Raw genomic sequence first — 208662 nt, 5'->3', positions numbered from 1 at the left:
TTTCTTTTGTTGATATGATCTATCACATGATTGTTTTATGAGTGTCAAACCAACCTTGCATCCCAAGGATAAATACCACTTGGTCATGGTGAATAATATTCTTAATGTACTATTGAATCCTGTTGGCTAGGATCTTGTTGAGAATTTTTGCATCTGTCTTCATCAGGGATATTGGTCTATAATTCCCCTTTTAAGTGGGGTCATTGTCTGGTTTTGAAATCAAGGTGATGCTAGCCTCATAAAATGAGTTTGGAGGTATTCCATCCCTTTCCTTCGGAACAGCTTTAGTAGAATAGGTATTGTTTCTTCTTTAAATGTTTTTTTTAAATATTTATTTATTTATTATTTATGATAGACATAGAGAGAGAGAGAGAGAGGCAGAGACACAGGAGGAGGGAGAAGCAGGCTCCATGCCAGGAGCCTGACGCGGGACTCGATCCCGAGACTCCAGGATCGCGCCCTGGGCCAAAGGCAGGCGCTAAACCACTGAGCCACCCAGGGATCCCCTTCTTTAAATGTTTGATAGAATTCCCCTGGGAAGCCATCTGGCCCTGGACTTTTGTGTCTTGGGAGGTTTTTGACGACTGCTTCAATTTCCTCTCTGGTTATTGGCCTGTTCAGGTTTTCTATTTCTTCCTGTTTTGGTTTTCATAATTTGTGGTTTTCCAGAAATGCATTCATTTCTTCTAGATTGCCTAATTTGTTGTCATATAGCTGCTCATAATATGTTTTTAAAATCGTTTATATTTCCTTGGTATTGGTTGTGATCTCTCCTCTTTCATTCGTGAATTTATTAATTTGAGTTTTTTTTCTTTTTAATAATGCTGGCTAGAGGTTTATCTATCTTATTAATTCTTTTATAGAACCAACTCCTGGTTTTGTTGATCTGTTCTCTGTTGATTTTGTTCTACAGTTCTTCTGGTCTCTATTTCATTGAGTTCTGTTCTAATCTTTATTATCTCTCTTCTGCTTGGTGTAGGCTTTACTTGCTGTTCTTTCTCCAGGTCCTTTAGGTGTGAGGTTAGCTTGTGTATTTGAGTTTTTCCAGTTTTTTGAGGGATGCTTCCATTGTGATGTATTTCCCTCTAAGGTCTGCTTTGCTGTATCCCCAAGATTTATGGTTGTATCTCCATTCTCATTAGTTCCCAGGAATCTTTTTAATTCTTCCCTAATTTCCTGGTTGACCCATTCATCTTTTAGCAGGATGCTCTTTAACCTCCACCTCAAATTTCTTCTTGTGATTCAGTTCTAGTTTCAAAGCATTGTCATATGAAAATATGGCAGGGGACAATCCCAATCTTTTGGTACCGGTTGAGACCTGATTTGTGACCCAGTATGGGGTCTATTCTGGAGAAAGTTCCATGTGCACTTGAGAAGAATATGTATTCAATTGCATTTGGATGGAAAGTTCTGTATATATCTGTGAAATCAATCTGGTCTAGGGTATCATTTAAAGCCCTTGTTTCTTTGGTGATGCTGTCCTTAGAAAATCTGTCATTTGCAGAAAGTGCTGTCTTGAAGTCTCCTACTATTAGTGTATTATTATCTAAGTACGTCTTTACTTAATTACTAATTGATTGATATACTTGGCAGCTCCCACATTAGCAGCATAAATATTCATGATTGTTAGGTATTCTTGTTGGATAGACCCTTTAAGTATGATATAGTGTCCCTCTTCATCTCTTACTACAGTCTTGGATAAACTTTAATTTATCTGATATGAGGATGGCTACCCCAGTTTTCTTTTGAGGACCGTTTGAATGGTAAATGGTTCTCCACTATTTTCAGGCTGTAGGTGTCTTTAAGTCTAAAATGAGTCTCTTGTAGACAGCAAATAGATGGGTCTTGCTTTTTTTCCCGTCCGATACCCTGCATGCATCTTTTGATGGGATCATTAAGCCCATTCATGTTCAGAGTAACTAATGAAAGATTTGAATTTAGTGTCATCGTAATACATATTCAGTCCCTGTTTTTGTGGATTATTTCTTTGGGCTTCCTCTTTCTTTAACAGCCCCCCTTAATATTTCTTGCACAGCTGGTGTGGCAGTCACATATTCTTTCAGTTTCTGCCTATCTTGGAAGTCTTTATCTTTCCTTCTATTCTGAATGAGAGCCTTGCTGGATAAAGTATTCTTGACTGCATGTTCTTCTTATTTAGTACCCTGAGTATATCCTGCCGGCCCTTTCTGGCCTGCCAGGTCTCTGTGGAGAGGTCTGCTATTAATCTGATATTTCTCCCTCTATCAGTTAAGAATCTTTGTATCTTGCTGCTTTAAGGATTTTCTCTTTATCTTTGGAATTTTCAAGTTTCACTATTAAATGTCGAGGTGTTGAACAGCTTTTATTGATTTTGGGGAGGGAGACCTCTCTATCTCCTGGATCTGAATATCTGCTTCCCTCCCCAAATTAGGGAAGTTCTCAGCAATGATTTGTTCAAATATACTTTCTGGTCCTCTGTCCCTTTCTGCATTTTCTGGAACCCTAATTATAGGTAGATTCTTCCTTCTGAGGCTGTCATTTATTTCCCTTAACCTTTTCTCATGGTCTCTTAATTGTTGTCATTTATTTCTCTTAACCTTTTCTCATGGTCTCTTAATTGTTTTTCTCTTTTTTTCATCAGCTTTCTTCCTTACCATCAACTTGTCTCCTATCTCTCACTCTTTCTTCCACCTCATTAATCCTAGCCATTAGGATATCCAGTTTGGATTGCATCTCATTTAGTTTATCTTTTATTTCAGCATGATTAAATCTAAATTCTGCAATAACGAAGTCTCTAGAGTCCTTTATGCTTTTTTTTTTCCAGATCCACCAGGAGCTTTATAATTGTGTTCTGAATTGGCTTTCTGACATCGAATTGTAATTCATATTCTGTATCTCTGTGGAAGAGAGTACTGTTTCTGCTTCTTTTTTTGTGTGTGTTGTGAATTCTTCATTCTAGTCATTTTTTTCAGTGCAGAGTGGCTGTAAGAGCAGGCACAGACAAGAATATCACCACAACCTAAATAAATTTCAGCCTAGATGATTCTTGCTAGAAGCAAAAACTTTTCTCTCTGTAGCATTCCAGCTGTTCTCTCTAAAATTCATGTTGGATTCGTAGGTGTTCAGGATGTTTTGATAGTTATCTAGTTATGTTGGTGCAACCAGGTAAGTTGAGGACCCCTACTCTTCTGCCATCTTGCCCCGCACCCAGATCCTACTCTTCTGAGACGTTTATTCTTTATATAAAATATTGTTGTGGGAACAATTACCAATTCATATTAAAGTGGCAGGCTGAAGAAAATACTATGGAACATTGTGTTTCTATAATATACAGCAAAGATGATTTTAAACTTAAGTTTCTTGAATCATCACGTGAAAGCATTGTAATTCATTTACCTCTTTTTTATGCTACTAGACTTTCTCCACTCCATCATATTCAATGTTTTTTTATTATATATATATACTTTTATATACTTTTTTATATACTTTTTATATACTTTTATATATATTATATATATATACTTTATTATATTTATGCATACATATATATCTATTCATCTCAATATTTAAGTTCTATATGGCTTAAAATTAAAATTTTAAAACAAATATTTTTATTAACGCATATCATATGACAATACTCTTAATAGTTATTAAATTTTGTCATTATGAAAAACCAATAAATATTGCATTTAAATAAGAGTACAGAAGTAGAGTATACATGGAGCTTATGTAGCAAATGTATTCATTCCTTATTTTTTCTTTCTTCCTTCTCCCTTTTTAATGCGTATCCTTATATACCAATGTTTTGTTTCTGTAGATCTCTCAAAAGTCGGATTTCTAGATCAGAGAATATATTCATCTAAGTTAGGAAGTATAACAATAAAATAAACATCCATAAACCCAAGACTTCACATACAATGAAAGCATTTTTCATTCTGGAGAAGCTATTAGAGGTTCCTCCCTGATCCATTCCTCTTGCCTTTTCATAGAGGTAACCATTCATTTGACTATTATGTTCATAAACCCTTTGCTTTTCTTTATAGTCTAGATAGATAGATAAGTGACAGAGATTTACCTAAACAGTATATTATTTTGTTATGTTTAATTTCAATTTATAAAAATGGATATCATTATGAAATAATATTTACCTTGAAGCATACCTTGATTACTAAAAACACACAATAAATATTAGTTAAATTAACTTATGCTGGCATTGTTTGCATAATTTACAAAACTGTTATTCTATAAAATATCTAAATAACAATCCATGTTAATAAATATCAATGGCTCTTTGATTTAAAAATGGTGAAAGACAGGCTAATTGTAAATTTTTTTCATACATCCATATTATTTTCCAGTGGCATTGACACTGTCCAGATATTTAGAAACTGGTCACTTGGGAAAGAAAAACTTGTTGAACTCTGGAAGGTTCAAAGTAGTCACAATGGGAGGTTTTTGAATCCGGAGAACCAAGGATAATTTCCCATAAATGGTTTTTCACAACTGTGGTTCTTATACAGATATTTTAATAGCTGTATTACCAATTTGCTTCACTAGATGGAGATATGAGGCATACAAATTACAAATTCTTCCAAAAAAGAAAAACAACTCTTGATATCAAGAAATTATTTGCAGAAGATGAACTATCACTTATAAGATGTCATGTTAAATGATAGGATCTTCCATATAATGAATTATCAGCACCAAGGAGAAACATTTGCTGGGATTTGACAATGAAGAGTTTACTAGTTAATAATAGTTCATCAATGAACTTCATTTATTCACTCATTCATTTGTTCATCTTTTTCATTCATTGACCAAGCACTTACCAAACACCTAGTGTGCCCAACACTGGTAGGCATTGAGGATATAGGAGTAAAGAGGACATTATCTCAGTCCTTGTGGAGCTCACAACCTCAGTCTAGTAGGACAGATAAGTATACAAACTACCAATTAGAATACATCTGGGACCACACTGTTTAATGGGTTAACACAAGCTTCAGTGGTGACATCAAGAAACAAATATTTCTTATTGAGTTGGAAGAGATGCCTGAATGTGTTTTAAGCAATTAATAATTCAGAGACAAAGATAAAAAGAATATTAAAGTAATAGTCCAGACAAAACCTGGTGAAGGCCTGAATCAAGCGGGTACCTGTGGGGATAAAAAGGAGGGGGGAAATGTACAAGATGTGGAGGAGGCTGAATATGTTAGACCTCATAACTAGATGGCTGTGAGCATCAGGGTGGGGGGAGAAGCCTCTCATAAAGTTTAAGACAAGTGCTGTGGAGGTCAGGATAAAGATTCAACATGACTGTGAGAAACTGAAAATAATTTTAATAAGGCACCTTTACTCATATCTTGAATTGTAAACTGCCTTCCCACCCTTTCCCTCTCCTTGAGATCTCACTGCTTTCTGTTTGCTCTGGCGTGTGAACCTATTCTTCCTGCCAAGTGAGTCAGTCTCAGATTTGTGCTGACATGTATTAAGTTTCCTGTAAAAGTAAGAAACTAGTATGTCACATCTCTCTCTCTCTTTCTCTCTCTCTCTCTCTCTCACACACACACACACACACACACACACTCCACAGGCATGCACTGTGTACGTTCAAGCTCACACATGGACAAATACGTAGAATATGTATAGTGTCATTTGTAGACAATTACAAAAACAAAGATAAGAAATGACTATTCGTACAACAGAAAAGCAATACTACACTCATAAAAAAAACCCAAGAAACTATGATTGTTACCCTTAATTGTCCTTCAATCCTAGAATAGTATATAAGCCTTACTGCAGGTATTTAAATCACAATACATACTCATCTATTTGGAATCATTTTCTAAGTTGTTCTTTCAGTTCTTTTTTTTTTTTTTTTTTTTTTTTTTTTTTTTTTTTTTTTTTAGGTAGGCTCCATGCCCAGCATGGAGCCCGCTGTGGGACTTGAATTCACGACCCTGTGATCAAAACCTGAGCTGAGATCAAGAGTCATGCTCGTAAAGACTGCTAACTCTGGGAAACGAACTAGGGGTGGTAGAAGGGGGGGAGGGCAGGGGGTGGGAGTGAATGGGTGATGGGCACTGGGGGTTATTCTGTATGTTGGTAAATTGAACACCAATAAAAAATAAATTAGGGATCCCTGGGTGGCGCAGCGGTTTGGCGCCTGCCTTTGGCCCAGGGTGCGATCCTGGAGACCCAGGATCGAATCCCATGTCGGGCTTCCGGTGCATGGAGCCCGTTTCTCCCTCTGCCTGTGTCTCTGCCTCTCTCTCTCTCTGTGTGTGACTATCATTAAATAAATAAATAAATAAATAAATAAATAAATAAATAAATAAAAATAAAGTTCTTTAAAAAAATAAATAAATAAAAAATAAATTTAAAAAAAGAAAAAAAAAGAGTCATGCTTAATCAACTAAGTCGCCTAGGTTCCCCCTTTGTGATTTTTAATTGTCATAATGGTAAAGCAGAAAGAATTTAGATGTGTATATCTGAGTATCATCAAGGATTCTCTCCCAGCCTCCCTATCCACACCTTCACCTATATCCACATCATCTCTGTCTATAGCTATGCTCTTATCTACACTCCAGTTCACTTCTGTATCTTCTCATCTTCCTGCCATCTCATCCCAGGAGAACAAAAGAATGGACAAAGAAGGATTGGGAGTCACTACAGCCAACGCAAGATGACTAGAGTGAGCTCAGCAAGGACAAATGCCACCTACCTTTACAGTGTATTTCTGCGAATACTTTGTTAAAAGATTTTATTTATTTGACAGAGAGATAGAGCCAGAAAGCACAAGTTGGGGGAGGAACAGAGGGAGAGGGAGAAGCAGACTCCCTACTGAAAGGAGCCCAACTTGTGGCTCAATCCCAGGACCCCAAGGTTATGACTGAGATGAAGACAGATACCCAACCAACTGAGCCACCCAGGCACCCTTCTGGGAACATTTATAAAGGGCTCAAGTCACATTGTTTAAGATGTAACATAAGAGGTTTACATCAAAAGGTCTTGTTCATAAGTGTCCTTGGACGAGTGGCTGATTCTAGGATTGGGGTAAGAGAAATCTAATTAAGCTTGGAATGCCTTGTGTCCAAAAATAAAGAAAGCCTGAAAACAACAACTCCATGATGACAAAGGGTGCAGGAGCCAACCTAAAAGAGTTCCCAATGGCTAAAGGTGGAACAATTTGGGCAACAAAATGATGACAGTATTGGGTTACAAACCTGCAAAATAAAATATCCACAAGTCCATACATATCAATATAAATGCATTACAAAATTACTACCAGGTGAACATCACAATAATATTTGTTGCAGGCAAGATCCATCCACCCATAGATACCGTGGTATCACTCTATACTCTGTGAGTGAAAGTTTGAGGAGAAACAAGATATGAGCACAGTCTCAATATATCTCCTCCAAGTTATTTATCATTTAAAAGGGAAAAAATAATAAGTTGATAGTGGAGAAACCTGACACACTGTCTCAATCAAGTGTTTAATATCACCAGTAATAAAACATCACCAGTAATAACTTATAACAATATTGTGTGCTTTCTGAGAAAATACACTGAGAAGGACACTTCACCTCTGTGGTGTTCTCGCTAAAAACATGTAACCTCAATCTGATTGTGGGAAAACAGAAGACAAACCCCAAATGAGGGACATTCTACAAAATACTTGACCAGTACTCTCCAAAAGTGTCAAAGTCATGAAAGACAAAGACCAAGAAACTCCCAGATCGAAAGAAACTAAGGAGACATAACAACTAAATGTAGTGTGAGATTCTGGATTAGATCCCAGAATGGCAGACAAAAAGACACTAGCAGAAGGCATACAAATAGCCAACAGACACATGAAAAAATGTTTGATATCTCTGGGCATTAGGGAAATAAAAATCAAAACCACAATGAGATACCACCTCACACCAGTCACAATGGCTAAAATTAACAGCTCAGGAAATAACAGATGTTGGCAAGGATGTGGAGAAAGGGGAACCCTCTTACACTCTTGGTGGGAATGCAAACTGGTGTAGTCACTCTGAAAAACAGTATGGAGATTTCCTCAAAAAGTTAAAAATAGAGCTACCCTATGACCCAGCAATTGCACTACTAGGTATTTGTCCACAGGATACAAGCATAGTGATTCGAAAGGGCACATGCACCCCAATATTTATAGCACCATTATCAACAATAGCCAAACAATGGAAAGATCCCAGATGTCCATCAACAGATAAATGGATAAAGAAGATGTGGTGTAGCTATACAATGGAATATCACTTGGAGATCGGAAAAAAAGGAAATCTTGCCATTTGCAACAATGTAGATGGAACTAGAGGGTATTATGCTAAGCAAAATACGTCAAAGACACCATATGCTTTCACTCACATGTGGGATTTAAGAAACAAAACAGATGAACATAGGGAAAGGGAAGGAAAAATAAGATAAAAACAGAGGGAGGCAAACCATAAGGGACTCAACTATGAGAAACAAACTGAGGGTTGCTGAAGGGGAAAAGGGTGGGGGGATGGGGTAACAGGGTGATGGGCATTAAAGAGGACACTTGGTAGAATGGGCACTGGGTGTTATATGCGACTAATGAATCCCTAAATTCTACCTCTGGAACTAATAATACCCTGTATCTAACTAAATTGAACTCGAATAAAATATTTTTTAAAAAGACACTAGCAGGAAAACAAATGAAATTAGAATAAGGTTTGTAGTTTAATTAATAGTACTGTAACCATGCTAATTTTCTGATTTCGATAATCAAACTACAGTTGTATCATTGTTAACATTAAGGGAAGCTGGATGAAGGGTATACTTGAACTCTATGTACTTACTATTTTAAAAACTTTTCTATAAATATAAAGTTATTTAAAATTAGAAGTTTTGTTTTTTTAAGAGCTTACTCAAAAGTCCACTCTAACCTTTATTAGTTCTATGACCTTCCTGGGGCTCATTTTCTTTACTAAATAGGAAATAAAGATGGATGATCCCCAAGTCCACTCTAGAGAATTACAGAGTTGCTTTCTTATGTTTCTTACCTACAAGGTTGCCTTCCTTTCCTTCTGCAGAACAAATAACTATTGACCAGCAGTTGTTGAAAGGAGGAATCTTGAAAACAGTTGTGAAATGATAATTGCAGGTCATCTATCTCTGCAGTTCAAGTTCCCAATTTAAGGCAGGATGATACAGCACTTGAGAATTGTTCCCAGCTTATTAGGGATCAGACTCCTTTATGCTTTATGCCAAGAGTAAACTTACTGGCCTGAAAGAATTTCTAAGAAAGAGTATTTTGGTCTAGAATAAAACATAAACTAGTTAAAGAGGGTTATTTTTTGTTTTTTTGTTTTGTTTTGTTTTGTTTTGTTTTCATTTTTCAGTGAAAGAGTAGTGGAATTATGAGAGGCCATTTTGTTTCGAAGTTTCTTTAATGTCATCACTATCTTTTTAAAAATACATCTGAAAAAAAATGCTTGTACTTGTAATGGATAAGCCTATTGTTGAAACTCACCACCTCTCTAATCCTAGCATCTAGAGAGAATTCCCAGGAATGCTTTGGCAGTTAAAAAATATATCAGCTTGGCAGAGTTTATTTCCCTTGACACCCTGCCACACCTCCCACACACCCACAGATGCATTTCTCTTGACCACTAGGGACATTCCATGCTCTTTTTCCAACAGTATCTGCCTGCCTGTTCTCATTCTCCCATGGGCCCTTCTTCCCTATAGGTACAGGGCATCTAATTCAAGCATGAATCTGAACTCAAGGATAAAATGCCTCAAACTAGGAGAGATGCCCTTTTCAAAGTGATTTCCAGGTTTAGCCAAGGTTTCTCTAGTTGCTAACAATCAGAAATTTTCATCCTCTTTATTTATCCACCTTTTTTCTCTCATTTCAAAGTTCCACTCATCAAGATTTTCCTTCAATGCAACAAGCAAGTGTTTTTGTTTGTTTGTTTGTTTTAAATATTTTATTTTTAAGTAATCTCTACACCAAGCATGGGCCTCAAATTTACAACACTGAGACCAAGAATAACATGCTCCACTGACTGAGCCAACCAGGTGCTCCAAACAGTATTTTTTAATACTTTGTCCTATGTGGTACATTTTCTTAGTGTTATAGGAAGTTGAATTTATTTTTAAATGTTTCCTGGAAAATTTTTGCAATCAAATCTCTGTAAAGTAGAAATCACCCAGAAAATTTACCAGAAGCCCATTTAGAATGATCCACTTTCAGAAAAACTATCAAGACCTTTTCATGGGCCTTACCCTATGGAGTGCTCACAACCATTTGCCCCAAGGAAAGCACATGCTTTCAGAATTACTCAGCATTGTTACAGCAGTAACAAAATTGTAATGAAATTACACATTAATGGTGTTAAGTCAATACTTGTTGGGATTACATGACCCCTTTAAATTGCCTAGAGCTTCACTCACTTGTCTTGTAGCAGCTCTCTTCTCAAAGGTGGCTCCTTTGCCACCAGTCCTGGTACTACCAAGGAGTGGCTTTAATCCCTGGCTGGATTAATCCACATATCTGAAGGATTTATTCCTCTGAGCACTAAAATAAAATATTATTTAAACTGTTCGCTGTAGAATCTTCATGTACTTAGGGCACCTGGGTGGTTTAGTCAGTTAAGTGTCTGACTTTGGCTCTGGTCATGATCTCAGGGTCCCTGATTGGATCTCGAGTCAGACTTCCTGCTCAGTGGGGAGTCTGTTTCTCCTTCCCCTTCTGCTCCTCCCCCTGTTTGTGTGCTCACTGTCTCTCATTTAAATAAATAAAATCTTTTTTTAAAAGAATGTTCATGTATTTACCCATCTTGCGTTTAAAATAGAGTATACTGCATATAATTTAATATTTCTGGATGAACCCCATTATAAAATGTGATATCCTATGACTAGGGAAATGTATAGCATTGTCTGATTCTGTTTCAATTATTCTAAACCCACAATCTTTTGAATTCCTAGGTTGTATTTTTAGATTTTCTTTTTCTCCTTTAATGTCAAGGTGTCAGCCTACTCACTGTTACCAAGGTGTCAGCCTGTGTGCTTCTCAGCTACTTCTAATCTGATATTGGCTTAGGAATGAAATATCTGGGATCTTAACATGGCATGTAAAATAAGAGTCTATTGAGCCAGAGGGAGACATAACCTCTTACGTTATTAACATACATGAGCTTTGAGTATGATTCAGAAGAAGTAAAGGAAGCTAGAAAGAAAATAAAATGACACATGGGGCTTGATTATTGAAAATGTCTCCTTTGAGCCACCATGCTACAAAAATATAAAATTATAACATTCTTGGGGTGCCTGGGTAATGTGGTCAGTTAAGCATTTGACTCTTGGTTTCAGCTCAGGTTGTGGTCCCATGGTCGTGAGATGGAGGCCAGTGCAGAGCTCTGTGCTAGAGTCTGCTTTGAGATTCTCTCTCCTTCTCCCTCTGTCCCTTGCCTTCCCACCCCCTGCACTCTCTTTCTTTCTCAAAAATAAATAAATAAATAAATCTTAAAGGTATGTTTCATGTGCAATAAAATGCATAGATCTTCAGCGTATAGTTTAGTAAGTGTTAACACATGTATATACCCATGTGACCCCATTACTCAAGGCAATTTCATCACCCTGCAGAAGCTCCTTTGTGCCCTTTCAAGTCTATGTCCCTCATCTTATCACCACACACACACACATACACGGAGGCAGCAGTTGTTCTGATTTCTATTGCTACAGATTCTTTTGCCTGCCCTTGAACTTCACATGAATAGAATCATACAATATATACTCTTCTATGTCAGGCATCTTTAGTTCACTATAAGGTTTTGCAGGTTCCAGTTGTTGCATGTATTTGTGGTTTATTTGTTTTTATTGTTGAGTAGTAGTCTGTTGCCCAAGTATAGCCCAACTCATTTATCTATTCTTCTTCTTTTTTAAAATTTATTCATGAGAGATACAGAGAGAGAGGCAGAGACACAGGCAGAGGGAGAAGCAGGCTCCCTGCAGGGAACCTGATGTGGGACTCAATCCTAGGACCCTGGGATCATGACCTGAGCCAAAGGCAGACGCTCAACCACTGAGCCATCCAGGTGCCCCTATCCATTCTTTCTTTGATGGAATTTAGAATTCTAGTTTGGAGCTCTAATAAATTAAGCCTTATGAATATTAAGTATACATTTTTTTTGAGGACATATGTTTTTGTTTCTCTTAGGTAAATACCTAAGAGCGGAATTTTTTAAATAGGCCCCATCTTACCACTTATTTTTATAATGACACATACACATATTCACTTCTTACATGTTATTGCTTGGCTTTTAAGTTTTATTTATTTATTTATTTACTTTTTATTTATTTATTTTTAATTTTTTTATTTATTTATGATAGTCACACAGAGAGAGAGAGAGAGAGAGAGGCAGAGACACAGGCAGAGGGAGAAGCAGGCTCCATGCACTGGGAGCCCGATGTGGGATTCGATCCCGGGTCTCCAGGATCGCGCCCTAGGCCGAAGGCAGGCGCCAAACCGCTGCGCCACCTAGGGATCCCGGCTTTTAAGTTTTAGAATTAACATATAGACAAAGCAAGTGAAATGTAACTGTAGTTCTAGAAAAAAGAGTAGAAAAATGAGCATGGTAGGTCAAAGAAAAAGCACATGCAAAGGCCCCAAGGAAGAAAATATTTGATGTACTCAAGGATGTGACTGAAGGGCATGTGGCTGGAGCACTATGTTTGAAGGAAACAGTGGTCAAAGATGAAGCTGGGGAGGATGGCTGAGGTCAGATCATGCAGGGTTTAATAGGCAGCTTTTAACTATGCTAGATTTTATCTAAAGTGCATCCAATCAATGATTTTAGGAAGCCAAGTAATGGTCCCTAGTTCTCCATGAAAGAGATGGAAGTATAGAGGGAGAAGGAGATGGAGTTCCAGCAGTAAATTCAGGGGAGATGGGCATGGCCTTAGGCTGTAGATGGAGAAATATGTGCATATGTGAGACATTTTGGAGGTAGAATCTGAGCTCATGGCATCCACCAAATGAATTTCCATGTGAAGAATGAGCAAAAGTTAAATAAACTTCCAAGCACTATTTTTTTTTTATTTTATTTATTTATTTATGATAGTCACAGAGAGAGAGAGAGAGAGAGAGAGAGAGGCAGAGACATAGGCAGAGGGAGAAGCAGGCTCCATGCACCGGGAGCCCGACATGGGATTCGATCCCGGGTCTCCAAGATCGCGCCCTGGGCCAAAGGCAGGCGCTAAACCGCTGCGCCACCCAGGGATCCCTCCAAGCACTATTTTTGAAACCTTAAATTTATATATATATATATATATATATATATTTTTTTTTTTTTTTTTTTTTTTTGGTGTGGGCTGATTTTCTGTGAGTCATTAGAAGGTATTACCAGGACAGATAAAAGAAATGAGACTAAGGAGAAAAGGTAAATAAAAACCCTTCTATCCATGTTAATAAGATTTTCCCAACCTTCTGATAGGTATTTTTCAAAGTAGGTCGGCTGTTCACTTGTATCAGAAGCACTTGGGAGTGATTGTTTTAAGCATGCATTCCTGGGTTCTACCGTAGACCTACTGAATCTCAATCTCAAGAAAGCTAGAGATAGGAATTTGCATTTTAAACTAATTTCTCAGAAGATTATGAAGTATTGCTCTATGCTTCTCCAAAGCAGTAACAACCATCATTCCATACTAGCCTTAATCCCTTTTGCTGTTGGATGAGTTGGATATATGAAGTCTTGATGAGTCCAAACTATTATACAGAGAAAAGCATCTCAGATAATTGAAGGGAAACAAGGAGAAGTAAACACTCAGAGTCACTTTTCTCAGTGTAGACTAAGAATGCTATTGCAAAAAAAAAAAAAAAAAATCTAAATATGCTACTGCAAAAGGTATATTTTTTTAAAGATTGATTTATTTATTTTAGAGAGAGTGCACATGCACAAGCAGGAGTGGGGTCGGGTGGAGAGGGAGAGAGAATCTCAAGCAGATTCTACACTGAGCGTGGAGCCCTATGGGGGCAGAGAGGGGGCTCCATGCGGAGCTCCATCTCACAACCATGAGATCACAACCTGAGCTGAAACCAAGAATCAGACATGTAACTGACTGCACCATCCAGGCACTCCTGCAAAATGCATAGTTTTAAAAGCTGCATTGGGACAAAACTAAGGCAACTAGTAAGAGGACCAGAAAGGACTAGAAAACAAATACAAAGGAAAAGCTAGTGTTTGTGCTGATCCTGGTGGCTGGAACATCCCAGGGAACCAGGAGACAAAGCCTAAGAACTGAGCAGGTGGAAGTCAAACTGTATCTCCACATAAAGTTAGGCCAAAGAGGACATCTCAGTGAATGAACTTGATCATCCACCCTACTACTGTTAGTTGTGAGTCTGTTAGAAGGGAATATTGTGAATAAATTTGCTGTGAGCCCTTTTGGGAGTAAACCTCCTTAGACACCACTCCAGAAGTCATACATCAGGGAGGCCGGTATAACACAGTGGCTAAGAGTGTGAACAGTGGAGGAAATTGCTAGGGGTATGATCTTGGCTCCATCATTTTTTCAATGTGACCTTGGACAAGCTCTTTAAACTCCTTGGGTCTCAGTGTCCTTATCTGGAAACACATAGCCCACAAAATTGGTGTAAAGATTAAATTATATAATACATGTCAAGTGCCTTCATCAATGCCTCAGCACATAGCAAACTCTCAACAAATATTAACTGGGATTACATGCACTAGTGCCCTCACAGCAAATGCAAAGCAGACTGGTCTCTTTTAATGTCCAAATCACACCCAATTTAGCACTGGCATTTTGAAATACAAACAGTGGTCCCTATTTCTGGCATAAACATTGGCAAGTCATTTCTTTAACATCCTAGAACACTGTAAGTATAAATAGTATATGGCCTTACAGCTACTTCTCCATAGATGTACAATTCCACATAGTAATTTCAGGGCCTGGTTTATTCCAATTGGATCTAGTCCCTCCCTCTTGTCTTCCACTTTCTTCTTCTGCCATTAGCCCATAACTGACAACTCTAGAGATACTGCCTCAGCATGGCTTCTAGCCCAACCAAAATGTAATAATTCCCTAGCAAGTCTTTCTTACTAGATAGACTTCTTTCATGCTTTCTGACTTTCTGCTTTGCTGAGCCTGTATAACTTCTACATAAAGCCAACATCAGCCATCAATTTTTATAGTCATCACACCTTCTCAAACTCTAGGAAGAAAATTCCCTAAAAGCAAATTTTGTATTTAAACTTGAGCTGTGTCTTATGGTATGGTCATTAATCTTAAACTAAGTAATAGGACTTTGGATAGGTTATATTAGCATCCTGCTGTATACCAGCATCCTGCTACTATAACCTGCTAAGTAAATCCTGCATTATATGTATCTAGTAACTACTGCCAGTGTCATAGGCCGGAAAGGAACATTCAAAAGTGAGAAGTGGTATTAGGGATCTAGGACATCCTCTTTCTTCTTCAAAAGTTTCCTTTAGTCTTAAACTAGATATTAAATATATGGAAATTAAGTTAAAACTACTCATTAATGAAATTAATTTAATTAAAGTACTCCTATTTTGATTCATATAACTTTCAAACAATTATTATTTATGAATATCACCTCATGAATCCTTAGAATCAACTGGGTTTTAAAAAGTTAGGTCAAGCAAACATCCTTGTCATGGTATTCCTTTTTATAACTGTGAGCAAGGAACCCATACCAAGTCCCTGCTACCTCTAGTATTTTGGAAGGAATTTTTCCTATAAAATCCCAGACTTGAAATTTAAATCTTTTTTCTGACATGCAAAAATCAAAGTTTAATCTAATGAATAAGGGTGATAAGTTACTGATTGAGATCACAACACAAAAGCAACACACTGTATTTTAAAAACAAATGGCTCAAAACAGTCAAAATCCAACCTACATAAAACATTGCTCTGCCTTGATCTGCTTGAACAAGGAGTTCCAGTTGGAAAACATTTACTGTGAGGCTTGTGCTAGAAGGACAGGAACATCTGGACACTGCAGTGGTAGAGTAGAAACAGATGGTGACTTCTCAGAAGAACTGTGGCTCTTCGACTATCAAGAACTGTCATCCTATGTTTTTGCCTTGTTTTCCTAGTATACAGGAAAATATAATTAGGAAGACAAGAAAATTGTTTCAATGTCTCCATCTAATTAGCTTCAAAAATATTTTGTTTTTCTAGAACTCTGTAAAGAAATTGTACATTTTATCACACAGTGCCATAGTAATAATTGAATATCAATCAAAATATTGAAGATGATATTCTTGGGGTACCTGGGTGGCTCAGTTGGTTGAAAGTCTGGCTCTTGATTTCAGCTGAGGTCATGATCTCAGGATCATGGGACTGAGCCCTGCGCTCATCAGGGTGTCTGCTGGAGATTCTCTCTCCCTCTCCCTCTTGCCCTCTCCTGCAACTTGTGCAAGCACTCTAAACAAACAAACAAATAAATAAATAAAATCTTAAAAAAGTAAAAATAAAAATAAAGATCACATTCTTGGTGCACCTTGGTGGTGCAGTTGGTTAAGTGTGTGACTCTTGGTTTCAGCTCAGGTCATGAGATTGAGCCTTGCATCAGGCTTTACTCTTAGTCAGGTGTCTGCTTCTCTCCTTCTCCTTCAAATAAATAAATAAATAATAAATCTTAAAATCTTAATAAAAAAAAGTCACATACATTCTTGTCTTTATACCATGAATATTTCACTGGATTTTGAATGCCAGTTAGTGCTTTATTTGCTATCTCCCACCACCCTCCCCCAACCTTAAATAAAAGGCAAACAGCTAGAATGTAGTTTATTGTGTATATATGAATTTTGGAGCCTGACTCCCTGGGTTCGAATTCTGACTCAGCAGTTCATCAACTGTGCCCTTGAGCAAACAAGTTATTTAACTTCTTTGTACCTCATTTTCTTCATCTGTAAACCAAGAATAACATGTTTTGGAGTTGACATGAAAATGAAATGAATTAATTCAATACACATAAGCACCTAAACAATGCCAGCACATAATTGGCACTCAATAAATGTTAGCTATTTTTGTTTTATTAAAATCTTACAGTAGATCTTTCTTGAGGCTGATGATTTCTAGATGATGAAGTTACTATCCTTGTCAGTGCCCTACTGTGATAAGGAATCATGTGCTGCCTCAGAAACCAGTGGCAAGGACTGGCCAACAGTGATTCTTCCTCAGCCAGGGCTATGGTTGTATCACCTTGAGCATGCCCTTGAGCCTGAGCATACTCTGAGAGCCTCCCACGGCCATCCATGCAAATTCAGTGAGTTGCCTTACACCTATGCACCTCAGCTGCTACAGAGAGTTCACATAGTAAGCAGTTCCTGACTAGAAAGATGCATATCTGTAAGATCCTCTGGGAAATTACTCATAGCTAGCCCAACTTTTCTAAGTTTCCACAAGTTAATGACCATCAACAAAGCTCCTCAGATAAACTAGATAAAGAAACAATACTTACTGGTTGTTCTGAAAGCTTGGTTAAACCAATTTTGAAGATTACATTCACATGCAGGCCAGTTTGGTGCCTGAAGGATAGATGTCTCCTCTGCTTTCCACTTCCTGTAAGCCTGGGGTTCATCCCTTGGTGGGGGTGGAGGTGGGGATAGCAGGTCTTACGGGGGTTATGTAAATGAGTGAAGCAAGGGAAGAAGGAGTGTTAGGACCTGTGAAAAACTGGATTGTAGAGGTCTCATTAAAAGGATTCTAATTTAAATTTTTTGTCTAAAATTTATTTGTAGGTCAAAGTCAGTCCTCAGGCAACCAGACCTCAGCTTTTGTTCTTGTTTTTGTTTTTTAGTTGATATACCTAGCCGAAGGGGTGTACGTTCACTGGTATGTAGTCTTTTTATTTACCGTAGCTTTATGCAGTTTTTTGCTATACTACTCTTACTAAATTCTTTACGTAGTATCTGGAGTTATTCAGTGCCTAGAGTCAAGCCCCACCAGTTTTAGAAACTCAAGAAGCCCCACTGGTTTTCATAGCCAAATGTTTATGGAGACTCACCTTCCACTGTGTCTGGGTACCTGGTGTGAGGGTCTGCTTATCTCCCTTTTCTGAGCTTGTGGGGTTCCTCTTGTTTGTGGTTAGTCTTGCCAGGAGCTTTGGTCTCAACTGCATCTTCACCCCACCTACCCTTTTCTATGTGGCCTTTTCTCTATGACAAACTGTGGAAGGTCTGTTCTGCCAGTCTTCAGGTTGTTTTCAGAGTTGGTTGCTCTGATGTGGCTGTTATCTCATTGTGTCTATGGAACAAGGTGAGCTCAGGATCCTCCTGTGTAGATAGGTAGAAGCTAGACCTGAGCAGTAGAAAGAATGCTCCAAAGCCAAGTCCCAAATCCTTGAAGGCAAATTAAGCAAGTGTCAAATGTCACAAATGCTAGAGGCAGGAACTGGAGACAAGGACAGTGATAAAGAAGCTACACATTAGAAGCTGGGGATACAACATCCTGACCTTGTGGCTTCCAAGACCTTGGAGCTGACAGATCAAGAACCTCAGGTTTGGAGCATATACTCTCTTTGTCCACTTCTGCCCCAGGGTAACCCCTAGGCTCATTATAATGCATTTGCATTGTGAGTACAGCACTGCCCAGATAGATAAAGGCTGCCATGACGATCTTTTTTTTTTTTTAAGATTTATTTATTTATTCATTCAGAGAGAATTAAGAGAGAGGCAGAGACACAGGCAGAGAGAGAAGCAGGCTCCATGCAGGAAGCCCGATGTGGGACTCGATCCTGGGTCTCCAGGATCACACCCCGGGCTGCAGGCAGCGCCAAACCGCTGTGCCACCGGGGCTGCCCTGCCATGACAATTCTGACACAAACCTTGTAGTGTCAAATCTCCCCCTCCAACCTGTGGGAGGAGTCCCCCAAATGACTGGAAGCAGTCTTTAGAGACCACCCCACTATATGGTCATAGCTCCTCTCAACCCAGAGAGACACAATAAATATTCAATCCCCAAACAACCTAGGGCCTATTCCACTTGGGAGGAACTTGCCTGCTCTCCCACCTTGAGAGTGTACTTTCATTTTAATAAACTGATTTGTGCTTGCCACTTTCCTTCTGGCTGTCTTTATTCAAGCATGGATTCCATGTAAATCTTTCCGTGGGGAATCCAAGGACCTCCATTCATACAATGCAGAGTCTCCCACCAGTAACACTCCTACTCCACCATCTTCCCAGAAATCCCAAGATATTTATTCAGGATTGGCCTCTCTCCTCCTGCACTATCTAACAATGATGCTAACTAACACCACACATATCTTGCAGCTGTCTGCAATTAGACACTATTCAGGGATATGCCTAGCTGCTCCTAGGAGCTAATGAAAGCTCTACTCAGTGGAGTAACTGGAGTCATTCAACATTCATTTAACAGATATTGATGGAGTGCCTACTCTGAGCATAACCAAACATCACAAAGGCAGCCAAGCAGGTTTTTCTATTTTTCAGTCCCTATTTTACTAAAAGGGTTTGGATTTAGCAAATCATGCCATTACTTTCCTTTCTTATTTCTTTGGATAAACTGCTGACTTCCCATTTATCAGGAAGAATAGATTTTTTCTTATAAGTAAAATCACAACAAATCTGTTTTTAATCTAGCCATTTCTGAGCCTGCTTTAAAGTTGTTCTGAACTCTGTTCAAGTTGCCTCAGCCACTGTACATGAAGCCCCAGATACTCTGTTCAACCATATGCAGAGGATTATAAGACTTTTCTCCCTTATGGGGTTTGCAATCTAAAATGAACTCCTGTGACTCTGATAGACATAAAATGAATATACAGAACTGTAATTGCAACACAAAAACATGAAATACACAGAGCTGAGTTTGGAGTGGTAAATCTTGGTTGTCATAGCAGAGCTGTGGCTGTTACTTTAGTTCCACTTACATGTTTTGTTTGAATTCAAGTTGTTCCTCTTCTCTTTTCAGTGCTGAGGAAACTGAAGCCTGAACAGTTAAATGCTCTATAAAATCCTTTGAGAGCCAAAAGAGAACCTAGGCACATGGATAACTTTCTTCTTTCTTCATTTAATAACAAGGGCCCAATTCTAGATCATCCAGAGAGCATTTCAGGAACATATTAAATTAAGAATATCATGTTAAATGTGAGATGATGATGAGTATTCGTTCAATTTAATAAACCTGAGTGAAATTTGTCTGCCTGCCATTGCCCTGAACTCTCAGTTAACAAAGTTGATTTTCTTGAGGAAGACAAACACATGAGAAACAAACCCCACTATGTTATCAAAGCTGTAAGGGAGGGAACACAGAGGAAGCTCCTGGAAATCTCTGCCTAGGAATATCAAAGAGGACGTAAGGAGGAGTTCACGAGATGGACAAAGAGTGGAGGGCATCTGTGCATCAGGAATAGCATTGCAAAGTGTAGAAAATAAGAACTGTGGCTTCTTTAAGGACCTGAACACAATGCATAGGATATTTGTGTCATGTAGGAAATCTGTGCCAGATCTTGAAGGGTCTTCTGTACCATGCTAAGAAGTTTAGATGATTTCTGCAGATAGTTGGAAGTTACTAAAGAGGACTCCCTAGAGGGAGTGTCATGGTTAGATTTGTATTTTAAAAAGAATGCTCTGGCTGCCATATGTCACACGAATTAGAGGAAGGCAAGATAGCGTTGAGGGGATTTTAAAAATTTTTAAAAAGGAACAGGCAAGAAATTATAAGTCAGTGCAACAGGACTAGAACAAGGAGGAATAACACTGAAATAGTCTTTGATGACCTTCTGGATGCAGGAATCTGGTGAAAGAAAGGAGTTCAGTAATTCCTAAGCTTCTGACCTGAGAAGAGGAGTCAGTTAGGGAGTGGAGCAGTTTGGAGAGAGAAATGGATGTGTTGGCGTCCAGGTTGGGATGACCATTCTGGAAGTAAGAGAACAGACAAGTGCTAGAAATACATGTTTGAGAATTTTCATCTTCTGGATGGTTGATGAGACCCTGAAGGTAGTTAAGGCTGTCTGGAAAAGTGTAGAGAGTAAAAAGAGTAAAGTAACAAGGACAATACCGTGAGGACCAATATTTAAGAGTTAGAAGAAGAAAAGAAGCTGACGAAGGGAAATAAGAAGTGGTCTGAAAATGGGAGGCCACCCAGGAAAGCATGTGGTCATGGAAGCACAGAGAAGCAAGTGTCAAATGTCACCAAGGGGCCAATTGGGATACCATCGGAAATGGGGACAATGAGTTTAGAACAAGAAAGCCAAGTATTTTGTTCAAATCGGTGAGTATGCACTAAGCACCAATTAGGTACTCATCTATTCAAGGCCCTGAGGTGAACAAAATAGAAAATAAAAATACATGCCTTGAGTCTTATTTCTAGTGAGGGACACAGACAATGAACAAATAAATATGTGAAAGTTTAATATATTGTAGTACTATGCAGAAAAGTAAAAACAGGTAAGGAGGTCCGGAGTTGGGTGGGAGAGGTGTGGATGCAGTGTAGAATAGAGTGGTTAAAATGTCTTTGGAAACAAGTGTAAAGGCCTTGTCAGAAGGGTAACTTTTATTGCAATTAGTTTCTTTTTTCTTTTTAAAAAGATTTTATTTATTTATTCATAAGAGACACAGAAAGAGAGAGTCAGAGGGAGAAGCAGGCTCCACACAGGCCTGATGCGGGACTCAACCCTGAGTCTCCAGGATCAAGCCCTGGGCTGGAGGCAGCGCTAAACCGCTGAGCCACCCGGGCTGCCCTGCAATTAGTTTCAATGTCTGAAGGTAAAGGCCAGAAGGCAACAAATTAAAGAGTGAATGGGAAGGAGAGAAAGAAAGAGTTGATGAAAGAGAAAGAAATGGAGTGAATAGGTCTTTCAAGAAGTCTGCTGCCACAGAGCAGAGATGCTAAGCACAGGTAGAAGGGACAGAAGAAATGTAGACAAAGAAGGGTCTGGAAATAGAGACTTTTGTAGGTTGGAGTTGAGGCAGAGGGGCTGCAAAGTCATGCGGCTCCAGGGGACCCTGTTTACTTTGTGGGACTGCTGTTGCCTTGTGTTGTAAGATGGGGTGTTCAACTCATCTCCCCCATTAACTCCAATTTTGCTATGAATTAGGAAGCAAGAATGCCTATTTTCAAAAGAGAGAGCAGAGGGATATCCTAAGATTACAGAAACCAGAAATAGAAATGGAATTTGAATCTAGGGACAAAAAATAGTAGCCAAGTGACATTGAGAGCTTGGAGGACAGCTGGGTCACACTGGGCCTCTTCTCTCATATCATCTCACTTAATGTTATCAACAGTCTGGCAAGAAGAGATTATTCTTGCTTTATGGATGAGAAAACTGAAGCCCACAGCACTAAGGTACCACACACAAGTTCACACATCTGGGAGGAGGTGACAGTGCCAAAATTCCAGAGACAGTGAACTTTCCCCTGCAACATGCTGCTTGAGATACAAAGAGGAATGGGTTATGATCCCTGCTCTCAGCTCTCACAGTCTATTGGGAATAAAAACATATAAATAACTATAAAACAAAGAGATAAATGCAAAACTGGCTTATGAGCAAAGTGCTGTGGGAATACAGGCTTGTAAATTCTCCCAGGCAGTTGTATATTTATGGTTACCCAGGAGGGAGAACAGGAATGACAAAGGCAAAATATTAATAAATTCTCATGATGATACAATGAGTATCTTCCAATGCCACTTTATTTAAAAATGTGTATCCAATATTTATCATTTAGAATAAGCAATTTCTTTTTTATGATTTATTTATTTATTTGGGGGGGTGCAGAGGGAGAGGGAGAGAATCTCTAGCAGCCTGGCTGCTGAGCACAGAGCCTGATGCGGGGCTCAATCTCACAACCCTGAGATCATGACCTGAACTGAAATCAAGAGTCAGATGCTTAACAGACCTAGCCACATGGGGATCCTTAGAATCAGCAATTTCTTAAGATTATATGTGGTTGGTTACTATGAGCCTTATATGCAGATTTTTTAAAATTTTTATTTATTTATGATAGTCACACAGAGAGAGGGAGAGAGAGGCAGAGACACAGGCAGAGGGAGAAGCAGGCTCCATGCACCGGGAGCCCGACGTGGGATTCGATCCCAGGTCTCCAGGATCGTGCCCTGGGCCAAAGGCAGGCGCCAAACCGCTGCGCCACCCAGGGATCCCCTTATATGCAGATTTTAAAAGCAGACAGTTTAAGACTCATACATTGAAAGTAAAGTGCTTCAATAGATCAAAACCTTCACATTCTGGGTAGAAAAGGAGGGAAATAAGAATATAAATGCATACATATAAATATAAATCTTATTTTTGCATAAAGAAACACTGGAAGGACAAATTAGAAACCTCTTAGGGGTGTGAGGAATGGATTAGAAGGGGGAGGGATGGAAACGAGACTTTTCTGAGTATATATTTTTATAGTTTTATTTGTGATCCATATAAATGTTTTATATATTTAAAAAAGAAACGAGAGAATCATAAAATTAAAAACAGACTGAAACAGGGGCACCTGGGTGGCTCAGTCGCTTAAGCATCTGCCTTCAGCTCAGGTCATGATCCCAGGGTCCTGGGATTGAGTCCCATATTGGGCTCTCAGCTCAGCTGGCAATATTTTTCTCCCTCTGCTCCTTCCTTTCCTTATGCTCTCTCACACTCTTCTCAAATAAATAATAAAATCTTTAAAAAAATAAAAATAAATTAAAAAAAAATTTAAAACCAGACTGAAACAAATCAAACTATGTATCAATTTGGTAAGATAACCACATAGGGATAAAAATTTTGAATGAATTTTTTAGCACAATGCTCTATTTATAAGCCTTACTGCAATATATTTTAAGGGCAAAAGGAATTTTGAAGATATCTTAAACTTCATCCTGTACTTTTACTTTGAGTGGCAATTATAAACTATATACACTATTTTGTGTATATTATAGATAAATAAATATTTTGATATTTTTAGGAACCAAGAGGTTTAGTATAAGAAAGATGGTATACCAATATCATAGTATAGGAGTTTAAAAAATATGATAGTGTTGGGCAGCCCAGGTGGCTCAGCAGTTTAGCGTCGCCTAAAGGTGTGTGATCCTGGAGACCTGGGATCGAATCCCACGTCAGGCTCCCTGCATGGAGCCTGTTTCTCCCTCCGCCTGTGTCTCTGCCTCTGTGTGTCTCATGAATAAATAAATAAAAATCTTTGAAAAAATATGATAGTGTTAAAAATCTGAATTGATCTATTCATTAAAGGACACAACCAATAATAGGTCAAAAGGCAACTTATAGAATGGAAGAAAATAGTTATAAATTATATATCTGATAAGGGATTAATATTCAGAATATATAAAGAACTTCTACCACTCAAAAACAATAAAGCAAGATAACCTTTTTTCGAAATGGGCAAAGTTCTTGTTTTTTTTTTTTTTAATTTTTATTTATTTATGATAGTTACAGAGAGAGAGAGGCAGAGACACAGGCAGAGGGAGAAGCAGGCTCCATGCGCCGGGAGCCCGATGTGGGATTCGATCCCGGGTCTCCAGGATCGCGCCCTGGGCCAAAGGCAGGCGCCAAACCGCTGCGCCACCCAGGGATCCCTGGGCAAAGTTCTTGAATAGACATTTCTCTAAAGAAGATATTTGAATGGCCAATAAGCATGTGAAAAGATTTTCAACCACTAATCATTAGGGAAATGCAAATCAAAACCACATTGAGACATCACCTCAGACCCATTAGGATGGCTACTATTAAAAACAGATAACAGATAAATAAAACATATTAACAGTTGTTGAAATCTGGTGGTGGATAGATGAGTACTACTGTACATTCTTTCGACTCTTCCGATGTGAACATTTTATTAATAAGATTTTGCCAAGAAAAAGCTCCAACCAAATAAGAAAAAAGATAACAGTTTGAATGAAAACTCACAGAGGAAGTGAATCCTGCCTTTGGTATTTAGTAGCTATATGATAGCAATGATACCAAGAGAAGGTTTTTGGGAAGAGAAGTAGAAGAGTATTGGGAGATGCCTTAGTCTATCCATATCCTCCACAGAGCCCCCACCCACACGGCCCCAATACGCACAATCATACTTAAGAGTGGTGTGCTTTAACATGAGCCTCCTAAACACTGGATTTTGACTCCTAAAGCCCACCCACAAGAAGGTATGTGACCTGGGCAGGGTACTTAATTTCCCCAAGGACTTAATACTGAGTAGATCTGAAGAATGAAGAGGAAGGAGAATCTTAGGATGACTTCCAGATTTCTGGCCAGACACCACAGGAAGAGGAGGTGTAAGCACCCCTGGGGATTGGGAAGACTCTCAGGCCAAGGGACTCATGGAGGAAAAAGAGATTCTTCTCTTCAGAAGTGGTATGAGGGTTCAGAGTTATGTCATTTTAACAAAATGGGATTTATTTTTGTACCCCGAGCTGATGAAGAGAATGGAACAATTGTATCTATTTTTCAAATCTTCTATCATGAGAATACGCAATGAACAGTTCTGCAGTGTAAAGCTCAGAAACACCAAAACTGATACAAGGTTTTGCAGAATTGGAACTATATTTTTAATTGAGTTATTATAGGATTATGACCTAAATGTTATATTTGAAGTGCATGCATTTGAACTTATAAAATAAATTCATGCCAGCCAATTAAGAATAATAAAGGGCTACTCGATGTGTTTTGGCACCAATGGAGGGAGCATCTGACCACAGCCGGAATTGCAGGATCTGGGTGGTGAGCACCGGCAGCGGGGGTGGCATCCGGAGCAAGGGTGGGCAGTGAGAGACGCGTGGCACAGCTGGTGCCGGCAGCAACAGTAGACAAGGGCAGGGCAGCTGGAGGTGGAAGGTTCCCCAAGGAAGGGTAAAAAAACAAACAAACCAACCCAGGGTGGGGAAGGCGGAGGTCCAGCGGCAACACTAGGTGCTGATTCTGCTAACAACAGCCACAGGATGGCTCACGAATTAAATATCCAGGCATTAGTCATAGGCAACCCCGGACCCTCTCACCACAGCCCTGTAAGGTAGGACTGTTAGGTTTGGGTTTTGCTTTATTAAAATAGGGAGGGGGAAAATAGTACAGGAGGATTTACAGCAAGAAGTGCCTCGCTTTTTACTTCTTTGTAGATACAACCACTTTTACCTTCCTGGCTTTTACATCTCCTGCTGATGCTCTTCAACCATGTAGACAGGACTGAGCCACACTTCTGACCTGACTTACGGACTCGCGGTGGCAGGTGAAGAGGCAGTTCATTTAACATCACCGAGCCCCAAACAATAGTTACATCGCTGTTTTTAGTTCTACTTTGGCAACTTTAATTTCCTTAAATTTTGCAGTTAGTTCTCTTAGAGACAGCATCTCTTGTGCTGTAGAGGAGGATTTTTGGGAGAGGAAGCTATTTGAGCTCCCCCTGACTCCTACACTCCCACCTCCACTACCTTTTTTTTTTTTTTTTTTTTTTAATTAACTTATTTAAGTAATCTCTACACCCAATGTGAGGCTGGAACTCGTGACCCAGAGAAAAAGAGTTGCATGCTCTACTGACTGAGCCAGCCATTTCATTTCCAATTCATTTTCCAATTACTCCTTTTTATGGCATCATGTTTTTGTTTAATGGAGAGAATATAATTTCACATGTCACTAGTGGCAAATAATTAATTTTGTAGGGTTTCTATTTGACTCTTCTTATCTTCCCTGAATTGTATGTTTCCTCTGTAGTTGGGTTTTCTCTGTTTATCTTTTTTTTCACCATACTGTAGGTTTTTCTCAAATATTGGTGATTCGCAGTTCTTAAGAATGGGCCAAGAGCCAAGGCTTCCTAGGGGTTCTAAGCACACTTGTGGAACTTGCTGAGCAGCTGGCTTCAATTTGGGGTGACTAGTAAGAGGCCTGATCATTACACTGAGACCTCTCAAATGCCAGAATGTAGATGGCTTTGTGCTGGACACCAGCCTCAATTCCACTGCTCACATTTCTCAGATAGATCCTTCAGTGTCCTTAGGAAAGTCCCCTCTGGTCACTCATTGGTTGGTTTTGTTTCCATCTGTAGTTCAGCACCTAGTTGCTGGGCGTACTTAGCATCAGAATTGAGAAGTAGTGTGGAGGATGACAGTTTCATATACAGATAGATTATCACTGTCCTCTGTCTTCTCTTCACTCTACTAACCTGAGTCCCCAATGTCTGCCAGGTTCTAGCAGGGAGCTAGGCTTCCTTGTCTTCTGGGAGACCCTCCAAGCATATCTTGAGCTATAGCTTCTATCACTTAGTATTGTCTCATCCCTTTGTCTTCTAGAAATTCATTGGTAGCACTTGTCCTCTGTTCTCTAAACTGTTTTTGGTATTGTACCTTTTATAATCCTTTATATAATTACAGTTGAGTCCTAGGAGGAAGAGGGAATAAATATATGTGCTCCAGTTCTCTTCTTGAACCAGTAGCAAAAGTAGGGATCATTCCCATTATACATTTGGAAAACAGAAGCACCTGTGGTTAAGCGACTTGCCTAAGATCACACAGATAGAAAGGGAACGACCAGAACTAAACTGGCATGCTTTTGACTATGCCACACTACTACTTTTTGTCCAAACCACGACTCAGCTGATAGGACCTGGAGAAAAAGGTCTTTATATAATACTATAGGTTATAAATATGCTGTCATTTCTATATAAAAATAATTCAGAAACTGCCTAGACTAAAAACTACAATATGTAGTTTTTACAATATCATTACAATATCATTTTATGAGATATATATATATATATATATATATATATATATATATACATAGAATGAAATGAGAGATCACCAAAGTCATAAAACAACAGTTTTATATTTTGTGGGTCAGCTAGGAGCAGAATACAGCCTGAGTAGACAAAATTGGTAGGAAGGGTAGGATTAATATTCGGGTAGTTATGGCAAACGTTTGGCATACTTGGTGCTCTCTTGCCTCTATGAAATCCACTTTATTTTTCTGTTTGTTTAACTGAGGTAAAATTGGCATATGACATTATATTAGTTTCAAATATATAACATAATAATTTGGTATTTGTATAAACTATAAGGTGGTCACTATAATAAGTTGAATTATCATTCACCACCATAAAATTAATCCCTTAACACTTTTGGTCCACCTTGTAACCCCATTCCCCTCTGATAACCACCAATCTGTTCTCTGTATCTATGAGTTTTATTTGTTCATTTGTTTTGTTTTTTAGATGCTACATGTATGTGAAATCATGCAGTATTTGTTTTTCTCTATTTAACTTATTTTACTTAGCACAATACCCTTTAGGTCCATCCATGTCATCACAAATGACAAGATTTCCTTTTTTATGGCTGAGTAGTATTCTGTTATGTGTATATACCACATCTTTATCCATTCATCCATTGATTAAGTCGTGTCCGTGGCTTTGCTATTATAAATAATGCTGTGATGAACACAGATGTGCATATATTTTTTCAAATTAGTGTTTTCCACTTCTTCAGATAAATATCCAGGAATGGAATTGCTGGATCATATGATATTTCTATATTTTATTTTTTGAGGAACCTCAATACTGTTTTTCCATACTGGCAACACCAATTTACATTCTCACCAACAACGTAGGAGGGTTTTCTCTCCTCCACAAACTCTCCAACACCTGTTATTTCTTGTCTTTTTGCTAATATCTTTGACAGGTCTGAAATGATATCTCATTGTGGCTTTGATTTGCATGTCCCTGATGATGAGTGATGCTGAGCATCTTTTCATGTGCCTCTTAGCCATTTGTACGTGTTCTTTGGAAAAGTACCTATTCAGGGATGCCTGGTGGCTCAGTAGTTGAATATCTGCCTTTGGCTCAGGGTGTGGTTCCGGAGTCCTAGATTTCAGTTCCTCATCAGGCTCCTCCCAGGGAGCCTGCTTCTCCCTCTGCCTATGTCTCTGCCTCTATCTTTGTGTCTCATGAATAAATAATAAAATCTTTTTTTAAAGGAAAAGTATCTATTCAGATCCTCTGCCCACTTTTTAATCAGATAGCTTTATGTTATTTGTATATTTGGGATATTGCCCTTTATCAAATATATTATTTACAAACATCTTCTCCCATTCAGTAGATTCTCTTTCTATTTATTTTCTGATGTTATCCTTTGCTGTGTAGAAGCTTTTTAGTTTGATGTAGCCACACTGGTGTACTTTTGTCTTTGTTGCCACTGCCTTTGGAGTCAAATTAAAAAAAAAAAAGTGTTGCCCAGACCAGTGTTAAGGAGCTTAATGTCTGTGTTTTCTTCTGGGAGTTTTGTGGTTTATCCACTTATATTTAAGTCTTTAATCAGTTTTGAATTAATTTTTGTGTGTGGTGAGAGATGGAGGTCCAGTTTCATTCTTTTGCATACAGCTGTCCAGTTTTCCTAATACCATTTATTGAGGAAATTGCCCTTTCTCTATTGTATATTATAGCCACCTTCGTTGTAAATTAATTGAGCATATACACATGTGTTAATTTCTGGGCTCTAATATGTTTTATTGATTTTTGTGCCTCTTTTTATACCAATACCATATTATTTCAAACATGACAGCTTTGTAGTATAGTTTGAAATCAGGGAGCATGATATGTCCGTCTTTGTTTTTACTTCCTAAGATAGTTTTGGCTATTGAGGTCCCATGCAAATTTTAGATTTGTTCTACATCTATTTTTTAAAATGTCGTTGGAATTTTGATAGGGATTGCATTGAATTTATAGATGGCTTTGGGTAGAATGGACATTTAAACAATATTAATTCTTTTAATCTATGATTATGGAATATCTTTCCACTTATGTCTTATTCAAATCTTTCATCAAAGTCTTGTAGTTTTCAGTGTACAGGTCTTCTCTGCTTAAATTATATTTCATTCTTTCTGTTGCTATTGTAGGTAGGATTTTAAAATTTTCTCTTTCTGATAGTTTGTTATTAGCATATAGAAACACAATTGATTTTTATTTTTATTTTTTATTTTTTTAAAGACTTTTATTTATTTATTCATGAGAGACACACACAGAGAGAGAGAGAGAGAGGCAGAGACACAGGCAGAGGGAGAAGCAGGCTCCATGCAGGGAGCCCGATGTGGGACTTGATCCCAGGTCTCCAGGATCACACCCTGGGCTGAAGGCAGCGCTAAACCGCTGAGCCACTGGGGCTGCCCCACAACTGATTTTTATATGTTGATTTTGTTTCCTGCAATTTTATTGAATTCATTTATTAATTCTAACAATTTTTTAGTGAAGTCTTTAAGATTTGCTAGAGTAAAATCATGTTATCTGCAGATAGTGGCAGTTTCATTTCTTCCTTTCCTATTTGGATGCCTTTGCTTTCTTCTTCTTCTTGCCTAATTCTCCTGGCTAGCATTTCCAATATTGTGTTGAATAAAAGTGCTAAGAGTGGGCATCCTTGTATTCTTCCTCATCTTAAAGAAAAAACTTGAAGATTTTCACTATTGAGTATGATGTTTGCTGTGAGTTTGTCATATATGACCTCTATTATGTCTATGTTCATTTTGTTGGGAGTTATCATAAATGTTGAATTTTGTCAAATGCTTTCTCAGCATTTATTGAGATGATCATATGGTTTTTATGCTTCATTTTGTTAATGTACTGTATCACGTTGATCGATTTGCAAATGGTGAATCATCTTTGCATTCCTAGAATAAATCTCACTTGATCGTGGTGTATGATCCTTTTAATGCATTGTTGAATTTAGTTTTCTAATATTTTGTTGAGGATATTTACAGCTGTATTCATCAGGAATATTGACCTGTAGTTTTCTTTTTTTGTAGTATCCCTGTCTGGTTTTCATATCAAGGTAATGCTGGGCTCATGAGTATGGGAGCATTCCCTCCTCTTCAATTTTTTGGAAAATTTTGAACTATTAAATATTTTTTGAATATTTGGTAGTATTCATCAGTGAAGCTATCTAGTCCTGAGCTTTTGTTTGTTGGGAGGTTTTTGATTACTGCTTCAGTCTCCTTACTAGTAATTAGTCTATTCAGATTTTCTATTTCTTCATGATTAGGTCTTGGAAGATTCTTTGTTTCTAGGAATTTATTCATTTCTTCTAAGTTGTCCAGTTTGTTGGAATATAATTGTTCAAGTAATCTCTCATTATCTGTTGTATTTTTGTGGTACTAATGGTAACTTCTCTTTCATTTCTGATTTATTTGAGTCTTCTTTCTTTGTTTCTTGTTAAGTCTAGCTAAAGGTTCATCAATTTTATTTCTCATTTTAAAGAACCAGCTCTTAATTTTATTGATTTTTTATTACTTTTTTAGTCTCTTTCATTTATTTCTGCTCTGATCTTTATTATTTCCTTACTTCTGCTAACTTTGTGCTTTGTTCTTTTATCTCTAGTTCCTTTAGGTGTGAAGTTAGGTTATTTATTGGAGATTTTTTCTTGTGTCTAGCATAGGCCTGTATCACTATTAACTTCCCTCTTAGAATTGTTTTTTTTCTTTTTTTAAGATTTTATTTATTTATTTATGAGAGACACAGAGAGAGGCAGAGACATAGGCAGAGGGAGTAGCAGGCTCTCCACGAGGAACTCAATGCGGGACTCAATTGCAGGACTTCTGGATCACAGCTGGAGCGAAAGACAGATGCTCAATTAACCACTCAAGTACCCCTAGAATAGATTTTCTTGCAAAGATTTTGGGTTGTTGTATTTCCATTTTGATTAGTCTTTTTGTAATGTTTGATATTGTTTGATATTTCCCTTGATGATTGATAACTAACTGTTCATTAGTGTTTAATCTCCATATCTTTGTGATTTTTCTAGTTTTTTTCTTGTAGTTAATATCTAGTTTCTTTTTTAAAAAATAAATTTATTTTTTAATGGTGTTCAATTTACCAACATACAGAATAACACCAAGTGCTCAACCCGTCAAGTGCCCCCCCTCAGTGCCCGTCACCCACTCACCCCCACCCCCTGCCCTCCTCCCCTTCTACCACCCCTAGTTCGTTTCCCAGAGTTAGCAGTCTTTATGTTCTGTCTCCCTTTCTGATGTTTCCCACACATTTCTTCTCCCTTCCCTTATATTTCCTTTCACTATTATTTATATTCCCCAAATGAATGAGAACATACACTGTTTGTCCTTCTCCGATTGACTTACTTCACTCAGCATAATACCCTCCAGTTCCATCCACGTTGAAGCAAATGGTGGGTATTTGTCGTTTCTAATGGCTGAGTAATATTCCATTGTATACATAAACCACATCTTCTTTATCCATTCATCTTTCGATGGACACCAAGGCTCCTTCCGCAGTTTGGCTATTGTGGACATTGCTGCTAGAAACATCGGGGTGCAGGTGTCCCGGCATTTCATTGCATCTGTATCTTTGGGGTAAATCCCTAGCAGTGCAATTGCTGGGTCGTAGGGCAGGGCTATTTTTAATTCTTTGAGGAACCTCCACACAGTTTTCCAGAGTGGCTGCACCAGTTTACATTCCCACCAACAGTGTAAGAGGGTTCCCTTTTCTCCGCATCCTCTCCAACATTTGTTGTTTCCTGCCTTGTTAATTTTCCCCATTCTCACTGGTGTGAGGTGGTATCTCATTGTGGTTTTGATTTGTATTTCCCTGATGGCAAGTGATGCAGAGCATTTTCTCATGTGCATGTTGGCCATGTGTATGTCTTCCTCTGTGAGATTTCTCTTCATGTCTTTTGCCCATTTCATGATTGGATTGTTTGTTTCTTTGGTGTTGAGTTTAAGAAGTTCTTTATAGATCTTGGAAACCAGCCCTTTATCTGATACATCATTTGCAAATATCTTCTCCCACTGTGTAGGTTGTCTTTTAGTTTTGTTGACGGTATCTTTTGCTGTGCAAAAGCTTCTTATCTGGATGAAGTCCCAATAGTTCATTTTTGCTTTTGTTTCTTTTGCCTTCGTGGATGTATCTTGCAAGAAGTTAATGTGGCCGAGTTCAAAAAGGGTGTTGCCCTCTCGGATTTTGATGGAATCTTGCCTCACATTTAGATCTTTCATCCATTTTGAGTTGATCTTTGTGTATGGTGCAAGAGAGTGGTCTAGTTTCATTCTTCTGCATGTGGATGTCCAATTTTCCCAGCACCATTTATTGAAGAGACTGTCTTACTTCCAATGGATGGTCTTTCCTCCTTTATCGAAAATTAGTTGACCATAAAGTTCAGGGTCCACTTCTGGGTTCTCTATTCTGTTCCATTGATCTGTGTGTCTGTTTTTGTCCAGTACAACACTGTCTTGATGACCACAGCTTTGTAGTACAACCTGAAATCTGGCATTGTGATGCCCCCAGATATGGTTTTCTTTTTTAAAATTCCCATGGCTATTCAGGGTCTTTTCTGATTCCACACAAATCTTAAGATAATTTGTTCCAACTCTCTGAAGAAAGTCCATGGTATTTTTATAAGGATTGCATTAAACGTGTAAATTGCCCTGGGTAACATTGACATTTTCACAATATTAATTCTGCCAATCCATGAGCATGGAATACTTCTCCATCTCTGTGTGTCTTCCTCAATTTCTTTCAGAAGTGTTCTATAGTTTTTAGGGTATAGATCCTTTACCTCTTTGGTTAAGTTTATTCCTAGGTATCTTATGCTTTTGGGTGCAATTGTAAATGGGATTGACTCCTTAATTTCTCTTTCTTCAGCCTCATTGTTAGTGTATAGAAATGCCTTTGATTTCTGGGCATTGATTTTGTATCCTGCCATGCTACCAAATTGCTGTATGTGTTCTAGCAATCTTGGGGTGGAGGCTTTTGGGTTTTCTATGTAGAGTATCATGTCATCGGCGAAGAGGGAGAGTTTGACTTCTTCTTTGCCAATTTGAATCCCTTTAATGTCTTTTTGTTGTCTGATTGCTGAGGCTAGGACTTCCAGTACTATGTTGCATAGCAGTGGTGAGAGTGGACATGCCTGTCTTGTTCCTGATCTTAGGGGAAAGGCTCCCAGTGCTTCCCCATTGAGAATGATATTTGCTGTGGGCTTTTCATAGATGGCTTTTAAGATGTCGAGGAATGTTCCCTCTATCCCTACACTCTGAAGAGTTTTGATCAGGAATGGATGCTGTATTTTGTCTAATGCTTTCTCTGCATCTAATGAGAGGATCATATGGTTCTTAGTTTTTCTCTTGCTGATATGATGAATCACATTGATTGTTTTACGAGTATTGAACCAGCCTTGTGTCCCGGGGATAAATCCTACTTGGTCATGCTGAATAATTTTCTTAATGTACTGTTGGATCCTATTGGCTAGTATCTTGTTGAGAATTTTTGCATCCTTCTTCATCAGGGATATTGGTCTGTAATTCTCCTTTTTGGTGGGGTCTTTGTCTGGTTTTGGAATTAAGGTGATGCTGGCCTCATAGAATGAATTTGGAAGTACTCCATCTCTTTCTATCTTTCCAAACAGCTTTAGGAGAATAGGTATGGTTTCTTCTTTAAACTTTTGAATTCCCCTGGGAAGCCATCTGGCCCTGGACTTTTGTGTCTTGGGAGGTTTTTGATGACTGCTTCAATTTCCTCCCTGGTTATTGGCCTGTTCAGGTTTTCTATTTCTTCCTGTTCCAGTTTTGGTAGTTTGTGGCTTTCCAGGAATGCGTCCATTTCTTCTAGATTGCCTAATTTATTGGCATATAGCTGTTCATAATATGTTTTTAAAATCGTTTGTATTTCCTTGGTGTTGGTAATGATCTCTCCTTTCTCATTCATGATTTTATTAATTTGAGTCTTCTCTCTCTTCTTTTTAATAAGGCTGGCTAATGGTTTATCTATCTTATTAATTCTTTCAAAGAACCAACTCCTGGTTCTGTTGATCTGTTCCACAGTTCTTTTGGTCTCGATTTCGTTGAGTTCTGCTTGAATCTTTATTAACTCTCTTCTTCTGCTGGGTGTAGGATCTATTTGCTGTTTTTTCTCTAGCTCCTTTATGTGTAAGGTTAGCTTTTGTATTTGAGTTCTTTCCAGTTTTTGAATGGATGCTTGTATTGCGATGTATTTCCCCCTCAGGACTGCTTTTGCTGCATCCCAAAGATTTTGAACGGTTGTATCTTCATTCTCTTTAGTTTCCATGAATCTTTTTAATTCTTCCTTAATTTCCTGGTTGACCCTTTCATCTTTTAGCAGGATGGTCCTTAACCTCCACGTGTTTGAGGTCCTTCCAAACTTCTTGTTGTGATTTAGTTCTAATTTCAAGGCATTATGGTCTGAGAATATGCAGGGGACGATCCCAATCTTTTGGTATCAGTTCAGACCTGATTTGTGACCCAGTATGTGGTCTACTCTGGAGAAAGTTCCATGTGCACTTGAGAAGAATGTGTATTCAGTTGAGTTTGGATGTAAAGTTCTGTAGATATCTGTGAAATCCATCTGGTCCAGTGTATCATTTAAAGCTCTTGTTTCTTTGGAGATGTGCTTAGAAGACCTATAGAGGGTAGAAAGAGCTAGATTGAAGTCACCAAGTATAAGTGTATTATTATCTAAGTATTTCTTCACTTTGGTATTAATTGATTTAAATATTTGGCAGCTCCCACATACGGGGCATATATATTGAGGATTGTTAAGTCCTCTTGTTGGATAGATCCTTTAAGTATGATATAGTGCCCCTCTTCATCTCTCACTACAGTTTTCGGGGTAAATTTTAGTTTATCCTATATAAGGATGGCTACCCCTGCTTTCTTTTGAGGACCATTTGAATGGTAAATGGCCAGTGATGGCCAGTGATGCAGAGCATTTTCTCATGTGCTTGTTGGCCATGTCTATGTCTTCTTTGTGAGATTTCTGTTCATGTCTTTTGCCCATTTCATGATTGGATTGTTTGTTTCTTGGTGTTGAGTTTAATAAGTTCTTTATAGATCTTGGATACTAGCCCTTTATCTGATATGTCATTTGCAAAATATATATATATATATATATATATATATATATATATTATACAGCTTTATAGTATATCTTGAAATCTGGGAGGTAGTAACTCCAACTTGATTCTTCTTTCTCAACATTGCTTTGGTTATTCAGAGTCTTTTATGGTTCCACACAAATTTTAGGATTATTTGCTTCAGTTCAGTGAGAAATGCTATTTGAATTTTAATAGGAATTGCATTTAATCTGTTGATTGCTTTGGGTAGTATGGATATTTTAGTTAATTCTACAACTCGTGAGCATGTTTATATCTTTTCATTTGTGTCATCTTCAACTCCTCCTAACAGTGTTTTACAGTTTTCAGAGTACAGGTCATTCATCTCTTTGGGTAAGTTTAGTCCTATGATTTTTTTTATATTTGGTGCAATGGTAAATAGGACTATTTTCTTAATTTCTCTTTCTGCTACTTCATTATTAGCGTATAGAAGTGAAATGGATTTCTGAAATTTAATTTTGTATCGTGCAGTATTACTGAATTCGTTTATCAGTTCTAGTAATTTTTTGGTTGGATATTGAAGTGCGATTTGCCAACATAAAGTATAACACCCATCCCATCAAGTCCTCATCCCATCAAGTGTCCCCCTCAGTGCCCGTCACCCAGTCACCCCATCCCCCTGCCCACCTCCTCTTCCGCTACCCCTGGTCGTTTCCCAGAATTAGGAGTGTCTCATGTTTTGTCACCCTCTCTGATTTTTCCCACTCATTTTCCCTCCTTTCCCCTATAATCCCTTTTACTATTTTCATATTCCCCATATGAGTGAAACAATATAATGATTGCCCTTCTCCAGTTGACTTACTTCACTCAGCACAATAGCCTCCAGTTCCATCCACATCAAAGCAAATAGTGGGTATTTGTCCTTTTTGATAGTTGAGTAATATTCCACTGTATTATACACCACATCTTCTTTATCCATTCATCTTTCCTTGGACACCGAGGCTCCTTCCACAGCTTAGCTATTGTAGACATTGCTGCTATAAATATTGGGGTGCAGGTGTCCTGCCATTTCACTGCATCTGTATCTTTGAGGTATTCTGTGCAGCAGTGCAATTGCTGGGTCATAGGATAGCTCTATTTTTAACTCTTTGAGGAATTTCCACACGTTTTCCAGAGTGGCTGTACCGCTTCACATTCCCACCAACAGGGCAAGAAGGTTCCCCTTTCTTTACACCCTCTCCAACATTTGTTGTTTTCTGTCTTGTTAATTTTCACCATTCTCACTGGTGTGAGGTGGTATGTCATTGTGATTTTGATTTCTATTTCCCTGATGGAAAGTGATGCGGAGCATTTTCTCATGTGCTTCTTGGCTATGTGTAGGTCTTCTTTTTTTTTTTAATTTTTTATTTATTTATGATAGTCACACAGAGAGACAGAGAGAGAGAGAGAGAGAGGCAGAGACACAGGCAGAGGGAGAAGCAGGCTCCATGCACCGGGAGCCCGACGTGGGATTCGATCCCAGGTCTCCAGGATCGCGCCCTGGGCCAAAGGCAGGCGCCAAACCGCTGCGCCACCCAGGGATCCCTGTGTAGGTCTTCTTTGGTGAAATTTCCGTTCATGTCTTTTGCCCATTTCATGACAGGATTATTGTTTCTTTGCTGTTGAGTTTGATAAGTTCTTTATAGATCTTGGATACTAGCTCTTTATCTGATATGTCATTTGCAAATATCTTCTTCCATTGTATACATTGTCCTTTAGTTTTGTTGACTGTTTCTTTGGCTGTGCAGAAGCTTTTTATCTTGATGAAGTCCCAATAGTTCATTTTTGCTTTTGTTTTCCTTGCCTTTATAGATGTATCTTGCAAGAAGTTGCTGTGGCCAGGTTCAAAAAGGCTGTTGCCTGTGTTCCCTTCTAGGATTTTGATGGATTCTTGTCTCACACATTTTGAGTTTATCTTTGTGTCTGGTGTAAGAGAATGGTCCAGTTTCATTCTTTTGTTTTTTTTTTTTTTTTTTTTTTTTCAGTTTCATTCTTTTGAATGTGGATGCCCAGTTTTCCCAGAACCATTTATTGAAGAGACTGTCCTTTTTCCAGTGTATAGTCTTTCCTGCCCTGTCGAATATTAGTTGACCACAGAGATAAGGGCCCATTTCTGGGTTCTCTATTCTGTTCCATTGATCTATGCATCTGTTTTTGTGCCAGTACCACACTGTCTTGATGGTCACAGCTTTGTGGTACAACTTTAAATCAGGCAAGGTGATGCCCCTGGTTCTGGTTTACTTTTCAATATCCTTTTGGATATTCAGGGTCTTTTCTGATTCCACACAAATCTTAAGATTATTTGTTCCAATTCTCTGGAGAAAGTCCATGGTATTTTGATGACAATTGAATTGAACATGTAATTGCCCTGGTTAGCATAGACATTTGACAATATTTATTCTTCCACTCCATGACCATGGAATATTTTTCCATCTCTTTGTGTCTTTCTCAATTTCTTTCAGAAGTGTTCTATGGTTTTTAGGGTATATATCCTTTATCTTTTTGGTTAGATTTATTCCTAGGTATCTTATGGTTTGGGTGTAATTGTAAATTTATTTATCTTGGCTGATTGCTATGGCTAAGGCTTTTAATACTATTTTGAATAAATGTGATCAGAATGGACATCCTTGTTTTTTTCCTGATCTTAAAGGAAAAACTCTCAGTTTTCCACTGTTGAGTATGATGTTAGTTGTGGATTTCTCAAGTAATGGCCTTTATTATGTTGAAGTATGTTCCCTCTAATCCTATTTTGTTGAGAGTTATCATGAATGGATGTTGGACTTTGTCCAAAGCTTTTTCTGCATCTTTTGAGATAGTCATGTGGTTTTTATCCTTTCTCTTATTAAGGTGATGTATCACACTGATGGATTTGTGAATATTGAAGTATCCTTGTATCCCTGGGATAAATCCCACTTGATCATGGTAAGTGATTTTTTGAATGTCTTGTTGGATTTGATTTAGTAATATTTTTGAGGTTTTTGCATTTGAGTTTATCAGAGCTATTGGCTTATAGTTCCCTTTTTTTGTAGTGTCTTTTATCTAGTTTTGGTATCAGGGTAATAATGGCCTTGGAGAATGAATTTGGATGCTTCCTTACTCTGTTTTTTGGAATGGATTAAGAAGAATATAGATTAACTCTTCTTTAAATGTTTGGTAGACAGGCAGCCCGGGCGGTTCAGCGGTTTAGCACCACCTTCAGCCCAGGGCCTCATCCTGGAGACCCGGGATCAAGTCCCCACGTCGGGCTCCCTGCATGGAGCCTGCTTCTCCCTCTGCCTGTGTCTCTGCCTCTCTCTCTCTCTCTCTCATGAATAAATAAATAAAGTCTTTTAAAAAATAAAGATAAATGTTTGTTAGAATTCACCTGTGAATCCTCTGGTCTTAGATTTCTGTTTGTTGGGAATTTTTGAATATTGATTGAATTTTATTGCTAGTAATCAATGTGTTCAAATTTTCTATTTTTCCTAATTCAGTTTTAGGAGGTTATATGTTTCTAGGAATCTATCCATTTTTCTAGATTGTTCAATTTGTTGTCATATAAGTTTACATAATATTATTTTATAGTCCTTTGTATTTCTGTGTTGCATGTTATTTTTCCCCCTTCGTTTCTGATTTTATTTGATTTCTTGCCACTCTTTTTTGATGTACCTGGCTGAAGGTTTATCAATTTTGTTGATCTTTTCTAGCTTCTGGTTTCATTGATCTGTTTTTTAGTCTCTATTTCATTTATTTTTGCTCTCATCTTTACTATTTCCTCCATTCTGCTAGCTTTGGCCTTTGTTCTTTTCTAGCTCCTTTAAGTATAAGCTTAGTTTGTTTATTGAAATTTTTCTTGCATCTTGAAATGGACCTGTATTGCTATGAACTTTCCTCTTGGAACAGTTTTGTTGCATCCCATAGATTTTAGACCATTGTGTTTAAATTTTCATTTGTCTGCAGTTTTTTATTCCCTCTTTTATTTCTTGGCTGATCCACTCACTTTCTAGTGGAAATTTCTAGCATGTTATTTAGCCTCCACATTCTTTCCAGATCTTTTCTTGTGATTGATAACTAGTTTCATACCATTGTGATTTTGAAAGATACATGGTATGATTTCAACCTTTTAAGATTCATTGAGCCTTGTTTTGTGGTCTAACATATGAACTATTCTAGAGAATGTTCCATGTGCACTTGAGATTGATGTGTATTTTGCTGTTTTTCAATGGAATGTTCTCAATATATGTATTAGGTCCATCTAGTCCAATATGTTATTCAAAGCCACTGTTTTGTTGTTGATTTTCTGTCCACATGATCTATTGATATAAGTGGGGTGCTAACATCCCTTTCTATTATTTATTACTGTCAATTTCTTCCCTTATATCTGTTAATCGTTACTTAGGTGTCCCCAGGTTGGGTTCATAAATATTTACAATTGATTTTATCTTCTTGTTGGATTATTCTCTTTATCATTATGTAGGGTCCGCTGCTTCTTGTTACAGTCGTTTTTTAAAGTCTATTTTCTCCAATATAAGTATTGCTACTTCTGCTTCCTTTTCACTTCCATTTGCATGGTAAATGTTTTTCTATCCCTCACATTTGATGTGTATTTAGATCTTCAGTGAATCTCTTGTAGAGAGCATATAGGTAGGTTCTTGCTTTCTTATCCATTCAGTCATTCTATATCTTTTGAATTGAGCGTTTAGTCCATTTACATTCAAAGTAATTATTGATAGGTATGTACTTACTGTCATTCTGTTATTTGTTTAATGGTTGTTTTTACAGCTCTTCTCTTTTCCTTTCTTCTCTTTCTCTCTTCCTTTGTGGTTTGATGGTGTATTTAGCGATATGCTTGGATTCCTTTTTTAAAATTTTTTGCATATCTATTATAGGTTTATTTTTATTTTTAGAGAGGAATGGGGGCAGAGGGGGAGAGGAAGAGGGAGAGAGAGAATCTTAAGTAGGCTCCATGTGGAGCCTGATGCATGGCTCAATCTCACAATCCTGAGAATATGACCTGAGCCAAAATCAAGAGTTGGATGCTTAACCAATTGAGCCACCCAGGTGCCTCTATTACAGGCTTTTGATATGTGGTTACCATTAGGTTCATATGTAACATTTATGCATATAGCAGTCTATATTAGGTTGATGGCCACTTAAATTTGAACTCTTTCTAGAAAAACTAATTTTTTTCTCAACTCCCACTGACATTTTATGTATATGATGTCATATTTTATACCCTTTTTTGTGAATTCGTTGATTGATTTTTATATATGTAATTGATTTTGCTGCTTTTGTGCTTTAACCTTTGTACTTCATAAGTGTTAATCTACTACTTTTATTATGTTTGTATTTGCTTGTGAAATTTTTTCCTGTCATAATTTTCTTACTCTTGGTAATGGCTTTCTCTTTTCACTCAAAGAATTCCCTTTAATGTTTCTTGTAAGTCTAGTTTAGTGATGATGAACTTCTCTTACTTTTAACTATCTGAAAACCCAAGATGTCTCCTTCTATTCTGAATTATAGCCTTGGTGGGTATAATATTCTTGATTGCAGCTTTAGTCATTTCAGCACTTTCAATATATCATGCTACTCTCTTTTGGCCTGAAGAGTTTCTGCTGAAAAATCAGCTAATAGCCTCAAGAGTTTCCCTTGTATGTAACTATTTTCTTTTCTATTTTTGCTTTTAGAATTTTGTCTTTATGACTGCTTTTGGTAATTTTAATTACTATATGTCTTGGTATGAACCTCCTTGGGTTGATTTTGTTGGGAATTCTTTGTTTCTCCTGGATCTGGATATCTGTTTCCTTCCCCAGATTTGGGAAGTTTTCAGCTATTATTTTTTCAAGTAAGTGTTCTTTCCCCTTTTCTCTCTTGTGTCCTTCTGAGAGTCCTATATGCAAATATTATTATGCTTGATGATGTCACTGAATTCCCTTAACCTACTCTCTTTTTGGTATTCTTTTTACCTCTTGCTGTTAAGTTTGGTTGTTTTCCATTACTCTGTCTTCCAGCTCACTGATCCATTCTCCTGCCTCCTCTAATCTGCTATGGATTCCCTCTAGTGTATTGTTTTTTTTTTTTTCATTTCAGTCATTCAGTTCTTCATCTCCAATTGGTTCTTTTTAATATCGTCTCTTTCTTGAACATCTCCCTGAGGTCCTCCACTCTTTTCTCAAATCCAGTAAGTATAATTATGATCATTACTTTATATTCTGTATCAGGTATATTGCTTGTCTTTCCTTCATTTACCATTTTGTTGTTTTGTCCCGTTCTTTCATTTGAGACATATTCCTCTGTCTCATTTTGTCTAACTCTCTGTGTTTGTGTCTATGCATGAGAGAAGTCAGTTATGTCTCCTTATCTGGAAAGTAGTAACCTTATGAAAAAGAGGTCCTATGGTATCCTGGAGTGCAGTATCCCCTGCTCACCAGAACCAGGCACTTCTGGTGTTTCCTGTATGGGTTGTGTGCACTTTTGGTGGTGGTGGTGGGGTTGTGTGCACCTTATTGTTTTGGCTGAGCCTGGTTTGCCTTCAGTCCAGTCATCTGTAGTGGCCCATTCTGCCAATTGTAGGCAGGGTTTGGTCCTGTGGAGAAGCCAGTTTGGGGTTGCTATGGTCTTGTAATTGGGCAGTGTTGGTAGTCAGACCAGATGCCTGCTCTCAGCACATTTGCTGTCACCGCTGTCACACCAAACTGCAGAGCACTCTCTCCACCTCATCCCTTGATAGGTTTTTCTTGTTGGATAGGGCCTGCAGTGAAGCCAGATGCCTGCCCCAGTCTGTCTGTTGGGGCTGCAGTAGTACCAATCTATAGACTGTTCTCCCTAGCTCATCCTCTGAGAGGATTTTGTTGGTGGGTGGAGCTGGTAATCAGACCAGATGCCTGTCCCCAATCTGTCTGCTAGAGCTGCAGTGTCCCAAACTGCAGGGCTTTCTCTGTGTACTGCCCCCTGAGAGGTTTTTGTTGGTAGGTAGGGCCAGCAGTAAGATCAGATAGATTCCTGCCCCCATTCCATCTTCTGGGGCTGCAGACACACTGATTAGCAGGGTACTGTCTCTGCACTGCCAGTTATAAGGTTTGACTCCTAGGACTGTGAGTGTACTGGTGTGTGTAGTTATCTTTCCATCTCCCCAGGGCAGGAGTAGTACTTTGAGTGCACAATTCCTGCCAGAGCTGTTTTCAGAATGAGATGAGGCAGGAGTTTTAGAGGGACTTTTTCTGAGTGGGGCAAGTTGGTTGTGGGGAGGGGGGATCCTCAGGAGAATGTGGGTATGGGGCATGTGGTATTAGCAAGGTAAGTGGAGTGCTCATGCTGGTGTCAGCAGGTATACAGATATCTACAGTGGGGGCAGGGGAGAGAAATGGTTGTTCATTAGACATTTGTTCTTGGAGAAGTTGCCTAAAGATCCCTGCTTTCCAACACACATTCTGAGATTAGTAAATAAATCTTCCTCAGCTACCCCCAGATTCTTTGAAACTGCTGATCCTATGCTTATCTTGGTGGGATTGTTATTCTGGCTCTTTAAAAGCAGGTACTCAGTTTCCTATTGCCCTCTGGCTCTCAAAGAGCTAAGCCTACTGATTTTTAAAGGACTTGGCGTTAAGCCCTGCTGGTTTTGAAAACCAAATGTTATGAGGCTTTGTCTTCCCAGTGCAGGTCCACCAACCCTGGGTTGCCTGTTGTGGGTTTGCTCCCCTCCCTTCTTTCTGCTTCTTGTGACCCTCCCATTTGTGGTCTTATTGGGAATTTGGTTCCCTACCACAACTCCACCTCTCCCACTCTTCAATGTGGTCTCCTCTTTCTGATTAGCTATAGAAAGTCTATTCTGCCAGTCTTTGGGGTTATTTTCTGGGTTAGTTGCACTGATGTGGCTGTTATCTAAGTGTGCTGTGGGATGAGGTGAACTCAGGATCCTCCTATTCCACCATCTTCCTAGAAGTCTGTTTGGTATTTTTATGAACACTGTGTTCATCCATTTTTGTTCCATTTTCAGATGGCATCTTTATGAATATTACTTTGAACTCTTTATCAGGTAATTACTTATATCCATTTCATTAAGGTCTTTTTCTGATATTTTATCTTGTTCTTTCATTTGGAACATATTCCTCTGTAGATTATTTCTAATTAAGTTTATCACTTATCTGCAAAAAAAAATAAGTTTATCACTTATCTGCAAAAAAAAAAAAAAAAGCTGAAGCATCTACTTTTCTCTTTTCTCAAAGAGCCAAATTATCTTAATTATCTTAATGTAGCAGAGATGGACTCTTGATTAGAGCCACAGAAAACTGCTAGGTAGATGGTGAGCAGGTTATAAACTGATATTAATTCACTATTATATTAATTTAGATGCATGATATACTGGTGAAGAACATCATTTAACAAAATCTTTCTAGTTACAGTGTTTTCCTCTAATTTTCACCTTCCTTGTGGCTGTTTTGGTCTTAGTCTGACACTGTAAGGAAATTCACTGTGAAGTGTGGAATAAGTGAGCATGTTTCCTCTGTCCTCAAAAGTTCACATGCAAGCCTGTGAACTTGGAAAGAGAACAAAGCTTTCTAATATGGTAAACCAAGAAAATGTAGATTAAGAAGTCTGGTTTCCTCTTCTTTGCATCAGTATATAACAGCTGTCAGATACCACTGAATAATCTACTCCTCCTGTTCCTGAAAGGTAGATAGTTATTATTAAAGCATTTCCAAAAGGAAGTATGATTTAATTTTGAACAATGGCATGAATGAAGTAGGTAATGCAACAATATAAGAGAAACTTCAAAAAGTGTATTATTTGCGTTTGTGATTTTTTGGTCCCACCTAATTCTACTCTTTCCACAGGTCCCTGAAACCTCACCAGCAGGCTGACATCCTGATAAATTCTAAAAGAAAGAAAAACAATGTAAAAGGCAAGGCGGGTGTGGCAGCTAGAGAGGTCATGGTGAACAAGAAGGAAAGTGCAGCTACTCAAGTGTACGCAGATAAAAGCATTAGGTTCAAGGGATGAAAGGAAGTATATCAGGTTGGAGAGTGCCCACATGGTACCTGATTGACAAACTTCAAGGAAAGAGGCCAACCTTTAGGGTCCTCGGTTTAGCCCTCACTTCCAAACAAAGCAAGTTGCAAGACTAGTCCTAACGTCAAGCAACAGAAATCTTCCTTCCTTTTGGAAAAGCGAGTCAAGGCATCCTTCTGTGCCTTCTTCTTGCTAAAAGGGCCAGATTTCTCTTGAGGTCCCCGTTGGTAGAAAAGACTTGTAAAGGCGGTGATGACATTGTGCAAAGAGTATGGTCATTAAATAAAAATACGAGTCCATGTTCATCCAACCCTACAGGAGTTAATTCCCCTCCCTGAGCCTCAAATACTTCACCTTAAAAAGGTGGTAGGCAGATTGAACCAGAAAACAAAAGATTGGTTTCTAAAGGACTTATTTTCTCTATTTTCTTCTTTACTTCATTCTTCCAATTTAAAAACTTAAGCTATAATATATCATAATCTACCTGCTTTCCATATACCTGAGATTCATATACTGTCTGAGTAACATGATAAAGTCATCTTTAGAGACATATACACATTGGTTTCAGAATGACACCCCCTAGGGTCTTGGCTGCCAATTTGGTCCAGGAACACACAGTCAGCCTCCTAATGCCAGTCAGTGTCCTTGCCAGCACCCACTGCCCATGTTCTAGTTGATACTCTCTCGGGAGACATATTTTCCTTTCTAAAATGTATACTTTTTCCTTCAAACAATGATGGATATATGGATAGATCTTCATTTGACTCACTACTTGAACAATCAGCTTTTTATATTATTTCTCCAAAGCAGAATTAATTCACTTAATTTGGGGTTGAGTCACCAGTCTCTTTGTTGCACAAAAAAATTTTAAGATTTCACCCAACTCTGGCATGAAAGTTCTTGTGGAATATCTTGTGGTATCAGCCTTTCTAGGTAGTCTAGTACATACCAATCATAATTGACTTGATCAACCAAACATGAAACTCATTCAATACTACCCCCTCAGGAATCAAATTCTTAAGCATTTAGAACTTAATAAATTCTAAATCAGAGCTATATTCACAAGTTAACTTTTTCCAGCCCTCATTATTGTGGAGAGTCTCAAATTTACTTCATGTTGGACACTGCCAGGAAAGTGTTCAAAGCACTCCATACTTAAAGTCACATTTGCCTTCTTTCACATCCACATGAGACCAAGCCCTGTTTTGCCCATTTAAATTTTATTATTGAACTTATTAGTAATAAACCAAGAGAATTAGGATAACAAAGGGAAAAGTTCAAAATAAGTAACTTCTTCCTTATGAATTAAAACACATGCATACACTCAGTTACTTCCTTGCCACCCAATCCTAATGTACAAAATCAGCCCACAGACCACTGTGAGCCGCTGATACCAAGAGCTGGGCAAAGGACCTCAGTTGTGTGAAGTCACAGGCTGATCTCGGTTAGATGACCAGCTTCTCCACACTGAGGGTACTTGTGGTTTCATCCTCTTCATTTGACCCAATATAGCCCGGGAGGTCCAGCATCCTCTGCTCTGCCTCAGTGAGGCCAAATGATGTGTTATCATAGAAGGCGAACTCAGGGTGGGCTGGGAAGCTCTGACACTTGTCTCTTCTACACTGAGAAGGGCTCAGAGGGCTGACCCTCTGGTAGCTATCTTTGGGGACAGCAGGGGACAGCTGCTTCCTTGAGACACTCCTGTGACTGGGGGACGGGCCCCTCTGAGCTCTGTGAGGGTCCATTCTCTCACCCCCCGACATGAAGCCTGCCTGGCAGTCTCCCAGGTCTGGCTTCCTCGCCGGCTGTCCCAGGGTGTAGGATTTAGGGAGAGGACTTAATGGACCTCTGGTGGCACCTGCCCCTTGGAAATGGTCAGGTTTCTCCGGCAGCAGGGCAGCGCCTCGACTCTGAGGCCGGAATCTGTCGTCCGCCTGGTCCCAGGTCCGCGTCCTGGCACTGCAGGTGGGCGCCTGCCGTGGGGTCAGGGTGGAGAGGCTCCTCTCCCTGAAAGGCCGGGCCTGCTTGGCCTCGTGGAAACTCGATGTCCTCCTGAAGTGGGAGCCCTTGGGGTGGCTCCTCTCCAGCAGCACCCCTCTGCCCGCCACATGCCTCGGGGCTGACTTGCGGACCACCGTCTGGCTGGGGCTGACGGCGCGACTGGCAGGAAAGCTGGGGAAGTCCAGCCCGCAGGGGGCCCCGGCCGCGGCGCCCCCCACGGGCTGCTCCGGAAATGGGGATTTGATGCGGAACGTGTCCGCGGCCGCGCCGTCGGGGCTCTCCAGGCCCAGGCCCAGGCCCAGGCCCAGGCCCGCGGCGGCGTCCACGGCCGTGTCGGTCAGGGGGTTCTGAGACACGTGGTACACCTTGGTGGTCTCCGTCAGGCCCTTCTTCTTCATCTCTTTCAGCTGCTGCTGGGCGAGGCGGTAGCTGAACAGCGGGGGGATGATCTTCTGGGCACTGGCCTGCAGGCTCTCGCTGCCGGAGGCGTCATCCTCGGGGCCGGGGGCGGGGCCGGCGGGCCTGCTGCGCCTGCAGCCCAGGGGGATGCCCGCGCCCCTGGCGCCCCCCGCTGGCCCGTCGCCCGCGTCCGAGAAGCTCCCCCGCGGCCCGCTCGGCTCGCAGATGGTCTCCTCGTCCGAGTGGTTCCGGCAGCCCGGGGAGTGCACGGAGCTGCGCCGGGCCGGGGGGCCGCACTCGGGGGCGCGGCCGAACCTCCTCCACAGCGTGACGACGACGGTGGCCACGATGATGAACAGACACAGTGAAATCCCGGTGATCGTCACGACGTTGTTGGACTTCCCGGGGCCCTGGGGCTGAAGGGGAGACACGCTGGATGGCTGGAGAGCTACGAGAAAGGAAGAGCAAATGGATTCTCCAGGACTGTGTCCCTGCGTGGTGTCCAGGGCCTGGGCAGCTGGCTCGGATCATCTAGCAGTTAAAGAAGGAAGAGACAAGGACTAGGGTTTCTGGCCCTACACATGCAACTCTGCAGGCAGCTCGGACACCAGAAACCAGGGACCCCAGAACTGAGGTGAGCAGATGAACCACAATCAGGGTAACTCCTGCCGACGTGGGTCTCGAATGTTCCACAAAGCAGCAGCAGCATAAGGGCAATTTCAAGGCAAAAATCAAGGTTTTTGCTTAAGATAAGGTAAACACGGTAAACATCCAGAGTTCAATGTACCTTTGAGATGCACGTGGGAAAACGCTTACCAAGTATGAAGCCTGACTTGCAGGACGTCTGGGGAGCTCAGTGGTTGAACATCTATCTACCTTTGGCTCAGGGCGTGATCCCCGGTCCTGGGATGAGTCGCGGATCCGCCTCCTCCCCCCACCCACCCCCCCACCCCCACCCCCGCCCCAGGGAGCCTGCTTCTACCTCTTCCTGTATCTCTGCCTCTCTCTGTGTGTCTCCCATGAATAAATAAATAAAATCTTAAAAAAAAAAACTGACATGCAAAATAATTCAGGTAGGTTGTACCTAAAATTGTACATCTTGAGAAATTATTAGATGAAAATAAATCTTTAGGCAATGTAATGCAACTTACATTTCCCTTCTAATACCTAGGAACTATCTTTCCTGAGGGTTGAAACCTCTGCTTCTCACTCTTCAGTTTCCAGCTATCTATTCCCCTGCTTCCTTCCATGGGATGTTGATTTGCCTTTTTCCCCTCTTCTCTCCAACTGGTTTGTCCCATGGTCATCAAAATGTTTCATCAAGACTCAGATGCCACCTGGGGCCTCAGCTTGTACTGACACTTAAGTACCTGGGAACTTAAAGCCCGCTAATGCCACTACCATCACCCCTCTTTCCTTCTTGTCACTGTCCACCCTTCAAGGCCTTCCAGTCACCTTCCTGTCCCCCTTTTTTCCACATGCTCTTATCAGCACCCGTTCCTGTGTCATGTCCATGACCCATCCTCCCACTGCTTCTCTCTCTCCTTTCTGCCACCCCAGTGGGATAACCAAATTCCTTACATCCAGAACCTTTCCCTTTGCCTCCTAGCCTTACCTGAGGACTAGACTACAGGACATGGCTCCCCCTGACCACTTTCTTGGGTGTAAGCTGTGGCACGTACTTTTTTTTATAAGCAAACGGAACCAGCAGCAGGGAGTATTCCTCACTTTCCTCATTCCTAATTGCCATTTTCAACTGATTCTTTCACCTCCATATAAAAATTCTACTCTTTTTAAAAAATATATTCCCTATGCTGTACTTTGCATCTCCATGACTTATTTTATAACTATAGGTTTGTACCTCTTAATCTCCTTTATTTTGCCCATCCCCCTCCAATCTCCTTCAGGCAACTACCAATTTGTTCTCTGTGTTTAAGAGTCTGTTTCCTGTTTTGTTTTATTGTTTTTAGATTCTACAAATAAATTGAATCATATGGTATTTTGTCTTTCTCTGTCTGACTTACTTCACTTAGCATAATACCCTCCAGGTCCATCTACGTTGTTGCAAATGGCAAGACCTCATTCTTTTAATGGCTGAGTAATATTCCATTATATATTTACACCATCTTTTTCTTGATAAATGGATACACTTATCTATTCATGGGCACTTGGGTTGCACTAATCTTGGCTATTGTAAATGATGCTGCAGTCAGCATAGGGGTGCATATATCTTTTAGGATTAGTGTTTTCATTTTTAGGGGGTAAATACCCAGTAATGGAATTACTAGATCATATGGTATTTCCATTTTTAATTTTTTGAAGGACTTCTATATTGTTCTCTCTTGTGGTTGCACCAATTTACATCCCCACCAACAGTGCATGAGGGTTCTCTTTTCTCTACATCCTCACCAACACTTACTATTTTTTGTATTTTTCATACTAGCCATTTTGACTACTATGAGGTATTATCTCGCCGTGGTCTTGATTTGCATTTCTGTGATGATTAGTGACACTGAGCATCTTTACATGGGTCTGTTGGCCATCTATATGTCTTCTCTGGAAAAATGTCCATTCATATCCTCTGCCCATTTTTTAGTCGGATTGTTTGTTTGGTGTTGAGTTGTACAAGTTCTTTATATTTTGTGGATATTAACCCTTATGAGATATATCATTTACAAGTATCTTTTCCCATTCAGTAAGTTGCCCTTTTGTGTTGTTGATGGTTTCCTCTGCTGTCTTATCTAATTTGAAAAAGAAGAACATGAACTCTGGAGCAAGGAGATCTGGATCTCAACCTGGGTCCATTAGCTCTGGTCTCTCCACTGATGTCCTACCAACACCTTCATTTCTACATGCCCAAGACTCATCATCTTTCCCCTAGAATCTGTGCCTCATTCCCGTATATCCAATCTCAAGGAAATGGCACCAGTGTCCACACAGTTGCCAGTACTAGAGTCCAGGTTTTCATCCTTGATGCTTCCCTCTTCATCACTCATCATATCTAGAATCTTTGAGTCTCTCTCTCCTCTGCATCCCCATCATTTCACTTTTCATCTGGGTTACTGAAAAACTCTTAAGAGGCTTTGCTGCCACGCCTACCCCTTCCGATGTATTCTCCACACTACAGCTGAGAGAGACAACTTCTGAAATACAGGCCAAACCTTCAAGGCTCCTCAGGATATGACTCCTGCCTACCTGTTCAGGTTCATTTTTCCACTCTTTCCTGGCACATTATGCTCTAGATACATTAAATTAATTTCAGTTCTCTGGGTCTCTTAATGTGCCATCTTCTTCCATGCTTTCATCCATTGCTCCCTTTGCTAAAATTCCCTTTGTCACTTAGCTCACCTAGGATGACACCTACTTAGCTTTCAAACTTCAGCTCGAATATCACCATCTCCAAGAAAGGAGGTATTCCCAGCATGAATTTTCACCCCCGCAAGCTTCCATGGCCTGCTATGGATACCTTTCTCACTGCAGGCTCTACATTGTACTGTATATTATGCCTATTTATGTGTCTGCTGAGCTATTATATCATGAGTACCTTCTAGACAGGAACATGTCTTATCTATACATTCCTAACCCCAGTCACAGTAACTTACACATACTTGGTCTCCAATAAATGTTAGGTTAATTCATTTAAAAAGGTAATAGCAAAATGATCAATAATTCCACTAGATGGAATGTGGGCACAATGACAACAGATCCTCCCACTCTCCTGTTTGAACAAGATGGTCAAATTAACATAGAACTTGGCATAGAAACATCCTTTCAAAGCCAAACAAAACTCTAAACTCTCGATCAGCTGAACACAGTTGAATGATGAAAGAATTGTTTCCTGACTTATTTCTTTCATGTACAGTGGCTACTTATATCCGTGGGGAGCAGCAATGCAGTTGCACATCATGGACCTCTTTACTTAGCTGTTCTCTTTGGCTATGGCTGGATCCCTTCAAAATGATGGCTAGAGAAAAGCCGAAGAGCTGCTGACCTCAGCCCTCTCTGCCCCATCTACTCTCTCTTTCACCTGAAGTGAAGGAAATTTCTTGAGGCTAAGCAGCCTGTGAACAGATCTTTACATTTCCAAGGAGTATGAAATAGGTTGAATAGAAAGAACAACACTTGGAAGAAATGATCATTTTTATCCACCTAAGCATTTATCTAAGGACCACTTATAGAAGTAGGGGTGTCTATAGCACTTAACCCTTTTTGCTAATTTATAATATAGAAGTTTTGAGTTCCATTCCAATATTAAAGAATTAAGACATCAAAACATGAAATAATTTCACCTATCCTCAAAAATGATTGTTAATTCCAGGTTGTTGATGCTTCCAGAAAGCTAGACTGGGCCTGTGTAGATAGGCAAGGTGTTCAAGATAGGTCAGATCTTGTCCTCTGCTTTCTAGCTTTTTGATCTTGGTCAGGTCAGTTACCCTCTCTATGCCTCAGAATCCCAAATAAGAGAGATAATGTATTTAAAGTGCTGGCACATAGCAGATGATCAATCAATGGTTGATATTGTTGTCACTTCTAAAGGTGCAGTAGAAGCCGTAACAACTGACTTTAAATTCATTTGAATTCATTCATTCATTCATTCTGGAACTCTAAATAGAATATCTTAACACAGCATGACATCCCAGAATTGAGAGGAATGGGTGTACTTGAAGATAGTTATACCCAAGAAAGGAACTGTGAAAATGAAGGAGACTTATAAAGAAAGAGTAGAGAAAGAGGAGAACTTTAGAAAGTAGTATGAGATATAACTGGAGAAAGAATAGATTCAGAGTGGGGCCAAAGGATTATGAAGGAAGAAGGGCAGACAGAGGGCTAGCAGAAGAGCCTAAGCCTGAGGAAAAAAACAGAAGAAAGAACACCCCTCAGGATGCTGTAATAAAGGAAACAAGAGCATAGCACTGGCTGGAAAAATGAGATAGCAAGAATGAATTTTTAAGGTCACAGGTGGGGACACTGGCCAAGGTGTTGTTGCCAGGTGCCTGTAGTTTTGGCTAAAAGGTACGCTGAAATCCAAACACACACAAAGGAACCCTATCTAACTCCCCCAGATCCCAAGGGACAAGGAATTACCAATGGTTTTCTAACCTGGAATTAGAGTGTGGAAGAAGTCAGGACCAGAGCAAAGGCTGGCAAATTAAATGGTGGACTGGCTGTAGATCAGTAAGTGAGATGGTATGTAGGAAGAGCAAGGATTCTTATTACTGTAACCTGTAGCAAAAGAATGGAATTCAACTCCGTAAGCTGAAGCAACCCTAAGTCATGTCAGCATCACATCTATAAACCATTCACATCATATACTCATTGAGCGCTTACTAAGTGCTTTCAAGATGTTGACAGGATGAAGGAAAGGCCAGTCTCTAGGCCATAAGAAGAAATCTCCCCACTACCTCCTCCTTGGTAGGGGTAGTAAAGAATAAAGCTAGGGCCATGCAGGGGATAAGACAGGGTGACTTGCCCCATTTTGACAAATAATAGTCTATGTGGTCCCCTCAGGCTTCTCTGAAATGATGAGATGTTCTTCCATAATTTGGTTGGTCGGGGGGTGGAGAAGTAAAGGAAGGATAAATAAGAAAACAAAAACAAAATTAAAAATATCTTAGGAAGAAATGATCATCCCTCTTGTTTTTGTCTTTTTAAAAATGTTTTCATATGTCTGAGTTTTTAATTTAGATCATGTCGTCATTTCCCTGTCTTTCACTGTGTTCAATCATCTCACTGACCCCATCATCTGACAAGCTACTAATGGACACACTAATGGACACAGCCGTGGTAAAGCCAGCAGCAATAATAGAGTCCACCTCGGAATTCAGGTTGGTGATTTTCAGGCAGGCTGAGGTTCAACAGTCCCTCTGGGGAGAGATTCCCAAAGAAAGAAGAATACCTACCAGCACACTCCTCCAGGGAACACAGAGAGGTCTCCAAGGACATTCCAGGGCAGCCAGGTCTGGAGGGGAAGGGAGTCAAGCACACACGGCGTCGCTCTCGGACACCATCCCCACACGTGGCACTGCACTGGCTCCACGGCTGCCACAGTCCCCATGTTTCTGCAAGGACATCAGCCATACTTTTAATGCTCATTCGAGAATCAGAATTTAACTGCACCCAAATGAAGCAGCAAACTCAAATCTCAGGCCTTGTAAAGTCAGTACATAAAAACATTCCCAAATATGCGGAAAGCTGGAAAGAGTGCTTAATAACCCTTAAAACAAAGGAAAGTTGTTTCATTTGCAAAATGTTAGCCTTTTTGGAATCCATCAGAGAACAAAAGTCGCAGGGCAACCAAATGGCCTGAAATATAAGGAAAGATGAGCTCCTATAAGGAAAGACAGAATACAAACATTGCTTCCCGGGCTAGGCACCAGGCCTCCTAAAAGCTAGGGAGAAATAATCTAAAAATGTAATGAACTACTAGAAGCCTAGTGTGGGCTAGCATGAGAATATAGACCCCCTGGGAGCTACAAACCCAATAGGAATTTGTATCCACTTGCAGGCTCTTCTTCATGGATCTTACCAAATGCTTGTAAGAAGGACTGAGGGTAGGTGCAAGACCAGAGAAAGCCTCCCTTGTGATGGAAGCCTAAGGATGGGAAGGGTGGCACTGTGGGAAAGACACAAACCTCACCTGGATCCTTTTCCCTATTAGCTCTACCAACAAAAGCCTCAACCACTAGCGACAAAGCAGAAGCCCTGTCACTCTAAGGGCACCACTGAAGATCTAGTGCCACTAGAGAATAGAAAAAGAAGGTAATCCTTCACCCCTGGAGAGGAGCAGAAAATATACTGGGCCCAGACTATTAGAGAGCTTCTATCACTGGAAAGGGTCAAGATCATCAAAAAGGCTCCATCTCTGTCTACAACTAAGGATGAACTAGAACAAGAAAAAGCTCTCTAGCTCTCATTGCCCAACCCCTACCCTGCACCATGCAATTTACAAGTATCAAATAACAACAACCTACTGCTAGAGCATGGACCATGGTGACAGGTGAAAACCTCTCTTAGGTGCAGGTTCAAGCCTAAAGCTGAGGGTGCAACAGAAGCATGGAGGAAAACTCTTTGGCAAGCCAACTCCTACACTAACTGCAAGGTAACATTAGCAAAATTATGAACTCTGTCATGTCCTGAGAATGGCCACAGCAACAGCACAAACCCAAACACAGCTTAATTCCTTAGTACACTGACCTGATCCCCACACTAAAGGCCTACCAAAAACAGGGTATGCCCATTTCCCCACATAAGTACTATTTAGTGGTGTCTTCAGTTCTAAATAAGATGTCCACCTTGCAATAAAAAATTACAAGACATACAAAGAAACAGGAAAAAAAAAAAACTACAAGAGATAAAGTAATCAAGAGAGCCAGATTCAAATGTGACCCAGATATTGGAACTACCAGAGCGAGAAGTTACAATAACTATGATTAATATTAAAGACTTTAGTGGAAAAGGCAAACAAGATGAACAGATGAAAATTTCATTAGAGATTTATAAACTGAGAAGAAGCAAATGGAATACTAGAAGTGAAAAACATGGTAACAAAGATGAAGGATGCCTTTTAAAAGAATGCTCACCAGTAGACTCAACAGAGCTAAGGAAAATAAAAATAAATCTGAATATTGGTGAGTAGAAATCATTTAGACTGAGACACAAAGATCAAAAAGAAAGAGTGAATAAACCAATAGAATATGCAAGAGTTTGGGGGGCAATATCAAATAGTCTATCATTCATGTTATTAGAATCCCAGAAGAGAAAAAGAAAATCAAATAATGACCAAGATTAATGAAATAATTCCAAAATTAATGAAAGATTGAAAGATAGTAAGTTACATTAAGGTGTTCAGAAAAAAACAGGCAGGACAGATACAAAAAAGCAAATAAAAAATCAGACACACCATATTTAAACTGATAAAAACTAAAAACAAAATTTTGAAGGCTGTGCAGGAGGGAAGGTGGAAGGTGGAAACACACTGCATATGGAAGAATAAAGAGAAATACAGCAGGCTTCTTGTCATGCATGCCAAGTATAATGGAGTAATATCTTTAGAGTAATGAAAGAAAAAAATGACCAACCCATGAATTGACCAACCCAATTCTATATCCAGTGAAAGTATCTTCCAAAAGTTGAGAAATAAACTTCTTTGACAAAGGAAAATGAATGAAATTAATTACCAGCAGACTTTTACTACAGAAATGCTAAAAGAAAATCCTTCAGGCAGAAGGAATGTGATACCTGTAAAAACCCTCCATTTGTACAAAGAATTGAAAAGTGCTGGAAATGGCATTTATAAAGGAAAAGATAAAATTCATTTTTCCCTTATTTTTAAATGTTCTGAAATATAATGGCTAGAGAAAAATAGTATTATGTGTTCATAGCATATATAAAGTAAAATTTATGACAGTAATCACACAAAGAATGGGAATAATGAATTGAACGCATACTGTTAATAAGGTCCTTATACTATATGTGAATCAAAATATTATTCTTCAAAGATAGATCAAGAATAATTAGGGGCAGCCCAGGTGGCTCAGTGGTTTAGAGTTGCCTTCAGCCCAGGGCCTGATCCTGGGGATCGGGGATCAAGTCCCACGTCAGGCTCCCTGCATGGAGCCTGCTTCTCCCTCTGCCTCTGCCTCTGTCTCTGCCTCTCTCTCTCTCTCTCTCTCTCTCTCTCTCCATGTGTCTCTCATGAATAAATAAATTAAAAATCTTTAAAAAAAAGAATAATTAAAGGTACATACTATAAACTCTAGAACAACCAGTAAAAAATATTTTAAGGTATAAAAAATAAACCAACAGTACAGTTAAAGTAACTCATAAGAAATATTCAATTAATACAAAAGAAGGCAGAATCAAGAGGAAAAAGAAACAAAGAACAGATGGAACAGATATAAAACTACCAAGATGACAGATCTTAATCCAACCATATAATGATTACACTAGATGTAAATAATCTAAACACACCAAATAAAAGACAGAGATTGTGAAATTGGGTAAAAGAACATGACCCAACTATATGTTATTTAAAAGAAACTTATTTTAAACATTAATTCAAAAAGAAGTATGCACTCCAATGTTTACTGCAGCATTATTTACAATACCCCAAATATGGAAGTAACCCAAATGTCCATTGATAGATGAGTGGATAAAGAAGATGTACACACATAAACACACATGCATACATATGCATACAATGGAATATTACTCAGCTACAAAAAAGGATGAGATCTTGCCATTCGCAAAACATGTATAGACCTATAGGGCAATATGCTAGGTGAAATAAGTCAGACTGAGAAAGACAAATACCATATGATTTTATTCATATGTGAAATCCAAAAAAAACAAATGAATAAACAAAAAGCAGAATCAGACATATAAATACAGAGAACAAGCTGATAGTTGCCAGAAGGAAGGGGGTGTTGGGATAGGGAAAAAATGGATGAAGGGAAGTGAGAGTAAGTCACAGGAATAAAAGGCACAGCATAGAGATTATAGTCAATGAGGTTTTAATAGCATTGTATGGTGACAGATGGTATGTACACTTGTGGGCATAGCATAATACATAGAGAAGTTGAATCACTATCTTGTATATCAACTAATGTAACATTGTGTGTCAGCTATACTCAATTAAAAATGTTTAATAAAAAACTTAATACACAAATAGGTTAAAAGTAAATAGATGGGTGAAGTTATACCTGTGAACATTAATTAAAAGAAAACTGGAGTAGTTATATTAATATCAGACAAAGTAGACTGCAGAACAAGAAATACTACCAGGGATAAAGAGGGACATTACATAATCATAAAAGAGTCAATTCAGCAAGGGGCTCAACAACGCTAGATGGGGATGCACCTAACATCAGAGCTTAAAAATACATACAAAATACTCCCAGAACAGTTATTACTGACTGACACCTGCAAATATCTCTTTCAGGCATATATGCAAACACTGCCAGATAGAATAATTAAATAGTTCCCTATAAAAATTAGCTTAAGACCCTTCTCTATCAGTATGCAACCAACCTCAAGACCCAGGTCATGCCAGCTCAAGGCACCCTCTGTAAACAGTCTTTTTTTTTATCCTTTATGGACAATAACTCAATACAGCAAAGGTATATAAAGCATTACAAAAATATAAGGAGAACACGAAGGGCAAATATATTCTCAGGTAATCCAAGTGATGCAATCTTTGGAGTGAGTCACAGAATAGGAGTTCTTTATGGCAATTAAAAGTCTCTGGGATTTTCACAAGAGTGGGAGCATTACAAACCACTATCCTGGACCAACATCAACTGAGGTGTGGTAATTATGTTCCATCCAGAGGTCCAACTGAACACAATATTGGTTCTGTGTCTTCAGATCACACTGCAGCTCTTCAGATGGAAGAACAATGAGCCAGCTTTGTACTTAAGCTTCAGAGCTATTCAGATACTAAGCCCCCCATGCCTGCAAAGCTTTCGGACTCTCATACAAAAAGTCTTTCTAAGTTAAACTTTAGTGATTTATTTCTGAAAAATCTATTGGGAATTCCACTACTGAGAAATCTAAATTGAAAATTAAGTCAATGCATAGTTTATACTTTTCATATGCTCATATTCAAGGCCATAAAAAGTAAAATCACAAATGCTAAGAATCTTCTTGTTATTCTTTCTTAACTCTTACTTCACATAAATATAATATATAAAGTTATTTGTCAAACTAAAAACAAAACTTCCATTAGCAATGGCCAGAAAAAAATCAAAGTTTTAATAAGAGCATGAATCTTAATGTCAAAAATTACATTTTCAAATGTTGTGTCCTTTTCCCTTGGAAGTAAAATCCTGGTTTATAGGACAGTCAAGAATAAAAAAATAAACATTGAAGCTACATCGTATGTCCTTTTATTTGTAAACCAAATTAATCAAACAGGAAACAAAGGAAATCACTCAAAGCAATAAACAAATTTAATCAGGCATATTTTAAAAAATATCTTGAGCAATTCTACCTGTTCCCTGAAGATTTCTACCAATAACTTTTTGAGGGAAATACTAGGCAAATGGAAAGTCACTAGACAATTGTAGTTCATGTTTTAGAAATGAAGAGCAAGATAACCAATATTTCAAATATTCTTACTTTATGAATGAAAGCTGTTTTGTTTTGGCCTGGTTAGATGTCCATACCCACACTCACACTACATAACAAACCTGTTTGGCCAGGATAAATACCTTCCAGGCTACTATAGAGAATATTAATTCTGAATGAGCAAAATTTGTCTGGAATAGGAAAAGGGGGATTTGTTTCCAGCCCTCAAGACTATCTGAAAGAATATATAGCCCCTAAAATATTCACACCTAGAAGACACTTTGCTTAAGAAACTAAAGCAACTCAACAAAACATGCTTATAAGAAAGTCCTATAGACGAGAGTGAGTAACTAAAAGCAGCAAATGGAGCAAAGACACGTGGATAAGCAGTTCCGGTTTTCTGTGCACAGAACAAGACTCACTTATATTGGCCAAATCATGCTTGTGCCTGAGTCAGTGGATTCCAAAGTGGGTTTCACGTCTTTCAAGAGGAGTGGACAGCACCAGATGAACCAGTGAGGAGGAAACATAACTTTTTTTCAATCTAAAAGTTTTATATAGTCTAATACATAAGTTGACATAAATTGATTCTATGGGAGGCAGTATAGAATAATGGAAAAAGCCAATCAACCACCAGTAATGGTTTAAGCCACTTAACCTTGGGCAAGTTAATTTTGTGCCTCTATTTCTTCACCTATAAAATTGACAAAATAGCAAACCTAACTCAAAACATTTTTAAGATTAAACAAATTAATATTTGTAAATCACTCAGAACAGTGCCTGGTACGAAGAAATCACTATGATTTCATGTCAGATGATCACCACAGTATGTCGCATATCCTGAGAGGATATTCCTAAGGAATCCCAAAAGAAAAGTTTACTCTTGGAAGGGTTTATGGTTTCATTCACTTTCAGAGAACTGTGGAGTATTAAAGCATCTAAGGATCTGCTTATATGAACTTTTAAAATTATATTTTCTAGTTTTAGGTAAACTGGTTCAGAAAGTGGACAAGTGGCTTAAAAAGATTCTGGCAGAGAATTAAAAAGATAATACACAATCTGCAAATAGGAAGGAACTGACAGTGTTGATAGTTCTTGGGGAAAAAAACTCTTGTTCAGTCATTATGAAGAAAAAACAAGACCATCTAATCACAGAAGCAAAAAGTCTAAAAATTTAAATTATTAAGGAAGCTATATATTAAATATATACTTTCATTTATCAAAAAAACCCCTAAGTTAAAAAAATTATGCAACTATGACTTCATACCCTCTATCATTAATTATCAACTTTTGCCCTAAATTTATATACTCCCTTGTCTGAAAACCTTGGGAAGATGTTTAGGATTTAGTAGTTCTCAATTTATTTTTGTAAGTTATTACAGTGCCATGCCATATGTTACTAATATTCCCTGGCAGGATCTCAGGTAGCATCCCATAACCTAATACATTAACATTTCTGCAGAGAAAAATAGAAACATTCATGCTAAGTAAGATAAATGAAGATCATAAATAATCACTTGTGGCAACATATCCTTCTATAAAATGTTATTTACATATTATCTTAAGGTCTGAAGACATATTTGGAAAAAGAGACAAACATATCAAACACATTACTCCATTTTCAAAAGCAACTAATAAGAAATCGGTGGAAGCATTGGCTCGCACAAATCATGGTGGATTCAGTGGGGTCCCAGAATGATACCATTTGCCCAAAAAAGCCAACTGTCAATATAAGTGGAAAATGAAGAGAACTAGATCCAGTCATAAATTTTTATGCTAAAACATTGGAAAGCTTGAGGTCCCATAGCTAGCATCAATGTCACTGATTAGCTGGAGTCACACTCCTGGGGTCTCCAGGAGCATTAGCTCTTCCAGGCATGGCTTTTGGTCTTGATGCTCTGTAGTGTCTAGTTGTTGCAGCTCCATGGGGAACCCCTTGCCACCCTCAGCCTGGAAACACAAAGAACCACTCCTTTGTTCTGCCTCTCTCTAGGGTCTCCTCCCTGCTGCTGTGAGGGGAAAACTCAGTCTTTAGACAAGTAGAAGAATCTATGGAAACCCCAATAGCTGGGAGAGCCACAGAGTAGACCTCCTGCTCCCGATGTGTTTAATCAAATGGCTCAAATATCTTTATTTCCTTAGGTTTGTTTCCACTAAATTCAATTAGATTTTTTTTTCTCCTAACAAGTAACTTCTTTTGAGATGGCGAATCTATCTTGGATGATTAATATAGTTTAATACAATTTTTCTTACTAATACCTGGACTGGCCACATTTGTGTTCAATTTTCACTTTAATAAAACATGTATTGAGCACCTATTAATGTGCCAAGCATACTAAGTGGGCCAAATATATACCATAAATAACTTCATGGTAGCACAAGTTGGCTTTTCACACCCAATGAGCTTCCTGCCATCAGCAGGATGGTGATAAGGGTGAGGGGCATGGGGAGAAAGACACTGAATGAGCCGTGACAGAAATGATCAATGCCATGAAAGAGGAATGAAGGATGCTGTGCCAGCTTACACCAAAGGAATTTAACTAGTTTGGGGTCAAGGAAGAGTAACCCAAGTGGAGACTTGGGGTTGGATAGGCTAATGTCAACCAGGTGAAGGTGGGTGGAGACTCCAACCCAGATACAATGACTGTGGGTTGGGCAGCCTGGCTCTAGGGGGTCCTGTGGATTTTCATCATCATGTCAAGTGAGGTGACAGACAGATGTTAAGCAGGGAACAGTCTCAGTTAACCTGAATTTTAAATAATCACTCTGCCTGCAGTGAGAGAATGAAGTGGATATGGCAGGGATTGGAATCAATCAGGAATCCATAGCTTAGCTAACGGATGATGGAAGTTTAAACCAGGATTCAGACACCAAGAAGCCAAAACCCATAGGACTTAGTGATTTATTATTTATAGGAGGTGAAGAAAAGGAAGACCCCCAGGCTTCTGGTTTGAACAATGAAATGGATGGTGAAAGCCTATACTGAGGGGTAGGTTGAGGGAGTAAGGTGATGAGTCTGAGTCCTCTGAGATGCCCGAGAGACATGTGAGGGTGACAGCTATGTGGTAGCACTTGGGTGCTGGGGAGAGATGCCAATGTGGAGCCATCAGTATTAGGATGCTAATCACCTAGCAGGTGTGTGAAGAGTGAAAAAAAGGATCTAATATAGGATGTGGAAATCTGAGAATTAATGGATGTGACCAGGTGGGAGAATTGGCAGGCAAGGGAGACCAGGAAGGAATGGCCAGGGGAGTGGGAGGTAAGCAAGAAGAGGGTCCAGGGTGATGTCACAGAAAATACAGGTGGAAAAGCATCCCTGGACTTGGCGACCTTGGAAGTCATGCACTAGTTGCTTCAGTGAAAGCATTTTCAGGAGAGGCATGTGGGTTGAAAGGTGAATGTGAGGTGAGGAAATAAACTACAATGTACAGGTGACTTTTTCAAGAACTCGGGCTATAAAAGGAAAAACAGAGAAAGTTGGGATCATCTAGAGGAGAACCAGGGGTTGAGGGGCAGTGTTTGTTTTGTTTTTAGATAAGAGAATTAAGTATATATTTCAAAGTTGATGGGGATGAGCCAGTAAGGGAATAGAGACAGAGAAGAGAGAGGGGATAATGATTAACAGAGGATTCCTGATAGGAGCAAAGGGACTGGGATCCATAGTCCAGGGGAAGAGTGACACTTCTTCCATAGTGACAGCAAAGGAGGAACAATGACTACAGGTCTACAGATATTTTGTGGGAGGTCAAGGGAGCACATACCTAACGGATGCCAGCTGCCCTGTGTGGCAGGAGACTGACTCAGCTCTGAGAGTCAGCCATGGGGCAGGGGCTGAGGTCTGAGGGATGCTTTTCTAGAGAATAGGAGCAGAGCTGGTCAGGGTAGCATAATGGGTCCAACTGAGGGGGGAGGCATAACCCATTCACGGTGCTCCTGTCCACCTGGATGTGGCCTTCTGCAGCTTGCATGCAGTGAGTGGCCAGCAGATGGCTGGATTCATGCATCAGAAGAAAAAGATGGCAGAGGAGTTTAGGGTATTGGTAGGAGAGGGATGATAGGGATGGGCCATGTAATCTAGGCTGGATGGAGAGGTAAGTACAAGCAGGGAAGTGATTAGGGGGTGCGAAGAGAGTCAAAGGAAATGGACTTCTAAGTGAGGAGATGGGTGTATTTGGAGTAAGAAACATTTGGGGTTCCAAAGACAGTCAGAGGCTTGGGCTGTCAGGGGACCTGGGGCTTAATAGGGATGAAGATATATGCAAATCAGACAATCTCTGCCAGATGAATCTCTTGCCAAGACCAGGCTTACGCCCAGAAAAAGGAAAAGAAATGCAATGAGGAGCACAGGGCATGGATGGAATTGTAATAACCCCACTTCTTTGTGATTAGGTAGGGCATTACACAAAAAATTTAGAATTTGAAGGTTTTAAAAATCTTGTTTGGAAATCTCACTTCTAAAGAAACTCATTCCTGTAATGAAGGCTGTAACAGAAAAGTGACATGCTCAGCTAGAGGAAGCCAGAAGTTAACCAAATACAGTTCAAGATTCAGCTTTGAATTCTACTCATACCTGCCAAGGATTTGCCATATGATGTAATAACATAGTCTTTTAAGATATAATACAATAATAGCTAAGGTTTATTGGTGCTTCCTCTACACCAGGCACTATGCTGAGAACTGTGCATACTTATTTCATTCAATTGTCACAACTCTTTGAAGTAGATACTCTTATTATCCCTGTTTTACTAACGGGGAAACTGAGACCTAGGGAAGTAAGCAGTGAGCTGGGTCTGCTTGCCAGTATTCCTAATTCTTCAGATAAGAATGATAATGCCATTTGGGACATTGTGAGGAGTGAACCAAAAAAATGATGGTGTAGTTCACAGAAAATTAAGTTCACCTAGATTCAAAATAATAATTTTGATTGCAGGAGGGCATCAGTTGGATTAAAAAATGTTTTAAATCTCAATACCAACCTATGTTTCTCTGAATTAGCATGCACTCCCTCTCCTTTGCAGAAAAATGGCTTCTGCTTGAGACATCAAAGTCAAAGCAGTATTTATTCCTCCCCATGTCAAACAAAGTGCAGTTGAACACTGTTTTCCTCTCTCCCAACATCAGGCTGTTTTCAGCCAGTTGAATCGTCCTTTCCCCAGGGCGTCTTGGGGCCTCCTTGAAGACTGTGATCACTCCTTGGACAAAGATGCATGGTGGAGGCAGTACCATCACCTCCACCCTGGACTCACACGTCAGTTCTGACACCATCACCAGTTTGTACCCAAACTTCTGGGCCAGGTCAATGGGTCCTGTAGAGGTAATGATCGAGTCTCGGCCAAGCAGCTTCAGAACCACAGTGACATAGGCTTCTGGCCCCACGGGTGCACAGCCAAACTCAACCCACTGACCTTGAGAGAGTTCTGTCCTCTTGCTGCTTCTTATCTCTAGCGGCTGACTTGGACTCGTTCTTGCCTCAGGAAGACTATTGGTAAAGATGACGTCCACCAAGATGTCAGGTTGGTCTACGGGGAATGAGCACAGTGGTTGACTGGTAAAAAGACCCACCTGGAAGGTGCCTTCCATTGCCTTGGATGTCCTATTCAAGTCAATGTGGAAGACGGGCCACTTGACCTTGAGAAAGGCACTTTGCTCCCACTGGTGGACTGGAGTGCTGTTGTCAGCTGCGTCTGGAGTCATCGTGAACCAGTAGTCTCCAGCCTCCTTGAAGTAGAAGCATTCAAACTCGAGTGTTCCCTGTGACTGGTTGGTCAGGAGGTATTTGGTGATAACAGTCTGATTGGTGTTGGCCTCCAACAATAGGATAGATACATTCCTCAGGGTCCCATTAGCACCACTGAAATACCGGAAATCCACAGACACCGTGCTGTTGCTTAGAGCTACATGGCCTGGCTTTCCCAAGAGGAGATAGTCAGCTTCTCCCAGAACTGAAACAAAAGTGTCAGAATTGGTTTTACAAAGAGATCATGGAGCAGCAGTATTGGTGACATTGAAGAAAACAGCATTTTATACGTAAGAGAAGTATGAACTCAGTCAAAGAGGAGGTACAATGATGCTGAGTGCTGGTCCTGGGCCAGTCATGCTGGGCCCTGCCTTCATCATTCCCCATTCTAACATAGCTCTGGGCCTTCATCTTTGGCTTTCATGGTTATGTTTAAAACAATGATTCAAGGTAAATACCCTGAATGCACCATATTCAACAATGTAACCCATCTGCAGTGAAAATCCATAAAGCAAGAATAACAACTGACAATTCTCAAAATGTAAATCCGATACCACACTTTCCTCATCTCAATCTGTTAAAAAGAAAAGAAAAATAAGCCCAGATGAGGACATTTGCCCCCACCCAGGACAGGAAACCAAGACTTAATTGCAGTTTCAACCTAACCCCTGAATGTGGCCTTGCCTCTGTCAATCTGAAAATTCCTGATCCGCACTAGTGAGGTTACCACCACCATAAAAAAACCTGTTGACCACACCCCCCTCACACACACACAAAGAAGACTCCTGGATTGAAACAATCCTTTCTGTTCTTTTGCTAATAACTTCTTGCCCCACCCTCCTTCCCATAAAAACCTTCCATTTTGTGCAACTCCTCGGGCCATCTCTACTTGCTAGACGGAATGGTGCCCAATACATGAATTGCTTAATAAAGCCAATTAGAGCTTCAAATTCACACAGGTGAGGTTTTTTGTTTTTTGTTTGTTTGTTTGTTTTTAATAAATCATATTCTGGTGTTTAGGTCTTTTGGGGAAATGAATACACAGTAAAGTGAGAAAATTTGATTTAAATGATGTAGTACAAACTGCTCTAGATTACTTAAAATGGAAGACCCTAAATATACCTCAAAGTTATCATTTTCTTGATATTCAAGACAAGTACTTAAGCATCTTCACCAGTAAAGGAACCTGTTCTGTTGGTTTGTATGAAGCAGAAGTTTTTAGATGAATAAGAAATGTTGACACTTTATTCTCCATGGGTCACCCAAGTGAATGAAGTTTATGACACAGCCAGGCTTGTCCTTAGCAATTTTTAATGACATCACAGCTAGCCTAGAAGTGATAGATGACTACTAGGCCACAAGTATCACTTAGTTAAGATTAATCATAGCTTTTTAAAAAAGAGACACATCAGAGCAGCTGAAGTAAAGAGTGGAAAAAAACACAAACACACAGGAATCCTTGTTTCTACTTTGAACCCTATCCAAATACGTATCAAAGGAGACAGAATTTGGCAGTACCTCAATCAGCTGGCCCATGGCTAGGATAAAAAAAATTCTAGATTTAAGACACTGCAGGGCTCTTTTGGCTGGAAAAATAACATGTGTAAGTATTATTATTCTTATTAGGATTGTCTTATATAATACACACATATTATACTGTATCATATATATGTCCAAAGGGCCTCAATATATTTTTGGTCTGGTCGTCTTTAAATCTACCCTTACATGTACTCAGTTAATGATCATTAGAATCAGCACATGAATATATTGGCCCATAGAGGTGTTTTTTTTTTTTAAATAGCTCAGCACTTCACCCATTTCTTTTATTTTTTAATTTTTTATTTTTTTTTATTTTTTATTTTTTTCCATTTCTTATTTAAGATGAGATGAAATAAAATATATAACTTGGATAGACCTGAATGCTTGATCACCATTTGCTTGAAAACCATCATACAATAAAGGCTTTTTGCTTTGTTTTGTTTTGTTTTAGCTTTAGTCAAAACAGAGGCTGAGAGATATTCCCTTCTGGAGGGAAACGAGTCAAGGGGTGAGGATGGTAGCTGATTCTGGTGGAGCTCAGGCCTGTTCAGAACCTCCTTAGCACTCTTTTGTAAACAGGTGGCTAAAGAGACTCTAACACTCACCACAGCCCAAGGAAGGAATTAAGACTGAGAACAGAGGTCAGATTAATTTGAATCTCATGGAGCAGGACGGTTTTTGATGCACTTTAAGATCGAGACCACATACCACTTAGTTAACTAGTGAAACCCTTTCGTGGATGATAGGGATTGTCAAGAGGCAGATCAGACTCTGATTTGATGGGCAGCCAATCAATCAATTAAAAAGACACACATGCCCAGTAAGTAGCAGAGAAAAAAGATGCAATTGATGGGTTCCAGCAGTGCAGACAGCAAGTGTGTACTGAAGAGAGAACTTGCTACTTTACTACAGAACTTTTGTTTTTACAGACGAGAATACATCCTCATTTAGAAAACTGCAATTTGGTTGTACCACCTTCTGGCTCCTACAGTATAGTTTTCTCTATCCTTTCAATTCCCTTCTCCCCTTTCCTTTATTTTTCTTAAAGATTTTATTTGAAAGAGTGCAATTAAAAGAGAAAGCACAAGCAGAGGGGAAGGGTAGAGAAGGAAGGAGAAGCAGACTCCCTGCTGATCAGAGAGCCTAATGCAGGACTCAATCCCAGGACCCTGGGATCCTGACCTGAGCCGAAGGCAGACGCTTGACCAACTGAGTCACCCAGTCGTCCTTCCCTTTCCTTTATTAAAGTAACTGGTGTCTCAATATAAGCATGTTGCTTTAAAAAAACAACTGTTAATGGTATACTGGTATACTGGTATACTTTGATCAATATCAAGTGGAGAACGGGAAAAACCCACGTGCAGGAAAATACTTCCTTTTCCATTATCAGCAGGTACACTCAACTTCTATGCTCTATTTTATGCTCACTGAACTTTTATTCTTATACTCCAGTAAGATATTTGTTCTCAACAATGACAAACATCCTTGCAGATTTTGTGTAAATGGAAAATTCTGATGTCTTTATCATTATGAAACCAAGAGCACTTTTATAATTTTTTAGATGAGGCTGTTATATGCAGAGTGACTTGTTTTCAAGTAGGGATAAATGACATTAAGATAATTGAATCCCAGATTGATTTTCAGCAAATCAAGCATCTTCTTGTTTATTATTTTATTATTATTTTTTTTTTGCATCTTCTTGTTTAAATAAACTTCCTAGAAAGAAAAGGCTGAGTGAGGAAAGAGAGTCCCTGGACAAAATGAACAGTGCATACTCTGGTCCATTTAAGTGGATGTGCCACTGATACCACACAAGGCAGGGTTCTCTATCCTTTAGATCACATTTCTTCATCAATTTGAAAATAATTTCCACTTTTATACAGTCAACTGCTGAGACGTCTACGAAATATTTGGCAAACATCAAAAGAAAAGTAGTAAGTTTTATACTATTGAATCTGTTGGTTCAGTAGTTGCTTAAAGCTCTCTAAAAAATGAACTTGATTTTTCATTGAAACAAAACTAAATGAAGGAAACAGTGAATAACAGTAAGCACCTGTTATTTGCTCAGTCAAGGTGTCTTGCCTTTCATATTTTATCATCACAACAGCCCTATGATGTCACAAGAACCTTGTCTAAGGCATACAACTGGCAAGGATTGAAATTTGGACTGGCTCCAAAGATAGAATTCTAACTGCAAAACTCTCCTGTAGAGTGAAATCTTACAGAGAATCCCAATTAAAAAAACATTTTGTGCATGGAGGGGAGTTCAAATGCATAATACTGAATTCCTAGGAAATCAGAGAGAACACAATGTAACACAATTGTCAAATGTAAAACATTTGTCTCCAATTTGTTTATTTTTTTTTTTTAAGATTTTTTATTTATTTATTCATGATAGTCACAGAGAGAGAGAGAGAGGCAGAGACACAGGCAGAGGGAGAAGCAGGCTCCATGCACCAGGAGCCCGATGTGGGACTCGATCCCAGGTCTCCAGGATCGCGCCCTGGGCCAAAGGCAGGCGCCAAACCGCTGCGCCACCCAGGGATCCCTGTCTCCAATTTGTTTAAATGAAAGTGACTTGTTTTTCATTCTTTATTAAAAGATTTAAAAATACATTGAAAGGGAAATTTATATCAATATATACAAAACCTTAAGAGAACCCAGGGTTGCAAGGACTCCAGGTGAAAAGGTATGGTACTACAGACTCTCCTCTGCTTCCTTCATGCAAGGTCATCAACATCTATGCACTTACAAACCTCACATGTATGTTTCTTAATTGATACTGATAGCATGAAGTATACCTACTATACTCACCATAGTCACAGAGCACCACCAACAACAGATTTGAAAAGTCTTTCAACATTTGTTTCATTCTGATCAGCAAAATCCCAGGTCTTTGGTCTCCTCATGTCCTTTGTCACATCCAAACTGTGAATTTTTTTGTTTCAAAAACACCTAAAATTAGAAACTCAAACAAATGATGCCTCTATTCAAGGTGATTCATAAAATAGTACTCATGAAATGGCAAAAACATTCTAAGAAGTCAAACATCATAGGTGCCACTGAAAAGAGAAGAGGGAGGACACTAATGTTCCCTAGGAAAATGATTTGTAATTGCACGTGTCTTTTGTTCCATTACAGCTCACCTGTTAAGAACATTCAGATGTTCTCAACACCAGGATTATCTTTACAAAACACCAAGCCTCTTATCTTTGTAACACATACTTTTTAAAAAAATTTTTTTTCCTTTTTAATTCTTATTTATTTATGATAGTCACACAGAGAGAGAGAGAGGCAGAGACACAGGCAGAGGGAGAAGCAGGCTCCATGCACCGGGGAGCCCGACGTGGGATTCGATCCCGGATCTCCAGGCTCGTGCCCTGGGCCAAAGGCAGGCGCTAAACTGCTGCGCCATAACACATACTTAAGTGGAGACTTAGTTATTCGCTGAATTTTATCAAAGGTGAGAGCCAATCTGGATAATACATTTTCACCTCTTTATCTGCTTGGCAGTTCACACTGATCAATGTGCTAAAATTCTGCCAGATTTCATTTTTCTTTGTGCTGTACAGACCAGGCTCAGTTCTACCAATGGTTTTAAAACCACTGTCCTTCTTGCACAAGTGGTATGTTATCTGGATTGCTTCATTTCTTAATGCCCAGGAGCTATATCAAAACCATCAAATCTTTCAAAAAGACACCCAGAGTATTGCAATTAAATGTGACCTCCATGTGACACTGAGTTCCCTTGTTCAGGGCACTCTAAAGAGAAAAGATAAATAACAATTATCATCGTCTATCAGTTTTCCAATACTTGTCACTGTCACTATGCATCATCTATCCTGAGAGATGTGGCTTTCATGCACCAATCTTCCCAGACCACCTAACAGGGCCGGACAGACCTTGTTGGCCTGTGCTTCAGAATGATTTGTGGGAGGAGGCACTTACTTTGATATGAAAGGACTATTAAGATTGTAGAATAAGAGTCAAAGGCGCTTGCCAATTTTTTTCATACTAGAGTCTAATAAACGATGGGCTACTAAACATAATCAACTACCTATTTTCTTAAGGTTTACATTCCTCCATTATCCACAGTTAATATATTTTAATAAGATACTATATTCTAAATATATACATCTCTTTAGAAAAGATAGAAATTCATGAAATTAAAAGGACTGTTAAAATAATAAAAAATTCAATGGAAAGAAAACTGTGTCTCTATTAGCTTTCTTTCAATAGGAGTTGGTTGAACAAAGGAAATACTTTCTTTCCTCAAAGGGAAGCAGAGATTTGAAGTGTAATTAGGCAGATGATTAGGGGATCCCCTCCCTCCTCTCCCCAACAAAAAAAGAAAACTGCATTTTGCTGTTATTAAGCATAGATTTGATCCAATCCTCTGCTTGAACTTCAGACTGGGAAGTGTGGCCAAACATAGCAGGTGAGCATCACTGTATCTTCCAAGCAAGCGTGGGCACTTAGGGGAATAAAATGCTTCCTTTTGAGTTACTGATCTCAGTAACCAGAGTAAGAGAAGCAAGCATTCCCCAGCTCCCAAAAGTTGAACTGGCTCCTCTCAAATTGTTTGCTTTTCCATGATAACGATTTTTTAAAGCAGCTCCTAACAACACTGATTTTGTGAGTATAACACATTTTTCTTCTTATGAAAATGACCGGTAAAGCACAGAATAGTGTGATCATATATATACACATATATATCATACAGATCACACTATAAAATAAACTAGCCTACCTAAAAAAATCAGGCTATGGATTTTTAAAAATGTTCTTAAGCTTTCAAAAATAAATGCTTAATTTTACTAGCTCAACCATTAATTTGAAGATCTGAACAGAGCAACCCACAGTGTAGTGGAATGCTGCATAAAAAAGCATTGTTGTTGTTTTTTAAAAAAGAAGATTCCTTCCTTCTTGTGTTTTCCTCTCTCTTTTCACCTTGTTTGCTTGTTTTCTTCCAACATGTTGTTCCCAATACCAGGACTGCCTACTTAAAATGTTTGGCTTGAGAATCGTTTTGAGAAAACAAAAACGTAGGTCTTTTTAATGCACATTTAAAAATACTTCTCTATATAGCATTCACACATGAACATTGCAGAAGAATTTGAAATGCATTAGCTATAGAGTAAGAAGTAGTGAATATTCTCAGTGGCTAATGGCATCATGCCAGGCTCAGGTCCCACGCTTTTGCTGAAATCTGCTAAAATAAATCCGTACAGGGCAGTCCCGGTGGCGCAGCGGTTTGGCGCCGCCTACAGCCCAGGGCGTGATCCTGGAGACGCAGGATCGAGTCCCACGTCGGGCTCCCTCTGCCTGTGTCTCTGCCTGTCTCTCTGTGTCTCTCATGAATAAATAAATAAAATCTTTAAAAAATAAAAAATAAATCCCTACAGTGTCTTCATTGCTGCAGAAAAAGAAAAAGAATTAAGCTAAAGTCCATTGGGACCAATTATTTCTCAAATAAAAGTGAAAACAAAAGGAGGCAAAGTGATTCTGGCCCTTCAAACACATACGCGTTCCCGTGTATCTATCTACCACTAATATTTATTAGGAGGAAATCCTTAGTTCCAAAGCAGCTGGTGTAAACAGGCTTTATTTATATACTCAGTGCAGCGGGCTTTGCCCTGGTCCAGGGCGTCGGACGCCGCTTCCGGAGGGAGGCTGCACGCTCCGGGCTCCCCGCTCCGGGCTCCCCGCTCCGGGCTCCCCGCTCCCGGCTCCCCGCTCCCGGCTCCCCGCTCCCGCGGCTCCGCAGGGGCCCACAGGTCCCGTTCACGCTGGGGAATCCAGCCCTGGCCCAGTCGTCAGCACAAAGTCCTCTTAAAACGAGGACCGTCTCGAAGTCTTAGGTCTCATAGCCCTACGCCAGGAGGGATTTCTGTTCGGAAAGAGGCGCAGTTGTTCTGAAAGGCGCAGCACCCCCGGACGCTCTCCCCCAGGGCCCCGACCCCTCGGGCTCACCCTGCCCCCGCGGCCAGCCGGTCTCCGGCAGCACCCGCCGAGCCAGGGGCGCAGGGGGGCGGCGCGCGGGGCCGGCGGGGGCGGGGGCGGGGGCCGGGGCCGGGGCGCTCCCCGAACCCGCGGAGCCACCGAGGACCCCGCCGGCAGCGGTGCCCGCGGCGGGAGGGAGGCGGCGGGCTCTTCCTACCTCTCGGACCGGCGGGCGCGGGGGCCGGAGAGCCGGGGCGGCGGGGCGGGCGGCGAGCAGGCGGGCGGCGAGGAGGCCCCAGGAGCGGCGAGGCCGCGCGCAGAGCATCCCGCGACCCGGGACTGCTCGCCCAGGCCGCGGGCGCTCGGCTCCGCCGCCCCACCCGGGCCCGCCCCCGCCCCCGCAGCCAGCCCCGCCCGCTGCGGGCCTCGCCTCGCCCTGCGCGCGCGGCCGGCGCCGCCACCCCGCGGGCCCGGGGGAGCCCCGGCCCCCCACGCTCCCCCACGCTCCCCCCACGCTCCCCCCACGCTCCCCCCGCGCTCCCCCCGCGTTCCGACGCTCTCACTTTGCCCCCGGGGTCGTTTCTTCTGGGGGACCACAAAACGAAGGCATCCTCTGGCCTCACTGGGTGGGCTTTAAACTTGGTTTCCCAAAGGTCCTCGTAGAGTCTCAGAACAGTTCAGGTCAAGTGCATCTTCTTTTCAGCTTTTCTTTCTCAGGAGCCAGAGTTGGTTAAATTAAAAAATGGTACTTAAAAAAAACCCTCCTAATTTGCAACTGTTAAAGTTGTCTGTTTAAGAGCACTAGAGGATAGAGTTCCACCTTAAAAGCTCTGCTTGTTTTTAGGTACACTGTAATGTGAATAGTTTACCGTTTGCTTTTCTTTTACACAAATCTACCACTGAACAGACAAAACTAGTGTGTGCTAATACAAATCAGAAGAGTGGTGGCCCCTAGGGAGCAGGTGACTGTTAAGAGGCCCCAGGGAACTTTGGGGGATGACAGTTATGGTCTATTAGCTGTGGTGTGAGTTACAAGGATGTAGTATTCATTTGTTAAAAGGCATCCAACTTAAGATCTATGCATTTCACTGTAAATTTTACCTCAATTTTTATTTATTCTTTTAAGATTTGAGAGACAGAGAACAAGCAGTGGGGAGGGGCAGAGGGAGAAGGAGAGAGAAGCAGACTCCTCCCTGCAAAGCAGGAAGCCCCATAGGGGGTTTGATCCCAGCACCTGGAGGACCTGAGCCTAAGACATAAACTTAACTGCCTGAGCCACCCAGGCGCCTCTCTACCTCAATTTTTAAGACTTAAAAATACAGTATTTGCAGGTCTTTGAATCTATCACTTAATCTTCTAAAAGGTGGCACAATTACTCGATTATCAGAGTTATCAGAGGTATCAAATTTGCCACGTACTTACATTGTCCAATAATTAATACTAGAAAGTACTAATGAAATCCACCTAAGGTTTCAGGGACAGAATTATTTAGTCCAACGTCCATTCATCAGCCCAGGTTGGGATTTCTTTTCAAATATATGCCACACACACTTCTTGGCATTTTTGAAAGCAAAAGCTCAATGTAGAGTGCTTTGGAGTTTGATAAAGCTAAAATTAATTCTAGTCCTACTTCAGTAACCTTGGCAACCACTTTTAATCCCTTCTTTCCTCCACTGTAAAAAGCATGTAATAGTGGTACCGAAGTTTTGTGGTGATTAAGTCAAACATATAGAAAGCAACTTGCTCTGCATTCATTTTTCAGACACACTCTCCCTGGAAACCCACCCTTGGGACTTGGGGAGGACCTAAATACAGGTACAAGTGGCTGGATCAGTGTGCTCGGACATTTTTTAAACAACAGCTATAATTGAGATACTTGGTCATTTTTGCCTTGATTAGAATTCTTGCCAAACTGTACTTCTGCACATTTAAAGTATGATCTTTTCTAAAAGAAGGCAGCGTAGAAATGAAGGGGAAAAAAGCTTCCCAAAGAAAAGTGGTATGTTCTTGTTGGAATTAACTAAAACAAGCTGCTGTCAAGGTAGCTTTAATTCTTTCTGGGTCAGTGATTGGTCTAGTGATCTTGTGCAAATTGTGTAAAACATGTTCACTATCTTGACAGTATCCTTTATACACATGGAGAGATCTTTTATTTCCTTAGATAATACTCTGAGAGAAAAGCTTTAAGTGACTCATGATTATCAGGACTCAATGAAGAACACAAATGACCCAATTTTCACAGTGTAACAACAAGATCTTACATGTGTGTCTACCTGACTTTTCTGGAGTGCTTCCCACAACATGGATATGCCCCATGTCATGGAACCTGAATAAGACAGAGTATCTCAGACAGGCTGAGCCCTAACAAGTCTGGTTGAGAAGCCTCTTGGGCAGATAGTAAAGGACATAGATTTATGTTTGTGAGTCAGTTCATGACACATTATAATCCAAAAATCGCTCACGTATTCAGTTAATACGTAACTAGGAATCTACCATGTTCAATTATTGACTGAGGCCAGAAGAGAGTTCAAAGATTGTTATATATAGGACAGTCCTTGAACTTTAAAGAAACCCATTTCCTCTGTTTTCTTATGGCATCAAGACAAAATACAGTCAGGCAAATGTGACAGATAATAATTATTATGGAGTTTAGAAATAGTAGAGTTGTGAATTGGAAAGAGATTTGTCTAAAGCAGGTGGTAATGAGCAAAGTATGATTCTGATTATTGGGCTGGAGGTAAGTGAATGGGAAAAAGTAAAGAAAGGGAAGTCTGCACAAAGGAAGTTGGCCCCAGGAAAAGGAAGGGGCACACCTTGTGTGGCCCTAACCCAACACCTTCTACCTGCTGACAATCTGTTGGTCCTTGTGAGCCCAGTATAAGAGGCTCTTCCTCTCCTACAAGGCCTTTCAGTCTGGATCCCTCCATCCAGACTGAAGGATCCTCCTTCTGCCTTGCACAGCATAGTACTTGTGCCGCTTCTATGAAAAGCACTTCGTTCTTTCTTCAGATAATATCGTCCACATGTCTATTTCCTCAACTAGGCCCCCAGGGTAAAGGCAGAGGATGTATCATATTCATTTTGTTCCTCCCTCCCCCCCTCCTGCCCCAACCAACCAGTGACCCACATAATTCCTCATACAGTCAATATGTATTAAAAAAATTTTTTTAATTGAATGGCAGATAAAGTAGGATAAATGGAGCCAGGTTATAAATAGGTATATACATCAGAGTTCACTCATTCAGTTAATATTTATTGAATGCTTACTGTGTGCTGGGCCCTGTTCTAGGCTCTGAGGATATATTCACAAACAAACCAGATAAAAATCTTTACCCTTGTGGAGCTCACACTCTAGATCTATCACAAGGCATGGAATTAGCAATAAATTTACATAAAATCAAGCGTACCTAGTGCCCAGAAAACAAAACACACATTTAAAGTTTAATTATTGGTGTTAAAAGAGTCTACTGTTGCTATGTAGTTTTTATTGTGTATTGTATATAGTATACTTACTATATTCATAATATATTCATACCTGTGTATCACTCTATAGGGATTCTAACTGTAAGACTATACAGAGAACTTCACTGGCAATATGGGATTTTCAGGGATAATTTTGAGCATGCTTGATTTAATTCGGAGGCACAGTCTAAAAATATAACCAGCTTATGAGTGTGACTCTACTGTATCAAAATGAAAATGCTGAGATTGCTGGGCAGAGAATGAGAATGAGGACATGACGAGTCTATGTCTGCTCAAGCTAGTCTGGTTATAGGGAATGAGATAGTACATTCATGTGAATACACAAGGTCAGTCAACAGTGGAGTTCACATCAAGAATCAAAATAAAAAACAAAAAAACAGTTCAAGAGCCATTTCCCATTCTTTTAAAAAAACTAAAACAGTAAGATTTTGAGGTCATAAAGAAAAAAATTTTAACATATTAGCTTATTCGGATTAAGGTTTATCACTTTCATGTATTTTTCAAAGAGTATTTTGAAAAGAACACCAAGTTAAGGAAAATCATGTAAAAGTTTTACAGTAATTTTACTCTATATACATCAACTCCAATCATTTAACCCTGAAAACAATATTTACTCGTACAATATACAAAAATTTTTGACAGTGACTAGAAAAATTCCATTACTGTAAAGCTACAAATTTATGCTCCTAAGAGCAAAAATAATAATTATTCCAGTGATAAGCACCAAGATGAGTTTTTTGCATTTAGGGCCTGATTGGTTGTATTTAAACATAACTTTATAATACCTTATTTGGCAAAAAAACCAAACAAACAGGGGAGGGATAAAAAATATAGAGGCCTGGAAACCGTGGAGAATGCCCGCTTTAAAAATAAAACAGTGAAATAATACTTTTTTAATTAATGTGCCATTTGCAAAATATATTCATGTCACTTTCCTTCCTCTTTACTTCACCTTATACAATTTAGATTGCTCCATTTTTATTAATGTGTCGTCATACTAATGTTAATAAGTATGTTGAACCAGGGGAGTGTGCGATAATGAATCCAGATTCTAAGAGCTAAGTCCAGTTAGCTCAAACAATCTTAGCTGCAACCCATTCCAACAGCTGAAAGAGATTATTTACTTTTGTAATTTTTAAAAAACCCTAGACAGATATCGTGTGTGCGTGCTTGTGTACATGAATGTGCGTGTACAGCAGTGTGAGTACAACCTAGAAATAGGAGTGCCACACAAACAAGTTTACACAATGGCCTGAAAGACATGAGCAGCCAGATACTGGATTCCCTCCCAAACAAACCCGAGGCTGAGCAGTGAGGAAATTGGGGGCTCTGTCATCACACTATAGAATCCACCACAAGTCTGGTAAATGAAGACAAGCAGGAAGGCAGGATGCCTCAGCCAAGATGTTCCCATGACACTGGAGGATGTGAAGCAGCAACAGCCACTTTTGCAGGCAGGGGTCAGGGACGGACTATAGGTGGCTACAGTGCTAGGATTCCCTTAGGTCTGCAGCTGAGGATCCCTGCCACTTCCCCAAAGGGCATTTGTAGTAGCCACTGGCAGTGACCCTCACCTCATTTGGTGACAACACCTCCAGGATCCCAGAGTGTGGGTTGGGGTATCCCGTTCTGCTAGTCACCACAGTTAGTGTCTGTATTGTCTGCTAGTCAATACAGACACTATCCTTTCTGGAGGCTGGGCCAAACAATATCACTATTTTCTATTTTCAGCAGTCTTGGAAAGGTGGGGGGAATCCCCTTCTGTCCCTGTGGGATCCCTGAGTTTGAGGCAATGCCAACACACCATATGCTGGCTAGCAATAACACAGGAAGTCAGAAATAGTATTCAATGTCTACATCCAACATTAGCCAGCTTTTGTTATCTTGGTAATACTTTTCAGTGAGATAGTTTCTTTACACAACTTCTAATGTATGGGGTAAAGAAAAAAAAATATTGCTGGAACAAAAAAGATTTTTTAAAGCTCCTTACTAAACTCCTTAAGGGTAGGAAAAGGAGACCGATTACTTGTCTACCTTCTTTGTTCCCATCCTTGATTTCTTTTTTTAAATAATAAATTTATTTTTTATTGGTGTTCAATTCTTGTCCTTGATTTTTGAGGTCAAAGAGCACCAAGGTTCCTAAGCTACTCAAAGGTTCTCCCTGCCTCTTCACCCACACAATCCTAGGGAATTTCTCAGCCCTCTACTTTCCAAATTTGTAATCAGATCTCTGGGCGTGTCTATATAGCTTGTTAATTCAGTTTCAAAATCCACAGCATTTTTAAAACAAAATGAGATAGTTGCATTCTTTAAATGCCAGCCATGAAATCATCACTTGAAAAAAAAAAATGAGTCAGACCATATATACATATATATATATACACACACACACACACATACATTAAGTCAAATACAATTCTCTCCTTTTTTAAAGTATCTGTTGAAGACATGCTTATGACTGCTTCTAAAGAAAAGCCCTTAGGAAAGGAGCCTCATATGCCATTCTGCAGTTTCATATTCTGTTCCAATGTCATCAGTTCTCAAACTACATTGTAGGTATGACTTGCTTCGTGAGCCCTGCCCCTCCAAAATGGGCACATTTGATGCAGAGAAAAACTTTGTTTATAATTCAATGAATTTTAGTCACACCAGAAAAATGATCTGGCCTGTCCAAACATGCAACTTCTTTCTTCCCCCATTAACTAAACTCCCTTCTTCTTCTTTTTTTTTTTTTTAAAACAAAGGTCATATCAAGTTAAAAGCCACCATATTTCAAGTTAAACTCTGAAGGTTCTATCAACTGTAGCATGATTTCTTTTTTTTTTTTAATTTTTTTTTTTTTAATTTATTTATGATAGTCACACAGAGAGAGAGAGAGAGAGGGGCAGAGACACAGGCAGAGGGAGAAGCAGGCTCCATGCACCGGGAGCCTGACGTGGGATTCGATCCCAGGTCTCCAGGATCGCGCCCTGGGCCAAAGGCAGGCGCCAAACCGCTGCGCCACCCAGGGATCCCTGTAGCATGATTTCAAAATCATAGTGGCATTCAGTTTTCTGTATTTTTTCTATATTTATCCTAAGTAAACTTCCTGGATCATAATATTTAGGGAGAAATTAAAAGGGTTTTATATTGGGAAGCCCAGGTGGCTCAGTGGTTTAGCGCGACTTTCGGCCCAGGGCGTGATCCTGGAGACCGGGATCGAGTCCCACATCAGGCTCCCTGCAGGGAGCCTGCTTCTCCCTCGGCCTGTGTCTCTGCCTCTCTCTCTCTCTCTGTCTCATCAATCAGTAAATTTTTTTAAAAAGGGTTTTATATTATAGTATAACATTCCAGAAATTCTCAGATTATCAGGGTTTACTCTGAGCTCAATGTCCTACAAATTCTACGTGATACAAGTATATGAACAAGAAGTATTTGAAATATAAAACCCTTAGCTCTGGGTCATAAATAAATTTGGGTAAAACCGCAAGCCTTCCACAGAATCATCTCGGCAAAGGTGGCCCATCTTCTCTGCAAGAAGCAACCTAGGAATCAAGGCGGAAATCCACAATCATTTATCCATTCAGAAATACAAATATAATTCTAATGAAGAGCAAGGATCTCACTTACCTTTCCTTAGCTAGGAGGACAGACATTCCCACCAGCTTAGCAAACTCTTCTGATGTCAGGGATCCCTTTTCTGAAACCTAACAGAAACATAACAAGAAAAAAAAAAAGTGGTAACTTAGACACTAAATTAGGTACTAACCTAGGGAGAGTGTGTTTACCAGTTTACTCAGGATACAATTTACTGGATTTCCTAGTAAAATACAAAGAATATTCACTATAGAACTAAATCTTTTCACTAATGTTTAATTCTACAAACGTTCCAGGACTGAGAAAAATACAGTAGAGCCTAAAATATCATGAAGCCTTCTATAGTGTAACAAAGGCACTGTACTGAACCCTAGAACTTTGACATCCTGAAAAAGAACAGATAACAAATTCTCAGAGTGCATACTGCATGTTCCAGTAAAAGAACCTTATATATAGATTTAACATAAAATAAATGGTAGAAATATCTATAGTCCTGAGGTTTTCATCTAGTTTAAAATGTATGAGTTAGTTAAATTAAATACGGTCACCACAGAGTCTATGAAGGGATATTTCAAGTATCCTAATGAGTAATAGCAGTAAAATCCAGTAAACTACAGTTGCTTGTCATATTTTTTGAAGCAATGATTTCATAAAACAACTTGTGATGTTATATAATACTGCTTATGTAGGTGTCACTGAAAGAAAAAGTTCAGTCAAGGGTAATATTCTGATTAACAAAGTTAAAAACCTGTCTGCAAGACTGAGCTTCAAACAAAAAGATAGTATGTCATAAATTTCAATTCTCCTTGGTAAGTTTTAAAAGCTTTAGAAGCGTAATTTTAATTAGTATTTAGTATTGTTAATAATAGGTGTTTTTAATTGGGTCTACAAACATGACTTTTTAGTAAAGTTAAATTCAAAAGGAAATCCTGTTTCTGGAGTTGCTAAGCATTCAAATCTTGGTGGGCAGACTGATGAGGAGGAAACAGGGTTCACATACTGTCTCCAAGGCTGAGGCCACCATTTCCTCTTCTTTGTGGCTCTGAAGCTCAATTACCATGACACCACTGTCAAAAACTCGGAGCCTAAAAATCACAGATGGGAAAACAAAGCTGTGAATATCTAGGATCTTCAACTACTAAAGAGGTGCAAATATCCTGTGCTTTCTTTTATGCCCAAGTATGGGGGCAATGTTTAAAACATAACCACAAGCAACTATAGCATAACTAAAATGCTCATGAATAAACATTTAATAAAAGTATGAACTATAATCCATATGCTAAAAAAAATATGTCTGGCACTTTTTTTAACCTGAAGAGAAGAAAAAATAATTCACAACTGAACATCTGTACTTTTAAATCTCCAGAAACTAACACACAATGTCTAGCAGAAGGGCTGGTTATTCTCATGTTCTAGGAAAAGCCTACATTCTTATCTCGCTGCCCCCAAATCAATAAGAGTTGGGCTACTGGCCCCTCAGCTCATGCATAGCCCCAACAAGGAGGGAAGCTAGGATGACAAGTGAATTCTGCTCATTTAATTCCTAGAGGGGCAATATGTTGGCTCACCACGTAGACGGCAGGCCTGGCAGGACCTTCCTGTCTACTCTGTATGGAATAGTGGCTCTAGTTAGCAGGCTTCCTGCAGAGGTTCTTTTACCTGAGAGGTAATTTTAGCGCTTCCAGCATCTTGCATGCATTCACCAAATCTTCTGGTGAGAGCAACTAATAGGAAAAAAAAAAATAATCCAGTTTACACTGCAAATTAATAGAGCGATGCTATATAATTATAATGATCACTAAAACAGAAGAGAAAATTTAACAAATATCATTTATCTGTGACTTGATCTTTGGGCATGGAGTCTATTTAAAAAATTTTTTTTAAATAAAAATATAAAAATTATAATTTATTAAGGATTTTAGGTGGCTTAATCACTGTAAGGCAAAAAGGATTAACAAAGAAGCAAAGCAGTGCTTACAGAAAACAATGAAACCATATACATAATTTAAAATTTTCTAGGTGTTGTATTAATCTAATAAAAAGAAAAAGGTGAAATTGATTACAATACATGTACTTTATTTAACCCACCAATGTAAAATGCCAACATATAATCAATATAAAAATTATGAATATTCAACATTCCTTTATTCTGTACCAAGTCCTCTAAAGCTGGTAATTTACACTTACAGCACATCTTAGTTTGGATTAACTGTATTTCAAGGTCCCAGATGTCACATGTAGCTAGCTCGTAGCCACCCTTCCAGACCAGGCAATCTTAAAGAGTCAGCCCAGTGTGGTGGCTGACAAGTATAACTTTGAATCACACGGAACGGCTTCAAAGCTAGGACCGACCGCCTGTCCAAATGCCTGTCAAACCACTGTTTCCAGGCACAGCCTTGGTCAAATAATTTAATCTTTCTGAGCCTCAAATTCCTTATCCTCGTATTATGCCCTAAATGGGAGAGTGAGAGCAGCTACCTCACTGAGTTACTGGGAGGACAAATGGGGTAACATGTGCAGAGTGTCTGGGAAATAGTCAGTACTTGCCAATGGCAGTCAGGACGGCTGCTCAAATAAAAACAGAGCAGAGGCTCAACTTGGGACTGTGGGGAGCACTGGAAAGACATATCTATGAACTATCGCAGAGAGATGACAGCTGACACCACAAAACCATGTTTGACTAACGGACACGAAGAGTGCATGAATCCGAACTTGGGGGCCAAGGACATGTACGTGTGAAGGGACAAGGAATGTTGGGGAACAGCCACTGCTGTTTTAGAGCCAGAGGAGAGGGGCAGCTCTCCCCGTTTCTCTACAGGCAACCTGCATCCAACCCAGTTAGTCCAGCATAGGTAACATCCAGTACTCTGGATGGCATCAGATACAATCTAATTAACTACAAAACACACAGAGAATATTAAAGCCAGAAGGTAACAGTCCAAATCCTGGCTTAAAATGTAAGAGAACTGAGTCTCAGGGAGGTTAAGTGAGCTACTCCAGTTTACTTAGCACATCACCGGCAAAACAAAGGACAGAGTCTTCCTCCTAGATCCCAAGGCAGCAGAGGATTCTTTTCACTACACCATACTGCTTTCCAAATAGTTTGTATATTCTCATCCCGTCCTCAAACTGTATTTGCTTTGGGGAATTTATGTTATATTAAGAAAGTCTATATTTAGTTAAAGAATATATGAATGCTCTATTCTTACTTCCATTCCTCGAGCTCGGTTTACTAAACAGTACACCTCCGTGAGTGACATTATTCCCCCTCGTTCCTGTTAAAATATGAAAATTTAAAAGTATTATAATTGGCACCAGGTAGCATTTCTTAACAGAAATCATAATCAGAATGGAATCAGGAATCATAAAACGTTCTAAGAAGTCTTCAAAAACTAAATTTACACACTGGAAAACCCAGTCAGATACATGAGGTGTTTCAAATTCAATACCTGGACTTTAACATCATAATTATTGTTTTAACATTCACTTAAATGAAAAGAGAGCCTCTACAACAAGTGTATTTAAATGTTTTAAGTTATTACAACTAATAAATGAAGAAATTATGGAATTAAATAGGAATATCACCATTGTAACCCCAAATGAAGTAACAGGTCTAGATGCTGACTGTTATTGCCTGCTGTTACATCACAAAGACAAGACATTATGTACCTCCTGATGGAAATGCACAGAACCCTCTATGAAATATCTGTCAGGAAAAAAAAAAAAAAGGAACTTCTAGGTAGAACTATCAGTCTACCTAAGGAATACATGGGGCAGGGAAGTATGTTAACATACAATTCAATAAAATCCAAACTCTGAGACACTCTTTTGTGTGTGTGGTGGGCAGCAAAATAAAGTTTATTGAGTAACAGTTCAAAGCTCCCCAAAGAGGGAGGGGACCTGAGAGGGTTGCCCTCTGAGACACTATAAGATAAATCACTAGTTTCTTCAATAAATAAATTGTATGGAAGAGAAAAAAGAGATAGGAGGAGAAGGAAAAACCCATGGAATTTTTTTAAAAAGCCTTGAGAGACAAATCAACCAAAAGCAATGTATCCTGATTTGAACTAATTGTGAGAGATATGAATACAAATCAGACATATGATAACATTAAAAAACTATTCTAACTTTTCATGTGTGAAATGGGATTATAATTACATTTAAAGGCATCTTTAATTATGTCTTGAATGATAATTCAGTATTACATACTGAAGAATTTACAAAGTGATGTGATGTCTGGGACTGCCTTAAAGTAATTTTGAGTGGAGGCTGCTTACACATGAATTTGGATGAGAGACATGCAGGGATTCTTTATACTCCATTTTGTCCTGACAGAAATACTTCTTAATGTAAGTGTTTTAATAAATGAAGTTTTGATTGCCTGAGTAATGTTGGAAGATTAATCTGTATTGTGAAATGAGAAATAGTACACTTATATGAAGATTAGATATATAGGAATATATGTAAGCATCTAGAAATCATATATTTCCTTTCGAAAACAAGAGATAAGAAAAACTTCCTATCAAAGTTACAGATATCTGAAATGGAAATTGAAAACAATCTAGATGTTGACAACAAAATCCACTAATAAGTATACCAAACTAACTTAATATTCCTGAAAGAAAAAAATAACATGTGGTTGAAGAGGAGTCACACTAGGAAACGAGTTAAACTCGTGTTAAGATCTCTGATGACTTGGAAATAATTTAACACAGCTGAAAAAGATCACTTAGGTTTTGTTTTTACCTCTAGTGGCCCCTGCAGTATTCCAGCCAGCTGTTTGGCCAGCTGCATGTGGTACTGTGTGCCGGAGCCATAGGTTTCCCTAGTAACTGGGTTAGCTATTCCCATGCTCAGCAAATAGGATTTAAACCTGATGGTCTATAATGAGAGAAGAAAGTGCACAAAAAGACAAATAAGCAGCATTAGTCTCTCTACCCTAACAATCTTTCTATCATAAATTCAATTCTACTCAATTATTTCCATATCCATCCATTTCTTCTACTTTGTTTCTATAGTGTAAACTCTAAAAAGTACATTTCTAGTAGTTCCCTGCATAAAACTAATTATTCTTCCTTCTCCTGTCTTTATGTCTCATACTCTACTGACTTCACAAGTTTGGTGTAAGAAGTTGTTTACGTAACAACTGTGATAAATTTAATGCCAACCAAATGATATAGCCAAAAACTTAGGAAAGATAATGGCTGTGACCAGATTGTAGACAAATTTAATGAAATAAATATCAAACGTATGGATGTGTATAAAACAACCACTCCTTACTTATTTCAATATCTCTCTTTTCCACACTCTAAGAGAAGGTATTGAAGTATCTTTTAATCCTACTGGAACCAACCAAGTTTTTATGGTTGACTTTTTCTTTAATATTTTCATAGATCTGTAATCCGTAACAGAAATCTACATTAAAAAGAAACTGCTAACTACCAAAACATCACTGTTATTTGTCTAATCTGGTTTCTAATGCCTTAAAAAAGCAGCCTATTTACCTCATCTTCTGTGATGTCACCTTGCTTGTCTTTAATTTTATTAGCAATTGATTTTGATAACTCCACCATTTCCTTAGCCTGTCAAGAGAACAGTAAAAGACTGAAAAAAATCATGTCCCCAAAGTGTCTGTTAACAAAACCCATATCATAACTGGTAAGAATTCAATAGGTACAAATCACATATACCTTGACCATTAGCTTGCTGAGGTCTTCAAAAGCCTGAAATGAGAAATGAGTTTTTGTTGGAATCTATCTAAAGAATTAAAATGTTTTAAAGTAATGAAGCACTCTAGTTTCTTCCTTAGAATAAAGATTTTTGAAAATCTCTTACAAATATCAATTTATATAAATTTTCACATAAGTAATAATAAATGTAACTTATTCCAAGAATTCAGGTTAAGAAACCATAAATTTTCCAAAACTGTGAAAAACTTTTCACATATTAAAAAAGAAAAGTTATTATTGATTAAACAAAAGGTGACATAAATAATAAATTGTTTAGAAAATATTATTTAATGTTCTTTCACACAAGTAAGAAAATTTGTCACTGGTTTTTCCCAAAACCATTTCCTGATAGGAGGTTGAGAATCAAAGGTCTGTAAGCTTTCCTGGCAGTGTGCAGCTGCCACAATGTGCAATGTGCAGCTGCCACAATGTGCAGCTGCCACAATACTTCCTTGGGCCCTACGATCTTGTGTGATAGCAGGTGTGATTCAACTGGAACTGTAGACATCAGCCTCTAAATCTTGAACAGATTATACCTGCAGCTTTGGATGTAGTGGATATCACAAAAGAAAAACATTGATGCCACCAAAACATACTTAAAACTCATCAATAGTTTGATTTACTACAATGAATATCCACTTCAAAGTCTTCTTCAAACTCAGACATACTTATAAAAAATTTACTTCATATTACCAAAAATATACTTCCAGGGAAGAACATCTTCCAAATGATGTGCATAGATGTTACTTTTTAAACCAATGAAGCAACTTGTCATTAAATGAAAAATTTTTTAGTCCATATAGAACAGTGGTCAACGGATTCAGATTAGCTCATGCCCATCTTAATTACATGCAGAAAAGTAGCCCCCATCTGCAAAAGAATTTTGCTAAAAGAATAGAGTGTTGTGTAAAATTCTTATAGCCAAACTTACTAAGGCTAATACTGAAAACAAAGAGGAATGTGCACACACCTAACAGGAATTTCCTCAGATAAACAAAAGGCTTAAACATTGGATTCTTATCAGCAACAGCCAGCAGATGCAGGAAACCTTTTGTGGGAAACTCTGGGCACCAGCCCTGAAACTAAGTCACTCTAAACACTAAAATGGAAGGCAAATCACACACCAACCTAGTTTTCAAAAATAAAACATGCTTTACACATTTCTATTCTTATTCTTATACAAAATATTAATATATTTCTCTTACCTGTGTAAAGAAAACTAGTAAGACAACACTTTAAAAAATTGGATACGGTAAATCACATTATTTACTGTTACATTTTCATAGAAAAAATATGCTAAAAGTAATAATGGGTCCACAGAGAATACAGAATATATAAATTAGCCTCACTGCTTACACTCCATAAAAAATAGATATTTTAGTGTCTTAGAAGAATTACCTGTATTTTAAGTAATCATAAAACACAAAAACTTTTCTTACTTCTATCTGTATTACTATTCTAAAATTTGAAATTAGCCAATTATCTAAAAAATAGGTAAAGAAACTACCTACAATAAAATTAAAGCAACATATGTATAAATGCAAAATAGATGCATTTGCTCAATCTATTATTTTATCTGCCAGTTTATAGAACTATCTATCCTTCTACCATGTCCACAGTCAAATTTCCACTCCATTTTTTGGTTATTAGCTTCAGTAACTATTAATATATTCTTTAATTTTGTTTCAGCTTTTTCTTTTCTTTCTTTCTTTTTTTTTTTTTTTTTTTCCAGAGAGAGAGTGAGAGTGTGCATGTATGCGCAGGGGAGGGGCAGAGGGAGAGGTAGAGACTCCATGTTCAGCCCTGAGCCCAACGTGGGGCTCAATGCCACCACCCTGAGATCATGACATGAGCCAAAACCAAGAGTTGGATGCTTAACTGACTGAGCACCCAGGCACCCTACTCCATTTCAGTTTTCTTGATTCTCTACCATTACGTATTCTGTTCCTTCTACCTGGATCCTCTTATCCCTACAAGTCATTTGTTAGCACCTGCTAAACTTTCAGGCCTCAATTCCATTACATGCACTAACAAGCCTTCCCTGACCCCCAAAGAAGTCAGAGGCCATGTAATGCGTTCCTGTTGCAGGCACTGTTTTCTCTAACACGGTATCTCTCCCACTGCAGGGAATGCCTGTTTGCCTGCCTATCTGGTGCGCTGTCATATCTAAAACCTCTATCTGATGCAGGGTTTGTACAAAGCAGGGAGCAGGAACCACCTGCTAAATAAATCACTGACCTGTGTGAGAGAGCATGATGATTGAGTTGAATCCTCTGGACTATGCAACTCCATGAAAATTATATTAAAACAGAATGGCATTTCATAAATTAAGAAAAATGTAATTTTGAACACCAAATTAATATGGCACCACTCAGAAAAATACTAATAATTCAAAATTAGTTCACTGCGCCATGCCATCTCCAAAACTGTCACGTAAAATGATGCAAATGTCACTAGAAAAGGATAGTGACAGTACCTTCCAAATGGCAAGGAGAGTGGCCATACTGTAGTAGGAACTACATGTGGTCTGAAATCAGGAGACCAGAGCTCTCATAATCTGGCTTCTGAATCTAGTCACTAGCTCTGAGATGATTACTTCTCTGGATAATAAGAACCCCTTTACTACCAAAATGCTGGAATTTTATGAATTTAAAGATGCTGGAAAGATGGAAGTTGTGGCAGCAAAATCTTTGAATCTCTTCAAATCCCAACATAAAAACAAGGCAACTAGATCTCAAAACCAAAAATCCATGGGCAGGATATACTATAAAACTAAGTGACAAGATAGCAATAAAGAACCTCAAGATAGGAGCACGCAGGGACACAAGATCTATCGGTATCTACTACCTGCATGCTATCGGCATCTAGGCAAGAGAAAGAAAAGGGAAGCAACAGGGCAAGTGAACCCCAAAGGAGCCCACAGGAAGTCTGACCAATGTGAGGACATAACTAAAACGGGGATGGTTCCGCCCACTTCAGTAAATGGTGGGTGTGAGGAGGGCTCCTTGGGAAGCGCTGGCCTTCCAGGCTTCCCTTCCAGGAGGGGATCCTACACTACGGAGAAACCTCTAACACAGGAGTCAAAAACTGAGCAAGATAGGAATAAGAAGAGAGGAAGGGGGAAAAAAAAGGCCCAGATAAGAACAGGGTAAGAGCATAGGGCCAGGAAATCAGAGAGCAAGCCACCAGCAGAAGAGTGAGCTGTGGGGAGTAAGACAAACTACCCTAGACCAGGCCTTCCTCTGAAAGTTCAGGAAAACTCATTTCACATGAAAAATAGCAACAGCAAAGTATCAAGGTCAAATGCCACACAAAGTTATCATGCAAAAAAAGAAAATAAGGAGAATAACATTTTAGACAACAAAGGCAAATCGGAAAGACATGTTCACGGATCAGATCAAAATTTAACCTTTTATTTCAATATGAGCTAAAAGATGTTAATAAAATGACACAAGCCATAAACTGACAAAATAAATTAGAAATGAAGTGACATGATTCAGGAAAGAACTTTTAAAAAAATCATTTCAGAAATAAAGACTGTATTAGAACACAAGAATGAATAAACACAACAGATATATCTTAAAAGAAACAACAGATTAAAGAGGAAAATTTCCTAATAAAAAAGAAATTAAAGATAAAAAGGGTTTGAAAGTTGCAAAGGGACTAGGCAACAGAGCTGCAATATACAGCTAATAGGAATCTCAGAAGAAGAAAAAAATCAAAGCAATTATTAAAAATTATACAATTGAAAAAACTCCCTAAGTTAAAAGAAACAATTTCTAGAACCAAATACTGAGAGCATACTGGGTACCTGAGAATAACAATCCAGAGTGACTAACTCTTCAACATATTCTAGTAAAATTACTGGGCTTTATTTTAAAAGGTTAGTGGGGAGCCTTTGGGCATCTAGGAAAAACAGCGACTTCTTAGGTAATGGCTGATTCCAGATCTGGGGCAGGAAATGTACAAGATGGTCCTGGAACTATTGTCACACCAAATAGTAAGGAAGCTATCAAAGTCTGCCAGGTGCCAGGTCACATTAAAAGCACTCAGGAGCCAATCTGAAGAGGCTCCCACTGACTGTAGATGGGACAATGTGAGCTTTAAACAGGATAATAATTGCAACTGACTGAAATCCATCAAATATATTAAAATCTATAAATTCATAATAATATGTAAAAAACCTCTAATCAGTTGCCATTGGAGGATGATAAGGAATCAATTTATCATCTTGATAAAGAAAATGGTACTCATCTTGCCTTCCCTGTATGAACTATTATCACTGAGTAGCCAAATAATAGATGAAAGGAAGCATCACTTCAAAAAGTATTCCAACTAATAAAAAATAAATCCTAGACTATCACCATTTGTAACCACCAATGAACCAGGAGATCTATGCAATGAACATGAATAACTGCTGCCCTCATCAACAAAGACATGATGTGCCTTCTTAGGAAAAAACATAGCATCACTGCTAGTCTCACCAAAGGGATCAAACACAATTTGATCAAGCCTCTGGATCCAGCTGCCAATTTGCAGGAAATACATAGAGCTGAGGAACATATACAACTTAACCATAAATTTGAGATCAGTAAAATCTAGGCTGTGGGTATTGAATAGGTCAAATGACCTTGGTCTCTCAATGATAATCTATATTTTCAATCTAGTGGGCCCAGAATTGGTACTATAATGGTTAATTCTATGTACTGACTAGACTAGATCATGAGGTACCCAGGTTTTTGATCAAACTTTATTGATGTGTCCGTGAGGGTATTCCCATGTGAGGTTAGCCTTTGAATTGGTAGACAGACACAGAACTGCCCTCCTCACTGCGAGTGGGCAACATTCAATAAGCCGAGGCCTCATGGAATAAAAGGTTGGAGGAACGGAGAACTCACGCTTTGACTGCTGCAGCCAAGACAGCAGTCTTACCCAGCCCTTGGACTGGACCTAAACCATCAGCGCTCCTGGTTCTCAGGCCTTCAGACCCAAATTAGGAATTCTATCACCAGCTTTCCTGGGTCACTAGCTTGTAGGTAGCAGATTGTGGGACTTTACAGTCCCTACAATCACGAGTCAATTTCTTATATTAGATATCAATATAGAGAAAGAGATTGATACCGATATCTTTTTATCTCCCATTGGTTGTTTCTCTGGAGAACCTTCATTAATACAGATATCTCATAACCATTTGCAGCTTAGATTTTATTTGATTGATATACATCTTTGAATGTATATCAACAGCACTAGTTGTTGAACAGCACTAGTCAATGGAATTTGACTTCCAAGGTATTATTAAAAACTGAAGAATTACTTTAGAGTCATTTCAAAAAAAGTCCAGGACCACTTCTATATAAACATAGGAAAACCAATGACATGTTCCGATGTAGTAGCTGACTGCAGAATCTAACATCCATAACTGCTTTTCTTAACTAGACTTCTTTTCCTTCCACTTGCATTTCCTCAGCTATGATGAAGTTGCAGAAACACTGTGATGTACATGTTCAAGGCTGTTCTCCTAGTGGAAGGAATGGGCTGATCTGTGCCTCTCTTACTGTGTCTATGTCTGGTTCCTGAGCGGTCAATGATGTCTGGCCAGGTTAACAGCCACAGAACAGCATTTTCCCCTCAACTAAGTTAACCAAACATCCAAGATAATTATACAAAGGACCCTGAATTCATTAGGAGTATTCTCCAATCAACTCCATCTAGACTTTAAAATTTACACAAAACAACCCATGATGTTTTCTTTCTTTCTTTTTTTTTTTAATTTTTATTTATTTATGATAGTCACAGAGAGAGAAAGAGAGAGAGGCAGAGACATAGGCAGAGGGAGAAGCAGGCTCCATGCACCGGGAGCCCGATGTGGGATTCGATCCCGGGTCTCCAGGATCGCGCCCTGGGCCAAAGGCAGGCGCCAAACCGCTGCGCCACCCAGGGATCCCTCCCATGATGTTTTCTAACATCACAGAAAACATTTCATTTTCATTTCATTTTGGAAAAGGTTTTTAAAACATGTTTTGGCTAAATTATGCCAACCTGAAGATGACCCAGAATAAGAGACCATGGCTTCAGGCAAACTAAATATATTCCAATACACAGAGTGGAATGAGTCACAGCTACCTCCAAAAGAATAAACACAAATGGCTAAAAAGGACAGCTGACTGGAACTTATGTATGAGTTACCTCAGAAATGTTTTTGTCAGTTTCTTTCCTTTTTTCTTCCAATTTCCTTTCGATGCCTACAATTCCTACAGCTCTTATTCTTCCTGGCTGAAAAAAGTAGAAAACACAACATACAAAATAGGAAGGACACACTCTTTTGCAGCCCACCACAATGTTTTTTCAATGGCAGAAAGGGACTGACAAAGAACCAAAGAAAACCAGCATATGATTACATCTAGTTTCCTTTCAAAATATGTCAGTTTCTCGTCATACATAATGATCTTCAAATCATTATTTTAAGAAAAATTGAACATACATTAACTGGCATATTTTACTCTGTATTTTAGTTATAAATTAAATTCGTATCTGTTCTTTGGCAAGCTATTATACTTCTATCAGATTTAAAAACATTTTTTTTTTGTATCAGATATTTAATAGGGTTTCAAACATGTAAGAAATTGTAGTTAAAATCTTGGTATTTGATAGTTATTATACAAACTACTTTCACACATTTGAGTACCTATCTATAGTTGGTGGTTAATTTAGACTGGCCTGAAAACATCACTCAGAGACACTGTCTGTTCTCTCAGATGCCACAATGATTATAAAGGACAGAATGCAGTGAATGGAATCTAACATCTACCACCCCAAGAATGACTCTGGTGAGTAGTCATTATTTTTGCTAAGTGTCTACTATCTGCAGAGCACTAAATTAGGTTCTATGAAAATAAATCTTTAATCAGAATATCATCATCGTTTCTGGCAAGTTCTATAATCACAGAAATCTTTTCCCTTAATGAAGATACAAGTACAGAACGGAAAATAACTATTAAGAAACAGTTGCAACAATACCTGGGGTCCTCTATTTGTTTGCAATGACTGGGAAACTGGCATATTCTCCCATCTTCTCTGTGTCATTTCCTCAGATAAACGCCTGTAAAACTGTGGTCCACACACACTTTAAATGAGTCAGTCAGGTTACAGTATCCTCATACAAATCATTCCTTAACATTTCTTTAGTTGAAAAGGTCTGTTCAGTCATCTTGCAACAAACCTAGAACTCTCAGGGACATCAAAAGAAACCAAAGGAAGTTCTTTTCTTGGATCAGCTTCAGAAAGCACAAAGGGGGAAAAAAAAAAAGAAAGAAACTGACCTTCTATATAAACTGAGCTATTCTCAACAAAGAGATGAATGACATTGAATAAATAGACTTACTTTAAACAATCCCACATACGTGGATTGTTTTCAATCTATAGCGAAACAGATACAGTGCCAAGAAAAATATACAACCATTATTCATGAAGGAAGCAGAGAATATTTTGTCTGGTGAAAACGTGAAGCCAGAAATTAAGGCCAAAACATCCCTACACTCACAAAAAAATCAACTACATTGTTTAACTACAGTGAAAATGACTTCAGTTAGTCACTTATATTTGCTTAGCGCCTACTGTGTGAAGAGCACTGGGTGAAGTGCCATATAAAAAACCCACGTAAATAATTTAGGGTATCAATGGGGAAATAAACACACTTGTAAATATCTGAAGAATACTTATACAGCGACTTACTAATCAGAACGTGTAAACTATCATACGATGGACTAAGTACATAAGTGATTAGATTTGTGTGGCGTCAAGGAAGAAAGACTTCCTGACTTAAGGCTGGTGAGCTATTAGATACTGAGATAGTGTCACATTTCACTGCATTATACTCTGCCTCTTTAACTAAGCCACTGAAAAATTTACTAGTAGCCTAATGGCATGACTTACTGTATTTCTAGCTTCTGCTTTTTCCTTGGGACCACACCCTCCTGTTTCCTGTTCCCAAAACTTAAACTTCATATTTTCTACTGATAAGGCTTAAGATATCATAAAAATTTTATTGAAAAATATGGTGAAACCTGGTATGTTGTACAATATCAATTTACAGCATATTAACAAAGAACAACAAAAACAAAAACGAGGATATGCTTCCTACCTCAATCTGGCCATGTTCTTTGAAGGATAGTTTGATGTAGGAGTTCTTACTACTCTGGAACGGACCAGGTTCTTTGTTGGATGGAGGTGGGTGAAGATGAACCACTATTTTGGCACTGAAGTATAAATGTAGTGAATTTAATTACCTTTTAAGAATCACTAATTCTATTTTCATAACCTTTAATATATCTCAATTCACTTTTAAAACTCATGTATAAACAAAGGACATCCTGAAAGGAATCCTTTTAAACTCTGTATTAATTCAGTATTAATGAATCTTTCAAAAATACCTCTACTTACAACTTCTAAACTATGATCCAAAAAGTTCAAGTTACTAGCTCTATAGATTATTTAAAACTGTGGTTTCAAAAAATAAGTTCAAAATGAGTTTTCAAAATTTGGGATAGTTCATTATTTTGGTTTATGATTAGGGCTTTCCATGTACAGAGTCATCCCTGAGGTTACCAGGGGACCTATAATTTCTGCCAAAGCATACTACTCTACTCATTTAAAAACAAACTATGGGGATCCCTGGGTGGCGCAGCGGTTTGGCGCCTGCCTTTGGCTCGGGGCATGATCCTGGAGGCCTGGGATCGAATCCCACGTCGGGCTCCCTGCATGGAGCCTGCTTCTCCCTCTGCCTGTGTATCTGCCTCTCTGTCTCTCTCTGTGTAACTATCATGAATAAATAAATAAAATCTTTAAAAAAAATAAAAATAAAAAAAAATAAAAACAAACTATGAAAACTTATCTGTGCAAAACTGGCCAACTGACATTTTATTAAAACACCATCTAAAACTAACATTCTACAGTATCATTTTTGGAAAATGCTGCTCAATCAATAGCATGATCTAGAAGATAATCCAACAGCAAAAAGAATTCTCAAAATACTGCTGCTCTGGAAACACAAACTACCAAAATCTCTATGACTACCATTATCTTCTGTGCTATTAAAAATACCACTATATTTGTTCAGTTTCATAAGCCCCTTTCCTCTTCCTCCCCCCAAACACCTGTTCAATAAATAATCTTCTTCCAAAATTAGCAAAACCAAAAACCTCAATCAAAATACTTTGGATACGCAGCTTAGAGCTTTTTCTTTATGATCACATTATAGATTCATCCATTTATTGCTCTATTTTGTTTAGGCCCCTATGACTGCCCAAATGTCACTGTCAAATTGAAATACCATGTGTGGGGCCTCCTCAGTGTAATAAATGCTTTGGTTATTAAACTGGGGCCAGACTTGTAAGGCTTCTTCACCTATTCCTTTGTGGTGAACTTCTTTAAATGAGGTGAGCAAATAAACTATGCAAGCACAGTAACAGGACTGTTTGAAATGAACTGTCAAGGAGGGCAACAAAATACGACAATTAGGCTAAGGTGAACAAGCAAAGCAGTACCCAACTGATTTTTAAAACTGAGAAGCCTGGGCCCTACTATCAGATTTTGTCAAAGGAAACTCAATGAAGAACTAAAGATTACAATACAAAATGAAGTTTAAAAATCCCAAAGTCAGCATAAATGATCCAGGCCAGTTTTTAAATATATTCTTTTGCAGGTGATTGGATTACCATATTTCAAGTTTAAAAACTCCCCAATCAAAGAAGCATCTTGGGTTGGGACAAGTTAAAAGGTGATACTATATGTGCAACTCTGAATCAATGAAATATGGTAATTGCTGAGAACTAAAGAGAATATTTGAGAAAAATTAACCTGATACATTATTAAATTCTTCCTCACTGGAGATGTTTAAAAATAAGACACTAGTGGGAAGGTAAATATTTTATATAATTTTTGTCATACAATTTAGGTTTCCTTGGGACACAGCAGAAGAAAATTCAAATGATCTGGAGCACCTTCCAGTTTTACTTTGTAGAACTTAAGGTAATATACACAAATATCAAATCATTATGTTATACACCTGAAACTCATACAATATTATTTCTAACTGAACCTCCATTTAGAAAAAAAAGAACTTAGTAAGATGGAAAAAAGTGACAAGAGGAAAAACAGAAACTGGAGAAATAGTCTCCTCTAAACACCTAAGCCTTTATTAATCTTTTTAAAACATCAGTTTCTTTTATGTTAAATAAGCAATCTTTCATGCTACCTACAACATTCTGATTAAGGCATGCATTGCATTTCCAGGGAAGTTCAACATTTGTTTCACCTCTACTGAAATAACTATATTAAAGTTCAAAATGGGCCCACATGGAAAAAAAAAATCTGATCAGCAATATTTGTTCATAAGTTGCCCTCAATTAAATGTACTTAAAATATAAAGCCAGAATTTTTAACATACTTGATTAAAAGAAATATTTTAACATGTGGCTTTAAACGAGGGTGATCACATATCCTGGTTTGCTTAAAACTGTCTCATTTTATGCTTCCTTGGTCCAATTATAAACAGCACCCCCATGGCACCTGGGTGGCTCAGCTGGTTAAACACCAGACTCTTGGTTTCAGCTCAGGTCACGATCTCAGGGGTCATGGGATCAAACGCTGAGTCCTAGCTCTACACTGGGCTCCAAGCCCAGTGGGAAGTCAGCTTGATAGACTCTCTGCCTCTGCCCGTCCCCCTACACATGTGAGTGCACCCATTCTCTCTCTCAAATAAATAAATCTTAAAAATAAAATAAAAAACAGTGCCTCCTGTTACTACTATAAACATCCCAATTTGGACAATAACTATCATGATACTCTATTTAACACTGATACCTGAAAAAGTCAACGTGTAGAAAATTAATGATCAACTAGAAATAGGAGTAAAGTCAGTCATTTTTCTCAGATGAATCACTTCTGATTTTAAGTACTAGATACACAGACACATCAAAGCGAAGGTCTCTGGAAATACATGCAATGACAGCTGCCCAACATTTATTTATTTTGACCCAAGGATACTATAGCAAACCTTAATGCTTGATTTGTGCTGTAAGAATGACTTCCATTTATCCCTGAGTTTAATGTAGGAAACGTCCTCTTAGGGGAGCTCCTGACTAATGATTATAAATAATAGTTTAGATTATTACAATCTAATTGTACAATCATTAGATTCACTCACAAACAGGCAGTCATGGCACAGCAGTAAATCTACTGAGTTAATAATGACAGCTTGACTGGAACATTTTTGTGAATCAAGACTGCACTGTAGACACCTCACCTTTTTCCAATTCCAGCTGCCTGTTCTTCAATGAACACAATTTGGGAAAGAAGAATGGCCATGCAGCACTCCTAGAAGGAAACCACACAAAACAGGATTCATAAGACTCTTTGTCAGAAACCTTGGTTTTATAGTATTTAAGAGTGTCGTATACTTTTGAGGTACTTAATAATAAAACAATTTTAAAAATCATAAAATGACTTTATTCCTTAAATAAGCTGAAGGAAAAATGGAATGAAAACAGTACTGCGGTGGCATTTAGCTGCATAGAAAAACAGAAGAGGTTTATTTTTTTAAAGATTTTATTTATTTATTCACGAGAGACACAGAGAGAGGCAGAGACAGAAGGAGAAGCAGGCAGGGAGCCCGATGTGGGACTCGATCCCGGGGCAACGGGATCACGACCTGAGCTGAAGGCAAATGCTCAAACGTTGAGCCACCCAGGCGTCCCAACATAAGAGGTTTAAAAGCCACTGTAACTACCAAACCAAAAAAAGAACAGAACAGGTAAATCAAAACAACTTTAAGGAGTGTGCTATACAGGTGATTTCTTTTTAAATTTTCTGTATTTCATTCACCATGTTTAACAGAAAATACTGATATAGGTTCCCTTTATTAGCACATTTATTTTTAAGTTATTATAAATGACTGGCATTTAATAGGTCTAAGGGTTTCTAAATTAGTCTCTTTATACGATAATCAAAAAAATTATACTAAGATTAATTTATAAATGTTTTAAGGATACCTATCCTTCCAACAAAGACTTCTTTCCTAAATGTATACTTCTTTTAAAAGAATTAGACACCATTAATAGGTGTAGGTATGTATTACCAACGAGGATAATACCACCACTAAGGGAACACAGACTGATTCTTGGGGGCCAAAGAGAGTCAGATTTTGCAATAATTAGTGGCCTTTCAAAAAGCCTCAGTACAGGGGCACTTAGGTGGCTCAGTCGATTAAGCATTTGCCCTCAGCACAGGTCACATGATCCCAGGGACCTGGGATCAAGTTCCGTGGGCTCCCTGCTCATCAGGGAGTCTGCTTCTCCTTTTCTCCCTGCCCTTCCCCCTGCTTGTGCTCTCTATTAAATAAAATATTTAAAAAAAAACACACAACAACAAAAAACCAAAGAGCCTCAGTACAGTATATAGTTTGCCTATAAAATTAAAATTTCATGGTGAAGGGTGCAGCAATTATGAAAATAAAATAGATTGTTTATTTTACTTGGCAACACTGAAATTTACATACACATACACTTTGAAGTTAAGCTCTTTGGAATAAAAATAGCTTTATATATAAACTTGTTCTCTCTTCCTAGAAATGAAAAAACAAGGAGTTTTCTCCTCTTGCTGAGTGACTTAGAGGCTATTCTTCTCAATACCTAGGTAAAAGCATGTACTCCCCTGCAGACCTATCCTTCAGATTTTCAGAATCAGGTTACTCTGAGGATCCCTGACAACAAATGGTTTGTTGTTGTTCCCATTACACATAAAACATTCAGGTATAGGGTATATTCTCACTAGGGTTTAAAAACAGGAGTGAGAGCAGCCCGGGTGGCTCAGCGGTTTAGCACTGCCTTCAGCCCAGGGCCTGATCCTGGAGACCCAGGATGGAGTCCCACATCGGGCTCCCTGCATGGAGCCTGCTTCTCCCTCTGCCTGTGTCTCTGCCTTTCTCTGTCTCTCATGAATAATAAAATCTTTAAAAAAAAAACAAACAAACAGGAGTGACCATGATTCTCACTCTATTCAGCAAATGTGGGACAACCCCGAAGTCCTCTATCTGTACTCCATTCAGAGAGATCACATGAGACACGTTCTTTTAACATTCTGAAAATGGAAATTTATTACATTTTTTAGTTAAGAAAGAAAGAGATAAGGGACCTCAGTGATTTAAAACCTAGAACAGATTAAAAAAAAAACCTTTATCTTACATGGTTTTTCTGATCTCTCCAAATTAGTCGGTGTGTACTGAGAAGGAGGGTGCCAGCATCAAATTTTATCTAGAAAGAGAAGGTCATCACAAAACATTAATGATGTATATCAATGTGGTTCAGATTGTCTTCCTCATGAATTACACAATAGTAAGTTAATCGTAAAAACATTTGAGAATTAGGCTTACCACAAATTAAGGAGAAACAATGCTACACACTTCATAAGCCATATATGTCTTGTGTGTGTGTATGGTTCAGTAGTTGAGCGTCTGCCTTCGGCTCAGGGCGTGATCCCCGGGATCAAGTCCCGCACACACATATATGTACAGCCTTAATAAAATTATGAAAAAAAATCGCAAACAACCTAGATGTGTAAAAACAGGCTAGTGGTTAAGTCAAGTATGATACACTCATACTGTGGAATCCATACAGACGTTAAAAAAGAATGAGGAAGAACTATATGGACTATCATAGAATTCTACAAGAGTCAGCGGACAAAAGCAAGCAACTTTACAGCATATCACATAGAATGTAATTGGATAGATAATCTCCATATACCCCAAAATACATTGTGAGATATATGCATTCTGATTCAGTTGTTAAAATGTGGAGTGAAGGGGTGAGAATGGGCATTTAGAATTGATGAAATATGGTAAATTCTCCACATAGATTAAGTGAAAAGAAAAAAGCAAGATTCAGAACTTTGTATGCATAGTATTATTACAAATTTGCATTTTAAAAAAGGAAATACAATCTACTTTATACAAATATCTATGCATGATACATATGCACAGTTCTCCAGAATGATGCCCTGGTAGCCTCTAAGGGGTTACTGAGTGACAAAGAGACAAAGGTGAAACGGAGATTTTAACTGTAGACTTTTTGGGCTTTGGGGACTTTTGTCATGGGATCATGTCACCTACTCAAAATAAAAATGTAATAAAGTGTAAAAATTATTTTTAGGGACGCCTGGGTGGCTCAGTAGTTGAGCGTCTGCCTTCGGCTCAGGGCATGATCCCTGGGATCGAGTCCCACATTAGGCTCTCTGCGAGGAGCCTGCTTCTCCCTCTGCCTATGTCTCTGCCTTCTCTCTGTGTCTCTCATGAATGAATGAATGAATGAATGAATGAATAAAATCTTTAAAGAAAAGAAAGCTATCTTTAAAAAATAAAAAATATTTTAAAAAACTATAATACAATCACACACACAAAAAATGCCATCTATGTCTTTAGGACCAAACCCTTAATCCTCATCATTTATTACTATGCATTGAAAATTATATAAAATAAGCAAATTTTAGAGCTGAAACCCAAGAGATAAGATATCAAATCCCTTCATTTGCGTTAAGATCAAGAAATATATTGGAAGCTTCTATTAACTCTAATTACTAGGAAGTAGAATTTGTCCTATGGTAGGACTTACTTGTATCCTTTTCTAAGGAGTAATTAGTTATTTCAAAAGTTAAAAGTTGGTCCCATTTTAAGGCTACCTTGCAAGACAAATTCAGAGAGGGAAGAGAAGGTGCGTGCAAGATGGGTGAAGGGGAGTGAGATTTAAGGGCTTCCAGTTACAGAAGGAATGTCATGGGAACAAAAGGAATATGATCAATGATACCAGATTCACATTAGGACAGGTGGTGGCTACAGTTGTGGTGAACCCAGCATAGTACATAAACCAGTCAAATCGCCCCAAACTAATAGAACATTGTGTGTCAACTACACTCAAAATTTAAAAATCCTTTAATTAAAAGAGAATGACTTCAAAGGAAAGCATTATCACTAGGGTCCAGTTTATCAGAAATAATCCTTTGGAATTTAAAATAATGTGGTTAAAAATAAATAAATAAATAAAAGAATGTGGTTACAAATGTCTATCACATGAATAACCAATTAGAACATTGTTATATTTCATTCTTAAGTAAAAATAATCATAAATTTAATTAAGTATGCAAATTGAGATTTAATATATTACAAGATACTCATGATATTAACAAATTCAAAAGTAGGTTTCAAAGTAGTTTACATAGCATGATTATACACACAGCCACAAACACATAGAGAATGTGCCAAGAGTAACTGTTTATGGGTAGCAGGATTACTATTATTTCAAGTTTCTTCTTTTGGCTTGTCCATATTTAACAACTTTATTATTTGTTTAGTAAAAAAATTTAAAAATTGTTAGAAACATATATAACAATTTCCTGTAATCTGGAGTGTGTATAAATTTTTTGTTAAGTCAAACATACACAGAAATACTGTTTCTGTCAGAAAAACTCTTTGTATAATCGATAAGCAGTACAGTTTTAATATGAATTTTAAAAAAATTTTTTTAAGAGCAAGGTATGACTGTAGTAGCAATATGTTAGTAATCATCAATATGGTTATAAGCTTTAGTGATAAGAGACCTAATGAACTATCTAGTCTAAAAAACTCTGTTAAGAGATCATTCCACAAAACTATTTCAACACCTCAGAGAAAACACTTGATGAATTCCATGTTTTCTACAAAATTGGAAGTAAAGGGGATCCGTGAGTGGCTCAGCGGTTTAGCACCTGCCTTCGGCCCAGGGCATGATCCTGGAGTCCCAGGATTGAGTCCCACATCAGGTTCCCTGCATTGAGCCTGCTTTTCCCTCTGCCTGTGTCTCTGCCTCTCTCTGTGTGTCTCTCATGAATAAATAAATAAAATCTTTAAAAAAATAAAAATAATAATAATAAAAAATCAGAAGTAAAACATACATACTCCTGGCACTTGATTCAGTCTGGCTTCAAATGTTTATAGCAAAACCAAATTAATTGAGCTTTTGAGACTTTAAAAACCTCTTTTTTGTCAATGAGTAAGATTTCCCCTTTACAAAAAACAAATATTTTATCAACTTGAGAGTACATGTTACATTACAGCATAACAGTTCTGATTAAGAAAATGCACTTTCTTTTACCGAAATTCCAGCATAGGGGTGTGAACTTAAAGCTGAAGGCAGAGTATATTCCATTGCTATGTTAATTAACAATGTGCAAACATAAAATGCTGCTGCTTTAAGTCAAGAAATTGTGTAATACTTCCCTTCAGGGATTCCAAGGGATTATGAGCTAAACCTGATAGACAAGTTTAGGCTGGTTTACTCCTGCCACTCAGAGCTAGAATAATTTTAACTACTTAAAGGTTGATCTAATGTAGACATGTGCTGGATAAGCTCTTACCCTGTTTTATTATTTAGCATTTTTCTGTTTTATAACAGAAATTATTATTTTATAATAATACACAGAAAATTTGGGAAAAAATTTAAGTCTAAAAAAGAAAATGAAATCACTCATAATCATACCAGCCAGAGTGTATGTGTATATACCCACACACATATATACATATGCATACATATGTGTGCATGTGTAAATAATGTTTAAATAAAATGAAGTCATCATATTTATAGTTTTATAACTTGCTGTTTTTCAATTGGTGGCCCTTCATTAGCAAGCCCTCATGTTGATTAAGGCCTGTCATATTTAATTAACTAAACCCTTTGGTGGACATTCAGATTGCTCCCAATTTTCTCTCTATGTAATAATGTAGAATATATATATATAAATGCTGAGATGAGCATCCTCATTCATTATATTTTTATGTATCTCTGATTATTTCTCAAGGGTAAATTCCTAAAAGTGAAAGAGCTAGATGAAAGAAAATAGACGTTTTCTAAGTCTCCTGGAATATGCTGCCAACCTAACAACTTTATTATACATTACTAACCTGCTTTCATTTTATTTTTAAATTAGCTGAGGCTATAGAAGCTTCTGTGGATTTAAACAAATGACCTGTCTATGCTGCTTAAGAAAACAACATACTATCCAGCCATAAGGGGCCCATGAAAACTATGCCTGTAGAAACAAGCAAGCACACATTTATTCTCATGAGACACGTGGGTGTTTGGGCAGTGGGAAAAGCAGTACCGTGGTTCCACCCAATACTACGTGTGTGACCTCAGGTCACAGTTTTCTCTCTTTTTTTTTTTTAAGATTTTATTTATTTGTTTATGAGAGACACAGAGAGAGATGCAGACACAGGCAGAGGGAGAAGCAGGCTCCCTGCGGGAAGCCCGATGTGGGACTCGATCCCGGACCCTGGGATCATGCCCTGAGCCAAAGGCAGGCGCTCAATGGCTGAGCCACCCAGGTCCCCAGCAAGTCACTAAGAGTTATTTTCTCATCCATAAAGTATCTCATATGTCCAGAGAGGATTAAATGAGGTTATATGTAAAGCTCCTGGCACATAGTAGGTGCTCAAATTATTCAAGTCTTTTTTTTTTTTTTTTAATGTATTTTACACCCACAATGAGCCAAAAGATACATGAACAAGTAAGGCACACTTTCTGCCCTCCAGGGGCGTCCACCTGTCTAGTAGACAGCCATATGCACACTTGCCTGAGGAATGTGTTGGGATGCAAAGCCATGAAGGCTAAGTAGACTGGACTGGAATGCCCTAGACCAAGGGAGCCAGTGAAAGATACTGAAAGAGGACTTGATCACATCTGGAGGCTGATAAGAGATTCCCAGAATCTTCAGGTAAAGTCTGGAAGCCTTCCAGCAGATGGAAGAAGCCAGGATATGGAGCTTTCCCCGAGGAATCAGCCGAGCCCTCAGCCACACAGGGGACAGCTCAGCCAGTGACCATTAGATGCAGCTCAGCAGGCTTGTCTGAATTCTGCTTCAATTTCAGGACACCTGCATCCCTCCCTCACTACCCTCAGCTTTTACCACAGTTAAGAATTCTTCAGTAGGGCAGCCCCGGTGGCGGTGGCGCAGCGGTTTAGCGCCGCCTGCAGCCCAGGGCGTGATCCTGGAGACCCTGGATGGAGTCCCACGTCAGGCTCTCTGTAATGGTGCCTGCTTCTCCCTCTGCCTGTGTCTCTCTGTGTGTGTGTGTGTGTGTGTGTGTGTGTGTGTGTGTGTGTCTCTGTGAATAAATAAAAAAAGAAAGAATTCTTCAGTAGATCAAAGTGTCTTAACTAAATTTTTCCCAATACCTTTTGATTAATCCTCTGATAACTACATCTACTTGTCCGCTAAAAGTAGTGTGGGATCCCGCAGAAGTGTGACTTCCAGCAGGGGATTGTCTTTAGGGAGTCTTTGAAGGCCAATCTATGATTCTCAGCATTCAATTCTGAGAGGGAGGCATAATCAAACCAGCTGAAAGAGGGGAATTTGATTATGCTTCCCATTTACAAAAGTTCGAAGGTGTTTGAAATGTTCAAACATTTAGCTTGTCAGAAAAACGTTTAGCTAGTCACTCCGACCAAAAGATGCAAACCTAATTTGAGGTCAAGTTCATAAAAGTGCTGAGGCAGGAAATGGAGTAAATCTAAGCAAGTTATTTTAAGAAAAAGACCTTGTCTTGGTCATGGAGGCAACAGGGTACACGGAAAATACCCTCAGGGAGGCAGAACACCTGGGTCCTATGTCACATCAACTGTGCCCCTAGATAGCTGGGTGACCCCTGTCCTCCGTGACCTAGGAGGAAGGAAGTCTCAAGCTTCTGCAGGCACCGACCAGGAAAAGCTATGCCTCAAGGAACAAACGCAAAAGTACAGAGACAAGTTTCATTAACAAACCCATGAAGAAGAGATAGCAAGTGAAAACTTCTGGAAACTAAAAATGCTGGTGAACAAGCGGGTTTTTAGCATTCTTCTGATTCCAACTTAAACGTTTCACCCAGAAGGGGTTAGTAGTTTTCCCACAGCCCTCCAGCGGTCTCAACGGCTGACTCGCCTCAGGCTCGTGCGCTCCTTCCTGGCCGACCCAAGCCCCCCTCGGCGTGCACAGAACCCAACTCCTTCCCTGGAGGCCTGCGGACCACTGGCCCCGAGGAGCGAAGGGCCAGACTCTTCCAGGAGGTAAGGCCTGACTGCTTTGGAGAACAGCTGCGGCCAATGCCCGCCGGTCTGTTCAGGGCCAGGTCCACCTCGCACCAACCGCCAGGGCACCTGCTTCTCCTGCACGGGGCACCTCCCTGCTTCCCCCTGCCCCTGGCTTCGCCGGGACGCTGAGGAGGGTCCTTGGGACCTCGGCCCCCGGTCTTCGGGGCCTCCCGCCCCGCCCCGGCCCGGCCCGAGCCTCGGGGGCGCGCATCTGCCCGCGGGGCGCGGCCTCAGCTGAGGGAGGCGGCTCCGCGCGGTCGCTGGTCGCGGTGGGTCGAGTCCGCCCCGCGCACTCCCGAGCGCCTCCGCCGGCCAGCGCGTCCCCTCCCTGCGGTGCCTGGAGGACGAGCACGACCTACCACATCGCTTCCCTCACAAAACGAACGCTCGACTCCCTTCCAAAGTCATTCCAGAAAAAAAAAAAAAAAAAGAAGGCGAGGGTGCGGGGCGGGGGAAGAGCCTCAAGAAAGGCGTCCCGGTGAGACCCGGACACGCTTCTCGGAAACCCCCGCAGGGCGCGCCCGCCGCACCCCGGGTCACGGCGGTGTCACTGGGGGGGAGGGGGGCGCGGCCCGCCGTCCCCACGCCCGACCCCGGGCCCGAGGCGCAGGCACCCGGCCGCAGGTCCGCCGTCGCCGCCGCTCCCGAGCCCCGCGGGGTGGGGACCGTGCGCCGGATGGAGGCCCAACGGGCGGCCAGGCCGTGCGCCGTGCGGAGCCCGCCCCCTACCTTCTCCTCGCCGTCGTAGATGCGCACCCCGCGCTGCTGGATCACCAGGGTCTCGTTAATCTCCAGGAGGCCGCTGGTCCACACGAAACGGTCCATGGCAGCCGCCCGGCCGGCCTCGCCGCTCGCCCGCGCGGGCGCTCCGGGGCGGCGAGCCGAGCGCCGCGCAGCCTGCGGCACCCCCTGGCGGCCGGCGGGCGGCGGGGCGGAGGCCGGGCGGGGAGGCGGCCCAGGACCCGGGGGCCTGCGGGGAGCGCCACCTGGCGGGCGGGCGGCCTGGGGCTCGGCGGGAGCGTCCACCCGTCCTTTGTCCAACTTGGGCTCGGATGCGCAGCCTGAAGCTTACGGGTTGAGGGCGGCGGGGACTTTGGGGGCCGCCGGGCCACAGCCTGGACCTCCTTACTGAGCATTATTCCTGCACAGGTGTGCCGTTTCCTTGTCGATGCCCAGCGTGTCGCCACGTTCATTAAAGGTTGTAGCTATTGACACTGTGACTTTTCTTTTCAATTAAAGTTTTATCGTTGTTTTTTATACAGCTGCAATCAATATGAAAGTACATGGGTGGCTCAGTAGTTTACCGTCCGCCTTCCGCTCAGGGCGTGATCCCGGGGTACTGGGATCAAGTCCCACATCGGACTCCCCTCAGAGACCCTACTTCTCGCGCCGCCTCTGCCTCTGTCTCTGCCTTTCTGTGTCTCTCATGAATAAACAAAATCTTTTAAAAAAAGTATTATCTTGTGCCCCTCTTTCTTCCCCATTAAGATCATTGTCGTTTAAACATTTTCAATATCAACACGGACCTCATGAATTTACTATACAGATCTTCCATAATTTTTCTGTGCCACAAACTGGTCCATGGATGCTGCTACCACCTGCTGGGCTTCTGTCACTGCCTCTCTCATTTACACAGTTTACATTATAAATGGAACACCTATAGTAGTACTTGTACAACTGATATATTTTTGGGCCTTTAAGGATTATTTTCTTAGAGTGTCTTCCCAAAATAGAATTACTGCTTTAAAGAGTTTGCACACATTTTAGGCAGCTTGCTACATATTGGGAACTTAACAAGGATGCAGTGCCACCTGCAGATTGATCTTTTTCCAAGGCCAAATAGTTGTGTCTATATTAGACATTATCATTTTTGTTATTTTTGCTACTTGACAGAGATTTTATTTTTTGATTCATTTACTGATGAGGCTATTTCTCAATACTTTTTAATCAAAAGAAAAAAATTTTTTAAAGTAGCCCCAACATGGGGCTTTAACTCACAACCCTGTGATTAAAAGTCAGATGCTCTAGCAACAGAGCCATCCAGGTGCCCCAGTCAAAGGAAAATCTTGTCCCGAATAATGCCTAACACTCTGTGAGGTTGGACAGCCTCCATTAAGAGGATAAGATTATTAATTTAGACCAGATTAACACAAGTAAGGAGAAGAAAAGGCACAGCAAAGAAGACAGAGAAGGAGCACTAGTGAGATAGGACAACCAGGAGAGAATGGTGTCCTGGAAGCTAAGAAAACCCGGTATATCAGGGAGAAGGAAAAAGCCGGTGTAAAATTCTGCCCACGGGTCAAGTCCATGGGACTGAATATGGCTCACTGCTTTTACCACGTGGAGTTATTTGGCAGCCTTGACAAGAGTGCCTGCAATTGGGGGGGGCGGGGTTGGGGGGACTGGGGGGCGGGACAAGTCTGAATGGAGCAGTTTTAAAAGAGAAAGAGAGGAATTGTAGGTAGGGAACATAGACAACTCCTTTGAGAACTTTGCTGCAAAGGAGACCAAAGAAATAGGCTGGTAACAGGAAGGGGAAGTGAGGTCAACAGGGAGTTTGGGTTGCTTGTTGATTTGTTTTCCAGGTGGAAAAAAAAATAGTATGTTTGAGTACTGATAGCAGTGAGAGTGAGGGGAGACCTGCTTGAGTGATGTCCTTGAGAAGCTGAGAGAATGCACAAGAGAGGGTCAGAGATGTGGCTATTATCAGAGGAGAGCAGAGTATGTGAGGCAGATGAATTTTTGTGATGGGAATCTGCAAACATTCTCTGGAACTGCTTTGGTTTTCTCAGAGGAGGAAGCAAGACTAGAAGAAGAGAGAGGTGTGAGGAGTTATGAACACACTAGGATACTGATTGCCTGGCCTGCTTGAAGTTTCCCGATGTGTAATTTTTTAAAAATTTTATTTATTCATGGAAGACACAAGCGGCAGAGACAGAGGCAGAGGGAGAAGCAGGCTCCCTATGGGGAGCCCCATGCAGGACTCAATCCCTGGACCCCGGGGTTACACCCTGGGCCAAAGGCAGACGCTCAACCACTGGGCCATCCAGGCGCCACCACCGCCCCCCCGCCCCCACATGCAATTAAAGTGAAGTCAGAGGAGCAATATCCAGCCCCATTCAGAGGCAAAACCAAATTGGAGAGTAGGAAAGCTATGGATTTAATTAGGCACGTAGTTTTGCCTGGTCATGGATTGGGAAGGGAAGGGTCTAAGCAAGTCCAACACTAGACTACCTCTGCCTTTGTAAGTGATCTGTTCTGTCTGCCTGGAACCTATAAGATTTTCTCATTATCCTTGAAGTTCAGAAATTCTATCAGGTCAGAGATTCTGGGTGTATATCCCTCCTCATTTTCCTGCCTGTGACATAATGACGCTTTTCAATTTGAAGACTCGAGTTGCTGTCTTCTTCAGAAAGATATTCTTCTATTATTATTTTGATTATTATTTCTGGTCTATGTGTTGTTTGGGTTTTTTTTTTTTTTTGCCCCTTTGGGACCTTTGATTATTTATTTTAAGCCCGTCATAACTGTCTCCCATGACCCCTACTTTTTCTCCTACCATATTCATTTCTATATATTGGGGGGCTGAATTTGTGTTTTTCACAGTGACCATTCACTTTTCCAAGTCTTCTGTTGAATTTTTAAATTGGGAATTCTTTTAAGTTCTAGAATAATTTATTTTATTTTCTTTAAAAGATTTTATTTATTCATGAGAGACAGAGAGAGAAACAGAGACACAGGCAGAGGGAGAAGCAGCCTCCTTGTGGGGAGCCTGAGGTGGGACTTGATCCCAGGACCCCGGGATCACGCCCTGAGCCAAAGGAAGATGTTCAAGCACTGAGCCACCTAAGCATCCCTAGAATAATGTTTTAGTTCCAGAAACACCTGAGTGACTGTTCCAATGACATCTACGTAGAGTTCTCATTTTATTTTTTATTTTTTAAAGATTTTTATTTATTTATTCATGAGAGACACAGAGAGAGAGAGAGAGAGGCAGAGACACAGGCAGAGGGAGAAGCGGGCTCCATGCAAGGAGCCTGATGTGGGACTCGATCCTGGGTCTCCAGGATCACACCCTGGGCTGCAGGCGGCGCTAAACTGCTGCGCCACTGGGGCTGCCCTCATTTTATTTTTAATAAAGTTTTCTTCTATGACATCCCTGAGTACACCCTCCACAGAGGTGCCCTATTCTAATTTCTCTTGTTCCTTCTGCTTTAAGCCACTGTCTCCTTAAGTGTCTTATAGTCACTTTTGCCTTTCAGTATCCGTGTACGTGAAATCTCACAGTGCCTATGTAAGGCTGCCTATTAAAATCTCACAAGGACCCGTAGGCAAGGAGGTAAGTTGAGAACATCTCTTCTGAGTCACTTCAAGACAGGGCTCTTGGTTCTCACTCTACTCACTCATTCAATAAGTATTCAAAAAATATTTATTGGATATTTATTGAACAGGCACTGTTCAACTCCTCCATGATGCTGCTGGCAAGAGAAGCTGCTGGTTTGCTTTTCCACCAAATTGCACAAGGGTTCCTTTTTCTCCACATCCTCACAAACACTTATTTTTTCTCATCTTTTTTAACTTAGCCATTCTGAAAGGTATAAAGTGATATCTCATGTGGTCTTAATTTGCAGTTCCCTAATGTTTAGTGATGTTGAGCATCTTCTCATGTATCTGTTGGCCATCTGCATGTCTTCTTTGGAAAAATGTCAATTTAGGTCCTCTGCCCATTTTAATTGGATTGTTTGGTTTTGAGGGGTTGAGTTCTATAAGTTCTTTACATATGTTGAATATTAACCCCTTAATGGCTGTATCCTTTGCAAATATGTTCTCCCATTCAGTAGGTTGCCTTTTAGTGCTGTTGTTGGTTTACTTTGCTGTCCAAAAACTTTTTATTTTGGTAAAATAAAGCAGTATGTTTTTAAAAATCCAAAATTAATTCCAAAAAATCCATGATAAATAAAATATCATTTTAAATAAAGACAAGATCAACAAGCCAGAATTAGGCCAAGGTGAATGAGACCAGGCCATGTGTGTGAGGCCACTTACCTCACTCTTGTCCCAGTCTTTCAAGTACCAAAGCTGCATGCCTGCCCATGTGGCAGAAGAGTGGAGGGAAGTCTCTCCTTCCCTCTCTACTCTCAGGGCTCTGCATTTCCCCTAATCATGGAGTCACTGATCTGTAGCACAGGTTCTATAAGAAAGAGAAGACTCTTTCCAATGAACAGAAACCATCTTTTCTCCACTGAATTAAATTGCCACCTTTGGGATCCCTGGGTGGCGCAGCGGTTTGGCGCCTGCCTTTGGCCCAGGGCGCGATCCTGGAGACCCGGGATCGAATCCCACGTCGGGCTTCCGATGCATGGAGCCTGCTTCTCTCTCTGCCTGTGTCTCTGCCCCTCTCTCTCTCTCTCTGTGACTATCATGAATAAATAAATAAAATCTTTAAAAAAATAAAAAATAAAAAAATAAATTGCCACCTTTATCATGTTCTAAAATCCTTGTGTATTCTGGTCTATTTCTGACCCTTCTCTTGGTATTTTTGTATTTTTCATTTAATATCCTGAAAATATCTCAAAGTACTAAACATTATTTGACATTTTAATCATGGTAATATATCATTACATGTGATCATTTACTGTCATTCCCTGATTTTTTAGTATTAGATTATTTATGATTTTTTTTTGTCTTTTCTCCTATTGAAACTAACTAATATCATGTAAGCTAAGTGTCCTAGTCTGATGGAGAATTGTGCAGACCTTGCAATGGTCCAAATTCTTGGACCTTGCGATGATTGATATGGTGGGCATTATGGATATGAAAAGAAGGAATGCTTTTTGTCCTTGAGGTGCCCACAATTTGAAGCCTGACATATGACAGCTGCTAGGATAGACACTTGTACAAGGGTTTTCTCTTTCCAGGCTGGGCAAGGAGAAAGGCCATGTGTCTCAGACATATCAAGATATGAGAATGGAGTAGGCCAGAGTACCTGCCTGATAAATCATCAAAGAATGAGAACAGGGCATCTTTATTAGTTAGAGTTCTCCAGAGAAAGAAACAGAATAAAGAATTAGCTTGTGCTATTATGGATGGATGCTGGCAAGTCCAAAATCTGCAAGACTGGCAGGCAGGCTGGAGACCCAGGAGAGCTAAGGCTATAGTTCAAGTCCAAAGGCCATCAGGCCATTGATCTGGAGAACTAAGAAGAGCAGATGTTCCACTTTGAGTCTGAAAGCCATCTGTTGCAGAATTTTTCTTGCTAGGAGTGGGGAGAGTCAGCTTTTTGTTCTGTCCAGGCCTTCAACTGATTGGATGAGGCCCACCCACATTATAAGGGACAATCTGCTGTACTCAGAGTCTGCCAATTTAAATGTCAACTTCAGGGATGCCTGGGTGGCTCAGCAGTTGAGCATCTGCCTTTGGCTCAGGTCAAGATCCCAGGGTCTTGGGATCGAGTCCGACATTGGGCTCCCCACAGGGAGCCTGCTTCTGTCTATGTCTCTGCCTCTCTGTGTCTCTCATGTATAAATAAATAAAATCTTAAAAAAAATAATGTCAACTCACCCAAAACACCATCACAGAAACATCCTGAATAATATCTGACAAAATATCTGGGCACTCTGTGATCCACTCAGGTTGATATATAAGATTAACCATCATAGCATCTAACTAAAAGATGTTGAAATCCAATGAACAGGGCTGTCAGTTCCTAGATCCCTGACTTAGGAGAAGTCTCCAAAGATGAGAGTCAAGGAGAAAGAAAACTCAGAAGCCAGAAGGGCCAAGAAAAAGATCCTCTTTCACTCAGAATGCAACAATCAAGATTAAAACTATCCACCACAGGGATCCCTGGGTGGCGCAGCGGTTTGGCGCCTGCCTTTGGCCCAGGGCGCGATCCTGGAGACCCAGGATCGAATCCCACATCGGGCTCCCGGTGCATGGAGCCTGCTTCTCCCTCTGCCTGTGTCTCTGCCTCTCTCTCTCTCTATCATAAATAAATAAAAATTAAAAAAAAAAACAGATAAGGAAACTAAGGGATTGTATTTCCTAACCTGGATCGAGAAGCTCCCAGTTTCCATTAAAAAAAAAAAAAAAAAAAAACTATCCACCACAGTCAGCTCCCTAAGAAGATCAGAGATAATAAAAGTATACATGGTTGGGTTCCATGACCTGGTATTCCACTACATGTAGGGAAAATAGTACAGGATCCCCTGTTTCATGTGAACTGTGGGAGAACATCCTAGAATGCAATTTCATGACCAAAGCCACACACGGACACACACACACACACACACCAGGTTATAAACCTTTTGAGTTAAGTATCTTATACAGCATAGCTCATAAACCTTGAGACCAAAACCAGAGTAAAGATATGAGAAGAAAGCTAGAGACAGAAGAAAAGCTTGATATGTGAGTTTTGTTTTTCTGCCAGCATTATGTTCCCCTTCTAAATACGACTTTTTTTTTTTTAAGGATTTTATTTATTTATTCATGAGAGATACAGAGAGAGAGAGAGAGAGAGAGAGAGAGGCAGAAACATAGACAGAGGGAGAAGCAGGCTCCATGCACCAGGAGCCCGACGTGGGACTCGGCCCCGGGTCTCCAGAATCGCACCCTGGGCCAAAGGCAGGCGCCAAACTGCTGCGCCACCCAGGGATCCCTGTTTTATTTTTAAATTGAAGTAAAATTGGTATGTAATATATGCTTTAGGTGTATAACATTATATAAAATCTGTATTCATTACAAAGTGATCACCTCTGAAAGTCTAGTTATCATCCACCACCATACATTTGACACCCTTCGTCCATTTGATCCCTCCCAACCCTCTGCCCTCTGGTAACCACCAATCTATTCTTTGTGTCTATAAGTTTTTCTTTTCTTTTCTCATTTGTTTTGTTTTCTTTTTAGATTCCACATATGAGTGAAGTCATTTTTTTTTTTTTGTCTTTCTCCTCCTGACTCACTTCACTAAACATAACACCCTCAAGTTCATCCATTCATGTTTTTGCAAATAGCTAAATTGCAATCCTTTATATAGCTTACTAGCATTCCACTGGGGTGTGTGTGTGTGTACACAATGCTGCTTTATTCATTTGTCTATCAATGGGCACTTAGGTTGCTCCCATATCTTGGCTATTGTAAACAATGCTGCAATCAACATAAGGGTGATATATCTTTTTGATTTAGTGTTTTCATATTCTTTGGATAAATACCCAGAAGTGGAATAGCTGAGTCATATGGTAGTATTATTCTTAATGTTTTGAGAAATATTCATATTGTTTTCCACAGTGACTGCATCAATTTACATTCCCACCAACAGTGCATGAAGGTTCCCTTTTCCCACATCTGCTCCAACATTTTTTTTTTTTTAAATAATAGCCAGTCTAACCAGTGAGAGGCAACAGCTCATTGTGGTTTTGATTTGCATTTCCCTAATAAATAGTGATGCTGAATAAGCATGATGTGTTTTTGCCTCTGGGGAACACTGCCATCCTCATTGAAAAAGAAAGGAGTTTCAACATCACTAATTCTCCTTTTCTTTCTTTCTTTCTTTCTTTTTATTTATTTATCTATTTATTTATTTATTTATTTATTTTTTATTTATTTATTTATTCATAATAGACAGAGAGAGAGAGAGAGAGGCAGAGACACAGGCCAAGAGCCCGACGCAGGACTGGATCCTGGGACTCCAGGATCCCGCCCAGGGCCAAAGGCAGGCGCCAAACCGCTGAGTCACCCAGGGATCCCCTAATTCTCCTTTTCTAAGAGAAGAGGTAATGAAAAGTGAACATGAGAAATTGCTCATCTTGATAGCTATAAAATGAGATTGATAGAACAAAGTACTCTCAGATGAAAGTTTGAGTAGTTTCGGGGATTAAAAACAATTTTCAGGGGATCCCTGGGTGGCTCAGCAGTTTAGCGCCTGCCTGGGGTCCAGGGCCTGATCCTGGAGTCCCAGGATCGAGTCCCACATCAGGCTCCCTGCATGGAGCCTGCTTCTCCCTCTGCCTGTGTCTCTGCCTCTCTGCCTCTCATGAATAGATAAATAAAATCTTATTTAAAAAAAAGAAAAACAATTTACAGATGTGATACTATACACAGAAAACCATAAAGACTCCACCCAAAAACTATTGGAATAAATGAATTCAGTAAAGTTGCAGGATATAAAATTAATGCACAGAAATCAGTTGCATTTCTATACATTAATAATGAAGTTGCAGAAAGAGAAATTAAAAATTCCATTTAGAATTGTACCAAAAAGACTAAAATACCTAGGAATAAATTTAACCAAGGAGACGACCTAAACTCTGAGAACTATAAAACATTGATGAGAGAAATTGAGGATGACACTAACAAATAAAAGACATCCCACGCTCATGGATTGGAAGAATTAATCTTGTTAGAATATCCATACTCCTCAAAACAGTATATGGATTCAACACAATCTATTAAAATACCAATGACATTTTTCATAGAACTAGAATACTAAAATTTATATAGAACCACAAAAGACCTCAAATAGTCAAAGCAATGTTGAGAAAGAGAAACAAACCTGGAACTATCACAATCCCAGATTTCAAGATATACTACAAAGCTGTAATCAAAATAGTAAGATACTGGCACAAAATAGACACATAGACAAATGGAACAGAATAGAGAGCCCAGAAATAAACTCATAATTATATGGTCAATCAATCTGTGACAAAGGAGGAAAGAATATACAATAGGGAAGACAGTCTCTTCAATAAATGGTATTAGGAGAAACTGGACAGCTACATGCAGAAGAATGAAACTGGACCACTTAAACCATACACAAAAATAAAATCAAAATGGATATCAGAAAGGGAGAAAGAACATGGAAGACTCCTAACTCTGGGAAACGAACTAGGGGTGGTGGAAGGGGAGGAGGGCAGGGGGTGGGGGTGACTGGGTGGCGGGCACTGAGGGGGGCGCTTGACGGGATGAGCACTGGGTGTTACTCTGTATGTTGGCAAATTGAACACCAATAAAAAATAAATTTATTATTACAAAAAAATATGGATTAAAGGCCTAGATGTGAGACCTGAAACAATAAAGCTCCTAGGAGAAAACATAGGAAGTAATTTCTTTGATATTGGGCATAGCAACATTTTTCTAGGTATGTCTCCAGGTAGGGAAAACAGAAGCAAAAATAAACAATCGGGACTACACCAAATAAAAAGCTTTTGCACAGCAAAGGAAATCGTCAACAACACAAAAAGGCAACCTACTTAATGACAGAAGATATTTGTGAATGATATATGTGATAAAGATAATACATAAAGTGATATATAAAGAACTTATATAACTCTACAGCAACCCCCCCCCAAACAATCCCATTAAAAAATGGGCAGAGGACCTGAATAGACATTTTTCTACATAAGACATACAGATGGCCAACAGACCCATGAAAAGATGCTCGTCTCTAATTACTAGGGGAATTCAAATCAAAACCACAATGAGGTATTACCTTACACCTGTCAGAATGGCTAGAACTAGAAAGACAAGAAACAAATGTTAGTGAGGCTGTGGAGAAAAAGGAATGTTTGTTCACTGTTGGTGGGAATGTAAATGGGTATAGCCATTGTGGAAAACGTTGAGTTTCCTAAAAAAAAACTAAAGATAGAAATACCATGTGATCTAGTAATTCTACTATTTGCCCAAAGAAAATGAAAACATGAATTCGAAAAGCTATATGCACCCCTCTGTTTATTGCATTAATTACAACAGCCAACGTATGGAGGCAACTGAAGTGTCAACCAATAGATGAATGGATAAAGAATGGATAAAAAAGAGGTTTTATTCTCTCTCTCTTTCCACACATACACACACAGTTTACTCAGTTGTAAGAAAAAGATGAGATCTTGTCATTTATGACAACATGGATGAACACAGAAGGCATTATGCTAAGTGAGATAACTCAGGCAGGGAAAGACAAATACCATATGATTCACTAATGTGGAATCTATATCTTTTCTAGAGTTTCATATAAATGAAATCAATCATAAGGTATGTAGTCTTTTGTCTCTGGCTTCTTAAATGTAATGCCATGTTTTGGGGATTCACTTATGGTGAGATAATAGAAAATATTTATTGGTTTCTATCCCTGGTTCCTGGCATAGAGCTCCTGAAACCCTTGTAATTTTCTAAGTGATAAGCACACTAGGAGAATTTTTCATTTTATCGAGGTGACTCTTGGTAGGTTTCTGGATGGGGGCTAGTCACCAGAAGGCCCTGATAAGAAGCTTGGAATTTTCAGGTTCCCTTTGACCCCCCTACTTCTCCAGAGAAAGGAGAGAGACTGAAAACATTGTTAATAATCGATCATGCTGGGATCCCTGGGTGGCGCAGCGGTTTCGCGCCTGCCTTTGGCCCAGGGCGCGATCCTGGAGACCCGGGATCGAATCCCACGTCGGGCTCCTGGTGCATGGAGCCTGCTTCTCCCTCTGCCTGTGTTTCTGCCTCTCTCTCTATCATAAATAAATAAAAATTTAAAAAAAAATCAACCATGCTTACATGAGAAGGCCTCTGTAAAATCCCAATAGTTAGGGGTTTAGAGAGCTCCCAGGCTGAACTCATCCACACCAGGAGTTAGCATACCCCAACTCCACAGTGACAGATGCTCCTACATTCCGGATCCTTCCAAGACCTTGCTCTATATCTCTACACCTGGCAGTTCACCTGTATCCTGAGTTTTGTGAGCTGCTCTAGCAAATTATTCAAACCCAAGGAGGGGTTTAGTGAGAAGCACAAGTGATAACCTGGGTTTCCACTGGCATCTGAAGTTGAAGGGAAGGAGTCCTGTGGGATTGAGTCCTTAGCCTGTGGTAGCTGACACTCTCCAGGTTGTGTTAGAATTGAGTTCAATTGTAGGACACCCAGCTGGTGTTACAGAGAATTGCTTGTTGTGGACTAAAACCCTCCATACCTTTGGTGACCAGAGGTGCCAGAAGTGTTCAGTGTGAAAGTAAAAATGACACACTGCAAAGAAACACAATAGGGAGGAGTAGGATGTTTCCCTGCACAGAAAAGAAAAAAAAAACTGAGTTTTTTCATTTTATCCAGGTTGCATTATTCAGTATTTTGTTCCTTCTTATTGCTGAGTAGTGGTCCATTGTATGACTATGTCACTTTTGTTTATCTACACATCAGTTGGTGGAAATTTAGGTTATTTTCTGCATAGGACTATTATGAATAAAGATGCTATAAACATTTGTGTGCATGCTTTCATTTCTCTTGGGGAAATATCTAGAAGAGTAATTGCTGGGTCATATGGTAAGTGCAAGTTTAACTTTATAAGAAGCTGCCAAACTGTTTTCTTAAATAGCTATATTATTTTCTATTACTACCAGTGGTATATGAGAGTTCTGGTTCCTGGCCAAACCTTAGTATTGTCTATCTTTTAAGTATTTGTCGGTTTAGTGGGTACATAGTGAGGGTATTTCATTGTGATTTTAATTGCATTTTCCTGATGACTAAGGATGTTAGGTATCTTCCCATGTGCTTATTTTTAGTTTCCTGTATCTTCTTTGAAATTCTTTTTTTTTTATTTTTTTGCACACTGAAAAAATTTGAGTTGTAAGAGTGCTTCTGGTGAAAGTTCTTTATTATATATGCTTTGCAAATATTTTCTCCTACTCTGTAGTTTGCTTTCTGAGTTTTCTAAAGTGTCTTTTGAAAAGCAAACGGTTTTAATTTTGATGAAATCCAGTGTATTGTATCTTTTATAGTTCGTGCTGTCTCCTATTTAACAAAACTTTCCCTAACATGAAATCACCAAGATTTTTCTTCTATGTTTTCTTCTAGAGGTTTTATACTTTGGGTTCTTACGTTTAGGTCTACATTCTCTTTTGAGTTTTGTTTTTTTTGTACAAGGGGTGAGTTAAGGGTCATGATTAACATTTTCTATGTGGACATCCAGTTGTCCCTGTACTTGTATTAGTTGAAAAGATTATACTTTTACTCCATTGAGTTGTCTTGGAAACTTTGTGGAAAATCAAGTGACTGTAGAGGCCTGAGTGTATTTCTGGCATTTCTACTGCATTCCATTGATTTCTTTATCTTTCTTTACACCAATGCCATCCACACTGTCTTGATTACTACCATGGCTTTATAATACATCTTGATATCAAGTAGTATAAGTCCACCAACTTTGTTCTGTTTCAAAATTGTTTTGCCTCTCTAGATCGTTTGCGTTTCCATTTAAATTTTAGAATCTGATTGTCCATTTCTTTTTTAAAAAGATTTATTCATGAGAGACAGAGAGAGAGAGAGGCAGAGACACAGGCAGAGGGAGAAGGAGGCTTCAAGCAAGAAGCCTGATGTGGGACTCTATCCCAGGACTCTGGGATCACGCCCTGGGCCAAAGGCAGAGGCTCAACCGCTGAGCCACCCAGGTGTCCCTGATTGTCAATTTCTATAGAAAAACCTTTTTGGCTTTTGGGATTTCGATTGGAATGAGATTGAATAGATTAACTTGGAGAGAATAGACATCTTAACAACATAGGGTCATCTGATCCATAAGCATCTTATCTCTCTCTGTTTATTTAGGATTTCTTTAATATCTCTCAGCAATATTTTGTATTTGTCCACAGAATGTTTTTGCTGGAACCTCCTAGCTTCTGAATCCAAGGGTTTATTTCAGTCCCAATCCTACTAGACCTCTTCAGTGCCAACATTGGACCATTACCCCTTTTTTTAGTCTCTTTCCTCCCCAGACTTTGTGTCCTCACCCTGCTTTTGTCTTTTGGATAGTCCCATCCTGCTATCCCACAGGTGCTCTCACTGTTTCACAGGAACCCAATCAACTATGCTCCAGGTGGCTGCAGTTAAATGGTCAGCTAAGTTGGTGATGATCTGTTCTGAAATTTTCTCTTGGATCTTTTAGAGAATGGTCTGCCTTTCCTCCAACAATTGTGGGATGATGATATTCTAAAAAGTGTCTTTAAAGAGATGTCATTCTTGGGCAGCCCGGGTGGCTCAGCGGTTTAGCATCCCCTTCCGCCCAAAGTGTGATCCTGGAGACCCGGGATCGAGTCCCACATCGGGCTCCCTGCATGGAGCCTGCTTCTCCCTTTGCCTGTGTCTCTGCCTCTCTCTGTGTGTCTCTCATGAATAAATAAAATCATAAAAAAAAAAAAAAGTCATTCTTGGAGTGGGTGAGTTTGGAGATGGGGGTAATTGCTATGTTGGAAAACCTAGCAGTTTTGCAGGATTTCCTACCCACCATCTCAGCCTACGACCTCTCCACAGTTTTCTTGAGTCACTATTTTTTAACAACGCCCATTTATTAAAAAAACACACACACTGAAATTTACATAACACAAATCATTTTAAAGTGAACGGCTCTGTGGTCTCTCCCCATTCCCCCCTACTCCTAACCCCTGGTAACCACCCATGTGTGTCCATTTCTCTGTGGATTTACCTATTATGGATATTTCATAGGGAATCATACCATATGTGTGACCTTTTGTGGCTGGCTTTCACTTAGCAAAATGGCTTGGAGGTTCTTGAGTCTTTTTAAAACTGTTCTATTTTGTTAAACTGTTCTCTGTTATTTAATGGGAATCCCTGGTTACCCAGCCTGTCTGATGAAACTTTAGTACATAATTGACAATATTAACAGTAATATGCCAACAGCAGTGTTGTCTTAGGGACAGTGTCTTAGTGTTGGGTGCTGACTGGCTGTTGGTTCTTCCAGAATTGGCCTTAAGTGCAAAGTTAGACAACTACACTTGACATTTCATCAAGAAAAAAAACCCCAGAATATTCCAAACTAACTTCCTTATTAGCAAGATGCTACCATACATTCGATGCCTTTAGGAAAAAAGCAGAGAAAGATAGGAAGAAACGGGCAGTGGAGAGCCAGCTCTGGAAGCTCTCAGACCTGTGCAGGAGATATAAAAATTGTCTCAGTCTCCATGCTTAAAGCCCGGCTCAGTGATTAAAGCGGCACCTTTTGTGGGACCGTCCACCGCACTAGGTTCCCTAAAGTGTGGCTCCTGTGTGCCGCTTTAGGGACAACCAAAGCAAACCTTCCTGCATTCGGGACAGGGCACACGCTCACCTGCAGGGTGCCTGGAACACGGGTTCCGAGGGAAGCCACTGCGCGGGCATAAACAGCCGGACCGCCGGAGGAGGAGTCAAGCGTGGCCACGAAGCCGCGGTGCGGAAAGGGGACTCCCCTGCTCTCGGGACAGCGGCGGGTGCTTCAGCCTCTTCAGCCTGCGCGCCCTGGTTTACTAAGCGCCGCCAACCACACTTTCCTAGTGGGCCCTCCTCCGTGCGCTGTGAACGTCCACGGACTAGTCCCAGCCGCCACGCAGCAGGGACCTGGCAGCCGGCTCCCCGCCCTCCTCAAGGGCGCCACTGACTCGGGAGCAGGAGGCCTCTGTCGCGGCCGGGACTCCGCGGAGCAGCCTTCACCGAAACAGGGATCTCCAGCTGGCCCCGCCCCCGGCCCCGCCCCGGCCCCGGCCCCGCCCCGGCCCCGCCCCTTGGCGCCCATTGGCTGATTCAATTGACGCCGCGGCTTCTGCGGCCCCGCGTGCTTCACTGGCGGCGGCGGCGGCCGTGAGAGCGCAGACGCGTCCCGCTCCGCTGTTGGCGATGAGCGGCCCAGCCGTGCCCCAGGAGCTGCGGCTGCCCCCGAGCCAGAGCCCTCAGCCCGCGTTCAGAGGTGAGGGCCGCGGGGGCCGGGGCGGCGCAGCCCGCGGGCGCCTGGTTTCCCGGAGGGGCCGGGGCGGGGGACGAGGGCCACCGTGGGCGAGAGAGGGGCGCGGACTCAGCAGCCGGGGCCTCGAGTCCGCCGACCAGCGTCAGCCCTGACCAGACGCGCGAGAGCCCCTGGCAGCTCACCCGGTCTTTCAGCTGCATCCTCCGTTTTTGCGCATTGGACCGCGGAGAGGGGCCCGGGCCGTGGTGGTTGTGTGCGGGCTGAGCGCCTCCCGTGCGGTCGTCCCTGGCCGGGCGTGCCCCTCGGGTGGCGGGGACGGGCCTGCTGAGGGACGGTGCGCGGCCCTCACCTCTCCGGCGGCCCGGGCGTCGGCGTCGGCGTCGGGCCCTCGGGACCCCTGCGAGTGGGCGGGGCCGCGCCGGGCTGGAGGCGACTGCGCTTGCGCAGGGCGCTCCCGCCTCCTGAGTGGAGAGCCGGTTTTTGGGGAGAGGTGGGGTTGCCTCTTCTGAATCGGCTTTATGGATTCTGGGTTTGGCTGGGTTTTCAGAAATCATATTGTTCTTTGCCCTGCACATGGGAACACAGAGGAAAGACTCTCACCCAACCCAGTTCTGGTCGATTAGAACTTGGAGTCCAGTGTCTCAGTTCTGCTCCTCAGTTTCCTAAAGCTTGGCTTTCGGTAACCATATGTTGAAAATATGTTCTCCGTGTTTTTCACTTTCAGACAAAAGAGAATGTGATTCTCGTGAAGTGGTTGTGGGAAGCTTTTATGGTAATGATCTCTTAAAAAATGGGATTATTTCTCAAAGCCAGTACTCATTGAGATATTTCCTGTTTGTAAGGTGTGATCTCTAGTAGGTCACTTTTCAAAATGAGATGTTCATTTAGTGAATATTTATTTGATAATGTTATAACAAATGTTGACTTGTTGCTTTTTTGTCACTTAGAACAAAAACAAAAACTCAAGGAACGGATGTTACAAAGAAAAACGTTTTTTGCATATAAACAGGAAAATCATATATCCAGGTGAGGTCAAATTTTCTCATTTCAGATCTATAAAATTAGATCAGAGCTGTCTAATAAAAATGTCGTGGGAACCACAGTTGTAACGTAATTTAAAATTTTCAGGGTAAAAAAAAAAAAAAATTTTTTCAGGGTGCCTGGGATGCTCAGGTAAGCATCCCACTCTTGATTTCGGCTCAGGTCATAGTCTCAGCATCCTGAGATCAATCCCCCACTTCAGGCTCTCCCCTCTGTGGGGAGCTTGCTTGTCTCCCTCTCCCTCTGCCCTTCACCCTGCCTGTTCTTTCTTTCTCTTAAGTAAATCTTTAAAAAATTTTCTAGTAGCCATATTTGAAAAGTCTATTTATTTAACAGAATATGTTATTTAAGAGAGAGCTGGGGGTGGGGGTGGGCAGAGGGAGAGGGACTCCTCGCTGAGCATGGAGCCTGAGGTGGGGCTCAATTCCAGGACCTTGAGATAATGACCTGAGTTTATCTAAGCCACCCAGGTGCCCTCTGGAAAGTCTTTTTAAAAGATGAATTGTGATAACATTTAATCCAGTATATCCCGTGTTATAGTTTAACATGTAATTCTTGAAAGTTATTGAGATATTTTACTATTTTTTGTGTGTGTGTGGTGCTGAGTTTTCAAAATCAGTGTCTGTATTTTACACTTTCATACGTCAATTTGGACTAGCCACATTTCAAGTGTTCAGTAGCCATACCTTCTTGGATAGCACAGCATTTCCTGTGTAAATTAATTCAGATTCTCAGATGAAACAATTTTAAAGCAAAGTGTTTGTATATATTAAATCATTGACTTATGGTCTATGCAGCGCTACAAAGGTCAGTCTTAATTTAGCAAGGTTTATACTCAGTATGTTTCGGGGGCTGGGACATGGATGGTTATTCTTTGGGAGGTGGCTCCCCCAAAATGTTTAGAGATTATTTGTTTTAGTCTCAACCCTGGATAGGAATATCTAGGTGTTACTGTGGTAAAATTTTAAAAGTAGTACATAGTTGTGGCAAAAGAAAACTCCGTGGAGGTATATAAAGCAGAAGATCAAAAGGCCCCCTCCAGAGATAACTGTTAGTAACAACCTTTAGGCCCTTTCTGTGCATTCTAAGGGCACTGGCTTTAGAATGATAAGGTCTGAACTCTGTAAGTCTGCTACTATAGCTGTGTAACCTCAGGGGAGTTACATGGCCTCTTAGAGTCCACTTAACTTCTATTAAAAATGGATAATTGTGTTTCTTGGAGATTAAATGAGATACAGAATGCATTGTGCTATGCCTGGTATATGGAGAGAACCCCAGTAAGTGGTAGCTGTTATTTACTGATCTCACAGTGGCTTTACACACAGAGTACTGGTTCTTGAGTTACTCTATTCTGGTTTCTTTTCGTTTCTCCAAACCGTTATTGCTATGTGTTGTCTTTGTAAATACTTAATACCCTTCCTCATGGTTGAAGGTGGTCAGATGGTGCTTATATTTAGGAGGTACAGATGCCAGGACTTGGTGATGCTGGATTAGGTATGGATGGGACATCTATAGATTTGATAACTACTATGGTTATGTAAGAGAAAATCATTATTTTTTGAACAATGAAGCATTTAGGGTTTAAGGGTAATCATGTATATATCTGGAAAGATTCAGGTAGAAAAAATTGCATATACTCCACACATACACATGTTTAGAAACAATGCAAATGATAACATAAATGGGATAAAGGTTAACACTATGCAAATTTGGGTAAATAGCATATGAATATTCTTCGAACTATTTATAATTTTGTAACTCTATGTAAGTTTGGCATTATTTCCAAATTTTAACTTTACACTAATGAGTTACTTCACATGCTTTACATTTTCTTTTACAAATCTCACATTCCTCATTTAAAACAAAGATAATCCTAGATTTTTTGTTTGAAAAAGTGACTGGATAGTGATACCATATATCAAGATGGGGAAGACCAAGGGAGGAATGGGGGAATCAGGAGCTTTCTTTTGGCCATGCTAAGTTTGAAATACCAAAAGGACATCAAAGTGGAAATGCCGAGTCGCTATGTGTCTGAAGGGTTGGGTTGAGATTGGGACTAGAGATTTAAACTTGGGAATTATCAGTTTGTAGATATTTATTTAAAACTTTGAAGTGTGATAAGACTACTGAAGAGTGATTTAGAATAGTCAAGTAAAACCGAGCATAACTCTCAATTACTTACTTAAATAAGGAATCCAGCTGGATCGTGGGGTTTATAATACTCTTATACACAGTGGGAAGAAAAAAAAATTCTGAAATTCTTCTGGTTTTACCAAGAAATCTCACAAGTACTATATTCATTTCAGAAAACGGATGTCAACTTAAATATTGTTATTTGAGCAGTAAATTGTTAGACAACCAATCAGAGTTGCAGCTTTTCAAAATTAAATCATTCTATTTTACAATCTGTAGTGTGGGTATTTTAAGATTCATTATTTAGATAACTCTTGTGAGGGCACGTTTTATCGTAAGATAGAATGGGACAATGCATTTTCAGAGAACTCTCCATACTGGACGGTGAATCAGGTAGATTCTCTCCTTACCCTGAAATTTTTTTAGCTAGCAGTTAAAAAGTAAAAAAGTTAGCCAACAGTTTCAAGACTAAGCATTAGGCTTCTGTTAGCACAGAAAAGGAGGAGTCCCTGAGAAATATAAAACTAAAAATTTAAAAAGCAGATGAAAAATTTAAAATTTGAATGCAGCTTTGAGCCCTAGTGAAGTTAGGAAGAAAGACTCAGTAGAAGTGGACCACTGAGGTAGGAGGAAAAGGAGAAGAGCTGGTGTTTGGTAGCAAAGTGAAGAAAGTGCTGCTTAAAGGTTCAGGAGGGTGGAAACAGAATTGACCCTTGAATGTAGAAACATGGAAGCAGATGACATTAGGAATCTCCAATAGAGGGCTGAGGACACGTTCCTAATAGGCATGGGGAATATGACAACATGGGGACAGTGTACAGGTACATACTTTTGAGGACTTTTGCTATAAATATAAAGCAAAGAGAAGGCAGGGGCTGAAAGGGAATATGGGCTTAAGGGCTTTAAGATGAGATATCATAGTGTTTATATGCTGATGGGAGTGATGTAATAGAGGGGCAAGTTAATGATGCAAAGAATGAGCAAATCATCACGGGAACAAAGATCCTGAGTAGGAGGTTTTTTTTCCCCCTCATTAAGTTTTTTTTTAATGGGTCTCAAAATTCTGTGAAAGATTTTAGGTCAAGTTGTTTCCATTAAAAAGTACTGAGTGTTCTGCTATATATTGGCAAATCGAACTCCAATAAAAAAAAATATACAAGAAACAAAGGAAGAAAAGCAATTTTTTGTCAATTCAACATCCTAGTTAAATGTAAATAAATTTTAGTTCTTTACCTTAAAAAAAAAAGTACTGATTTTAAAAACTAACAACTTTAACACACACAAATGGTCCACAAAACATTCTCCTTTCCTTCTGAAGGTTTAACAATGCATTGTTATCATTAATCAGTCTTTTACTATTAAACTTAAATGGCCAATTGACACAAACCGTTCTGAGACCATTCTTCTGCCATTAAGACTGGGGTGCCAGGTGTTGGGGATAATATTCATTTAGCCTTCTGAGCTTTCTGGGCAGATTTGGTTACCTTGCCAGCTCCAGCTGCCTCTTGTCCATTTCTTTGATGACACTCACAGCAACCATCTGTCTCATGTCACGAACAGCAAAACAGCCCAGAGGAGGATAGTCAGAGAAGCTCTCAACACACATAGGCTTGCCAGGATCCATTTCAACAATAGCAGCATCACCATATTTCGAGAACTTGGGGCCATCTTCCAGCTTTTTTCCAGAATGACTATCTTCTCCTTCAGCTCAACAAACTTGCAAGCAATGTGAGCTGTGTAACAATCCCCAGGTGCATTTCCAGCACTGATTTGGCCTGGATGGTTCAGGATAATCACCTGAACTGTGAAGCCAGCTGCTTCCAACGGTGGGTCATTTTTACTGTCACCAGCCACATTGCCACAATGAACATCTTTGACAGATACGTTCTTGACATTGAAGCCCTCGTTATCACCAAAAGAGCCTCACTCAAAGCTTCATGGTGCATTTGGACAGACTACTTCAATTGTAACAGTGACTGGAGCAAAGGTGACCACCATGCCAGGTTTAAGAACACCAGTCTCCACTCTGCCCACAGGAACCGTACCAATACCACTAAATTTTGTAGACGTCCTAGAGAGGCAGACACAAGGGCTTATCAGTTGGACAAGTTGGTGGCAGAATGCAATCCAGAGCTTCAAGCAGTATGGTTCCACTGCCATTCCCATCTTTATGGGTGACTTTCCATCCCTTGGACCAAGGCATGTTAGCACTTGGCTCCAGCATTTTGCACCATTCCACCAGAAATTGGCACACATGCTACTGTGTTGGGGTTGTAGCCAATTTTCTTAATGTAGGCGCGGACTTCCTTAATAATTTCCTCATATTTCTCTTGGCTGTAGGGTGGCTTAGTGGAATCCATTTTGTTAACACTAACAGTTGTTTTACACCAGGTGTGTAAGCCAGAAGGGCATGCTCACAGGTCTGCCCATTCTTGGAGATACCTGCTTCAAATTCATCAACACCAGCAGCAATAATCAGGAAAGCACAGCCAGCCTGAGATGTAATGATGTTTTTGATAAAGTCTCTGTGTCCTGGGGCATCAATTATGGTCACATAATACTTGCTGGTCTCAAATTTCCACAGGGAGATATCAATAGTGATACCACGTTCACATTCAGCTTTCAGTTTATCCAAGACCCAGGCATACTTGAAAGAGCCCTTTCCCACCTCAGTAGTCTGCTTCTCAAATTTTTCAATCTTTTGTTGATCCCACTGCTTTGGTAGATCAGATGACCAGTAGTGGTAGACTTGCCTGAATCTATGTGTCCAATGACGACGCTGATGTGAGTTTTTTCCTTTCCATTTTGGTTTAGGTTTAGTGGTGGTTTTCATGACCCCTGTATTCTGGTGGCAAACCTGTTGTGAAAAAGCCTGAGTAGGAGTTCTTTATAAATTTTGAAATGAACTCCTTTTCAGATATGTATTTCATAAATAACTTCTCTCATTTAGATTTTTTTCTCTCAAAACAAAAACAAAAACTGAGAGAGCATACATGTGTCTGAGTGGGGATGGGGGGCAGAGGGAGACCGAGAATCTTTTACAAGCCCAGTGCAGAACCCAGTATGAAACTCAAGGTGAGACTGACTCATACCCTCAAATCATGACCTGAGCTAAAATCAAGAGTCTAACACTTAATCGACTGAGCCACCCAGGCACCCCACCTTTCCATTTGTTGATGGTTTCCTTTGATGTGCAAAGGCTTTTTAGTTTGATGTAGTCCTAGTTATTTTTACTTTTGTTTCCCTTGCCTGAGGAGACCCATCCAGCAAAATATGGCTAAGGCTGATGTCTGGGAGTTTATTGCCTCTGTTTCTTTTTACAAGTTTTATGGTTTCATTAGGTCTTTAATGCATTTTGAGTTTATTTTTGTGTATTGTGTGAGAAATTAGTCCAGTTTCATTCTTTTGCATTGGGCTGTACAGTTTTTCCCAAACAATTTATGTGTAGAGGGCCAAATTTTTTTTCAATGGAAGTCTGTTACTAAGTACTTAAAACTAACTACAGAAAATGTTGCCTAATAAAGGTTTTGAGGATTCGAGTGACTAGGAAGAATGGTTTGGAATGAGGTTATCATATGTTTATGTACACTGTGTGGGGAGGGTGTTAAGACTTTTAAAAATATATCTTTAAATTCCTCACCTATCTTGTTTACACTATTAACTCATCCTATAATGAAGAAAAAGGACAAATGTCAGCTCCATTCTTGCCTCAATTTAATATTACAAAGTCAGATGATTGTTAATATTCTCTCATTCCTCCTCACCAAAGAGAAATCTTCCTTAGTATGTGGTTAAACTTTTTTTTCATTTTTTACTTTTTAAAGTAGTACAGGCCAGAAAGTGATGAACTCTGAAGGCCAGATCCAGGAAGAGACAAAAGTTCTGAAATTCAAAACAAAAATGGTAAGAAATGGACATAGCCCTCATAAACTGTCCTCTTTCCCCCTTCCCCTTCCTAAACTCTTAAAGAAATGAGTTCTGAAATACTGATTTGTCTTAAATCATTGTTTTAGGCTGGTAAAGAAAATGTCAGTAGACTTCCTGTGAACAAAAATAATATAACTATGGGGAAAAATTGTATTCCTTTAAGACCTTCTAATGAATTAGCCAATTTAACAATGATAATTGACACACATAATTTGGAGGATAATAATCACACAAGACAGTCGGTACCAATTGAAGATGGCCCTCAAAGTCAACACATGACATTGAGCCAAATGTTTCATCTTAAAAACAACAGTAAAAAGAAACAAATATCTACAGAAAAACCAAAGCAAGATGCTAACATGCCTAAGAAGCTTGTGCTTGGGTCTTACAATGGTCAAATTGTTCAATCTAAGATTAATTCATTTAGAAAGCCCCTACCAGTCAGAGATGAGAGTTCTGTAGCAACAAAGAAACTTTCAGCTACTATCCCTAAAGCCCCAGAGCCTCTGCCCGCAGACACCAGCAGTTTCACAGTGAGAAGTCACAGAGCCCCAAACGTGATGACCACCACTCGACCTGTGAGCACTGCCTCTCAGGACAGACGGCTGGTGCGGCCTCCTATCAGAAGTCACTGCAACAGTGCTCAGGACCCTGTGAAACAAGGCATCAGGAGAAGTCTTACAATCCGGAAAGGGCCCCAGGAGAAGGAATTACTGCAATTAAACACAGTTTCATCTAGTGCCAAAACCAGTTCTCAGGATGTGGAGAGAAAGACGACAGTGTCAAGAAGCCTGATGTCCAAAATTGTAGCCAGACCTGCTTCATCTTTTAACACCAGACTGATCCAGAAGTCAAAAAGCATTGACCCTTGCAGACACTCTGTAGCAAAAGCAACTATTGATAGATCAATTCATCCCAAAGAAACAGCAGAAGAGAGAAAGTAAGTGGATGTAATTTTATTAGCTTAATTTTCAGTAGAGTACTTATAAATTTGGTTTATACACTCCTTGAATGTATTAGAATTTGTATGTGGATTCTCCTCTATCATACGCAGACCAACTGAAGCAAATTTATGTGCGGGACAATATGAGCTAAGTTACTGTGTTTGTGTTTCATTAAGTTGTAATATAATCTGCAGTGCTTAATACCATTAGGAAATATTTTATAACCTCTCCATTTAAAAATGCATTCTTAGGGTCTTTGATCATATTACCAACATTGATATGTTCGGGATTTCTTTTTCTTTGAATTTGTGAATTTACCTGTGTGCCACTAGTGTGGAGCTACTCAAAGACCAGAGTTATTTTTTAACTTCTCTGACAGAATTCTATCATCAGTATCATAGTGATGCTTATATCCTGCTTCTCACTATAGAGCTCGTCTGAGTGAGTGGAAAGCTAGCAAAAGAAAAATGATAAAAAGACCTCCTAGCTCAGGAGTTACCCAGTCTGAGCCCGAAGGGCGAAATGAAAAATCATCTGGGTCCTTCTGGACTACCATGGTAGAAGAAGATGAGCAAAGATTATTTACTGAAAAAGTGAACAAGACATTTTCTGAATGCCTAAATCTGATTAATGAGGTACAGTCCTTATATTTGTGTAGTAGATTGTAGTTTGTAAGTTATCTTATAAATGTTATCTCACTAAATTAATTATTGTCACTCTTTTGACCATATAATGCGTTAGTGGTGTTCTGTAGACTTATTGTGAGATTCCCTTTAGCCTAAAATGGACTCCATTTCATTGAGTTCATATAAATACATCAAAGAAATAATAAAATTTTTTTTACTTTTTTTTTTTTTTAACTTAGAAATTCTGCATTCCTCTAAAATGTTAATATAGAATGGGCTGGGATGGATATTTACTCTGACACCTCTATTTTTTTACACTCCTTCAGCATATTAACGTATTATTTTTTCCCACTCATTACATACTTTACCGAAGACAGGCAACATAAAGTAGGGATTCATTATCACAGATTACATTCAAGTTAACAAAATTCTTGCAAACAAAATTCCATTAATCTAAACCAGCATCATCATGGTCTTAAACTTATTGTAGAGATTCACTATTTGGATCAAAATCCTACAGAGTGGGATGCCTGGGTGGCTCAGCAGTTGAGCATCTGCCTTTGGCTCAGGGTGTGATCCTGGAGATCTGGGATCGAGTCCCATATCGGACTCCCTGCATGGAGCCTGACTCTCCCTCTGCCTGTCTCCGCCTCTCTCTCTCTCTCTGTGTGTCTCATGAATAAATAAATAATCATTTAAAAACAAAACAAAACCCTGCAGAGTATACGAACTCCAGACTTTATTTCCTGACTACTCTTTGATCTTGCTTTGGTCACCCATGGTGTTTAAGATCCATAGTAAGGGGAATCCCTGGGTGGCGCAGCGGTTTGGCGCCTGCCTTTGGCCCAGGGCGCGATCCTGGAGACCCGGGATCGAATCCCACGTCGGGCTCCCTGCATGGAGCCTGCTTCTCCCTCTGCCTGTGTCTCTGCCCCCCCCCTCTGACTATCATAAATAAATAAAAATTTAAAAAAAAATCCATAGTAAGATTGAATATACGGAATATGATTTCAAACCTTACTCTGGTCTTCATGAGCATCCTTAAGCTTTTTGTGATTTTTGAGGACCAGTGAAAATTAGAATTGGAGTTTCCCTGATTATATCCTTATTTCTGTTCAGTTGGGGTTTGTCATTGATTACTGTGGAAGTTTTCAGCCCTACCATTGAATTGTATATAGCTCTTACTTACATAAACCATTACAGATTGATTTTAACCTTAATATCAAGACCTGACAAAGACAGTTTTTAAAAACCTGCAAGCTGTTCCCCCTCAAACATTTGGTAGGTACAGAAATTCTATATCAATTATTAAATGGAGTCCCACAATCTATAAAAGGATAATCATCAAACCAAGTAAAGTGTTAGTCATTTTTGACTATTATTTATCTCAATTAGAATTTCATTTTTTTCCTGCTTTGTACTTAGGATTAATATGCTTCTTGCTAACCATTCAGAGTAAGTTTATAGTAGGGAAGAGAACACTGAATTTTTTATGAATGATTTTTCTATCCACTTTTTCTCTTGTTATCATTGATCTTGATTATAGTAAGCTTAATTGTTCATAGTTTGGAGGCTAAAGGGTATCACTCACTGCTTGCTATTTTAGGGATGCCCAAAAGAAGAAATATTAGTCATACTCAATGACCTGATTAAAGATATTCCAGATGCTAAAAAACTTGTTAAATATTGGATATGCCTTGCACGTATTGAACCACTCACAAGTCCTATTGAAAATATCATCACAATCTATGAGAAAGCTATTTTGGCAGGGGCTCAGGTAAGATTAAGACTTACTGATCTTTGTTAACACAGTGTAAAGGATTGAGTTATTTGGGAGCATATCACAATGTAACTTGATAAAATTGTGATTACATATGTAGTAGTAATGAATGTTTAAAAACCACAATGATCGCATATTATAAAAGCTGTTTCTCCACCTTCTAAAACTTGCCCATGAACTAGTGATAATCAGACCTTAGAAAATGGATATATGCTGAAATGTACATTTAATGAAACCTGCTGTGAGAAATGTTAGCACAACATGTCATTTCGCACATTTCATAATTAAGAAATCTGGGAAATTGAATTTTTAATATTAAAATTTAATGGATATAATGCAAGTGGAGTTAAATTAACTTTTAAAATATTAGCAGGTTCTGTGGCTTTATGAGAGAAGTCTTTCACTTGAAGAGCATTTCTTAATATTCTCACATTTTTATGCTATATGTTTGGTCCTGCCCACACATAGAAAATGACAATAAACTAGTTTCTCTGACTTACTAGACCCATAGTGATTTGATACCACACCTCTCACCTCTTTCTACTGTTGCTACCAAAGGCTCTGGGTACAGAATAAATTGTATCTCTAGGTTTTTTGGTTTGGTTGGGGTTTTTGTTTTTATGGGCAAATGTTTCTAAAATGCATTTCCTTTTGACCAAGTTTCTCAAAAATGCATTTTTGGAGATTATGTGCAGAGAGTTTTAAAAAATTATTTTCTTTAGCCTTGAAGGAAGGTCTACTCATTTTGGTCTCAGCAAAGCCAAAAAATGCTATTTGACCTTGCACTTGAATCAAAAATCAAATATTCAGCAGATACTCTCTCAATGGCTATTTTGTATAAAACACTTGCTGAATGGTAATTGTATTTGACAGAATCCCACCTGGAAAAGGGTGTGAGGTTAGCTAGGATGCATAATTGGAGCCAAGGATTCACATAGAAAGCAGAGTGTAAAGAGAAATATGTGACACTGGAGCAGAATATTGAAAACAAGGATGAAAATTAGCCAAGAAAGTGGAAAGCAGGAGTGAGTGGTCCAGGAACTATGTTCTACAACTAAGAATATGAGCCAGAACTTCCCTTTTATATAATATCTTGAACATGTTACGTTAGCAATCATGGTAGTACAGAGGAACATAGTAAGTGCTTATATGTTTTGGCATATAATGGACACAGTGAACTGTTGATTTTTGAATGAGTGAATGTTATGCTGGTCAACCTTGAGCTGTTCAGAGATGCATAATAGCATGTGAAAAAAACACATAACCATAGGCTTGAATGTAGGAGAAAAGAAGTAAACTTTATATTAAATTCATTTTAAACTTATATTATCAGCTCTTTAAATATTAATGTTAGTTTGCTACTTGTCCATTAATTTTGCTAATATCAAACAAGCAGTTAATAGTTACCAGTGGCTTAAGAAAAATTGTGGGGGAAAATTTTAATCTGATAATTCTATTCCTTCTGGGTTTTTTTTTTTCTATAAATTAAAAGAGTCATTTTCAAAAATTCAAGTGGCAAAACAAGTATTCTGAGAAAAGAAACGTGGTCTAAGAACTGCCTTGTTTTAAAGTGTGAAATAGAATCACTGTTTTTAATATTTTTGACTTGCACAACTGAGTTAATGTCTGAGAATATAAAACGTATTTTTTCATTAAAAAATTAAGCCTATCGAAGAAATGCGACATGTAATTGCAGATATTTTAACAATGAAGAGTCAAGAAAAAGTCAAATATGGTAAGTTTTTAATTTTTTTCCAGTGAATTATGATTTTATTAAATTTCTCTGAATATTTTTCTTTTTTTAAACAAGTTTGTAGGATGTTTCTCTCCTCTTACATCTGTGGGCATACCTCTGAGATTCAGTGGCTCTATGTAGTGTAAGAACTTTTAGTTAGGATGTCTGGTTCAAAACTCAAATTTATCTTTGAGTGTCTATGAAAGTTACCTTACCTCTCTAGGCCTTAATTCCCTTTGTTAAAATGAGGCAGTTTGGGTAGCCCCAGTGGCACAGCGGTTTAGCGCCACCTGCAGCCCGGGGCGTGATCAGCGGTTTAGCGGAGCCTGCAGCCCGGACGTGATCCTGGAGACCCTGGATGGAGTCCCACGTCAGGCTCTCTGTATGATGCCTGCTTCTCCCTCTGCCTGTGTCTCTGCCTCTCTCTCTGTCTCTATGAATAAATAAATAAAATCTTAAAAAATAAATAAATAAAAATAAAATCAGGCAGTTTGATTAGATGACCTCTAAAATTTTACCTATTAAATTCTATCATCTCTTCTGTGCTCTAGAGAAGCTCATTAAAGAATTCTCTTTGCTAGGGATAGTAGATAGAGGGAAGAAGGTCACTTAGCTGTCAGGTATATGAAATGTAAAATTTTTCTAGATTCACGTATATCCTATAACTGAAACATCTCTTGGTGAAAATCTCTAATAGTCAGATATAAATGTCTTTTCAGCTTGCTGGATTTCTCAAGATGTCTCAGGTATTTCACCTAGCATGTTTTATTTTGAACTCACTGTCCTTCCCTCATTGCTTCTCCATACCATCATCTCTTCTCCCAAAAAAAGAAAAGGAAAAAAAAGAAAATCCTCTGCCATTGAAGAGACCTAAGCAAGAAATGTTAGAAGAGATGCCCTTGTTCCGAATGCACATGCATTCATTTGTTAAGCCCTAAGTTAGAAAAAACTTACAAATCAGGCTCTTTCTTCTCACTGCTTACCTCTCTACCACCTTGCATAGAGACAACCACAGCCTTACTGTCTTTTATTGTCTTTTCATCACAGATCATTCCTTTTCATTCTTTGCCATTCTAAACCATCCTTTATAGAGATCAAATCTGATTGTATCTATTTCTGCAGTGAAGATTTTTTTAGATCAAAATTCTTGCATGTAAAGTTCATTATAATTCAATCCAGCACTTTCTACCTATCTGAACTCATCATCTCCTTTCCACATTCCCACCTTGCTATTTACTATATATTCAAAGTATGCTGGCCTGTTAATGTTGTCTTAATAGGTCCATTTCCTTTTAAGCTTTATAACCAAGATTGTCTTCCTTGGTCTTGTCAAGTACTTGTTTCTTAAGAGCCAGCCTAAATGTGATTTGTGAAGCTTTCTCTAGCCCTCTCCCTGTCCCCCAAGCAAAGGTAGCTGTTACATTTTATGGGTTCCATAGCCCTTTGTTCTTATGTCAACTAAATAGAATTTTTCTCATTTTAATTACTTTCAAGCATGTCTCTTCCATGGAATGTGAACTTAACAGGGATGATTTCATTCTTATATCTGTATCTATAATCCCAACCTATAGGTGGTAGTGAATATTTAATAATTTGTCAGCAGTATTGGCTTAGGAAAAGTAATGGTTAGGAGATGGCAGTTTGGTTCTTCTGTTTTGAAAACCTGACCAACTATGAATAACTTTAATGTCTTCTGATTTTGCTCTTTAAATTTGATCAACAGCTTAATCTGTTCATGTATTTCTATAGGAGAAAATGTTGAGGCTTGTGCAACCAAGGAATACATCCAGGATGTCAGCAGTGAAGATATAGGTGTTAATCTAGAGTCAGGAAAACCAGAAACGGAAAAGAAACCTAGAAATGTGGTATTTCAAGATGATGAAAAAAAGCAAGATGACAAAACAAAGTATCTAACCAATGATGTTAAAACCCCCAGTGCAGAAACTGGAGGGAGTTGCTTAATTAAATATAATGTGTCTACTACACCATACCTACAAAGGTAAACTTTCAAAATGTATGTTGTGATTTGTTTTTATGTTTAGGAAGAATAAATGCGGTACCTAAACTTTAGCTTCCAATTAGAACTACTGTTAATAAAAAGGTTTTAAACAAATCAATATCACGGGGACACATCACCTCTTCTTTTTTTCTTTTGAGAGAGAGAAAGTGTACAAGTTGGGGACAAGAGGCAGAGAGAGAGAGAGAATCTTAAGCAGGCACCACACCCAGCACAGAGCCCTCTAAGGCTCGATCTCACAACCCTGAGATCATGACCTGAGCCAAAATTAAGAGTCAAATGCTTAACTGAGTGAGCCATCCAGGCACCCCTGGACACTTCACCTTTTAAAATACTGTATTTGCTTTGCTTTTTCCCTAAGTATTGCCATTTTGTAAAAGAAAACTTTGGCATCATTTTACTTTAATGTCTGTATGCTATTGGTAATAGTAGGTCTTGGAATTGAGCAATTAGCCAATTGTACAGATATCCAAGAGTCTACTGTAATGACAAATAGAGAAACCAGTTCCTAACTGGTTCTTTTTTCTTTTTTTTTTTTTTTTAAGACAGGCAATCACATGATTGCAACTTACAAGTTATAGTATGATAAATGATATAGGAGAATAAAGTGAAAATGTTAATGTTTTTTAACTATGGGAATGATTTTGTATCTTTTTTAGTATAAAAAAGAAGATACAGTTTGACAATACAGATTCTACATTTAAAGAGCTAAAGTTTCTAACACCAGTTAGACGTTCTCAACGTATTCAAGAGAAAACTTCTAAATTGCCAGATATGTTAAAAGACCATTATCCATGTGTGTCTTCACTGGAGCAGTTAACAGAGTTGGGAGGTGAAACTGATGTTTTTGTATGCCGTCCTAACACAGCCCTATGCCCGATGTACTCAGAGACTGGAACAGCACAAGAGAAATAAAGCAACAATCAGTAATGGGACTTTTATTGTTCTGGGGTTTTTGCTTGTTGTGGCTACTTGTCTCTTAGAAGTTGGCCAAGTACCTAAGTATTCATGGCAGTAAGCTCTTTTACTGATGTTCACATTATAGCAGGAGTTGCCTTGTCAATCTCAGCAGAGGGAGTTACTAAGAAAGTTAAATTTTGTCAAGTATTTCAAACCTGTTTATATTCAAGGAACATAGTGATCATAATGTTGGCTTCACTTTTAATAGTCTTAAATTGTTAGCTATTAAATATAAGTAAATATGCATCATCAGAAAAGGTATTCTAGGTAAAATTTATATATTTATCTGGACATGTTCTTAAAATTTAGAATATACATGCCAGCCTTTAAACAGAATACTGACTCTACTATTAAGTCATGTCCGTTAAAACAGGATAGTTATGTGCAATTAAGTCTTCTCTCCACACATAAATATCATGTGTAAAATTGCCTTATAAGTCTCCAAACTATCTTCTATCAATTCTACAAAGAGTCAGTAGTTTCAAAACTGTGTAATATAAATGTGCTTGAAAATCCTAGTCTTTTGTTCACTCATTCCATTTGTATAATGGCACCTGTCTTTGGTTCTATTGTCTTATGCTCTCGAGAAGATTTTTATTCTTTTATAAACTGTACCTAATGTTGATTAAATATATCTGTATAGTGATGTTTCAGTGACATTTATTTCAACAAATACGAAATGCAGTTTAACTACAGTGAATAAATTTGAACCTTTCTTTTGAAATACATTATGTTGGATTTGACTTGGGGTTTTTAATACCCAAATTTTTCAAAAGGAAATACCATTAAGCACATATTTATCTATCTATCTAAAGGTTTATCTTAATTTTTAATTTTTACCTTAAATTTTTTTTTCATGCTTTGTATAAATGGTGCAAAATGTGCCATTTTAAAATAAACTTCAAGCTGGCCTATACTTTGTCTCATAAGAAGCATACCATGTGCTTCATTTGGCCATACAGAGTAGCTTGAAATGTCTCAATGAGAGGAACTTGCGATAAACCATTCTGCTTGGACAAGTTTCATAGAGAGCTTTTCCCTCTCCTCCCTCAACTGTGGGAAAGTCTGTCTCTTTAAACAGACATAGGTCTCACTCCTTTTCAGCTGCTTAAGAACCATTATCCAGTGTCTGACCTAGGTTTGTTCCAAGCTCAGTATCTCCAAGCATATAATATGGTGCGTGAGCTTTGAAGTCCCAACAGATCTACATTCAGAATCTCAGCTCCGGGGATCCCTGGGTGGCTCAGCGGTTTAGAGCCTGCCTTTGGCCCAGGGCGCGATCCTGGAGTCCCGGGATCGAGTCCTGGGTCGGGCTCCCGGCATGGAGCCTGCTTCCCTCTGCCTGTGTCTCTGCCTCTCTCTATCATGAATAAATAGATAAATCTTTAAAAAAAAAAAAAAATCTCAGCTCCTACCTTTCCTTAAAAGTGACCATGGTGAAGTTACTTAGTTGATTCTGAGGGGTAAAGTGGAAATAATCCCCTCTGTCATTTTGTCGTATTATCTGGCTGTTCCCCTGGTTGATTGGCCAGAATAGGCACCTCACCCCATCTGGACTGTCTTCTTCATAGGTATTTGGGAATCGAGACTGAGTCTTTTCTAGTTAGTTAGACCTGAAATATTTGAAAATGAGGTACTGGGTGATCATATGAAGTTTGGGGAGCAAAAGTCACTAATAAACAGAATGATAAAGTAACTACCAAGACAAAAGCAGAGACTCCTGCCTGGGGTTTTCTACAGCCCATCACTTGTGTATCCAAATATATGTTTGTTAAATCCAAATACAGGTAAAGCACGATTTCTCTACTCCAACCACACCACCCTTCTTGAATGTTACTAATATTAGTACAGTAACCCCCAATTTTTGTTTATTTAACCTATACATAGACTTATACACATATAAACACACATGGGTATGTGTGGATTTTGTAGGTTTTGCTTCGTTGGTCATAAGTGGCACCATACTTCATATATGGTTCTACAAATTTTTTTCTCACTAAGTTAACGTTTCATTGACCTAGATCAATGTAACATTAAGACTACATGGGAGCTTTTCAACTTGATCAGCTTTTCACACTGTTTAGCATTGCAGGCAACATCTAACTGTTGGATGGTGGTTAGGAATCAGACTTGAGTCCTACCTCCTGAGTTCTATTTCCAGTCCTACCACTTAACTAGCCATGGATCAGAGGCAAATAGCTTCTTTGTGCCTCAGAGATAATTGCACCTTTAGAGTTGCTCTGGAGATTAAAATGAGTTGATAGGTAACACTTATCTAGTTCTACTCTAAGCACTTCACATGTGTTGACACTTAAAACTGCCTAGTACCTTGTACATGTTATGTATAGTAACATTCACTTCCAATCACTTACCCAGTTCAGAAGCTACCCTGGCTGGGATCCACACCTTGGCAATGGCTGGAGAGAACAGGGGTCATATCTGTTCTCTTCCTCCATACACACTAGTCTGTGCTTGCTGATCATTAGGTTGAATTGTGTCACCTCCCCCCCCACCCCCAAAAAAAGATAGTTGGAGTCTTTAAGTCCCAGTATTCCAGAATGTGACCTTACTTGGAAATAGGATCATTGCAGATGCAATTTACTAAGATGAAGAAGATGAAGTCAGGTAGGTGTAGGGTTGGTTCCTAATCCAATATGACTGGGAAGAGATGTGAGGAGACAGGTGACAGCATTCTACAAGCCAAAGGGAAAGGCCCAAAACCTGTCCCTCTCTGAGTCTTCAGCAAGGATCCTGCTGACACCCTTGTTTTGGACTTCTGGGCTCTAGAACCATGAGAGGATACAAAGTCCTTTTCATGACTATCTACATTGGGTGGGAAAGAAAATGTTTTTATGACTTTTGCCCCAATGCTGTCATGAATATAAAGTAGTTGGGGTCTTGTGCCTGTGGCTAATCAGCAGGAGCATTAGTTCATGGAAACAAGCTCGTAGCAGCATTCTAGGCATAGGCATGTATAGTAGTTTTTGTTTGTTTCTTTAATTGAAACCAAGCAGTGCGGATACTGCAAATGTTGACCATTCAGAAAGAACATGATACTCCAGAGGCCCTGCTCTAATCACTACACCTCAGATTAATCACATAACTCTGCCGTGTTATGGTGAACACGTTCACCACTTATAGGTTCAACCAGAAGTTGCTCTAAATATATATATATATTCTAATATATATCCATTTTGACTTTCACAGTATTCCTACAAGGTAGGAACTAGAACCTTGCTTGTCTAAGTTTCTGTCTAGGTTTCTTAGACTTGCTGCTGTAATAATCATAAATTTAGTGGCTGAAAACAACACAAATGTACTCTCTTCTGCAAATCAGAAGTCTGGATTGGATCTCACTGTAGTAAAGGTATAAGCAGAATTGTCTTTCTTCTGGAAGTTCAAGGGGGCAATTTGTTTCCTGGCCTTTTCCAGCCCTTTTTTAAAAAGTCATTTATATGAGAGAGCAAAAGAAAGAGGATGGGGGAGGGGAGAGGGAGAAGCCGACTCCCTACTGAGCAGGGAGCCTGATGCCAGCTGGATCTCCCAGGACCCTGTCCTGAATAGAAGGCAGACAATTAACTGAGCCACACAGGCGACCTCTTTTCCAGCTTCTTTAAGGCCTCCTGCATTCCTTGGCTGGTGGCAGGGTCCTCCATCTTGAAATGTCTCTCTGACCACCACCCTACCCTCATCCACTTGGAGGGGCCCTTGCCATCCATCACACTGGGCCCACCTGGAGAATCCAGTCATCTCCACATTTTAGTTAGCTGATTGGCAACCTTAATTCCACCTGCAGTCTTAACAGCCCTTTGCCCTGGAACCTAACATCCGCAATTTCCGGGGAGAAGGATGTGGACAATCTCTGGGGCGGGGATAGGGGTGGGGGCACTCACTGTTCCGCCCTCCACACTTGCCCGGGGTCCCGCAGCTAACAAGGGGAGTGCTGAGCCCGAGAAACTTAGCTATACGAGCTGTTGGCTTAAACTGGAGACAAAACTCTTGTTGCGGGGAGACACTTCCCTTCAGTATCACTGGCATTGTTCTAGGGAGTCAAGGAGTCAGGGTTTTAAAACGCGTCCTTCGTAGGCCCGGCTACTCCGATTACAGCGCCTCCCGCCCAACCCGGGGACCTTCCGTCGCCGGCAGCCCGAGGGACGACCGGCCGGCCCGCCCGGCGGGAGCGCGCTCGCCGGGGCCGCTGCGGCCGACTCCGGGGGCGCGGGAAGCCGGCGAGCGGCTCCTCGACCTGGCGCCGGGCCTCTGCGGGCGGGAGCGGGGCTGGCGGCGGCGGCCGGGACTCGGGCGGGCGGGCGACGCCCTCGCGCGGTGGGGGCGCCGGGAGACCCGCTCTCCGCGCCGCAGGACCCCCGCCGCGGCCTCCGGCCCTCTGGGCGCCCGGCGGGGCGCAGGTGCCGGCAGCGGGGGCCTAGCGGGGGCCTGGCGGCGGCGCGGGCGCTCCCGCAGCAGGGCCGTGGGCACCCGGTGCCGCCTCCGAGCTCACGCGCTGAGGTTTCCCTCCCCGCTCCCACTCCTGACTATTTCCAAACCACTTCCCTGGCTTTTGATCGGGAGAGGCCTGCAAACAGACTGTCACACTCAGCACATGCAGATCTTTTACTGAGCCTATGGGTGTCATACTGAGTAACGGGGCCAAATAGTATTGGTTTTCAGCTAAGAAAAGTCAGTGGTTGATCTTGCTTATTGATTCCTGCCCATTACATGGACTAAAGACCCTGAAGAATAAAAGGATAGAAACATGGGAAAACTTGGCCTCCTTAAGTCGGGTAATACCAAGGGTAAGTGACAACAGTGGCAAATAACTTTCTTTCAGATCCCTACATATACTGAAAGACCTGACTTTTTTTTTTTTTAAGATTGTATTTATTTATTTGAGAGAAAGAGCAGGAATGAGCGCATGAGCAGGAGGTAGGGGCAGCGGCAGAGGCAGAGGCAGAAGCAGGCTCCCCGTTGGGGGCTTCATCCCAGGACCTCGGGGTTATGCATGCCCTGAGTGTAAGGCAGATGCTTAACCGACTGAGCTACCCAGGTCCCTCAAGACCTGACTGTTCTTGAATTGTTATTGAACACAATGCATCTAATTTGGTTAATATGGAAAAATTAATTATAGAGATGCCATGTGATTCTATCATACACATGAATACAAACGGCATTTTACAGGTTGCTGTAGTATGTATTTTGGATTGTGATTTTTGCTCTATCTGCCATGCTCTCTGTGCCTCATAATTCTTTGTGGTGTGATTAAAAAACACACACGCAAGTAAGCTTTCTGAAAATTAAGTTAATTCATTCCAGTGGGGTTTTTCCTGCAATGTTGCTAAGGTTTTTAATAATACCAATAGCTGCCATTTCACCAGGGCCTTCTCTGTACCCGGCAAAGTGTTAGGAACTTTTATTCAGTCTCCTTTACCTATGAACTAATCCAGCTAGCTGCTTCATCCAGGAAATACAGGAAGGAAGACTGAAGTTCAAAGACTCTGCTTATCTCTTATTAATCTTGGGCACTTCCAAATCCACATGTCCCAAAAGGAACACATGCCTCCCTTCAGAGGCCATTCCCCACCCCTGCCACATTCCCACTGCCAGGAAAATTAAACACACACACACACACACACACACACACACACACAGCCATTGTGCTTTTCCTTCCTCTCAAGGAATGGTATCATCATTCACTCAGTTTACACTGGCAACCTGGGAGGTCTGTCTTGTCGTTTTCTTTCTGCTTGTCCCCCATAAATCCTACCAATTCTTTCTACATATTTTCTCCTCATTTTCTTCATCCCCATTGCCACCACCCATTCCACTCCTCATCATTTTCCTGCCTTTTCTGTTGCTTCAGGAGTCTGGCCCTCCTGCCCCGTCAAGTGTGCAGTCCATTTGCTCTGCAGCCAGAGTGAGTGATTTTTCTAATATGCTCTTGTCTTCAGAGGCAGCACATTAATTACCCCAAGGATAAAATCCAACAACCTGAACTTGACTTACAGTGGCCTTCAGATAAGACCCTGTCTGTCTCACCAGTCTGTTACAGTCCTCTTTCAATTCCCTGAACCGAACACAGTCTCTTGCTCTTAGATATGCCAGCCCCTCAGCTTACATCACTCTTGCCTGCTGCTTGTTGCCTAGCCAAATTCCATTCATCCTTCAGGCTTCAGTTAAATATCATTTTCCTAACTCCTGTGGATAGTTCTGCCATATGCTAGCACAACTTTCTGTAAGGCTCATCCCCCTACATTTATAGAGGTCTGAGGTCCCATCTGTTTGGGGCATGTGTGATGGCAGGGACCATGAGAGGTCAAAGTGCGGTGCTGAAAAACTGCCTCTGGCATTGAAAGATACAAACCACCCTCGAACAACACAGGTTTGAACTGCACGGGGCCACTTATATGCGGATATTTTGATAAATGCAGTACGGTTAGTAAATTTTTTTTTTTTTTCAGAATTATAAAAACTTGTGTAGGTCCTGAAGGTCTACGTGTTCAGGCAATAAAGGAATAAATTGCCGTTGTCCTATTGTGGTGATTAGAGCTACTTTGACTTAATTCTGCCTTTTGAAACTAAATTTAATTCTCAACGTTTCTGATTTTGAACACAGTTTGGGAGAGATCCTAGTGTCTGTGTCCGTGGAGCCGGGCTGCGTGGTGCCCCAGCATGGATGGCTACATGGTCCTGAGAGTGATCGGAGAGGGCTCCGTCAGCACAGCCCTTTTGGTTCAACAAGAAAACAGTGATCACATGTTTGCCATGAATGAAATAAGGCTTCCCAAGGTTACTGCTGAAGCAGTTAGCTCATGTTGAAAGTGTACACTCACTGGTTCAGGAAAATCAGTTCTTGATATTTAACATGGAATTGTTCTTTTGAACAAAAGATGTAATAGGTTTATTCATTAGCTTTATAAGGTCTTGATATATTCTATATGGATTTTAGGATATTGTAATTAATAAAAAGGGAGAAAAATAGTCCAGGTGGCAATTGCTGTTTACTTTTATCTCAATGACCAATTTGTAATTCCAACTTTGCATACCTAAGAGGGTAGGAAGCCTCAGCAGAAGCAACTTAGGTGCCATATTAATGAAAATGGAGCATAAAAATACAATGAAGAGCAAAAACTTAAAATGCTAATTTTTGTTATCAGGGAAGCTATTCTGTGGATCAGCTCTGGGTTTTATTTCCCTGGAAGATGAGGAAGGTACTGCCTTATCCTTGTTTATCAGAGTTGTCACAGGAAAGAATCTGTGCCATGGAGGCTGCTTAATAATGTCTTATCAATTTTTTAAAAATACATTTTAATGAGATTCTCAGAATTCTAAGTATTTATTTCTCCACTATGTTCTTGACCTCTTTTACTGATTCTCAAGTGTGCTTCAAAGTCATCTGGAGGTTAAAACACAGATTGCTGGGCCCCACCTCCAAGTTTCTGGTTGAGTAGGTCCAGGTGGGCCTGTGAATTTGCAAGTCCAAAGTAAGTGGAATACCTTTTGGGGCCTAAATAAGCAAAAACAGAAACAAAAACTATTCCACTCTTTTTTTCTGTGTTATTTTGTTTTCTTTTGGGACATTTTTATTTAGCCTAGAAACATTTGTTAACATAATATTTATACAAGTCAGGTAAGGTACTACCTGAGAAAGACTATTAAATCTCTTTACTCATGTATGTTACTATGTCCCAGCCTCTCTGAGTGAGTGCTAAGACTGTACCTGAACCTGCCACATGGAGTCCCTGACCCAGGGGCCCAGGCCGTCCATTAGGGTCTGCTGATACAGTCTTAAGCTCACTTGTTTGATTTCTAAGCTGTAATCCTGAATTCCCAAGCAGGGGAATATGTAGCTGTCAAGAGGGTATCTTGTTCTTTTATGTTCCACTCTGGGACTCAGCTGTCAGCATCTCTATCCTTAAATCTCCCTCATCAGCAGGCATTGAGAGACAGCTTCTCTGGAGATCTCTGCCTTCGGTGTGAATGATGCTAGACATAATCTGAGCTCCTCTTTTTTAATGCAGAATATCTTCCTCACCCAAAATGGAAAAGTAAAACTGGGAGATTTTGGATCTGCCTGTCTTCTGTCCAAGTATGTACATCTATTCTGTAGTAGTGACAGCCATCAAAACGTCCATTATTCAGGAATGCTCTGTAATCATGTTTTGCCTTTTTATGGTTTTAGTCCTATGGTGTTTGCTTGTACATACGTGGGAACACCTTATTACGTGCCCCCAGAAATTTGGGAAAACATGCCTTATAATAATAAAAGGTAAGTAACGACTTACTTGTTATAATGAGTACCAAGCATGACTGCTTGGTGACAGGCAGTGTAGCCTTCAGGTGAAGTATGGTTTTTGAAAACTATATTTGAAAGAGAATCTAAATGCCCAGGCTTCTAGATGAAAGTCATAGTTTTCCAACTGTTTTAATCAGAGCTGAAAGGAGCTAAATGTAAAAGCTGAAGGAAAGGCTAGTCATTTCTAGGGACAGTATGATATGAATGACATGACTGATTCACACATTCTGCTTCTCTCACTTTTAAAAATCCTAAAGCATGCACAGCCCAGGTGGCTCCATGGTTTGGTGCCGCCTTCAGCCTGGGGAGTGATCTTGGGGACTGGGGATCCAGTCCCACGTCAGGCTCTCTGCATGGAGCCTGCTTCTCCCTCTGCCTGTGTCTCTGCCTCTATGTGTGTGTCTCTCATGAATGAATAAATAAAATCTTAAAAAAAAAAAAAAAACCCAAAGCATAGGTTGCAACCCTACCAGTTGTATCAGAATGATCGGAATGTCTGGGGTGCAGGGAAGGAAGCATCAGTAATATTCCAGGATCACCAAGTGATTCCAATGTGCAGCAAAATTTGGAAACCACTGGATTATGTCAGTGAGTTAATATTTACAGGACTGGCTAACCAGTACTTGACTACTAGATTAATTAATTATAAGAAGACAGTACGAAGGCCTTATGAGTTAAAACAATATTTTTCTGAATATACGTAATAATGTGCCCATTAATACAGTGGGTGAGCAGGGGATGTATTGGAAATATAGAGGTATACATGAAGGGATATGGCAACCACCTACTTTTTCACTGATATTAATGACATTTTGGTGTTTTCTCCATCCATTTGCTTTCCCCTCTAAACCCAGTTTATGTATTCTACGTACAACTGGTATTCTGTTGTTGTTTTTTTTTACCACCACATATTTAAACTCTTCAAAAATATGTTCCTCTAGAAAAAATAAGTGGGAAATATCAGAAAGGGAGACAGAACATGGAAGACTCCTAACTCTGGGAAATGAACTAGGGGTGGTGGAAGGGGAGGAGGGCGGGGGGTGGGGGTGACTGGGTGGCGGGCACTGAGGTGGGCACTTGACGAGATGAGCACTGGGTGTTATTCTGTATGTTGGCAAATTGAACACCAATAAAAATAAATTTATTATTAAAAAATGAAAAAAAAAGAAAAAAGAAAATAAATAAGACATCCTTGCAAAAAAAAATATTGTTCCTCTAATGATATATTTCCAATTTTCAGTATCATAAACAGTGTTGTGATTAACATACCTGTTGTGCATAAATAGGTCATTATTTTGTAACACATTCTTGGCATGAATTCTTAAAAGTAGAAACACCTAAAGGCTCGCTTATCTTACCCTCTGCGTGGTTGGTTTCTGAAAAGGGTATGATAATCCCTACTGAATTGGTTCTTTTAATAGTAAAATTGAGTGAATTGGGGCTGGAATCGTGGGTCGTGGGTGGGATGGGGTAACTGGGTGATGGAGGGCAGGTGATGTAATGAGCACAGGGTGTTATATAAGACTAATGAATCACTGACCTATACTTCTGAAACTAATACTGAATTTGAATAAAAAAATAAAATAAAATTGGAGTGAATTGGGGACAGAGTAGCTGTCCCAATAAAGGAACTTACTGGGACGATAGGGGGAATTTGAGTTTGGACAGATATTCAATAATATTGGATTAAGTTTAACTTTCTTGGATGTGACAATGGTATTAGGTTTATGAGGAAGAATATCCTTGCTCTTAGGAGATCATCCTGACGCATTTAGGAGTAAGGTCTTGGGGGTCTGCAGTCTTTATTTAAAGAGGTTCAGATATATATATGGAAGAGGGCAACAGCTCACAGATGTGGCAAATGTTAACAATAGGGGACTCTAAGAGCACATGGACACTGACTTTTCTCTAGCTTTGAAATTTTAAAAAATCAAAAGTTGGTTTTAACAGTTGATTAAAGCCATTAATTAAAATGGAGAGATTGTCACATACTAAAAGTCTGGGGCATGACAGCTGGTTGTGAGGAAATGAGAATGCTTAGTATGGAGGAAGGTAGGTGTATGGGGCAAACCATAGAATCTTCTTACGATTTTTGAAGAACTATTTTGTGGAAGTATGAGTAGTTTTTTTTCTCTGTGTTTGGGAATGTACAGGTAACTCAGGGCATGGCAAGGGTTTCCAGAAGACACATCTTGGCTTATGATAAGGAAGATCACTATCCCGTAGAGCCATCCAACAGGGGCACAGGCTGTGCCTGGGGTAGAGACCTGTTTATCAGGAAGTGTGATCAACAGCCTGGGGTTGTGCATGGATGACCTCGGTGCACACTGCACTGCATGACTTCTACAGTCCTTCCAGCTCTGCCAGTCTGAGCCCGCAAATATTCAGTCCTGTACCAAATGCTACTGAAATGATACCCGAATCACCCTGATATAGAGAGATAGAGGCTGGAGAGCAGAGAGTTTTACTGTGACCATTACTGTTAGTAAGTATCTACGTATTAGACCACACTTACCATTTATTTTATGTTAGTAACTAGAAATTACTTGTGCTATTTATTCTTATTAAAGGTAATTTTTCATTTTTGATTTTTTTTATATTTCATATAATCACTCATAACCCATTTGTCATTCCATTGCTTCTTTATGCTTCCAGTGACATCTGATCCTTGGGATGCATTCTGTATGAACTTGTACCCTTAAGCATCCAGTAAGTATGGTGTGCAAAATGGAAAAGGCAGCTCCTTGTCATATCTGGCAAAGTCCTTAGTAATGTGCCAGATTCCACTTGGCAGTTTGCTTCCCTGGGATGATGTAGGAGTGCAGAGCATTGACTCCGTCTCTGGCCTTCCATCTTGTTCTTCCCTCTGGCTCACAGATAACTACCTTGTGACCTCCCCACCGTGCCCCTGCCTCCAGAAAAGCTGGGAGTTAAGGTCTAGATAGTTTCAGAGAAGGGGTGGAGACTAGGGCCGAAAATAGCCATGTAGTGCCCTGGATTCCTCTGCCGGCTTTGCCCCCCGCCCCCCCCCCCCCCCCCCCCCCCCACTCATCCACCCTGTCGGTAATTACCCTCCATAAAAGTCTGAGTAAATGGTATGGAGTAGCTTGCTTCGTTTTCAGTCTCAGGATCTGTTACTGAGCCTCCTCCACCTTCTAAGAGATGAATGCATGCCTGTTTCCATGGGTGTCACTTTTGCCTTCAGCCCCTTTTGTAGCATATACTAAGGGAAATATATCTATTATTTAGTTTCTGTGGTTTTATATTTAGCTTGCCTACCTTTCCTTTCCTCCCTCCCTTCTTTTTTTCACTATTCTCAGTTTTTTTATGTTGGTAATATATATATATATATAACATTAAATTCCCCATTTTAACCATTTTGAGGGGCATTACTTTGCAATATTGTATAATCATCACTAGTCCCTATTTGCAAAGCTTTTCCACTGTCCTAAAATTTAAACAATAGCTTCCAATCCACATCCTTCCCCTCCAGCCCCTAGTAACTTCTAATCCACTTTCTGTCTCTGTGAATATGCATATTCTAGATATTTCATATAATTGGAATTACAGAGTACTTTTCCCTTTGTGTCTGGCTTATTTCATGTGGCATAATTTTTTTAAGATTTATCCATGTTGTAGCATGTGTCAGAATTTCATTCCTTTCTTTGATAGGATAATTATTCCATTCTGTGTTTATACCTTGTTTTTTTTTTAATTTTTTAAAAAGATTTTATTTATTTATTCATGAGAGACACAGAGAGAGAGAGAGAGAGAGGCAGAGACACAGGCAGAGGGAGAAGCAGGCTCCATGCAGAGAGCCTGACCTGGGATCATGCCCTGGGCTGAGGCGGCGCTAAACCGCTGAGCCACCGGGGCTTCCCTATACCTTGTTTTGTTTATCCATTCATCTGTTGTTGGACATTTGGATTATTTTCACCTTTGGGCTGTTGTGGAAAAAATTATCTTAACATTTATTTTTTCAAGATATTTTCAGAAATAATTTAGCAAAAAAGAGGTTAAATAACTTGCCTGTTTATTTAGCAGTTATTTATTACACAGAACATACTACTCATCCTTATTTGTAGCTTTGCATAGAAATAATTTCTGTCCTTTGGGCACAGATTAAAATTTGGCTCTAATCAAGCATTTTTTCATTTTTAAATTTTAATTGAAATATGGTTGACCTAGAGTATTATGTTAGTTTCAGGTGCATGATATAGTGATTCAAAACTTTTGTACATTACAGAATGCTCACTGTAACCATAGTTACCATCTATCACATACGATGTTATTCTGATATTGACTATCGGACTGTACTTTTCATCCTCGAGACTTATTTATTTTATACTTGGAAGTCTGTGCCTCTTAATCCACTCCACCTGTTTCGCCTATCCCACACACCCCCAGCAAGCGTCTTTACAGATGTGCTTGAGAGGTAGGAGAATGGGTGATGGAGAAAAAAACCTTCACCACCACCAGGTGAAAGGCACTTAACTGAAGCCATATGCTATCTTCCTTGAATGTGCATGGTTTATAATGCCAGCTGTATCAATAGAACAACTTGGGAGACTACAAAATGGCAATGCCAGGGCCCATGTCACAGTAATTGAATTGAGATCCCTGGGATCCCTGGGTGGCTCAGCAGTTTAGTGCCTGCCTTTGGCCCAGGGCGTGATCCTGGAGTCCTGGGATCGAGTCCTGCATCGGGCTCCTGGCACGGAGTCTGCTTCTCTGTCTGCCTGTGTCTCTGCCTCTCTCTCTCTCGAATAAATAAAATATTTTTTTAAAAAAAGAAATCCCTGAGGGTGTCCTGGACACTAGTGTATTTTAAAACAATCGATTCCAGGGGTGCCTGGGTGGCTCAGTTGGTTGAGCGCCTGACTCTTGGTTTTAGCACTAGGTCATGATCTAAGAATCATGAGATCAAGCCCTTGTGTAGGGCTCCCGGCGCTCAGCTTGGAGTCTGCTTTTCTCCCTGCTCATGCCTGCTCTCGGTCTGTCTCTCAAATAACTGAATCTTTAAAACAGCTGATTCTAATGTACAGTCCAAGTGGAGAACCACTGTCATATACAGATAAGATTATTTTTAAAATTCAGTAACTTATTTATGATTATATTCTTTATTCCCCTGATTTTGTCTTTTTTGTGAACTTTTATATACATGTTCTTATTTTTTTCTAGCAGGAATAAGAATTAAGGCATATAGTGCGCTGATATTTGGCAAACAATCTGTTCTCTCATCTACTTTGAGGCAAAAGCAGTACTCAAACCTTTAGGAAATGTAGAAACCTAATATAATGTTTGAAACACCTGAGACAAGATTCAATCTTATTTTTCACCTGAATTTTTCCTTTGTTATATGTTGATTTTTTTCCTTTTTCATATCTTCACTTGCGTATTTTGTTAGTAGGGTAGTGTACTTCCAAGGCAGAATGCCAACATGTTCTTACATAAGTATTACCAAGGCTAACTAACATCTAATGTTAATTTCAATGTTTACTATACAGTGAAGTTTTTTTTTTTCAGTGAAGATTTTTTTAAATGTTATCCTGGCATGTCATTTTGTATCCCATTCTATTGCTTGTCAAATTTTAATAGCTCCTTTGATGACGAGAAAGGTAAAAAGGATTTGGCAGTAGAAGTTTAAAGCTGGAACATTCTGGAGTGCATATCACAGGGGGAGCAGGCCTAGGGGCTTCTGGGGAGGAATGAAGCAAATGGTTGAAAAGCCTGTTAGTTCAATTGACTTCTTAAAAAGCTACATGTGTATTTTACTTTGATTTTTAAAATATGTGAAAAATTTGTATCTGCAAACACATTGATTACAGGTGCTAAGACTTTATCTAGATGGGGAAGTTTTGCATTATTTACATTTACCTTCCTTCTGAACCTACTGTTAAGATTTCAAATAGTACCTGAAGGACTTCTCTGGGAAGAAAAATGACCAGGTAGCAGATATTCTTAGAAAATTAAATTAATTCATAAGAATTCAGTTGAGCTGGTCATTTCTTCAACTCTTGCCTTGTCTCTGCTCTTACAATTCAGCTTTACTTTTTAGTTCAGGCAAATAGCTGGAAAAGTCTTATTCTCAAAATATGTCAGGGGTCCATGAGCCCATTGCCATCTCAGTACTCCTGTGAACTCCAGCATCTAATCAAGCAGATGTTTAAAGGAAATCCCTCACATCGCCCTTCTGCTATGACACTTCTCTCTAGAGGCTCTTTGGCTTGGCTTATCCGCAAGTGCTTACCCCCAGAGGTATGATAGATCAACTGTGAGCAGTTTTCAAGTATGGTCAAATGGTTTGTTATCTTTTAAACACAACATGAAGTACATGCTTGTAAAAATTCAAATATTGCAGAAAAGTACACACAAAAAGAAAACCTTATTTTTCCTCCTCCTCTCCCTTACACAATGCTGTTCTCCAAGAATACTGACAGGGAGAGTTGGCATAACCTTTCTGATCTTTTTCTAGACATGTAGTAACGTCTATTTATGTGTCTAAATTGTAGATATTTTCTAAATGGCACTTCTATTTTTCAACTATAAATAGGATTGTGGGGAAGAATGTTGACTAAATGACATTATGGCAGTGTCTAAAGAAACTTGTACTCAGCATCTTTAAATTCTCTACTTTAAATTTTCAGATCATCACAGAATATAGCGAGCAGGTATTAGAAGAAACCAAAAATTCTAAGCATAATACACCAAGAAAAAAAGATAAGAATTTTAGAAAGCTTACTTTTTGTTAAATTTTCTTTTAAAATGTAGTTTAGCCAAAAAGAAAACTATAATTTTCAAGTTACTAGAATTTCAGAGATCTCTTGAGATTAAAATTTTCTTATTGCATATTTCAGATGTAATTCTGCACTGATTCTTATACATTTTGTTTTCCACAGATCAAAAAGCCTACTTTGGAGATTTTAATGATTGTCCTCTGTTTCATTATTGGTACCATGTTCCCTTTGGTCAGGTAGAAAGCTTCTGTGTCCTGGCCTAGGAATCTAACCACAAAAATGCAATGTTAATCTTCTAAGGAATTATCCCCATGTGCCCATAGAACCATCTGGTAAACAAAAGTTTAAAAAGTAGAGCCTTTTCAAGAGTTGAAACTGTCCACGTAATAGCTACACAAAACTTCCTTATATATTTAGTCAATCCTGAACAAATTTCAAATGTAATTTATTGTCTCTTTGGAAGTTGTCATCTTTTAATTTTTTCAAAGCTATTTTTGTTCCTTTTTTTTTTTTTTTTTTTTAAGTAAACTCGATGCCCAACATGGGGCACAAACTTACGACCCTCAGAGCAAGATTTTTGTTGTATACTCTACCGACTGAGCCAGCCAGGCGCCCATAAGTTTGTTCCTTTTCCTTTGTCATCAGTGACTCAGACTTTCCATCTGAAGAGATCCACTGAAGATGGTAGATACAAGCAGAATAAGAGAGAAGACAAATAGAAATAGATCATCCACTCACTGCAGGGACATGTTGCAAACCTCTGTTGTTTGGTGCCCATTATCTTAGTGTCACATACTCCACAAGAGATACTCAAAAACTGTACCGTTTTCTGGAAGTTAAATTTTAAATGTTGTTTTTGTAGGAATGTATATCCTTCTTAGTAACGCAAACCCTTCGGTCTTATAATTCAGCCTTTTCTCCATTCCTCAGAGGGTAGCCATTACCTTTGTTTCAACAGTTTGCTTTCGTGTTAATTTTACCTTAGGTACCATTTTGTAGCTTTTGTCTATATGCCAGGGTACTGCGAAATTAGTTTTAAAATGCTTGGCAATAACAACAACAACAAAAAGTCTGAGAAAAGTTTCAAAATGGTGTAGCTGAGTATAGTTTTACCATTTCTAAAAAGAGGAATAAACCAGTGGAGAAGTGCCACCATGTCAGACCATGAGTCAGGTAGCATCTCCACCTGGTCAGGAGACAGTGCCACCGGAACAGTGAACGCTGTGTGAGGGCAGGGGCTACATCTAATTTACTCACTGTTGTATCTTCATCATAGACGTTCAGTAACAAGTTTTTAAAGTGTTGAATGAATGAACATGGATGGCTGGGCTCTGCCAGGGAAAATCAGCCACCCTTAGAAGAGGGACCTGGTGCCTGAGTTCTCCCTGACTGCCGCTGCTGGCGCCTAGTGAGGGAATAAGCAGCTCCTTTCTTGTGAGGGACCCCTGTCCCACGGGCTGTGACAGCTGTCAGGAAGAGTGAATCGCAGTGTCTTACCTTTTCAGATGTTAACATTAGGAATAACACAGCAGAAATAACCTCTGTTTAAATTACCAGATGATTAAAGCTTGCTATCACTATTCAGGCTAATGCTTTGGCTCTCTGACTTTAAAAACCTTACTTGTCTTTCAAGCTTTATGCAGATCACATGAGGAACGTAATAATGTGAGCCTTTGCATCCTTCTTCTTCCTACCTTCTCTTTTTAAGCAGACTCCAGCAGAATCAAGATAGCTTTGGAAAATGAGGCAACCACAACAGTAAGAGCTTTAAAATTACGTTTATGAAATGCCTGTCTACTGGGTACCATCCAGTGCTGTGAGATTTTTGGAAGACTGGGGACCGGGCCCAGTTTTTCGTCTTTTGGCAAAACTAAAAGACAGCCTGCAGAATGGGAGAATATATTTGCAAATGACGTATCAGATAAAGGTCTGGTATCCAAGATCTGTAAAGAACATATTAAACTCAACACCCAAGAAACAAACAAGCCAATCATGAAATGGGCAAAAGACATGAACCGAAATTTCAGAGAGGAAGACATAGACATGGCCAACAAGCATATGAGAAAATGCTCCACATCACTTGCCATCAGGGAAATAGAAATCAAAACCACAATGAGATACCAACTCACACCAGTGAGAATGGGGAAAATTAACAAGACAGGAAACAAAAAATGTTGGAGAGGATGTGGAGAAAGGAGGACCCTCTTGCACTGTTGGTGGGAATGTGAACTGGTGCAGCCACTCTGGAAAACTGTGTGGAGGTTCCTCAAAGAGTTAAAAATTGCAATTGCAGTACTGGGGATTTACCCCAAAGACACAGATGCAGTGAAACGCCAGAACACCTGCACCCCAGTTTTCACAGCAGCAATGTCCACAATAGCCCAACTGTGGAAGGAGCCCGGTGTCCGTCAACAAATGAATGGATAAAGAAGATGTGGTCTATACATACAATGGAATATTACTCAACCACCAGAAATGACAAATACCCACCATTTGCTTCGACGTGGATGGAACTAGAGGGTATTATGCTGAGTGAAGTAAGTCATCTGGAGAAGGACAATCATCATATGGTTTCACTCATACAGAGAATATAAGAAATAGTGAAGGGATTATAGGGGAAAGGAGGGAAGATGAGTGGGAAAAATCAGAGAGGGTGACAAAACATGAGATGCTCCTAACTCTGGGAAACAAACAAGGGGTAGTGGAAGGAGGTGGGAGGGGAAATGGGGTGACTGTGACAGGGACTATGGCAAACCAGAGCACATGTGTTTCCAGCATTTGTTGTCATGATGGTATAGGAACACAGAGCTGCCAGATTGTCCTATTTTTTTCACGAGAGAAACAAGTCTAAAAAATTTGATGAGATCTTGTTTTTAAATAGTAACAACTTAAAAACATTGTGGGAGCCAAATAAAATACACATATAGTTTAGACTGTTGTGAGCTGCTAGCTTGTAATGTCTAAGTGGAGCATGTCTGGGCAAAGACAACATAAGCAATGAGGCCAGATCAGAAACAATTATATTTTTAAAAGGTAAAACTGTTACTTTCAATTAACATGGAGAGCCATATAACTCAAATTCACAATTCAAAATGTATGAGCCCAAATTAATACAAAATTAGTAGTTTTTTTGTTTTTTTAAATAATTTTTTAAGATTTTATTTATTTATTCATAGAGATGCAGAGAGAGAGAGAGAGAGAGGCAGAGACACAGGCAGAGGGAGAAGCAGGCTCCATGCAGAGAGCCTGACGTTGGACTCGATCCCGAGACTCCAGGATCATGCCCTGGGCTGCAGGCAGCGCTAAACCGTTGCGCCACCGGGGCTGCCCCCCAAATTAGTACTGTTTTAACTCAAATTAATGCACTAACAGTAACATTGTACAAGGCACTGTGTAAGAATTGTAGAGGATAGAGGAGGAGTGGAGCAATATCCTTGCCCTTCAGAAGTCTATTCTTCAGTGCAGAGCATAAGAAGATAACAGAAATTGGGAGACTAGAGAGAAAAGTGTATAGTCATTAGAGGGTAGGTACAAGGTTTCAAGGAAGGGAGAACTTCTATTTGGATTGAAAACCCAAAAAAGATTTCTTGAAGAAGGAGTAGGGAGACGGTGGAGACAGTGGGCAGCTCCAGTGGCAGAGGAGGTGCCCCCATTGCCCTGGGCCACGCAGAGGGAGGGGGGGGGACGTGCCTGGCCCCACACTCCCCTTGTAGCGTGCATTCACGAGCAATACATAGGAACACAGACAGAGATCAAATACCACTGGAAAATGTTGAGAAGAAGGCCGGTGCGCCCGAGCGGGCCTGTCCACCCCGCACCTCCAGGTGGGAACTGGGGCCTGCAACGCCGACCCTGCGCCTCAGACAGTTTTTTTTTTTTTTTTTTTTTTTTTTTTTTTTATGATAGTCATACAGAGAGAGAGAGAGAGAGGCAGAGACACAGGCAGAGGGAGAAGCAGGCTCCATGCACCGGGAGCCCGACGTGGGATTCGATCCCGGGTCTCCAGGATCGCGCCCTGGACCAAAGGCAGGCGCCAAACCGCTGCGCCACCCAGGGATCCCTGCACCTCAGTTTGTATCCGCTTCTCGAGGTTCCCTGTCGCCACTAAAGAAAATTTACCAACTCAAAATAGCTCTTATGGCCTTGATCCCACATGTAATGATGAGCTAGAGCAGACTGTTGTGCCCAAGATCGCGAATCTGAGAAACCACCGAGGAGCCGACACCGATGTAAACACACGAGGATTTAAATTTTTTAATTTTTATTTATTTATGATAGTCACACAGAGAGAGAGAGAGAGAGGCAGAGACACAGGCAGAGGGAGAAGCAGGCTCCATGCACCGAGAGCCCGACGTGGGATTCGATCCCGGGTCTCCAGGATCGCGCCCTGGGCCAAAGGCAGGCGCTAAACTGCTGCGCCACCCAGGGATCCCAAAACACGAGGATTTATTTACAAGCTGGAGCCTGGGTCCAAGTGTACCCAACACAGCGGAGCAGGGACTTGGACCCCGAGACTAAGAGGCGTAGCAGCTTTAGAGGGGCCAGTGGCCCATGGGATACGCAGAAAGTTGCACAGTCATGTCGGTCCACACGCAGGTGGCCGATTGAATTACATCTTACCCTATAGTATCCACTTGAGCTAGCCTATTACTTTGGTCAGAATCGGTGGACAGTTTTGTTGGGCACAAAGCAGGGTTACATTGTTCTGAGCCGATTTCCGATTAGGGTGTGCCCAGCGGCTTGACTAGGGTGGGGCAGCACCTTAAGCCATAAGCTGGTCATGTGGGGGTCATAGGGGAGGTGGCGGGTGTAGCACAAAATGGAATCAGTCCTGCTCTGCTTGTCCAGGGGTAGGGGATTTTTGTTAAATTTCCTGGGCCCCACATTCCCCCCTTTTTCAGAGGATCCTACGCAGGACCCAATCATGGGTCCAGGTTGCTCTCAGAGTGAGCCGGGGGGAATGATTAAACCAGGATTCGAACCAACCTTGTTGCTGTTCTCGCTCCCATTTATATTCCAGCAAAGAAACAACATCCTACGTTTAAGGCAGCACATAACCCCACCACCACCCTTTGTTGTAAGAAGACTAAATCTAATCCCCTTCTAGTTTGAAAGACAACCTCAGACTAGGGAGTCTTGGAGGTGGGAAATAAGTGAGAACGGCGCAGTCTTAGCTTTAGGGGATTGTCCTTGTCCGGGTGGCTTTTCCATTCTGGAACAAAGTTCTTGAGAACGGTATGTGGGTCAGCTGGCTGGACGTGGGTGTAGTGGACCAGGGAGTAATCCCGTCGACCTTGAGAGCGGTGGGAGTGGTCAGGATCAGGGTGTAGGTCCCTTGCAGCGAGGTTGAAGTGTCCGGTGTTGGTATCTCCACACGTACACACGTACACCCAGTCACCTGGCTGATATCGATGGGGATCCGGGGGTGGCCCAGTCTCATAGAGGGCCCTCGGCTTAGGCCACACCTGCTCATGGGTTTGTTGTAACATTTGGAGGGAGAAAAGAAGTTGGTGATCATCAAATTCAGCAAGCACCTCAGGTTTTAAATTGGGCATAACAGGTGGAGGAAGACCGAACATGAGCTCGTAGGGAGTCAGTCCCATCTTATATGGGGAGTTCCTCACCCATATAGGGCAAAGGGGAGGAGAGTCACCCAGTCCCCGCCAGTCTCCAGGGCTAATTTAGTTAAGGTCTCCTTTAATGTTCTGTTCATCCTCTCTACCTGTCCTGAGCTCTGGGGCCTCTATGCACAATGTCATTTCCAATCTGCCCCAAGTACTAGGGCCACTCCCCTTGTTACCTTAGAGACGAATCCTGGGCCCTTGTCTGACCCAATCTTAATAGGAAAACCATACCTCGGTAAGATGTCTTCCAGCAGTTTCTTGGTCACGGTCTGTGCTGTTTCATGTTTGGTGGGAAATGCCTCTTGTCCACCCTGAGAAAGTATCTACAAACATTAGTAAATACCTGTATCCGTATTTTCCAGGTTTTACCTCAGTGAAGTCCACTTCCCAGTAGGCTCCTGGGCGGTCCCCCCGGAGCCAGGTGCCTGGTTAGATCCATGGACGGTGGCATTAGTTAACTGGCATGAGTGGCAGCTTGCCACGATCTGCTCGATCTTTGCTCGAGAGTCTTTAATAGTGATCTTTGCATGTCGTATGAGGTCTTCCACCTTCCTTGTTCCCGTGTGAGTACTCCGATGCGTTTTGGATAGGACTCGCCGTCCCAGTTCCTCTGGCAAGATGATGCTGGAGTCTGCGGCCCTCCACCAGCCACACAATCACTGGGTCATAGGCAAGTGTTTGATCCAGTGTAAGTCAGCATCACTATAGTTGGGGGTGTCCGGCAGGGTCCACTCCCCCGGATCAGGTAGCGTGGTTGCTAAGACCTGGGTCACCAAAAGGGACGCCTCCTTTGCTTTTAAATCGGCTAGCCGGTTTCCCCTGGCTACTGGTGTGTCTGCCTTTTGGTGCCCCGGACAGTGGATGATGGCTAGGGCCTTGGGCAGCCAGAGGGTCCTCAGGAGTTCAAGAATCTCCGTTTTGTTTTTAACAGTCTTTGTCTCTGCTGTCAGAAGCTCTCTCTCTCTCTGTAAAGGGCTCTGTGAATGGGAGCGGTGGCAAAGGCGTACCTGCTGTCGGTGTAGATGTTTATTTGTTTACCTTCCCCCATGGTCAGCGCCTTGGCCAGTGTGGTCAGTTCTGCCCCTTGAGCTGACGTTCCGGCTGCCAGTGGCCCCGCCCAGACGGTCTCCATTTCTGTGGTTACGGCTGCCCCCGCATATCTGACTCCTTCTCGGACAAAACTTCTGCCGTCCGGGATCCCTGGGTGGCACAGGGGTTTGGCGCCTGCCTTTGGCCCAGGGCGCGATCCTGGAGACCCGGGATCGAATCCCATGTCGGGCTCCCGGTGCGTGGAGCCTGCTTCTCCCTCTGCCTGTATCTCTGCCTCTCTCTCTCTCTCTTTCTCTCTATCATAAATAAATAAAAATTAAAAAAAAAAAAAACTTCTGCCGTCCGTGTACCAGGTGGCATCGGCATCCGGCAGTGGCTGGTCCTGGAGATCAGCGCTGATTCCGTACACCTGTGCCAAAATTTCTTGACAGTCATGCAGAGGGGGGTCCCAGTCTGGGTTAGGGAGTAGGGTTGCCGGATTCAGGGTTGTCGGTGGCTTAAATGAAATTCTGGTGGGGTTTAGCAGTAGGCTCTGATAATGGGTCAGATGGGCATTGCTGATCCACAGATCTGGGGGCTGTTTGAGTACCCCTTCAATAGCATGTGGGGTGATGACATGCATTTCTTGCCCCATGGCCAGTTTGTCTGCATCCTTGACCATAGTGGCTACTGCAGCAATAATTTTTAAGCATGGGGGCCATCCAGCAGCCACCGTGTCCAGCTTTTTGGAGAGATAGGCTATAGGTCTCTTCCAGGGACCTAAGTACCGGACAAGGACCCCTTTTGCCACCCCGTCTTTCTCGCTTTCTTGTCCATGGTTGTGGCCAGCAGGATCTTGACCAGGTTTCAGGTCTGCTGGTCACTGCGTTCAGCTAGCTTCTCATGTATGGAACTTAGTATGTAGCACCAATCTAAGACAGGAATTCCTCAGAAATCGCTGGATTGAGCTTGGAGACACAGGTCTTGTGGGCCTGCACCTTCCACTTACCTCTCACACTTCTGTCACCCATCGAACCTAGGCCTGTTAGGAGCGAAGTGTCCTGCAGTCAGCATGTGGGAGGTACAGGCCATAAGCTCAACTCTCAGAAGTGTGTATGCTTTGCAGGCAGATGTCTGCTAGACACTTATTGACGGGAGGTAGAACCGAGCTACACTCTAATTGAACAAGGATGTTGGAAATCGCTGTATTGAACTCAGATACATGTGAGTACAGGCCTGACACTTCCACAGGCCATTAGCTCAACTCTCAGAAGTGTGTATGCCTTGGAGACAGATGTCTGCTAGCCACTCATTTATGGTAGTTAGAACCTAGCTACACTCCAATTAAAGAAGGTCATTGAAAATCACTGTACTGAACTCAGGTAAATGTGAGTACCGGCCTGACAGTTACACATGCTTTTCACACAACCTCTTCCAGCGTGTAACATAAGCATGTTAGGAGCTATGTGTATAGGCATTCGGGATGCCGGAGGGTCCTGCTCTGGGCTCAGATCTCACGAGGAAGCATGCCTAGAAGCCAGCTTTCAACTCGCTGCATTCTTATTGCAGTGAGAATGTAGCAGCATTTAAGTGAGGAGGTTCCATGAATACCGCTCTACTGCACCTGGAGACACACCTTCCAAGTCTGCAGTTTTCCACATGCATCTTCTGACAAACATCTCTAGTGAGGATGTTCGAAACTCCATCTGCAGGCAGTGTGGAACTCTGAGGGACTGCGTGTGGGCTCACCTCTCAGAAGCAAGTTCCCCTGGACACTGCGTTCAACTAGCTTCTCTTGTATGGAAGTTAGTATGTAGTGCCAACGTATGAGAGGAATTCCTTGGAAATCACTGGATTTAGCATGGAGACACTAGTCTTCTGCCGTGCTCTTTCCACTTACCACTCACACCACTTCTGTAATGCATCGAACCTTGGCCTGTTAGAAGCGAAGTGTACAGGCAGTCAGGATGTGGGAGGTACAGACCATAAGCTCAACTCTCGAAAGTGTGTATGCCTTGGAGGCAGATGTCTGATAGCCACTCATTTATGGGAGTTGGACCTGGTCCAGGTGAGGCCCAGGTGGGGACCAGAGACATGAGGTCCAGGTGAGGTCCCGGTGGGAACCACAGTCACCAGGTCAGGTGAGGCCATGCTGAAGATCAGAGTCACCAGTTCCAGGTGAGGCCCAGGTGGGGCCAGAGTCACCAGGTACAGAAGAGGCCAAAGTGAGGACCAGAGTTACCAGGTCCAGGTGAGTCCCAGTGGGGAATAGAGTAACCATGTCTCAATGATGCCCAGGAAGGGACCAGAGTCACCAGGTCCAGATGAGGCCCAGGTGGGGAGCATATTCACTAGGTCCAGGTGAGGCCCAGTTGAGGACCAGAGTCACCAGGTCCAGTTGAGGCCCAGAGGGGTACCAGAATCACCTGGTCCAGGTGACATCCAGATGGGGACCAGAGTCACCAGGTCAGGGTGAGGCCCAGAGGGGTTCCAGAGTCATCATGTCCAGGTGAGGCTCAGGTGTGGAACAGAGTAACCAGGTCCCAATGATGCCCAGGTGAGGACCAGAGTCACCAGGTCTGGGTGAGGCCCAGATAGGATCAGAGTCACCAGTTCCAGGTGAGGCCAAGAAGGAGTCCACAGCTATTAGGTCCAGGTGAGGCCCAGGTGGGGACCAAAGTCACCAGGACTGGGTGAGGCCCAGATGGGGACCAGATTCACCAGGTCCGGGTGAGGCCCACGTGGGGACCTGAGTCACGAGGTAGGAGTGAGGCCCAGGTGGTGACCACACTCACCAGGTCCAGGTGAGGCCAACCTGCAGACCAGAGTCACCAGATCCAGGTGAGGCCCTGGTGGGGACCGGAGCCACCAGGTAAATATGAAGGACACCACAGTCACCAGGTCCAGGTGTCGTTCCTGTGGGAACGAGAGTCACCAGGTCCAGGTGAGACCCAGGTGGGGACCACAGTCACCAGGTCCAGATTGAGGCCCAGGTGAGGCCCAGAGTCATCAGGGCCAGGTGAAGCCAAAGTGTGGATCAAAGTTATCAGGTCCAGGTGGGGAACAGAGTAACCATGTCCCAATGATGCCCAGCTGGGACGAGAGTCACAAGGTCCAGATGAGGCCCAAGTGGGGAGTAGATTCACCAGGTCCAGTTGAGGCCTAGTTGAGGACCAGAGTCCAGACCAGACCTTGTGACTTTGGTCCCCACCTGGGCCTTACCTGGAGTTGGTGAATCTGGTCCCCACCTGGGCCTCACCTGGACCTGGTGCCTCTGGGCTCCACCTGGGCCTTTTTTTTTTTTTTTTTTTTGAGCTTTTATATTTGAGTTTATTCTTCATTTAACTTTTAAAACACTACTATAGTTGAATATTAAAAACAATAGCAAGTAGTGAGCTATGATTATAGTCCTTCACTCATCCCCTACTGCATATAAAATGCCAGCAGCAGTGTTATTCACCGGCCCCATTAAGAAGTCTGACACTGAACACCACCCCTAGGATGATGTTCATCATCCTCATATGCTTCCCCATTGTAATGGCGCCATCTCTCCTGATTGGGATCAAAGTCCACAAGTTCTACCTGGTCCATTTCATCAGTCTCTTCTACTTCCTTCAGGTAGGAGTTTTTCCAGCAAAGAAAGTTTATCAGGAGAGAGAAAGCCGTTCTCAGGGAAGTTTACCTTAAATTCGATGATTAGGTGACCCTTCTCATATGGTCTACGATAAATTGGCATGCCTTCATTTAGCACACACTTGATATCCCCATGCTTGACAATCTGACCTGGATGAGAGGTGATGATGATGGTTCGGTTGTCAAGAGTAGATATTGGCTTTTGAAAGCCACACAGGGCTTCAACCAGCTGTATATCCATACACATGAAAAGATCTTCTCCTCCTCGAGTAAAAACAGCATGGTCCTTCTGATCTAAAACAATGACAATATCTCCTGGTTCCAGTCCTGGTTCTTGGTCTCCCTCACCATGGAATGTTATCTTCTGGCCATCTTTCATGCCTTTGTCAATATGCACTTCTAGAATCTTCTTCTCTTGAACTATCTTCCTTTCGTTGCAGCTTTTACATCTATCTTTAGGACTGATCCGTTCCCCATGGCCCTGGCACTCCATGCACACAGACTTCGGCCTGTGCAAAGAGGGCATCAGTGACGGGGCCACCATGAAAACTTTCTGTGGGATGCCCGAGTACCTGGCACCCGAGGTGCTGGAAGACAACGACTAGGGCTGCGCGGTGGACCGGTGGGGGCTGGGCGTGGTCATGTACGAGATGATGTGCGGCCGCCTGCCCTTCTACAACCAGGACCACGAGCGCCTCTTCGTGCTCATCCTCATAGAGGAGATCCATTTCCCGCGCACACTCAGCCCCAGGCCAAGTCCCTGCTTGCTGGGCTGCTTAAGAAGGACCCCAAGCAGAGGCTCCGCGGGGGGCCCAGCGACGCCAGGGAGGTCATGGAGCACAGGTTCTTCCTCAGCGTCAGCTGGCAGGACGTGGTACAGAAGAAGCTTCTGCCACCCTTCAAGCCTCAGGTCACCTCTGAGGTTGACACCAGGAACTTTGACGACGAGTTCACTGCCCAGTCCATCACAATCACGCCCCCGGACCGCTATGACAGCCTGGGCTCCCTCGAACTGGACCAGCGGACCCACTTCCCCCAGTTCTCCTACTCCGCCAGCATCGGCGAGTGAGCAGTGCTGCCCACCGCCACTGATGCCGTAGCGGCAGGAAACACGCACAGCTGCCATCACTGCCCCAGGGGCTTTTCTCTGTGTTTTTAAACTTTTATTTTGCCTTTAAAAAAAAAATTTCCTTTTTTAAAAGGAACAGACTTTATTAATCTAGCTCTTGAACACTAGAAGCTAAAATTCAGCTGCATTATAACAATCTATTTACAGAGTGCTGTCTGCAGGTCAGGTGGGGCTGGGATGGTTCTCCCCCAACCACCCACCAAATGCAGCCTCCAAACAGGTCTGGGCCACGTTCTACCTGCAGCACACGGAGAACATTTCTATACACGTGGACAAAACCCCAGAGGCAGAATACCAGGCAGGATGGCGCCAGACCAACAGAGGGGCGGGCAGACACGCATAGGGGCTGAGACTGACAAGAGGGCCAGGGGCCTCAGTACTTCTTGAGGCTGTAGGCCAGACTGTTGGGGAGCCTGGAGCGAAGCGAAGCCAACATTAAGCACGAGCGATGATGGCACCAGATCTCTTCCTCCGCCTCTGAGCCCGGAGCCAGGAGCTCCCCCTTCCAGAACACGCAGGCGGCCCAGCTGCGGTTTGGCCTTCAGCCTGACAACACTAGCACCTGGGCTTCCACCTGCCTGCCGCCTTTGTTTGTGGACGTTTTGGGACCTCTGGTGGGGGAGGGAGGTGCCGGATGGGCAACTGGCAAGCCCGGTGGGGGCTGAGCTGTCCTTGTCCTCTATGGGTGCCCCTGGATGGTGCGTGCAGAGGACCGAGCTGGGGCTCCCCGGGCGGGAGCTGCCGTCCCAGGCCCCAGGCCCTGTCTGGGCCACGCCGGAAGCTCCTGTTGGTGACCACCAGTCCTCGATGCTCTGGCTGCAAATTACATAAAGCTTTTAACTGTGATGGAGCAGAGCACTCAAACATTTTGAGTGGTGATTTTTAGTTTTGTTTTGAAAACAATAAACAGAGATGAACCTGAAAAAAAAAAAAAAAAAAGCCTGCCTTCTTCTACCTGCTACCTGGCACCAAACTCTTCTTAGCAGCTGTGGTTGCAGGGAGGGACAAGGAGAGCCTATTCTATAGCCAAAAAGGAATATGAGAGGTAGAAGTGACTTTGAGGTGATGAGGTATCCCCTCCCACCTCTGCCTTAGGCTTCTGGGCTCTACATAATAGCCAGAGCTATTTCTGCCCTCAACCCCCAACAAAGCCAGAGAGCTCTGTCCCTAGCCTCCTGCGCTCCTAGGCCACTGTCCTATACTCCTTTGACAACCCTTGGCGCCTTCCAGCTTACAAAGATAGACGAGATCTGTGCCCATGGGTCTCCCCTGCTTCAATCCCTCTTCTTTTGATGGCATGTATGTGCTGTTTGTTTGGAGTGGGGGAGGAAGAGGAGAGTCAGCAAAGTCAAGCACAGGGGGCAATAAAAAGCAGCATCTACCCTGGGCTTCTCATGGCTTCTGGTGGTAGAGAGGACAGGCCATGTTGGCAGCTGTCTGGTCCCCATTCTCCAAAGCTGCCTGGGGCCTCCCTGGGTGCTTCTGAGATCTCTGATCAGAGACCTCTTGCTTCTTGTTGCCCAGGTTGCTCAGCAGAAGGTGAGGAGCGAAGGTCAGGCGGTGGGGTGGTTTGTAGGATCCTGGCCAGGGAGTAACCAGGGTGAAGAGAGGCCAGGGTGGGGGCAGGGAAAATGCCCTGGGGGTCCTCCACCTGGTCTGAGGGAAATGAAAGCCTCCTGTGATGTCCATGGAAACTTCTATGTTCTTTCTTTACATTAACCTGGGGAGGACCTTGAGTGAAAGATTTCCCCTCAAAGTTTGTGCTGGAGGATTTTAGACTTGAGCCTTAAACCTGCCTCTTTCTTTGTGACACCAAGTGCCTCAAGGGGGGAAGGGGAAGGGGGAACAAGCGTCACTGTTGTGGGGGTGGAAACCAAATCAGCCCGAGGGTGTAATTAGGACTTCTCTTAACTACTTGGTCCTAAGTATATCACACAAAAGGACATATCTAGAAGTGTAATAAAGTTTTATGTTTAGAAGTTTAAGAAAAAAAAAAGCCTGCACTTTTTTTTTGGGGGGGGATCCAATCTCTTTATTGTCCGGGTACCCTCCCTGGAACCCTCCAAACTCCAAACCTATAGAAAAACTCCAAGCCTGGGAGTGTTCTGTGAGGGGAGGTAGAGTGTGGGGAAACCTCTGTGTTCTGCCCTCTGGCCTGGGCAGTGCCAACAGGGAGGGCGTGTGGGGACGGGAGGCTGATAACTCCACCTGCAGAGGATGTGGCACTGGCTGGGATGTGTGGGGGAGGAGGTGCCTGCTGCCAGCTCTCCTGGGACCTGCCGGGGGTGGTCTCCAGTGGTGGGTGCCCAGCTTTAGGCCTGGTACAGTGCACGCCCTTCTCCTGCCGGTGGCCATCGCTCCTGTCAGGCTGCTTACTGCAAGGCCCCATCCTCCGCGTCTGTGTCCTGGCTGTGCTCCAGCTCTTCCTCACTGTGCGTCAGCAGCCCCTCCTCATTCCTTCTATGTTTTTTGTGGTGGCAGGGTTCAATCACTTTCTTTTTTTTTTAAAGAGTGTATAAATGATTTATTAAATATCTTTAATGAAACCATTATCTGACAAGTAGAAAACGGTCGAGTTTTTGGTTTAAAAAAAAATTCCTCAAACTAGCATTCATTTTGGAGTGTTTCTGTTCTTTCTTTCTTTCTTTCTTTTTTTTCTTTCTTTCTTTCTTTCTTTCTTTCTTTCTTTCTTTCTTTCTTTCTTCTTTCTTTCTCTTTCTTTCTTTCTTTCTTTCTTCTTTCTTTCTTTCTTTTTCTTCTTTTGTTTCTGTTGTTTCTAATGTAAAATAAGACACTTCACATTCCAAGTTGAAGATTATCTTTTAAATACAAACTGTATGCTCTGCCCATTACAGTAGAATCATATGAATTTAGTCTTCAGTTCCTTCGGATTTTCAAAGCAGCAGTAAGACAAGTCTCAGAATGAATCATCATGAGGCTTAAACCTGCAACCAGCCCAGCTGGCATGATTTTCTTAGATCTCTTATACCTCACACCCATTATGGTGGCCAGGAAGAAAGCTGTAAACAGTGACAGTTTGACATCTCGCTTGTCATTGGAGACACGGTAAGCTCCATTGCCAGCCAAAAATCCAACAAAAAGACCAGCGATCAAAGATGTTGTTCATTGGTGGCAGGATTCAATCACTGACAGCACAAGTTCATTGAATCACTTCAAAAGTTGAATGACTTCAAAAGCCCTGGTCTCAGGAGAAGATTAAACTTTCATACTGGGGCAGTGGTTCACTTTACAACACAAAACAAAACAAAAAAATTTTTTAATCCTAAGAACTAATACCCAAAATGCTGTCTTGAATCATGAGATCCATCAGTTCTTGACATCATCTAGACTTGCATTCTAGAACTCCATTGTAAAATCTTTTTAGGCATGTGTTAGGTTTCTGTGAAAACTTTGTTTAAATATAAACTTCATACCACATTTGTCAGTTTTGTCTTAATAAAACTATAGATTTATAATCCTTGGAAAAAAATTCTTTTTCTTTTTTTTCTTTCTTTTTTTCTTTCTTTCTTTCTTCTTTCTTTCTTTCTTTCTTTCTTTCTTTCTTTTTGTTTGAAACAAATTTATTCTGAGAATAATGCACAAAAGTAGAGGTTGAGGCTACCTTTGGGAGGCTTCCCCCCTCTTTTCCTCCCCCTCCTCTCTGCCTGCCAGGGAGAACACAGCTGAAGGAAACATGCAATCACAAACAATGATCAACTCTAAAGACAAAAGGTTTGGTCCAAAAGAACTCAACATAATTAATCCAATTACTGTGAAGAGCTTCACTGAGTAGGATTAAGATATTGAGATGTAGTGTTTCCACAGGGTGGCTCTTCAGTGCACCAAGGGGGCCTGCTTGAGGGAGATGAGGACAGAGCGCATGCGGGAGACATTTTTGGCCTGCTTGCTGGATTTGGGGTTAAAGTCACACAGCCGGGCCACCCGTTCCCACTCAGTGCCTGGGGACGACTCAACTATGTCGTTTACAAAGGCTTCTTCTGCTGCCCTGTTGTTTGCTTTTGTTTTCTGTAGCTGCTCGTCCTGCCTCGCATACCATTCTTCTAGCTCCTTTATGGCTTTTTCTTTCACCGTTGGCGTGAAATTATGTATTTTGGGGTAGTGTGAACTTTTAATGTTAAGTCATATTAAACTCTTAAGTCAAATTAAGCAGACCCGGCATTGGCAGTGTAGCCATAACTTTCTGATGTTAGTAAAAACAAAATTGGCGACTTGAAATTAAATCATGCCAAGGTTTTGATACACTTGTCTTAAGATATTAATGATACACTTCAAAAACACTAATAAGAAGTGTCCAGATTCTCAGATGTTTGTTGCGTGAGTTTTGTTTAGTTGTGTGTATTTTTTTTTTCAGTGAATGTCTGGCGCATTGCAATCCTCAAACATGTGGTTATCTTTGTTGTATTGGCATATTCAGTGACTTGTACATTCAGCGGCAGCATTTAAGCAAGTTTTATCAGTAAGCAATATTTTCAGTTAAATAAGCATTTCAAAAATCACATAAGAATGGATTTAAACTTGCTGAATGTAAAGATTGAACTTCAAGTCACTGTAGCTTTAGTAATTGCTTATTGTATTAGTTTAGATGCTAGCACTCCATGTGCTGTGCATATTCTGATTTTATTAAAATAAAAAGTTGAACTGCACAGTCTCCTTTGTTGTTGTCAATTGTGATTTATTATAGGTGAAAATAAAGTTGTGCTCTTGCCTGAAAAAATAATTAAAAAAAAATTTAAAAAATCTTCATTTTGGAGCAAATGCTCCCTAGTCCTGTGCTTTCAGTGCACCGCAGTGCGATTTTTTTTTTTTTTTTGAAAGGCAAAATATGTATATTTACTTGCTTAGATTTGGGAGCCTAACTGCTCACAAAAGGATTCATAGATGTTTCTTTATTGTTAAGCTGCAACATACATGGTTTAATACAACAACAACAACAAAAAACATTTAATCAAGTGAAAAATAATAAACCGAACAAATAAACAACTCAAAACAAAATATTTTCCATTGGAAACATGTTAAGATGAATACGGGGTCTCATTACCATCTTACTGCAATTTTCTTATGTGTTACTAGCCTACATACCCCATGTTTTCTGTAATCATGCAGGCGTGAATGGGAGTTTGAATGACTAAATACATGAAAAGTCCGTTTACTGCAGAGAATCATTTCACAAGGCAGCCAAACTGGGTTTAGAGAGCAAAATTCGCCTATTTTTTAAATTTATTTTTTATGTGAAATATTACTTATAATTCAGTTTATTAATAAATATTGTTTTTGTAAATAACTATTTAGAAAAAGGAATCCTTTCTCTGCAGTTCACTGGCTGATGTTCTGGTCAGCATGCCACTATGGTCAGCATGCCACTATGGACGGTGAACACCCACTGGGCCACAAGAGTGCATAAAAAGGCCCCTCACATGTGTACCATTTAGAAATTCTATCATACTTATTGTAAATTTAGAAATTTACAATCTTTTGCTATTAAAGTATACAAGCAGTTAGGAAATATTTAAGTTTTATGAAATACTTTTAAACTTAGAATTCTCTCCCATTTACAAATAGTTACTATTATTACTTTATAACTGCTAGTGGCAATTCAGAAAAACAATCTGGGTTTTTTATAATAGCTCTACTGCCATTCCATAAATGTTATTTTAACTCCCCATGTCTAGGAAGTTACTTAGTTTGAGATAGGGGTGTCTTAATTTGTCAGAACTTAAATAGAAGTACTGATTTTTTTTTTATATATATAGGTTTGTCTTTATTGGTGATGCTCATTCTCTTTGGAGGTCAAAAGGAATAATAATGAGGTACACATGACTTGCCATGGGACTCCACACATGCAGGGGTATAAATCTTTTATATTTTGATTTCTCTTTGTACCATTTCTGTTTAGACATAATTTGAAAGCTGGGTTGGCCCTTGTACTTTCTAATGTTAAGATAAAATACTTATAATGAATGCAGTATGGGTTTCAAGTGAGCCCTTCAGATCCTATGTGCATCCTTAAGACAGGCCTTAAGATAAAGTAAACATATATGCATTTACTTAACACAACTACTTTTGTGTATGTTGGGGGAAGGGATGGGTCTCAAGTAAAATTTCCATGAAACAATACAATCAATCCAATGATGCACTTACTTTAATTTTTTTCTATTTAATAAAAATATTTAATGCTGCCAAAAAGTATAAAAATACAGTAGGAATGGCAGTACAATACAAAGTAGCCTCTCCTAATTTATTTCTTTTACATCTTTCTACATTTCATACATGTATTAAAAAACTTAACAATACATCAAATTAGAGGGTTCTGCAGTCTTCTGCTGGTGATGCTCTTCATTCCCTGGATGTAAAGTTTACTTTGTAAACAGACAAATGTGAGGCAATCTACAGGTTTATCAAGCCTCACTTTAGTTTCCGGAGTGGGCTTCAGGTCTTGCTCTGCGCATCAATGGTTCAAAATTTATAGCTGCAGAATATTCTCAAGTCATGAATATTTAGGTGTCTGTCAATCTTGGCCTTTTCCTTTTTCGTTCAGTCTCATTTAGCCTCTGTTTCATCTGCTGCACCTTCCTTTTTTTTTTTTTTAACACTTCATTCCAACTTAACTTCATTTTAGCAGCATACACAGAGTACTGACACTTTGCAAAGGTTTTATCTCAGATCCACTAGGTATACAAGAGACAAGAAATAATTGTAGGGAGGCCTGGGTTTGTATGATTCTCTCAGAATCTCTTCTTGGATTCTTCTTTTTTAAAAGAAAAAAATTCTTCTTCTTTTTTTTTTTTTCCAGTGGTGGAGCCTAGGCTCCAGCAGGATCTGTCTGGCTTTTAACGATATGCTATGGTGCCTCTTGACTAATCACTCTTATAGCCATATTTTTATGAGAATTCATTTTTCTTTTGGGAAACACTAACAAGGATATTAAAGCTTACTTGCCTCATTATGAAATACCGACTTTTTGCTTCTATAATTACTGGGTTTTAACTGGTGTTCTCTTTACATGCTTATACTGGTGATGAGAACTCCATAGTATCTGCACATTTATAAAAGGGATTTCAAAAACTGGAATTCAGAATGTTTTTGTTTGCCCACATAGCAAATGGATTGTTATAGGAAGTCAAAAAAAGTATCAGAAATCTACCCAAAATCATACATTAGTATTCTAAATAAATGTTCATCTTATATAGTTGACCCTAAAAAATAAAAAGGACTTATTTTATACCTCCAGCTTAAATCAGGCCTACTTTACTATGACTGCACTATTTACACAGACTGTTAACTATCAAAATGGTGACAACTATCACTGTCATTGCTTGGATCTCGTCAAGTCATTGATTTTGTATGCTTCCCCTTCTAATGGAAGATCTCATGTGTTAACACCACATTTTAGCAAATTGGTTATAATACTTCAGTACTTTAATATGCGATGAATAAAGGAGAAAACTCATTTACAATAAACAAAACTATGCTGAATTACTTCAAAGACCACTTCTCACACCTGTTTTCTATCAGCATACAGAAGCCACCAATATGAAGAAAAAACATACATTAAGCATAAACTACCCTGAAGCTATATTCCGAAAGGGTTGTAACACTTAAGAACTGACGATATTAAGGCAAAAGCATTATAAAGCATTTTTTTTTTTTTTTTTTGCAAGGAGACTGTTTATTTCGAAAGGATTTTGCAATAAACATAGTGCGTGGGCTCCAGGCAGCTGTTCTATTCTTCTCCCTCATCCTCCTCCTCATAGGAGTCGATGCCCACCTCCTCGTAATCCTTCTCCAGGGCAGCCATATCCTCCCGGGCCTCAGAGAACTCCCCCTCCTCCATGCCCTCGCCCACGTACCAGTGCACAAAGGCCCTCGTGGCGTACACCAGGTCGAACTTGTGGTCCAGGCGGGCCCAGGCCTGGGCGATGGCGGTCGTGTTGCTCAGCATGCGCACGGCGCGCTGCACCTCGGCCAGGTCGCCCCCGGGCACCACGGTGGGTGGCTGGTAGTTGATCCCCACCTCGAAGCCCGTGGGGCACCAGTCCACAAACTGAATACTGCGCTTGGTCTCGATGGCGGCGATGGCGGCGTTGACGTCCTTGGGCACCGCGTCGCCCCGGTACAGCAGGCAGCAGGCCACGTACTTGCCGTGGCGGGGATCGCACTTCACCATCTGGTTGGCGGGCTCGAAGCAGGCGTTGGTGATCTCTTTTTTTTTTTTTTTTTTTTTTTTTTTTGAGTTTTTAAGAATATATTGAGTGATAGATGGCGATTACATCGGGTGATCTGAACAGACCTGCATAGGTAATAAACCACGTCACACAGGTAGAATATGCCAGTACCGACGTGTATGGCTCCCCATTTCAGTAAGACTATGTGGTTCTCTAGAGGAGGAAGAGGTGGCCTTCTCAGCTTTTTTTTTTTTTTAATTTTTTTAAAATTTATTTATGATAGTCACAGAGAGAGAGAGAGAGGCAGAGACACAGGCAGAAGGAGAAGCAGGCTCCATGCACCGGGAGCCCGACGTGGGATTCGATCCCGGGTCTCCAGGATCGCGCCCTGGGCCAAAGGCAGGCGCCAAACCGCTGCGCCACCCAGGGATCCCCTTCTCAGCTTTTTATTGGTCAAGTTCTACTAAGGCTTGTAGAATTACCTACCATCAGGTCAATGCTTCTGTCTAGAAGAGGATTCCAGTTCTGTCAGCAGAGGAAACTAGACATTAAAAATCTAAGTCAAGGTTATATATAGGATGAGTCTCAGAAAACTGAATTGTACACTTAGGAAAAAACCGTTTCAAAGAATGGAATTGTTAGGGGTCAGCCATTTTTAATGATCTCGGATGACCAAACCAGCCTTCGGAGCATTCTCTGTCCTACTTCTGACTTTACTTGTGGTGTGACCATGTTCATTATAATCTCGAAGGAGAAAAAAAAACTTGTAAAAAAAAGCAAAAACAACAAAAAAACAATCTTATTCCGAGCATTCCGGTAACTTTTTTTGTGTATGTGCTTAGCTGTACTCTAAGTAGTTGGTTTGTATGAGATGGTTAAAAAGGCCAAAGATAAAAGGTTTATTTTTTTCCTGGACCTGGTCTTTTTGGTCCCCACCTGAGCCTCATCTGGTCCTGGTGGCTCTGGGTCCCACATGGGGCTCACCTGTACCTGGTGACTGTGGTCCTCTTGTGGTCCTCACCCATACCTGGTGACTGGTATGTGAGGAGTCTGCTCCAGACTCCTGCTCTCCCTCCACCCCTCCCCACTGCACCCTCTCTCAAGTAAATCTTCTGAAAATTCACATCAAGACATGTGAGCATCTTTATCCCCTCTTCAGAGGTGCCTTCATATGTGTAATGACCATTTTAATGCCTTTCATGGACCCACCGTGAGTCCCATCAGAAACCCCTTTTCTTTGATATTATTGAAGTACAGTCAACACACAATGTTACAGTAGTTTCAGGGCTACGACTTAGTGATTTGACAATTCTGTGCATACTCAGATCTCCCCACGAGAAGTGTCATCACTATCTGTCCCCATACAAAGTTGTCACAATAGTACTGACTCTATTGCCTAGGCTGTACTTTCTAAATATCTGTGACTTATTTATTTGAGAACCAGATGCTTATAGCTCTTAATATTCTTTTTTTTAAATATTCATTTATTTATGATAGTCACTCAGGGAGAGAGAGAATGAGAGAGAGAGAGAGGCAGAGACACAGGCAGAGGGAGAAGCAGGCTCCATGCACCAGGAGCCCGACGTGGGATTTGATCCCAGGTCTCCAGGATCGCGCCCTGGGCCAAAGGCAGGCGCCAAACCGCTGCGCCACCCAGGGATCCTGCTCTTAATATTCTTCATCTATTTTGCCCATCTCCCACCGGCGGCCCCTCTGGCTATCAGTCACCATGATCCATCACATTAACAAGAGAAAGGACATGGGGCAGCGCGGGGGGCGGGGGTGCTCAGCGGTTTAGCGCCTGCCTTTGGCCCAGGGCGTGATCCTGGATTCTTAGGATTGAGTCCCAAGTCGGGTTCCCTACCTGGAGCCTGCTTCTCCCTCTGTCTATGTCTCTGACTGTGTCTCTGCCTCTCTCTGTCTCTCTTGCTCTCTCGCTCTCTCTCTCTCATGGGTAAATAAATAAAATCTTAAAAACAAAAACAAGAGAAAGGACAAAGGCATACAATCCTCTCAAGAGTTGCAGAAAAAGCATTTGACAAAATACAACATAAAAAGCATAGCGGGTTTTTAATTTTTTTTTTTTTTGGCATAGTGGGTATTGAGGAAACATATATCAACAGAATAAAGGCCGTGTAGGAAGGCCCGCAGCTGACATCATCCTCAAGGGTGAAAACTTGAAATCGTCCCCCTAAGAGCAGGAACAAGCCAAGGAGGTCCCCTCTCAGCACTGGAAGTCCTACCGTAGTCAACAGACAGGAAACAGAAAAGGTTCCACACCTGTAAGGGGGATGTCAAACTGTCCCTATTTGCTGAAGATGTGGCATTAGAAACAGGAAACCCGAGAGACTCCACCAAAAACTGTTAGAACTAATGAGTGAATTCAGTAAAGTTGTGGGACACAAAATGAACAGAGATCAGTAGCCTTGCTGTGTCCCGACAATGAGCACTCAGAAAGGAAATTAAGGACATGACTCCCTTATCAGGAGCATCCAAAAGAACAAAATAATTAGACTGAACCAGGGAGTGCAAGACTTGTACACTGAAAATTACAAGACTTTGGGAGGACATCCTGGGCTAGTGGGTCGGAGCCTTCATCTTGTTAAAATGTCCACCCGCAGTTCCAATGTCATTCCTATCAAAATCATGGTGGCCGATTTTAGAAATAGGAAAAGCACTCGGAACATTCATCCGCCCCCACAAATGACCCTGGACAGCAAATCAGTAGAGGAGAAGCAGGACAGAGCTGGACGCAGCACTGTCACAGAGACACAGGATAAAGCAGTGTGGTTCTCGGGCCCCTGGCTGGCTCCGTTGGTTAAGCATCTGACTCCTGACCTCACACCTGGTCTTGATCTCGGGGTCATGAGTTCTAGCCCTGTGCTGGGTTGTGGAAGAAGAAGTTAACATAGTTTGTTCAAATAAAACTTCTGCCCCCTTTTCTCTCTTCATCTTGTGAGTCTCCTATGATATGAATGTTATTGTTTTAATAAGTGGCTGAGTTCCCTCAGTCTGCCTCTGTGGTCCGTAACCTTTCTTGTCTTTAAGGCTTCCACTTGGGACTGCATCTCAGTTATAGCATTTTTAACGTTGGCCTGACTAGATTTTAGTTCTTTTATTTCTACAGTAAGGGATTCTCTAGTTTTCTTCTGTGCTCTTTTTACAGCCCAGTTGCTATCTTTATAATCATTGTTTTAAACTCTAGTTAGACATCATATATGTGTATTGATGAACTTCCTGGCTGTGAGTACTACCTCATGTTATTTTATGGAGTTGAATTTCTCCATCTCATTATTTTTTCCAGAAAAAACAGAAGGAAGAAAAAGAAAAACCAAGAAAAACAATAACAACTGCCCTCCCAAAAAAACACCAGATTCTGTGTTTATTTTGGCCTGCTTGTTAAAAGATTCTAAATACCAAAATAAGACACAATTAAAGTACCATGAAAGTAAACAAAAATAAGAAATATATAAGGTTCATACATAAAAATTAAAAGAAAGCAATTAATAAAAAAGAATCAAAGAAAATAAATGAAAATAAAGCACAAAGGAAGCTAGACAAAGGAAGCTAAACCCTACTTTCCAGGCAAAGCTGAAGCTCTGCAGCCTCTGTGGTCCGACAACTTGGTGGCAGCGAGTGGTCTGTGCGGGGTCTGGGGATGGGCCTTGGCGCTGATTGTCAGGTGCACATCTGCCTGGGAGAGGCACCTGCGGGGTCAGAGGCGGAGTGGGCGTCAGCGCCTCTGGCCTCCAGTGGGCGGCGCTGTGCTGCTCCCTCAGACCTGGCCCTGATGGGCGGGATGCGGGTGGGGACGCTGGGTCCTCTGGCTCTGGGGCTGAGCATCCCGCCCCCCAGTCTGCAGGGGCCTCCACAGAAGAGCCCCCAAGCCCCCGGGTCTCCGCCGCTGCTCTCAGAACCCTGCGTTCACTCTGCCTGAGTCCGAGCTTCTTTTGGTTTTGTTTTCTTATCTCAGACTGTTGTGCCCAAGATTGCGAATCCGAGAAACCACCGAGAAGCCGACACCGATGCAAACACACGAGGGTTTATTTACAAGCTCGAGCTTGGGTCCATGTATACCCGACACAGCGGAGCAGGGACTTGGACCCCGAGGTGGGTTCTAGCTGAGTTTTAAGGGCTGGTCTGGGGACCTCCAGAAGGGCTGGAGCAATTCCTCTATTCTGTTTACATTTTGATATGGGGCCTTCATGGGCATTGAGCTCTGTTCTCATTCTAATATGGGGCTTTCTGGGACCTTAAGCTGTAAGCTTTTTTTTTTTTTTTTTTTTTTTTCCTGTAACTGAAGTAATGTAAAATTTAGCTCTTATTCACAGGGTCCTGGGATGGCAGTACTTGTGCTAACATTGAACTTAAAGTGGAACGGCCTTAATTTTCTCAGCCTCCACACAGACAAGTGACTGATTTTTAAAACTCCAAATTTTAGGGGCTGCCCTGGTGGAGACTTGTGCTCTTCCTGCTCGGGAGGGTGTCCTCGCACTCCTGGCCTTTGCTGGCCTGTCCCAGGAACGTGGCCCGGTGACTGCACAGGGGTTTGCTGCTTATGGCCACACAGGGCAGACAGCTGGCCCGAGTCCCGCTGCTCTCATCGGGGTTCCCGCTTCTGTGCCTGGGAACAGTTGGCGCCACCATCCTTGGGACCCCTGGGATCCTGAGCCCACCCTGTCGCTCCAGGGACTGCCCCCCACTTCTCCACCTGAACACCTTAAGGCTGGTGTGTCCCCCACTCTAGCAGACTTCTGAAAGTTCAGATTTTGTGCTCTGCTGCTTATAATATTGTGCGTAGACCCGTCAGCTGGCTCCCTGCCCTTGTGGGATCCAGGGCTGTGTCTCCCCAAGATCAACTGATTGATTTTTTTTAAGATTTTATTTTTCTGTAATCTCTACACCCAACATGGGGCTTGAACTTTCTACCCCAAGAACAAGAGTCCCATGTTCTTACGAACCACACCGAGCTGGTCAGGCTCCCTTTGATTGATTGATACATGTTAATTGAAGCAGGGGTGTTGCATGTGTCAGGGCAGTAACTGAGCCCACGCTTTGAGGTGTGGTGGAGTCATTTGGACCTTGATCAATGTTAAAGAAACCATAGCTTCCCTGGAAGCCCAGGGAGCAGGGCCCACACACGTGAAAAGTTGATAATTTCCTTTGCTGTAGTAGTTATTTTACTGACTCTTTATTTAAAGTGCTATTCAATGGTAAATGTCAATCTAGGATTGGGATACAGTGAGAACGTTCTAGGATTCGGAGGTAACTAAAGCTCCCCGTCAAGGACTCAGTGTTCCAGTTTGATGCAGAGATAGGCAAGGAAGCAAAGAGTTATGAAACACGGCACTGGGGTGTCTGGCTGGCCTGGTTGGGGGATCTTGATCTCAGGGTTGTGAGTTTGAACTCCATGTTGGGTATAGAGAGGACATAAGACTAAAATATTTAACAAATAATAAATGGATGAACAAATAAAGCATGACATCAAAGGTAAGTGCTTGCTTATGTCTCACCTGAGACCTATTCTTTATCGCCCCGCTTGCACTACTTGGCCCAGATGACGTCCTCCACAAGGGACAGTCCCGCCCGAGTGGAAGTGGGCCTCTTTCATTGTAAGACCTGTGGTTCCCCTCGGTCTGCAGGGAGAGAAGAGCCGTAAAGGCACAAGTTCGGGGGATCAGCATAAACCTAAGCAATGATCATTCCTGAACCCAGTAGCCAGAGCTCAGCCTCCTTTTAGGACCCGATGTCATAAAGAACCCTCTTTGCTCATTGGTTTGGATGCAGGGTGGAGGCTAAACTAGAATTAGGAAGAACAAAAGAGGAGGAAAACCAGAACCTGAAAGAGAGGAGGACAGATTTCACCATCCGTAGCCTTCACAGGGACCTGGTGTCCTTTCCTAGGAGGGGCCTCCCCTCTGTAGGATGCTTCCTGCCCCTCTGCGCTCCTTGTTGGAACTCAGCAGGCACATCTCCGTGCCTCCAGCACGTCTGCAGTCGTGATTTATAGCGTCTTCCATGTATCCTTTTGGGGACCACAGCGTCATGTATGTAACCATCCAGCTGCTGTTTGACATCATTGGGGGGATTCCGACTTTTGTTGGTTTTGGGGTGTGTGTGTGTCTGTCACATGCAGCTATCACGTGCAGCTGTCTGATCCTCTGGGTGCATCACCCAAACGCCGAAATGGTTGGCACAACATCATTTCTGGTGCTGGAGCTGGGCGGCTAGCTGGGCTCTCCTGGCCGACCCGGGGCTGGCTCGTGCAGTGACTTTCTGCTGGAGGGTCAGCTGAGCTGGAAGGCCTGGCTCGGCCACATTCCCATGTCTGGCAGTGGGTCCCGCCGAGCGCCAGCTGCTTCTCTTCTCTCCGATGCCTCTCCAGCAGGGAGCCAGACCTCGGGGCCGCCCTGGGGGGAGCTCCTGAGGATCTGGCTGCCCATGGGAGGGAGTGGGGTGTGGATGGGCTGGGCTTCCTCGGTCCCCTGTGCTGCCTGGCCTTCAGACCGAGCCCCATGCTCACCTAGCCTCTACTCACTAGGGTGAGAAGGGTGCCCTCCACACGCTGGTGTGAGATCCAGCACCACAAGGTGTGCACTGAGTCCACCTGGTGAGGGTGGCCCGGGGTGTGAGCTGCAAGTGTGGGACCCAGGAAATTTAACAAAAATCCCCTACCCCTGGACAAGCAGAGCAGGACTGATTCCATTTTGTGCTACACCTTCCACCTCCCCTATGACCCCCACATGACCTGCTTATTGCTTAAGGTGCTGCCCCACCCCAGTCAAGCCGCTGGGCACCCCCTAATTGGAAATCGGCTCATAACAATGTAACCCCGCTTTGTGCCCGACAAAACTGTGCGCCGATTCTGACCAAAGTAATAGGTACTTGGCAAGGAAACAAGCTCAAATGGATACTATAGGGTAAGGTGTAATTCAATCGGCCACCTGCGTGTGGACCGACATGACTGTGCAACTTTCTGCGTATCCCATGGGCCACTGTCCCCTCTAAAGCTGCTACGCCTCTTAGTCTCGGGGTCCAAGTCCCTGCTCTGCTGTGTCGGGTGCACTTGGACCCAAGCCCGAGCTTGTAAATAAACCCTCGTGTGTTTGCATTGGTGTCGGCTCCTTGGTGGTTTCTCGAATTTGCAATCTTGGGCACAACACAAGGGCCTGCTGTCCTGACATCCCTTCCAGGGCCACGCTGACCGCCCCGCACGCCCTCTGTGCCCCAGGCACACAGGCATGGGGATGTGGGGAGGGGAGGAAGTGCCCCGGAACCCAGCCAGCCCCCGCCCCCAGGACAGAGGGAGCACAGACCTCCCAAGCCACTTTGCAGACTCTGGTGACCTGAGGCTCCCTGGCTGTCACTCTGTCCCAGCCCCTCCTGGCCCGAGGGGCACAGGCTGAGTCCCAGTAAAGATTGTGGGGTCCTGACCCTGGCTTCTGGCCATCCCTGGAAGGCACGTGGGGATGTCAGCTGTGTGTGCCTGGCGGAGCCCCTGCAGGGGCTGGTTGGGGCTTGGGTGGTGACCCCTCCTCCTCTCTGGGGGTCTTCTCCACGCCCCGTGCACAGAGTTCTAGGAGATACAGAAATGGGCTGGCTGTGCATTTTCACACCACAACACGTTATTGACTTTCTACAGCAAACTGGCTGCCCAAACTGCGCGCACCCTGTAGACCCGGGGGTGTGCGCCTCCCCTGGGGAGGGAGACCTTTCTGTCCTTTAGGGGAGGGCAAGAATCACATGGGGTGGGGGGCTGGTGCTGGAGTCCCCCACCTGGGAGCATGTGTGGACTCCGGGTGGGGGCGTGTGTCCTGAGGTTTCAGCCTGAGAGACGGTTCTGAGGACAGCAGAGCTGACCTGGACCTGCAGCTCATGGGCTCCTGCTCTGGGTCCCCGCAGGGCAGCTGGACCCTGGCCTCAGGCCCCCTGGGGCCCCAGCACCTGGAGGAGTCTGCCTCCTGGTGTGGGTGCAGGTGGGACCCACCGGCCTACCCCTGCTCTCCCCACCCTGGGGTGTCCCGGGATCCCCAGGGCTGCCCTAGGTCAGCGACATGGATCTGTGGGGCACGCCCAGGGCCCAGGAGGCCACATCCAGCTGTGAGAGGGCTCGCTCAGCCAGGGGCCTGGCCAGGGCTATGGGGGGCTGGATCCCATTAGTCTTTGTGTTGGGCCTGGGGGGGGGGCTCAAATCACCCCAGCCCCCACAGAGCCCGAGGCCAGGCCAGCCCAGGTCCCTCTGGGTTAGGGGCTGGTGTCCTGTGCAGGGTGTGCTGCCCTCCAGGAGGGACAGTGGGAGGAGGCAGGGCACAGTGTGTCCTCTTCTCCACCCACCTGCACCCACCCTGTCGGGGGCTCCCTGCCTCCCCTCCTCCCTGCAACCCCTGGGTACTCTATGGGACACCTGGGCTTCTGATGGGAGCAGGCTGTCCAGAGAACCGTGGGGAGGCTGAGCATGTCCCACAGGGGGCAGCTGCACTGGGTCCTTGCTGGGGGCCGATGGTGTGGGGGTGGATGGTGTGGGGGCAGGGGTATGATGGTGGTGGAGTGTGGGGGATGGTGTGGGGGGATGGTGTTGGGGTATAGTGTGGGTGGGGATTGTGTGGGGGTGTGTGGGTGTGAGGGGGATGGTGTAGGGGGGATGCCATGGGGGATGATGATGTAGGGGGATGGTGTGGGCGTGGGGAATGAGGGGGATGGTGTGGGGGGGGCCTGCAGACACAGGGCATCCCCTTTCTCTAAGAAGCACACGAAGACGTCTACAGATAAAGGCGACCCCAGTCTGGGGTTTGCTGTGACACCTGCCCCTGGGGCCCTGTGTGGTCAGTGCAGGGCCCTGGCCGGACCGGGGGCATTATCTGGGGGTCATCATACTATGTATGTTTACAAATTGCAAATTGTCTCAAATTAAATGCATAGAATATAGAAATATATAAAGCACCAAGGGTGGGTGTCACCCTGACCCGTCCGACCCTCATCGGATCCATGTGTGTCTGCTCCAGCCACGGCAAAGCCGCCTGGCCCCCAGGTCCCCTTACTGCCCCCCATGGCCCCCACCCCAGCCCCCTGCTTTTCAGGGGGCCGTCACTCTCCCCTTTGGGGTTCAGCTCCCATGGCAACCCCTGGAGGCCCCATCCTAGTGGCCTCCTCATCCCCGAACCCCGGGGGTGGGGTCACGGGGGTCATCCCCAGCACGCTACCATGCAGTGGTGTGTTGTTAGCTGCTGTTGCTACCCCCGGCCTCAGAAGCCCTGTGTTCCCTACCCAGAAGCCCCCAGGCTTCCCCCGGGGCCCCGAAGCCCCCTGGCCCAGCAGCATCACCCGACCCCGTAGCTGTCCCAAAACCTGATGTGGCTGCGGAACGTCCTGTTGACGTCCAGGTCCACCTGCTGATGTCCCTGGAGGAGACCAGGGCCTCCTCCTTCATTTCCTGTGGGAAAACCGGGGAGGAGGAGCCGGCATCAGGGACACAGACCCTGACCTGTCACCAGCTGCCATCCTGGGCAGGGAGCCCTGGGGCCACCGTGGGAGTGTGTCCTGCCGAAACCTCCTTCCTTCCCCTGGGAGGCCGGGGACTGCGGCAGTGCCCACGGTGCCCATGGGACCTGTGTGAGGGCCTGTGCCCAGCTGTTGTGGGCGGGGAGGTGACTGAGGGTCAGCCTGGGTGGGAGGGGACAGTGGGTCAGCCCAGGTGGGGAGGGGTCATGCGGGTGTTGTGCCCAAGATTGCGAATCCAAGAAACCACCGAGGAGCCGACACCGATTCAAACACAGGAGGGTTGATTTACAAACTCGAGCTTGCATCCAAGTACACCCGACACAGCGGAGCAGGGACTTGGACCCTGAGGTGGGTTTTAGCTTAGTTTTAAGGGCTGGTCTCAGGGATCTCCAGAAGGGCTGGAGCAATTCCTCAAGTTCTGTTTACATTTTGATATGGGGCCTTCAAGGGCATTAAGCCCTGTTCTCATTCTAATAGGGGCTTCCTGCCCTTGGCCTGGGCTCTGTTTTTATTCTAATGTGGGGCTTTCTAGGACGTTAAGCTGTAAACTTTTGTTTTTTTCCTGTAACTGAAGTAATGTAAATTTCAGCTCTTCTTCGCAGGGGTCTGGGATGGCTGGACGTGTGCTAACGCTGAATTTAAAGTGGAATGGCCTCAATTTTCCCGGCCTCCACGCATCCTGTCCCATCCTATCTAGGTCCTTCCCTCTTCCCCGGAGCTCCTAAGAGAGCAATTGCAAATGACCTCTGGTGGGAGCCTGTTTTGGGGGACAGGCCCAGGGATTTGGGATCAGGAATACCTGGAGCACGGGTGTCCGGGCTGTGCAGTGGGATTCGATGCTGCAGACTCTTATTTCCTAAGGCTTTGTTGACAACTGACCATGTACATAGAAAAGCTCTCCTTTGTCTTTAAAAGATGAAGAGCAAGTCAAAGCGGTTTTTCTCTGCCCATCTGCTCAGATTCCAATGTGAGACATATTTCCTGTTAATAAGGATAATTTACTATCCGTAGTACTATGCTTAAAATATTCTGACACAAGTAATTCAGAGGGATGAGGGCTTCTCATCTCTTTCTTCACAGCTCAGTCACTCATCAGTAAATGCATCTTTATGGATTTGGAAAGAACTGAGACACATTATTACCAATGGTCCTATTATTATGTGAAGGATTCTTCCCTGAGATTCTTCCCCTGTTTCAACTGACACTGAAACACTGTGAACTCTTTGGAAGACAAATGTCCAGGAAATAAATGTTATATGCATTGCTAATTTTAAATGCACTTGCAATATGGTGTCTAATATAAAAGAAGTATTTTTATCTGATTTTTGCTATTTATTATCCTTTCCTGCTTTTCAGGTTGAGGAGGCATTATACGTGTTCATAAGTGTTTTTCTTTCCTTCTGATATAAAATTCTTACTTTGTTCTTATCGAAGGAACTCTTTAAGAATAAGGCAAAAATTAATTATACTATTCTTAAAATGTCTTCACACTTGGAGCCTGATTCATTTAAGTCAATTTTCAAAATAAATCTTATTTATTAGAAAAAAAACAAAGATTTATAGGGAAATTGAGAAGAAAGTACAGAGAATTCTCATGCACTCGCACTCAATTTCTCCAATTATTGATATATTATTACGGTACAAATATTAGCTAATGAATCAATATTAAAATATTTGCATTAACCAAAGACCATACTTTATTCAGATTTCCTTAGTTTTTGCTAAGTACCATCCCTCATATCACATTCCATTTGTCCTCATGTTTTCTTAGGCTCCTCTGGATTGTGACAGTCTTTCAGCCTTTCCTTGTTGTTGTTGAACTGGAACACTTTGAGAAGTAGAGTATTTTGTAAAATTTCCCTCAGTTGGGACATGTCTGTTGTTTATCTCATGATTGAACTGTTTTTGTGGATTATATACAGAGATATACTGCCATTTTTATTATATCATATAAAGGATAGATACTATCAACATGATTTATCAGTCTTGGTATCAATCTGATCATCTTGCTGAGGTAGTGTTTGTCAGCTTTCTCCATAGTAAAGTGATTCTTTATTATTTTATTATTATTTTAACTTTTCCATAATATATTTTGTAGAAGGAAGTTACTATGTGTATTCCACACATAAGAGTGGGAAGCTATGCTCATCAACTCGAGGGTGGAATGTCTGCACAAATTGTTTGAAATTCTTCTACATGGGAGATTTCTCTTCCTTCTGGGTTTGTTTGTTTGTTTCTCTTTCAAAGATGTTATTTATTTATTTGAGAGAGAGAGGAGAGAAAAAGCATGAGCGAGAGGGGCAGAGGGAGAGGGAGAAGCAGGTTCCCTGCTGAACAGGGAGCCTGCCTTGGGACCTGGATCATGATCTGAGCCTAAGGCAGAAGCTTAAGTGACTGAGCCACCCAGGTGCCCCTCTTTCTTTCTTTTACAATTTTTAATATTAGTATAGATTCATGGATATTTATTTTACACTTTGGGTTATAATCCAGCACTACTTATTTTGTTGCTTATATTGTCTCCGCTCTGGCCAAGGGAGCTCTTTCAGTTGACACCTGTGTCCCTTTAACATATTTCCATCAGTATGGAGTCTTTTGTCTGTTCATAAATTTTTATTTTTTATTTTTTTTTTAATTTTTTTATTTATTTATGATAGTCACACAGAGAGAGAGAGAGAGAGAGGCAGAGACACAGGCAGAGGGAGAAGCAGGCTCCATGCACCGGGAGCCTGACGTGGGATTCGATCCCGGGTCCCCAGGATCGCGCCCTGGGCTAAAGGCAGGCGCTAAACCGCTGCGCCACCCAGGGATCCCTGTTCATAAATTTTTAAAAGACAAACTTTATGTAAATCTCATTTTTGATTGGCACATTGTTTCTGTCCCTGTCCCTATCTTTGCCTCCTTCCCTCTCTCTTCACTGTTTCATTCCTTTATTTATTATGATCTGAAAATAGGAAAGGACATAGGATTTCAAATTTTGCTATTTTAAGGTAAATCAATTCTCCTTGGTGCCTAGCCAGTGGTTCTCAAATGTTAGTGTGCAAAAGAATAACCTGGAGAGCTTGTTAATATGGCCAGCCAACATTTCAATTTTTTTTAAGTTAAAGGATGGGGCAGGTTAGGATTCTGCATGTTAACCGGTACACTCAGAAAATAATAATGGAGTTCTTTGAGGGCTTTGCTTCGAAAAGCAGCGAGCATGAGGGCAGATGGCTGTTCGGATACACATATTTAGTATTTCTAGTGCCTTGGACCCATATACCCACCGCTTGTGATAAAAAGTGATATAGAATTGGGGATTTTCTATCGCCATAGGAAAGAACCCTAAAATACTCAGGATCTATGCTCAGAGTTAGTTTTATATTTTAGCATTTGAGTATATATAAGATCCCACTTCTTTTTGTGCTCAGTATAGAGTGTTTAGGACGCCACAGCAGCATTTTAGGTCTGAGAGGGAACTGAGGGAACTAAGGGATCATCAGCTCTGGTCCTCTCTTCTGAGGCACAGGAAAGAAACTGAGAGTTCTGGAGGATTGGATTGTCCAAGTTCACATGCTTATTGGTGGTGGAGCTAGGTCTGAAAAAAGTCTTCCTAGAGATTGTTCCATCAAGACAGACACCATTGAACATAACTAGTTTAGATAGGCTTTTGTGAAATAGACAATTTTGGGTTACTCTTTCTGCTTTAATACTTTCATATAAAGGTACAACTGTGTGGGACCCAGGAAATTTAACAAAAATCCCCTACCCCTGGACAAGCAGAGCAGGAGAAAAATGAGTGGGAAATATCAGAAAGGGAGACAGAACATAAGAGAAACCGAACTCTGGGAAACAAACTAGGGGTGATGGAAGGGGAGGTTGCCAGGGTGTGCGGGTGAGTGGGTGATGGGCACTGAGGGGGGCACTTGATGGGATGAGCACTGGGTGTTATTTTATATGTTGCAAATTGAACACCAATAAAAAACTTTATTAAAGAAAAAGAAAACTTCAAAGGTAGAAAAAAGAGAAAGAATTAATAAGATTGATAAATCATTCGCCAGCCTTATTAAAAAGAAGAGAGAAAGGACTCAATTTAATAAAATCATTAATGAGAAAGGACAGATCAACAGCAACATCAAAAATACAGACAGTTAAAAACTTAAAATGCCATCTCTGTTGTCACGGGGGCCAGTGAGGTTTCCATGCTCTTATATCAGCCCAGGTGCATCAGATTGCTTTTTTGTGATGTCACCGCCATGCCCCTGCCAATCATACAGGCTCCCTGGTTGGCCTGTTTCAGGGGGACAATCACCATCCAGCTGAGGTGGCCAATGTCAGATGACTTTCTCATTGACCCTCCTGATATCATTGCCTAGAAGCCATGCTTAAACAGAAAAAAGAGGAAGAGGGGGCAAGATGGTGGGTCACTAATATCCCCAAGTCACCTGTCCCCACCCAGTTACCTAGATAACTTTCAAATCACCTAGGAATTTGGCCTGAGATTTATAGAGAGAACAGCTGGAATGCTACATTTAGAGAAGAGTCCACACTTCAATCAAGTACAACTTGTTTTTGGCCACTCTGCACTGAGCAAAATGACTAGAAGGAAAACATCTCCTCAAAAGAAAGAATCAGAAACAGTCCTCTCTCCCACAGTTACAAAATTAGGATTACAAATCAATGTCAGAAAGCCAATTCAGATGCACAGTTATAAAGCTACTGGTGGCTCTCGAAAAAAGCATGAAGGATTCAAGAGACTTCATGACTAGAGAATTTAGATCTAATCAGGGTGATATTAAAAATCAATTAAGTGAGATGCACTCCAAACTAGAGGTCCTAACGATGAGGGTCAACGAGGTAGAAGAACAAGTGAGTGACATATAAGACCTGTTGATGGCAAGGATGGAAACTGAGAAAAAAAGAGAAAAACGACTAAAAGATTGTGAGGATAGCTTAATGGAAATAAATGACAACCTCAGAAGGCAAAATCTGTTTACCTAGAGTTCCCAAGGGTGTTAAAAAGGACAGAGGTCCAGAATATGTATTTGAACAAATCATAGCTGAAAACTTTCCTAATTTGGGGAGCAAAAAAGGCTTTCAGATCCAGGAAATAGAGATATCCCCCCAAAAAAATCAATAAAAACGGCTCAACACCTCGACATTTAATAGTGAAAGTTGTAAATTCCACAGATAAAGAGAAGACCATTAAACAGCAAGAGAAAAGAAATCTCTAAATTTTGTAGGGAGAAGATTAGCATGACAGCAGACTTCTTCAAAGAGAACTGGCAGGGCAAAAAGGGCTGGCAGGATATATTCAGGGTCCTAAATGAGAAGTACATGTAGCCTAGAATACTGTATCCAGCAAGGCTTTCATTCAGAATAGAAGGAGAGATAAAGGGCTTCCAAGATAGGCAGAAACTGAAATATGTGACCACGGAGCCAGCTCTGCAAGAAATACTACGGGGATTCTATAATAGAGGAAGTCGAAGGGAATAATCCACAAAAATGGACTGAATAGGTGTTTCTAAGGAAAACATCTCCAAAGAAACAAGAGCTTTAAATGTTACACTGGACCAAATGGATTTCACAGATATTTACCGAACTTTCCATCCAAACACCATTGAATCCACATTCTTTTCAAGTGCACATGGAACTTTCTCCAGATTAGAGAACATACTGGGTCACAAATCAGGTATAATCCGACACCCAATGATTGGGATCATCCCCGGCATAATGGTTTGAAATTAGAACTACATCACAAGAAGAAGTTTGGAAGGATTTCAAATACGTGGAGGATAAGGACCATCCTGCTAAAAGTTGAAGGGCCAACCAGGAAATTAAGGAAGAATTTAAAAATTCATGGAAACTAATGAGAATGAAGATACAACCATTTAAAATCTTTGGGATAAAGCAAAAGCAGTCGTCAGGGGGAAATACATCGCAATACGAGCTTGCATTCATGCGTAAACTGGAAAGAACTCTCATACAAAAGAAAAGCTTGCATCTTATGGAGCTGGAGGAAAAAAAATAGCAAATAGATCTTACTCCCAGCAGAAGAAGAAAGTTAATAAAGATTCCGGCAGAAGTCAATGAAATAGAGACCAGAGGAAATGTGGAAGAGATGAATAACGCCAGGAGTTGGTTCTTTGAAAGAATTAATAAGGACACCAAGGCTCCTTCCACAGTTTGGCTTTTGTGGACATTGCATCTATAAACATCAGTGTGGAGGTCTCCCAGCATTACATTGCATCTATCTTTGGGGTCAATCCCCAGCAGTGCAGTTCCTGGGTCAGAGCGCAGATCTATTTATCACTATTTGAGGATCCTCCACACAGTTCTCCAGAGTGGCTGCACCAATTCAATTCCCAACAACAGTGCCGGAGGGTTCCCCTTTCTCCACATCCACTCCAAAATTTGTGGTTTCCTGCTTTGTTAATTTTCTCCATTCTCACTGGTGTGAGACGGTTTCTCATTGTGGTTTTGATTTATATTTCCCTGATGGCAAGTGATGCAGAGCATTTCCTCATGTGCTTGTTGGCCATGTCTATGTTTTCCTCTGTGAGATTTCTGTTCATGTGTTTTTCCCATTTCATGATTGTATTGTTTATTTCTTTAGTGTTGAGTTTAATAAGTCTTTATAAAACTTGGAAACTAGCCTATTATCTGATGACAAATATGCACCATTTGCTCCAATGTGGATGGAACTGGAGGGTAATACGCAGAGTGAAATAAGTCAATCAGAGAAGTACAAACATTCTATGGTCTCATTCATTTGGGAAATATAAAAAATAGTGAAAGGGAATAAAGGAGAAAGGAGAAAAAATGAGCATGAAATATCCGAAAGGGAGACAGAACATGAGTCCGAACTCTGGGAAACAAACTAGGGGTGATGGAAGGGGAGGTTGCCGGCGTGTGACAGTGACTGGGTGATGGTACTGAGGGGGGTACTTGATGGGATGAGCACTGGGTGTTATTCTATATGTTGGCAAATTGAACACCAATAAAAAAATTCATTTTAAAAAAAGAAAACTTCAAAGGTAAAAAAAGAGAAAGAATTAATAAGATTGATAAATCATTCGCCAGCCTTATTAAAAATAAGAGAGAAAGGACTCAATTTAATAAAATCATTAATGAGAAAGGACAGATCAACAGCAACATGAAAAAATACAGACGGTTAAAAACTTATTAGGAGCAGCTATATGCCAATAAATCAGGCAATCTAGAAGAAATGGACACATTTCTGGAAAACCACAAATTACCAAAACTGGGACAAGAAGAAATAGAACACCTGAACAGGCTGATAACCAGGGAGGAAATTCAAGCAGTTCTCAAAACCTCCGAAGGCACAAAAGTCCAGGGCCAGATGGCTTCCCAGGGGAATTCTATCAAACGTTTCAAGAAGAAACCATACCTATTCTCCTAAAGCTGTTCCAAAAGATAAAGAGATGGAGCACTTCCAAATACTTTCAATGAGGCCAACATCACTTTAATTCCAAAACCAGACAGAGAACCCACCAAAAAGGAGAATTACAGACCAATATCCCTGATGAACACGGATGCAAAAATTCTCAACAAGATACTAGCCAGGAGGATCCAACGGTGCATTAAGAAGATTATTCACCATGACAAATTGGGATTTATCCCCGGGAAGCAAGGCTGGTTCAATACTTGTAAAACAGTCAATGTGATTCATCATATCATTAAGAGAAAAAATGAGAACCATAGGATCCTCTCAATAGATGCAGAGAAAGCATTTGACAAAATACAACATCCATTCCTGATCAAAACTCTTGAGAGTGTAGGTATAGAGGGAACATTCCTCAACATCTCAAAAGCCATCTATGAAAAGCCTGCATTAAATATCATTCTCAATGGGGAAACACTGGGAGCCTTTCCCCTAATATCAGGAACAAGACAGGGATGACCACTCTCACCACTGCTATGCAACAGAGTACTGGAAGTCCTAGCCTCAGCAATCAGGCAACAAAAAGAAATAAAGGGCATTTAAATAGGCAAAGAAGAAGTCAAACTCTCCCTCTTGGCAGATGACATCATACTGTACCTAGAAAACCCAAGAGACTCCACCCCAAGATTGGAAGAACTCATACAGCAATTTGGCAGTGTGGCAGGATACAAACTCAAAGCCCAGAAGTCAGTGGCATTTCTATACACTAACAGTAAGACTGAAGAAAGAGAAATTAAGGAGTCAATCCCATTTACAGTTGCACCCAAAAGCATCAGATAGATAGGAATAAACCTAACCAAAGAGGTAAAGGATCTATACTCTTAAAACTACAGGACACTTCTGAAAGAATTTGAGGAAAACACCAAGAGATGGAAAAACATTCCATGCTCATGGATTGGAAGAATTAATATTGTGAAAATGTCAATGCTATCCAGGGCAATTAACACATTTAATGCAATCCCTATCAAAATACCATGGACTTTCTTCGGAGAGTTGGCACAAATCATCTTACGATTTTTGTGGAATCAGAAAGGACCCCGAATAGCCAGGGGAATATTAAAAAAGAAAACCAGAGCCTGGGGCATCACAATACCAGATGTCACATTGTACTACACAGCTGTTGTCATCAAGACAGTGTGGTACTGGCACAAAAGGAGACACATAGATCAATGGAGCGGAATAGAGAATGCAGAAATAGACCCTCAAGTCTATGGTCAACTAATATTTGACAAAGCAGTAAAGACTATCCACTGGAAAAAGACCATGTCTTCAAAAATATTGCTGGGAAAACTGGACATCCACATGCAGAAGAAGGAAACTAGACCATTGTCTTACACCATGCCCAAAGATAAACTCAAAATGGATGAAAGATCTAAATGTGAGATGAGAATCCATCACAATCCTAGAGTAGAACACAGGCAACACCCTTTTTGAACTTTGCCACAGCAACTTCTTGCAAGATACATCTAGAAAGGCAAGGGTAACAAAAGCAAAAATGAACTATTGGGACTTCATCAAGATAAAAAGCTCCTGGACACCAAAAGAAACTGTCAACAAAACTAAAATACAACCTACAGAACAGGAGAAGATATTTGCAAGTGACCTATGAGATAAAGTTTTAGTATCCAAGATCTCTACAGAACCTAGTATACTCCACAGCGAAGAAACGAACAGTCCAATCATGAAATGAGCAAAAGCCATGAACAGAAAATTCACAGAGGAATACATAGACACAGCCACAAGCACATGAGAAAATGCTCTGCATCACTGTCCATCAAGGATATACACATCAAAAGCACAATGAGATGCCACCTCAGCCCAGTGAGAATGGTGAAGATTAAGAAGGAAGGAAACAACAAATGTTGGACACGATGTGGAGAAAAGGGTAACCCTTGCACTGTTGGTGGGAATGTGAACTGGTGCAGCCACTCTGAAAAACTGTGTGGAGGTTTGTCAAAGGAAGGTAAAAATAGAACTGCTCTATGACGCATCAATTGTACTGCTGGGGATTTACCCCAAAGATACAGATGCACTGAAACACCGGAACACCTGCAACCCAATGTTTATAGCAGCAATGTCCACAGTTGCCAAACTGTGGAAGGAGCCTCAGTGTCCATCGAAGGATGAATGGATAAAGAGGTTGTGGTCTATGTACACAAGGAATATTACTCAGCCTTTAGAAACGACGAATACCCATCATTTGCTTCGACGTGAATAGAACCGGAGGGTATTATGCTGAGTGAAATAAGTCAATCGGAGAAGGACAAAACTTATATGGTCTCATTCATTTGGGGAATATAAAAGATAGTGAAAGGAAAGAAAGGGGAAAGGAGAAAAATGAGCGGGCAATATCAGAAAGGGAGACAGAACATGAGAGACTACTTACTTTGGGAAATGAATTAGGGGTGGTAGAAACGGAGGTGGGCGGGAAGTGGGGGGAATGGGAGACGGGCTCTGACGGCAGCACTTGCTGGGATGAGCACTGGGGGTTACTCGATATGTTGGCAAATTGAACACCAATAAAAAATAAATTCAAGAAATGAAGCTGCAGCTGTAGTGCCAGCTCGGTGGCAATTCCTTGCAGGCTAGGACAAGGTTCAGAAGACGGCTCTAAAAAAAACAAACAAAAAAAAGAAGACGGCTCTATATGTTCCAAATCAGCTTCTAATATATGATGCTGTTTCTCCCATAGCTCACATTCACAGGTGCAGGAATCAAGGATTGGAACACGGAGGGGTACTGCTCACTATATCCCTTCAAGGTCTACTTGCAAAGTGTTTAATTTGTGTTCCCACGATTTTAAATTCCCCTGGCTGAGAGGTCTCATTTTCAAAGAGAGGCACAAAAACAATCGTTCTGAGCTGGAAATTGAAACTGGTGCCTGGACACTTTGAGCTCTTTATGCTTCTGAGTCAATAGGCAAGGAAGGAAGTTACCACCTGGCTGGGTGATTAATCTCAAATACCTCGGAGAAATCAGTTGTAATCCATAATGGAGGTTAGGAAGAGCATGTGTGAAAATCATAGGATCACTTAAGACATCTTTTATTATTAATTTCATATTTTCATTTCCTTCCATGTATTTTTAATTTACACTTTAATTTCCCTGTTCACCCATTCATTATGAGCAGGAGGATATTCTTTATCGCCCATGTAATTCTGAGTTTTCCAAATTTTTTCTTGTGGTTGAACTTAAGTTTCATGGCATTGTGGTTAGAAACTATGCATGGTATAGTCTTCATCTTTTTGTACTTGTTAAGGTCTGATTTGTGACCTGGTATGTGATCTATTCTGGAGAATATTTCGTATGCACACAAAAAGATTGCACTCTGGGTAATGACAGGTTTCTGAGGGCTCAGCTCCTTCTCCATCTTGCGCTGCTGGTAATCCTTCTTCATGGTGACCTGCTTGATGGCATTTTTTTTTAGTATTTGACATTGAGATATTTATTTTGTGAAACAATGCAAGCGATTGTAAATCCCCACATACTATTTAAGTGCAATAGGGTAGTCATGTGTAATCTCTTTACACAGTAGTGCATCTAGTCCTTTGCCTTTAGTAATTGCACAAGAATTATAGACCAGTGAACAAGATGTGTGGACTGACAGGCAAATTGGCATACACATTGAGAAATTAGAAAACAGTCCACCAACTGGAATGATCAAATAATTTAAGTCAAATGTTTTAATGGTGCAATTAAAGTAATCAAGGGTTCAAATATACTTTTTCAATATATTAGTTTCTTTAAAGTCATGTTGGCATGCCTTGTGAGACAACAGGCAGACAGCATTCCCCTTTCAAGGGCCTTGTGTACTTACATCAAGTTTAACACTGTCAGGTTTATTCCTAGGTATCTTATGCTTTTGGGTGCAATTGTAAATGGGATTGACTCCTTAATTTCTCTTTCTTCAGTCTCGTTGTTAGAAATGCCATTGATTTCTGGGCATTGATTTTGTATCCTGCCACGCTACCAAATTGCTGTATGAGTTCTAGCAATCTTGGGGTGAGGCTTTTGGGTTTTCTATGTAGAGTATCATGTCATCGGCAAAGAGGGAGTTTTGACTTCTTCTTTGCCAATTTGAATGTCTTTTTGTTGTCTGATTGCTAAGATACCTAGGAATAAACCTAACCAAAGAGGTAAAGGATCTATACCCTAAAAGCTATAGAACACTTCTGAAAGAAATTGAGGAAGACACAAAGAGATGGAAAAATATTCCATGCTCATGGATTGGCAGAATTAATATTGTGAAAATGTCAATGTTACCCAGGGCAATTTACACGTTTAATGCAATCCCTATCAAAATACCATGGACTTTCTTCAGAGAGTTAGAACAAATTATTTTAAGGTTTGTGTGGAATCAGAAAAGACCCCGAATAGCCAGGGGAATTTTAAAAAAGAAAACCATGTCTGGAGGCATCCCAATGCCAGATTTCAGGTTGTACTCCAAAGCTGTGGTCACCAAGACAGTGTGGTACTGGCACAAAAACAGACACATAGATCAATGGAACAAAATAGAGAACCCAGAAGTGGACCCTGAACTTTATGGTCAACTAATATTCGATAAAGGAGGAAAGACTATCCACTGGAAAAAAGACAGTCTCTTCAATAAATGGTGCTGGGAAAATTGGACATCCACATGCAGAAGAATGAAACCACTCTCTTTCACCATACACCAAGATAAACTCAAAATGAATGGAAGATCTAAATGTGAGACAAGATTCCATCAAAATCCTAGAGGAGAACACAGGCAACACCCTTTTTGAACTCGGCCACAGTAACTTCTTGCAAGATACATCCACAAAGGTAAAAGAAACAAAAGCAAAAATGAACTATTGGACTTCATCCAGATAAGAAGCTTTTGCACAGCAAAGGATACAGTCAACAAAACTCAAAGACAACCTACAGAATGGGAGAAGATATTTGCAAATGACCGATCAGATAAAGGGCTAGTTTTCAAGATCTATAAAGAACTGATTAAACTCAACACCAAAGAAACAAACAATCCAATCATGAAATGGGCAAAAGACATGAAGAGAAATCTCACAGAGGAAGACATAGACATGGCCAACATGCACATGAGAAAATGCTCTGCATCACTTGCCATCAGGGAAATACAAATCAAAACCACAATGAGATACCACCTCACACCAGTGAGAATGGGGAAAATTAACAAGGCAGGTAACAACAAATGTTGGAGAGGATGCAGAGAAAAGGGAACCCTCTTACACTGTTGGTGGGAATGTGAACTGGTGCAGCCACTCGGAAAACTGTGTGGAGGTTCCTCAAAGAGTTAGAAATAGACCTGCCCTACGACCCAGCAATTGCACTGTTGAGGATTTACCCCAAAGATTCAGATGCAGTGAAACGCCGGGACACCTGCACTCCGATGTTTCTAGCAGCAATGTCCACAATAGCCAAACTGTGGAAGGAGCCTCGGTGTCCATCGAAAGATGAATGGATAAAGATGATGTGGTTTATGTATACAATGGAATATTCCTCAGCCATTAGAAACGACAAATACCCACCATTTGCTTCAACATGGATGGAACTGGATGGAGGGTATTACGCTGAGTGAAGTAAGTCAATCGGAGAAGGACAAACAGTGTATGTTCTCATTCATTTGGGGAATATAAATTATAGTGAAAGGGAATATAAGGGAAGGGATAAGAAATGTGTGGGAAATATCAGAAAGGGAGACAGAACATAAAGACTCCTAACTCTGGGAAATGAACTAGGGGTGGTAGAAGGGGATGAGGGCAAGGGGTGGGGGTGAATGGGTGATGGGCACTTAGGGGGGCACTTGACGGGATGAGCACTGGGTGTTATTCTGTATGTTGGTAAATTGAACACTAATAAAAAATTAATTTATTAAAAAAAATCAGGGATCACTTAAGACATCTTTTAATATTACCTTCATGTTTTCATTCTCATTTTCTTCCATGTATTTTTAAGTTTATACTTTAATTTCCTCTTTAACCCAGGCATTCATAGCAGGAGGATATTCTTTAACCCTCCTGCATTTGTGGTATTTCCAAATTTTTTCTTGTGGTTGACCTTAAAATTCATATTATTGTGGTTGGAAAATATGCATGGTATAATCTTCATCTTTCTGTACTTGTTAAGGGCTGATTTGTGACGGGGTATGTGGTCTATTCTGGAGAATGTTTGATATGCTCTCAGAAAGACTGTGTATCCTGCTCTTTTAGGAAGAAATGTTTTGAATATATTTGTTAAGTTCAAAAACAAAAATGAAATGAAATGAAACCGCAAAAACCCTCCATTTCCTTCAATGTGGATGGAACTGGAGGGTATTATGCTGAGGGAAAAAAGTCAAACGGAGAAAGGCAATCATTATATGGTCTCATTCTTTTGGAGAATATAAAAAATAGAGAAAAGGAATAAAGGAAAAAGGAATAAAGGAATAAAGGAGAAAAAAGAAAATGAGTGGAAATATCAATTGAAGATGACAGAATATGAGAGATGCCTAACTCTGGGAAAGGATCAAGGTGTAGTGGAATGGGAGGTACTTTGGGGGTTGCAGTGACTGGATGACGGGCACTGAGGGGGGCACTTGATGGGATGAGCTCTGGGTGATATGCTATATGTTTGCTATGTGTAGGGATTTACACATCAAAACCACAATGAGATACCTCTTCACCCCAGTGAGAATGGTGAAAATTAACAAGACAGGAAGCAAATGTTGCAGAGGATGTGGAGAAAGGGGAACTCTTTTGCACTGTTGGACGGAATGTGAACTGGTGCAGCCACTCTGGAAAACTGTGTGGAGGTTTGTCAAAGAATGTTAAAAATGAAACTGCCCCGTGATCCACCAATTGCACTGCTGGGGATTTTTAAATTTTCTATTGGTGTTCAATTTGCCAACATATAAAATAACACCCAGTGTTCATCCCATCAAGTGCCCCCCTCAGTGCCCCTCACCCTGTCACCACCACCCCTCCCCAGCCCACCTCACCATCCCCCACCCCCAGTCGTTTCCCAGAGTTAGGAGTCACTAACGTTCTGTATCCCTTTCTGATATTTCCCACTCATTTCTTCTGTTTTCCCCTTTATTCCCTTTCACTATTTTCTCTATTTCCCAAATGAAGGAGACCATATAATGTCTGTCCTTCTCTGATTGCCTTATTCACTCGGCATAAAACCCTCCAGTTCCATCCACATCGAAGGAAATGGTGTGCATTTGTCATTTCTAATGGCTGAGTAGTATTCCATTGGATACATAAACCACATCATCTTTATCCATTCATCTCTCGATGGACACCGAGACTCCTTCCACAGCTTAGCTATTGTGGACATTGCTACCATAAACATCGGGGTGCAGGTGTCCTGGCATTTCATTGCATCTGTATCTTTGGAGTAAATCGCCAGCAGTGCAATTGCTGGGTCGTAGGGCAGATCTCTTTTTAATTCTTTGAGGAACCTCCACATAGTTTTCCAGAGTGGCTGCACCAGTTCACATTCCCATGAACAGTGCAGGAGGGTTTCCCCTTCTCCACAAAATCTCCAACTTTTGTGGTTTCCTGCCTTGTTAATTTTCCCCATTCTCACTTGTGGGAGGTGGTACCTCATTGTGATTTTGATTTGTATTTCCCTCATGGACAGTGATGCGGAGCATTTTCTCATGTGCTTGTTGGCCATGTCTATGTCTTCCTCTGTGAGATTTCTGTTCATGTCCTTTGCCCATTTCCTGTTTGGCTTGTTTGTTTCTTTGCTGTTGAGTTTAATAAGTTCTTTATAAATCTTGGAAACTAGCCCTTTATCTGATACGTCATTTGCAAATGTCTTCTCCCATCCTGTTGACTGTATCTTTTGTTGCATAAAGCTTCTTATATTGACGAAGTCCCAATAGATCATTTTTGCTCTTGTTTCTCTTGGCTTCATGGATGTATCTTGCAAGAAGTTACTGTGGCCAAGTTCAAAAAGGGTGTTGCCTGAATTCTCCTCTAGAATATTGATGGACTCTTGTCTCACATTTAGATCTTTCATCCATTTTGAGTTTATCTTGGTGTATGGTGAAAGAGAGTGGTCTAGTTTCATTCTTCTGCATGTGGATGTCCAATTTTCCCAGCACCATTTATTGAAGAGACTGTTTTTTCCAGTGGATAGTTTTTCCTCCTTTTTCGAAAATTAGTTGACCGTATAGTTGAGGGTCCACTTCTGGATTCTCTATTCTGTTCCATTGATCTATGTGTCTGTTTTTGTGCCAGTACCACACTCTCTTGATAACTACAGCTTTCTAGTACAGCCTGAAATCTGGAATTGTGATGCCCCCAGCTCTGGTTTTGTTTTTCAATATTAACCTGGCTATTTGGGGTCTTTGCTGTTTCCACACAAATATTAAAATAATTAGTTGCAAGTCTCTGAAGCAAGTCCATGGTATTTTGATAGGGATCCAGTGTCTGGGTGACTCACATGCCCGGGGGCACTAGAGTTAAGAGGGTTACCAGTCTGAGGGATCCTGGTAGGTGCTCTGTTCTGGGTACTGAATTTCTCCATGTTCTGCTGTGTTCGAGGGTTTGTGGTGTATGGGCGCCTGGTCAGCCAGGGATCTTGAGCATCCATTTGTCCACTACTGAGCTGGGGCAGGCAGCTCGTGGTCTGAGGTCCCATGTTCCATAAACCCCACCGTGTCCAGTGATGTGGTGACTCCTTCTCCAAGGACTTACTTGTTTCATACAATGCCTTCTCTGCCGGGTGCCTGGAGGCACTGCAGACACTGTACACATGGGGGTGGAGTGGAGGTTTAGGGCATTCATGTGCCCTGTGCTGAGCTGGGTTGGAGAGCTCCAGAGAAGCAGTGAGTGCCTGGTTCCCTCAGGATGGGGACTCACAGCTTTCCTGTGTTGAGCCCCAGGTTGACCCCAGAGGTGTCGGAGAGGCAGTTCCCCTCTGCCTGAGTATCCATGGTACCGATTCCCGGTGTGCTGATCCCACAGTCCACATGAGAATATGTCCGTGAGCAGCCAGGCCAACCTCTCAGTGGGAAAAGGGAGCAGGAGTCTCCTGCTGTGGTTCGTGGACTCTCAGGAACACAGAGGGGGATGAATGGATGTGCAAACATGCAGGTGGAGCCCAAAGTCTTGGCGAGAGGTCAGGGGCAAGAGGGTGGTCCGGGGGCTTGCCATGGGCATGGGCAGAAAACAGGGCAGACAACCTGAGGGAGAGGAGGGAGATCTGTGGCTGAAGTGCCATCTCTGTCATAACGGGGACCTGCGCGGTTGTCATGCTTTTATATCAGCCCAGGTGCATCAGAATGCCTTTCTGTGATGTCACCGCCACGCCCCCGGCCAATCACGCATGCTCTCAGAGGGGCCTGATTCAGGTGGCCAATCACCATGCAGCTCAGGAGGCCAATGTCAGATGACTTTCTCATTGACCCTCCAGATGCCGTTGCCTAGAAACAATTGACCCTCCAGATGCCGTTGCCTAGAAACAATTTTAAACGGAAAACAGAGTAGGAGGCTGCAAGATGGCAGAAGAGTAGGGTCCCAAGTCACTTGTCCCCACCAAATTATCTAAATAACTTTCAAATCATCCTGAAAACCTACTAATTCCGCCTGAGATTTAAAGAGAGAACAGCTGGAATGTTAATGTGAGAAGAGTTCACGCTTTGATCACGGTAGGAAGAGAGGGCAAGGGAAGAAATAAAGAAACAAAAGGCATCCAAGTGGGAGGGGCCCCGAGAGGACCCGGGCTAAGGCCATGGCCAGTGTCCCCAGGACAGTAAAGACCCATCCTGGAGAAGCAGGGGTTTCACCAATCTTCCCGAGAATTGGAGCAGGATCCCAGGAGGGGTGAGGATGCCCTCAGCCTCCCTGGGACACTAACAGAGCCCCAGAGCCCCAGGTAGAGCGGGCCACACACCGTGGCAGAGCTCCCGAAAGGACTGCGGGGTGCATCCGGCTGGGGCCCCGAGCAGCTTGGAAACGGCTCTGGCAGAGGCCCCGCTCAGGGGGCTGCATGGCCATGGGAACTGCTCAGAATGCACTGGGGAGAGTCTCCACATGGAGGGGGCTGGGAAGCCTGGAGCACGATTCCAACAGCTCAGGCCTGGGAGCACAGTGTACTGGGGACACAGCCCAAGATCCGGCGCCTCCCCCAGGACAGGCAGAAGCCAGGAAGGCGCAGGACAGCATGGACACTCTTGCAGCTGGGTGGCCCCGAGCTGTGCAGATCAGCGGCTCCTGCCCCCAGAGCATCCAGGCTTCTGCAGACTGAGAGCTCCATAGCTTACTATGTGGGGGCTTACTCCAGGGATCTAGAGCTGGCCGCCTCTACAGTTATTGTTCCTCCTGGGACCTCAAAGGATAAACAACCCCCATTGAGCCTCACAGTGGCCTGGACGGATAAAGAGGTTAAACATCTTTCACTGAGCCCTGCACCAGGGAGGGGGCTGAGCAGCTCCCCCAAGTGCTAAAACAGGAAAATCAGCACAACAGGCCTCTCCCACAGAAGACCAGTTAGACGGACAGGGGAAAAACAAATTATTGACCAAGAAACACTAGAAAGTTCCAGGGGAAGCCCAGGGATTTACAGCATAGAAAATGAGAGTATGCTCTCCCTTGTTTTTTGTCTTTTGATTTTGATTTGCTTAACCCCCCCCCCCTTTTTTTCTTTTATTCTATTCTCTGTTTTCATTCTTTTCTGTTTTTCTTTATATTCTTTATTTTTCTTTCTTTTTTTCTTCTTTCTCCTCTCTTTTTCTCATTTTCCCAATACAACTTGTTTCTGGCCAATTTGCACTGAGTACAATGACTAGAAGGAAAAACTCACCTCAAATAAGAATCAGAAACAGCTCTCTCTCCCAGAGTTACAAAATTTGAATTACAATTCAATGTCATAAAGCCAATTCAAAAGCACAATTATGAAACTACTGGTGGCTCTTGAAAAAGCGAGAAGGATTCCAGAGACTTCATGATTACAAAATTTAGATCTAATTAGGCCGAAATTAAAAATCAATTAAACGAGTGAGTGACATAGAAGACAAGTTGATGGCAAGGAGGGAAACTGAGGAAAAAAGAGAAAATGACTAAAAGATAATGAGGATAGATTAAGGGAAAAAATAACAGCCTCAGAAAATAAATCTACGTTTATCTGGTGTTACCGAGGGTACCAAAAGGGACAGAGGTCTAGAATAGGTATTTGAACAAATCATAGCTGAAAACTACCCTAAACTGGGGAGTGAAACAGGCATTCAGATCCAGGAAATAGATAGTTCCCACCCAAATATCAATAAAAACTCCTCTAAAAAAAAAAAAAACTCCTCTACACCTGGACATTTAAAAGCGAAACTTGAAAATTTGAAAGATAAAGGGAATTTCCTTAAAGTAGCAAGAGACAAGTAATCTCTAAATTTTATGGGTAGAAGTATTAGCATAACAGGAGAGCCCTCCACAGTGCCCAGGAAGGCCAGAAAAGGATGGCAGGATATATTCAGGGTCCTAAATGAGAAGAATATGCAGCCAAGAATACTGTATCCAGCAAGGCTCTCATTCAGAATAGAAGGAGAGATAAAGAGCTTCCAAGATAGGCAGAAACTGAAAGTATATGTGACCACGAAGCCAGCTTTGCAAGATATACTAATGGGGATTCTGTAATAGAGTAAATTCAAGGGAACAATCCACAAAAACAGGGACTGAATAGGTATCATGATGACACGAAATACAGATCTTTCAATGGTACCTCTGGACGTGAATGGGCTTAATGACCCCATTAAAGGCACAGCTGCGGTTTCAGACTGGATAAAAATGCAAAACCCATCTATTTGCTGTCTACAAGAGACTCATTTTAGACATAAGGACCCCTACAGCCTGAAAATAAAAGGTTGAAGAATAACAAGCCCTTCCAATGTTCCTCAAAAGAAAGTAGGGGTAGCCTTTCTTAGATCAGATAAACTACATTTCTTCACAAAGACTGTAGTAAGTGATGAATAAGGACACTATATCATTCTTTTTTTATTTTTTTTATGATAGTCACACAGAGAGAGAGAGAGGCAGAGACACAGGCAGAGGGAAAAGCAGGCTCCATGCACTGGGAGCTCCATATGGGATTCGATCCCGGGTCTCCAGGATTGCGCCCTGGGCCAAAGGCAGGCGCCAAACTGCTGCGCCATCCAGGGATCCCACACTATATCATTCTTAAAGGACCTATCGCACCAGAGGACCTAACAATCATCAATATTTATGTCCCGAAAGTGGGAGCTGCCAAGTATATCTATCAATTAATAACCAAAGTTAAAACATACTTAGAAAATAATACACTTCTACGTGGTGACTTGAATGTAGAGCTTCCTGCAATCAACAGGTTTTCAAACACGTGGAGCTTAAGGACCATTCCGCTAAAAGATGAAAGGATCAAGGAAATTAGAGAAGAATTAAGAAGATTCATGGAAACTAATGAGAATGCAGATACAACCATTGGAAATCTTTGGGAAACAGCAAAAGCAGTCCTGAGGGGAAATACATCACAATAAGAGCATCCATCCAAAAACTGGAAAGAACTCAAATACAAAAGGTAACCTTACACATAAAGGAGCTGGAGGAAAAAACAACAAGTAGATCCTAAACACAGCTGAGGAAGAGAGCTAATAGAGATTCGGGCAAAGCTCAATGAATTACAAACCAGAGGAAAAGTGGAACAGATGAACAAAGCCAGGAGTTGGTTCTTTGAAAGAATTAATAATATAGATAAACCATTAGCCAGCCTTCTTAAAAAGAAGAGAGAGAAGACTCAAATTAATAAAATCATGAATGAGAAAGGAGAGATCACTACCAACACCAAGGAAATACAAACGATTTTAAAAACATATTACGAACAGCTATACACCAATAAATTAGGCAATCTAGAAGAAAATGACACATTTCTGGAAAGCCACAAACTACCAAAACTGGAACAGGAAGAAATAGTAAACCTGAACAGGCCAATAACCAGGGAGGAAATTGAAGCAGTCATCAAAAACCTCCCAAGACACAAAAGTCCAGGGCCAGATGGCTTCCCAGGGGAATTCTATCAACCGTTTCAAGAAGAAACCATACCTATCCTACTAAAGCTGTTTGGAAAGATAGAAAGAGATGGAGTACTTCCAAATTCGTTCTATGAGGCCAGCATCACCTTAATTCCAAAACCAGACAACGACCCCACCAAAAAGGAGAATTATAGACCAATATCCCTGATGAACATGGATGCAAAAATTCTCAACAAGATACTAGCCAATAGGATCCAACAATCCATTAAGAAAACTATTCACCATGCCCAAGTAGGATTTATTCCCAGGACACAAGGCTGGTTCAACACTCGTAAAACAATCAATGTGATTCATCATATCAGCAAGGGAAAAACTAAGAACCATATTACCCCCTCATTAGATGCAGAGAAACCATTTGACAAAATACAGCATCCATTCCTGATCAAAACTCTTCAGAGTGTAGGGATAAGGGGAACATTCCTCAACATTTTAAAAGCCATCTACGAAAAACCCACAGCAAATATCATTCTCAATGGGGAAGCACTGGGAGCCTTTCCCCTAAGATCAGGAACAAGACAGGGATGTCCACTCTCACCACTGCTATTCAACATAGTACTGGAAGTCCTAGCCTCAGCAATCAGACAACAAAAAGACATTAAAGGCAGTCGAATTGGCAAAGAAGAAGTCAAACTCCCTCTTCGCCGATGACATGATACTATACATAGAAAACACAAAAGACTCCACCCCAAGATTGCTAGAACTTATACAGCAATTTGGTAGTGTGTCAGGATACAAAATCATGCCCAGAAGTCAGTGGCATTTCTATACACTAACAATGAGACTGAAGAAAGAGAAATTAAGGAGTCAATCCCATTTACAATTGCACCCAAAAGCATAAGATGCCTAGGAATAAACCGAACCAAAGAGGTAAAGGATCTATACCCTAAAAACTATAGAACTCTTCTGAAGGAAATTGAGGAAGACTCAAAGAGATGGAAAAATATTCCATGCAAATGGATTGGCAGAATTAATATTGTGAAAATGTCAATGTTACCCAGGGCAATTTACACGTTTAATGCAATCCCTATCAAAATACCATGGACTTTCTTCAGAGAGTTAGAACAAATTATTTTAAGATTTGTGTGGGGAATCAGAAAAGACCCCGAATAGCCAGGGGAATTTTTAAAAAGAAAACCATATCTGGGGGCATCACAATGCCAGATTTCAGGTTGTACTCCAAAGCTGTGGTCACCAAGACAGTGTGGTACTGGCACAAAAACAGACACATAGATCAATGGAACAGAATAGAGAATCCAGAAATGGACCCTGAACTTTATGGTCAACTAATATTCGATAGGGGAGGAAAGGCTATCCACTAGAAGAAAGGCAGCCTCTTCAATAAATGGTGCCGGAAATATTGGACATCCGCATGCAGAAGAATGAAACTAGTCCACTCTCTTGCACCATACACAAAAATAAACTCAAAATGGATGAATGATCTAAATGTGAGACAAGAGTCCATCAAAATCCTAGAGGAGAACCGGGCAACACCCTTTTTGAACTCGGCCATAGTAACTTCTTGCAAGATACATCCACGAAGGCAAAAGAAACAAAAGCAAAAATGAACTATTGGGACTTCATCCAGATAAGGAACTTTTGGACAGCAAAAGATACAGTCAACAAAACTAAAAGACAATCTACAGAATGGGAGAAGATATTTGCAAATGACGTATCAGAGAAAGGGCTAGTTTCCAAGATCTATAATGACCTTATTAAACTCAACAGCAAAGAAACAACAATCCAATCATGAAAGGGGCAAAAGACATGAACAGAAATCTCACAGAAGAAGACATAGACATGGCCAACAAGCACATGAGAAAATGCTCCGCATCACTGTCCATGAAAAATACAAATCAAAACCACAATGAGATACCCCCTCACACCAGTGAGAGTCGGAAAAATTAAGAAGACAGGAAACCACATATGTTGGAAAGGATGCGATACACTGTTGGTGGGAATATGAACTGGTGCAGCTACTCTGGAAAAGTGTGTGGAGGTTCCTCAAAGTGTTAAAAATAGACCTGCCCTCCTAAAAAAAAAAAAAAAAAAAAAAAAATAGACCTGCCCTATGACCCAGCAATTGCACTGCTGGAGATTTACCCCAAAGATACAAATGCAATGAAACGCCAGGACACCTGCACCCCGATGTTTATAGCAGCAATGGCCATGATAGCCAAACTGTGGAAGGAGCCTCGGTGTCCATCGAAAGATGAATGGATAGAGAAGATGTGGTTTATGTATACAATGGAATATTACTCAGCCATTAGAAATGACAAATACCCACCATTTGCTTCAACGTGGAATGAACTGGAGGGTATTATGCTGAGTGAAATGAGTCAATTGATTTCTTGTCTCTTGCTGCTTTAAGGATCTTCTCTTTATCTTTGGAATTTGCAAGCTTAACTATTAAATGTCAAGGTGTTGAACGGTTTTATTGATTTTAGGGGGGATCTCTCTATTTCCCGGATCAGAATGCCTGTTTCCCTTCCCAGATTAGGAAAGTTTTCAGCTAGGATTTGTTCAAATACATATTCTGGAACTCTGTCCCCTTCGGCACCCTCGGGAATCCCAATTGAACATAGGTTTTTCTTCCTCAGGCTGTCATTTATTTCCCTTAATCTATCCTCATGGTCTTTTAATTGTTTGTCTCTTTTTTCCTCAGTTTCCCTCTTTGCCATCAACTTGTCTTCTATGTCACTCACTCGTTCTTCCACCTCGTTAAGCCTTGTAGTTAGGACTTCTAGTTTGGATTGTTTCTCATTCAATAGATTTTTAATTTCTGCCTGATTATATCTAAATTCTGCAGTCATGAAGTCTGTTGAGTCCTCTATGCTTTTTTCTAGAGCCACCATTAGCTTTATAATAGTGCTTCTGAATTGGCTCTGACATTGAATTGTAATCCAAATTTTGTAACTCTGTGGGAGAGAGGACTGTTTCTGATTCTTTCTTTTGAGGTGAGGTTTTCCTTCTGGGCATTTTGCTCAGTGCAGAATGGCCAAAAACAAGATGTATTGGGAAAAGGAGAAAAAGAGACGAGAGAAAGAAGGAAAAAAAGAGAAAAAGAAATAAGAAAAAAGGAAGAAAAAAGAAAAAGAAGAGAAAGAAAAAAGGGTGGGACAAGCAAGCAAGCAAACAAACAAACAAAAAAAACCCAGGGGGGAATATCTTCTGATTCTGTATACTTTAAGTCCCTTGACTTCCCCTGGAACTTGTCCGTCCAGCTGGTCTTCTGGGGGAGGCGCCTGTTGTGCTGATTTTCAGGTGTGAGCACTTGGGGGAGCTGCTCTGTCCCCTGCCTGGTGCAGGGCTCAGTGGGGTTTGTTTACCTTGCGAGGCCCCGCAAGGAACAACAGTGGCGGCGGCCTGCTCTGGAGCCCTGGATTCAGCTCCCGCAGTAACTACGGAGCTCTCCATCTGCCAGGAGGGGCAGTGGCGCCCCCAGGTTCCCGGGGTCTCGAACATAGGAAATGGGGAGAGCGCACCACAGACCAAAAGGATGGAGCTCCGAAAATGGCTGGAGCGCCCGCCCAGCGGCCAGGGCGCAGCACGGAGGCGGTTCGGGCGGAGGCTCCGAGGGGAGGGGACTGCTCGGTCACGGGAACACCTCGGAGGCATCTTAGGCAGCGGCGCTGCCAGGAGGGTCTTCTCGGCCCCAGGAGCATCTCAGAAGTGGCTCTGGCAGAGGCTCCGTGGGGAGGAGGCTGCACGGCCCCTGGATCAGCTCGTGAGCGGTTGTCATGCTTTTATATCAGCCCAGGTGCATCAGAGTGCCCCTCTGTGATGTCACTGCCATGCCCCGGCCAATCACGCATGCTCTCCTGGTGGCCTGGTTCAGGTGGCCAATCACCAAGCAGCTCAGGTGGCCAATGTCAGATGGCTTTCTCATTGACCCTCCTGATACTGTTGCCTAGAAACAATTTTAAACGGAAAACAGAGTAGGAGGGGGCAAGATGGTGGAAGAGTAGGGTCCCCAAGTCACCTGTCCCCACTAAATTACATAAATAACTTTCAAATCATCCTGAGAACCTACTAATTCCGCCTGAGATTTAAAGAGAGAACAGCTGTAATGCTAATGTGAGAAGAGTTCACGCTTCTATCACGGTAGGAAGAGAGGGCAAGGGAAGAAATAAAGAAACAAAAGGCATCCAAGTGGGAGGGGCCCCGAGAGGACCCGGGCTAAGGCCACGGCCAGTGTCCCCAGGACATGAAAGCCCCGTCATAGAGAAGCAGGGGTTTCACCAATCTTCCCGAGAGTTGGAGCAAGATCCCAGGAGGGGCGGGGATGCCCTCAGCCTCCCTGGGACACTAACAGAGCACCAGCGCCCCACACCACCGCCAAGCTCCCTAAAGGGCTGCAGGGTGCATATGGCAAGGCTCTGGAGAAGGTTGGAGGCAGCTCAGGCAGTGGCTCCGCTGGGAGGGAGCTGAGGCCCTGGGCACAGCTCGGAAGCGGCTCAGGCAGAGACTCTGCGCAGGGGGCTGGGCGGCCCTGGGAACTGCTCAGAATGCGCTAGGGCAGAGGCTCCACATGGAGGGGGCTGGGCGGCCTGGAGTAGGATTCCAACAGCTCAGGCCTGGGAGCACAGTGCGCTGGGGACACAGCCCAAGATCTGGCGCCTCCCCCGGGACAGGAAGAAGCCAGGAAGGCGCAGGACAGCAAGGACACCCTTGCCGCCGGGTGGCCCCGAGCTGGGCAGATCAGCGGCTCCTGCCCCCAGAGCATCCAGGCTTCTGCAGACTGCAAACTCAATAGCTACTGCCGGAGCTCACTCCAGGGCTCCAGAGCTGGCCGCCTCTACTGTTGTTGTTCCTTCTGGGGCCTCACAGGATAAACAACCCCCCCCCCCCACCAGCCCCACAGTGACCTCGAGGGATAAAGAGGTTAAAAATCTTTCACTGAGCCTTACACCAGGGAGGGGGCTGAGCTGCTCCCCGAAGTGCTAAAACCGGAAAATCAGCACTGCAGGCCTCTCCCACATAAGATCAGCTAGACGGACAGGGGAAAAACTAATTACTGACCAAGATGCACTGGAAAGTTCCAGGGGAAGCCAAGGGATTTACAGCATAGAAAATGAGAGTATGCTCTCCCTTGTTTTTTGTCTTTTGATTTCTGTTTGCTTACCTCCCCCTTTTTATTCTATTCTCTTTTTTCCTTCTTTCTTTTTCTTTTACTCTTTTTTCTTCTTTCTTTTTCTTTTCTTCTTTCTCTTCACTCTTTTTCTCATTTTCCCAATACAACTTGTTTTTGGCCAATTTGCACTGAGTACAATGACTAGAAGGAAAAAATCACCTCAAATAAGAATGAGAAACTCCCACAGAGTTACAAAATTTGAATTACAATTCAATGTCAGAAAGCCAATTCTGAAGCACAATTATAAAGCTACTGGTGGCTCTCGAAAAAACCGTGAATGATTCCAGAGACTTCATGATTGCAGAATTTAGATCTAATCAGGCTGAAATTAAAAATCAATTAAACGAGTGAGTGACATAGAAGACAAGTTGATGGCATGGAGGGGAACTGAGGGAAAAAGAGAAAACGACTAAAAGATCATCAGGATAGTTTAAGGGAAAAAATAGTAGCCTCAGAAAGAAAAATCTACATTTAACTGGTGTTACCTAGTGTACCAAAACGTACAGAGGCCTAGTATATGTATTTGAACAAATCATAGCTGAAAACTTCCCTAAATTCGGGAGGGAAACAGGCATTCAGATCTAGTAAAGAGATAGTTCCCACCCCAATATCAATAAAAACTGCTGTCCACCTGGGCATTTAATAGGGAAACTTGCAAATTCTAAAGATAAAGAGAATTTTCTTAAAGCAGCAAGAGACAAGTAATCTCTAAATTTTATGGGTAGAAGTATTAGCATAACAGGAGAACCCTCCACAGAGACTTGTAAGGCCAGAAAGGGCTGGCAGGATATATTCAGGGTCCTAAATGAGAAGAATATGCAGCCAAGAATACTGTATCCAGCAAGGCTCTCATTTAGAATAGGAGAGATAAAGAGCTTCCAAGATAGGCAGAAACTGAAAGAATATGTGACCACAAAGCCAGCTGTGTAAGAAATACTAAGGGGGATTCTGTAATAGAGGAAGTTCAAGGGAACAATCCACAAAAACAGGGACTGAATAGGTATCCTGACAGTAAATGTATATCTTTCAATAGTAACTCTGAGTATTAAAGTATCTTGCTCTTAGACTACATTAATATTTGAATGAGAAAAATACACAAATCAATTTTATTCCAAATTAATATTCCTTAAGTTAAACCATATCCATACTCAACAAATTTATAATAACAGATTTTTAAAACATGCTACTATAATGTGCTAATGTAACCATTTCTTATGGGCTATTGAATGATAAATACATTCAAAAAAGAGAGCAAGGACACTTTAAAAGATGAAAGACTGCAAATTTCTGTTTGAAAATGTTAAGCATATTACTTTAAGATATGCTCGTCTTCTAAAACATGTAAAAGAGTTCAACTGTATAAATCACTTAATATGCTATGCAAGGTAATCAAAAGAAGCCCCAGACTAATACTAGAAAGTTATTAATATATATTTATAAGTATTATGTTTCCATTTATTATTTATTAGGTAATATAATAAGTTATGTTTCTATGATGCTGTATTTGTTTTAAAGTGGATATCTTTCAACTCTCAGATAACAAGAAAAACAAGGAGAAAAACATAGTGTTTTTTTACAATCATAAATCTAGTCAGAGATATTCTACTTGTAAATCTTTCTTCTTATTTGTATTTCTATAGCCTATGGCTAAATGGATTTTTCACTTTTGGTTTAGACAATGTGGAAATAGGTCAGGTAACAGAACTTTCCCTTGTTAGATCTCCCATGTACGTCTGTACATAGGCTCAGAGTCAGATCATACACACACTTTCTGGAATAGAAAAATATGGATCCACTGAAGGATTCATAACTATTAGACCTGGAATTCACCCAGAACATCTGTGCCCTCCTGGGAAAGTGTCCTTAACATAGTTCTGGTCCTAGTGCTTTCTTGCAAGCTGCAATTAGGAGGGCTGTCTTACTTCTACTAAAAATGCACACTCCAAAACTTAGCCTGTGGCAGCCTAAGGGATGATAACAGAGGATGAGAAGCAGACAGTGTACCTTGCTTGGAAGTGTGGCTTCTGCTTATTTGCTGACCCCAAGTCCTGGAACTTGCCAGTACCAGTCTTTAAATTCTGTTATTTTGGGGCACCTGGGTGGCTCAGTGTTTGAGCATATATCTGCCTTTGGCTCAGGTCATGATCCCAGGGTCCAGGGATGGAGTCCCACATCAAGCTCCCCGCAGGGAGCCTATTCCTCCCTTTGCCCATGTCTCTGCCTCTCTCTGTGTATGTTTCTTATGAATAAATAAATAAAAACCTTTTAAAAATGCCTCCATTTGAAGTACCAAGCTCTTCTACAAAACAGTATATGAAAACTGGGAATTGCAGAAAGTATGTTTCTGACACTTGCATGAAAGAAACTTACAGAAATATCCTTGAGGGAGAAAAAATTATCAGGGATATTAAATAATGAATAAACAAAAATGGGGATGAAACCTTGTATTCATGGCTCTACGTGAAGATAAAACTGAAATGCATCTATATATTAATATAAAGCAATAACATAAAAAATAAACTGTTTAATATGATGGATGATGTTGCTTTGCTAAAAGTCAACTACAGGTATTAGGTATACAGTAGAAGATGTAGCTCCTGACACTATCCTCTAAGATTAGTTTAGACATTGAACTGTACAGAAATTGGGGTGAGGGAGGTAATGTATGAGACCCTTACAGTTGATTTCTGTTTGCTCTGGAGGCTGAGGGAATGGAAAGAAATTAACGTAAATGACAATTTCAGAGGAGATTCTGGGTTCCTGGCTGCATGTAAGGTATGTAAAAAGGAGGAATCTCAACTACTCTTAAATTTTGAGAGACTTTTTTTTTAAGATTTTATTTATTCATGAGAGACACAAAGAGAGAGAGGCAGAGACACAGGCAGAGGGAGAAGCAGGCTCCCTGCAGGGAACCTGATGTGGGACTTGATCCCGGGACCCCGGGATCACGACCTGAGCCAAAGGCAGATGCTCAACCACTGAGCCATCCAGGCCCCCCGAGAGACTTTTTTAATACATTTAAATCCTGGGCAAAAGGAGTGCTTTTGTTGTAGAGTTACCAACAATACGAAGATCAGAGTGAGTCATGGCATAGGCTGAATGTTAGTTGATCCATTTAGGGCAACCCTTTCCCAACTGTGTTTTATAAAAGGCCAAAGCACAAAACAAAACAAGTGTTCTATTGGTTCATCCTGGTGTAAAGTGACTATCAAATTATTTATCAACATTTATCTGATTTAGTGAATGAGCCTATTCAAGAAAGTCTAGTATTGGAAAAGAAAGTATTTTTGTAGAAAGGCCATTCACTGACCTTTACCATTTTGGAGAAGTTTCCATTGACCTACTTCAACTATTTGGGGGCAGCAAGTTGACCCTCGACAGAATTTCTTACCATGAAATTAAACATATTATCCCCCAAAATGTGATTTGTGTGGTGAAGTTTAAAATCTGGGATTTATTTATGCTCCAGGATTTCACCCAGTTGCTCCAACAAAAAGTTTTCACTCAGACTACCTCTAGTGTTTTGGGAAGGCTGATGACTTCTACTACATGGGGTGACTCAAGGGATATGTCCCTTTACTGTACTCTGCTTTAATTGAAGAAGGAACCTACCAAACATTTAAACTGCCAAGAGTTTCCTAGGAGACCGCCTTTCCTTCTGATATTGCGTCTAAATTGTCTGATTTGCATACAGCCTCCAAAGTAATATACAATTTTCTGGATTTAAAAAAGATATTCTTTCCTTTGGCTAAGAAAATGAAATACGTTGTTATTTATGTTTTTCCATTTTATGCCATCAAAGGCAAAGCAACACATTGGCAAGCATATCTACAGTTATTTATAGATCATCTAGAAATAATATTAGGAATTCATGTTTCTGAAATGGAAATAAATACCCTATAAACTTAATGGAAATGTGATTACCCAATAAAAGTTATAATACATCGAAAATTGATTTTGTACTCTTGAATACCACTGGGCAACTATATTAAACACTAATCTCAAGATATATTGTATGAAATGAAACGAATTGGCTCTGAGTGTAGTTGCCCTTTAAAACCTCTGTGTTAGCTTGCGGAAAGTCCTGGAGACATAGTGTCTGTGGTCAGATGCTTCCAGAGAGATAATTTTCTGGGTAACAAATAGACTCTGGAGAAAAAATAAAATAAAAATGGGAGGGGTTCACTTAGAAATCTGTGTATAAATACTAAGAAAGGTTAAAATTAGGCACGGACAAAATAGAACTTATCTCTAGAGAGAATAAAAACCAATGATGATTGGTTTATATAACTATAGAGGGTTAAGACTAACAGGATGCTCCTTCTTTTTTAGTGTCTTTCCCTCTTGACTAATAATACCACCCTGGACTTTCTAAGAGACTGATGTGTTGCCTATAAAGAATGCTGAAATGGAGTCTCATTCCTGTCCCTTACTAGCTGTGTGGCAGATAGGTTTCAATCACTTCGTCTGTGAACTGTAAATTAATAACGATAATAAAAAAATAAAAACAACCACCACCATACAGGGTCATTGGGGGAATTAAGAAAGAATATATACTATGGACCAAATTTTATCTCCCCTCCTCCCCACCCTAATGAATATGTTGAAGCCCTAACCCCC

The 208662-nt window shown here is 41.1% G+C and overlaps 5 protein-coding genes, 1 long non-coding RNA gene and 1 pseudogene across 30 annotated transcripts; 3 read left to right on the top strand and 4 right to left on the bottom strand.

The window, feature by feature from the left end:
- Positions 1 to 46028: 46028 nt before the first annotated feature.
- THSD1 (thrombospondin type 1 domain containing 1) lies at positions 46029 to 71879 on the bottom strand. Of its 2 annotated transcripts, none has more exons than XM_025462353.3 (5): positions 71733 to 71879; positions 68387 to 68527; positions 63273 to 64238; positions 53130 to 53288; positions 46029 to 47677 (listed from the first exon to the last, which is right to left on the bottom strand). In XM_025462353.3, the coding sequence occupies exons 2-5, from the start codon at positions 68442 to 68444 to the stop codon at positions 46275 to 46277; spliced, it is 2586 nt and encodes an 861-aa protein (XP_025318138.3). In that variant the 5' UTR covers positions 68445 to 68527; positions 71733 to 71879; the 3' UTR covers positions 46029 to 46274. The 2 variants fall into 2 exon arrangements, with proteins under 2 accessions (XP_025318138.3, XP_025318140.3); XM_025462355.3 differs by having other exon boundaries at positions 68387 to 68500.
- A 2785-nt stretch (positions 71880 to 74664) lies between these two features.
- On the bottom strand, positions 74665 to 118877 carry VPS36 (vacuolar protein sorting 36 homolog). Of its 11 annotated transcripts, none has more exons than XM_025462375.3 (15): positions 118531 to 118877; positions 97542 to 97610; positions 97352 to 97437; positions 95606 to 95676; positions 92444 to 92558; positions 91321 to 91410; positions 90490 to 90576; positions 84265 to 84297; positions 84079 to 84156; positions 83321 to 83455; positions 81784 to 81849; positions 80234 to 80298; positions 79575 to 79659; positions 78608 to 78684; positions 74665 to 78522 (listed from the first exon to the last, which is right to left on the bottom strand). In XM_025462375.3, the coding sequence occupies exons 4-15, from the start codon at positions 95665 to 95667 to the stop codon at positions 78429 to 78431; spliced, it is 987 nt and encodes a 328-aa protein (XP_025318160.1). In that variant the 5' UTR covers positions 95668 to 95676; positions 97352 to 97437; positions 97542 to 97610; positions 118531 to 118877; the 3' UTR covers positions 74665 to 78428. The 11 variants fall into 11 exon arrangements, with proteins under 11 accessions (XP_025318160.1, XP_048956777.1, XP_025318158.1 ...); XM_049100820.1 differs by lacking the exon at positions 118531 to 118877 and adding an exon at positions 103808 to 103949; XM_025462373.3 differs by lacking the exon at positions 97352 to 97437 and having other exon boundaries at positions 118531 to 118876.
- On the top strand, positions 79265 to 134948 carry CKAP2 (cytoskeleton associated protein 2). Of its 14 annotated transcripts, none has more exons than XM_049100813.1 (11): positions 79265 to 79383; positions 91059 to 91130; positions 120087 to 120165; positions 126141 to 126216; positions 126327 to 127180; positions 127615 to 127819; positions 129417 to 129587; positions 131256 to 131325; positions 132045 to 132071; positions 133075 to 133324; positions 134002 to 134948. In XM_049100813.1, exons 2-11 carry the CDS (start codon positions 91094 to 91096, stop codon positions 134255 to 134257), a joined length of 2025 nt encoding a protein of 674 aa, XP_048956770.1. In that variant the 5' UTR covers positions 79265 to 79383; positions 91059 to 91093; the 3' UTR covers positions 134258 to 134948. The 14 variants fall into 14 exon arrangements, with proteins under 14 accessions (XP_048956770.1, XP_048956769.1, XP_048956774.1 ...); XM_049100812.1 differs by having other exon boundaries at positions 126138 to 126216; XM_049100809.1 differs by lacking the exons at positions 79265 to 79383; positions 91059 to 91130 and adding exons at positions 119008 to 119142; positions 119864 to 119911.
- Positions 134949 to 138962: 4014 nt separating this feature from the next.
- Positions 138963 to 149847, top strand: NEK3 (NIMA related kinase 3). The gene is given in 6 exon segments (XM_049101459.1): positions 138963 to 141113; positions 142250 to 142388; positions 142482 to 142568; positions 145251 to 145306; positions 148594 to 148853; positions 149243 to 149847. Coding segments are annotated over 6 exon segments (789 nt in total). The 5' UTR covers positions 138963 to 140971; the 3' UTR covers positions 149348 to 149847.
- Positions 149848 to 159296: 9449 nt separating this feature from the next.
- Positions 159297 to 160346, bottom strand: LOC112670168 (dnaJ homolog subfamily A member 1-like; annotated as a pseudogene).
- Positions 160347 to 166498: 6152 nt separating this feature from the next.
- On the bottom strand, positions 166499 to 169016 carry LOC112670166 (tubulin alpha chain-like; the record flags this gene model as incomplete). Its single annotated transcript, XM_025463829.3, has 1 exon — positions 166499 to 169016. A coding segment is annotated over one exon (528 nt), but the record flags the coding sequence as incomplete, so codon positions are not given.
- A 33543-nt stretch (positions 169017 to 202559) lies between these two features.
- Positions 202560 to 206314, top strand: LOC112669351 (uncharacterized). Its single transcript, XR_007405932.1, has 2 exons — positions 202560 to 203012; positions 203543 to 206314. It is a non-coding gene; the product is annotated as an uncharacterized LOC112669351 (long non-coding RNA).
- Positions 206315 to 208662: the final 2348 nt, after the last annotated feature.

Source organism: Canis lupus, chromosome 25 (genome assembly GCF_003254725.2).
Source record: "Canis lupus dingo isolate Sandy chromosome 25, ASM325472v2, whole genome shotgun sequence".
Classification (NCBI taxonomy): domain Eukaryota; kingdom Metazoa; phylum Chordata; class Mammalia; order Carnivora; family Canidae; genus Canis; species Canis lupus.
Note: the sequence above shows the minus strand (reverse complement) of the source record. Positions and strands in the feature narration are given on the sequence as shown.

What these genes read in the sequence shown, in the direction of transcription:
- THSD1 (XM_025462353.3), bottom strand. Translation starts at nt 68,444, where the DNA reads ATGAAACAAATGTTGAAAGACTTTTCAAATCTGTTGTTGGTGGTGCTC. An exon ending in GGTGGTGCTCTGTGACTATG is followed by an intron (nt 64,239 to 68,386) that starts GTGAGTATAGTA and finishes CTTTTGTTTCAG; the next exon opens with TTCTGGGAGAAGCTGACTAT. An exon ending in GCTAATTCAGAGAAACATAG is followed by an intron (nt 53,289 to 63,272) that starts GTTGGTATTGAG and finishes ATGTCCTTGCAG; the next exon opens with AAACATGGGGACTGTGGCAG.
- VPS36 (XM_025462369.3), bottom strand. Translation starts at nt 104,273, where the DNA reads ATGGACCGTTTCGTGTGGACCAGCGGCCTCCTGGAGATTAACGAGACC. An exon ending in TCTACGACGGCGAGGAGAAG is followed by an intron (nt 97,611 to 104,177) that starts GTAGGGGGCGGG and finishes TTCTCTTTCTAG; the next exon opens with ATAAAATTTGATGCTGGCAC. An exon ending in GCGCTAAAATTACCTCTCAG is followed by an intron (nt 79,660 to 80,233) that starts GTAAAAGAACCT and finishes TGTGATTTTTAG; the next exon opens with GCTCCGAGTTTTTGACAGTG.
- CKAP2 (XM_049100808.1), top strand. Translation starts at nt 119,073, where the DNA reads ATGAGCGGCCCAGCCGTGCCCCAGGAGCTGCGGCTGCCCCCGAGCCAG. An exon ending in GGTTGTGGGAAGCTTTTATG is followed by an intron (nt 119,912 to 120,086) that starts GTAATGATCTCT and finishes TTTGTCACTTAG; the next exon opens with AACAAAAACAAAAACTCAAG. An exon ending in GATTTCTCAAGATGTCTCAG is followed by an intron (nt 132,072 to 133,074) that starts GTATTTCACCTA and finishes GTATTTCTATAG; the next exon opens with GAGAAAATGTTGAGGCTTGT.